This window comes from Poecilia mexicana, unplaced genomic scaffold (assembly GCF_051168715.1).
Source record: "Poecilia mexicana isolate PSO_F unplaced genomic scaffold, ASM5116871v1 scaffold_10, whole genome shotgun sequence".
Classification (NCBI taxonomy): Eukaryota; Metazoa; Chordata; class Actinopteri; order Cyprinodontiformes; family Poeciliidae; genus Poecilia; species Poecilia mexicana.
This window is the reverse complement of record NW_028263379.1, coordinates 19530226-19732801: the sequence shown is the minus strand read 5'-3', so window position 1 is coordinate 19732801 and position 202576 is coordinate 19530226. Positions and strand designations below refer to the sequence as shown.

The following is a 202576-nucleotide window of genomic DNA, read 5'->3' as shown; positions in this document are numbered from 1 at the left end:
ATAAAAATATTAGAGAGATAGCCTCCTTCTTTATGCAATCGGAGTGTCTGAAGACGCTAATTGAAAACATGTAATATTCATATTAGAAAAGGGAAACTGACGTTTGGTTAAGCGAAAAAGTCAATCCTGCGAAGTGCTTCCTTATGATCTCTGATTTGTTTCCTATAAGACAGAGGCTTTCATTTGTCGCTACTAACTGACTGATTTCATTAAAGACATACTTTTAATTTTATTTTGATGACTGGTTATTATATCAGAGAGAGTACGCATCTCACTCCTTTCTCAGTGTAAACCTCCATTTGTATCACCTAGTTTGTACTCTAAGGGACGCTGTTGATCAACATAACATGCAGCGTTACATTTCCAGGCATCTCCTCCCTTCATTGTGTTGCCGAGATGGAGAGAGGAGACGATTTACTTCATCAGAGCTGTTGTGAGGAAAAAAAGACAATGCTAGTCAGGATTATGTTTGCCTGCCGCAGCATATTTTTTTCTCTGTGAAGAGTAGCGTTTGGATTACTACAAAACATACATTTCTTGCCTATATTTTGTTTTTCTTTTTTTTCGACCATGGTTCGTAGAATACTACTAAGTACCAGATGGATAAAATGGCGTTATGGCGTCGGACAGAATATTTGTATTATTATTTTTCTTTGTTATATGTGCCATTTTGTGACTGGACACATCAGATATTCGATTCCAGAAGAAATGAAGAAAGGCTCACTGATCGGTAATGTCGCACAGGACCTTAGTTTGGATCTGAAAAGACTCCGTTCTGGTCGGGCCCGGATAGTGAGCGGAGAGAGCATCCACTACGTCGATCTGAAGACAGACAAAGGGATTTTAACAGTTAAGGAGAGAATCGACCGGGAGCAACTTTGTGGTGACACAACACCGTGTAGTTTCACGTTTGAGATGATTTTAGAGAATCCTATGGAGCTGCATCAAATTACGGTCGAGATTACAGATATAAATGATAATTCTCCGACGTTCAAAAGAGATAGCATGCATTTTGAAATAAGTGAAAGTGCTGCCACCGGTGCTCGTTTCTCTTTGATAAGCGCAGAAGATCTGGATGTTGGTGTGAACGGACTCAGAGATTATTTCTTGAGCGACAACAATAATTTCATTCTTAAGCAACATTCAAATGCAGAGGGAAAGAAATATGCAGAGATGGTTCTTCAGAAAGCATTAGACAGAGAGGTAAACCCAAATCTGTCTTTGAAACTGATCGCTGTGGACGGAGGAACACCTCAGAGATCTGGTACCGTAAATATTAATGTCGCTGTTCTTGATGTTAACGATAATGAGCCTGTTTTCAATCAGTCTGTGTATAAAGCTGTTGTGACGGAAATGTCTCCTAAAGACACTTACGTCACCACCGTTAGTGCTAGCGACGCAGATTTTGGTTCAAACGCCATTATAACATATTATTTTTCAGATCTCGACAGCGCTCTTGGTGATTTGTTTTCGGTTGATGAAAAGACTGGAGTAATTTCCGTAAAAGGTGATATAGATTATGAAAAGGACAAGAAGTATGAACTCAGAATTGATGCTAAGGATCAAGGAGGGCTGACAGACTCCAGCAAAGTGATAATTGAAATAGCAGATATAAATGACAACGCCCCTATCTTAAGCGTGATGTCATTCACCAGTCATATATCAGAGGATTCTCCTCCTGGAACAACAATTGGCATTATCAATGTTAAAGACCTGGATTCAGGTGATAATGGACAGGTGAGCTGTAAAATTGAAGGGACAGCTCCTTTTAAGATCAAGTCCAATCTTAGAAACTATTATACATTGACAACCGATTCAGTCTTAGATCGCGAGACCGTAACTGAATATAATATCACTGTTGTTGCAACGGACAATGGGACACCTCCACTTTCGGCAAAAAGACTATTTAATATTAAAGTGACTGATGTGAATGACAACGCTCCGGTATTTCCAAAGAGTGTTTACAGCGCATTTATTACGGAGAATAACTCCCCAGGGGTTTCTGTCCTCACTCTGAAAGCCAACGATCCTGACGAAAACCAAAATGCTCGCATTTCCTATATTTTAGAAGGAAAAAGTATTGCCGGTTCCTCAGTTTCTGAATACGTTTCTGTAAATGTAGAAACTGGAGTTGTACTGGCGGGGCGTTCATTTGATTATGAACAAATTCAAGAATTAGTTTTCGTTGTTAAAGTACAAGATGGAGGCTCTCCTCCACTTAGCAGCAACGTGACTGTGAAGCTGATTATCCAGGACCAGAACGATAACCCACCTCAGGTTTTGTACCCAGTCCAGACTGGAGGCTCCATGGTGGCTGAAATGGTGCCTCGTTCAGCAGATGTGGGCTACCTGGTGACTAAAGTGGTGGCTGTGGATGTGGACTCTGGACAGAATGCCTGGCTCTCCTATAAACTCCAGAAAGCCGCAGACAGAGCGCTGTTTGAAGTGGGCTTACAGAATGGAGAAATAAGAACTATCCGTCAGGTGACTGATAAAGATGCTGTGAAACAAAGACTGACTGTCATAGTGGAGGACAACGGGCAGCCCTCTCGTTCAGCTACAGTCATTGTTAACGTGGCGGTGGCGGACAGCTTCCCTGAAGTGTTGTCGGAGTTCACTGACTTTCCACACGATAAGGAATACAATGACAACCTGACTTTTTACTTAGTGTTGGCTCTGGCTGTGGTTTCCTTCCTCTTCATCACGTGTTTAGTGGTTATTATATCAGTGAAGATCTACAGATGGAGACAGTCTCGCATCCTGTATCACTCCAGCCTCCCTGTAATTCCATATTATCCACCTCGTTACTCAGACACTTTGGGAACAGGAACTCTGCCACACGTGTACAATTACGAGGTGTGCAGGACGACTGACTCCAGAAAGAGTGACTGTAAATTTGGCCAAGCAAACAGTCAGAACGTGTTGATAATGGATCCCAGTTCTTCTGTGACGATGCAACGGATACAGAGTGAGAAGAGCATCCTGGATGAACCTGACTCTCCTTTAGAGGTGAGTTAGAAAGTTACTCTGCTCTTTGCATTGTTTCTATAACAAAAGCGTCAATTTTGTTGAAGGGTAGCGTCATTTCTAGCACCACGGACAGCTACTAAATCCGAATCTGTCAAATATAGTACTTTGCCTTTACTGTCATTGCTTAGAGAAAGTGAATTTTCATATTGGCTTAAGATTTTTTTTTTTTCTTGTTGGTGCTTTTTTTAGTTAAATGTTTGCATTTAAAATGAGAACTCACTATAATTTTCAGCAATTCGTTTTGTAACTCAGTCATTTTTGAGGCTTTACTTTTTAAATGCTGGTAGTTGTAAGAAATAAAGCCCTGTGAACATTCATTAACTTTACTCAGCAGGAGTTTAATGTTTCTATTGTGATTTGTGTGTAATAGTTTACACATACTGTGATCTCTAAAATGTTTCTTTCACATCGACCAACTAATTATTTTCAAGGTAATAGTATTGCCTTCAGTCATTTGTTCCGTTAATATTCTGTGCTTTAATCAGAGAAACAGAGAGAGAGGGAGATCCTCTGATATTATCTGTTTTTTTCTGTCGTTTGAGTTAAAGAAATATCTTATTGAGAAGAACAACTTTTCATTCAATCAGTTTATCTGAAGACGCTAATTGACAATATGTAAAGCAAATATTGGCAAAAGAAAGGCGTCTTTTTCCGAAAATTTTAATCTCCTTATGAAATGCTCGACTATGGACTGTGATTTATTTCCTATAAGACAGAGGCTTTCATTTGACGCTACTAACGGACTGATTTCAGTAAAAATATACTTTTGATTATATTTTCATGACTGGTTATTATATTAAAGCGAGTACGTATCTCACTCTTTTCTCAGTGTAAACCTCCATTTGTATCACCCGGTTTGTACTCTAAGGGACGCTGTTGATCAACATAACATGTGGCGTTGCATTTCCAGGCATCTCCTCCCTTCATTGTGTTGCCGAGATGGAGAGAGGAGACGCTTTTCTTATCGGAGCTGTTATGAGGGAAAAGGGACATTGGTAGCTAGACATACGAAGGGAATTTAAATAGGATTATGTTTGGCTGCAGTAGTTCAATTTGTATCTGTGAATAGTAAGTTTGGATTACTACAAAACATACATTTCATGTCTATTTATTTCTAACCATGTTTTGTGGAATACCACTCAGCACCAGACGGATAAAATGGCATTATGGCGTCGGGCAGAGTATTTTTTATTTTATTTTTCTTTGTTATATTTGCCATTTTGTGACTGGACACATCAGATATTCGATTCCAGAAGAAATGAAGAAAGGCTCACTGATCGGTAATGTCGCACAGGACCTTAGTTTGGATCTGAAAAGACTCCGTTCTGGTCGGGCCCGCATCGTGAGCGGAGAGAGCATCCACTACGTCGATCTGAAGACAGACAAAGGGATTTTAGCAGTAAAGGAGAGAATCGACCGGGAACAACTTTGTGGTGACACAACACCGTGTAGTTTCACGTTTGAGATGATTTTAGAGAATCCTATGGAGCTGCATCAAATTACGGTCGAGATTACAGATATAAATGATAATTCTCCGACGTTCAAAAGAGATAGCATGCATTTTGAAATAAGTGAAATTGCTGCCCCCGGTGCTCGTTTCTCTTTGATAAGCGCAGAAGATCTGGATGTTGGTGTGAACGGACTCAGAGATTATTTCTTGAGCGACAACGATAATTTCATTCTTAAGCAACATTCAAATGCAGAGGGAAAGAAATATGCAGAGATGGTTCTTCAGAAAGCATTAGACAGAGAGGTAAACCCAAATCTGTCTTTGAAACTGATCGCTGTGGACGGAGGAACACCTCAGAGATCTGGTACCGTAAATATTAATGTCGCTGTTCTTGATGCTAACGATAATGCGCCTGTTTTCAATCAGTCTGTGTATAAAGCTGTTGTGACGGAAATGTCTCCTAAAGACACTTACGTCACCACCGTTAGTGCTAGCGACGCAGATTTCGGTTCAAACGCCATTATAACATATTATTTTTCAGATCTTGACAGCGCTCTTGGTGATTTGTTTTTGGTTGATGAAAAGACTGGAGTAATTTCCGTAAAAGATGATATTGATTATGAAAAGGACAAAAAGTATGAACTTAGAATTGATGCTAAGGATCAAGGAGGGCTGACAGACTCCAGCAAAGTGATAATTGAAATAGCAGATATAAATGACAACGCCCCTATCTTAAGCGTGATGTCATTCACCAGTCATATATCAGAGGATTCTCCTCCTGGAACAACAATTGGCATTATCAATGTTAAAGACCTGGATTCAGGTGATAATGGACAGGTGAGCTGTAAAATTGAAGGGACATCTCCTTTTAAGATCAAGTCCAATCTTAGAAACTATTATACATTGACAACCAATTCAGTCTTAGATCGCGAGACAGTATCTGAATATAATATCACTGTTGTTGCAACGGACAATGGGACACCTCCACTTTCGGCAAAAAGACTATTTAATATTAAAGTGTCTGATGTGAATGACAACGCTCCGGTATTTCCAAAGAGTGTTTACAGCGCATTTATTACGGAGAATAACTCCCCAGGGGTTTCTGTCCTCACTCTGAAAGCCAACGATCCTGACGAAAACCAAAATGCTCGCATTTCCTATATTTTAGAAGGAAAAAGTATTGCCGGTTCCTCAGTTTCTGAATACGTTTCCGTAAATGTAGAAACTGGTGTTGTACTGGCGGCGCGTTCATTTGACTATGAACAAATTAAAGAATTAGTTTTCGTTGTTAAAGTACAAGATGGAGGCTCTCCTCCACTTAGCAGCAACGTAACTGTGAAGCTGAACATCGAGGATCAGAACGATAACCCTCCTCAGGTTCTGTACCCAGTCCAGACTGGAGGCTCCATGGTGGCTGAAATGGTGCCTCGTTCAGCAGATGTGGGCTACCTGGTGACTAAAGTGGTGGCTGTGGATGTGGACTCTGGACAGAATGCCTGGCTCTCCTATAAACTCCAGAAAGCCACAGACAGAGCGCTGTTTGAAGTGGGCTTACAGAATGGAGAAATAAGAACTATCCGTCAGGTGACTGATAAAGATGCTGTGAAACAAAGACTGACTGTCATAGTGGAGGACAACGGGCAGCCCTCTCGTTCAGCTACAGTCATCGTTAACGTGGCGGTGGCGGACAGCTTCCCTGAAGTGTTGTCGGAGTTCACTGACTTTCCACACGATAAGGAATACAATGACAATCTGACTTTTTACTTAGTGTTGGCTCTGGCTGTGGTTTCCTTCCTCTTCATCACGTGTTTAGTGGTTATTATATCAGTGAAGATCTACAGGTGGAGACAGTCTCGCATCCTGTATCACTCCAGCCTCCCTGTGATTCCATATTATCCACCTCGTTACTCAGACACTTTGGGAACAGGAACTCTGCCACACATGTACAATTACGAGGTGTGCAGGACGACTGACTCCAGAAAGAGTGACTGTAAATTTGGCCAAGCAAACAGTCAGAACGTGTTGATAATGGATCCCAGTTCTTCTGGGACGATGCAACGGATACACAGTGAGAAGAGCATCCTGGATGAACCTGACTCTCCTCTAGAGGTGAGACTGATAATGTAATGTTATTCATAACTTTATTTTCTGTTTCACTTCTCCTACTTTCTGGCAATGTAATAACACGAACGTAGTAATAGCCTATTTCAGCACCTTGGAGAGCACCGGATTCAATATTAGTTTGGAGAAGAAAGCTCTCCAAATGGTTGTCAGTCTTTGATTTGTGGTACTTGGTTCTGGGGTGTTTTAATTTATTGATGTTTAAATTATTTGGGGATTTTTTTCCCCTCTTCTTATCAACTCTTTAATTCTACTCTTTTACATTTAGCGTTTGTCTTTTCACTTTGTTTTTCTCTTTTCTCCTTTCTCATTTTATGGGTGAAATATATGGCAGTAGATCAATATATTTACTCAACTACTGATCTGACAAAATGTTCAACGGGTATCAAAACGAATATCTTAGTTTCCTTTACATGCAATAATATTTTTCATAACGACAAGGATTTATTGCATTATATGCCACTGTATACGTATCAAAGTCGTATCATTTTATATTTTATGATTTACATTTAAAAAATTTTATTGGTTTTATTCTGATCCAACGAAATTTAATCAGTCATCTTAGAGCCATTTTAAAGCTCTCTTTGTCTTTCCTGATTTTGAACTCTAAGCGACGCTGTCGTTCAATAAAACATTTCCACTCTTATATGATCACGCATTTCCCCTACCATACTCTCGTGGCGTGTCGGAGAAAGGGCGGACTGGATTTGTCTGTAAATTCTGGAGAAGATACAAGAACTGAAACCTAAAAGAAACTCGTTTCTCTGTTGTAATTTTTGGATATTTTAAGTGTGGATAGTACCCTAAGAGACATTTTTGTTTTCTTTCTCGCTATGTCGTTTGGAATCACACGGTACCCTGGATTGGGAAAATGGCGTTTTTGCTGCGGACAGATATTACTGCATCTTATTTTCTTTTGTTACATCTGCCATTTTGTGACCGGACATATGAGATATTCGATCCCAGAAGAGATGAAAAAAGGCTCGCTGATCGGTAATGTCGCACAGGACCTCGGTTTGGATCTGAAAAGACTCCGTTCTGGTCGGGCCCGCATTGTTAGCGGAGAGAGCATCCAATACACCGAGCTGAAGGCAGACAAAGGCGTTTTAGTAGTGAAAGAGAGAATAGACCGAGAGCAACTTTGTGGTGACACAACACCATGCAGTTTCACGTTTGAGATGATTTTAGAAAATCCTTTGGAGCTGCATCAAATTACGGTAGAGATTACAGACATAAATGACAATTCTCCGACGTTCAAAAGAGATAGCATGCATTTTGAAATAAGCGAAACTGCTGCGGTTGGTGCGCGTTTTCCTTTAGCAACTGCAGAAGACCTAGATGTCGGTTTTAATGGAATGAAGGAATACTTCTTGAGTGATAATGATAATTTTGTCCTCAAGCAACATTCAAATGCAGAGGGAAAGAAGTACGCAGAGATGGTGCTTCAGAAGCCTTTAGACAGAGAGGCAAACCCCAGCCTCTCTCTCAAGCTGATCGCTGTGGACGGCGGAAACCCTCAGAGATCTGGTACCGTAAATATTAATGTCGCTGTTCTTGATGTTAACGATAACGCACCTGTATTTAATCAGACTTTGTATAAAGCTACAGTGACAGAAAATGCCCTCAAAAACACTTATGTTACGACTGTCAATGCTAGTGACGCAGATGTTGGAGCCAATAGTGTTGTGACATATTATTTTTCAGATCTTTCTAGCTCTCTTGGAGATTTATTTAAGATTGATGAGAAAAGTGGTGTAATATTAACTACAGGGTCTATTGATTTTGAAAAAGATAAGAAGTTTGAGCTTCAGATGCATGCAAAGGATCACGGAGGTCTTACAGATACCACCAAGGTGATAATTGAAGTAGTTGATGTAAATGATAATGCTCCTGCCATAAGCGTGATGTCTTTTACCAGTCCTGTATCAGAGGATTCTCCTCCGGGAACAACAATTGGCATTATAAATGTGAAAGACCTGGACTCAGGTGATAACGGACAAGTGAGCTGTAGAATCGAAGGGACAGCTCCTTTTAAGATCAGGACCAATCTAAAAGATTATTATTCTTTAATAACAGATTCAGTCTTGGACCGTGAAATGATTTCAGAATATAATATCACTGTTGTTGCAAAGGACAGTGGAGCACCTCCTCTTTCTGCTCAAAGAATATTTAATATTAAAGTGTCTGATGTGAATGACAACGCCCCGGTATTTCCAAAGAGTGTTTACAGCACGTTTATTACAGAGAATAACTCCCCAGGTGTTTCTGTCCTCATTCTGAAAGCCAACGATCCCGATGAGAACCAAAATGCACGCATTTCCTATATTTTAGAAGGAAAGAATATTGCCGGATCGTCAGTTTCTGAGTATGTTTCTGTAAATGTAGAAACTGGTGTCGTACTGGCGGGGCGCTCATTTGACTATGAACAAATTAAAGAGCTAGTTTTTGTCGTTAAAGCACAAGATGGAGGTTCTCCTCCTCTCAGCAGCAATGTAACTGTGAAGCTGATGATCCAGGACCAGAACGATAACCCTCCTCAGGTTTTGTATCCAGTCCAGACTGGAGGCTCCATGGTGGCTGAAATGGTGCCTCGTTCAGCAGATGTGGGCTACCTGGTGACTAAAGTGGTAGCTGTGGATGTGGACTCTGGACAGAATGCCTGGCTCTCCTATAAACTCCAGAAAGCCACAGACAGAGCGCTGTTTGAAGTGGGCTTACAGAATGGAGAAATAAGAACTATCCGTCAGGTGACTGATAAAGATGCTGTGAAACAAAGACTGACTGTCATAGTGGAGGACAACGGGCAGCCCTCTCGTTCAGCTACAGTCATTGTTAACGTGGCGGTAGCGGACAGCTTCCCTGAAGTGTTGTCGGAGTTCACTGACTTTCCACACGATAAGGAATACAATGATAACCTGACTTTTTACTTAGTGTTGGCTCTGGCTGTGGTTTCCTTCCTCTTCATCACGTGTTTAGTGGTTATTATATCAGTGAAGATTTACAGATGGAGACAGTCTCGCATCCTGTATCACTCCAGCCTCCCTGTGATTCCATATTATCCACCTCGTTACTCAGACACTATGGGAACAGGAACTCTGCCACACGTGTATAATTACGAGGCGTGCAGAACGACTGACTCCAGAAAGAGTGACATTAAGTTCGGCCCAACTAGCACTCAGAACGTTTTGCTAATGGACCCCACTTCTATTGGGACGATGCAGCGGATACAGAATGAGAAGAGCATTCTGGATGAACCCGACTCTCCTCTAGAGGTTAGTGACTGTAGTTAGTTTTGTCCTTAGTTTTTCTTCATCACCCCTTCCTGCCAAAATGACATCCATGTATTTACACTCATCCACTTTTAATATTTCTATTTTGTCCATCATAACAGTGACATTACTACAGAGTCCTCAATATTGTAAAACACATTGACAACCTTTTGATGCAATTTAGATTCAGACACATACATGATTGAGGCCTCTGCATATATCATTGATGTATATAAGTAGAAAATCTGATATGGAATCTTATGTAATTGTGATTGTGCAGTTTTGAAAGTTTGATTTCATTCCATTAACTCTGATGCTCTGTTCTCTATTTTTTTCTAAGTACACCAGTTCATATCTTTCATGAAGAAGATGCATTTGTTAAGTTTGTCAGTTCATCTCATGATTCATTGTGTCAAAGGCTTCTTTTAACACCTAGAAAGACTGCTGCAGCTACCTTGCTTTCATCGAAAGATCTTTTAGTGTTGTCGGGTAGGAAGTAACCAATCCTGCTGAATATCCGTGTCAAAGCCCAAACTATCCCAGATAAATACGCTTTTTTTTTTTTTTTTTTTTTGCATCAGCAGCTTTTATTTGACAGTTTTCAGATAGGAAAGTGGATAATGAGAGAAGGGGAAGATATGATGCGGCCAAGGTCACCAGGCCAGGACTCGAACCTGTGACATCTGCGTGGAGGACCAAGGCTTTCCTACATGGGTTGTGCTGTGCCACCACAGCACCCCAGAAGCTTATTAATTTTACTCAGGAATCTAATTAGCTGCTCTGCCAGTGATTTTTCAATCGACTTAGGACAATCTGGTATAATAGTTATTGGTCTGTAGTTTATAAGTTGTTCTGAGTCGCCAGATTTTAGAATTGGAGTTATAAGTCAAGGTGTGAGGAAATTCTCCTTTTACAAATGAGAAGTTTATTAAGCGAGTGATTTTGTGTCCCAAATAGCTTTGTATCCCTCCCAAAAAACATTGTTGGTTTTCTACGTTAATAGGTTATTTTTGTGTTTATTTTTACATAGAGATATCTTTTAAGAGTAAAAGGAAAAGATATGTTCATAATTAAACTTTCTTGTGGATTTGTGGGATTAAACTGTGTTGCCTTCTCTTTTACTGATTTAATAAAATAACCATATAAAGTGCTTGTCATTACTGTAGAATCAGACATTGTGTTTCCCTCAATGTGCAGTTGAGCTACACTTTCCTTTTGGTTTGGGGTGTTTTTCATGTATGTGGTCAGAGATAACAGCTCCTGCCTCCAGATTGGGAAATCAGTTCAGTAAAATATGCTGTTTTGCTTTTCATAAAGAACAAATCATTTTATTTGTTAGACCTTTTAAAATGAAAATATTGGTGTTCTGGCTTGTGCTCTGAACATTTTTCAGTGTAAAACCCCTCTTTTTTATGATCTGGTGTAATAAATAACTATTGATGGAGGGCTGTGAAGGTTTTCTTTGGTTACTTTTAACAGGATTTTGAGATTTCTTAAATATCTTAAGAGATTATGTAAGAATATTACAGCAAGTGTTGTGGTGATGTACTTTAAAGTCAGTCCCTTTCTGTATTCTTATGTGATTGTGAAATCCCACTCCTTCTGATCCCAGTGTGCTAAATATCAGGGTCAGAGCAGAAACAATTTTTTTGTAGTCGTTTTTTTTTTTTGTCATTTTAATGATAATTAAGGTCAAATTGTGGTTTAACAGTTCCATCACAAGATTCCCAGGTTTATGTTACACTCTCAGGTTTAGTGAAAACTAAAACAATGAGTTCACTACATTTTTGCATTTATCTTGTGGGAGTTTTGCTCACTTGATATAAATTATATTTGGATGCTGTTGTTTTTAATTTATTTACTGTCTCCGTCTATTCAGTTTATGCTAAAATTGCCAACATTAGTGATTTTGTTTTATTTAAGGATATAATCTTGATAAAAAGACACATTAATACATGGAACAAAAGAAAAGGTCATCTTTGGCAATGAAACAATATTCACAGCCAAATAATCCAATCCATGTCTGTGAATTAATCTTAGAGTACTTGAGGATGCCTCTAATGTAAATGAGAACTGTCCTTCTTTTCCTGATGGTCTGTATTGTCTAAGCCAGGCAAGTCTAGGTACATTATTTCAACAATATACTGAAGAGGTTTAATTGTTGTGGAGTTTATTTATCCATTATTACAACAGTTCTGACAAAGTTGAACTGTTTCATTCTAAGTTAAACTCAAAGGATACTACATCACTACTTTTTTCAGTCAATCAAAACAAACCATACTACACTGATTAATTATTAATGAGGAGCGTTTTTGTCACTATTTGTAATAAAGGAGTAAAAGCCTATGTGAACCTTTAAGAATTTCTACTTAAATCCCACTCCTTCTGATCCCATTGCTGCTCATTCTGGACTCTAAGTGACGCTGTTGGTCAATGCATGTCCTCTAAAATGTTACATCACATTCTCCTCCCTTGTCACTGTGGCCAATGAGAGTAGAGCCTACAGTTTTCCTCATCTCTGCGGACATCACAGCATTAAAGACACTTCAACGAAGAAGTAGAAAAGGATATTTAAAAGCTATATACTTTTGCTTCAACTCTATTTTATTTTTCATTTTCACAAAAAACCCTGCTTCTGTCGCTTTACAGCATTTTTTTCTTATTTATTTATTTGGGCTTTTGCCATGGCTCGTGGAATACGACCACATAGAGGATGGCGTGCTGGATTCAGACAGAAATTATTGCATCTTTTTCTCCTTTGTCACCTCAGCTCTGTTGTCACCGGCCATATCAGATACTCGATCCCAGAGGAAATGAAGAAAGGCTCACTGATCGGTAATGTAGCACAAGACCTTGGTTTGGATCTGAAAAGATTGCGTTCCGGTCATGCCCGTATCGTGAGTGGAGAAAGCATCCAGTACACCGAGCTGAACGCAGACAAAGGGATTTTAGTTGTGAACGAGAGAATCGACCGAGAGCAGCTCTGTGGTGACACAACGCCGTGTAGTTTCAGTTTTGAGATGATTTTAGAGAATCCTATGGAGCTGCATCAAATTACGGTCGAGATTACAGATATAAATGATCATTCGCCCATTTTTGAAACCGATAAAATCAATTTTGACATTAGTGAGTCGGCTACAACTGGAGCTCGTTTTTCATTAAGTCGTTCAGAAGACCCCGACGTGGGTGTGAACGGTTTGAGAGAATATTTCCTGAGTGAAAATGATCACTTTGTTCTCAAGCAACATTCAAATGCAGACGGAAAGAAATATGCAGAGATGGTTCTTCAGAAGCCTTTAGACAGAGAAGCAAACCCAAATCTTTCGCTTAAACTGATCGCTGTGGACGGAGGAACACCTCAGAGATCTGGTACCGTAAATATCAATGTCGCTATTCTTGATGCTAACGATAATGCGCCTGTTTTCAATCAGTCTGTGTATAAAGCGGTTGTGACGGAAATGTCTCCTAAAGGCACATACGTCACCACTGTTAATGCTAGCGACGCAGATTTCGGGTCGAACAGTGATATTACGTATCATTTTTCAGATCGCAATAGTGCCCTAAATAATTTCTTTCGGATGGATGAAATTACTGGAATGATTTACATAAATGGTGACATTGATTATGAAAAAGAAAAAAAGTTCGAACTAAGAATTGATGCAAAAGATCAAGGCGGATTGACAGATTCAAGTAAAGTAATTATTGAAGTGATTGATGTAAATGATAACGCCCCGGTCATAAGCGTGATGTCATTCACTAATAGTGTGTCAGAGGATTCTCCTCCTGGAACAACTATTGGTATTATTAATGTTAAAGACCTGGATTCCGGTGATAACGGACAAGTCAGCTGTAGAATTGACGGAAGTGCGCCGTTTAAAATGAAATCAAATCTAAGAAAATATTATACTCTAATAACAGATTCTGTATTAGACCGAGAAACAGTTTCAGAATATAACGTCAGTGTTATTGCTACAGATGGTGGAATACCTCCTCTCTCAGCCCAAATTACGTTTAATGTAAAAGTTTCTGATGTGAATGACCACGCTCCAATTTTTTCACAAAGTGTTTACAGCGCCTTTATAAAAGAGAATAACTCCCCAGGTTTGCCTTTTATTACACTGACAGCCAAAGATCCTGATGAGAACCAAAATGCTCGTATATCTTATATTTTAGAGGACACAAATATTGGCGGATCTTCAGTAACTACATATGTTTCTGTAAATGTAGAAACTGGAGTCGTACAGGCAATGGGCACATTCGATTATGAACAGATTAAAGAGATTGTTTTTGTTGTCAAAGCGCAAGATGGAGGTTCTCCTCCACTCAGCAGTAACGTAACTGTGAAGCTGATCATCCAGGACCAGAACGATAATCCTCCACAGGTTCTGTACCCAGTCCAGACTGGAGGCTCCATGGTGGCTGAAATGGTGCCTCGTTCAGCAGATGTGGGCTACCTGGTGACTAAAGTGGTGGCTGTGGATGCGGACTCTGGACAGAATGCCTGGCTCTCCTATAAACTCCAGAAAGCCACAGACAGAGCGCTGTTTGAAGTGGGCTTACAGAATGGAGAAATAAGAACGATCCGTCAGGTGACTGATAAAGATGCTGTGAAACAAAGACTGACTGTCATAGTGGAGGACAACGGGCAGCCCTCTCGTTCAGCTACAGTCATTGTTAACGTGGCGGTGGCGGACAACTTCCCTGAAGTGATGTCGGAGTTCACTGACTTTCCACACGATAAGGAATACAATGACAACCTGACTTTTTACTTAGTGTTGGCTCTGGCTGTGGTTTCCTTCCTCTTCATCACGTGTTTAGTGGTTATTATATCAGTGAAGATCTACAGATGGAGACAGTCTCGCATCCTGTATCACTCCAGCCTCCCTGTGATTCCATATTATCCACCTCGTTACTCAGACACTCTGGGAACAGGAACTCTGCCACACGTGTACAATTACGAGGTGTGCAGAACGACTGACTCCAGAAAGAGTGACATTAAGTTCGGAGGAGCCGGTAGTCAAAACGTGCTTATGATGGATCCCAGTTGTACCGGAACTATGCAGAGGATACAGAGTGAGAAGAGTATCCTGGATGAACCTGACTCTCCTCTAGAGGTGAGCTGCTGAGATTGCTATTAATGAATGTTTTTTTGTTTTTTTGTCTCGATGAATAAATGTTGCATGTAGTTAATTGCATTTTAGTTAAATGCACTTTTTTCAGCACCACAGAAAGGACAGCTCCTCTTTCAGTCAGTGATGTATTCTGAGTGTACATTACTATTTTCATTTGTTTCGTTTGTTTTTAATACCTAATAACTAATAACCACAATACACTGTAGTGCATTGCATAATAATAATAATAATAATAATAATAATAATAATAATAATAATAATGATAATAATAATAATAATAATAATAATAATAACCGTCACTAAACCTCATCATGGTCCTCCTTTAGTCTTCATTAATATATATATTATTTTCTTTTGCTCCATTCTTTTATTGCTCATCCCAATACAAGTTACTAGTGTTCACATTTTGTCTGTAGGTGACGCTGTTTAACAAGATAAAATACAACAGTTTATTCTGTCTTCATCTGTTGTGGGTGTTGTTGGGTGAGATCCTGCAAGCGCTGATGACTGCAAGCGCTGCAATCGTCGGGAAACGTAAATTTATGGGAAATAAGACACCAACTCCGTGTTTTCCTTGTCTGCTAAGATAATACATTTAATGTGAAGGAGCGGATGCTGAAATAAGATTGAAAAATCTTTCTTTGACGATTTTTTTTCTCCGCCTGTTCTCCGAATTTAATCTTGCAATAATGGCGTTTCAGCAGCCCTCTTGGAAATGGCGCTTTCTTTTCGGCTTTCAGTGGATGCAAGCTGTTTTGCTTTTTCTTTCATCCCATACAGTTTCCGGACATATCCGCTACTCCATTCCAGAGGAGATGAAGAAGGACTCTCTTATCGGTCACATAGCACAGGATTTAGGTTTGGATCTGAAAAGACTCCGTTCTGGTCGAGCCCGTATCGTGACCGGAGAGAGCATCCAGTACACCGAGCTGAAGGTAGACAAAGGGACTCTCGTAGTGAGTGAAAGAATAGACCGAGAGCAGCTTTGCGGAGAGGTGGCCTCGTGCAGTTTCAGCTTTGAAGTGATTTTAGAAAACCCGATGGAGCTGCATCCTGTAACAATTGAAGTGCTGGATGTGAATGATCATAGCCCCGTGTTTAAGAAAACGCATATTATGTTAGAGATCAGTGAGTCCGCTAATCTTGGAGCGCGGTTTGTGTTGGACAGTGCGGAGGATCCTGATGTTGGCGTTAATGGCCTGCAAAATTATATTTTGACCCCAAACGAAAATTTCGTCTTAAAGCAGCATGTCAGTCCGGAGGGGAGTAAATATGCAGAGATGGTTCTGCAGAAGCAACTTGACCGAGAAGCGGCACCGCATTTATCTTTAAGGCTTGTGGCCCTCGATGGTGGCAATCCACAAAGATCTGGTACGGTGAATATAGATATAAAGGTTTTAGATGTCAATGATAATGCGCCCGTTTTTAACCAATCTGTGTATAAGACAACTGTCACGGAAAACGCGGCAGCTGGCACCCATATTGTTACTGTAAATGCTACAGACGCAGACAGCGGAACGAATGGTCACATCACATATTCCGTTTCAAACGCAAAGAGCAACATCGCTGAATTGTTGTCAATTGATCCGCATTCTGGGGTGTTATCTGTCGCGGGTGAAATAGATTTCGAAAAGGATAAAAAGTTTGAAATTCGAATTGATGCGAAGGATCAAGGCGGTCTCACTGATTCCAGCAAAGTGATTATTGAAGTTGTCGATGTGAATGATAACCCTCCTGTCATAAACGTGATGTCCTTTACTAGTCCCGTGTCAGAGGATTCTCCTCCTGGAACAACTGTTGGTATTATTAATGTAAAAGACCTGGATTCGGGTGATAATGGACAAGTGAGCTGCAAGATCGAAGGGAATGCTCCTTTCAGGATAAAGTCTAATTTAAGAAATTACTACACTGTGACAACAGATTCCGTATTAGATCGTGAAAGTGTTTTAGAATATAATATCACCGTCATTGCCTCTGACAGCGGAAAACCCCCACTTTCAGCTAAAAGGATCTTTAATTTAAAAGTGTCTGATGTGAATGATAATGCACCAGTTTTTTCACAAAGTGCTTACGACGCTTTTATAGGAGAGAATAATTCCCCAGGTGTCTCGGTTCTTGCACTGTCAGCTGAAGACGCGGATGAGAATCAAAACGCTCATATATCCTACACTCTGGATCACATAACGTTTGCTGGATCCCCAATAACTGACTATGTTTCTGTAAGTGTAGAAAGTGGAGTCATACGGGCGGTACGCTCCTTTGATTATGAACAAATTAAAGAGTTAGTTTTTATTGTTAAAGCACAAGATGGAGGCTCTCCTCCTCTCAGCAGCAACGTGACTGTGAAGCTGATCATCCAGGATCAGAACGATAACCCACCTCAGGTTTTGTATCCAATCCAGACTGGTGGCTCCATGGTGGCTGAAATGGTGCCTCGTTCAGCAGATGTGGGCTACCTGGTGACTAAAGTGGTGGCTGTGGATGTGGACTCTGGACAGAATGCCTGGCTCTCCTATAAACTCCAGAAAGCCACAGACAGAGCGCTGTTTGAAGTGGGCTTACAGAATGGAGAAATAAGAACTATCCGTCAGGTGACTGATAAAGATGCTGTGAAACAAAGACTGACTGTCATAGTGGAGGACAACGGGCAGCCCTCTCGTTCAGCTACAGTCATTGTTAACGTGGCGGTGGCGGACAGCTTCCCTGAAGTCTTGTCGGAGTTCACTGACTTTCCACACGATAAGGAATACAATGACAACCTGACTTTTTACTTAGTGTTGGCTCTGGCTGTGGTTTCCTTCCTCTTCATTACGTGTTTAGTGGTTATTATATCAGTGAAGATCTACAGATGGAGACAGTCTCGCATCCTGTATCACTCCAGCCTCCCTGTGATTCCATATTATCCACCTCGTTACTCAGACACTTTGGGAACAGGAACTCTGCCACACGTTTACAATTACGAGGTGTGCAGGACGACTGACTCCAGAAAGAGTGACGTGCAACCAAGGAATCAAAGCCTAGTGAGTGTCGATGGATTTGAAACGGATACACCCCAAGTGGAAGAACATCTTACAAAACATAGCTTGCAGACGCTGACTTTGGTGAGTTCTAAACCTTTTAACACCCTTTTTTGTAGGGATATACCAATTTACGACGAGTATTAGCTTTCAACTTATGTCGCTCTCCATGGTGCTGCAGGAATCAGTTGGTAATTTCAGAACACTTTTTTTTCCCGAACTACTTTTTTTTTACTATTGAAGATTTATTTTTACATCAATCACAGGAAATTCAGCTTTTTTAAAATTAGTACTAAGTCAGGTATTAGTATTACTACGAAATGCTTGGAAATCTATATTTTTTTTCATAATCTACCACTATATTTCACATTTCTTGCTGTAACAGAGTAAAAGATGAACTCGCACCGAGGTGAAACAAAATGGCATTTTCTTAAGGTTTGTTCCTGTGATAGGCTTTTTTTTCTATCATCGTTTCACATTATACATTATAAATAAAAAAAAGTAAGAAATCAAGTTGCATTATTTGGAGGAGAACCTTGCATCTAAGGGAAACTGTTGAGTGAACTGTTGCATAACTAATAAATAAATAAATAAATAAATAAATAAATAAATACCCAACAGCTTGGACTCTATCTCCACATTATTACTAGTTTAAATTCAGTGTTATTTCATCTTATAACGGTGATATCTCTGTTATTGTTATTACTAATATTATCTTGTTGTGATTATGAATTTATTTATACTGTGCATTTATTTCATTTGAAGATTATTGTTAACATGTAACACTCGAGCAATATAATAGGTTTCCACGGTCCCTCTTGTAATCATAAAGCTCTCTTATTTTCTAAATACGGTGAACAAATACTGCGCTTCCTTCTATTCAGTATAAAATATTACACTGACTGGACTCTGAGTGCCGCTGTTGATACATCGCTGAAACCCTGTGCAAATTAGGATTGCAGCAGTCCACCTCCTTTCCCTGACATTCAGTGTTTCACAAGTCGACGCACAGACCTCCAGATTTGTATCGTTTAATCTCTCCTGAATGCTCCTTCCTGAAAACATCGCCCGTTTTAAATTTCTGGATTTTCTTTACACCGTTTAACCCTGAACGGATTGCTGCTTGTTCGCATTTGGATTCGTGATGTTTTGTGCGTGGATACCCGCTGCCGGAGACCGAGTGCAAGCGCTGGTGTCTATTCTTTGTCTTTTGAAGATGAGCTCGGTAACGGCCCAGGCTCGGTATTCCATACCGGAGGAACAATCGGAGGGGTCTTTTGTTGGAAACATTGCCAGGGATTTGGGCTTGGATTTGCAGAGGCTTGTGGGAGGTAATGCTCGTATTATTACAAAAGATAGCCAGCAGTATGTGGATTTAAACCGTGAGAAAGGCATTCTTGTTATTAAAGAGCGAATTGACCGAGAAGAGCTGTGCGGAAAGACGACGCCCTGTAGCTTCAGCTTCGAGGTGATTTTAGAAAACCCTATTCAGCTTTACCGGGTTACAGTAGAGGTGGTGGATGTCAATGACAACAGCCCGTCCTTCCAAAAGAAAGAAATAAACCTAAAAATCGTTGAAAGTGTTGCGCCCGGCACTCGTTTCTCTCTAGTGAGCGCAGATGACCCGGATGTTGGCATGAACGACATTCAAAAATATGTGTTGAAACCTTTAGATCACTTTAAATTGGAAGTGCAAAACCAACCCGATGGAGGGACGTTCATTGAAATTGTTTTACAAAACGCTCTGGATCGAGAGAAGGAGGACACGCACACGCTTGTGCTGATAGCCGCTGATGGGGGAGAACCACGCAGATCAGGAACAGTCAGCATCCATATTACTGTGCTAGACGCTAATGACAATGCTCCAGTGTGCCGTCAGTCAGTGTATAAAGCCGAGGTGAGGGAGAACTCTCCTGAAGGAACAGTGGTCACAACAGTGGAGGCAGATGACGCAGATAAGGGAGTTAATGGCGAGGTGACGTTCTCCATCCCTCATGTCGGAAAAGAGGCGAAGCAGCTCTTCGATGTAAATGTTACAACAGGTGAGATTAAGGTTTTAGGTAAGGTGGACTTTGAAAAGTCTAAAACATATCAGCTAAACGTTCAGGCGAGTGACCACGGGGGATACTCAGATACGTGTAAAGTTATCATTCAAGTAATCGATGAAAATGACAACGCACCCACAATACAGCTCATGTCATTTTCAAACTTAATTTCAGAGGACTCTCCCCCAGGCACAACTATAGCAGTTGTTAACGTGGATGACGAAGACTCTGAAAGAAACGGTCTTGTCAGATGTTCCATTAACTCTGACGTACCTTTTAAAATTGAGTCCTCGCTAACGGGATATTACACTATAGTGACCGAAAGTACGTTAGACAGAGAAACTAACCCTGAGTATAATATCACAATGACTGTGTCTGACAAAGGTTTTCCACCTCTTTCTAGTACCAAAAAGATGAACGTAAAAGTTTCTGATGTGAATGACAACCCACCTCAGTTTAGTCAATCAGAATATACAATGAGCATACCAGAAAACAACTCACCCGGATGTTCCGTGTTTACAGTAAGTGCTACTGATGCAGATTGGGGTCAAAATGCGAGGTTGTCTTACTTTTTAGAGGAAAGAGAAATAAATGGGATAAAGGTCACAAACTTAGTATCTGTGAGCTCAGATAGTGGTGTCATACATGCTGTCAAATCATTTGATTATGAGCAGATAAAGTGTTTTGAGTTAAACATAACTGCTCGGGATGCTGGATCCCCTCCTCTGAGCTCAGTTGCTACACTTAAAATAGTAGTTCAGGACAAGAATGACAATCCACCTCAGGTCCTGTACCCAGTCCAGACTGGAGGCTCCATGGTGGCTGAAATGGTGCCTCGTTCAGCAGATGTGGGCTACCTGGTGACTAAAGTGGTGGCTGTGGATGTGGACTCTGGACAGAATGCCTGGCTCTCCTATAAACTCCAGAAAGCCACAGACAGAGCGCTGTTTGAAGTGGGCTTACAGAATGGAGAAATAAGAACTATCCGTCAGGTGACTGATAAAGATGCTGTGAAACAAAGACTGACTGTCATAGTGGAGGACAACGGGCAGCCCTCTCGTTCAGCTACAGTCATTGTTAACGTGGCGGTGGCGGACAGCTTCCCTGAAGTCTTGTCGGAGTTCACTGACTTTCCACACGATAAGGAATACAATGACAACCTGACTTTTTACTTAGTGTTGGCTCTGGCTGTGGTTTCCTTCCTCTTCATCACGTGTTTAGTGGTTATTATATCAGTGAAGATCTACAGATGGAGACAGTCTCGCATCCTGTATCACTCCAGCCTCCCTGTGATTCCATATTATCCACCTCGTTACTCAGACACTTTGGGAACAGGAACTCTGCCACACGTTTACAATTACGAGGTGTGCAGAACGACTGACTCCAGAAAGAGTGACATTAAGTTCGGAGGAGCTGGTAGTCAAAACGTGTTGATAATGGATCCCAGTTCTACAGACACTCTGCAGAGGATACAGAGCGAGAAGAGCATCCTGGATGATCCTGATTCTCCTCTGGAGGTTAGTTATCCTCATCAATTGATCCAGTTTGCTTTTGAGCATTTTATTGTTCAGATACATGCCTTTTTTTAAAAAAACAAAAAAAAAACAAAGTTTCTTTCAAGTGCAAGTGATTCTGATTTATGTAAATCAGAAATATTTAGTCCACGTTAAGTTCATTTAAAAATGTTTTTGTTATGTGTATTTACTTCCATGAAATATCCGACTAATAATATAACAATATTGAAAATACTCTGTATTCCGCTTTTTAATTTCCTGTTTATTTTCTACTTCCAAAATAACACTTCAAAAATTCAAAAATTGCACTTTTTTGTAAACGGATTTTGTGCATACCTGTTTTGATTAGAATATGAGTTCAAACATTTTTTCCAGCTTAGGGTGACATTGTTTGTATTTACCTCTTCTTCCTCCTGTAGATACTAGAATAAAAATATTTCATACTGTATCACATAGGCTTGCAAACGTTGGATATTATTGATGCGTAAATCATCAAACATTGTTTGTATTTTCTTTTTTTAACTTTTCCCATTTTGTTTTTATATTCACACACTTAATATTTTCATTTTTAGACTCTGGGGGCCGCTGTAGGTCTTTGCAGCAAATATAACGCTTATGAAAAGGAGCTACACCTCCGAAGCCTGACTTAGTGTTCCGCGGAGGGCAGGACGTTCGCTTTTTTATTTTCATCAGCGGTTTCTACTCTTAAGCGTGCGGTGCATCCCGACTGGATCATACAGGGAAATAAATAAAAGGCTATACTGTGTGACAATTAGGACTTTGGACGGAGATTCTCTCGTATTTGGACGTATTCTTTCGGGAATATGCATTTTATCAGCACGGAACACGCAGTTAAATGGCAAGTACAGGCCTTCCTCCTTGTTTTTTTCATCGGATCCATCTTTTGCCAGATCCGCTACTCCGTCCCGGAGGAAATGAGAAAGGGCTCATACGTGGGACATGTAGCTGAGGACTTGGGTGTCGACGCTAACAGATTAAAATTAGGTGGTGCCCGAATTGTTAGCGGTGATAGCAGCGAGTACATTAAGCTTGATGTAGACAAAGGGAATCTGGTGGTGGAAAACAGGATAGACAGAGAGCAGCTCTGTGGGCAGACGTCGCCCTGCAGCCTGAATTTTGAGATGATTCTGACAAATCCGATGCAGCTGCATAGCGTTGTAGTTGAAGTGCTAGACATTAATGACAATGCTCCCACATTTCATGAAAAGGAAATGCACGTAGAAGTATCGGAATCAGCTCTTCCAGGTACAGAAATATTACAAGTGAGCGCCACAGATCAAGATGTCGGCATCAACGCTTTACACGGTTATGCCTTACATCCGACGACTAATTTTAACATTAAAGTTCTCTCCAGTCCGAATGGCCACAAATATGCACAGCTGTACCTTTCTGATGCTTTAGATCGAGAAAAAGATGGAAAACTACTTTTAACACTCTCTGCTGTTGACGGGGGCGAACCGCAACGATCAGGAAGCTTAAAAATACACGTTACTGTTCTAGACACAAATGACAATGCCCCCGTTTTTATGCAACACAATTTTAAGGCTTCTGTCAAAGAAAATGTCCCAGAAGGATCTTTAGTTTTGAGCTTGAGCGCAACAGATGCAGATGAAGGGAAGAACGGACACGTTACATATTATTTTAATCACATGTCCAATAAGATTGCCGAGATTTTCCATCTGGATGAAAACAGCGGCGATTTAACAGTTAGGGGGAAAATTGACTATGAAGAAAATAAATTGTACGAAATTGGGGTTCAAGCAAAGGATCAAGGCGGACAAAGCACATCCACGAACGTAATAATTGAAGTAATAGATGTGAATGACAATGCGCCTTTTATAACGCTTACCTCGTTTTCTAATACGATCCCTGAAGATTCTCCTAGTGGAACCACTGTTGCTATAATAAACGTTAAAGATTTAGATTCGGGCAAAAATGGAAAGGTGGACTGCTCAGTTAATGGCAATATCCCGTTCGCAATACAGTCATCGCTTAAGAACTATTACACTCTTGTCACAAACGGTGTTCTAGACAGAGAGCAGAGGCCTGATTATAACATTACTTTTACGGCAGTAGATGAAGGAACTCCGCCGCTTTCTACAAACAAGACTATAACTATTAAAATATCAGACATAAATGATAACGCCCCTCTATTTGAAAAAGATTTTTATGAAGCTAGTATCATGGAGAATAACTCCCCGGGTTTGTCTGTGTTTTCTCTAAAAGCTCATGACTCTGATTCAGGTCAGAATGCACGAGTGTCTTATCTGCTTATTGATACTGAGCTACATGGTAACCCCATATCCAGCTACGTATCAGTGAACGCAGAAACTGGTGTTATACAAGCAGTTCTGTCATTTGACTACGAGCAAATTAAAATAATAAACATTCACCTAAAGGGTCAGGACGGAGGTTCGCCACCATTAAGCAGCAACACAACAGTTATATTAAATATTCTCGATCAGAATGATAACCCTCCGCAGGTTCTGTATCCAGTCCAGACTGGAGGCTCCATGGTGGCTGAAATGGTGCCTCGTTCAGCAGATGTGGGCTACCTGGTGACTAAAGTGGTGGCTGTGGATGTGGACTCTGGACAGAATGCCTGGCTCTCCTATAAACTCCAGAAAGCCACAGACAGAGCGCTGTTTGAAGTGGGCTTACAGAATGGAGAAATAAGAACTATCCGTCAGGTGACTGATAAAGATGCTGTGAAACAAAGACTGACTGTCATAGTGGAGGACAACGGGCAGCCCTCTCGTTCAGCTACAGTCATTGTTAACGTGGCGGTGGCGGACAGCTTCCCTGAAGTGTTGTCGGAGTTCACTGACTTTCCACACGATAAGGAATACAATGACAACCTGACTTTTTACTTAGTGTTGGCTCTGGCTGTGGTTTCCTTCCTCTTCATCACGTGTTTAGTGGTTATTATATCAGTGAAGATCTACAGATGGAGACAGTCTCGCATCCTGTATCACTCTGGCCTCCCTGTGATTCCATATTATCCACCTCGTTACTCAGACACTTTGGGAACAGGAACTCTGCCACATGTGTACAATTATGAGGTGTGCAGGACGACTGACTCCAGAAAGAGTGACACTAAATATGGCGGAGCTGGTAGTCAGAATGTGTTGATAATGGATCCCAGTTCTACAGGGACGATGCAACGGATTCTGAGCGAGAAGAGCATCCTGGATGAACCTGACTCTCCTTTAGAGGTTAGTTGTTCTCCCTTTTTGTGCTTATATAGACTGATTAGTAGAAAAACTACATTTGTTGCCTTCAATTTCACTTTCAGAACCACAGACAGCGATTCATCTTGCTTTTGGTGGAGACTGTGAAAGCAGTTTTTTTCCCAGAAAGCAACTTCCTGTCAAGTTACAGACAGACAATCTAAAGTCTTTCTGTCTGTATGTATTGATATTTATTGCAAAATGGCTTCGTTTTTGGAAAATTAAATTTGTGATTTGTTGCCTGTGGGTGAGGCAGATGGATGAGCCCTCCTAGAACAACATTCCTTAAAAAAATAATTGGCTCATTACAATCCTCTCCTTTCTAAGATTATGTATTTTTTTTATTATTTTAAGCTTTATAGTCGTCCTTTATAAGTCAATGTCTTTTTTCGTATTGTTTAATAATATGTGTTTTCCTAACTCTTGGCCTACACCAGTTGTTTACTTTATTACGTTAACATTAGATCATTTCTTTTTTCTTTTTTTTTGTCATCTGACAGATTCTTGTCTTCGGATATTACAGTATGACCGGATATATATATATATATATATATATATATATATATATATATATATATATATATATATATATATATATATATATATATATATATATATATATATATATATATATATTTATTTAATATGCTTTTGACTAGATGTAGTGTGAAGCTTGTGCTTTCTGTGAACATATTTCACTGATATGATGAAATTGCAGCGATTGTGTGGCTTTCGGTTTGATTTTAACTCATATAAGTAATACACTTTTATTTCAGCTTTTGGTTAAACGTTCTTCCAAATTAATTTTATTTACGCTGTTCAGACTCTAAGGGACGCTGTTGGCCAAGAAAACATTTGAAGTAATGCTGCAACTGAGGAAGAGGAGAGAAAGGAGACAGATAAAAGCGTACTCACACTGAATAAGGTTATAGGAGCAATACGTTAGACGAGAAGCGATCGTTTTTTGTCCGACCTAGATGCAGAGGATTTTGATTTTTGTTCAGCTTGCTCATACCTGACTAACTTAAGTGGATCTAAATTCGGTATTGTCATCTTTCCTGATGGAGACCCACCAGCATCGATGTGGAAAATGGCTTCTGCTGCTCAGGACTCCTCTGTGGCAACTGTTTCTTGTTCTCTTGATGGCGTTCTCCATTGACGGCCAAATCCGTTATTCAATTCCAGAGGAAATGAAGAAAGGTTCCATTATCGGTAATGTTGCACAAGATCTTGGTTTGGATTTGAGTAGGCTGCGTTCTGGCCGTGCCCGTATCGTGAGCGGAGAGAGCAATCAGTACACCGAGCTGAAGGCGGACAAAGGGATTTTAGTCGTGAATGAGAAAATTGACAGAGAGCAGCTCTGCGGAGAGGTAACGCCGTGCAGTTTCAGCTTTGAAATCATTTTAGAAAACCCAATTGAACTACACAGAGTCACCGTGGAAATACTAGACGTGAATGATCATGCGCCGACCTTCAAAAACAAATCGATCAATTTAGAAATTAGCGAATCTGCAACGACAGGATCCCACTTTGACTTAGAAAGCGCATATGATCCTGATGCGGGTATTTATAGCTTGCAAAATTATGTCCTTTCACCGAATGATCATTTTGTTTTGAAGCAGCATTCAAACGCAGACGGAGTAAAATTTCCTGTCATGATTTTACAGAAGTCATTAGATCGAGAGTTGAACCCGCACGTCTCTTTAAAGCTGATAGCTGTAGATGGAGGAACTCCGCAGCGCTCCGGAACAGTAAATATTGAGATCAATGTCCTCGATGCGAACGATAATCCTCCTAAATTTAGTCAGTTAGTGTACAAAGCTGTTGTGATGGAAAACGCCCCCATAGGCACATACATAACAACGGTAAATGCCTCAGATGCAGACAGCGGTTCTGATGGCTTAGTTACGTATTCGTTTTCCAATGTAAAAAGAAATTTTGCTTTTGTAATTGACAGCTTCTCTGGCAGAATAACTGTGGTGGGTAGTATTGATTATGAGAAAGACAAGAAATTTGAAATAAGAGTAATCGCAAAAGATCAGGGAAGTCTCACTGACGCAACAAAAGTTACAATCGACGTTTTGGACGCTAATGATAACGCACCAGTTATTAGTATAATGTCTTTCTCAAACACAGTTTCAGAGGATGCACCTCTAGGTACGACTGTGGGTGTTTTTAATGTAAAAGATGCTGATTCTGACAGAAACGGGCAAATAAAATGTTCAGTTGAATCCAACTTTCCCTTTAAAATACAGTCCTCCCTCACGGATTATTATAATTTACTATTAGATTCGTATCTTGATCGAGAAACAACACCTGAATATAATATAACAATTACCGCAATGGATCATGGATCTCCATTGCTTTCTTCGTCTGCAGTTTTGTATCTGAAAGTCTCTGATGTAAACGACAATCCGCCAATCTTTGAAAATCCAAATTATTCGGCAGTAATAATTGAAAATAACAACCCAGGGCTTTCAGTATTCAGTATGAGTGCAAGAGATTCAGACTGGAATCAAAACGCAAAAATATCATACTTTCTGGAGGACACTGTAGTTGGTGGTAGTCCAGTTTCTTCTTATGTGTCAATAAATTCCGAAAGCGGAGTAATACAAGCAGTACGCTCTTTTGATTATGAACAAATAAAACAGCTCGTGTTTACAGTAAGAGCGCAGGATGGAGGCTCTCCTCCACTCAGTAGTAACGCGACTGTGAAAATCCTGATCCACGACCAGAACGATAACCCTCCGCAGGTTCTGTATCCAGTCCAGACTGGTGGCTCCATGGTGGCTGAAATGGTGCCTCGTTCAGCAGATGTGGGCTACCTGGTGACTAAAGTGGTGGCTGTGGATGTGGACTCTGGACAGAATGCCTGGCTCTCCTATAAACTCCAGAAAGCCACAGACAGAGCGCTGTTTGAAGTGGGCTTGCAGAATGGAGAAATAAGAACTATCCGTCAGGTGACTGATAAAGATGCTGTGAAACAGAGACTGACTGTCATAGTGGAGGACAACGGGCAGCCCTCTCGTTCAGCTACAGTCATTGTTAACGTGGCGGTAGCGGACAGCTTCCCTGAAGTCTTGTCGGAGTTCATTGACTTTCCACACGATAAGGAATACAATGACAACCTGACTTTTTACTTAGTGTTGGCTCTGGCTGTGGTTTCCTTCCTCTTCATCACGTGTTTAGTGGTTATTATATCAGTGAAGATCTACAGATGGAGACAGTCTCGCATCCTGTATCACTCCAGCCTCCCTGTGATTCCATATTATCCACCTCGTTACTCAGACACTATGAGAACAGGAACTCTGCCACACGTGTACAATTACGAGGTGTGCAGAACGACTGACTCCAGAATGAGTGACTGTAAGATCGGAGGAGCTGGTAGTCAGAACGTGTTGATAATGGACCACAGTTCTTCAGGGACGATGCAGCGGATACAGAGTGAGAAGAGTATCCTCGATGAACCTGACACTCCTCTGGAGGTTAGTTGTTAAGAGTTAATAATGTAGTGATATATTATCAGTTTATATTATCTAGATATTTTATTTGTATTGTATATCTTTAAATGACAGAATCAAATACTCTACTGTACTACTTGTCTTATTGTTTTCTGACTCTTGTCTGGGAGATTTTACATTTGTTTTAATTATAACTACCTGGCCGCATCTGCATTGCATACATAGCTTTGTTATAGTATGTTGCCATGATTATTTTTATTCCACTAAGTATAATTGCAAACAAATGCCTACTTCTCTGGTTACGTCATTTTTAAATTGATTTTTAGAAGCGCAATTTGATTTTAAAGTCAGCACCATGGATAGCTCCTATGTCGTTTGAGGTGCCGCAATTCAGAGTTGTATCTTTAATTTTCTGTTTTCCGAATATCTAATTTTATTAACATATAATCATCAACTTTGTCCTCATGATGGTTACCAATATTCTCATTTATAGCACCTGATTTTTGTCTTAATTTATTATTGATACTTTTTATACATTGATACATTATTGGTTATTATGTATCAAGTTGCGTCAGAGAGGGTTCTACATAATTTTATCAACAAAATTATGAATTTGCATTGTTTGCATGGCATATTAGCAACTCTGTCCCACACCTATTTTTATAACATTTATAAATATTAATTTTAAAGGGTTTAGTGATTTTGTGGCATTAGATTTAGAACACATTTTAATGCACTGATTAACCTTGAACTTGCCATGAAGCTCATTTTGTAATTTATAATTCAAGAATATGTGAGACATGTTTGGTTTAATTTTAGAATAATTCAGTTCAATTCCGTTTATTTTTGTAGTGCCACCTCACCACAAAGTACAATGATATAAAAACAATTTCATGCAGACTTTGTTTCCCCTTTTTTCCCTTAAATAGCAACAACATTGTACGCCATCTATCATAATCCGTTCTATTCCTTGAACATGAACATTTAGTTTTGTTTTATTTTTTTACTTCTGATATGTAATATGTTTCCTCTTTTTTACATTGACTCAATGTCTTTGAAATAGACTCCTTTTGACATCATGAATCCATTTTAGTTCCATCTTTGTAACATTCTGCAGTTCAGCTTGATGAACTCCTAGGGCCGCTGTTGGCTAGTCTGTGTTTTCACGGGGACGCAATATTCAGTAACTCCCTTCTCATCTCAGACAGAGAGAGAGAGAGAGAGAGAGAGAGAGAGAGAACGGTAGATAGAGAACAAACAGCTCAGGAGGTTGACGCAACTTATCGGTTTTGGATTATGTTCGCTTTGTTGGATGATTCTCCTTTTGAATTTGCAGCTCACAGTGTAATTGCTGATGACATTAGACCCAGTGGCCGAATTTTTCTTTAAATCTTAGTGGAAATATAATTTGAATCGGGATTTAACAAGACTAGACTGAGAGGATTGCGACGATCAGGACAATGGGAGTACTGGGTCTGATTTTCATCACGCTCCCGTGTTTCATTTTGGTGAGTGGACAGGTCAGCTACTCTATTCCTGAGGAGATGCCCGTGGGATCTTTCGTCGGAGATATTGCACAGGATTTAGGTTTGGATGTGAAAAGACTGAAATCGGGAAAGGCCCGCATTTATACAGGAGACAGTGCCGAGTACATTGTGCTGGATAAAGAAAAGGGAGTCCTCCTCATTAAAAACAGGGTCGACAGAGAAGCTATCTGTGCAGAGACGGCGCCGTGCGCTCTAAATTTCCAGGTTATTTTAGAAAATCCCATGGAATTTTACAGCATCACCGTGGAAATTACCGATGTTAATGACAACGCACCGATTTTTAAGAGAGGTGAAATGAAATTTAAAATTTCTGAGTCGGCTGTTACAGGAACAGCTTTTGTGCTAGAGCAAGCGATTGATCTGGATGTAGGTAAGAACGATCTACAGAGTTATTCGCTATACCCTACAGATAACTTTATATTGAAACTGCAAAATCAAGTAGACGGAGGCAAGACAGTGGAAATGATATTAGACAAGCCACTAGATCGTGAAACAAAAGATCGTCTGTCGCTTGTGTTGACGGCAGTAGACGGCGGTGAGCCGCAGCTTTCTGGCTCAGTTCAAATACATGTAAATGTCCTCGACAGCAATGATAATTCTCCGGTTTTTACACAGAAAGTCTATAAATCGTCAATACGAGAAGATTCACCAACAGGAACCGTTGTCATTAAAGTTAGTGCCATAGATGCTGACGAGGGATCTAACGCAAAAATATCATATGAAATATTAAACTCCGTTGATGACGCATCTGAAATATTTAAAATAAACAGAGAGACTGGTGAAATTAAGTTGGCCGGAAACACTGACTATGAGAGGAAACGACAATATCAGTTACATGTTCAGGCAGGAGATGCTGGAGGTCTTGTAAGGTTAGTATAGAAATAATTGATACAAATGACAACACACCTGCTATAAATATTATGTCAAAGTCAGCTGTAGTTACAGAAGATGTTCAACCTGGTACAGTTGTGACAATTATAAACACACTGGATCCAGATTCAGCTGAAAATGGGAAAGTACAATGTAAAATTCAAAGAGACATCCCGTTTTCTATTTCTACAACATCGAATAACTTTTTCAGTATTGTAACAGAGAGTCAGTTAGACAGAGAGACAGAATCTGCGTATAACATCACAGTGACCTGCTCTGATGAAGGAGAACCATCCCTCTCCAGTAGTATCACTTTCACTTTACAGATCTCTGATGTGAATGACAACCCACCTGTATTTGAGAGGAGCTCATATGATGCCTACATTGTTGAAAACAACACACCAAGTCTCTCTATATTCACAGTAAAAGCTACAGACGATGACTGGAACCAGAATGCCCGTGTATCTTACATTCTAGAAGAATCCTCTATTAACGGAGTGCCAGTCTCTTCATATGTATCTGTCAGTGCTGATAGTGGAGTCATCCATGCAGTTCGCTCTTTTGACTATGAGCAGATCAAAGATTTCCAGTTTTGCGTGAAAGCGCAGGATGGAGGCTCTCCTCCACTCAGCAGCAACATGACTGTCAAAATCCTGATCCAGGACCAGAACGATAACCCCCCTCAGGTTCTGTATCCAATCCAGACTGGAGGCTCCATGGTGGCTGAAATGGTGCCTCGTTCAGCAGATGTGGGCTACCTGGTGACTAAAGTGGTGGCTGTGGATGTGGACTCTGGACAGAATGCCTGGCTTTCCTATAAACTCCAGAAAGCCACAGACAGAGCGCTGTTTGAAGTGGGCTTACAGAATGGAGAAATAAGAACTATCCGTCAGGTGACTGATAAAGATGCTGTGAAACAAAGACTGACTGTCATAGTGGAGGACAACGGGCAGCCCTCTCGTTCAGCTACAGTCATTGTTAACGTGGCGGTGGCGGACAGCTTCCCTGAAGTGTTGTCGGAGTTCACTGACTTTCCACACGATAAGGAATACAATGACAACCTGACTTTTTACTTAGTGTTGGCTCTGGCTGTGGTTTCCTTCCTCTTCATTACATGTTTAGTGGTTATTATATCAGTGAAGATCTACAGATGGAGACAGTCTCGCATCCTGTATCACTCCAGCCTCCCTGTGATTCCATATTATCCACCTCGTTACTCCGACACTTTGGGAACAGGAACTCTGCCACACATTTACAATTACGAGGTGTGCAGGACGACTGACTCCAGAAAGAGTGACTGCAAGTTCGGAGGAGTTGGTAGTCAGAATGTGTTGATAATGGATCCCAGTTCTACAGGGACAATGCAGCGGATACAGAATGAGAAGAGCATCCTGGATGAACCCGACTCTCCTGTTGAGGTTGGTAGCATTATCAAGCACATCTATTGATATTACTTATTTTTCTTATACATTCAAATTCTTTGCTCGTGTGGAATGGGTTGTTTCGGCATACGTTTGAAGAAGATCAAAATTCATCATAGTCCCTTTTAATAATTTGTTTTCTTTCTTTACGTACCCTATTTGTGATTTATTGGAGTCCATGTATAGTTGTAACATGTAGTATCTTTATTTTTATCTCCATCTCTGACTTCCTTTAACCCACTTAGCTCAAACTGTGATATAAACTTTATACATGTATTGTCTAATAAATGTGTCATCAAGCTGATCAGTACTTCCCACATAAAATCCATGAATTTATCTTATTGGGATTGAATAGAGATTGAATTGTAGCCTCAATAATGAGGATTTTGACCATGTCTTAAACTAGGGAAAACTTATTTGAAAGTTCAGAAAACAACATTTGTAAATGAACACAAACTGAATGCAGTGCAGCTCTCGGTATAAATTATGTAATCTTGTAATGCAAGCCATGTAGTGCCGCTAAACCTCAAACTTTAAAAACTTTTTAACATTTCTAATAGCATAATAGCTGCAGCATTTATAAATAAAAGCTGCAGCTTTTATAAAAGCTTTGCTCTGGTCTCCGCAATAAACTAATAATGTAAGTTTATAATTATAATAATTGCATTTCATCAGTTTATCCTAACTTATCTTGCATTAAGCCTAAGTCCTAAGCCTAATATTTATTTGTACAATAAATAGTATCCATCAGCATCTTCCTTAAGATGCTTTGTCAACAACTTACCTTATTAATCAGTGAACAATTTCTCTCCACAACTGTATCCAGTACAATGAATTATATCTCACCCCTGGTCTTCTATCTTTCTTCTTGCTTTGTAGAATCTATAAAGTGTAGAATTTTACTGCAGTTCTGACAGAGTTTTCCTGAATTTTTACATCTATTGATGTTTTTCCTGGGAAGATTTAGAAGCACACCCCTGTCAGTTTCTATCATCTCAGGTCTGAGGATGCTGAAATGAAATATATTTTATTTTATTTATACTTGTATCAATTTTTTTTTTTGGTTTATTTATAACTTTGATTAATATGTTACAACTTACTCCAATGTTTATTACAATTAACACATTGCTGATGAACTAGTGATGAACTAGCTTGTCTTGCAACTAACGGCTAAAATTTAACAATATGTGCACACTAACAGAATCAACACAAATGAGTTTTAACAATTTAAACTATAAAGTAGGGAATGTAATCACAAATTATTTACTCCCCCACCCCCCAAAAATACTTTTTTACCTAAAAATTATGTTCACATGATTATTTTTTAAATGTTTGTCACAAGTTGCTAGTTCTTCATAAGTGAACTACAGACTAAAGTGAGAAACTGCAGAGTGAGTCAGATCTTTTCCAACCTCTTTCTGATTCGGGGAATTGCAAGTGTTACAACTGACCCATGTTACAGCTATGTGCAATCCCTCTAACATCCTCCTTGCCCTCACAAGTTAGAAATCACAACTTTTAAATGTGAATTTGACATCTTCTAGGAATGATTTAATCTGGATTTTTTTTTTTCTGAGTCATTAAATGCACTTGCACATGTTAATTCAATTACCTGAATTGAATGTTAGTAGAGATGTTATCCTGTTTCAGTATAAGCTTGATAACATATTTGAAATGTGTTCACTGGGTGGTAGTTAAACGACGCTGTGATTGTGTGATCTCTTTAAAATGAACTATTAAAGTACTGAGATATGCAATGTTTGACGTAGTGCAGTTCATTTTGTTGAACAGTGAAGGACGCTGTTTGCCATCAAGTTCCTGAGGAGGTTTTCATATTGTGCTCTCCTAAACGTCAGCACGTCGCATTGAGAGGAAGAGAGTGGCAGAGTTAACAACCAGGATCGCCGTGAAAAGCAGGAGGCAGGTCTGCACAAATAGACCCCTTTGTTTTGCCGATTATTTTATTCTCGTTTTTGGGACCTCGCCATCATTTGTACTATTCAAAACTGAACAGCAGAGATAAGAAGAGGACGAAGGCTTTCTAATTTTAAGCATTTTTATGCCGGTTGGAATGATGAGATGGCAAATGGTGCTGCTTTTCTCTCTGCTCCGTCTCGGTGTTTTGCGCGGTCAGGTCAGTTACTCCGTTCCGGAGGAAATGAAAAGCGGGTCTGTAATTGGTAATATAGCTCACGATTTAGGTTTAGGGGTGGACCGATTGAAATCTGGCAAAGCTAGAATTTACACTGGTGATACTGAGGAGTACGTGGAGCTGAATCGGGAAAGAGGGCTGCTAAATGTTAAACAGAGAATAGACAGAGAAACGCTGTGCGGTCAAACAATGCCCTGCGCGCTGCATTTTCAAATAATCCTTGAAAACCCAATGGAGTTTTACACGGTGACAGTGGAGATTACTGATATAAATGACAATCCTCCTACATTTGAGAGAGGGGAGATGAAATACGAGATCAGTGAATCGGCTCTTATTGGAGCTCGGTTTGTTCTAGAAAAAGCAATTGATGATGATGTTGGTGTGAACGGTTTAAGCAGCTACACCCTTAAACCGAACGACAATTTTGTTCTGAAAACGACGAGCCGAGTTGATGGCACTAAACATGCAGAGATGGTTTTGCAGAAACCACTAGACCGAGAAAAAAATGAACATTTATCACTAACATTAACCGCTGTGGATGGGGGCGAACCTCAGCTCACCGGAACAATGCAGATTATCGTAACTGTGTTAGATGCAAATGACAATCCACCCGTTTGTTCCAAACCAGAGTATAAAGTAAGTGTTGCAGAAAATGCTCCTGCTGGGACTATTATAACCACAGTGAAGGCCAGTGACAAAGATAAAGACAACAACGGAAAGATAATGTACACAATTCCAAAATCAGCAGCTGCAAGTCTCTTCCAAATTAATTCTGAAGACGGAGTATTGATGCTGAACGGAAATATAGACTACGAAAAAAGAAGAATTTATGAGTTAGACATTCAGGTCTCAGATCTAGGAGGATTGTCCGACGCTTGCAAAGTGATAGTTGACGTCACAGACATAAATGATAACCCACCGTCCATTAACGTGATGTCTAAATCAACCGCATTGCCTGAAAATGCAAAACCCGGAACGGTTGTAACAATGTTGAACATACAAGATCCAGATTCTAATGAAAATGGCAGAGTTATGTGTGTTTTAAGTGAAAACTCTGCGTTTAGTATTAAAACATCCACGAATAATTTTTTTACTGTCGTGACAGAGGGGGAATTAGACAGAGAAAAAGCTTCTCAATATAACATTACAGTGACCTGCTCTGATGAAGGTGTGCCCTCACTCTCCAGCAGCGTTACTCTCACTTTGCAAATCTCTGACGTGAATGACAACCCACCTGTCTTTGAGCGGAGCTTATATGAGGCCTACATTGTAGAAAACAATACACCGGGTCTCTCTATTTTTACAATAACTGCTACAGATGCTGACTGGAATCAGAATGCTCGGGTTTCTTACATTTTGCTGGACTCCGCTGTTAACGGAGTGCCAGTCTCCTCATATGTGTCCGTGAGTGCTGATAGTGGAGTCATCCATGCAGTTCGTTCGTTTGACTACGAGCAGATCAAAGATTTCCAGTTTCGTGTCAAAGCGCAGGATGGAGGCTCTCCTCCTCTGAGCAGCAACGTGACTGTCAAAATCCTTATCCAGGACCAGAACGATAACCCCCCTCAGGTTCTGTACCCAGTCCAGACTGGAGGCTCCATGGTGGCTGAAATGGTGCCTCGTTCAGCAGATGTGGGCTACCTGGTGACTAAAGTGGTGGCTGTGGATGTGGACTCTGGACAGAATGCCTGGCTCTCCTATAAGCTCCAGAAAGCCGCAGACAGAGCGCTGTTTGAAGTGGGCTTACAGAATGGAGAAATAAGAACTATCCGTCAGGTGACTGATAAAGATGCTGTGAAACAAAGACTGACTGTCATAGTGGAGGACAACGGGCAGCCCTCTCGTTCAGCTACAGTCATTGTTAACGTGGCGGTGGCGGACAGCTTCCCTGAAGTGTTGTCGGAGTTCACTGACTTTCCACACGATAAGGAATACAATGACAACCTGACTTTTTACTTAGTGTTGGCTCTGGCTGTGGTTTCCTTCCTCTTCATCACGTGTTTAGTGGTTATTATATCAGTGAAGATCTACAGATGGAGACAGTCTCGCATCCTGTATCACTCCAGCCTCCCTGTGATTCCATATTATCCACCTCGTTACTCAGACACTTTGGGAACAGGAACTCTGCCACACGTTTACAATTACGATGTGTGCAGGACGACTGACTCCAGAAAGAGTGACAATAAGTTTGGGGGAGGTGGAATTCAAAACGTGTTAATAATGGATCCTACTACCTCCGGAACTATGCAGCGGTTACAAAGTGAGAAGAGTATCCTGGATGAACCCGACTCTCCTGTAGAGGTGAGGATTTATTTATTTAAAAATAAATACTGAGTATTGGCGGTTTATATTTTTTGGACTATTGTTCACAGTTGGTGCTTTTGGAAGTCTCACGACACTTGCAATGTGTGGGACAATGTTAGTACCGAGCATCTGATTAGCTCCACATATTTCAGGTTGAACATGGTTCGTTTGTTTCTAAACATAAGCTCTTACTTTGAAAAATATGTGATTATTGTGCATGATGTCAGCTGATTTCAACTAACCCTTCGTTATATGTTTATTTCAAATGTGTTCATGAACGTTTAAATGTATTTTCTCTTTAACCTTCTTAACAGCTTTCTTTTTTATCATACATAAAACAGGTAACGTTCTTTATTATTATTTTTTACTTGTTTAATTGCCTTACAGTGTTGTAGTACATTATATTAAGCTCTAAGGGCCGCTATTGGCCAGTGAGTGTAAGCTCAGAAGCAGCTCTCATCCGTTTCTTCCCCGTGATCCATTTTCTCTTTAAATCAGAGGACATCAAACACCCAGAGCGAATGTCAGGACGCTTCACTGTCCGATAAATGCAACTGATGGACATCTTAAATGTGTTGTGATCACCGTGGAAAGGATTTCATTTTAGCCACGGTTTTTAACTGGGATTTGCTTTTTTCTTCTGAATTGGAAATACAAAGGGGACAATGGGGCGGCTAGTGCTGTTTTTCTCGTTCCTCTTCGTCTCTCTGGTGACTGCCCAGGTCAGCTACTCCATTCCCGAGGAAAGTCCAAAAGGATCATTAATCGGTAACATCGCTCGGGATTTGGGTTTGGAGAGTAAACGGTTATCTTCGGGAAACGCTCGAATTTTTACTGGAGACAACACGGATTACATTGAGCTGAAGAGAGAACGGGGAGTCCTCATTGTCAAAGAAAAGATGGACAGGGAGCTGCTTTGTGGCCAGACGACGCCTTGTGCCCTTCATTTTCAGGTTATTCTGGAAAATCCCATGGAGTTTTACACTGTTGCTGTTGAAATTGTCGATATAAATGACAACGCTCCATTATTTGAAAAGTCGGACATGAAATTTAAAATAAGCGAGTCGGCGGTGATAGGAGCAAAATTCTTGTTGGAGAGAGCCATAGATCCCGATGTTGGCATGAACGGTCTTCAGAGTTATTTTCTCTCCAAAACAGAACATTTTGCTTTGAAGCTGAAAGATCAACCAGACGGTGAAAAGATTGTTGAAATGGTTTTGCAAAAACCTCTTGACAGAGAGAAACAGGAGGAGCTATTTTTAGTGTTAACTGCAGTGGACGGAGGAGAACCGCAACTAACCGGCACAGCAAAAATATATGTCACGGTGCTTGATGCTAATGACAATGCGCCAGTTTTTACGAAGCCACTTTATAAAGCTACTATTCCAGAAAATGCCCCTAAGGGTACAGTTGTAATCAGAGTTAGTGCCTCTGATGCGGATAAAGGATTAAATTCCAAAATACTTTATTCTATCTCCAACACAATAGCAGATATAAGAGATTTGTTTAAGATGAATGAATCAAATGGCGATCTGATATTAGCTGATAGTATAGATTACGAGAAAGCGCGTTACTATCAGATACACGTACAAGCAAGTGATGAAGGAGGATTAACAGATTCCTGTAAAGTAACTGTTGATGTTGCAGACATTAATGATAATAAACCTGTTATTAATATAATATCACAGATTAACGTCATTCCAGAAGACTCTAAGCCAGCCACAATAGTAACCATGGTAAATGTTCAGGACATAGATTCAGGAGAAAACGGCAAAGTTCACTGTGCAATTAATGAACAGATTCCTTTTACATTAAAATTGGCAACAGATGGTTTCTTTAATCTTGTGACAGAAAGTAAATTGGACAGAGAAATAGGATCCGGGTATAATATCACTGTTATCTGCTCTGATGAAGGAGTTCCTTCACTCTCTAGCAGCGTCACTCTCACTTTGCAAGTCTCTGATGTGAATGACAACGCACCTGTCTTTGAGAGGAGTTCATATGAGGCCTACATTGTAGAAAACAACACACCAGGTGTGTCTATATTCACAGTGAAAGCTACAGACACTGACTGGAACCAGAATGCTCGTGTTTCTTATATTTTGGAGGATTCCTCTGTTAACGGAGTGCCAGTCTCCTCCTATGTTTCCGTCAGTGCTGACAGCGGAGTCATCCATGCAGTTCGCTCTTTTGACTTCGAGCAGATCAAAGATTTCCAGTTTATCGTTAAAGCGCAGGATGGAGGCTCTCCTCCTCTCAGCAGCAACGTCACTGTGAAGCTAATCATCCAGGATCAGAATGATAACCCACCTCAGGTTCTGTATCCAGTCCAGACTGGTGGCTCCGTGGTGGCTGAAATGGTGCCTCGTTCAGCAGATGTGGGCTACCTGGTAACTAAAGTGGTGGCTGTGGATGTGGACTCTGGACAGAATGCCTGGCTCTCCTATAAACTCCAGAAAGCCACAGACAGAGCGCTGTTTGAAGTGGGCTTACAGAATGGAGAAATAAGAACGATCCGTCAGGTGACTGATAAAGATGCTGTGAAACAAAGACTGACTGTTATAGTGGAGGACAACGGGCAGCCCTCTCGTTCAGCTACAGTCATTGTTAACGTGGCGGTGGCGGACAGCTTCCCTGAAGTGTTGTCGGAGTTCACTGACTTTCCACACGATAAGGAATACAATGACAATCTGACTTTTTACTTAGTGTTGGCTCTGGCTGTGGTTTCCTTCCTCTTCATCACGTGTTTAGTGGTTATTATATCAGTGAAGATCTACAGATGGAGACAGTCTCGCATCCTGTATCACTCCAGCCTCCCTGTGATTCCATATTATCCACCTCGTTACTCAGACACTTTGGGAACAGGAACTCTGCCACACGTTTACAATTACGACGTGTGCAGAACGACTGACTCCAGAAAGAGTGACTGTAAGTTCGGCAGAGCTGGTAGTCAAAACGTGTTGATAATGGATCCCAGTTCTACAGGGACGATGCAGCGGATACAGAACGAGAAGAACATCCTGGATGAACCCGACTCTCCTCTAGAGGTTAGAATGCTTTTTTGAATTATAATGTTTATCATTTTTTACCCTGTTAAAAAAGTAGCGTAACGTATGAAGTACGTATCTATTCTTAGTTATAGTTTATATTGCTTACCTCTTACAAAATTTTTCGGTCTCTGTTATAAACATCTGACTGTAATAACCCGCAACATTAATGCTTATTGAGTTCTATAGTATGAAGCAAAAAGTATTAGCACGTCCTGCTATACGTAGAGTGAATAATCTGACCAATACACTGTCTTAACTTCAGGATCATGGACAGAAACACTAGCGGGGAGAGTCATTCACGGCCCATGGTTGAATTTTTACCTTGAGTTTTTAACAATCTGTTCTATGTAAAGGTTTCTTTTGTACGGTCTTTTTTCATAAAAACATGTTTCTTTCAAATTTGCATTTTGAAATAATATGTTTTACATCCTGTGGGCTTTGGTTCAAGTTTTTTTTTTTTTTTTTTTTGCTGCTTGTTCTTAGATGTAAGTTAGTGGCACTTGGTTGAACAAATTAAAATAACATAACTCATCAAGAACATTCGGTTTTCTACACACATAGGTCAATAGTCCCTTCCTCTCGGTTTGCACTGAGCCAACTGAGAGTTAGTAAGGCGCTGACGTCACTTTACAGCGCTCTCTTAAAGTAACAGTACAACCATTTATGTTAAACATAAAAAAACTATTAAATATAACCAACATCGGCGTTCTTGAACTTTTTTTCAGGACTTAGATTAGTGCCAAACTCATTTTAACCGGAAACAAAAGCGTATTTATTATTTTTATTTTTATTGTAACTGACGCTTTTACATTTCCTACATCTGATTAATTCACTGTAGTTTTGGTTATGTTTGGTACATCTTCATAATATAGATAATATATTTTATAAATATTGCCCACAGCTGTTTGGGAACATCCTTACACATTATTTATTTTAAAATAAACGATCTTTAGAACCAGACATGGAGATTTTGTGTGACGTTCTGCAGTTTTATGGTTTGGACTCTTAGGTCCGCTGTTGGCCAGGTGCTGACGGATCAGGGTGTCTTTGTTGTTCCACCGTCCTTACAATTTGCACAGTTGATCATTTGACAGTTATTCTGCGGAAGGATTGCTCAAAAAGAATAAGCACGTAGTTCTTCGACCATTTTTTCGTTCAGTAAATGACTGAACTCTTAACCGGAGACTGGAAAATTATTTAAGTGGAGGGGTTTTTCGGTAAAAGACTGGAAACTCAAACGGGGAAAAACAGAACAATGAATCGGGCGGTACTGTTTGCTATCGCTCTCTTTTCTCTGGACTCGGTGGTCGGGCAGGCCAGCTACTCTATTCCAGAAGAAATGCCAAAGGGATCCTTGATTGGAAATGTCGTTCATGATTTAGGATTGGACACTAAACGTCTAGTATCCGGCAAAGCTACGATTTTTAACAGAAACACCGCGGAGTACGTTGAGCTCAACAGAGAAAGAGGAGTCCTTCTCGTCAAAGAGAGAATCGACAGAGAGGCGCTGTGTACAGACACCACGGTTTGTGCTTTAGATTTTCAGGTTATTTTGGAGAATCCAATGGAGTTTTACACAGTCACCATCCAGATAACGGACATTAATGATAATTCACCGACGTTTGAAAAGAGCGAGATGAAATTTAAAATTAGCGAGACTGCTATGAAAGGTGCGAAATTTGTGTTAGAAAGGGCGGTGGATCATGATGTCGGAATCAATGATCTCCAGGATTACATACTGAAACCATCGGACCATTTTGCATTGAATCTGCACAGTGACGCCAATGGCCGACAAAATGTCGAGATGGTTTTGGAAAAACCCTTAGACAGAGAGAAAGAGCAGCAGATAAATCTAGTGTTAACGGCTGTCGATGGGGGAGAACCACAGAGATCAGGAACGATGCTAATTGGTGTTACAGTTTTAGACGCTAATGATAATGCTCCTGTTTTTACGCAAAAAACATACAGAGCCACTGTTACTGAAAATTCCCGGAAAGGAACAGTTGTTGCTATAGTTACGGCGTCTGATCATGATGAAGGTCCTAACAGTAAAATAACATATTCAATCACAAACACGTTAGATAACGTCAGAAAAGTGTTTCAGATAAACGAAGCAAACGGACAAATTGTGTTAATTGAAAATATTGACTATGAAAAATCAAAGCACTTTCAAATAAATCTCCTTGCTAGTGATAATGGAGGACTGACTGATTCTTCTAAATTGAATGTCGATGTGCAAGACTTAAACGACAACACACCTGAAATAAGGATAATGTCAAGGTCAAATGTAATAGCTGAGGATTCAAAACCTGATACTGTTGTTACGATTATTAACATAGAAGATTTAGACTCTGAAAAAAACGGAGAGGTAAAATGCTTTGTAAAAGAAAATGTGCCTTTTATTTTAAAATCCTCAAGAAATAATTTCTACAGTTTAGTAACAGACAGTGATTTAGACAGAGAGAGCGCATCTGCATATAACATAACAGTGGCCTGTTCTGATGAAGGTGTCCCCTCCCTCTCCAGCAGCGTCACTCTAACTTTGCAAATCTCTGACGTGAATGACAACGCACCTGTCTTTGAGAGGAGCTCCTATGACGCCTACATTGTAGAAAACAACACACCAGGTGTGTCTATATTCACAGTAAAAGCTAGAGATGCTGATTGGAACCAGAATGCTCGTGTTTCTTACATTCTGGAGGACTCCTCTATTAACGGAGTGCCAGTCTCTTCACAGGTGTCCGTCAGTGCTGATAGTGGAGTCATCCATGCAGTTCGCTCTTTTGACTACGAGCAGATCAAAGATTTTCAGATCTGCGTTAAAGCGCAGGATGGAGGCTCTCCTCCTCTCAGTAGCAACGTGACTGTGAAAATCCTGATTCAGGACCAGAACGATAACCCACCTCAGGTTCTGTACCCAGTCCAGACTGGTGGCTCCATGGTGGCTGAAATGGTGCCTCGTTCAGCAGATGTGGGCTACCTGGTGACTAAAGTGGTGGCTGTGGATGTGGACTCTGGACAGAATGCCTGGCTCTCCTATAAACTCCAGAAAGCCACAGACAGAGCGCTGTTTGAAGTGGGCTTACAGAATGGAGAAATAAGAACTATCCGTCAGGTGACTGATAAAGATGCTGTGAAACAAAGACTGACTGTCATAGTGGAGGACAACGGGCAGCCCTCTCGTTCAGCTACAGTCATTGTTAACGTGGCGGTGGCGGACAGCTTCCCTGAAGTGTTGTCGGAGTTCACTGACTTTCCACACGATAAGGAATACAATGACAACCTGACTTTTTACTTAGTGTTGGCTCTGGCTGTGGTTTCCTTCCTCTTCATCACGTGTTTAGTGGTTATTATATCAGTGAAGATCTACAGATGGAGACAGTCTCGCATCCTGTATCACTCCAGCCTCCCTGTGATTCCATATTATCCACCTCGTTACTCAGACACTTTGGGAACAGGAACTCTGCCACACGTGTACAATTACGAGGTGTGCAGGACGACTGACTCCAGAAAGAGTGACATTAACTTCGGGAATGCTGCTAATCACAACATGTTGATAATGGATCCCAGTTCAACAGGGACGATGCAGCGGATACAGAGTGAGAAAAGCATCTTGGATGAACCAGACTCTCCATTAGAGGTTAGAAAGTTTTGTTTTTTAAAACTCTTTTGTTTCTGTCATCACGTGTTTAAAATGCAATAACAGTTAAGTTTCATAAAAAGTTAACATGTTCTGCATTGTTATATAAGACTTGCTGGATGTAGAAAGTATTTGTGAGTTGGCAGTGTGAATTTGAAAAATAAATAAATCAATAAATCAATAAATAAATAAATAACAGACTAAATTTCCAGATAATGGAAGGACAGATTGTGGTTTATGGACCCGTTTGAAGTAAATTGTTTTCTAAATATGTCGTCGGTGTTCATGTTCATTTTAGAAAATTATCTTACACCTTCATCAATCAGAATATTTGACTTGTTCGCGGCCCTATTTAACGCCAGCACCATGGACAGTTATTTTGTTTTTACGTGGTATCCACTTTCCAACCCCTCTTTGAAATCCCTTCTTGCTGTTGAAACATGTAAGATTTGGACTTTAAAGTCTGAAGGATTTTGGTTTTAAAATTATTTTTGAATTTAACGTCTGAATATTTTGTATTTATTTATCAAGTCAGGTCAGTAAAGCTTCGTGTATTTTATGCGGGTTTTGTGTGTGTTTTTATGCAGAAACATTAAAAGCTGAACATCCTAATTCTGCTCTGCAGTTTTATTCTGTGGACTCTTCGCGCCGCTGTTGACTTCAAATTTGTTGACCAAGTATATGCGTGAGGCTGCTGCGTCTCCTTTGTAACATCGCCATATTGTAAAGGGAGCTCGAAAAGAAAGCCTCCGAAAATTGCTGACGGTCGATGCTTGTTTAAAAAATCTTGGCGTTTGCACATTTTCATTTTGGATTCTTCTGCCGTCAGTGTTTCATGAAGACACGCTCGGATTTTTTATTGGACGATTAACACCAATTTTTTGTGGAAATATAGACTGGATAGGAAGAGAATCAGATCAAACAATGAAGCGGCAAGTATTACTGGCGTTGTTGTCTCTTTTCCTCATCAACTCGGCGATCGGACAAATAAGCTACTCTATTCCAGAGGAAATGCCAAAGGGGTCCCTGGTGGGAAATATCGCACATGACTTAGGTTTAAATACGAAACGTTTTATATCGGGTAAAGCAAAGATTCATACCAGGAACAGTTTGGAGTACATGGAGCTGAACAGAGAAAGAGGATTGCTCTTTGTAAAGGAAAAAATCGACAGAGAGGCGCTTTGCACAGAGGTTACGGTTTGTAGTCTAGACTTTCAGATAATTTTGGAGAATCCTATAGAATTTTACACCGTTACTGTTCAGATTACAGATGTTAATGATAATGCACCGACATTTGAAAAAAGCGAGATGAATTTTAAAATAAGTGAATCAGCAACACCAGGAGTAAAATTTGTCCTAGAGAGGGCTGAGGATAATGATGTTGGAGTCAATGGAGTTCAAAAATACGAATTGAAGCCAAGCGATAATTTTGCTTTGAAGCTGCACAATAATCCACATGATAAGAAAAATGTGGAGATGGTGTTACAGAAGCCTTTAGACAGAGAGACAGAGGAGCAGATAAATCTAGTACTGACCGCTATAGATGGAGGAGATCCACAAATGTCGGGAACGATGCTTATTGTAATAACAGTTTTAGACGCAAACGATAATGCTCCACGTTTTACACAGCAAACGTACAAGGCAGCACTTACTGAAAACTCACCTATAGGCACTGTTGTTGCTTCTGTAACAGCGTCAGATGCAGATCAAGGTTCTTACGGCAAAATAACATACTCAATCACAAGTACGCAAGCAAACGTTAGGAAAATATTTGAGATAAACGAGGAAATCGGAGAGGTATCTCTAATTGGAAATATTGACTTTGAAAAAAACAAGTTATTTGAAATTATTATAGGTGCTACAGATGATGGAGGACTTACTGATTCCTGTAAGCTAATTATTGAAGTGCAAGATATTAATGACAATAAACCTGAAATTAGCATAATGTCAAAGTCAAATGTTATATCAGAGGATGCTGTAGTAAATACAGTTGTAACAGTGATAAATATTGAGGACAATGACTCTGGAGAAAACGGGAAAGTGAAATGCTTTTTTACTGAAAATATGCCATTTGTTCTGAAAATGTCAGCGAATAATTTTTACAGTTTAGTGACAGACAGTGAATTAGATAGAGAAACATATTCTGAGTATAATATCACAGTAATTTGCTCTGATGAAGGCGTACCCTCGCTCTCTAGCAGTGTCACTCTTACATTACAGATCTCTGATGTGAATGATAACGCACCTGTCTTTGAAAGGAGCTCATATGAGGCCTACATTGTAGAAAACAACACACCAGGTGTGTCTATATTTACTGTGAAGGCTACAGATAACGACTGGAATCAAAATGCCCGTGTTTCTTACATACTGGAGGACTCCTCTGTTAACGGAGTGCCAGTCTCCTCACATGTCTCCGTCAGTGCTGATAGTGGAGTCATCCATGCAGTGCGATCTTTTGACTACGAACAGATCAAACATTTCCATTTCCGCATCAGAGCACAGGATGGAGGCTCTCCTCCTCTCAGTAGCAATGTGACAGTGAAAATCCTGATCCAGGACCAGAATGATAACCCCCCTCAGGTTTTGTACCCAGTCCAGACTGGAGGCTCCATGGTGGCTGAAATGGTGCCTCGTTCAGCAGATGTGGGCTACCTGGTGACTAAAGTGGTGGCTGTGGATGTGGACTCTGGACAGAATGCCTGGCTCTCCTATAAACTCCAGAAAGCCACAGACAGAGCGCTGTTTGAAGTGGGCTTACAGAATGGAGAAATAAGAACTATCCGTCAGGTGACTGATAAAGATGCTGTGAAACAAAGACTGACTGTCATAGTGGAGGACAACGGGCAGCCCTCTCGTTCAGCTACAGTCATTGTTAACGTGGCGGTGGCGGACAGCTTCCCTGAAGTCTTGTCGGAGTTCACTGACTTTCCACACGATAAGGAATACAATGACAACCTGACTTTTTACTTAGTGTTGGCTCTGGCTGTGGTTTCCTTCCTCTTCATCACGTGTTTAGTGGTTATTATATCAGTGAAGATCTACAGATGGAGACAGTCTCGCATCCTGTATCACTCCAGCCTCCCTGTGATTCCATATTATCCACCTCGTTACTCCGACACTATGGGAACAGGAACTCTGCCACACGTTTACAATTACGACGTGTGCAGGACGACTGACTCCAGAAAGAGTGACTGTAAATTTGGTGGAGCTGGTAGTCAAAATATGTTAATAATGGATCCGAGTACTACAGGGACGATGCAGCGGCTGCAGAGTGAGAAGCACATCTTGGATGAACCTGACTCCCCAGTAGAGGTTAGTTTGCGATAACAGTCACTTACATTATCTGGAATTATGTTGTTTACCTCATATTTTGTTTGATTCCAGTACAATTATTTTTAGTTTTACAATATTTTGTAAAGGTGTTTTAACTATACTTTATGCCTATAAATGGTAACAGGTAGGCAGGCACACGGACAGGTTGGCTTTGAGTATTTATTATGCTTGTACTAAATAGTTTAGTCTTTATTCATTTACAACTTGTTCGTATGAAAATCACAGACAACAGTTGAAGTAAACAGCAACGTAACCAAATTACTTAAATTGTTTCCAGTTTTCCATAATATTTAGGAGTTATTTAATTGATTTGCTTGTATTTTTCTTTTTCTTTTATTTTTTTTTTACTTATCTCTTTGTGAAAATGTTTTGCCCTTCTCAAAAGCAGTTTGTTGTTAGACTCCCTACATCTTCCCATTTTAATACCATCTAAGATAAATCAAAGGATTATCATGTTGAAGGATCGCTTATTTTAAATTTAGTCAACTTTTTTTTATTTTATTGTATGTACGTTTTTTCATTTTCATAGGTTTGTTTGATTATCTAGTAGATGCAAATGCTGAATGCCTTAACAGATATTCTGGGTTTAAAGATGACATTCATAATTTATGACGGTCTCTGGCAGTCATAATTATAGTGACTGTTCAGGACCGATCGGTTTCAGAACCATGGTCAGTTCTTTATCCGTCTCAGCTTTGGTAGTATGTACTTTCTTCCTTTCTTTTTTGTGTTTTTTGTTTCATACTCATGCTATCAGTTGTCATATTTTATGAGAAGTTTATGATGCTGTTTTGAGTGATTGAACCTTTCTACCTGCGCCACTGAGTTAGGCCACTGAGTTGAACAAAGATGAAATGCAGTTAATGCCTACTTTTTTAAACTCTTACCATTTATCTTCAGACTTGTAAACAAACATGATTTCTGACGAAAGCCTTTGATATTAAAAACTTTATTCATAACAACTATATAAGCATTTAATAATCATCGTTTTCTTTATAATTTGAACCCATTAAAAATTAAATGTTTTTTTTTTTTTGTAGTCTGCAGTTTTTCTATACAGACTCTTAGGGCCGCTGTTGACCAGAGTGTAGAAAACTGACATTACGTCTATTTCAGCACCTCCTCTGCTCCCTCCGCATGATAAAGAAAGGACTGAACAGAAGAGAAAGAGGCGCTCCGTTTCTGTGCATCGTCTTAGAAAGAACCGTGGTATTTTGAACTCATTTTTCGTGTGGACTATCACACAGTAGGGGCAATTCACATTGGATTTGATCCCCGTTTTACTGAATATAAAAATACCGAACTTGTGTCACGAATGTTCGCAGGACAATGGCAAGGCAAGTAACGCTGTTTCTGTTTACGTTCTCTCTCGGTTCGGTTATCGGGCAGGTCAGCTACACTATTTCTGAAGAATTGCCAAAAGGATCTTTGATTGGTAGTATAGCTCACGATTTAGGCTTGGAGGCGCAGCGTTTTATTTCTGGCAAAGCTCGGATTTATACCCGAGACGGCAGTGAGTACGTGGAGCTCAGCAGAGAAAGAGGACTCCTCCTCGTTAGGGAGAGAATCGACAGAGAGACGCTCTGCAAACAGACGACGCCCTGTGCTTTGCACTTTCAGATAATACTAGAAAACCCGATGGAATTTTATACAGTAACAATCCAGATCGCAGATATTAATGACAATGCACCAGTGTTCAAGGAAAATGAGGTCGTTTTCAAAATAAGCGAATCAGCAGCAATTGGAGCAACATTCGTTCTGGAAAAAGCTGTAGATCTTGATGTTGGAATTAATAGCGTTCGTGGATACGAACTACAGCCGACGAATAATTTTGCTCTAAAGCTTTATAATAATCAACCGGATAAAAATGTGGAAATGGTGTTGCAGAGGCCTTTAGACAGAGAGAAAGAGGAGCAGATAAATCTGGTCTTGACGGCTGTAGACGGAGGAGAACCGCAGATGTCAGGTACGATGCTGATTGTGATTACAGTTGTAGACGCGAATGATAATGCTCCAGTATTTACGCAAAAAACATATAAGGCTACTGTTACCGAAAACTCACCCAGAGGGACAGTTGTCGTAACTGTTACAGCATCAGATGCAGATCAAGGTTCCAACAGTAAAATAACATACTCTATTACTTCGAGAAATGACGACGAAAGTAGAATATTCGACATAAATAAAGAAAACGGTGAGGTTATGTTAACTGGTAATCTTGATTTTGAAGAGTCGAGAAATTATCAACTTAATCTTGTAGCGAGTGACGATGGTGGACTTACTGATTCGTCAAAATTGATTGTTGACGTTCAAGACACAAATGACAACACTCCGGAAATTAACATAATGTCAAAGTCAAACGTAATTCCAGAGAACGCTGACCTAAATACCGTTGTTACCATGATAAATATTGAGGACAGAGACGCAGGAGAAAATGGGAAGGTGCATTGTTACACTAGTCAAAATATACCATTTATGCTGAAGTCATCAACGAGTAATTTCTACAGTTTAGTGACAGACAGTGAGTTAGACAGAGAGAGCGCCTCAGAGTATAATATCACACTGACCTGTTCTGATGAAGGTGTGCCCTCCCTCTCCAGCAGCGTAACTCTCACTTTGCAGATATCTGATGTGAATGACAACGCACCTGTATTTCAGAGGAGCTCATATGAGGGCTACATTGTAGAAAACAACACACCAGGTCTGTCTATATTTATTGTGAAAGCCAAAGACGCTGATTGGAATCAAAATGCCCGTGTTTCTTACATATTGGAGGAGTCCTCTATTAACGGAGTGCCAGTCTCCTCATATGTATCTGTTAGTGCTGATAGTGGAGTCATCCATGCAGTTCGCGCTTTTGACTACGAACAGATCAAAGATTTTCAATTCTGCATCAAAGCGCAGGATGGAGGCTCTCCTCCTCTCAGCAGCAACGTGACTGTGAAAATCCTGATCCAGGACCAGAATGATAACCCCCCTCAGGTTCTGTATCCAATCCAGACTGGTGGCTCCATGGTGGCTGAAATGGTGCCTCGTTCAGCAGATGTGGGCTACCTGGTGACTAAAGTGGTGGCTGTGGATGTGGACTCTGGACAGAATGCCTGGCTCTCCTATAAAATCCAGAAAGCCACAGACAGAGCGCTGTTTGAAGTGGGCTTACAGAATGGAGAAATAAGAACTATCCGACAGGTGACTGATAAAGATGCTGTGAAACAAAGACTGACTGTCATAGTGGAGGACAACGGGCAGCCCTCTCGTTCAGCTACAGTCATTGTTAACGTGGCGGTGGCGGACAGCTTCCCTGAAGTCTTGTCGGAGTTCACTGACTTTCCACACGATAAGGAATACAATGACAACCTGACTTTTTACTTAGTGTTGGCTCTGGCTGTGGTTTCCTTCCTCTTCATCACGTGTTTAGTGGTTATTATATCAGTGAAGATCTACAGATGGAGACAGTCTCGCATCCTGTATCACTCCAGCCTCCCTGTGATTCCATATTATCCACCTCGTTACTCAGACACTTTGGGAACAGGAACTCTGCCACACGTGTACAATTACGAGGTGTGCAGGACGACTGACTCCAGAAAGAGTGACTGCAAGTTCGGACGAGTTGATAGTCAGAATGTGTTAATAATGGACCCCAGTTCAACAGCAACGATGCAGAGGATACAGAATGAGAAGAACATCCTGGATGAACCTGACTCTCCTCTTGAGGTTGGTTATAATAATCAGCTTCAATTAATTTAATTTCTGCACGTTTCGTTTTCATTTGAATTTTTTTATTTCCTTCTTTTTTGCATAGTTCCAAAGCAATAACGTTTTATTGTTAGTTTATTGAGGTTTTTCTTCTTATTATTTTTTTTTATTTTATTTTCCAGTTTTTCAAGGTTATTTGTTGTACTATAAAGTCTATTTTTTTTTTTTAGTTTAAGTTAGTTGAATTTATAGTCACTATAAGACTTGGTGAAAAAGGCTTAGAGGCAAGCTAAATTTCAGCACCCTGGACAGAAGCGCTAATATTCAGCTAAACTCCTCTCTCTCTCTCTCTCTCTCTCTCTCTCTCTCTCTCTCTCTCTCTCTCTCTCTCTCTCTCTCTCTCTCTCTCTCTCTCTCTCTCTCTCTCTCTCTCTCTCTCTCTCTCTCTCTCTCTCTCTCTCTCTCTCTCTATTTTAAGTAATTATGTATTGTTGATTGATTCACGTTCCTTTTGGTTGGATTGTGTTACCCGTTACTATTTTTGAATAATTTTTGTGATATCTTTACGGAAGTCAGTTCATATTTACTTTACAACTCTTGCAGTTTTGCTCTGTTCACTCTGTGGGCCGCTGTTGGTCAATTTGTTGAGGTTGTAGAAAAGATTTAAAGCAAACCTCTCGTGCCATGTCAGTATTTTAGAGAGGAAATGAAGAGAAGGGCGCTGCTTCGTAAAACTCACAGATCGTATGTTGACGGCTTTAACATCGTGCCACTTCTTCCTATCATCTGGATTTGAATGTGTTTTATTTTATTGTTTCTTCCACTTTCTATTGGCTCTATTTCTTTGTGTAAATTGAGATCTAATCTTTTTTTTTTTTTTTTTTTTTTTTTTAACGGGAGCACAAAGCATTGGACAGAACAATGGAACGGCAAGTACTGTTTTCCATCTTGCTTTGCTGCGTCTATTCAGCTCTAGGTCAGATCAGCTACTCTGTTCCTGAAGAAATGCCAAAGGGATCTGTGGTGGGAAACATCGCAATAGATTTGGGTTTGGATGTGAAAAGATTACAATCGGGTAAAGCTCGCATCTTCACGGGCGAAAGTGCAGAATACGTCGAGCTGAGCAGAGAAAGAGGAGTCCTTCTGGTGAAAGAAAAGATCGACAGAGAGTTGCTCTGCAGACAGAGGACGCCTTGTGCTTTGCATTTGCAGATGATTTTAGAAAAACCCATGGAGCTTTTTCGGATAACAGTCGAGATTACCGACATCAACGACAACAGTCCCAGCTTTAAACATGGCGAGAAGCGTTTTGAAATCAGCGAATCTGCGGTTACGGGCTCTAAATTTGTCTTAGAGAAAGCCGTTGATTTAGACATCGGCAGAAACGGTATAAAAAATTACAACTTAAAACCTACAGATAATTTTGTGTTGAAGGTAGAAAATGAGGCAGATGGAAATAAAAAGGTTGAGATGATTTTACATAAGCCTTTAGACAGAGAGAAAGAGGAAGAGATTTCATTATTGCTAAAAGCTGTAGATGGGGGAGAACCCCAAATGTCTGGTACAGTGAAAATTTATGTGACTGTTCTCGATGTAAATGACAATCCTCCTGTTTTTACACAGTCGGTTTACAAAGCAACCATAGCAGAAAATTCTCAGAAAGGAACCACACTGACAACAGTCAGTGCTTCTGATGCAGATAAGGGAATCAACGGGAAAATTTCCTATGCGTTGTCGTCTTCTATTGATAGTTTGTCTGACATTTTTCAAATAAAAGAAAATGGTGAAGTAATTTTAGTGGGGGAGATTGACTTTGAAAGAGCGAAAAATTACCAAATTGATATTGTAGCTACAGACAGTGGTGGTCTTTCTGACTCGAGTAAAATTATAGTTGATGTTATTGACGTAAATGACAATGACCCTGTTATAAGTATCATGTCAAAATCTGACTTTATTCTAGAAGACTCTCCCCATAATACAGTTATAGTTATGTTTAGCGTCACTGACCCAGATTTCAGTAACAACGGTCGTGTAAATTGCAGAATAAGTGAAAATATACCATTTGCTATTAAAACGTCATCAAATGACTTTTATACCCTTGTAACAGACAATGAATTAGACAGAGAGACAGCCTCTGAGTACAATATCACAGTGACCTGTTCTGATGGAGGAATCCCATCCCTCTCCAGCAGCGTCACTCTCACCTTACAGATCTCTGATGTAAATGACAACTCGCCTGTCTTTGAGAGAAGCTCATATGAGGCCTACATTGTAGAAAACAACACACCAGGTGTGTCTATATTCACAGTGAAAGCTACAGATGCTGATTGGAACCAGAATGCCCGTGTTTCATACATCTTGGAGGACACTTCTGTAAACGGAGTGCCAATATCATCATATGTGTCTGTCAGTGCCGATAGTGGAGTCATCCATGCAGTTCGCTCTCTTGACTATGAGCAGATCAAAGATTTCTATTTTCGCATCAAAGCGCAGGATGGAGGCTCTCCTCCACTCAGCAGCAACGTTACTGTGAAAATTTTGATCCAGGACCAGAATGATAACCCCCCTCAGGTTTTGTACCCAGTCCAGACTGGTGGCTCCATGGTGGCTGAAATGGTGCCTCGGTCAGCAGATGTGGGCTACCTGGTGACTAAAGTGGTGGCTGTGGATGTGGACTCTGGACAGAATGCCTGGCTCTCCTATAAACTCCAGAAAGCCACAGACAGAGCGCTGTTTGAAGTGGGCTTACAGAATGGAGAAATAAGAACTATCCGTCAGGTGACTGATAAAGATGCTGTGAAACAAAGACTGACTGTCATAGTGGAGGACAACGGGCAGCCCTCTCGTTCAGCTACAGTCATGGTTAACGTGGCGGTGGCGGACAGCTTCCCTGAAGTCTTGTCGGAGTTCACTGACTTTCCACACGATAAGGAATACAATGACAACCTGACTTTTTACTTAGTGTTGGCTCTGGTTGTGGTTTCCTTCCTCTTCATCACGTGTTTAGTGGTTATTATATCAGTGAAGATCTACAGGTGGAGACAGTCTCGCATCCTGTATCACTCCAGCCTCCCTGTGATTCCATATTATCCACCTCGTTACTCAGACACTTTGGGAACAGGAACTCTGCCACACGTTTACAATTACGAGGTGTGCAGGACGACTGACTCCAGAAAAAGTGATAGTAAATTTGGCGGAACTGGTAGTCAGAACTTGTTGATAATGGACCCCAGTACTGCAGGGACGATGCAGCGGATACAGAATGAGAAGATCATCCTGGATGAACCCGACTCTCCTCTAGAGGTTAGAGCACAATTACATTACTTGGAATTGTTATTATCAATATCCAGTTGCCATCTGCATGTTCTAGTTTTACAACCACCTTCATTCATAGTTTCCATTAAACTAAATTGTCTTGTGACAGTAACATGCTTCCCCCCCTTCCTTTCCATTACTTTATTTATAGCTCATTTTCAGCATTATAATGGTGTTTTTATCCTAAGTGCAATTTTGGATAAGTTTTGTTGTGACATATGATTGTCTAAACATGTTCATTGGGTAAATATTTGTAGTAATTTTAATGATCAGATCATCAGTATGCTCTACAATTCCTTAATTTTCATAAAAATGTTAATTTACTAACACATTATTTAATATGTACTGTTCACTATTTAAAAATAGTTTTAAGGCTATAGCTCCAAGTGAAATTCATACCACATTTGTTTGAAATAGCAGGCTATAATATGTAGGTAAATATAGATATAAGATATAAAGATGACAAAGTTTTCCACATTAAATTGATATAAAAACGGCCATGGCCTAACTATATGTGGTCTAATCATTTCTGGGATCTCAACGTGCTGTGTTGATATCTTTTTATATTTGAGAAGTTGTTAAAAATATTCAGATTTGTAGCCAAAGCATATGCTTGGATTGTATGCCTTTTTGTCACATTTTATGCGTAATTACATACTGTATGACCATTAAGTATTTCCTTTTTTATGCTGACTTCTTTTTTGGACATCTTGCTTTATCAGCATCTTTAATTTATTCTTCTTACCAGCAAACTGTATTCATAGACTCTTTTTTAGCCTAAAACTCAGTGCTAAATATGGCTTTTCATACAAACACAACTTAGCCTGAACTTTTAAGCTCGTTATACTAAAGATTATTTTTAAGTATTCTAACTCAAGTATAGCTTACTGCTCTACCTGGGTCATTTGAGACAAGCTTTCCTTTGTTTCAAAAAATTAATCCGTCCTTCTTATCCATCTATTTCCTGTACATCCTTTTTTTTTTTAGCAAAGTTGTGGGGTTTCTTATGTCCAGTGATCATTAGGCGACATACATGGTACACCCCAACACACTGGATAAACCCAGGGAATCTCCACATATGCATGGAGAAGAACAGATTAACTCTGTGCAGACAGACCCCGGGGCAGAAGTTAAATACAGAATCTTCTTGCTGTGAGACAAGAATGTCTCAGTGCTAACCACTGTACCACTGCACAGACCTCTTTTAGAAAAAAAGAAATTGGCATAGCAATAACTAGTCTTAGTTTCTCATTGATAAATCTCTAAAGATGTTATTAAAATTAAAAGCATCAACAAAAGGGAGACAGTTCTGAGAAATTTATAACCTGACAAAAAATATTGTTTTCATCATTTTTATCAAGCTACTGTGTGCTTCTACAAGTCATTGTTTTAAAAACTCTGTTCTGTTTATTTTCAGTTGTGTCCACTTGGAATCTATTTTTTTATGGCTGAAAAAGCAACCATGTGATCTGTTGTACTAAAAGTAGTCAACACCTTTCGACTTTAGGGCAATCAGCAAGATATTTTTCTCATATATATATATATATATATATATTATTTTTTTTTTATTCAGATGTTCTTTAAAAAAATAATATATTTACCAAATGATCAATTTGGTGTTTATGTCCACACCTATTTTAGATTATTTATTCTTAAATAACTTAGTTACTTCAAACAGCAAAAACAGCTTGTATTAACTTGCCGTGGCGGAAAGATTGGGTAATTTTTGATACATGACGTGTCTGTATACGATCTCAAAAAATCCCAGAATGAACCAAATAATTGTACTTTTTCACTTTTTCTAATTTATATGCAAGATAAACACTTTTCTGTATCAACTACCTCAAGATCTCTTTTTCTTTCTAATGAATTTTGCGCGAGGTATTATTTTACTATAATGTGTTCAATGTACTTAAATCCCTTATATGTAGTGTTAAATGGTAAACGGAGAATGAATAGTTAAGAATATATATAATTTAGAGTTACAAGAAAATTATATGCTGTAATATGAGTTTACCCTTTTCAAAAGTTGGATTTTATGAAATCCCCTTTTATTAATATGATGCCCGGTATTATTAAGTACCGTGTAGTATTTTCATCTTAACAGTTTAAAGTTGAATTGTAGTTTCATTTCCGGTCTGCTCCTGCAAAGTCTGGTTCTCTGCAGTGCACGACTTTGTACTCTCAGCGCCGCTGTTGGCTCATGCAGCGATGTCTTCCCTCGTTTTGATGCCCTAAACAGAGAAAGATTTATTCACATAGCCCACAACCGTTCAACAAAAGGGACAGCGATCATCTCGCTGCAGTTTCTGCATATATTTGGGAACGGAAAATATCAAAATATAACATCCTCTGCTGGACTATCTTATATTCGGGGAAACTTGACGTTTTTGGAATTAAGAGACATTATTTTTTTAGGATTTAACGAGGATATATCATGTTGGAAAGAACAATGAGATGGCAAGTATGGTTGTTTGTTGTAATTTTTTCGCTCGGCTGTGTAGCAGGGCAGGCCACTTACTCTATTCCAGAGGAAATGTCAAAAGGTTCCCTTGTTGGCAACATAGCTCATGATTTAGGGTTAGACGTGAAGAGACTGAAGTCCGGCAGAGCCAGAATATATACAGAAGATAAAGCAGAATACATCGAGCTAAACACAGACAGAGGACTCCTGGTAGTCAAAGAAAGAATCGACAGAGAGACGCTGTGCGGACAGACAACGCCTTGTGCTTTACATCTGCAAATTACACTCGAAGACCCGATTGAATTTTATTCTGTTAATGTCGAAATTAATGACATAAACGACAATGTGCCCACCTTTAAGAAGGAAGAGATGAAATTTAGAATCAGCGAGTCGGCTGTGATTGGAGCAAAATTTGTATTAGAGAGAGCGATGGATCTAGATGTGGGTGTGAATGGGCTGCAGAGTTATTCCCTTAAACCAACGGACAATTTTGTTTTGAAGCTCAACAGCCAACAAGATGGCAGCAAAAAGGTGGAGATGGTTTTGCAAAAGCAACTCGATAGAGAGGCGCAGGATCACATCGCATTAACTCTTACTGCCAGTGATGGCGGAGAGCCTCAGCTGTCAGGAACAATGCGGGTGGAAATTGTTGTGTTAGATGCCAATGACAATGCTCCAGTTTTTACACAAGAAACCTATAAAGTTACTGTTATGGAAACTGCTCCGATAGGTACTATTTTGAGTACAGTTCGTGCAGTAGATGCAGATGAAGGTTCAAATGGAAAAGTGGCGTATTCGATAACAAACACCTTAGATGACGTGCCAAATTTATTTCAAGTAGGGGAAGAAAGCGGCGTTGTATCTTTAATTGGAAACTTAGATTACGAAAAGACACCGCGCTATGAAATACACGTACAAGCCGGTGATGACGGGGGCCTGACAGATTCATGCAAGATTATTGTTGAAGTTACCGATACAAACGATAACAAACCTTCTATAAATGTTATGTCTAAAACAAAATCGGTAACAGAAAATTCCAAACCAGGTACGGTGGTTACGATAATTAATGTTCAAGATACTGACGCTGGAGAAAACGGAAATGTTGAGTGTAGCATTGAGGAAAACATGCCGTTTTTGATAAAAGCAACTTCAAAGAAATTTTATAGTTTAGTGACAGACAGTGAATTAGACAGAGAGATAGCCTCTAATTATAATATCACACTGACCTGCTCTGATAAAGGAGTACCCTCCCTCTCCAGCAGCGTCACTCTAACATTGGAGATCTCTGATGTAAATGACAACACACCTGTCTTTGAGAGGAGCTCATATGAGGCATACATTATAGAAAACAACACACCAGGTGTGTCTATATTTACAGTGACAGCCACAGACGCTGATTGGAATCAAAACGCCCGTGTTTCTTACATACTGGAGGACTCCTCAATTAACGGAGTGCCAGTCTCCTCATATGTATCTGTCAGTGCTGATAGCGGAGTCATCCATGCAGTTCGCTCTCTTGACTACGAGCAGATCAAAGATTTCCAGTTTATCGTTAAAGCGCAGGATGGAGGCTCTCCTCCGCTGAGTAGCAACGTGACTGTCAAAATCCTGATCCAGGATCAGAACGATAATCCACCTCAGGTTCTGTACCCAGTCCAGACTGGTGGCTCCATGGTGGCTGAAATGGTGCCTCGCTCAGCAGATGTGGGCTACCTGGTGACTAAAGTGGTGGCTGTGGATGTGGACTCTGGACAGAATGCCTGGCTCTCCTATAAACTCCAGAAAGCCACAGACAGAGCGCTGTTTGAAGTGGGCTTACAGAATGGAGAAATAAGAACTATCCGACAGGTGACTGATAAAGATGCTGTGAAACAAAGACTGACTGTCATAGTGGAGGACAACGGGCAGCCCTCTCGTTCAGCTACAGTCATTGTTAACGTTGCGGTGGCGGACAGCTTCCCTGAAGTCTTGTCGGAGTTCACTGATTTTCCACACGATAAGGAATACAATGACAACCTGACTTTTTACTTAGTCTTGGCTCTGGCTGTGGTTTCCTTCCTCTTCATCACGTGTTTAGTGGTTATTATATCAGTGAAGATCTACAGATGGAGACAGTCTCGCATCCTGTATCACTCCAGCCTCCCTGTGATTCCATATTATCCACCTCGTTACTCAGACACTTTGGGAACAGGAACTCTGCCACACGTTTACAATTACGAGGTGTGCAGGACGACTGACTCCAGAAAGAGTGACTGTAAGTTCGGAGGAGCTGGTAGTCAGAACATGTTGATAATGGATCCCAGTTCCACAGGGACGATGCAGAGGATACAGAATGAGAAGAACATCCTGGATGAACCTGACTCTCCTCTAGAGGTTAGAATACTTTGATTTATTTAGTCCTTCTTATGCTTTATATCCCTTCCACATATTTAAATTGTAAATGCCCTGTACTTGTGTAGCACTTTATCTAGTCCAGAGAAACCCCAAAACTCTTTACACTACACGCAGTCTTTCACACATTGACGCACACATTAACATTTATAGATTAAACGAAATCGTTTACCTCTATAAATGAATTCTTCTTCTTTGGTATCAAAACAAAAAAGTTTTATTTAACAATTAGTTTAAGAGGAGTAAAAATGAAGCATTATTTGTTCTTACTTTGTATTATCGCACATTCCTACGTATGTTTTTTTAAGTCAAATGCAAATGTCCTCGTTTTCGTTTTTTCTCTTACGTCTTTTATTCATTATTACTTCCATGTTAGTCAACAGCAAGTTTTTATTTTGTTAGTTTTTGTGGAACACGTATATTTTATTTTACTTTTTTATCAATAGTTGGGAAAAGCATAGGGTAGGACATTTTTAGTAAGACATAGGCTTTTCTGTCAACGTGAATAGCGCCGGCATGTTCTGCCAAACGTTTGTCCTGCTTTATGTTGATAAAAAGACTTCTGTTTTTTTTTTTTTTTCAAACTAAATGCATCTGAATACAATCAGCCCGAGATAAGCGAATAGGTACTGTGGGTATGAAGGCAATTTTCTCAATTTCAGGACAAAGGACAGCGCCGTTTTCAACAGCATTCATTTTAAACTTTTGATGATGCTGTCCCATGGAGTTAAGAAACCAGATTGACGATCAGATACGATCATACACTTGATCCTTCATTCAAACTAACAGAGTTGAGAGATTATTTGTTATGCTATTTAAAAAAAAAACTTTAAAAACATTTGTCGGATTACAGCAATAACATTTCAAAAGACCCTCGATTGTGCATATTTTTTGTTAAAACATTATATGATTATTATTATTATTTTTTTTTTTACCTATTTCATTTTTTTTACGTATGTCTCAGTTAAATCTGCAGTTTTTCATTTTGAACTCACAGGGCCGCTGTTGACCATAGTGTGTATTGAACAGTAGACTTCTAGCAGGACCTCCTTTCTATCGTTCACATAATGAAGAAGGAGCACGACGGGAAAGGACCGCAGCAGATATTTTCTTTAAAAAAAAAAATAGGGAAAGAAATATCAGCCTGACGACCTTGGTGCATTTGTGTGGATTATACTTGGTTTGAAAGATTAACTGCGATTGGAACTGAGACAAAAAAAATACTCGATTTTAACCAAAGTGTTTTTCTGTGGAACAATACACGGATAGAACAATGATGAGGCAGGTAACGGTGACTATCTTTCTCCTCTCCCTCGGCTTTGTGTTCGGGCAAGTTTCTTACACTATTCCGGAGGAAATGGCCAAAGGATCTTTAATAGGAAACATAGCTCACGATTTAGGTTTGCAAATCAAACGCCTGACATCAGGCAAAGCGCGAATTTTCACCCGAGACAGCGACGAGTACGTAGAGCTCAACAGAGAAACGGGAGCCATCCTTGTGAAGGAGAGAATCGACAGAGAAAGCCTTTGCAAAAAGACGACGCCTTGTTCTTTACATTTTCAGATTATTTTAGAAAACCCAATTGAATTTTATAGCGTTACGATTCAGATCACAGATATTAACGACAATGCGCCATCTTTTGAAAAACGAGAGAAGAAATTCAAAATTAGTGAATCGGCTGTGATGGGAGCTAAATTTGTTTTGGAAAGAGCTGTCGATCTTGATGTCGGAATTAATGACCTCAAAAGCTACACTCTAAAACCAACAGAGAATTTTGAGTTAAAACTACACAACAACCCCGATGGGAATAAAAATGTAGAGATGGTTTTACAGAAGCCATTAGACAGAGAAAAACAGGAAAATATAAATCTCGTGTTGACAGCTGTTGACGGAGGAGTGTTGCAGATGTCAGGAACGATGCAGATTGTTATTACAGTGCTAGACGCTAATGATAATGCTCCGGTTTTCACACAACAGATATACAAAGCTACTGTCACTGAAAATTCAGCAAAGGGAACAGTTGTTGCAACAGTTAAAGCTTCAGACGCAGACGAAGGCTCTAACAGTAAGATAACATATACAATTACAAACACCTTCGATGATGTTAAAAATATATTTGAAGTAAACCAAGAAAGCGGTGAAGTGATTTTAATTGGAAATACGGATTTTGAAGAGTCAAGAAGTTATCAGATACATTTACTTGCTAGTGATGAAGGTGGTCTCACAGATTCTTGCAAATTATTTGTCGATATACAAGACACAAATGATAACAACCCACAAATTAAAATCATGTCAAAGTCTACGCTTATTTCAGAGGACGCGAAACTAAATACAGTAGTAACAGTGATAAGCATCGAGGACAAAGACTCAGGGCAAAATGGAAAAGTAAAATGCTTCGTAAATGATGATACGCCTTTCAGTTTAAAATCGTCAGCGAATGATTTCTATAGTTTAGTGACAGACAGCGAATTAGACAGAGAAACAGCAGCGGGGTTTAACATCACATTAACATGTTTTGATGAAGGAGTGCCATCCCTCTCCAGCAGCGTCACTCTCACCTTACAGATCTCTGATGTGAATGATAACGCACCTGTCTTTGAGAGGAGCTCATATGAGGCCTACATTGTAGAAAACAACAAACCAGGTGTCTCTATATACACAGTGAAAGCTACAGATGCTGACTGGAACCAAAATGCTCGTGTTTCTTACATCCTGGAGGACTCCTCTATTAACGGAGTGCCAGTCTCCTCATATGTGTCCGTCAGTGCTGATAGTGGAGTCATTCATGCAGTTCGCTCTTTTGACTACGAGCAGATCAAAGATTTTCAATTCTGCGTGAAAGCGCAGGATGGAGGCTCTCCTCCACTCAGCAGTAATGTGACTGTGAAAATCCTGATCCAGGACCAGAATGATAATCCACCTCAGGTTCTGTACCCAGTCCAGACTGGTGGCTCCACGGTGGCTGAAATGGTGCCTCGTTCAGCAGATGTGGGCTACCTGGTGACTAAAGTGGTGGCTGTGGATGTGGACTCTGGACAGAATGCCTGGCTCTCCTATAAACTCCAGAAAGCCACAGACAGAGCGCTGTTTGAAGTGGGCTTACAGAATGGAGAAATAAGAACTATCCGACAGGTGACTGATAAAGATGCTGTGAAACAAAGACTGACTGTCATAGTGGAGGACAACGGGCAGCCCTCTCGCTCAGCTACAGTCATTGTTAACGTGGCGGTGGCGGACAGCTTCCCTGAAGTCTTGTCGGAGTTCACTGACTTTCCACACGATAAGGAATACAATGACAACCTGACTTTTTACTTAGTGTTGGCTCTGGCTGTGGTTTCCTTCCTCTTCATCACGTGTTTAGTGGTTATTATATCAGTGAAGATCTACAGGTGGAGACAGTCTCGCATCCTGTATCACTCCAGCCTCCCTGTGATTCCATATTATCCACCTCGTTACTCAGACACTTTGGGAACAGGAACTCTGCCACACGTGTACAATTACGAGGTGTGCAGGACGACTGACTCCAGAAAGAGCGATAGTGACTTTGGAAGAGCTGGTAGCCAGAATGTGTTGCTAATGGACCCCAGTTCTACAGGGACGATGCAGCGGATACAAAACGCGAAGAGCATCCTGGATGAACCCGACTCTCCTTTAGAGGTTAGAAGGCTCTAACTCTTACTACTTACTATTCTGTTTGACCTTGTTTTAATTTTAACATAGACATTGTGTGTATTTGTAAGAGAACCAGAAAACTTCTTAGCTTCATTCATTGCACCTGTTTTTTTTTTGTTTTGTTTTGTTTTGTTTTGTTTTTTACAGTCGAAATATTAAAATTTAAAATAGCCAGTTTTCTTTTTTTGATGAACATTTTTTGGTTCCAGTGACTGAATTTAGTGTGAAGCGCTCTTGGATCCTATAGATCTGATAAAACACGTCATCCTTTAAGGCTGCTTACCATTTTACTTCATAGTTTTGTTTTTCACTTGTAAAGCTGTGGGGTTTTTGACAAAAGAATGATTTTTTTTTTTTGTAACACATAAATCCAGATAAAAATATTTCTTGACTAATATTTTTAACCCATAACCTTTAAGGAAATAGTTGCCATGTTATATCTTTAGTTTGTTTAAATATGTTTCATTAGTCCTGAAAAGTTCCAATTCTTCCTCTCAATGTTGAACTTTTGTTTTAGTTTGCTCCAGGCTATACATGGTCGTGCTTGACTGCATTATCTATTAGTATTGTGGACTCGGCCATTTCAGCACAATGGACAGCGAAACCATCCTCGAATGTTTCTGTCCTGCAACATTTTGATGTGTCCCCAATTCAACACACATGAATTATATGGATCAGCTACTACGGAAGAAGGCAGACAATTTTTCAGTCTTGTTTAAGACCTAATTATTGCATTCTGGTATGTTGATGTAGATAAGCATGTAAAAGTTGCAGTACGTCACCTCTCGGGGATTGGGGCTTAATTACATGCCTCATTAAACGACATACACTTGTTTACTATCATTTTTGAGTGATCAAATCCTTTAATATACATTTACTTTTTAGTTATTTTTTTTCTTTATAAAACATGCTCTTTTGTTGAAGAACATTAGTGTATTAAAGACTTAAAGCATTCTGCGAATGGAAATGCACATGTTTGGATTATTTTAAGGCTTTGTTGTTGTAATAATAATAATAATAATAATAATAATAATAATAATAATAATAATAATAATAATAAAATAATAAAATAATAATAATAATAATTGTCATGATTTGTATGGTTTGGCAGTGAGGGAGAAACGCAGACAGAACCCAGGATGAAGATGATAATGAAGAATTTTAATGAACAGCTCGACAGTCCAGTAAACAGGCAGCACGGCAGAGAACCAAGCTAGCGCTTAACACCGGTAGCAACTGTAGAGTTAAGACTGTTACTTGGAGCTGACGCCGACACAGGACTTAACCAGAACAGAAAAACCTAAAAAATAACTACACAGAAAACACTGATCGTCATAATAATAATAATAATAATAATAAATTTATTATTATTATTATTATTATTATTATTATTATTATTATTATTATTATTATTATTATTAAATAATGCTGATAATAGCATCAGAACGATGCTATTATTATTATTTATATTTTATTATTATTATTATTATTATTATTATTATTATTATTATTATTATTATTATTATTAGTCGTAGTCGTAGTAGTAGCAGCAGTATTGCTTCATCTTGGCCAGACGTACCTCCATTTTATATCTGTGTAGTTTTTCCATTTGAACTCATAGGGCCGCTGTTGACCATAGTGTCTAACAAACAGTGGGTTTGTGGCAGCGTCTCCTCCGCACGGTCGACATAATAAAGCAAGAACACGACGTGAAAGGATCGCTAAAGCCTTTTAGAGTTTTTGAGACCTTTTTCGGATCATCGCTGCTGCGTGAATGTTGCTGGTTTTGAAACGATCCTCATGAGCTGAATTTAGATCAACTTCATCGCCAAGAGTATAATCATCAGGATTTGTCAATGGAATATGACTCGGATAGAACAATGACGAGGCAAGTAACGCTGTTCATATTCGTCCTCTCCCTCGGCTTTGTGCTCGGGCAGGTGTCCTACACTGTACCGGAGGAAATGGCCAAAGGATCTTTGATTGGGAACTTAGCTCATGATTTAGGTCTGGAAATTAAACGTCTGACTTCAGGTAAAGCACGGATTTTTACTCGAGACAGCGACGAGTACTTCGAGCTCAACAGAGAAACGGGGGTCCTCCTTGTGAAAGAAAAAATTGACAGAGAGGCGCTCTGTAAAAAGACGACGCCGTGCGCTCTGCAATTTCAGATTATTTTGGAAAATCCGATGGAATTCTATAGTGTCACCGTCCAGATAACAGATATTAATGATAATCCGCCGACATTTGAAAAAAATGAAATTGATTTTAGGATAAGTGAATCGGCTGTTACTGGAGCTAAATTTGCTCTAGAGAGAGCTGTGGATCTTGACGTTGGAATTAATGACCTCAAAAGCTACACTTTAAAGCCAACACAGAATTTTGCTTTAAAGCTTCACAATAATCCTGATGGCAATAAAAACTTGGAGATGGTGTTGCAGAAGCCGTTAGACAGAGAAAAACAGGAAAAGATAAATCTGGTGCTAACAGCTGTAGATGGAGGAGAGCCACAGATGTCAGGAACGATGCTGGTTGTTATTACAGTGCTAGACGCTAATGATAATGCTCCGGTTTTCACACAACAGATATATAAGGCTAGCGTTATTGAAAATTCACCTCAGGGAACAATTGTTATTACAGTTACAGCTTCAGATGCAGACGAGGGTTCTAATAGTAAAATAAGATATTCAATTAGAAACACATTAGATGACGTGAGGACAACGTTTAAAGTGAACCAGGAAAACGGCGAAGTAACTTTAATTGGAAATACAGATTTTGAAAAGTCGAGAAGTTATGAAATAGATTTACTTGCAACTGATGAAGGAGGACTCACGGATTCTTGCAAAATTATTATTGACATACAAGACAAAAATGATAATGTACCAGAAATACATATAATGTCGAAGTCCACCATTATATCCGAGGACGCGAAACTAAATACAGTTGTCACAATGATAAACATCGAAGACAAAGACTCGGAACAAAACGGAAATGTAAAGTGCTACATTGATGAGAATATGCCGTTCAATTTGAAATCATTGGCAAATAATTTCTATAGTTTGGTGACAGACAGCGAATTAGACAGAGAAAACCACTCAGAGTACGTAATTACAGTGACATGCTCTGATGAAGGAGTACCCTCCCTCTCCAGCAGCGTCACTCTCACCTTACAGATCTCTGATGTGAATGATAACACGCCTGTCTTTGAAAGAAGCTCTTACGAGGCCTACATTGTAGAAAATAACACACCAGGTGTCTCTGTATTTACAGTAAAAGCTACAGATGCTGACTGGAACCAGAATGCTCGTGTTTCTTATATCTTGGAGGACTCCTCTGTTAACGGAGTGCCAGTCTCCTCCTATATTTCTGTTAGTGCTGATAGTGGAGTCATCCATGCAGTTCGCTCTTTTGACTACGAGCAGATCAAAGATTTCCAGTTCTGCATCAAAGCGCAGGATGGAGGCTCTCCTCCTCTCAGCAGCAACGTTACTGTGAAAATCCTGATCCAGGACCAGAACGATAACCCTCCTCAGGTTCTGTACCCAGTCCAGACTGGAGGCTCCATGGTGGCTGAAATGGTGCCTCGTTCAGCAGATGTGGGCTACCTGGTGACTAAAGTGGTGGCTGTGGATGTGGACTCTGGACAGAATGCCTGGCTCTCCTATAAACTCCAGAAAGCCACAGACAGAGCGCTGTTTGAAGTAGGCTTACAGAATGGAGAAATAAGAACTATCCGTCAGGTGACTGATAAAGATGCTGTGAAACAAAGACTGACTGTCATAGTGGAGGACAACGGGCAGCCCTCTCGTTCAGCTACAGTCATTGTTAACGTGGCGGTGGCGGACAGCTTCCCTGAAGTCTTGTCGGAGTTCACTGACTTTCCACACGATAAGGAATACAATGACAACCTGACTTTTTACTTAGTGTTGGCTCTGGCTGTGGTTTCCTTCCTCTTCATCACGTGTTTAGTGGTTATTATATCAGTGAAGATCTACAGATGGAGACAGTCTCGCATCCTGTATCACTCCAGCCTCCCTGTGATTCCATATTATCCACCTCGTTACTCAGACACTTTGGGAACAGGAACTCTGCCACACGTGTACAATTACGAGGTGTGCAGGACGACTGACTCCAGAAAGAGTGACTGTAAATTTGGCAAAGCAGGTAGTCAAAATATGTTGATAATGGATCCCAGTTCAACAGGGACGATGCAGCGGATACAGAATGAGAAGAGCATCCTGGATGAACCCGACTCTCCTCTAGAGGTTAGAAACTTTTAAGTTGTTTGTTATTCATAATGTATTTCATCATCTCCAGCTCTGATTGTGGACCAATCAAAGCTCGTCCGCAATATTTTGTTAGGCAATTCTCCTTTTCAAAATGTAACTTTTTTTTTCCTTTTTTTTTTTTTTGTTCAGTACCCTGGACAGAGGAAAGATGCTTCATTGCGTAACTTTTTTTTAATACATCAATATACAACTGATACTTCTTATATACTTCTTATATTGACATAGTTTGTAGTGTGGGGTGTCTCTGCAACAAAATGTAAAACAAATATTAAAATTTTAAAAATGATTCAGTCAAGCTGATTTTGAATATCATTTTGTTTAGTCGAACTCTGAAAAAGAAACTTGTCTGCCTCTAATTTCTGCAATTAATTCTTTCAACTCTAAGGGTCGCTGTTTGAAAGGTTGTATTTTTATACTGTCTGTCTCTCCCTCTCCTCCTCTCCTTGTGTTGCTTTACGCGTTCATTTCCTAGCGTTTTAATAGACGACACAGGAGCAGTTCATGTTTGTTGGGAAGGAGAGATTTTTGCTTGTGAATACGCATTTTATGTTTAATTTGCAGAGTGGAACGACCATTATGCTTTCTCAGCACGGACGTTTTTAGACAGATCGGTGTTTCTTGTATGTGTTTTTAGAAAGGATCCGGGTTGGACAGAACAATGAAACGGCAAGTACTTTCTTTTCTTTCCATGCTCTGTCTGAGCTACGCGCTTGGACAGGTCAGTTACATCATTCCCGAGGAAATGCCCAAAGGCTCGGTGTTAGGAAACATAGCTCATGATTTGGGTTTGGATTTAAAAAGACTGAAATCAGGTAATGCTCGTGTATTTACAGGGGGTAGTATGGAATATATTCGCCTCAATAAAGAGAGGGGAGTCCTTGTTGTTCAAGAGCAGATAGACAGAGAGGCTTTGTGCGGGGAGACGACGCCTTGTGCTTTGCATTTTCAGCTTATTCTAGAAAATCCCATGGAATTGTTTCGTGTCACAGTCGAGATTTCCGACATAAATGACAACTCACCTAGTTTCACGCGTGCGGAAAAGCGCTTTGAAATAAGCGAGTCTGCAGCAATAGGCTCGAAATTTATATTAGAGAAAGCAATGGATTCTGACATTGGGACGAATGGACTGCAAGAATATACACTTTATCCGACTGATAACTTCGTTTTAAAGCTACAAAATCAAGCAGATGGAAGCAAAAAGGTTGAGATGGTTTTACAGACGCCGCTAGACAGAGAAAAGCAAGAATCCATGACGCTGCTGCTAACAGCTACAGATGGAGGAGACCCGCAGATGTCGGGGACAATGCAGATATTCGTCACTGTTCTAGATGTGAATGACAATGCTCCAGTATTTGACAAACCATTGTACAGAGCTAAAATATCAGAAAATTCTCCAAAGGGAGTCAGTGTGACCACTGTAAAAGCGTCCGATAAAGATATTGGTCCAAATCAGGAATTGTCGTATCTCATATCTCCAAGTAAACATCATTTGACCAAGATGTTTAATATTAACCCTAAAACTGGTGAAATTACTCTAACTGGGGAAATAGATTATGAAAAGTCAGCCATTTATCAAATGGATATTGAGGTGGTTGATAGTGGTGGTTTGTCGGATTCCACAAAAGTAATAGTAGATGTAATCGATGAAAATGACAATTTCCCCCAAATAAATATTGCCTCAAAGTCGGATAACCTTTTGGAGGACGCACCAAAAAATACAGTAATTGCAATGTTAAGTGTAAGTGATCCAGACTCAGAGAGTAGCGGAAAAGTTGGGTGTTATATACAGGATAACGTTCCCTTTAAAATAGAGACGACTTTAAATGGGTTTTATAGATTAGTTACAGAAGTAGCTTTAGATAGAGAAGTTTCTAACACGTATAACATTACAGTGACCTGCTCTGATGAAGGAGTGCCATCCCTCTCCAGCAGCGTCACTCTCACCTTACAGATCTCTGACGTGAATGACAACGCGCCTGTCTTTGAGAGAAGCTTGTATGAGACATATATTGTTGAAAACAACACACCAGGTGTCTCTGTATTCACAGTAAAAGCCACAGATGCTGACTGGAACCAGAATGCTCGTGTTTCTTATATCTTGGAGAAATCCTCTGTTAACGGAGTACCAGTCTCTTCCTATATATCTGTTAGTGCTGATAGTGGAGTCATCCATGCAGTTCGCTCTTTTGACTACGAGCAGATCAAAGATTTCCAGTTCTGTGTCAAAGCGCAGGATGGAGGCTCTCCTCCTCTCAGCAGCAACGTGACCGTAAAAATCCTGATCCAGGACCAGAATGATAACCCCCCTCAGGTTCTGTATCCAGTCCAGACTGGTGGCTCCACGGTGGCTGAAATGGTTCCTCGTTCAGCAGATGTGGGCTACCTGGTGACTAAAGTGGTGGCTGTGGATGTGGACTCTGGACAGAATGCCTGGCTCTCCTATAAACTCCAGAAAGCCACAGACAGAGCGCTGTTTGAAGTGGGCTTACAGAATGGAGAAATAAGAACTATCCGTCAGGTGACTGATAAAGATGCTGTGAAACAAAGACTGACTGTCATAGTGGAGGACAATGGGCAGCCCTCTCGTTCAGCTACAGTCATTGTTAACGTGGCGGTGGCGGACAGCTTCCCTGAAGTGTTGTCGGAGTTCACTGACTTTCCACACGATAAGGAATACAATGATAACCTGACTTTTTACTTAGTGTTGGCTCTGGCTGTGGTTTCCTTCCTCTTCATCACGTGTTTAGTGGTTATTATATCAGTGAAGATCTACAGATGGAGACAGTCTCGCATCATGTATCACTCCAGCCTCCCTGTGATTCCATATTATCCACCTCGTTACTCAGACAGTTTGGGAACTGGGACTTTGCCACATGTATATAATTACGAGGTGTGCAGAACGACTGACTCCAGAAAAAGCGACAATAAGTTTGGCAATGCTGCTAAACAGAACCTGTTGATAATGGACCCAAGTTCAACAGGGACGATGCAACGGATCCACAGTGAGACGAGCATCCTGGATGAACCCGAATCTCCACTACAGGTTAGACATCAATATCGATAATGAATACTCATTTTTTTAATACTCATCATATTATTCTTCTGGATATGATGTTTTCTTTTTTTGCTCACGATTAATGGAAAAAAAAATTAGGGAAATATACATGTATCACATCAATAATACAATTTTTGCATTGGTTGAATCAGTAAAAATTGATATTGATAATAAATAAATAATAATGACTGTAAATTATATAATATAATATAAAAAGCAGATGACACTGCTTGTTATACGAAAAGAGATGTATCATTTACAATGAAATAATATCAATATAAGAACAATAGTAGTAATAAAATAATAATTATTATTAATATTATCATTTTTATTTATTTATTTATTTATTTATTTATTTATTTATTTATTTATTTAAATACTTTTTGAGCCATATTAGTTATTGTGCTTGTTTTGCGTATTTTTTCTTTTTCAAACCATTTAACAGAATCGCCGCTATTGGCCAGTATGTGGCAGTCTTAGATAGGACTTGTAAATATTCCTCCCCTTTACATGGGATCTCTCAGACAATAAAACAACCCTCAACGCCTGCAGTTCGTTGAACGGATCTATTCCTCCTCAAGCTTAAACCGCCTCATCTTTTTTGAACGGATATTTAATGCAGTTTTGACGTTTTCCACCTATTTTCTACTGGATTTCGAATCGGAATATCCCCGTTACGCAATGAGACGAGAAGTGCTGCTATTCTTCTGCGTTTTCTGCGGAGACGTGGTTTCAGGGCAGGTCAGCTTTTCTATTGCCGAGGAAATGGCGAAAGGCTCGTTAGTCTGTAACATTGCTCAGGAATTAGGTTTAGAATTGAAAAGACTGAAGTCGGGCAATGCTCATCTTTATTCGGGGGACAGTGGAGAATACATCGAGCTAAGCAGGGAAAGGGGTGTCCTTCTTATCAAAGAGAGAATAGACAGAGAGTCGCTGTGCGGAGACATGACTCCCTGTGCTCTACATTTACAGATGATCTTGGAAAATCCGATGGAGTTATTTCGAATAACTGTAGAGATTACCGACATTAACGATAATGTGCCCAGCTTTGCGTCAACGAAGAAACGTTTTGAAATCAGCGAGTCGGCCTTTATTGGGTCAAAATTTGTCTTGGAAAAAGCTTCGGATGCTGACATTGGCGTGAACGGTCTTCAAAGCTATTTGCTTGAACCAACAACAAATTTTGCTCTTAAACTAGAGAATCAACTGGATGGGAGTAAAAAGGTAGAAATGATTTTACAGAAGCCTCTAGATCGAGAGAAAGAGAGAGAAATATCTTTGTTACTGACTGCTGTGGACGGCGGAGAGCCGCGGATGTCAGGTACAATGCAGATAACTGTTAATGTGTTAGACGTAAACGACAATGCACCAGTTTTCACTAAATCCGTGTACAAGACGACATTAGTGGAGAATTCTCCGCGTGGGACAAGTGTTATTGCTGTTAGAGCTTCAGATAAAGATGAAGGGTTAAACGGGCAGGTTTCATACACGATTACAAAAAGCAAGCAACGATTATCCGAGCTCTTTCAAATCGATAGAAAATCCGGGGAGGTTATTTTGACAGGAGAAATAGATTATGAAAAGGCGAAGCTCTTACAAATAGACGTGGAGGCTACAGATAACGGAGGGCTTTCTGATTCCAGTAAGATTGTAATTGATGTGATTGACATTAATGACAACAGTCCCCAGTTAAAAATACTCTCAAAATCGCCATCTGTTTTAGAAAACGCGCCTGAGAATACTGTGATTGCCATGCTCAGCGTAAACGATCCTGATTCCGAAAGAAATGGCGAGGTGAAGTGTAAAATCAATGATGAAATTCCTTTGATAGTAAAGGACGCAAAAAACGGATTTTATAGTTTAGAAACAGGCGTAGCTTTAGATAGAGAAGAAGCACCTCAATTTAATATCACAGTGACCTGCTCTGATGAAGGAGTACCCTCCCTCTCCAGCAGCGTCACTCTCACTTTGCAAATTTCTGATGTGAATGACAACTCGCCTGTTTTTGAGAGGAGCTCATATGACGCATATATTATAGAAAACAACACACCAGGTGTCTCTATATTCACAGTAAAAGCTACAGACGCTGACTGGAACCAGAATGCCCGTGTTTCTTACATTCTGATGGACTCCTCTGTCAATGGAGTGCCAGTCTCCTCATATGTATCTGTCAGTGCTGATAGTGGAGTCATCCATGCAGTTCGATCTTTTGACTACGAGCAGATCAAAGATTTCCAGTTCTGCATTAAAGCGCAGGATGGAGGCTCTCCTCCTCTCAGCAGCAACGTGACTGTGAAAATCCTGATTCAGGACCAGAACGATAACCCTCCTCAGGTTCTGTATCCAGTCCAGACTGGTGGCTCCATGGTGGCTGAAATGGTGCCTCGTTCAGCAGATGTGGGCTACCTGGTGACTAAAGTGGTGGCTGTGGATGTGGACTCTGGACAGAATGCCTGGCTCTCCTATAAACTCCAGAAAGCCACAGACAGAGCGCTGTTTGAAGTGGGCTTACAGAATGGAGAAATAAGAACTATCCGTCAGGTGACTGATAAAGATGCTGTGAAACAAAGACTGACTGTCATAGTGGAGGACAACGGGCAGCCCTCTCGTTCAGCTACAGTCATTGTTAACGTGGCGGTGGCGGACAGCTTCCCTGAAGTGTTGTCGGAGTTCACTGACTTTCCACACGATAAGGAATACAATGACAACCTGACTTTTTACTTAGTGTTGGCTCTGGCTGTGGTTTCCTTCCTCTTCATCACGTGTTTAGTGGTTATTATATCAGTGAAGATCTACAGATGGAGACAGTCTCGCATCCTGTATCACTCCAGCCTCCCTGTGATTCCATATTATCCACCTCGTTACTCAGACACTTTGGGAACAGGAACTCTGCCACACATTTACAATTACGAGGTGTGCAGGACGACTGACTCCAGAAAGAGTGAAAGTAAGTTAGGAAGAGCTGGTAGTCAGAACATGTTGATAATGGATCCAAGTTCTACAGGGACAATACAACGGATACAGAATGAGAAGAACTTCCTGGATGAACCTGACTCTCCTATTGAGGTTAGACTACCATCCTGATGTTTATTCAATTTATTGATTGTGGTCATCACTTTTTCGTGTGACATATAAATAAATTAAATAAAAACGTACCCGTGGTTTTTATGTGTAATTTTGATTTCATGTTATGTCTCCAATTTTCATAGTAATCAAAATTTTGTTTTTGCTGAGCATATTTATTAAGTGCTTTTGACTTTTTTTTCATTTGAAGTGTGTCAGGCTTTGCTCAGTCGAATAACTGAGTGTATTTCAGCACCCCGGACAGTGGCAAATTGACTGTGGCTTTGGAAATGCCCACTTTATGCGCTTGTCTTTCTTCCTGCTTTTTCCTATACCTCATTTCTTCTTAATTAATTTTTTGTTTGTTTTTTGCTTTATGATCAATTTTATGCCTCCATATTTTAAATATTAGATTTAAACTGGTTCAAGTTTAAATTATTGTAATATTTTTTTCTCAGTGTTTCTCTTAACCGTATGTGTGGATTTTTGTCGCACTATTACGGTCTTCTCTGTACTTTCACCATTTGTACTCATCGGGCCGCTGTTGCCCAATGTGTAGAGGTTTAGAGTAGCTTTCATAACACATTCACCAAGACATAGTTCTTACCATATTACTGTGGAGCAGTCAGAAACACATCGCACACGCTGGGGTTTATATTTTTTCTGTGGACATTTTAAAGTGGAATTGCCTTACCACGGCTTGAATCATGTTAAATAGTTTTTAATACTTTTTGTGTCTTACTGGATTTACATTTTAAACGAGCAGATTTCGGCAGCTCTCCCGCGACAGTGGAGACAAAAAGAACAATGATACGGCAAGTACTGGTGATCTCCGTCCTCTGCTTCGACTATGTGATCGGTCATGTTAGCTACTCAATTCCCGAGGAAATGGCAAAAGGCTCGTTGGTCGGAACCATTGTACAGGATTTAGGTTTAGATCTGAAACGTCTCAAGTCAGGAAAAGCTCGCCTTTACACGCGAGACAGTGCTGAGTTCATCGAGCTGAACAAAGAAAGGGGAGTTCTCCTCATTAAAGAAAAAATAGACCGCGAAGCCCTCTGCAGACAGACGACACCCTGCGCTTTGCATTTTCAAATCACTTTGGAAAATCCGCTGGAGTTATTCCCTGTAACAGTTGAAATTACTGACATTAATGATAATGCTCCAGTTTTCCAAAAAGAGGAGAGGATTTTTGAAATAAGCGAGTCGGCAGCTGTCGGCTCAAAGTTTATGCTAGAGAAAGCCGTTGACCCTGATATTGGAATAAATGGTCTCCAGAGATACACGCTTAAGCCTATTGATAATTTTATTCTTAAATCTCATCCTCAGTCTGACGGAAGCAAAAAGGTGGAGATGATTTTACAGAAGCCTCTAGATCGTGAGAAACAAGAGCACATATCTTTAATTCTGACAGCGGAGGATGGAGGAGAACCGCAAATGACAGGGACGATGCAGATTCACATTACAGTTCTAGATGCAAACGACAACGCACCAGTTTTTAGTCAAGCTATCTACAAAGCAACCATCACTGAAAACTCAGAAAAGGGAAAGCTCGTTATTAAGGTGACTGCCTCTGATGCAGACAGTGGACAAAATGGAAACGTGACGTATGTTGTAGGAAATAGCATGGATCCGGTTTCAAAATTGTTTCGCATTACTCGTAAAGGTGAAGTCATACTGGACGGACCAATCGACTACGAAAAAGAAAAAATATTTAACCTCGACATAGAAGCGATCGATCAAGGTGGACTCTCTGATTCGAGTAAAATAATAATTGATGTAAGTGATGTGAATGACAATAGCCCAACTATAAATATGATATCCACTTCGGCCTCAGTACCTGAAAGTTCAGCACTGAACACAGTCATAGCTTTAATAAGTGTTGATGACCCAGACTCTGAAAATAATGGTAAGGTTAACTGCGTTATAAATGAAAACGTGCCTTTTAATATTAAATTTACATCAAGTAATATCTACAGTTTAGTGACAGACGGTGAATTAGACCGAGAAAGGCATTCTGGTTATAATATCATAGTGACATGCTCTGATGAAGGAGTACCCTCCCTCTCCAGCAGCGTCACTCTAACATTGCAGATTTCTGATGTAAACGATAACGCACCTGTCTTTGAAAGGAGCTCATATGAGGCATACATTATCGAAAACAACACACCAGGTGTCTCTGTATTTACAGTAAAAGCCAAAGACGCAGACTGGAATCAAAATGCCCGTGTTTCTTACATACTGGAGGACTCATCTGTTAACGGAGTGCCAGTCTCCTCCTATGTTTCCGTCAGTGCTGATAGTGGAGTCATCCATGCAGTTCGATCTTTTGACTACGAGCAGATCAAAGATTTCCAGTTCTGCGTTAAAGCGCAGGATGGAGGCTCTCCTCCGCTGAGCAACAACGTGACTGTTAAAATCCTGATTCAGGACCAGAATGATAACCCACCTCAGGTTCTGTACCCAGTCCAGTCTGGTGGCTCCACGGTGGCTGAAATGGTGCCTCGTTCAGCAGATGTGGGCTACCTGGTGACTAAAGTGGTGGCTGTGGATGTGGACTCTGGACAGAATGCCTGGCTCTCCTATAAACTCCAGAAAGCCACAGACAGAGCGCTGTTTGAAGTGGGCTTACAGAATGGAGAAATAAGAACTATCCGTCAGGTGACTGATAAAGATGCAGTGAAACAAAGACTGACTGTCATAGTGGAGGACAACGGGCAGCCCTCTCGTTCAGCTACAGTCATTGTTAACGTGGCGGTGGCGGACAGCTTCCCTGAAGTGTTGTCGGAGTTCACTGACTTTCCACACGATAAGGAATACAATGACAACCTGACTTTTTACTTAGTGTTGGCTCTGGCTGTGGTTTCCTTCCTCTTCATCACGTGTTTAGTGGTTATTATATCAGTGAAGATCTACAGATGGAGACAGTCTCGCATCCTGTATCACTCCAGCCTCCCTGTGATTCCATATTATCCACCTCGTTACTCAGACACTTTGGGAACAGGAACTCTGCCACACGTGTACAATTACGAGGTGTGCAGGACGACTGACTCCAGAAAGAGTGACATTAAGGTTGGCAGAACTGGTAGTCAGAACATGTTGATAATGGACCCCAGTTCTACAGGGACGATGCAGCGGATGCAAAGTGAGAAGAGCATCCTGGATGAACCCGACTCTCCTCTGCAGGTTAGAATGAGCTAGGCATCTTATATTTAAACATACGTCTTCTATATCAATCACTGTTTTAGTTGTAACTAGTAAATGTGATTTCAGCACCATGGTTAGCAACATATTTATTTAATATATTTCTTTAAACCTCTCTCTTTCTTAACATGATAAATAAGCTTTGAATGTTCTATTTCATTCATTTTCTGGAGTATTTAAAATTGATAATTTTATTTATGTTAATTTTTGTGTAAGAAGGCAATTCCAACCTTTTTAGTGCTGCCTCATCAAACATATTGGAAGTTACAAAGTTTTTTATTATCATTATTTATTCCTGAAATGCAGTTCCGTGATGTGAACTCTCTGGGCCGCTGTTGAACAACGTAATGCTATTTAAATAGCGTTCATAGAGAAGGAAAGCTCCATGTTTTTTCTCAGTAAGAACGGGCTTTTCAGTGGAGCACGTCGAAACAAATAATACTCACGGAATATATCAATTTCTGGACCATCTTTTTCTTCTTCTTGGCTACAAATACATCACCTTTCAGCAATATTCTTCTTCAAAAAATCTGACTGACATAAGCGGATGTATTTTTGCAGGACTGATGCTCCCGATATAACAATGACACGGCAAGTACTGTTGGTCTTTTCTGCCGTCGCTTTGCATTTGGTGCTCGGTCAGGTCAGCTATTCCATTCCTGAGGAACTGAGCAAAGGATCGTTGGTTGGTAACATAGCTCAGGATTTAGGGCTGGATATTAAACGGTTGAACGCGGGTAAAGCTCGCATCCATATGGGAGACAATGCAGAGTACATTCAGCTTAACAAGGACAGGGGGCTCCTTACGATCAGAGAAAAAATAGACCGCGAATCTCTCTGTGCTCAGACAACGCCTTGTGCTTTGCATTTGCAGATTGCGTTAGAGAACCCGATGGAAATATTTTCCGTAACCGTAGAAATCACTGATATAAATGACAATGCTCCTGCATTTGAAAAGGAAGAGAGAAGATTTGAAATTAGCGAATCTGCAGTCGTTGGCTCCAAATTCATGCTAGAGAAAGCAATAGACCCAGACATCGGGTTAAATGGTCTACAAAGCTATTCCCTGAAGCCAAGTGATAATTTTATTCTTAAAGTGCACAGTCAGTCCGACGGCGGAAAAAGAGCTGAAATGATTTTACAGCAACCTCTCGACAGGGAAAAAGAGGAATTTATTTCATTGTTGCTAACAGCAGTAGATGGCGGAGAGCCGCAGCGGTCTGGCACTATGCAGATTCATATTACAGTGTTAGACGCAAACGATAATTCTCCCGTTTTCACACAACCCATTTACAAAGCTACAGTCCAGGAGAACTCAGTCAAAGGAACACTAATCACTAAAGTCAGTGCCTCTGATGCAGACAAAGGCTCGAATGGAGAAGTAAGCTACGTAATAGGAAATAGCGCGAGATCTATTTTAGAAATATTCCACATTACTGAAGATGGTGAGATAATTTTAAATGGGCCTATAAATTATGAGAAAACCAAAAAATATGAAATCGATGTAGAGGCGGTGGACCGGGGAGGTCTTTCTGACTCTTGTAAGGTAATTATTGATGTAGGTGATATTAATGATAACAGTCCAATTATCAACATAATTTCGTCATCTGTTTCAATAGGAGAAGATTTGAAGTCAAACACAGTGGTAGCTATAATGAGCGTTAGTGATCCTGATTCTGAAGAAAATGGTAAAGTCCGATGTGCAATAAATAAACATACTCCATTTACGATTATGTCAACATCTAGTAATCTGTATAGTTTAGTGACGGACACTGAGTTAGACAGAGAGAGCGCCTCCGAGTATAATATCACAGTGACTTGTTCTGATGAAGGAGTACCCTCCCTCTCCAGCAGCGTCACTCTCACCTTACAGATTTCTGATGTGAATGATAACGCACCTGTCTTTGAGAGAAGTTCTTATGAGGCCTACATTATAGAAAACAACACACCAGGTGTGTCTGTATTCACAGTTAAAGCCAGAGATGCTGACTGGAACCAAAATGCCCGTGTTTCTTACTTACTAGAGGAATCCTCTGTTAATGGAGTGCCAGTCTCCTCATATGTATCTGTCAGTGCTGATAGTGGAGTCATCCATGCAGTGCGATCTTTTGACTACGAGCAGATCAAAGATTTCCAGTTCTGCCTGAAAGCGCAGGATGGAGGCTCTCCTCCACTCAGCAGTAACGTGACTGTGAAAATCCTGATCCAGGACCAGAACGATAATCCACCTCAGGTTCTGTACCCAGTCCAGACTGGAGGCTCCATGGTGGCTGAAATGGTGCCTCGTTCAGCAGATGTGGGCTACCTGGTGACTAAAGTGGTGGCTGTGGATGTGGACTCTGGACAGAATGCCTGGCTCTCCTATAAACTCCAGAAAGCCGCAGACAGAGCGCTGTTTGAAGTGGGCTTACAGAATGGAGAAATAAGAACTATCCGTCAGGTGACTGATAAAGATGCTGTGAAACAAAGACTGACTGTCATAGTGGAGGACAACGGGCAGCCCTCTCGTTCAGCTACAGTCATTGTTAACGTGGCGGTGGCGGACAGCTTCCCTGAAGTGTTGTCGGAGTTCACTGACTTTCCACACGATAAGGAATACAATGACAACCTGACTTTTTACTTAGTGTTGGCTCTGGCTGTGGTTTCCTTCCTCTTCATCACGTGTTTAGTGGTTATTATATCAGTGAAGATCTACAGGTGGAGACAGTCTCGCATCCTGTATCACTCCAGCCTCCCTGTGATTCCATATTATCCACCTCGTTACTCCGACACTTTGGGAACAGGAACTCTGCCACACGTTTACAATTACGATTTGTGCAGGACAACTGACTCCAGAAAGAGTGACATTAAGGTTGGCAAAACTGGTAGTCAGAACATGTTGATAATGGACACCAGTTCTTCAGGGACGATGCAGCGGATGCAAAGTGAGAAGAGCATCCTGGATGAACCCGACTCTCCTCTGCAGGTTAGAATGCGCTAGGCATCTTATATTTAAACATGTCATATATCAATCACTGTTTTAATTATAACTAGTCAGTGTGATTTCAGCACCATGGTTAGCAACAAATTTATTTAATATATTTCTTTAAACCTCTCTCTTTTTAACATGATAAATAAGCTTTGAATGTTCTATTTCTTTCATTTTCTTGAGTATTTAAAATTCATAATTTTATTTATGTAAATTTTTGTGTAAGAAGGCAATTCCAACTGTTTTAGTGCTTATGTTCCTCATCAAACATATTGGAAGTTACAAAGTTTTTTATTATCATTATTTATTCCTAAAATGCAGTTCCGTGATGTGAACTCTCTGGGCCGCTGTTGATCAACGTAATGGTATTTAAATAGCGTTCATAGAGAAGGAAAGCTCCATGTTTTTTCTCAGTAAGAACGGGCTTTTCAGTGGAGCACGTCGAAACAAATAATACTCACGGAATATATCAATTTCTGGACCATCTTTTTCTTCTTCTTGGCTACAAATACATCACCTTTCAGCAATATTCTTCTTCAAAAAATCTGACTAACATAAGCGGATGTATTTTTGCAGGACTGATGCTCCCGATATAACAATGACACGGCAAGTACTGTTGGTCTTTTCTGCCGTCGCTTTACATTTGGTGCTCGGTCAGGTCAGCTATTCCATTCCTGAGGAACTGAGCAAAGGATCGTTAGTTGGTAACATAGCTCAGGATTTAGGGCTGGATATTAAACGATTGAACGCGGGTAAAGCTCGCATCCATATGGGAGACAATGCAGAGTACATTCAGCTTAACAAGGACAGGGGGCTCCTTACGATCAGAGAAAAAATAGACCGCGAATCTCTCTGTGCTCAGACAACGCCTTGTGCTTTGCATTTGCAGATTGCGTTAGAGAACCCGATAGAAATATTTTCCGTAACCGTAGAAATCACTGATATAAATGACAATGCTCCTGCATTTGAAAAGGAAGAGAGAAGGTTTGAAATTAGTGAATCTGCAGTCGTGGGCTCCAAATTCATGCTAGAGAAAGCAATAGACCCAGACATCGGGTTAAATGGTCTACAAAGCTATTCCCTGAAGCCAAGTGATAATTTTATTCTTAAAGTGCACAGTCAGTCTGACGGCGGAAAAAGAGCTGAAATGATTTTACAGCAACCTCTCGACAGGGAAAAAGAGGAATTTATTTCATTGTTGCTAACAGCAGTAGATGGCGGAGAGCCGCAGCGGTCTGGCACTATGCAGATTCATATTACAGTGTTAGACGTCAACGATAATGCTCCCGTTTTCACGCAACCCATTTACAAAGCTACAGTCCAGGAGAACTCAGTCAAAGGAACACTAATCACTAAAGTCAGTGCCTCTGATGCAGACAAAGGCTCGAATGGAGAAGTAAGCTACGTAATAGGAAATAGCGCGAGATCTATTTTAGAAATATTCCACATTACTGAAGATGGTGAGATAATTTTAAATGGGCCTATAAATTATGAGAAAACCAAAAAATATGAAATCGATGTAGAGGCGGTGGACAGGGGAGGTCTTTCTGACTCTTGTAAGGTAATTATTGATGTAGGTGATATTAATGACAACAGTCCAATTATCAAAATTATTTCGTCATCTGTTTCAATAGGAGAAGATTCAAAATCAAACACAGTGGTAGCTGTAATGAGCGTTAGTGATCCTGATTCTGAAGACAAGGGCAAAGTCCGATGTGCGATAAATAAACATACTCCATTTACGATTATGTCAACATCTAGTAATCTGTATAGTTTAGTGACGGACACTGAGTTAGACAGAGAGAGCGTCTCCGAGTATAATATCACAGTGACTTGTTCTGATGAAGGAGTACCCTCCCTCTCCAGCAGCGTCACTCTCACCTTACAGATTTCTGATGTGAATGACAACGCACCTGTCTTTGAGAGAAGTTCTTATGAGGCCTACATTATAGAAAACAACACACCAGGTGTGTCTGTATTTACAATAAAATCTACAGACGCTGACTGGAACCAGAATGCTCGTGTTTCTTACATACTAAAGGACTCTTCTGTTAACGGAGTTCCAGTCTCTTCTTATGTGTCCGTCAGTGCTGATAGTGGAGTCATTCATGCAGTTCGATCTTTTGACTACGAGCAGATCAAAGACTTCCAATTCTGCGTGAAAGCGCAGGACGGAGGCTCTCCTCCACTCAGCAGCAACGTGACTGTGAAAATCCTGATTCAGGATCAGAATGATAACCCTCCTCAGGTTCTGTACCCAGTCCAGACTGGTGGCTCCATGGTGGCTGAAATGGTACCTCGTTCAGCAGATGTGGGCTACCTGGTGACTAAAGTGGTGGCTGTGGATGTGGACTCTGGACAGAATGCCTGGCTCTCCTATAAACTCCAGAAAGCCACAGACAGAGCGCTGTTTGAAGTGGGCTTACAGAATGGAGAAATAAGAACTATCCGTCAGGTGACTGATAAAGATGCTGTGAAACAAAGACTGACTGTCATAGTGGAGGACAACGGGCAGCCCTCTCGTTCAGCTACAGTCATTGTTAACGTGGCGGTGGCGGACAGCTTCCCTGAAGTGTTGTCGGAGTTCACTGACTTTCCACACGATAAGGAATACAATGACAACCTGACTTTTTACTTAGTGTTGGCTCTGGCTGTGGTTTCCTTCCTCTTCATCACGTGTTTAGTGGTTATTATATCAGTGAAGATCTACAGATGGAGACAGTCTCGCATCCTGTATCACTCCAGCCTCCCTGTGATTCCATATTATCCACCTCGTTACTCAGACACTTTGGGAACAGGAACTCTGCCACACGTGTACAATTATGAGGTGTGCAGGACGACTGACTCCAGAAAGAGTGACAATAAGTTCGGAATAGCTGGTAGTCAGAACATGTTGATAATGGATTCCAGTTCTACAGGGACAATGCAGCGGATGCAAAGTGAGAAGAGCATCCTGGATGAACCCGACTCTCCTCTTGAGGTTAGCATTCAGTGACCTAAAAATAATCTTTTTAAATATACATGTTCTTAGAAATTTTTCTCCCAGTTTCATTTATCTTTAAAAACAGAATTTTTATCATTTCAAAACCTTTTGCACCAACTATTTCCTTCAGCACCTTGGAGAGCAACATTATCATATTTTCTATTAGCCATACAATGTGATAAAGACTTTATTTTCTTCGTTTTAATTCTTACTTATGCACTTTATATAAACTAGTTTTGCAGTTGATTATTTAGTCGTAGTTCTTCGTTTCTCTATTTTTTTCTTACTTTTTTACTTTGCATAATACATGTCATGCAGTTTTCTTGTTTTGACTCAGTGGGCCGCTGTTGTCTGCTCCGTCGCAGTTACAATATTTAAAACGCAGCACCTCCTCTCCGCTTAGATGTATAAGATTGAAGGGGACGGCGTTGACCGCTTTGTCTTCATTTGGGATTTTTTTAACACTACAACGACGGCAGGATATCTATTTCCCACATCATTCTGAGGATTGTTTATCTGTTTTTTCTTCTTTCGTTGAAGCGGACGATCAGGAGGGTGCACTGTTCTTTTACCGATATTTTCCTTACACAATGAGACGGCAAGTCCTGTTGTTTCTATCCATTCTCCTTCTTAGAGCAGTAATCAGTCAAGTCAGCTATTCCATTCCGGAAGAAATGGCGAAAGGTTCGTTGGTTGGTAACGTAGCTCAGGATTTGGGCTTGGATGTTAAACGACTGAGGTTAGGAAACGGCCGTGTTTATTCTGGTGATAGCAGCGATTACGTTGAGCTGAATGCTGAGAGAGGAGTTCTCCTCGTCAAAGAAAGAATAGACAGAGAGGCGCTATGCGGTGACACAACGCCATGCGCTCTGCATTTTCAGATTGTGCTGGAAAATCCCATGGAATTTTACAGCGTAACTGTTGAAATTACAGATATCAACGACAATGCTCCGACTTTTGAAAAAACTGAAATCAAATTCATGATTAGCGAGACTGCAGCTATTGGAGCAACATTTGACTTAGAGAGAGCCGTGGATTTGGATGTTGGCATTAACACCCTCCAAACATACGTCCTTAAACCCACTGTTTATTTTGTGCTGAAATTACAGAATCAGGCTGACGGTACAAAGAATGTAGAAATGGTATTACAGAAACCTCTAGACAGGGAAAAAAATGAGTTCATTTCATTGGTATTAACAGCTGTTGATGGAGGAGAGCCGCAGATGTCTGGAACAATGCAGATTCTCATTACAGTGTTAGACGCGAATGATAATGCGCCTGTTTTTACGCAGCCAGTATACAAGGCGACTGTTAGTGAAAATTCTGCAAAGGGCACCGTTGTGACCGCTGTTAGTGCCTCAGATGCTGATCAGGGTTTGAATAGTAAGATCACATATTCCATAACAAGCACTATGGATGAAGTAAGGCAGATTTTTGAAGTAAACGAAGAAAATGGTGAAGTTACATTAATTGGGCGCTTGGATTATGAAAAGAAAAAGCTTTTTCAGGTCAATGTTCGTGCAAGAGATAATGGAGGGCTAACTGATTCGTGCAAAGTGATGGTTGATGTTGTAGACATAAATGATAATGAACCAGTCATTAAAATTATGTCCAAATCTACTGTAATATCTGAAAATGCGAATCCCAATACAGTTGTTACGATGATTAATATCCAGGATCCAGATGCAGGTAAAAATGGAAATGTTCAATGTTTTTTACATGAGGACATTCCCTTTGTTCTTAAATTAACCGCAAATAATTTCTACAGTTTGGTGACAGAAGGTGAATTAGATAGAGAGCGAGCCTCTGAGTATAACATCACAGTGACCTGCTCTGATGAAGGAGTACCTTCCCTCTCTAGCAGCGTAACTCTCACCTTACAGATCTCTGACGTGAATGATAACACACCTGTCTTTGAGAGGAGCACATATGAGGCCTACATTGTAGAAAACAACACACCAGGTGTCTCTCTATTTACAATAAAAGCTACTGATGTTGACTGGAACCAGAATTCTCGTGTTTCTTACATTTTGGAGGACTCCTCTGTTAACGGAGTGCCAGTCTCCTCATATGTATCTGTCAGTGCTGATAGTGGAGTCATCCATGCAGTGCGATCTTTTGACTATGAGCAGATCAAAGATTTCCAGTTCTGCATTAAAGCGCAGGATGGAGGCTCTCCTCCTCTCAGCAGCAACGTGACTGTAAAAATCTTGATCCAGGATCAGAATGATAACCCTCCTCAGGTTCTGTACCCAGTCCAGACTGGAGGCTCCATGGTGGCTGAAATGGTGCCTCGTTCAGCAGATGTGGGCTACCTGGTGTCTAAAGTGGTGGCTGTGGATGTGGACTCTGGACAGAATGCCTGGCTCTCCTATAAACTCCAGAAAGCCACAGACAGAGCGCTGTTTGAAGTGGGCTTACAGAATGGAGAAATAAGAACTATCCGTCAGGTGACTGATAAAGATGCTGTGAAGCAAAGACTGACTGTCATAGTGGAGGACAACGGGCAGCCCTCTCGTTCAGCTACAGTCATTGTTAACGTGGCAGTGGCGGACAGCTTCCCTGAAGTGTTGTCGGAGTTCACTGACTTTCCACACGATAAGGAATACAATGATAACCTGACTTTTTACTTAGTGTTGGCTCTGGCTGTGGTTTCCTTCCTCTTCATCACGTGTTTAGTGGTTATTATATCAGTGAAGATCTACAGATGGAGACAGTCTCGCATCCTGTATCACTCCAGCCTCCCTGTGATTCCGTATTATCCACCTCGTTACTCCGACACTATGGGGACAGGAACTCTGCCACACGTGTACAATTACGAGGTGTGCAGAACGACTGACTCCAGGAAAAGTGATATTAAATTCGGTAGAGCTGGTAGTCAGAACATGTTGATTATGGACCCCAGTTCAACAGGGACGATGCAGCGGATACAGAGTGGGAAGAACATTCTGGATGAACCAGATTCTCCTCTAGAGGTTGGTTATTTCAGACATGTTTTGGAATCTGATCTGTCTCACACACACACACACACACACACACCTACACACACCTACACACACACACACACACACACACACACACACACGTGTGTTTATATATATATATATATATATATATATATATATATATATATATATATATATATATATATATATATATATATATATAATGTGTGTGTGTGTGTGTGTGTGTGTGTGTGTGTGTGTGTGTGTGTGTGTGTGTGTGTGTGTGTGCGTGAGATCAGCCGAGTGTGCCTCATCATTATCATCCACTTGCATTCAGGACCATGGATAGAGTCGAATCTTGCTTTTTTTCTAGAAATTGCATTTGACATGTTATTGTCTTTTCTCTTTTCTTTTTATTTTCAACATTTCACCATAAAGAATAATATATTTTAGTATATGAGTATATTTTTAATAAAACATCACAAAAGTTCTATACAATGTATCCCTCTTTTGTTTGTGCTCTTCAACGTAATGCAACGAAATAACTTTTCTCATTCGAAAGTGTTTGCCTTTTTCATTTTCCTCACTTTCCTGCACTGATTCATCCTTCTTGTTTGTAAATGTCATGCTCTGAAGTGCCTGTTGTTGTTTTTTTGTTGTTGTTGTTTGTTTGTTTTTTACAAATCTTATCCTATCTCTGTTATCAGAATTTCAGTGGGAGTATCTGCAATGCAATTTGGTATTTTAACTCCAAGCGACGCTGTTGACCAGTCTGTGTTCGGTTTATACTCTATAAGCGAGTGGTACCTCCCATCGTCTCTACATTTTAGAAAGACGTAATACTTGGACATGGCAGTAAATGATAAATGCACGGATGTGTGTATGCTTCAACAATATCGAGGCCGAATTTTGATCTCGTTTTGAGGAATACCTACATGTTTAACACATTTTGGATTAGTGGAAACCGTGACGCTGGACAACGGGTTTCTATTGTGGATCTGAAGACGTTATCCGACATGACTACGAGACGGCAAGTTCTATTGTTTGTCTCGCTCATCTCCTTCAGCACAGCGGCTGCTCAAATCAGCTACTCTGTTCCCGAGGAAATGACAAAGGGCTCTCTTGTTGGTCACGTTGCCCAGGATTTAGGCTTAGATGTGAAGCGACTGAAAAGTGGAAAAGCTCGTGTTTTCACTCGCGATAGCACAGCATACGTCGAGCTAAACAGAGATAGAGGGATTCTGCTACTGAAAGAAAGGATAGACAGGGAGGCGCTTTGTGAGCAAATAATGCCCTGCGCTCTGCATTTTCAGATACTACTAGAAGATCCTATGGAATTTTATAGTGTCACTGTGGAAATAACAGATATAAACGACAACCCTCCGACATTTAGAACAAGCCAGGCTCATTTTAACATCAGTGAATCTGCGCTTATTGGCACAACATTCACACTAGACCGAGCCACAGATCTCGATGTGGGAGAAAATAGTTTGAAAGCATATTCTTTGAACCCCTCTGATATTTTTTCCCTGAAGTCCGTTAATCAAATGGATGATGGTAAAAATATTGAAATGGTTTTGAATGCGCAGCTTGATAGGGAGAAAAATGAACTGCTGACATTGGTTCTGACGGCGGTGGATGGGGGAGACCCGCAGATGACCGGAACAATGCAAATAATAATCAATGTTTTAGACGCAAATGACAACGCTCCAATTTTTACACAACCTGTTTATAAAGCTTTTATAAAAGAAGATCAACCGATAGGAACAGTAATAATTAGAATTACTGCAACAGATGCGGACGAGGGAGCTAATGGTCATATTTCGTATTCAATTTCAGCTATGACAGATCAGGGCCATGGGCTGTTTAAAATAGATAAAGGAAGCGGCGAAGTCACATTAAATGGAAAAATAGATTATGAGAAAGCAAAAAATTACCAGGTTATTGTTAGAGCAACGGATGATGGTGGACTGACTGGATCTTCTAAACTGATCGTTGATATAATAGACGTGAATGACAATCGCCCAGACATACATATCATGTCTACATCAAATATGATTGCAGAAGATGCAAAACCCAACACCGTTGTGACCATTATAAATGTGGAGGACGCAGATTCAAATGATAATGGCAACGTGCATTGCGTGATAAGTAATAACGATTATTTTGTTTTAAAGTCCACTTCAGAAAAATTTTACACTTTAATGACAGAAAGTGAATTAGATAGAGAGAGAATCTCTGCATATAATATCACAGTGACCTGTTCTGATGAAGGCGTACCCTCCCTCTCCAGCAGCGTCACTCTCACCTTACAGATTTCTGATGTGAATGACAACGCACCTGTTTTTGAAAGGAGCTCATATGAGGCCTACATTGTAGAAAACAACACACCAGGTGTGTCTATATTTACAGTGAAAGCCAAAGACGCTGACTGGAATCAAAATGCTCGTGTTTCTTACATACTAGAGGAATCCTCTGTTAACGGAGTGCCAGTCTCCTCATATGTGTCCGTCAGTGCTGATAGTGGAGTCATTCATGCAGGTCGATCTTTTGACTATGAGCAGATCAAAGATTTCCGGTTAAGCATTAAAGCGCAGGATGGAGGCTCTCCTCCACTCAGTAGCAACGTAACTGTAAAAATCCTGATCCAGGATCAGAATGATAATCCACCTCAGGTTTTGTACCCAGTCCAGACTGGTGGCTCCATGGTGGCTGAAATGGTGCCTCGTTCAGCAGATGTGGGCTACCTGGTGACTAAAGTGGTGGCTGTGGATGTGGACTCTGGACAGAATGCCTGGCTCTCCTATAAACTCCAGAAAGCCACAGACAGAGCGCTGTTTGAAGTGGGCTTACAGAATGGAGAAATAAGAACTATCCGTCAGGTGACTGATAAAGATGCTGTGAAACAAAGACTGACTGTCATAGTGGAGGACAATGGGCAGCCCTCTCGTTCAGCTACAGTCATTGTTAACGTGGCGGTGGCGGACAGCTTCCCTGAAGTGTTGTCGGAGTTCACTGACTTTCCACACGATAAGGAATACAATGACAACCTGACTTTTTATTTAGTGTTGGCTCTGGCTGTGGTTTCCTTCCTCTTCATCACGTGTTTAGTGGTTATTATATCAGTGAAGATCTACAGATGGAGACAGTCTCGCATCCTGTATCACTCCAGCCTCCCTGTGATTCCATATTATCCACCTCGTTACTCAGACACTTTGGGAACAGGAACTCTGCCACACGTTTACAATTACGAGGTGTGCAGGACGACTGACTCCAGAAAGAGTGACATTAAGGTTGGTAGAACTGGTAGTCAGAATGTGTTGCTAATGGACCCCAGTTCTACAGGAACCATGCAGCGGATTCAGAATGAGAAGAGCATCCTGGATGAACCCGACTCTCCTCTAGAGGTTAGCATTTCCCTGCTGTGACTTTCATTGGTTGTGAAACATTTAAATAATTAGTCTTGTTTTCAGTACTCTGGCCAGTGACCTGCTTTTGTATTTATATTTCCCCCGCCCTAATCTTCCCTTGTTTTTAATCTAAAAAAATATATATATATATATATATATTATGGAATGCCAAAATGAAATAATCATTTTATATTTCATGCCATTGCAAATATGAAATGAATATTTCATAAAATTAAAAAAAAAAGTCTTGTTTTCAGTACCCTGGCCAGTGACCCGCTTTTGTATTCATAAGTCCCTCCTGCCCATTCACGTCTTTCTTTTTATGTATAAAAATCCAGTAAGTACAAAGACGAACGATTCATTTCATTTTAAAATCAGTGTTTTCATTCGGTTGATGACATTTGTTTATTTATTTTTTTATTATTATTTCTTGTAAGAATATTGAGATTTAAGTTTAAATTCTATGTTAGTTGTTGATTTTTCGGTGCACTGCTTGGTTTTGAGCTCGAAGTGCCGCTGTTGGCTAGTTTGTATCAAATACACTGCAGACTCGTTTTACCTCCCATCACGTCTTTATTTTAGACAGAGAAAGAGAGAGAAGCGAAATGTATAGTCGATTCACTCATCGTCCTGGATATCTACACAATTTTCTTTCTTTGAATAATTCATAATCCTCGTGGAATTTTTTTTTAATACTTTATTTTATGGAATACAATATATTTTGGTTCTTAGGACTTTGCCTGTGGATCACCTCGGACAAACAATGAGAAGGGAAGTGCTGTTGTTTTTTTCGGCCCATTTCGTCTGCTCGGTGCTCGGTCAGGTCAGCTACTCCGTTCCCGAGGAAATGCCGAAAGGTTCTCTAGTCGGTAATGTTGCTGAAGATTTTGGTTTGGATATTAAAAGGCTAAAAACTGGAAAAGCTCGAATATTTAGTCGAGACGGCGATAAATATGTTGAGCTGCATAATGAAAGAGGCGTCCTTCTCATCAAAAACAGAATAGACAGAGAGACGCTGTGTGGACAAACGACGCCCTGTTCGCTGCATTTCCAGATTATATTAGAAAATCCCATGGAATTTTATAGTGTTACTCTTGAGATTACAGATATTAATGACAATCCTCCTTCGTTTGAAAAAAGCGATGTGAAATTCAAAATAAGAGAATCGGCTGTCCGTGGGGCTAAATTCATTTTAGATCGTGCTTTTGATCTCGATGTGGGCGTAAACGGACTAAAAACCTATACACTTGAACCAATGGAGCATTTTGTGGTCAAGTTACATGATCAGGCAGACGGTTCAAAGAATGTTGAAATGATTTTGGAGAAACCGCTTGACAGGGAAAAACAGAAACACATTTCTTTGGTTTTGACTGCGCTGGATGGGGGAGAGCCACAGATGACTGGAACAATGCAGATCCTCATCACTGTTTTAGATGCCAATGATAACGCTCCTGTTTTTACACAACCGGCTTATAAGGCTTCAATCAGAGAAAATTCCCCGGTAGGAACAGTTGTAATGGCAGTCACGGCGACAGATGCAGACGAAGGCTCCAATGGTAGAATTACGTATTCAATATCTAGTATAATTGAAAATGCGCGCGGGGTATTTGGAGTAAATGCTGAAAGTGGTGAAATTACACTGAGAAGAGATGTTGACTATGAAAAAGTTAATTCGTTTCAAATGAATATTCGTGCAAGTGATGATGGTGGCCTAGAAGACTCTTGTAAAGTGACGATTGACGTAATAGACGTAAATGACAATCAACCCAGTATCGAAATTATATCCAAATCAAACGTTATATCAGAAGATGCCACTGTCGGTACTGTTGTGACGATGATAAACATAGAAGACTCAGATTCAGGAGACAATGGAAAGGTCCACTGCTATATAAATGAAAATATACCGTTTCTGATGAAATATTCAACTGGAGAATTTTATAGCTTAATAACAGAGAATGAACTAGATAGAGAAATAGCATCCGAGTATAACATCACAGTGACCTGCTCTGATGAAGGAGTACCTTCCCTCTCTAGCAGCGTAACTCTCACCTTACAGATCTCTGACGTGAATGATAACGCACCTGTCTTTGAGAGGAGCACATATGAGGCCTACATTGTAGAAAACAACACACCAGGTGTCTCTATATTCACAGTAAAAGCTACAGATGCTGACTGGAACCAGAATGCTCGGGCTTCTTACATCCTGGAGGACTCCTCTATTAACGGAGTGCCAGTCTCCTCATATATTTCTGTTAGTGCTGATAGTGGAGTCATCCATGCAGTTCGATCTTTTGACTATGAGCAGATGAAGGATTTCCAGTTCAACATAAAAGCGCAGGATGGAGGCTCTCCTCCACTCAGTAGCAACGTGACTGTAAAAATCCTGATCCAGGACCAGAATGATAACCCACCTCAGGTTCTGTACCCAGTCCAGACTGGTGGCTCCATGGTAGCTGAAATGGTGCCTCGTTCAGCAGATGTGGGCTACCTGGTGACTAAAGTGGTGGCTGTGGATGTGGACTCTGGACAGAATGCCTGGCTCTCCTATAAACTCCAGAAAGCCACAGACAGAGCGCTGTTTGAAGTGGGCTTACAGAATGGAGAAATAAGAACTATCCGTCAGGTGACTGATAAAGATGCTGTGAAACAAAGACTGACTGTCATAGTGGAGGACAACGGGCAGCCCTCTCGTTCAGCTACAGTCATTGTTAACGTGGCGGTGGCGGACAGCTTCCCTGAAGTGTTGTCGGAGTTCACTGACTTTCCACACGATAAGGAATACAATGATAACCTGACTTTTTACTTAGTGTTGGCTCTGGCTGTGGTTTCCTTCCTCTTCATCACGTGTTTAGTGGTTATTATATCAGTGAAGATCTACAGATGGAGACAGTCTCGCATCCTGTATCACTCCAGCCTCCCTGTGATTCCATATTATCCACCTCGTTACTCAGACACTTTGGGAACTGGGACTCTTCCACACGTGTACAATTACGAGGTGTGCAGGACGACTGACTCCAGAAAGAGTGACTGTAAGTTAGGAAGAGCTGGTAGTCAGAACGTGTTGATAATGGATCCCAGTTCTTCAGAGACACTGCAGCGGATACAGAGTACAAAGAACATCCTGGATGAACCTGATTCTCCTCTAGAGGTTGGTTATTTGGGTTTGAAGTCACCACTATTTTTTATTTTATTTTATTTTAGTTAAACAGTCTTAGCTGACACCAATTGATCAGCACCTTGGACAGAGCAAAATGTTCGTATTTTCCTTATATCTATCTGTGTGTCTGTCTCTCTGTCTGTCTTTCAATCTGTCTCTATGTTTGTCTGTCTGACTATCTTATTTTATCGATTCATATTTTTACTTAGCGCTTTGTGTAAAAAATCTGTAGTTTCCTCTTATATCTCGAGGGGTCGCTGTGGGTTAATGTCAGGAAAATTAAACCTTCTATTCGACAGAAACGCTCCATCCTCTGTTTTATTCGCAGATACCCTGACAAAGAGGCTCGCTCTGAACTCAACATGCGCTCATAGTGTAATATTCCGTCAGTATTGAACATCTATTACTTTGTCCATTCGGTTATTTCAGTGGTTTTTCAAGATGGCTGCTTTGTGGCGTTTAAGCAAGGAAGGAAATTTTCCAATGCGGCTGCTGCTCCTCAGCGTCTGTGTCGCAGAGATTGCTGTCGGTCAGGTCCGTTATTCAATACCCGAAGAGATGTCGACTGGCTCGGTCGTCGGGAATATTGTCCAGGATCTAGGCTTGGATATTAAACGACTGAAGTCTGGGCGTGCCAGGATTTTTACCGAAGATGGCAGTGAGTACATCGGACTGAATATAGAGAAAGGAACCTTGGTCGTGACTAAAAGGATTGATAGAGAAGAATTGTGCAAGCAGCTGTCCCCCTGCTCTCTGCATTTCCAACTTATTTTAGAAAATCCGATGGAGCTGCAAAGAATAGACGTAGAGATTACCGATGTTAACGATAATTCTCCGTTTTTTTCTAAAAAAGAATACAGTTTCCAGGTTAGCGAATCTGCCTCTTCAGGGTCTCGTTATTTGCTGGAGAGTGCTAAAGATCCAGATGTAGCTCAAAACACCATACAAACATATAAACTCAACCCTACAGACCATTTCAAGTTGAACACTGTGTCTCGGTCTGACGGAACAAAGAATATTGAAATGGTTCTTCACACGTTGCTAGACAGAGAAAAACAAGACGAGCACAAACTGACCCTGACTGCGCTAGATGGGGGTAATCCTCAGAAATCCGGATCTGTTAAAATAAATGTGATTGTCTTGGATGCTAATGACAATGCGCCAGTATTTAGTCAGTCAGTCTACAGAGTCATAGTTCCTGAAAACGCACCTCAAGGCACAGCTATTGTCAGAGTTAGTGCTACTGATAATGATAAGGGGGAAAACCAAGAAGTGACGTATTCCTTTTCACAGCATACTAACACCGTATCATCCCTGTTTAATATTGATCATCAAACTGGAGAAATTACATTAACTGCTGTGTTAGATTATGAAAAAGTTAAGCATTATGAAATCGATGTTGAAGCTACAGACAACGGAGGGTTAACAGACGCCTGTAATGTTCTGATTGAGGTGACTGACATAAATGACAATCCTCCTGTAATAAGCATAATTTCGCTTTCCAACCCCATTCCTGAAGATTCTGAGTTAAATACAGTTATTGCGATGATCAACATAAAAGATTTAGACTCAGGAAAGAATGGCCAAGTTCACTGTTTTATAAACCCAGAACTGCCTTTCAAAATCAAATCATCGACACCTAATTTTTATAGTCTTGTGTCTGCTGATGTTCTGGATCGTGAAACTGATCCAGTTTATAATATAACCATAACAGCAGTGGATAAGGGTTCGCCCTCTTTTTCCGCGAACAAAACAATTAATTTAAAAATATCAGATGTAAACGATAACGCCCCGGTGTTCCCACTGCCTTCTTTCACTGCTTTTGTGTCTGAAAACAATTCCCCAGGTATGAGTCTTCTGTCTGTCAAAGCCAGTGACAAAGATGATGGAAACAACGCGCGCATTTCTTATTTTCTAGAGGACATCCAGCTGAATGGGATGTCGGCTTTAGCTTATTTTTCGGTAAATGCAGAGAGCGGAGAGATTCTGGCAGTGCGCTCCTTTGACTACGAGCAACTTAAAGAGTTCAACATTCGCATCAAAGCGCAGGATGGAGGCTCTCCTCCGCTCAGCAGTAACGTGACTGTGAAAATCCTGATCCAGGACCAGAACGATAATCCTCCTCAGGTTCTGTATCCAGTCCAGACTGGAGGCTCCATGGTGGCTGAAATGGTGCCTCGTTCAGCAGATGTGGGCTACCTGGTGACTAAAGTGGTGGCTGTGGATGTGGACTCTGGACAGAATGCCTGGCTCTCCTATAAACTCCAGAAAGCCGCAGACAGAGCGCTGTTTGAAGTGGGCTTACAGAATGGAGAAATAAGAACTATCCGTCAGGTGACTGATAAAGATGCTGTGAAACAAAGACTGACTGTCATAGTGGAGGACAACGGGCAGCCCTCTCGTTCAGCTACAGTCATTGTTAACGTGGCGGTGGCGGACAGTTTCCCTGAAGTGTTGTCGGAGTTCACTGACTTTCCACACGATAAGGAATACAATGACAACCTGACTTTTTACTTAGTGTTGGCTCTGGCTGTGGTTTCCTTCCTCTTCATCACGTGTTTAGTGGTTATTATATCAGTGAAGATCTACAGATGGAGACAGGAGCGTGTATTTTACAAATCTAGTGGGAATCTCCCAGTGATTCCATATTACCCGCCTCTTTACGCAGACGCAGGGGGTACAGGCAATTTAAAGCAGGATTTTGGCTACGAGGTGTACGGCACTACTGACTCTAGGAGGAGTGACGTCAAAGACTTGAGGCCCTTCGGTGAAAGCACTCTGAGTGTTGACCGCAGCGCTAGCAGGACAATGCCAAGACTTAAAACGGAGTCGGAGAATTTACTGACAGAGGTGAGATCACCGCAGCTTCCCCGACATTATTGGTGCCATGCATCGTTTCTTCTCCAAGGTTTCTTTCTTTGTAGCTAAATCTTAAAAGATTAACTATTTTTAATTGTCAATAAACATGTTCTCCACATCCAAATTTATCTTTTTTAGATTATATAAAATATTTTGTCTGTATACATGCATGCATGTATACAGACAAAATGCATGCATGTATTTTGTGTATTTTATATTTTATATTTTTATACATTTTACGTATGCATTTTTATACATACATACATACATACATACATACATACATACATACATACATACATACATACATACATACATACATACATACATACATACATACATACATACATACATACATACATACATACATACATACATACATACATACATACATACATACATACATACATACATACATACATACATACATACATACATACTTTTATTCAACTGTCTGCATTTTATAAGGTACATCAATCTTTGACAATAGATGCCATTTTAGAACTCTCTTAGCACCAAATCATATTGTTGTTTTGAATTTGTAAAGTAATACTTTTGGTGGTTGAAAGCACCGGACTAAGCTTGATATCACCTGATACTTGTCAATGTTTAGACAAACTTGTACCTTATCTGTGGATTTATTTATAACTAAGTCTTCAATGTATATCAGAAAACCTGACTGAGATGGCATATGCAGTTCTGATAGCTAAAATGTTTTTTTTTTTTTAAATCAACATTTCATTTGTGCCAAAGCTTTATTAAAGGTTGTTTCCACAGAGAGATACCAAACTGTGCTCTGCACTAGATTTTCAGTGACCTACTTCTCTTCATAACACCATCTAATCATGAGCACTCAGTTGTGCATACACAGAGAATTGGAGGAAAGATGATGGAGACTTCTTATAGTATGTTTTCTTTCAACAGAAGAAATTCATTTTGGCCAAAAAAAACATAAAAATGTGACACAATCTTTGTGATCAAACGTTTAAATTGTGGTGGAGAAAACGAGGACACACTCATGACCACAGAGAGACTGACAACAAGGGAGGAAAACTATGATGGTGAGATGTAGAGAGGCAGCGGGGGAGGGGAGGAGGCAGCACAGCCTCAGCAACCCTGTGCAGCAGTGCTAGTGATGCACAGCAGCCATTTTGATCTGGAGCTTGCTTTGTCTGCTGAAATGAGCTGAAAACAGGGATGTCTTACATGTTTCAAAACATATTTGAATGCAGGTGCTTCCCACAGTGTGGAGGATTGAGGCACATAGAGATTTGTCTTGAAAAAGTATGAAAGGTTTTACATGAGATACAGCAAGACAGGGAGCGTGAAACTGCTTATATAACAACAAATAAGAGAAGGTCAGTAATCAGGATAGAGGCAGTTTGAACAAAATGTAGTGCCAAAGGAATTCGCCTGGATTATTTTTAAATTGTTAGAAAAAATAGCAAGGTCATGAGAATACAAAGAGAGGGATTGAATAAAATGCACAGCTTTGCATCTTAATGTAATATTTATTTTTGACTTATTGTTGCAGAATAGTAAGTCAAAGTTATTATTTTTAAAATACTTTAAGTTTTTTCTTTCTTTTTAATAATTCACTAAAGATCGATTAACCCTGACACAGTTTGTTTGAGAATAACCTTCCTGTTATTAAATCGACTCAGAGTTCATTGAGGGTATAAAATAGTCTGCATGGGACAGTTCTGGGTTATGTCATGAATGCATTTTAAGGTATGGATGTAAAAAGTGCATATGACAAGTAAAAGTGAAAATTAATTGTGTTATTTTCACCAGAAAGACTCTATTGTTATTTTTAGATCTCAATACTTTTGTTTCAGGTTTGACCAACCGGTTTAGCCTCTTTTCCCAGGTTTGAAGTTGTGATGGGGGCTTCTTGTTCGTGTTATAATTCCCTTTGATCTCAGTTACCCCATAGGGGTTAATGCTCTCTGAAACATTTTAGCAATCAAGTAAACACTTCAGGCTGTCTGTCAAGCTGCACTAGTTGAATGCCTTATTTTATGGTTATCCTGTAGGAAAACCACCTTTGAAGTTTTAATTACCAGCTATTTTCTGTGCTGCACAACCTCCATGAATCAATTTAGTTAACTTTCCTTTGACTAATCAGATGCAGATGCTCCTGTTTCTCATAGACCCAAGCAGTTCTTTCATAGTCCGGTTCTCCCCAGTAAAGAAGTGTGCTGAGCAGCTGTGCGCCCCTGTTTATGCCGATGGGTCTATTTAGTACTTCCTGCTTTGCTTCTGAGGATGTGGTTAGTGTTGATGCTGTGAGCCATTATTTATGTGTTTACAAGTTAGATCACACATTGTATGCAGAGTACCTTTGAAAAGTATCCACATATTTTAACTTTTTTCTTGTTTTTGTCACTTTGCAAGTACATAAATGAATTACTTCTATTTATTTATTTTGGTAATGGAACAACACAAAGTAGTGTATAGAAGGGAAGTGGAAAGAAAAGGACACATGGTTTCTATTTATCTAAAATCTAACCAATTGAAGTGTAATAACCCCCCCCCCCCGAGTCAGTACTTTTGCATAACTGATTTCAAAGTACTTACATTTACAAGAGTTTAGGAGGTTGTCAGTAGCTTTGAACATCAAAAATCTGAACATTTTTGCCATTCAGTTTTGTAAAGCAGCTTAAACTCAATCACACTGGCTAGAGAGCATCTGTGAACAGCAGTGTCAAAGTCCTCCAGCAGATTCTCAACTGAATTTGGGTCTGGAAAAGGTTCTTCTGTTACATGAAAATGCCTTGGAAGTACATCCTTTCATTTTTAGCTTTGGCTGTATGTTTAGGTTCACTTTAAACCTTTTGCTCAATCTTCAGTCTGTTTTGAATTATAAAATGTTTACTTCTGTGACTGGCCTGTAATTGATTCCACCTTTACAACAGTTCTTACCAACTTCCCTTACCTTCCTAAAGAATACCACCGACACAGCACGGTACCGCCACACCCACGTTTCAGCGAGGGAATTTACATGTAGGCTAAAGAGTCCTCATCTGACCAGAGAATGTTGTTCCACATTTGCTACAGTTCACTAGTGTTCTCTAGCAAACCTCCAAAACCTTTACAGAGTCACTAAATTTATACTACAATTAAAATGCAAAAATGTGCGTCGGAGTAAAATGAGCTGAATATATGCATGCATGTCACACAGATTTTATTTGTAAAAAAAAAAAAAAGTTTAAAACCATGCAACACTTTATTATCATTTTACGATGATATGCTTCTTTGTGTCGTTCCATCAAGTAAAATCTCTGAAAAACACGGACATTTGTGTAACAATATGAAAACTTCAAGAGGTATGGATACTTTTGCAAAATATTGTTCTATAGGGACTTGAGAGTGTGACATCATGCGCTTAGTTGTGATATACCTTTCTTAAATATTGTGAATAAACAGTATTCACATCACAATAGTGTTGCTTGTATTTTGAATACTGGACAGTAAGTGATTCCCTCTTACTGGTTGTAAGTGGAGGCTGTTTTTCTATGTTCACTTTATTGTTTGCTTAGTTGGTATAAACAAAGATGTTCACTTAAACTCTTGGCAAAGAAGTTACAAAGTATGTATTTGAATTTAACCTTCAATCTATCTTAGTAGTATTTCCTCATCTTCTGCTTCTCTCTCTAGTTTTTCTTCTGCTGTGCTGTTTTTCATTTTGGATTTTTCTGCCTCAAACGTATTAATTGTTATGAGTGAATAAGATGACAGTAAGAGGAAAATCTAACTTTGATTAACTTATTTTCTCTGGAACTTATAAATTATGTTTAAAACAGAATTGACTGCTGTTCAAGATCAAAAAGTGTCAAAAACACGATTTTGTTTGAAAGATAACACCACTAATCAGTTGCAACATGTTTAATCATAAGAAGTGCATGTTTTTAATATGCAAAACATTGCCTAGTTTTCAACCTTAATGTATTAGCGTGATTTAGAGTCACCTTAGTGCTCAAATAAAATACTAACTTCATAATATCAAATAAAGTTTGCAAGACACCAGTAAGATAACCTATACACTTGTTTACATTTAATTCTGTTATCATTTTATACCAAGGCAAACAAGTGACTTCACTGGCTGTTTATAAAATTACCATTTAATCAGATGATTTGTTTGAAACACATTAAATTTGAAAGAACTGGATAGCCACTGTTCATCTGCCTGTCTTAGTTTCCAACAGTGCTCCTCTTTCCTCCTGATCTCATTTTCTGCATCCCTCCCCTCCCCCCTCTCCAGCTGCACCACTTTGCTGCAGAGAAAGAAAGGCACACAGAGAAAAAGGGAGAGGAAAATTGTAAATGTAGGATGTTTTTTTTGTGTGTGTCTATAAAAAGATTTGTGGCTTCTGATTGCTTCTTTGTGGTGCTTTGACAAAAAAAAATGGTGTCCTTTGTACTGTTCTTACATCTAATCATGAGATTTGAGCGTGTGCTCTATTTAGATGTTATGTATGTTGTGGTTTAACCGATACATACATATATGTCCCTGTCTGGTGCCATATTTCATCTCCATGTTGTTGTTTTTTATTTTTTTTAAGTTCTGTTTTTTTACCAACCCAGTTGCTTGCAGTGAGAAGGGTAGATTGCAAGCAGGGGAGGTGGGATGTGGTACCATAGCAACAAGCTGACTCACTGGGAAGACTGTACCATTTTCTGTATCTATGGGGGTCAGCAGCAGATGCAGCCCACACTGTATGATAAGTACATGTGCGTACTGAATCTGAGAGGCCAGGAATCACCCCTGTTTTGCTTCAGTGTTCTCAGGCCTTGGGTGTGTGATGATAAAGAGAGCTTTGAGCGGAGGTTATAATGGCTGCTGGTGATATTTTATTTTTCCAATCTTTGTAGGATTTCCTGTTGTCAAGACCTAAAGCTCATAATGTCTAATGACTACAACCCATATATTATTAAATATCTTTGTTTGTCTCAAAGCTGCATAACAGTAACATTTTGGTTTTATTTTTATTTTTGTATTAGATTACAGTAAAGTCTAATTAACACAGATGGTGCTTTTTTTTTTGTCCCAAAAGCTTAGATTTGACATCACAAAAGCAGTCATGGCTGCATCAGCTGTGACAAACAGGAGGATAATAATCTCATTAATATGCCATAGAGTTGTCTCAGGCCATCGCCTTGAGGCCCTCTGCTGTTTTATTAAGGTAGTGATTCTGTGCATTAGTGCAGCATTTTTGATACATTCACAGATTGATCATGTAATATGGTTCTTGTATTCGTTTCACTTTGATAATTGTTACTTTTTTTAATATGGTACCGGTTGATCTTTGTACATATTTGATTTGTCAGGAGGTTGGTGTAAGTTTTTTTAAAAGAAAGAGAGAAAGCTGTTGAAAATATTTCAAAATACTGAGGATACATTTTGATTTATACACTACATGTTCTGCAATGCTTTATACTTTTATTTTATTTTCCTTACTCTTCTAAGCAAATGTATAACTCTTCACTCTTCTGATTCCTGTTTTATTTTTGTTTGTTTATCATTCCTCTCTGTCTCTTTCAACCCCGTTAATCTAACATTTACACACATTTTCTTATGGCTATAAGCTCACATCTAGGCTTTATCACTGCATTTTTACATATATGTAAGTTTTAGTAATTTTTTTGAAAATGCATACCAAACATATTCCATAATTATTTACACACACACACACACACACATATATATATATATATATATATATATATATATATATATATATATATATATATATATGTACTTACTTTAAACCTAAATGTTTCAAGTGTATTTTTAGCACTCATTATTTTCTACACAGCATAAGCACAAATATGTAAAGTAGCATATTTAGTATTCTCTTTAACACCAAACAACTTGCAACTTTATTTGTTATGCTCCTCATGGTAAGTATGATGCTTTCCCTACAGACTGTGTATGCCCACCACCAGTCTAACAGATTTCCTTTTTTTCTGTGTTTTTTTTTTCTTTTTCATGTCCTCCTTTCTCCATGGTGGCTGTCCTGCTTCCTCCCCAACTTGTGTCGAATCCCGACTCACCTAATAAGGTAAGAAATAGTTTCTATCTATATAAGTCACAGTACATCCCACAAAGCACATACAGCTGCAACCAATCAACTTTTCACCTTGCACCAACATGGTTAAAACAGAAACTGTTTCATAGCTGCGCTCAAACAGCCAATATTCACTCTGACAAAAGCCAGTTGTGTGATTTATTCAGAAGGTACACATCCAGTGACATACACAAGTTACATATATGTGACATTGCAAAAGTTTGATTTCACCCCTATCATATTCCATGGATTCAAAGTTTCCAAAGGGATCTTCATCAGTAGTTCTCCAGGCTTTCTTGAAGTCTATTGAAATATATCTTTGCAATTTGGTTACTACTGATGAAGTAACCAAATTCATCAGTAGTAATGATGAATTACTACTGATGTAGTAATTTATCAGTTCAATAATATTGAACTGATTATTGTCAAGGATTTTCTGTGACCAAAGTCACTTCATATTGTGAAGTGTGTGTTTTGAAATTGGAATATATTAACACATTAAAATATCTTGACCAGATAAGTAGTCTATGAGAATTGTGTCTATATAAAACAGGGAAATGATCCAGCAAAGCCCTAACACAGGATCTAAAGAATGTATTGTTTTTAGCTGATTATCATAACTATGTTAAATTATCTTTAGTTGTTCCTAAAGTAGCATGTCATGTGTGCCAGTCTGCTATCTTTTTAGTGTTTTATTACAGTTGAGTTGACTAAAAGAAGCACACTTTGGGAACCAACTGTGTTTTTGTAATAGAACAATAATAATGTGCTAAGACTAGACTGCTAGCTTTGAGAAGTTATGTCGCACATATGTTGTGAGAACACTCAGATTTAGAACATGTTTGGAATAGAGTAATTCATCACATAATTTAGTGGTCTAATAAACAAACTACTGTGACATTTTTCAAGCGCTGGACTGAAAATACATTAAAAACTGGTTCTAGTAGAATACAAATAATTCAAATGGGATTAAAAGCCCTCCAGAATGTCCAGAGAAAAGAATGTTTCAAGACTTCTGTAAAGTACTGTGTCTTAATGAAGTAACTTTCTCATGGCAACTGAAACTGTTATATTTCTCAGGTAGTCACTGACGTACTGTCAACAACACTGATGTAAAATGTATTGTGTGTCTTGCTGCTCTCAGCACAACATAATCTCTACACAGGGTCTCTTAAACTAGTTTCAGTGGAGCCACTACAGGCTTCACAAATGATGACAAACTTCACTTGTCATCATCTGAAGAATATTTGTAATTCATTCTGCAAATCAGACACAGTTAGGTTACCCAGAGATGCACAAGATTTAAGGATGACAAAAAGTTTCAAACTGAGCTGTGTGTTGTAAGACAGCTTTGCTTACTAATGGGCTTATGTGGTTTAAGAAAAGCATTAGCAGTAAAGACTCTGTGGCACTTTGAGTTCAACTGAAGTGCCAGAGATTATGCCCTAAGTGAGGTATATTGTTTAAGTAAAAAGGAAAGTACAATGATAAATATGTTTTCCTTTGCAACAAAAATATAACAAATATAATAACAAGCACACATTGATCAGTGAATATAAAACACTTTGATCTAAAACTGAAACTTAGACTCAGTCATGTTTGAAATAAGGTAAATATGTTTTGTTTTCTTTCTGTGAGTCCAGGTAAGTGTACTTTAAGAAATAGTGTTGCATCATTATGTTGGCTTGCTATGGTTTTGTGGTGGGGTTTTTTTATTTGTTTACCTAGCTTTGACCTAATTATTTACAAATACCTACACCTCAAAGCACAAAGATCAATTAGATACAAGCACATGTTCATCAGCAATAAACATATTATTATAAAAATAAACCACAGTAAAATTTCTAAGTTTTGTCGGTAACACTTTATTTGAAGGGGGGTGAATAAGACTGATATGACACTGTCATAAACACCTGTCATGAACATGAATAAGCCTTCATGAATATTTATGACTGTTGTCCTAAAGCGTCATTCGGTAAATTATGACACTTTTAATACAAAGTTGACATTATTCAAAATGTCTTTGTTATGACAACTTGACATTAACCAAGAAACCATTACTGATGTAAATTTTTTATAAAAGTATTACTGATTGCACTTTAAAAATCAGGTAACTTTATGTTATTAAAGGTAAAGTTTAAACAGTAATGTCATGTTTATGAAAGTGTCATGACAGTCTTATTCACCCCCCTTCAAATAAAGTGTTACCATTTTGTCTAATTTTTATGTTTTGATTATTTAGAGTTCTTTTTAAAAAAAAAAAATTAGTTAACATTTTATTGTGGATTTTATTGTGCAATTTCCAACATTGTCAATACCATGTTGGAAATTGTATTGACAGGAAAATAAAGATAAATTCAGAACCTTAACAAATAATTCCTTGTAGTTTTTTTCTATCTTTTTTTCTAAATCCACTGAGATGACGTTTTCAGGTTTCAGTACAGGGCTGCTGAATTGTACTAGGCATCCAAACTTGTCATGGGAACGCTCAAACATGTTAGTCCATATCAGAACATAAAAATATTACAATGCACAAGCCTGAAAAATATAAGGCTGTATGCTTATTATTCCTTTTTGAGCTCAGAAACTACATTTACAAGCATGTTAATAGCTATTTTTGTTAATTAATATTCTGTATGTGTGTAAGTAAATAAATAAATAAATAAGCTTCCGGTTTTGCCGTCGTCTACTGCAAAAAAAGAAAAGGAAAGAAAGGAAAAGAATAGCAGAGAAAAGAAAAGGAAAAGAAAAAAGAACCTGTGGTAGGCGAGTTGTGTTGTCATTGTTCTGCCTCCCTGCAGAGACAGACTGAGGGCTGTTACGTCTGCAGCATCTTGCAGCTGCATCACTTCGCCGCCTGTGTGGCGCTGTCCGCACAGCCGGTGGTGCTGAAATACTCTCCGGCTCACCCCTCCCTTTCCTCTCACACTCGACTCTCTATGTCTCCGTCTGTGCTGCTCTGCTCTTTCTACACAACAGAACAAACAGCAAAATATTATTCTGATCTTTTTATTAGTATTATTATTATTATTTATTCCGAAATTGAACAATCTGCTTCTTTTGTATTTATTGATTTAGGGCCTTCGCTCCTGGAATATATACTTGTTTTATATAGAACAGATTAAACAGCCTCCATGTCTGTGTGTATGTGTGGGAGAGAAAGAGAGAGACAGAAAAAGAGAGAGATAAAGAGAGCCGCAGTGAGTCCCTTTCTGCATCGTGTGCTCTACCCCTCCCTTTGCATTTGCTCTACAAACCTCCATACGGGTGTTTTACGTCAGTCGCTGTCAGAGATCTTTTTTTCTTTGTTTTTTTTTTTTTTTTTTTTGACTAAGCTGTGCGGAGAGCTGCGAGGACGTCACGGCGTATGCGGGCTGCACTGACTTTGTGTCACCACGGGAAGGCAACAAAGAGCCTTGCCTTCCACAGATGCATGTGCAAGCTTGCAGATGAACAGAATAAAAAGGACAGATTGATTAGTAAAAGCGATGTTGATTAATAATGCAATTGAGCAACTGTACACGTATCACTGTATCTGTGCAGCTACTCTCTTGAAGTTTTAATAATAGTGAAATACATTGTTGTGTGTATATATTCATAATACATAAATATTACAAAAGAGATGTGATACAGAAACTGTTGAATAAATATTTCTTATTCCATCTAAGAAATCAATTAAATACGGGGGGGGATTAATCTGTGAAAATACGTCACATTTGCGTGGACGTGATTGGTGGAAATCCCTCTGCTCTGTGCACCAATGATAGTGAGAGCTGTACAAAGAGATCTACTCTATCTCAGTGAGCAGCGTCAGCTCAGAAGCGCTACCATGTCCTGCACAAGAAGAGACGGATGCAGACTCGAAGCATGAATTTTACTGCTAATTTCCAAGCCTCGTCTGCGTTGGATTACAAACGGTATCTTCAGTTCAGAGGCTGGGACTGGGGTTGAAACGATATGGAGTGTACGGGACGTGGAATAATGTGGAACAAATTGTCAACATGGCAGGTGCTTTTGTGGTGGCATAATTTCTTTATCTTGTGGAGTACAATAGACGCACAGACTCGCTACAGCATTCCAGAGGAGCTGAAACAGGGATCCGTGGTGGGAAATATAGCCAGAGATTTGGGTTTGCTTGTACCTGAACTGTTTCGGCGCAAAATGCGGATAACCTCGGAGGCTGGTAAGCAGTATTTTAATGTAGACTTGGGAAAGGGAGAGCTGCTGGTGACCGACAGAATAGACAGGGAGGAACTGTGTGGACAAAGACCGTCCTGTTTGCTGCCTTTGGAACTGGTTATAGATAACCCGCTGCAGGTGCACAGGGTTGAAATTGAAATACAGGATACGAACGACCATTCCCCTAGTTTTCTTACTAAAGAGAAAGTGGTGAAAATCGCAGAGTTAGTAAATCCAGGTGCGCGGTTTCCATTAGAGAGTGCCACTGATCCTGACGTCGGTGCTAATTCTGTGCGCACATATCTCATTAGCAAAAATGAGCATTTTAAATTGACAGTTAAAAATCTTAAAGATGGGAGGAAAATTCCTGAACTGGTGCTTGAAAAAGCTCTTGATCGAGAGACGCAGGCTGTACACAACCTCATTCTCACAGCTGTGGATGGAGGAGATCCGGTGCGTTCAGGGACATCAGAAATAAAAGTTATAGTGCTCGATATCAATGATAATGCGCCGCAATTTGAAAAACAAGTATATGAAGCTAATGTCAGCGAAAGGTCTGCGATTGGAACCGAAATCCTGCAGGTTAAAGCTTCAGATGCAGATGAAGGACTGAATGGACAAATAGAATATGTGTTTGCGGAGCAAACTTCAGATATAATTTTATCCTTATTTGACATCAACCCGTCCACTGGGCTTATTACTGTCAAAGGGGTTTTAGACCATGAGTCAGATTCTTTACACAGATTCGATATAACTGCAAAAGACAAAGGAAATCCGGAAATGGACGGGCATTGTGGAGTGGAAATCAAAATAAATGACGTCAATGACAATAATCCAGAAATAGTTGTTACCTCTTTAACAACACCCGTACCCGAAGACTCTGCAGTTGGAACAGTCATTGCAATCATAAGCACAAGAGACGCAGACTCAGGTGACAATGGGAAAGTTACATTAACTTTGTCACCCAAATCACAGTTTAAATTAAACCCATCGATCTCAAAACATTTTTCACTAGTAACAAATGGCCCACTAGACCGTGAAACAAACAGCCAGTATAGTGTTAAGATAACCGCTTCTGATTCTGGAAAACCGCCATTAACAAGTGAAAAAACAATAATAGTTCAAATTTTAGATGTAAATGACAATCCACCTGTTTTCTCTCAAAGTTCGTATGCAGTTTATGTTAAAGAAAACAATGCTCCAGGGTTAATGCTGTGCTCGGTAGCAGCATCTGATCTGGATTCTGGTGAAAACGCAAAGATCTCTTACTCCATACTGGACTCTAAAGTGCAGGACGTCTCTGTCTCGTCTTATGTTTACATTAACTCAGATAACGGGAGCATCTACAGCATGCACTCGTTTGACTACGAGAAGCTGAAAGTGTTTCAGATTCAGGTTCAGGCAAAGGACCAGGGCTCTCCCTCTCTCAGCAGCAACGCCACTGTCCATGTTTTCATCCTGGACCAGAACGATAATACCCCCGCTGTTATTTACCCCTCCTCCGCTGCCCTGGGCTCCCTCTCCCATCAGAGGATGCCCCGCTCCGCTAAAGCGGGTCACCTGGTTACCAAGGTAACAGCCGTGGATGCTGATTCGGGCCATAATGCCTGGATCTCGTATAGACTGGCGGAGGCCACAGACGCCTCTCTGTTCACCGTCAATCAGTACACAGGAGAGGTGAGGACTAAACGCGCTGTGTACGAGCAGGACGATTCCTCTCAGAGGCTGCTGATAGAGATCAAGGACGACGGGCAACCGGTTCAGTCCGCCACCGCCACGGTGTCCATCTTGCTGGAGGACGGTCTCCATGAACCTATTTTAGACCTCCGACACAAAATGTCCGAGCCCAGCAAGAAAACCGGCAGAATCACCCTTTATTTGATTCTGTCTCTGGCCTCAGTGTCCGTGCTGTCTCTGGTGACTTTTCTCATCCTGGCGGTGAAATGCATCAGGGGCAGCAGAAGCAGCGGGAGCTGCTGCATGAGAAGGAGCGACTGTGATGATTACAAGAACCCCAACAGAAACCTGCAGATTCAGCTCAACACTGATGGACCTATAAAATACGTGGAGGTCCTGGGAGGAGACATGATGTCTCAGAGTCAGTCGTTCAGGTCCTGCATGTCTCCGATGTCAGAGTACAGTGATTTCACATTGATCAAACCCAGCAGCACCACAGACTTTAAAGAAGTCATCAGTGTTCTGGACGCGTCTTTACCCGACAGCACCTGGACCTTTGAGAGCCAGCAGGTGAGCGAATTCAACGTTGGCCAGGGTGTGTCAAAAAATATGAAATGTTTGAATGTTTTATCAACTGTTAATCGTTCTATGATAGTCAAAACTGAAAAGCGTTTGCTTTAATGAGACACATGCATAAAAATACCGTGTCTGTAGAGATTATGTGGTCTATTATTATTCATTGTATTGAAATTAAGTGTTCCCTATATTTCTCAGCTTCTTCTTTTTAGTTCTTTCTTTCTATCTGTCTTTTTTCTTTGTTTCCTCTAGTTATTTTATTTTCATTCATTGAGGTCTGACAAGTCATATATTTACCACATTAGTAAAAAAAAAAAACAAAAAAAAAAACATGAGCATTATAGTCTCGACGCCGCGGCGCAGTAGTGTGGATTAGATACCTTCCTATTGGATCATAGGTTTCGAGGCGCTGAACCAATAGGATTCATAACTCTACAAAGCAATCTAGTCCCTCCCCCCTTCCAGCTTCTGTGGTCCTACACTCACAATGCAGAGTGCCAGAGGAGAGAAGGGGACGAGATTTATTTTTGCAACATGAAGATTTTATGTTTGGGCTTAAATTCATACACATTAACTTGTAATAAAATATCAGTAGAGAATGATAGGTGAGATGATTGATCTAGCATTGCTTCTGAACACAACATCGACTGGAATGGATATGTTATAGCGGACCAAGGATGACAAAGAGAAATGGATACCGAGACTGGAGATGGCTGGTGCTTTGGTGGCAGTATTTCTTTATCTTGTGGAGTACAGCAGACGGACAGACTCGTTACAATATCCAGGAGGAGCTGAAACGGGGTTCTGTGGTCGGAAATCTTGCAAAAGATCTGGGTCTGTCGTTAGCTGAGATTTTTGATCGCAAACTAACCGTCGCCTCCGAGGCTGGTAAGCAATATTTTACCGTAGATGCTGGGAAGGGTGAGCTGGTAGTGAATGACAGAATAGACAGAGAGGCTTTATGTGGACAGAGCGCCAGCTGTGTGTTGCCTCTGCAGGTCGTCATTGAAGACCCACTGCAGCTGTTTCGAGTAGAAATTCAAATTCAAGATATCAATGATAATTCCCCCAGATTCCCGTCAAGTGACGTGTTATTGGACATTTCGGAATCCACAGTTATCGGAGCTCATTTTCCGCTAGAAAGTGCCGTAGATTTAGACGTTGGCATTAATTCACTGAAGTCATATACTCTGAGTAAAGACGAGTGCTTTAGTATAAGACTTAAGGAGGTCGCTGGAGGAAGAAAAGTCCCTGAATTAATTCTGTCAAAACTGATAGACAGAGAGAAAAAAGCTGTTCACAAGCTTCTTTTGACAGCTCTAGACGGAGGTAACCCGGTAAGATCAGGGACTGCGCAGATAACCATTAAAGTCCTTGACATAAACGATAATATTCCTGCTTTTGAAAAAACCTTGTATAAAGTATCCGTTGCAGAAAATGCCGCGGAGGGTGCATTAATAGTACAGACAAAAGCAACAGACTCCGATGAGAATCAAAATGGAGAGATAGAATATTCATTTGGCGCTCACACATCAGAAATTGTGCTCTCTGTTTTTTCCATCGATCCCACATCAGGAAAAATATTCCTTAAAGGAAAACTAGATTTTGAAAATGATGCAAATTATGAATTGGACATCAGCGCAAAAGATAAAGGGAGCCCAAGAATGGAGGGACATTGTATTGTTCATGTTGAAGTTTTAGATGTCAATGATAATGCTCCAGAAATAATACTGACTTCTCGACCAAAGCCTGTGAGCGAAGACTCGCCTAATGGCACTGTAGTCGCTCTGATCAGCGCTCGGGACCATGACTCCGGTGATAACGGAAAAGTACAATTACAGCTCCCTAAAAACAGCAACTTTGCGCTGAAACCCTCGTTTTCACAAAACTACGCACTAGTTACAAATGGTGTTTTAGATCGAGAAAAAGATTCTGAATATAGTATTGAGATAACAGCCACAGATATGGGCTCTAATCCACTGTCCAGCAAGAAAACAGTTCATGTCAGCGTCACTGATGTAAATGACAACCCACCTATTTTTAATCAGCCCTCCTATAATGTGTATGTAAAAGAGAATAGATTACCAGGATCTATACTTTATTCAGTATCAGCGTCTGATCAGGATTCTGGTGAAAACGCAAAGATCTCTTACTCCATACTGGACTCAAAAGTGCAGGACGTCTCTGTCTCGTCTTATGTTTACATTAACTCAGATAACGGGAGCATCTACAGCATGCACTCGTTTGACTACGAGAAGCTGAAAGTGTTTCAGATTCAGGTTCAGGCAAAGGACCAGGGCTCTCCCTCTCTCAGCAGCAACGCCACTGTCCATGTTTTCATCCTGGACCAGAACGATAATACCCCCGCTGTTATTTACCCCTCCTCCGCTGCCCTCGGCTCCCTCTCTCATCAGAGGATGCCCCGCTCCGCTAAAGCGGGTCACCTGGTTACCAAGGTAACAGCCGTGGACGCCGACTCGGGCCATAATGCCTGGATCTCGTACAGACTGGCGGAGGCCACAGACGCCTCTCTGTTCACCGTCAATCAGTACACAGGAGAGGTGAGGACTAAACGCGCTGTGTACGAGCAGGACGACTCCTCTCAGAGGCTGCTGATAGAGATCAAGGACGACGGGCAACCGGTTCAGTCCGCCACCGCCACGGTGTCCATCTTACTGGAGGACGGTCTCCATGAACCCATTTTAGACCTCCGACACAAAATGTCCGAGCCCAGCAAGAAAACTGGCAGAATCACCCTTTATTTGATTCTGTCTCTGGCCTCAGTGTCCGTGCTGTCTCTGGTGACTTTTCTCATCCTGGCGGTGAAATGCATCAGGGGCAGCAGAAGCAGCGGGAGCTGCTGCATGAGAAGGAGCGACTGCGATGATTACAAGAACCCCAACAGAAACCTGCAGATTCAGCTCAACACTGATGGACCTATAAAATACGTGGAGGTCCTGGGAGGAGACATGATGTCTCAGAGTCAGTCGTTCAGGTCCTGCATGTCTCCGATGTCAGAGTACAGTGATTTCACATTGATCAAACCCAGCAGCACCACAGACTTTAAAGAAGTCATCAGTGTTCTGGACGCGTCTTTACCCGACAGCACCTGGACCTTTGAGAGCCAGCAGGTGAGCACAGCATGACGTTAAAGGTAACTTAGGTTCACAAATACATACACAAAAACGTCAAACATATCTCTAGTCCTGTTTGGAAATTCAGAAAGGACATGTCAGTTTATTCCAACATATTTGACAATTGAAATCATAAATGTTGAAGCTAACTTAATATTGTTGTTAACCATGATTCTTTTCGGTGTGCCATCTGCTGACATAATTTATTTTTCACAATGACTGCAAGAAAATTTGGAAAATAGTGAGGGCTACTTCATATTTCAGCACCATGGTGTGGACAGCGACACCCTGGAGGACATATTGTTGAAAAAACCCTTTTTAGGAGTGTGTCTGTTTGTCTGTCTTCCTGTCTATCTGCGCCTTAACCAATGATACAATAATACACCATATTACTAATATTTGTTCATAAGAGATGCCGTGACCACTTTCATCATTGAAATTAATGTATTTACTCCAAACTGACAGTATAATGTGATTTTCTCTAACACAATATTTGACGCTACTTTGTGTGTGTGATTCATTTATCGATTTAATGCTGGTTCAGCTCTGTTTGGTTTAAATGAAGCAGTCCAGTTGGAAGCTCAGTTAGGCACTGCATGCTGTCACTTTAAGAGCGTTGATCTGCCAGCTTCTCATTGGATGTTGGAGAGGGATTTCATGGACCAATAAGATTTTGAACTGTACAAAGCAATCCACTCCCTTCCCCCATACAGATAGCGCTGTAACAGAGTGAACTGAGCCCAACAAGAGAGAAATAAGCAGCTATTTCATTCAGCTAAACATGAGATTCATCTTAAAGGCACGATCAGAAGGTGTATTGTTTTGCAAAGGGAGACATATTTTCTTCAAACATTGGGGCAGTGTTTCTGTAAACCGGACTCTGATGGAAATTTACGCCATATAGCAGATCAAGGATGACAAAGAGAAAAGGAAATCGGGGCTGGAGATGGCTGGCTCTTTGGTGGCATCATTTTTCCCTTTTTTGGAGTACAATAGATGCACAGAGTCGTTACAGCATCCCGGAGGAACTAAAACAGGGATCGGTGGTTGGAAATCTTGCCAGAGATCTGGGGTTGGGATTATCGGACATTTTTGACCGAAAGATGCGCCTTGCCTCGGACGCTGGTGAGCAGTATTTCAGCGTGGATGTGGGGAAGGGCGAGCTGATCGTGAAAGACAGAATAGACAGAGAGGCTTTATGTGGACAAAGCGCCAGCTGCGTTCTACCCCTGCAGATAGTTGTTGAAAATCCTTTGCAGTCTCATCGGATTGAAGTTGAAATAACAGACATTAATGACAATTCTCCAAGTTTTCCTACGCAGGAAATCAACCTTAAAATACCCGAATCCGTACTTGTCGGGAAACGCTTTCCTTTAGAAAGCGCTGAGGACTCTGATGTTGGAAGTAATTCTTTAAAATCATACTCCCTGAGCAAAAATGATTATTTTTCTTTAAAGTTTAAACAAACAAAAAATGGACAAGCTGTCCCGGAATTGATGTTAGAGAAACCATTAGACAGAGAAAAGAATGCTTTACATGGGTTGTTACTGTCGGCATTAGATGGAGGAAATCCTGCAAGATCAGGAACCTGTAAAATTTCAATTACAGTTCTTGACAATAACGATAATTTTCCAGTTTTTAGCGAAAATGAGTACAAGATTTCTTTAAAGGAGAACAGCACTAAAGGGACCTTTGTTATCAAACTGACAGCCACTGATGCTGATGATGGTCTTAATGGTGAAGTGACATATTTATTTGGGTCTCGTACTCCAGAGTCTGTCCTGTCGACATTTGAAATCAACGATGAAAGCGGGGAAATGTTATTAAAAGGTCCTCTAGATTATGAGATAAGCAAATCGTACCTTATCGATATAACTGCTAAAGACAAAGGAACTCCTGAAATGGAGGGACACTGTCGTGTCCAAGTTGATATCGAGGATATAAATGATAATGCTCCAGAGATTGTGCTCACTTCAAAACCCAGTCCCGTACGCGAGGACGCTCCCCGTGGAACAGTGGTCGCTTTGATAAGCGCACGAGACAGTGACTCGGGTGATAACGGAAAAGTGGTGTTACATCTTTCAAAAACTTTTCCTTTCATCCTAAAACCTTCGTTTTCTAATAACTATGAACTGCTCACCAACGGTCCTCTAGACCGTGAGAAAATTTCACAGTTTGATATCGAATTAAAAGCTTTTGATTCAGGTAATCCTCGTCTATCCAGTAGTACAATTATAGCTGTCAGCATCACTGATGTGAATGACAACCCACCTGTTTTTACCCAGTCCTTTTATAATGTGTATCTGAAAGAGAACGGAGTCCCAGGATCTATACTTTACTCAGTAACAGCATCTGATCTGGATTCTGGTGAAAACGCAAAGATCTCTTACTCCATACTGGACTCTAAAGTGCAGGACGTCTCTGTCTCGTCTTATGTTTACATTAACTCAGATAACGGGAGCATCTACAGCATGCACTCGTTTGACTACGAGAAGCTGAAAGTGTTTCAGATTCAGGTTCAGGCAAAGGACCAGGGCTCTCCATCTCTCAGCAGCAACGCCACTGTCCATGTTTTCATCCTGGACCAGAACGATAATACCCCCGCTGTTATTTACCCCTCCTCCGCTGCCCTGGGCTCCCTCTCTCATCAGAGGATGCCCCGCTCCGCTAAAGCGGGTCACCTGGTTACCAAGGTAACAGCCGTGGACGCTGATTCGGGCCATAATGCCTGGGTCTCTTATAGACTGGCGGAGGCCACAGACGCCTCTCTGTTCACCGTCAATCAGTACACAGGAGAGGTGAGGACTAAACGCGCTGTGTACGAACAGGACGACTCCTCTCAGAGGCTGCTGATAGAGATCAAGGACGACGGGCAACCGGTTCAGTCCGCCACCGCCACGGTGTCCATCCTACTGGAGGACGGTCTCCACGAACCCATTTTAGACCTCCGACACAAAATGTCCGAGCCCAGCAAGAAAACCGGCAGAATCACCCTTTATTTGATTCTGTCTCTGGCCTCAGTGTCCGTGCTGTCTCTGGTGACTTTTCTCATCCTGGCGGTGAAATGCATCAGGGGCAGCAGAAGCAGCGGGAGCTGCTGCATGAGAAGGAGCGACTGTGATGATTACAAGAACCCCAACAGAAACCTGCAGATTCAGCTCAACACTGATGGACCTATAAAATACGTGGAGGTCCTGGGAGGAGACATGATGTCTCAGAGTCAGTCGTTCAGGTCCTGCATGTCTCCGATGTCAGAGTACAGTGATTTCACATTGATCAAACCCAGCAGCACCACAGACTTTAAAGAAGTCATCAGTGTTCTGGACGCGTCTTTACCCGACAGCACCTGGACCTTTGAGAGCCAGCAGGTGAGCTCAAAGATAACAAAAATACACGATCATTTCATATTCAATATTGTTTTAGTGCTGTTTTTTTGCTGTTTGACTCATATAAATTTGTTTTTAAAAAATATGAATGAAGAAATATACTCTTTACTTTTTCGCTTTTAATTATGAGTTTGAACAAAAATGATGACGTAACAATGCAGGTTATTGTGTTTTTTTAGCTAGCAGTGTTTGTCTTAATTTCATTATTTTTTTATTTTATTTTATAATGATAATGCAGCTATTCATCGCATGTAACATCTTTTCTTTCCGTGCGTGAAATTTCGCTGGATGACTGGTTAAAACAGAAACACAATGGAAGTATCTGAAAACAATGTTTTACAAAGTTTCTTAGAAAAGATCTTTATGTGCTGAAAAATAAAAAAAAATTAATTGCTGTATTTTCTGCCACTTAAAAATATATCCAATGAATTATAATGTGTGGTTTGAAATAAACCACAGGATTTGACGACAAAGTAAAAATAAAAACCTTAAAAAAAAATTTCTTTTAACTTTATTTCATTTTTCGCATGGTTTATTTGTGTTACTCGGGCATCTTATAATTTTAAATTGCTTTTTTCTGTTTATTCGCGGCTCTTCTATTCTTATTGGGTGTCGTTGTAAATGCACTGTGCCAATAGCATCACGTTTTGTACAAAGAGATCTACTCCCTCCCCCATCCATCCTCAGCACTGGAGCCAGTGTTCTACTCTGAGTATGAACGTAGACGAGCTTGCACTTCAACAGCAAAACTGAAAAAGTAATCTTTACTTTGCATGTTAGGATGGGTTTATTACTTGGATTTCCCTGGAGTTTGCCTGTGTCGCCATTAACGGATTTCAGCGTCTGACCGTTCATTTTATAAGATAACGATGGGAATTAACGTGCTTTAACGGAGCGAGGATGACAAAGAGAATGGGACACCGGGAGTGGAGATGGCAGGCGCTTTGGTGGCATAATTTTTTGCTATTGTGGAATATAATACACGGACAGACTCGTTACAACATCCCAGAGGAGCTGGAACGAGGCTCTCTGGTTGGTAATATTGCCAAAGATCTCGGCTTGGGATTATCAGACATTTTTGAGCGTAAACTGCGGGTCGCTTCTGAGGCTGGTAAGCAGTATTTCAGCGTGGATGCGGGGAAGGGCGAGCTGGTGGTGAATGACAGAATAGACAGAGAGGCTCTGTGTGGACAAAGCGCCACCTGTGTGTTACCTCTGCAGGTTGTGGTAGAAAACCCCCTGCAGCTGCACAGGATAGAAGTGGAAATAAGAGACGTAAATGACAATGCTCCTACTTTTCTCAAAAGTGATCATGTAATCGAAATTGCTGAGTCCTCCGTTGTCGGTGTTCATTTTCCCCTGGAGATGGCGGAGGACCCGGATGTTGGGAATAACGGATTAAAAACATACACGCTAAGCAAAGATGAATGTTTTTCGATAAAAGTTAAGGAAATTGAAAATGGAAAAAAAATTCCAGAGTTAGTATTAAATAAATCATTAGACCGTGAGAAAAGGGCGACGCATAGCTTAGTTCTTACCGCTATGGACGGAGGGAATCCAGTTAAGACCGGGATTTCAAAGATAACCATACATGTACTTGATAATAATGACAATGTTCCACAGTTTGAACAAAGTTTTTATAAGATTGCTGTTCAAGAAAACAGTGCAAACGGTTCATTTGTTATTTCTACCAAAGCAACAGACATAGATGAGGATCTAAACGGAGAAATTGAATACTCTTTTGGCGTACACACACCCCCATCAGTTCTGTCCTTATTTCATATAGATGCTGAAACTGGAGACATATATTTGAAACAGTCATTAGACTTTGAAGCTAAGGCATCATATCGAATAGATATTAGTGCCAAAGACAAAGGTTTGCCTAAGATGGAAGGACACTGCACTGTGCAGGTGGATGTATTAGACGTAAACGATAACGCTCCAGACATTCTTCTCACTTCCAAATCCACATCAGTGCCAGAAGACTCGAACAGCGGCACAGTGGTGGCTTTACTCAGCGTACGTGATCTTGATTCGGGTGATAACAGTAAAGTTAAACTACAGATCCCAAAAGGTTCACCTTTTAGTCTAAAACCTTCTTTTTCTAATAATTACGCAATGATAACAAACGGCCCTTTAGACAGAGAGACGGTCTCAGAGTTTAACATCGAAATAACAGCTACGGATGCAGGATCTCCGGCTCTCTCCAGCACCAGGATTATCCCAGTTAGAATCACAGATATAAATGACAATCCACCTCTTTTCAGTCAGCCGTCATATAACGTATATCTAAAAGAAAATATGGCTCCAGGTACGATACTTTATTCAGTATCAGCATCTGATCTGGATTCTGGTGAAAACGCAAAGATCTCTTACTCCATACTGGACTCTAAAGTGCAGGACGTCTCTGTCTCGTCTTATGTTTACATTAACTCAGATAACGGGAGCATCTACAGCATGCACTCGTTTGACTACGAGAAGCTGAAAGTGTTTCAGATTCAGGTTCAGGCAAAGGACCAGGGCTCTCCATCTCTCAGCAGCAACGCCACTGTCCATGTTTTCATCCTGGACCAGAACGATAATACCCCTGCTGTTATTTACCCCTCCTCCGCTGCCCTGGGCTCCCTCTCTCATCAGAGGATGCCCCGCTCCGCTAAAGCGGGTCACCTGGTTACTAAGGTAACGGCCGTGGACGCTGACTCGGGCCATAATGCCTGGGTCTCCTATAGACTGGCGGAGGCCACAGACGCCTCTCTGTTCACCGTCAATCAGTACACAGGAGAGGTGAGGACTAAACGCGCTGTGTACGAGCAGGACGACTCCTCTCAGAGGCTGCTGATAGAGATCAAGGACGACGGGCAACCGGTTCAGTCCGCCACCGCCACGGTGTCCATCTTACTGGAGGACGGTCTCCATGAACCCATTTTAGACCTCCGACACAAAATGTCCGAGCCCAGCAAGAAAACCGGCAGAATCACCCTTTATTTGATTCTGTCTCTGGCCTCAGTGTCCGTGCTGTCTTTGGTGACTTTTCTCATCCTGGCGGTGAAATGCATCAGGGGCAGCAGAAGCAGCGGGAGCTGCTGCATGAGAAGGAGCGACTGTGATGATTACAAGAACCCCAACAGAAACCTGCAGATTCAGCTCAACACTGATGGACCTATAAAATACGTGGAGGTCCTGGGAGGAGACATGATGTCTCAGAGTCAGTCGTTCAGGTCCTGCATGTCTCCGATGTCAGAGTACAGTGATTTCACATTGATCAAACCCAGCAGCACCACAGACTTTAAAGAAGTCATCAGTGTTCTGGACGCGTCTTTACCTGACAGCACCTGGACCTTTGAGAGCCAGCAGGTGAGCTCAAAGCATTGCATTATCACATTAGTTGAATAATTCAGTGAAAGAAATGAATGGCAGGCATCTTGGTTGCTAGTTTTTGTTGCCAGTTGTGTATGCTTCTATGTACTTTTTTGCAGTATGATGTGGAAGACCGTTCTCAGTTCTCAGCTTTGTTAGTTATTAAAAACAGATTTTGTCAAACAGGATAATATGTCAGTCTAAAAATTTCGCAAATATTTTATTCGTGAAATAAAATATTTTTTGGCAGCAAAATATTTTGATGCTTGTTAAAATCTTTATTATATGATTAATTCTATATTCAAGTAAACATTTAGGCTGGTGTATGTCTGTAAAATTATGATCGAAAAGTTTGTTCATTTATTTATTTATTTATTTATTTATTTTTTAATCCATTAGTAAGTTTAAGTACCAGTGGCACAATTAAAATCAGCGGACTGGTAAATGTGTTAAAGTTCAGTCTGTACAACACTGTGTAGAGCTCCTTTCATAAGCACGGCTGTACCTTTAAAAGCTCTGCTCAGAGCGCTTCCCGTTGGATGACGGGGAAGCATGCTGTGCTCCAATAGCAGGCAAGGAAAGTACAAAGAGATCTACCCCCTCCTCCAGCAGCTTCAGCACCACAAAACGTTCATAATGCAATGAGTTAGATAGCAGTGTGAGGCGCTTATAACTCGAACCTTAGAATGAAATAATTGATTTGCAGTTGAAGTCATGAATGAACATGGTTTCGGATTGATTCAGATTTTGTTTGATTCGTCCTGGAACTGGACAAGTGCCACCATTTTCATGATGGGAAATATTACGAGCTAACGGATCCGGGATGACAAAGAAAATGGGATACCGAGACTGGAGATGGCAGGCGCTCTGGTGGCATCAGCTCTTTATCCTGTGGAGTACAATTGAAGCACAGACTCGCTACAGCATCCCAGAGGAACTCAAACAAGGCTCGGTGGTGGGAAATCTCGCCAAAGATTTGGGTTTGTCATTATCTGAGATTTTTGACCGTAAGGTGCGGGTCGCCTCTGAGGCTGGGGAGCAGTATTTCAGCGTGGATGCGGGGAAGGGCGAGCTGGTGGTGAATGACAGAATAGACAGAGAGGCTTTATGTGGACAAAGCGTCAGCTGTGTTTTACCTTTACAAATTGTTATTGAAAACCCCTTACATTTATACCGACTTGATGTAGAAATTAAAGATATTAATGATAATTCTCCAATATTTCAAGTAAAAGAACTGTCTATAAAAATCGCAGAATCAGCAGCAGTGGGAACTCGCTTTTCATTGGAGAATGCAGAGGATCTAGATGTTGGAAGTAACTCAGTAAAATCATACAGTTTGTCAAGAAACGACTGTTTTGCGCTAAAAATGAAGGAGATAGATGATGGCAGAGCAGTCCCCGAACTAGTGCTGGAAAAATCCCTTGATCGAGAGAAGAAAGCTGTTCATGAACTAAAACTGACTGCAGTTGATGGGGGAAATCCGGCCCTGTCCGGCACATCGCTAATCACAATTACTGTGCTTGATGTAAACGACAATTTCCCAGTATTCGAAAAAAACAATTATAAAATTTCTTTACCAGAAAATACTGAAAAAGGTACCTCTGTGATTAAAATTACTGCTACTGACGCTGATGAGGGACCGAACGGACAAATAGAGTTCTTTTTTGGTCCGAGGACCCCGGAGTCAATCTTATCAATTTTTGAAATAAAATCATTCACTGGAGATGTTTATTTAACGGGAAATTTGGATTATGAAAAATCCACCTCTTATAAAATAGAAATATCTGCGAAAGACAAAGGCGTTCCTGAAATGGAGAGCAACTGTCGCCTACAGGTTGATGTTTTAGACATTAATGACAATATACCTGAAATTGTTCTCACCTCTGAACCGCAGCCTGTGCGGGAAGACGCACCAAGCGGTACAGTAGTTGCTTTGCTTAATGCACGTGATGCTGACTCCGGTAATAATAGCAAAGTTACGCTGCAGTCAAATAAAGGCTCTCCTTTTGCCCTTAAACCTTCGTTTTCTAATAATTATGCGCTTGTTACAAGCGGCCCTTTGGATAGAGAAAAATTCTCAGAGTATAACATCGAGATAACAGCCAGTGATTCGGGTTCTCCTCCACTTTCTAGTAAAAAGGTTATACCAGTAACCATCATTGATGTGAATGACAATCCTCCAATTTTCAGTCAGCCCTCCTATAATGTGTATTTAAAGGAGAACGGAGTACCTGGTTTGATACTTTACTCTGTATCAGCGTCTGATCTGGATTCTGGTGAAAACGCAAAGATCTCTTACTCCATACTGGACTCTAAAGTGCAGGACGTCTCTGTCTCGTCTTATGTTTACATTAACTCAGATAACGGGAGCATCTACAGCATGCACTCGTTTGACTACGAGAAGCTGAAAGTGTTTCAGATTCAGGTTCAGGCAAAGGACCAGGGCTCTCCATCTCTCAGCAGCAACACTACTGTCCATGTTTTCATCCTGGACCAGAACGATAATACTCCCGCTGTTATTTACCCCTCCTCCGCTGCCCTGGGCTCCCTCTCCCATCAGAGGATGCCCCGCTCCGCTAAAGCGGGTCACCTGGTTACCAAGGTGACGGCCGTGGACGCTGACTCTGGCCATAATGCCTGGGTCTCTTATAGACTGGCGGAGGCCACAGACGCCTCTCTGTTCACCGTCAATCAGTACACAGGAGAGGTGAGGACTAAACGCGCTGTGTACGAGCAGGACGATTCCTCTCAGAGGCTGCTGATAGAGATCAAGGACGACGGGCAACCGGTTCAGTCCGCCACCGCCACGGTGTCCATCCTACTGGAGGACGGTCTCCATGAACCCATTTTAGACCTCCGACACAAAATGTCCGAGCCCAGCAAGAAAACCGGCAGAATCACCCTTTATTTGATTCTGTCTCTGGCCTCAGTCTCCGTGCTGTCTCTGGTGACTTTTCTCATCCTGGCGGTGAAATGCATCAGGGGCAGCAGAAGCAGCGGGAGCTGCTGCATGAGAAGGAGCGACTGTGATGATTACAAGAACCCCAACAGAAACCTGCAGATTCAGCTCAACACTGATGGACCTATAAAATACGTGGAGGTCCTGGGAGGAGACATGATGTCTCAGAGTCAGTCGTTCAGGTCCTGCATGTCTCCGATGTCAGAGTACAGTGATTTCACATTGATCAAACCCAGCAGCACCACAGACTTTAAAGAAGTCATCAGTGTTCTGGACGCGTCTTTACCTGACAGCACCTGGACCTTTGAGAGCCAGCAGGTGAGCTAAGCGAACAGCAATCTTGATACAAAAAAAACAATGGTTTAATACTGATATGTTCTTTATATAATTTATATTGCGGAGTGAAAGCTATCCTTTCGCTGTTTACTTGTTGACTTTTTTATGTTAATTGTTGTATTTTGTGGCAAATTGATGTGTTAATTAGCTGATTTCCTTGAAGGCATATCCAGTATATGATATTTGTTTTCAGCTCGAAATATTCTGGTAAGATCAAAACTTTCCTTTACAGTTTCATGAAAGACATGATTTTTCAGCACCACATACTGGACAGCGACAACTGCATTATTTCTGACACGAGACACAAACTGCTGAAATTGTATTTGCTAGTAAAACGTTGATTCACAGTTTGTTTCAAATTGATGTAAAGCACACAATCTAGATTGTATTTTTTATTACATTTTTTTTTAGTCATCACATTTTAAAATCTGCCATGCTTCTTCTATTCCCATGAGTTCGGGAGAGATTCGTTTCTCCTTTCTCCGTTCCAATGATGCTGAGCTTTTCACCACACACACACACACACACACACACACACACACACACACACACACACACACACACACACACACACACACACACATCTCTTTAAATGAAATTCTCAACACTTCTCTTACTGGACGATAGAAGTGTATAGTGAGCACCAATGAAACGCAAAGCTGTACAAAGAGATCTAGTCCCTCCCCCATCCAGACACACAGTCACAATCTCTTTTAGAGCAAGCACATGGATGAAACGGAGCGATGTTACTAACAGACCTAAAGCAAACAAATGAGATGGAAATATTAATTAACCTTAACTTTGGAATCTTGCATTGGATTAATCGTTTACTACCATGAATGACACAGGCCACATTTTGATTACCTCATTGGAACATAATTCTTGAGAATCCGGGATGACAAAGACAATAGGATACCGAGGCTGGAGATGGAAAGCAGTTTGGTGGCAGCGGTTCTTTCTCCTGTGGACTACAATAGAAGCTCAAACACGTTACGCCATTCCAGAGGAACTAAAACCCGGATCTGTGGTCGGGAATCTCGCCAAAGATTTGGGTTTGTCATTATCTGAGATTTTTGACCGTAAGCTGCGGGTCGCCTCTGAGGCTGGCGAGCAGTATTTCAGCGTGGATGCGGGGAAGGGCGAGCTGGTGGTGAATGAGAGAATAGACAGAGAGGCTCTGTGCGGACAAAGCGCCAGCTGTGTTTTACCTTTGCAACTTGTTATTGAAAACCCCTTACATTTACACCGACTGGAGGTAGAAATTAAAGATATTAATGATAATTCCCCCGTGTTTCAAGCGAAAGAGCTGTCTTTGAAAATTGCAGAATCGGCAGCAGTAGGAACTCGCTTTCTTTTGGAAACCGCGGAGGATTTAGACGTAGGTGTTAATTCTGTCAAGTCTTACACTTTGACAAGAAATGAATGCTTCACACTGAAAATGAAGGATGTTAATGGTGGCGGAGCAGTTCCGGAGTTGGTGTTAGAAAAGGCTCTTGATCGTGAGAAGACAGCTGTTCATAAGCTCAAATTGACAGCAGTAGATGGGGGGAATCCACCCCTTTCCGGTACCTCACAAATTGTAATTACTGTGCTTGATAATAATGATAATTTTCCTGTGTTTGAAAAAAATATCTACACAGTCTCTCTACTAGAGAGCACTGTCAAGGATACATCAGTAATTAAAATTACTGCTACGGATGCAGACGAGGGATCTAATGGGGAAATTGAATTTTCATTTGGTTCCAGAACCCCAGAGTCCGTCTTATCCATATTTGAAATTCAGTCATCAACAGGAGAAATATATTTGAAAGGACAATTGGATTATGAAAAAGCCACGTCATATAAAATAGAAATATCTGCGAAAGACAAAGGAGTTCCTGAAATGGAAAGTTACTGTCATTTACAGATAGATGTTTTAGACATTAATGACAATATACCTGAAATTGTTCTCACCTCTGAACCGCAGCCTGTGCGGGAAGACGCACCAAGCGGTACAGTAGTTGCTTTGCTTAATGCACGTGATGCTGACTCTGGTAATAATAGTAAAGTTACGCTGCAGTCAAATAAAGGCTCTCCTTTTGCCCTTAAACCTTCGTTTTCTAATAATTATGCTCTGGTTACAAGCGGCCCTTTGGATAGAGAAAAATTCTCAGAGTATAATATCGAGATAACAGCCAGTGATTCGGGTTCTCCCCCACTTTCTAGTAAAAAGGTTATACCAGTAACCATCATTGATGTGAATGACAATCCTCCAATTTTCAGTCAAACCTCCTATAATGTGTATTTAAAGGAGAACGGAGTACCTGGTTCGATACTTTACTCTGTATCAGCGTCTGATCTGGATTCTGGTGAAAACGCAAAGATCTCTTACTCCATACTGGACTCTAAAGTGCAGGACGTCTCTGTCTCGTCTTATGTTTACATTAACTCAGATAACGGGAGCATCTACAGCATGCACTCGTTTGACTACGAGAAGCTGAAAGTGTTTCAGATTAAGGTTCAGGCAAAGGACCAGGGCTCTCCATCTCTCAGCAGCAACACCACTGTCCATGTTTTCATCCTGGACCAGAACGATAATACTCCCGCTGTTATTTACCCCTCCTCCGCTGCCCTGGGCTCCCTCTCCCATCAGAGGATGCCCCGCTCCGCTAAAGCGGGTCACCTGGTTACCAAGGTAACAGCCGTGGACGCTGACTCTGGCCATAATGCCTGGGTCTCTTATAGACTGGCGGAGGCCACAGACGCCTCTCTGTTCACCGTCAATCAGTACACAGGAGAGGTGAGGACTAAACGCGCTGTGTACGAGCAGGACGATTCCTCTCAGAGGCTGCTGATAGAGATCAAGGACGACGGGCAACCGGTTCAGTCCGCCACCGCCACGGTGTCCATCCTACTGGAGGACGGTCTCCATGAACCCATTTTAGACCTCCGACACAAAATGTCCGAGCCCAGCAAGAAAACCGGCAGAATCACCCTGTATTTGATTCTGTCTCTGGCCTCAGTCTCCGTGCTGTCTCTGGTGACTTTTCTCATCCTGGCGGTGAAATGCATCAGGGGCAGCAGAAGCAGCGGGAGCTGCTGCATGAGAAGGAGCGACTGTGATGATTACAAGAACCCCAACAGAAACCTGCAGATTCAGCTCAACACTGATGGACCTATAAAATACGTGGAGGTCCTGGGAGGAGACATGATGTCTCAGAGTCAGTCGTTCAGGTCCTGCATGTCTCCGATGTCAGAGTACAGTGATTTCACATTGATCAAACCCAGCAGCACCACAGACTTTAAAGAAGTCATCAGTGTTCTGGACGCGTCTTTACCTGACAGCACCTGGACCTTTGAGAGCCAGCAGGTGAGCTAAGCGAACAGTGATCTTTATTTATTGAAACAAATGTTTTATGCATTTATTCTATTTTATTTTTCTTTGAAATACTGAAGGAAAACAAGCTATAACTGACTTGTTATGACGTTGATTTTTATCTGTGCCGTTACTCTTGCATCTCGGGGCTGTTTGATATGTCAATCTGCTCGCTTTCGCACAGTAGCTTCTAAGTTGTGAGTTCTTCTTTCCATTTAATCTGTATTTTATGTTGTATCAGTTTTACTTTTTTAGTTCAAGTTGTCGCTGTCCAGCACCTCAACCCTGAACAGCGACAACTTGAACAAGATTTCTGATAAGAGGTCTAAGCTGCTGAAAACCGGTTTGTAATTTGAAATAGCATTAAGAGTTAGTTTCATATGGTACATAATTTATAAATCTGTCTTTTTTGTAAATCAACTTTCTATATATCTATATTTTTGTCATTATTATTAAGTGCGAGGATGATTTCAGTCTCACTCTGAGTAAGATTAGTTCTACGTTGAATTTTGTTCTCTTCAGCTCATCTGTGTCTTTATATGAAATGCTCACTCTCTTAATGGATGGCAGAAATGGATGTTGAGCACCAATGAAACGCAGAGTTGTACAAAGAGATCTAGTCCCTCCCCCATGCAGCCACACAGTCACAATCTCTACCTCTGCAAGCAGATGGAGGAAACGGAGCGATGCTACTAACACGGCTAAAGCAAAGAAAAAATATACACATGTTTTTTAGTCGTGATTTTGGAATCTTTCGTTTGATCGATTCTTTACTGCCATGGACGACATTGATATTTTTTATTCTTGACTATTTCACTGGAAAATAATTCTTGAGAATCCGGGATGACAAAGACAAAAGGATCCCGGGACTGGAGATGGAAAGCGCTCTGGTGGAATCAGTTATTTCTCCTGTGGAGTACAATAGAAGCACAGACTCGCTACAGCATCCGAGAGGAACTAAAACCCGGTTCTGTGGTTGGAGATCTCACCAAAGATTTGGGTTTGTCTCTATCTGAGATTTTTGACCGTAAGCTGCGGGTCGCCTCTGAGGCTGGCGAGCAGTATTTCAGCGTGGATGCGGGGAAGGGCGAGCTGGTGGTGAATGACAGAATAGACAGAGAGGCTCTGTGCGGACAAAGCGTCAGCTGTGTTTTAACTCTGCAAATTGTTATTGATAAGCCTTTACAGCTGTACCGAGTAGAAGTGGAAATACAAGACGTGAATGATAATTCTCCCACCTTTCCGTCGACAGAAAAAATATTGCAAATAGCTGAGTCGGCAGCGGCAGGGACACATTTTCCGCTAGAAACAGCTCAAGATCTTGATGTTGGAGTTAACTCGGTGAGATCGTATACTCTGAGCAAAGATGAGTTCTTTAGTTTGAAAATTAAAGAAGTGTCTGGTGGAAAGAGAGTTCCAGAGTTAGCGCTGTCTAAATCTATTGACAGAGAGAAAAAACCCACACATACGTTGACGCTCACTGCCGTAGATGGGGGAAATCCAGTAAGGTCTGGGACCTGTCAAATAACGATAAATGTCCTTGATAATAACGACAATTTTCCTGCATTTGAGAAAAGCATATACAAAGTTTCCATAGGTGAAAACGCGTTGAAAGGGGCGCCAGTTCTTACGCTGGCTGCTAAAGATGCTGATGAAGGTCTTAACGGAGAGGTTGAATTTGCTTTTGGTGCGCACACACCAGACAACGTCCGGTCTGTTTTTGATATAGACCCATTTACTGGGGAAATAAGCCTGATTGGCAATTTAGATTTTGAAACCAACTCTAATTATGAGATAGACATTTCCGCTACCGATAAAGGAAGTCCGAGAATGGAGGGGCATTGCACTGTTCATGTTGAAGTGTTAGACGTTAACGACAATCCTCCAAACATATTTCTGACCTCTCAACCAAATTCTGTGCCTGAGAATTCACCGAGTGGTACTGTAGTGGCTTTAATTAGCGCAAGAGATGTTGACTCTGGAGATAATGGTAAAGTAATACTACAGTTAAACAAAAATGTTCCCTTTAAGCTAAAAGCGTCATTTTCTGATAACTATGCGTTGATTACAAATGGTCCTTTAGACAGAGAAAAATTCTCAGAGTATGAAGTTGAGATAACCGCCACTGACTTAGGTTCACCACCAATGAGCAGTAAAAAGACAATAAACGTCAATATAACTGATGTAAATGACAATCCACCTGTTTTTACGCAACTCACATATACTGTGTATTTAAAAGAAAATGGATTACCAGGATCTATACTTTACTCAGTGTCCGCATCGGATCTGGATTCTGGTGAAAACGCAAAGATCTCTTACTCCATACTGGACTCTAAAGTGCAGGACGTCTCTGTCTCGTCTTATGTTTACATTAACTCAGATAACGGGAGCATCTACAGCATGCACTCGTTTGACTACGAGAAGCTGAAAGTGTTTCAGATTCAGGTTCAGGCAAAGGACCAGGGCTCTCCCTCTCTCAGCAGCAACGCCACTGTCCATGTTTTCATCCTGGACCAGAACGATAATACCCCCGCTGTTATTTACCCCTCCTCCGCTGCCCTGGGCTCCCTCTCTCATCAGAGGATGCCCCGCTCCGCTAAAGCGGGTCACCTGGTTACCAAGGTAACAGCCGTGGACGCTGATTCGGGCCATAATGCCTGGATCTCGTACAGACTAGCGGAGGCCACAGACGCCTCTCTGTTCACCGTCAATCAGTACACAGGAGAGGTGAGGACTAAACGCGCTGTGTACGAGCAGGACGACTCCTCTCAGAGGCTGCTGATAGAGATCAAGGACGACGGGCAACCGGTTCAGTCCGCCACAGCCACGGTGTCCATCTTACTGGAGGACGGTCTCCATGAACCCATTTTAGACCTCCGACACAAAATGTCCGAGCCCAGCAAGAAAACCGGCAGAATCACCCTTTATTTGATTCTGTCTCTGGCCTCGGTGTCCGTGCTGTCTCTGGTGACTTTTCTCATCCTGGCGGTGAAATGCATCAGGGGTAGCAGAAGCAGCGGGAGCTGCTGCATGAGAAGGAGCGACTGTGATGATTACAAGAACCCCAACAGAAACCTGCAGATTCAGCTCAACACTGATGGACCTATAAAATACGTGGAGGTCCTGGGAGGAGACATGATGTCCCAGAGTCAGTCGTTCAGGTCCTGCATGTCTCCGATGTCAGAGTACAGTGATTTCACATTGATCAAACCCAGCAGCACCACAGACTTTAAAGAAGTCATCAGTGTTCTGGACGCGTCTTTACCCGACAGCACCTGGACCTTTGAGAGCCAGCAGGTGAGCTAAAAATGAGATTTCAATAAACATTTCCACTACATTTATACTATATATTTAACGAGCATAAAAATCAATGGATGGGCGATTCGTCCATTTGTTCCCAGAAAACTAAAGCATTTCAGATGTTTTTTTTTTTTTAACTTGAACCTACAAGGCTGAAGATTTCTTCATTTTCTCTAATGGACAATTCGTTTCATACCAGGCATTAAAACATACTATGTTGCAGAAGTACAATAATCACTTATTCATCCATCTTATTCTTACTGTTTCTTGCCATCTGTCGCAGCCAAACGTTAAGTTTTGACTGTGTTTCAGTTTTTCAGCACCGCTGGCCTGGACAGCGACATTATGTCACTGAGACGGCTGGAACACCGGGATTGTTTTTGTTTGGAGACCTCTACTGTAGAAACAATGAATTAATGTATGAATGAATATTGTAAATAACAGTAATTTATTATCCCTTAAGCCAAATCGATTGTTTGTTTCTGTGTGTTTAGGACTTGCAACGTTTTACACGGCTAAAAGTTACCCTTACCTCAATCAACCCTTCAATTTAAAGCCTAAAACCCACCAACATTAACCAAAATCCATAAAACTAGGTGGATCAAAGGCACAAAGGCACAAAGGCACACACACACACACACACACACACACACACACACACACATTTATATTTACAACATATCACTGTCAAAAGTTTTGATAATAATCTGTAGATCTTTTTATTTATTTTTTTCATGTCTCTTGTGGGCCTTAACAAGCTATTTTGTTGTTCTTGTGTATTTCATTGTTGTTGAATTTTTGCAGTACAATATGTATTTGTAAAAAAAAGAAACGAAAGAAAGAAAAGACAGGAATGGAAAAGAAAAACATTCTATGGATCAAAACCTTTAAAATGAAACTAGCTTTCATTAAGGTGTAGATCCAGTATTCATTTATTTACCACTTTACTCATTTACGTGATGTTGCGCCTGCTGTGATTCCTGCTGTAGCTTCGTAGGGCATGCTCGGCTTCCTGTGATTGGACTGATGGGCTGGAAGATGGAGACCAATAGCTCACAGAATTGTACAAAGAGATCTAGTCCTCCCCCCACTCGCTCTCCTCACAGCAACCCTCACTGTGCTCAGAGCCGGAGAGGAGATGCATTTCGTACATGACGTCTTTATCGTGCGTTCTGTTAGTCATAATTGGTCTAATTGTCAAAGAATTTCCGTATTAATGATGACTTCAAAGTCAGGATTACGTGGATGAATATTTTCATGGGAAATACAACATTGTAGCGGACCGGGCAGCTACCGTGGATGACAAAGAGAATGAGATATCGAGAGTGGAAATGGCTTGGGCTTTGGTGCTATCATTTCGTTCTGTTGAGGATTACAACAGAAGGACAGACTCGCTACAGCATCCCGGAGGAAGTGAAACGGGGTTCTGCGGTTGGAAATCTCGCAAAAGACCTCGGTTTGGGATTATCAGACATTTTGGACCGCAAGCTGCGTGTCGCCTCTGAGGCTGGCGAGCAGTATTTCAGCGTGGATGCGGGGAAGGGCGAACTGGTGGTGAATGACAGAATAGACAGAGAGGCTCTGTGCGGACAAAGCGCCAGCTGTATTCTATCACTGCAAGTTGTGACAGAGAATCCACTACAGCTGTACCGGATAGAAGTGGAAGTAAAAGACATAAATGACAACTCTCCGGTTTTTATTAAAGAAGAGCGGCATCTGAAGATAGCTGAATCCACCGCTGCTGGTATACGCTTTCCTTTGGACACCGCACAGGATCAGGATTTTGGTAGCAATTCAGTTAAGTCGTACACATTAAGTAAGAGCGAATGTTTTAGCTTGAAAATGAAGGAACTGTCTGGTGACCGACATGTTCCCGAGCTCGTGCTGGAGAAACCTCTAGACCGAGAGAAACAGAGCGTGCATCAGTTGTTACTGACAGCGTTAGACGGAGGCAGCCCTGTGAAAACCGGAACCACAAATATCATTGTGACCGTGTTGGACAATAACGACAATGTCCCGGTGTTTAAAAGGACGTTGTATAATATCTCTGTGCCTGAAAATAGCGCCGTTGGTTCTGTGCTTGTTCAAGTTGAAGCCGCAGATGAAGACGAGGGAGTCAACGCAGAGATCGAGTACAGATTTGCTGACAGCACACCCCCGTCGCTGCTGTCCATTTTTAAGATGAATTCAGATACAGGCGAAATTATCTTATTGAACGCGTTAGATTATGAGAGCAGTAGTAAGATCGAAATAAGTGTCACTGCAAAGGACAAAGGAATTCCAGAAATGGAGGGTCACTGTCGCGTACAAATAGTTGTAATAGACGTCAATGATAACGTGCCAGAAATAATGTTAACTTCCAAGCCCAGCCCTGTACGAGAGGACGCACCAAAAGGTACAGTGGTAGCTTTAATAAGTGCACGTGATCTCGATTCAGGCAATAACGGCAATGTAGCATTAAAACTTGCACATGGGTCTCCTTTCAGTTTAAAAGCTTCTTTTTCAAACAATTATGCCCTGATTACTGCTGGTGTTCTAGACCGAGAAAAAAGTGCAGAATATAATGTTGAGATAACAGCGACCGATGCAGGTTCCCCGCCTCTGTCAAGTAAGAAAACAGTTCATGTCAGCATCACTGATGTAAATGACAACCCACCTATTTTTAATCAGCCCTCCTATAATGTATATGTAAGAGAGAATAGATTACCAGGTTCGATACTTTTTTCAGTAACAGCATCAGATCTGGATTCTGGTGAAAACGCAAAGATCTCTTACTCCATACTGGACTCTAAAGTGCAGGACGTCTCTGTCTCGTCTTATGTTTACATTAACTCAGATAACGGGAGCATCTACAGCATGCACTCGTTTGACTACGAGAAGCTGAAAGTGTTTCAGATTCAGGTTCAGGCAAAGGACCAGGGCTCTCCCTCTCTCAGCAGCAACGCCACTGTCCATGTTTTCATCCTGGACCAGAACGATAATACCCCCGCTGTTATTTACCCCTCCTCCGCTGCCCTGGGCTCCCTCTCCCATCAGAGGATGCCCCGCTCCGCCAAAGCGGGTCACCTGGTTACCAAGGTAACAGCCGTGGACGCTGACTCTGGCCATAATGCCTGGATCTCGTATAGACTGGCGGAGGCCACAGACGCCTCTCTGTTCACCGTCAATCAGTACACAGGAGAGGTGAGGACTAAACGCGCTGTGTACGAGCAGGACGACTCCTCTCAGAGGCTCCTGATAGAGATCAAGGACGACGGGCAACCGGTTCAGTCCGCCACCGCCACGGTGTCCATCTTACTGGAGGACGGTCTCCATGAACCCATTTTAGACCTCCGACACAAAATGTCCGAGCCCAGCAAGAAAACCGGCAGAATCACCCTTTATTTGATTCTGTCTCTGGCCTCAGTGTCCGTGCTGTCTCTGGTGACTTTTCTCATCCTGGCGGTGAAATGCATCAGGGGCAGCAGAAGCAGCGGGAGCTGCTGCATGAGAAGGAGCGACTGTGATGATTACAAGAACCCCAACAGAAACCTGCAGATTCAGCTCAACACTGATGGACCTATAAAATACGTGGAGGTCCTGGGAGGAGACATGATGTCTCAGAGTCAGTCGTTCAGGTCCTGCATGTCTCCGATGTCAGAGTACAGTGATTTCACATTGATCAAACCCAGCAGCACCACAGACTTTAAAGAAGTCATCAGTGTTCTGGACGCGTCTTTACCCGACAGCACCTGGACCTTTGAGAGCCAGCAGGTGAGCATAGAGTCGCATTAATGGTCATTTAGATAGATTTACATCAACATTAAACACTTTTTTTTTTTAATTAAATTAATCTTAATGAAAAAACACTTTACTTTCTGCTGATTTGCATTTCCTGTACTCTGCTGACTATTATTTTTTAGACCTGGAAAAAAAAGGGCGTCAAATGTTCATTGCATTTTAGAGCAAAGCATTTCAGCACTGCGCTGCTGGACAGCGACCATAATCCCAAGAAGTGTAGAGGATTCACGGAATGTTGACACAGAATTAATGAACGAAATATTTAATTTTAACATCAACAAAGTACAACTTAATTGTACAAAATATATTTACAAACCTGAATAATATTTGTAATTTTTTTTCATATTGTAAATTAAATTAAAATTAAAATATATCACTTTGCTGTTTCTTTGCTATCTTATCATGCATCAAAAATGAGGTAGATGTGTCTTTAACAGTGTTACTCTGATTGGAAATCAGAGGTGGATGCTGCGAACCAATAGAATTCATCATAGTAAAAAGAGATCTAGTCCCTCCCCCCTGCAGCTTCAGCCGCCACAATGCTCAGAGAGGGAGAACAGTCAGCAAATAATTCATATTTTAGGAGCTCAGCATCATGTCTTTATTTAATGTTTGACCAGAAATAGCTATTATTCTAACTGGATATGTTGCGCTCGCCGGATATCAATTTTCCCTCTCTGATCTGCGCTTATATGGGATGGAAACGGGTTCGTTTGTAGAATGAGGATGACAAAGAGGAAAGAACACCGAGACTGGAGATGGCAGGCGCTTTGGTGGCATCATTTCTTTCTTCTATGGAATACAATACATGGACAAACTCGTTACAGCATACAAGAGGAGCTGAAACGGGGATCTGTGGTTGGAAATCTTGCAAAAGATCTGGGTTTGGGATTATCGGACATTTTTGAGCGTAAACTACGTGTCCCCTCGGAGGCTGGTGGGCAGCATTTCAGCGTGGATGTGGGGAAGGGCGAGTTGGTGGTGAATGACAGAATAGACAGAGAGGCTTTATGTGGACAAAGCGCCAGCTGCATATTGCCTCTGCAGGTTGTAATCGAGGATCCGCTACAGTTGCATCGAATTGAAGTTGAAATTAGAGATATTAATGACAATTCTCCAATTTTCCTTTCAAACGAGATTTCTTTATATATAGCCGAATCGGCGGCTGTTGGTACGCGCTTTCCTTTAGAGAGCGCAGGGGACCCTGATGTTGGGAGCAATTCACTTAAATCTTATACACTCAGTAAAAACGACTGCTTCTCCCTGAAGATAAAAGAAATCGAGGGTGGCAAGGCTGCCCCGGAGCTCTATTTGGAGAAAACTCTTGACCGAGAGAAAATGTCTGTTCACAAAATATTGCTGACAGCGTTAGACGGAGGAAATCCTGTGCGGTCTGGAACTACACAAATAACTATAAATGTTCTTGATATTAATGATAATTTTCCGGTGTTTGAGAAAAACTTGTACAAAATATCTTTGGGTGAAAAAAGTTTGAAAGGAATAGTTATTATTAAACCCAAAGCGACAGATGCAGACGAAGGCTCAAACGGTGAAGTTGAATTTTCATTTGGGCCTCGCACACCGCCTTCTGTGCTGTCAGCCTTTGATATTCACCCTTTAACAGGTGAAATAACTCTGAAAGGGGATTTAGACTATGAGACAGTTAAGTCATATGACATTGATGTCATCGCAAAGGACAAAGGCAGTCCTCAAATGGAAGGCCACTGCCGTGTCCAGGTAGACATCACTGATTTTAATGATAACGCCCCAGAAATTGTTTTTACTTCTCAGCCTAAACCTGTGCGCGAAGACGCGCCAAGCGGCACTGTGGTTGCTTTGATAAGTGCAAAAGACCTTGACTCCGGCGATAACGGTAAAGTAACTCTACATCTCGCCAAAGGTCCCCCTTTTAATCTGAAGCCTTCATTTTCTAATAATTATGCGCTGGTTACCAGCGGTAATTTAGACAGAGAGAGGGCATCTGATTATAATATTGAGATAACCGCCACTGATTCAGGTACTCCACAAATGTCCAGCACGAAAACTATTCATGTCAGCATCACTGATGTAAATGACAACCCTCCTAGTTTTTCTCAGTCGTCCTATAATGTGTATTTAAAAGAAAACGGATTACCGGGATCTATACTTTATTCAGTATCAGCATCTGATCAGGATTCTGGTGAAAACGCAAAGATCTCTTACTCCATACTGGACTCGAAAGTGCAGGACGTCTCCGTCTCGTCTTATGTTTACATTAACTCAGATAACGGGAGCATCTACAGCATGCACTCGTTTGACTACGAGAAGCTGAAAGTGTTTCAGATTCAGGTTCAGGCAAAGGACCAGGGCTCTCCCTCTCTCAGCAGCAACGCCACTGTCCATGTTTTCATCCTGGACCAGAACGATAATACCCCCGCTGTTATTTACCCCTCCTCTGCTGCCCTCGGCTCCCTCTCCCATCAGAGGATGCCCCGCTCCGCTAAAGCGGGTCACCTGGTTACCAAGGTAACGGCCGTGGACGCTGACTCGGGCCATAATGCCTGGATCTCGTACAGACTAGCGGAGGCCACAGACGCCTCTCTGTTCACAGTCAATCAGTACACAGGAGAGGTGAGGACTAAACGCGCTGTGTACGAGCAGGACGACTCCTCACAGAGGCTGCTGATAGAGATCAAGGACGACGGGCAACCGGTTCAGTCCGCCACAGCCACGGTGTCCATCTTACTGGAGGACGGTCTCCATGAACCCATTTTAGACCTCCGACACAAAATGTCCGAGCCCAGCAAGAAAACCGGCAGAATCACCCTTTATTTGATTCTGTCTCTGGCCTCAGTGTCCGTGCTGTCTCTGGTGACTTTTCTCATTCTGGCGGTGAAATGCATCAGGGGCAGCAGAAGCAGCGGGAGCTGCTGCATGAGAAGGAGCGACTGTGATGATTACAAGAACCCCAACAGAAACCTGCAGATTCAGCTCAACACTGATGGACCTATAAAATACGTGGAGGTCCTGGGAGGAGACATGATGTCTCAGAGTCAGTCGTTCAGGTCCTGCATGTCTCCGATGTCAGAGTACAGTGATTTCACATTGATCAAACCCAGCAGCACCACAGACTTTAAAGAAGTCATCAGTGTTCTGGACGCGTCTTTACCCGACAGCACCTGGACCTTTGAGAGCCAGCAGGTGAGCTAAGCGAACAGCAACTATAGTGTTAACACATTCGTTTACTGGCTCGCTTCTGGTTAATTTTTATATTCATTCTGTTCGTTGGTGCTTATTTTGAGGTCATGCGTTATGGATTTTACTTTGCGTTCTGTTTAGTTTATTTTTGAGAAGATGGCTTGAACTGAAAAATAGGTTAAAAACATTTTACTAAGAGTGATAATAAACCCCACCACAAATAAATAAAAAAGGATTAACACCACACCCAATATGTTTTTTCTAATGACATCTTTTAGAGCAAATGTATTTTAAAAAGTGATTCTTGAGAATAGGGACAAAATGGGTTTTAATTTTCCCATATTTTTTTTTAATTATTTCTCAACCTTATGTATGCAAATATGACAAATAATGTTTAGAAAATATGAAGATGCTAAGGTACAGGCTCCCAGTTGCGAATTTTTTTTAAAAAAAATTACATTTTTAATCGACCTGACCCAAAACTTTGTCATCACCATCTGACAAAAATAAATCTAAAATGATTTTTAAAATACTCCATTAGTGATATTTTTACTCAATTTACAGACAAATGCTTCTCAAGAAATAAAATAAATATTATTTAAAACAAAAAACAAGAAAAAGTCCATCTGATGGAGTTGACAGTGCATGACGGAGTTGACACAGAACTGAAGGTGGTGACAAACTAGTGAGTAAAATGAAAAACTTGGTACATGTGAAGTAATGCAATTCATGTAAAATACATTAAAATGAATTAGTTGCACAATTTAGTGAGATTTGACAACAATTTCACTGAAAGAGTCAGAAAAACTCTGACGGAGTTGACGAAATGCCAAACTACCTCAATTTATATGATGTTATTCTGAAGGAGGCCATATTGTAGCTCGTCGGGTCCATGAAATCTTTACATTATACCAAAATTAAGCTTTTATTTCGCAAAATTTCATCAAAGTTTTGTAAATTGTCAGTTATGGAGTTGACACATCATGGTTGTGACAAACAACTTAGGAATAAATCAGAAGAAAAAACTAAAGAATAACTTAAGCTAACCGGAGCTAACTAGCCCTCCTAGCAAAGGAAGAGAAAAGACAACGTCATGGGGTCCTCAGAAGTTCTGGTGCCCCCCAATAATGCCTGATTTTTTTACATTCTTTTCATTTCTGACGGTGTTGACAAAAACTAAGGACAAATTTCAGTGGAGTTGGAAAATATCTAAAAATTATTTTTAATTCAATTTAACGATACTTTTATAATTATTTATATGACTACTTATACTTAATTGTCATAATATATAATTTTAGTATTTCTTTAATTGTTTTAAACTATAAGAATGTATTGAGTTCTTCTCCTGGACAAGGGCTTTTACAGGCATCATCCACCGACTACAATGTTTAAAATAAAAAAATATTCAGCAAAAAAATATATATATATACATTGTTGTGCTCACATGACCCAGGTTAGTTTAGTTAGATATTTGAAAAAAATATATTTTGTGTATATTTTATTCAAATTTCATGCTTTATCCATAGGACCTGTTTTGTCCCTATTCTCAAGAATCACTCATTGTTGGTTCGTCTTTTTTCATATTCATAGTTCTGTCTTGATCTAATTTTTAATGCATTAATCCAACTTGGATTAATGCATTATATTTTAGATTCTCTCTCTTTTTTCCTTAAAGTAATCAAATTCTATGAGATACAATTGCTAAATACTGTTTACATAATTAGTACTTTTCTTTTCAGTTGTCAGTCTCACAAACTTAAACTGGCTTTTTAAAATTATAATTTTAAGAATGAGCATTACTGCTTTTTTATGTATATGAATGAATGAAGTCCAGATAAAAAGTAAAGTTGTTGAAGTCAAAGTTTTTTTTGAAAACTACGCCCCCATGCGGAAGTAGAGCACACAGGTCTCTGTGTTATTTGTTTCACATTAGTTTGACGGTGCGGAGACAAATCTGACAGGAGGTAAATTGTCTTTCATTTACTTAAACGCCCATTGTTGTGCAAAGTGTACTTTTTCATATCCTTGCTGCTTGTTTATTTCTGTTCCATCTGTCCTTTCAAAACTTCTTAAAACTTTAAAGGTTTGTTGTTGTTGTTTTTCTCGCCTGTGAGAGAGAGAAGTCAGTGAAAAGTTTGGTGTGGGTGTTGGAAGTGTGACAGCGCTGCTCCAGCTTTGTCTTCCAATCAGAGGACAGGCTTCTGTGGTCTCTCCCCGCCCATGGAGAGAGTGAGGCGGAGGAGACAGAGCAGAGGTTTAGTGGAGCCAGGGGCAACTTTGAGTTTTCTCCGTGATTTTATTTTTTTCTCTCTCTCTCTTTAATGTCGGCCGCCATGACCATATCAAAGCTTTCCATCGCTTTGCTTTTAGAGTGGAAATGTTTACATCGAGCCGTGTAGGCTCGTTTTAACACTTAGTTATGGATACGTGACGGCGAAAGAAGTTAGAAACTTTCCCGATCCTGGGAGCGCAGCACAATGGACTGCAGGCAGAGGAAGCGCTCCGGAGGAGGGACGCTGTGGAGGATTTACCTCTATCTAGCCTGCGTGTGCTCAGCGTCCGCTGAGCTCAGATATTCCGTATTGGAGGAACTAGATCCAGGCTCCGTGGTTGGAAACATCGCGAAAGATCTGAGCCATACGGCTCAGAGAATCGTCCAGAGGAAGTTACGGGTGGTCTCCGAGTCAGCGGTGGAGTATTTCGAGGTGAAGCAGGCAACTGGTGATTTAATTATTAAACAAAAAATTGACAGGGAACAACTGTGCGAACTGAGTTCAACGTGTTCACAACAAATACAAATTATGCTGGAGGACCCGCTGGAGATTCATCGCGTCATGGTGGACATCCTGGATGTGAACGATAACGCGCCGCAATTTTCAACCAGCAACATTTCTCTGGAGGTGTCGGAGGCGGCCGCGCCGGGCACGCGGTTCCGCTTGGAAAGCGCGCACGATCCAGACGTGGGCACCAACTCCTTACGCACTTACCATGTGGCCACAAATGACTTTTTTACACTGAACGTGCAGACTAAGAGTGACGGCAGCAAGTTTCCAGAACTTGTTGTGGATAAACCTCTGGACAGAGAGAAGCAGGCCTCATTTCGCCTGTTGCTCACTGCCGTGGATGGGGGTCAGCCGGAGAAGTCTGGCTCGACTCTTTTGCTCATTAAAATTCTGGATGTAAATGACAACGCTCCGGTTTTTGCCGAGACAGTGACGAAGGTGACGCTGTCGGAAAACGTCGCACAGGGCACTTTAGTTACGAAATTAAATGCGACTGACGCTGATTCTGGCAGCAACGGTGAAATATCATTCCTGTTTAGTAAATACACACCAGAACGTGTTCTCCAGCTTTTCACTGTGGACTCTAAGAGCGGGGAGATCCGTGTGAAGGGGGATGTAGACTACGAGAAGGCCGCATCTTATCACGTCACAGTGCAGGCCAGAGATGGGGGATACCCTGCCATGGAGGGTTCCTGTAACGTCATAGTGGACATCATCGACGTGAATGACAACGCCCCAGAGGTGACACTGATGTCACCGATCAGCTCCATCAGAGAAGACTCGCCTCCAGAGAAAGTGATTGCTGTCATAAATGCTAAAGACCTGGACTCTGGAGACAATGGGAAGGTTATATTAACCATCCCACCAGGTTTGCCATTTAAACTTATTTTAGCCTTTGATGGCCATTATAGTTTGAAAACTGCTGGCAGCCTGGACCGAGAAACCATCCCAGAGTACGCAGTGGTTATCAAGGCAACCGATGCTGGTTCCCCACCACTCTCATCTCAGAAAACCTTTGTAGTGAAGCTCTTGGATGTAAATGACAATGCTCCGTCTTTCTCCCAGCCTTCATACTCTGTGGACATCCCTGAGAACAATTCCCCCAGCTCCCCGATTGCTGCTGTTTCTGCCACGGACTCCGATCTGGGTGAGAATGCTCGGATCTCCTATGCCATCCTTCCCAGCATGGTCCAGGACTCACCCATCTCATCTTATGTGTACATTAACCCAGAAACCGGCCAAATATACAGCATGCGCTCCCTTGACCATGAGAAGCTCAATGCTTTCCGCATTCAGGTGCAGGCCCGGGACGCAGGGGACCCCCCACGGGCAACAAATGTCACTGTACATGTCTTTGTTGTGGATGTGAATGACAACTCACCAGTGATTGTTCATCCCTCCTACCCAAAAGACAAAAGACTGCAGCTCACTGTGCCCCCATCTGCCGGCCCCGGCCACGTCATAAATAAACTGGTGGCGGTGGATGCAGACAGTGGGCACAATGCGTGGTTGTTTTACTCAATCGCTCCTGGACCAAATGTTGGCATGTTCCGTATCGGGGCCCACACCGGGGAGCTCCGCACAGCCCGCAAATGGGCCGAAGAGGAAGAGGGCTCTACTTATGACATAACAGTCATCATCCAGGACAACGGTGACCCACCAAGGTCCAGCTCGGTGAACATCACCGTAACTGTGGATGAGAAAGCCACAGCCATCGACGTTCCAGTGAACACTCGCCACAACCACTTCTACCACCACAATGGAATGTCTAACATCACTTTATATCTTATAATCTCTCTCGCATGTGTGTCGGGTGTAGCTTTCATCACATTCGTGGTTCTCATGGTGCGCTGCCTAAGACACCGTGACTCAGGACTGGGAGACTCTGAATGCTGCTGCTATGGCCGCCACAGGTCCAGCCGCTACCATCAGAGGCCCGGCAAAGACCTGCACCTGCAGCTCAACACTGATGGACCCATACGATATATGGAGGTGGTGGGAGGGCCCCAGGAGCCACACACACGCACCTATCGACCGTGCTACTCCACTATATCTAGTCGAAGCGACTTTGTATTTATGAAGACACCCATGCTGAGTCATAACAACACGCTCAACATGACGCTCAGCAGGAAGAACCTCATGAACTCAGCCATTGAGGTGAGAGGAAGCCATCCACAGTTGGGATGAGAGCATTACTGAGTTTTATTGTAGATCGTTCCATTTTAAATGTCTTTGAAACATTCCCAAAAGCAATTTTCATTTAGTTTGTTAATTCTGAATTATGACAGCATAGCAAAATGTGTCTTTGCTGGATTTTATGTGTGTCACTTTAGTTTATGAAGATTATTTTCTTCATATTATGAGAGGATTTTTTTGAGGTTCCCCTAATCTACACGGCTAATTCGTTTGAAGTAGAGTTGTTAACTTTTTAAAAAAATCTAATTTAAGACTTACAAACTACTATCACTGGCTTCAAGCTATTTAAATAACATAGAGCTTTCTGCATAGACAAAAAGGAGAAAGATAAAGACAAATGAAGATGAAGGAAGCTAGTTCAGCAAACAGTCAAATAGAAAAGTAAAGGGGAAAACATTAGTGCTTCTAACAGATGGGAGGAGAAGGAGACATCCAGATGAAATGGGTCCTGTAGAGTCCATTCAGTGGAGTGGAGACAGAGAGGAACAGGATGACAGAAGGAGGGATGGTGGGGGTGAAGAGGAAAATGGCCAGATAGGTGGAAGTATAGGCCAAAGAATAAAGCAGTCACTGAAAAACAGGAATTTGCGGGGTCATCGGCCCGACCCTGACTTCCTGTTGTCCTCTGAACTTCTGGTGATTGGTTCCAGGAATCGGCAGCACATGTGAAGCGGATCTTGCTCTGTCTGTCCCGTACAGTCATTACTGTTGCTAGAGCTTTTTTTTTTTTGTTTGTTTAAAAAAAAACCTTTTTAACATTTCTTTCTCCTGCTTGCATGTATAATACTCTTCTTTTTCATGCAAGTTTGTTGAGACTAATCTGAGTTGTGTTGTACCCGAGGTCAGGAGGACGCCATCTGTCTCCCTGCTCTAGTGACACGTGTGGAATGAGGACAGCAGTGGAAAAAAAGAGAGGAAGGGACAGAAAACTGAAAAGGAAGCTTGGCTTTACGCACGTGTGCCACAGTGACAGAAGGCGTAGGCTTTAATGGCTTTAGAGCAGTCGCCCTCACTAGGGGTGTTTATGTGCACGAGACTGCGCGTACAAAGCTTCAATGACAAGTAGTCCTGTGGTCATGTGTAATTTTAGCAGGACCCTGGGGGCCGTAGTGCCTTCCCACTGCTCCTCTTTGTGTCCTTTATTAATCCACAGTGTGTTGTCTTGTTTTGGCACAGTTTGTTTAATAATGTGTGAGTTTTAAGGGGTCAGAGGCCTTTGTTAATATTGACTAATGTTGTATGTTTGGTTCACATGAGGCTGCTTTAGTTAATTTTCTACAGTTTAGTTTACACATCTTTCTCACAACCTAAACTTTCTCATGGCTGAGTGTTACTGTTTTTCAGTTTAATTGAAAAACAATTAAGAGTCAACCAAGATCATTTCCAAACTTAGATTCCAAACTTAGACTTAGATTAAAACTTTTTTTATCCACCGTTTATATATATATATATATATATATATATATATATATATATATATATATGATTATGTTTGCATTTGGTAAACATAATCACAAACCCCAACATGTGTCTTATAGATGTCACATTTATGTTGTGCTTGCACCAACACAACTGCTTCACGTCTAGAATCTGAGTGTGTTGCACATGCATACGTTTCTCTTGCCAGATGTCGGAAAAAAATGGATTGCTCTGTTTGTGTCGGAACATATAAACAGAACAACTTGCTAGAGAAGTTGTTAGCCTGTATGTAGGATTATTGTGCATGGTTCACACTCACATGCTCACCAACTCGCTGGACGGCATTCAGGTGTGTCTTGTCCTCACGCGTTTAACTTAAACCCACTGCTAAATCCGGCTCTACACATGGTAGTCCTCAAATGGCATTAAGGTGTAACACGGTCAGGGTGTAATTAACCTAAAGATGCCTCAGAGCTCTTTGACTCAAGTGAAAGATGTACAGAAAAAGACTGATGGCTTCAAGGTTAGCGTGATTGTCTGTTAAGTGAGAATCTCGGTCTACAGAGCTCCATCAGTCTTGCTCCGAACTGAGTGCTTGTGTCCTATTTGTCTAACCTTTATATGCAGACCTTTATGCAAATTAATGTGTTTTTCTTTTAGACTAGATAAGAAGTCCATTTCACAGATAATCCTTTGAAGCCTTGAAATCTGCGCTGCCGAACAGATAGCTTGTTAAAAAAAAAAATAGTGCAACTAATAAAAGTTTACAAGTTACCAATGGAAACATACTGAAATAATCTTTTATGTGCCAAATAGAAATGCATTGTTTTGAATTTTGCACACCTACATGCAAAAACACAGAAAAGCATAATGTACGGAGAGATGTAAAGTTGCAACAGAGTGTCGTATCCCAGTAGGGTATACATTTGGTATGATCAAAGCTAAAAACTGACAAATATTTTTTTTTGAATGAGCGTGCTTTCTGTCCCGCTGGTCTGTGCTCATCTTTTACTCTTCCTACAACTCAGACTCTCACACCCACGCGTATTTGCACATTTTTTGAGTTTGTTTTTAGCTTCTTAGGATGGACTCAAGCAATTATTAATATTACAGATGGAATATCTATAGATATTCCATCTGTAATATTAATAATTGCTTGATGATAGTGCCACATAAGTCCTTATTTCTGCACCTTTACCAATTTTACCATTCCTCGAAATCATTTCAAAAGAAAGCTGAAATGAACTTGGTTCACTTTATTCTATGTGCATTTCAAGGCACTTTTTAATTGAATGACCATTGATTCCATGACTTGTTTTCTATTCACTTGCACATTTATTTACCGTTATCCTCTTCTTGGTCATGATGTTCCAAAGTTTTATCTTGTTTCCCTTCTGTGTAGGAATGTTTGGCTGGATTCCGTGTTTGTTTGTTTTTCCCCTGCTCCCTTGCATCTTTCCATTATTCCCTCGGGTAGGACAGTTCTTTTAATAATGCAGCACATTGGGCTGCTGGACTCTCTCTCTCTCCCGGGGGCTCTCGTGTCGATTAGGCGGCAGAGTCTGGAGCTAAGCCAGGGTTTTTTTATTCACCGCATCACTGCACAATAAGAGAGGGAGAGTGCAGGAGAGATGGGAAAGACATGGCGACACGGGTAGAGATGGACAGGAGTGCAGTGGGCTTGAATTTATTAATAAAGAATAGCAAGGATGTATAGAGAGAGGCCTTTGTCCAGGATTAGTTAGGAACATGGACTGTTTTGATTTCAGAACACAAACTAAATGAATGTCCAAGGACTTCCTGTGTCCTTTAACATCAACTAATCATTTTGTGAGAACTTAGCTATCTAGCCATCATGTTTTATATTCTGGCTGCGTCAATGCTTTTTCGAGTTTTACATCTCTTTGTTTTTGGTTCACTGATCATGTGCATTTCTCCTTGAACTACCTGTGTACTCCTAGTCTGTATGAACCTTGCACTGCAGTGTAAATGTACTCCTGTGAACAGCATGGCCGCCTGAACGTCAACACATTTGTAGCCATCTGTAGCTCTTTGTTGAGCCTCATGTTTTCTGAATCACACAAAAGGGAACTCTTCCACAAACACACACACACATTTTATTACATGCAGATGTCTCAGTTACAAAGCACACACACACAGACAAACCTGAGAGACACTTTTGCCGTTCCTGCAATGAAACATCCATTTCATGTTGCAACTTCTCTTCTCTCTGCAGCAAAAGCCCCCCACCAACGACTGGCGCTTCACACAAGGACAGAGACCTGGACCTAGTGGGTAAGTTAACTGAGACACACACACACACAGCTAAAGTGTTATTAATATCAGCCCCAGCGTTGTTGTTCAACATGAAGGTAAAAGAATGAAATCGGATGAGGAAAGTCGCCTGCCGGGGGGGTCGATTTTGAAGTCATGACGGCGTGAACGTCTTAGTCTGATTTGGAGCGGCACGTTGGCATCGACTTTGGTCAAATTCCCACTGAAAGATTCTGCTAGATGTCTCCAGACTCCTGAATGAGAATCTCTGCTTGTTTCCAGGCTGCCTTATAAAATGGCTGCCACAGCTTGCACTCCCCTCCCCCTCCCCTGCTGAGTCTCTCCTCCCTGCTCTCCCCGAGCCTATGCGCCATCACTCAGTACTGCTGATGAGCGACACTGACCAGAGCTGGGGGAGTGGGGGTTGGATACCATGTTTATCCATTTTTCTCTATCTTCATTTTCCACCGACACAAAGCCAAATATAGCTTCTTTGTTTTTTTTTTCTAGTCTTCCTGTTAAAATGCAGCAGATCAGGTGTGAGATTTTTTTTTTATCCGTTTCAGATGTATAGTTTTTTTTTGTTGTTTTTAAGCGTGAGTTTTGATGTTGTGTGGGCTAAAACTGTTTTCCCAGCAGTGATTGCGCATAAGTTGAGTAACTCAAGTCATTTTCCTGAAACACACCAGCTGAGGCAAAACTTGTATAGCTAGAAAAGCACGAGACAGAAGAGTATATTAGATTTTGGCTGCACAGTCCCAAAGTTGACAAAAAAGTGAAAGAAATTTAAGGTTTATGCAACAGCACATTCTTTCAGAAATGTCCTTTTAAATTAACCCCAGCTTTCAACTAAATACACAGTGGTTCTTTCGGTTTGTATAACTTGTTGTGTTTTTAGTCCCCACATGCCGTACGGTACACACATACGATGGACGCCGAAGAATGGGACAAGGTACCAGCTTAGACTTAGACTCTGTGCGGTCGCTTTCTGTCCTTAGCAGCTGATCGGGGTTCAGCTAAACCCTCTAATTCATCAGTGGAAAAAAAGAATTGGATCCTCTCCTAAGGGCAGAGAGTGACTGAAAAAACTTTAGGTAGTGCACTGCAGTCGAGTGCTGTGCTGTGTGTAGTTGTACCTAACCCATAGCTTCTGATAGCCTCCCTGAAAGTTTGATGGGGTTTGTTGTTGATCGATGTGCAAATAGGCCACAATGCCTGCTGTGGCATAGAACCAGGACTGTGACATATTTCTGTGCAGTGTTTTTTTTGTTTTTTGTTTTTTTTTTCTGTAGATTTGCTGTGGCCTTGTATGTGTGCTATACATTTAGTCGTTCAAGTCCGAGAGCTCCTTTTCTCCTCTCCTTCTTTGCTGCCTTTGATGTGTGTCTGTGATGTTGTAGCCCAACACCACCACATGCAGCTTTTCTCTGTGATTTATGATGAAGTAGAGGATAATAAAAATGGATGTTTCATAGCATTGGAGAAGTCCTCTTCCAGAGGAAACAAAAACCTGCATTGAATCGCTACAGTCAAAGCACTAGTGCTGAAAAGGACGAGCTGGCCAGAGGAGGTAAAAACATGTCATGTAAAGGTTGCGGAGAGGGAAATTGATGGTCCTTTCTGGCCCACTTAGGATAATTCTCTTGGTCAGGAAGCGATAATCCCGACAACAGGAAATGCTCAACAAAACCACAGGATGCGATAAGTCTAACTAGATGTTAATTTAGCTTGAACCAAGCCTTCCTTTTTATCTCAAAATGTGTGAAGAGGCACAAAATGGTCTCCTTCACTGTGTTTTTAACTCCGTCTGTTTTTCATTGTCTGCCTGGCACAAGAGCTAGATGTTTCTCTCCGAGTCTCTCTGTCTCTGGCACCAAACTGAGAACCTCTTTTTTTGCTGTGCAAACTGGTAACCTGTTCTCCGAGAAGGCCTTCGTTTTTGTGTTGGAATTCCTTTTTTTATTATTATTATTATATTGTCCAATGCAATTTACTTTTTTTTTTAATATCCTGGAGAAGACTAATTTTTCTCAGCATTTAAGGTTTTTTCTTTTAGGTGGTTTAGAGAAGGAAAAACTTGTTCCTGTGAACATCCCTTGTGTTTATCTCTCCAAGGTTTGAGGCACTTAAGATGATTTGAGGACTTTAGAAACAAGGCTTGTAATTCTTTAAATTTGTCAGCAATGGATGAAATAAAAAAAATTAGACCAACTACAACACTGCTTCAAATAGTCTAAAACACCTCAGCAGTTGCGGTACCGACCTCACCTCAGTTATCTTGATTTAATCTCTCATAACATCTTCATGCGAGCATAAAAAACCCCACAAAATTCAGACTGCGTGTATTTCAAACCATTTTTACAGGATCTTTTGCTCAGTTTGCCCATCCTCAATTTATATTTCCATTTCATATCCACATGTTGCTATTTTGTCTCTTTCCACATCCATTTTCATAACTGTAGACATGATTTTGTAAAAATGTACTTAAAGCTACTGTGCATCAATATACTATCTTTAATTGTAAGCACAAGTTGTCGCCCAACTCTTGTGTAATTTCACATAATTCTCAATTTCTCAAAAAATTATATTGCATCTTATTTTAATTGGCCTGATACCAAATTAGGGTATGAAATGATGATGGGGCAAAATGACCAAATGTAGTAATATCTGTGTATAGCTCAGGTTGTCTGATTGTGCTCAGAAACATGCTCCATGTAGCTTCCTAAGAATATATATGGATATCTCAGGTGCCTAAAGCCTTTTCAATGTGCTGTGTATACATTTCTGCTTTAGCTGTTTATTATGAACCCTTTTTTTAACACATAGTCCTCGGCTAAGTGAAAAGCCAAAACAAAAAAAAAATCAATGTTCCACATAGACTTATAGTTATTTTTGTTGCTAAAAAAGAAGTCCCTTTGCTGTCCTACTTCTAAAGCCGGGGTTATGCAAATTGTATGCAAATAACAGAACGTCATCTGCATAGAATTATATAAGGTATGCTACCTTTATAAAAAAAACAAAAAACAAATGGCAAACTTTGTTATTTAGCAGCAGTAGTCCAAGCAGGATTAAGAGCATTGGGATCTAGTTGTCAGTTGAGCGCATGTTGGTCTGCTGCACATGTGGGGAGAAGGTTGGTGAAGTGAATGTCTGCTTTCTCCTTTGTTCGCCTCACATGCAAATTGTAGACTGTAAATAAACCAGGCTTTGAAGACAAAGTTTGCCCAGATGGAAATGTTCAGCGCTCAATGGGCGCCACGTGTGTCACCATGTAGACTTGCTATTTCCTTCATTAAAAGAAGGAATCGTTAAATATTTAGCCGGATTTACTAGAGGGCTCAGTGCTCACTGGCATACCAGTGAGTGTGGCACCATGGATGCACCAACACACTGCTGGCTGCTGTGTGCACATATGCGTTTGCTCATGCCTCAACAACCGTTTGAGATCCGCCCTGTTCTGTAAACTATACATCCTTCTTGTTATTCTTGCTGAGTCCAACCATCAGCTGCTTTGCTTTTTACATTACAAAGCGCCAACTGTGAAGTCATTAAGCTAAACACACAAACTGCTGAGGATCGTCTACCTCTTACTTAGGTGTTCTCTGTTTTTTTGTTATTTTTCTTTTTACCTCTAGGGCAACTGGAGGACCCGAGGTAGCCATGGGAACTGGCCCCTGGCCCCAGCCCCCCACTGAAGCCGAGCAGCTTCAGGCACTGATGGCAGCAGCCAACGGTGAGTCCGACGCCTTGTCACCAGCTGTGTTTCCATTACAAACGTGCGCAAGTATTTTGTCGATATTCTGCCAATGTAAAAAAAAAACAAAAAAAAAAAAACACAATTTCGTAATTGCGGTGTTTCCGTTAAATAAGAAATTGAATTAAAATCACACGTGAATAAGCTTGTTCACGCGATAAGACGTTAAAAATCATGGCCGTGACTGATGTAAACAGCTACATGAGATATACTCATAACTCAGAAATTAGTTACGAGTCATCAGAGGAGATTGTTGGTGTCTTATACAGACGTTGGAGCGAAAAGCCCCTCATACAAGGGAGCGGCTACGTATGCTACGTTTTGGGGAAATTGTAGTCGGCAATTTTAAAATAGAAGTATGGATTTAACACACATCACGCTGTGAGAGCAAACAAACACAAAAGCAAACCATCATCCTCCAATTACTTCCTGTTGCCTTTCTTTGTCGATTTTGCCAGTCATCATCCGACTTGTTGATCACGTGACTCTTATGATGTGAAAAAAGTGTTTCCATTATAGTTTTGCGAAATACATCCACTCTGATAGCGCAGAAACTTTTGATCAAAAAAAAATTTTTTTTTTTTCAAAATTGTTCTAAGTTTCCGTGAAGCAGACTTATTTTCGTAATTTCAATTGGCACATTTCTATGGTTAATGGAAACGCAGCTTCTATCTTTCTCTTTTCTATCCCTTCCCTGCTAGCCTTTTTGTCTCTTCGTGTGCACATGGATGCGTGGGAAGTGCTTGTTTGTGAGCCTTCCTGTTTGCTCGGACAGCGTCCAGCCAGACTCATTCATTGATAAAGCCCTCTCTGTCCACACTGGAAAAAATTCCACTTTGAGGTCGTGTGGTAATAAGTACCCAAAGTCAGAGAGCGGACATGAGTACCTGTAGTTGTTTTCCTTTCTGCAGTACAGTGTTGAATTTAAAAACACAACCAAGGTGTGTTTCTACTGTACACATCCGTAAAGTGTTGTAACGTAAGCAGCGCTCCAGGGGCACCTATGAACTATTATCATTCCATTTCTTGTTCCTGTTGTACATAGTGACTCATGTAGTGAGTCATTATCGACCTGGCAAGTATTTGATACCTCATGGAAAATATTGATCATATTTGCAGAAAGCAGAGTAAGAAAACCAATCAGGAAACAAACTAAAGTCATTGTTTCCAGTGTTATTTTAACAAATCATATTTCCTTCCCTTGAAAAACTCACACTCCAATCTTGGACATCACAGAAGGATGTGTGGATTTTATTTTCCCACTGGAAGGAAAAGCCAAGCTGAAGGAGAAAAAGTCTGATTAGATGAGTATCAGCACAAGATTGAACTGTTACAACGATCAGGGAGGAAAGGGTAAACAGCGACTGTAGATAAACACTGAAGGTCATTTTCCTTAACTGTATTGTTCTATGCATTGACTGGAGCCAATTTTGTTTTCAGCTTTAATCTTGCTCTTTGAAAAGGATTTTTACTAATAATCAGAGAGTTTTTATTATTTTTTGTCTGCATATGTGTGTTTATATGGTGTAAGAGGAGCTTCAGGATGGGGGGGAGGGAGCATTTGTGTTTCTGGCTCTGCAATGCAGGGGCTCTGGGAGAATTATGAGCAGAGCAGCTACGTCATGCAGCTGAGGACACAGAGCATGCCCAGTGCAGACCCATTAACACAAACAAGCATGCTTCTGCTCTTGTTGCACCGTTTCTCCTTTTATTCAGCGATCAGCTTTTACTTCCATTCACATCACATTCATTTAGCTTCGGTATTGCTCTTTTTTTCTGCCATGTTTTTTTTTTTTTTTATCTCACTGCTTCTTTTAACACTGCCGCCGTAAAAATTTCCAGCACTTTTAACACGTTCCACCCTTCTTCTTCTCCTCTTCTTCCTCCTCCTCCTCTGTCTTTGCCCCCCCCCCCCCGTCATCCCCCAAAACTCTCGTCTCTGTTCTCCCCAGAAGTAAGTGAGGCGACGGCCACCCTCGGGCCCGGCACCATGGGCTTGAGCACCCGCTACAGCCCCCAGTTCACCCTGCAGCACGTCCCCGACTACCGCCAGAACGTGTACATCCCCGGGAGCACGGCCACCCTCACCTCCAACCCTCAGCAGCAGCAGGCCACGGCCCAGCAGGCCACGCAGCAGGCGCTGCCTCCGCCTCAGGCCTCGGCACAGGCTGAGCCTCCGAAGGCCGCCCAGACCCCCGCCTCCAAGAAGAAGTCCACCAAGAAGGAGAAGAAGTAGATGCCGGCAGAGAGGAGGCGGAGGCGTGATGAAGTGATGAGAAACCCAACCCCCCACACCCCACCATTAGGTATCTGCTGTCACATGGACGCTGTTGGTGGTTCTTTGAAGATTTTCTCCAAGAATCCAAATGTGCTGGAGGTTTTAGTGTTACTAACCCATGTTGTGCTTGAAGGTCTAGTATTGTTCATGTAATCTTTGTGGGTAGATATTTTTTGGATGGGTATGGGGGGTTGCTGTTGTTGTTTTTCCCCCCCATTATTTTCTTTAAATGAAAAAAAAAAAAATTAATGGACAAAGAGATTCAGTGTAAAAAAAACCTTGCTGGAATGACAAGGCTACACACAGCGATGTATTCAGAGATGAAAAGTTAATGTCTTTCATGTTGGATTTATTGTGCACTTTCCGAAAGCGGAAAGCCGGCTATTGTAAAGTTCGCTAGTTGCCATTCATTATATTCCTCCGTAGGGTCAGCCGCAAAGCATAAGGCTGCTGTTTGACAGGTGTTACAGACTCTTCTGCATGCTCATTAAGGTTCAAACCACATATGCTAGTTTAGAGTTGCAAACTATGCATTGCAAAAGCAAAGAGGGGAACATTCTGAATCCTTGTTCCTCCCTCCAATCGCAGGTCAACGTAATGCACACGTAGTGTTTACTTGACAGAAAACGAGAATAACTTTTGTAATCATAGTTTTAAGAAAAAGAAAAAAAAAAAGATATAAGAATTTAATCTTCTGATATTTTTTATGATCTGAGCATGCACCCACTGTTGAAGGGAGGGGTTGGCAGAGGACTGTGGTGAAAGCATGTGGCGTGTACTCAGATTTATCCTGGTTACCTGTATAAAACCTCAGGACGAGTACAGACATGTCCCGCTGCTCTCCCCCGCCTCCCACCCCTTCTTGCACCCAGCTAGTGTCCTTTCCCTCACCCCCCAATTTGAGCCAAACTATGAGAAATGCACTGTTCGTATGCTGAAGAAGAGACTGAGTTGGGGTTGTAATCACTTCAATCTTTAGGGAAACATGTAGATGTGGTAAACTTAAGTGCTTAGGAGTTTCTAGACACTTTGTAAGCCTCTAGGGCCTCGACAGAGTTTCTCCTTCACTTTCTTGAGGTGCTGAAAAGAAATTTATTGATGTGTTTCCTTTCCTTTTTTTTTTTTTTTCTTTTGGGAGATATTGATTCAATAGCATAAAAGGGGTTTTGTTTTAAGATACATTGCCATACATCTGTCTGTCAGGATAAAACTGCATGGAAAAGAGGGCAGCTCGCAGGCTGGGTCAAAGGGGAGAGAAAGGGGATTGGTGAGAGCTAAACCGACTGAGGTGGGGTACAACCTGCAACCTTTGGCTCTACCCACTGAATGTACAGAGGAACCAATGCTGGCCTGCCTGCCCCTTTTTTTTTTTTTTTTTTTTTTCAAATTTTCCTCCAATGCACTGACCCTGATAGAGGTCAACAGAGCCAAGCACAGTCAGACCTGTTGGTGAGGAGACGGCCCCTTTGGGGCATCTTCTCCGCATTTGAAATCGGTGGCAAACCCGACCCTCTCCGCCTCTCACCTGTCTGCGTCCGCTCCCCTGCCCCTCGCCCTGCGAGGCTCCTAACCCGCTGTAAATAAACACGAGTCCGGTTGATGGTATGAGCCAAGTATTTGTACAGCAGGGACCTTCTCCAACTGTTCCCTCTCAACAAGGCGCGGCTTACTACTGGAATGTGTTTGCATTTTGTTTTTCAAGAAAAATAAAAATCACAGCTTAAAAAAAAAACAAAAAAAAAACACAAATTTATCAACAATAATCAAAACGTTTGACATGTTCTTCAACAGTTTGTGTTGCAATGTAGTAACTGAGCACCATTGAAGCCAACTAACTCTTCAGTGTAAATAAATGACTTTTAAAGATAACTTTAGATGAGTAAAAAAAAAGAAAACAAAGTGACACACGTAGACTAGTTAACTTGTGGTATGTGTTGCGCATATTTTTGTGTTTATTTTTTCTCTTTACTACCCTTTATCACCCTGTAAAGAAATGAAACAAAGAAAAAAACAAAAAAAAATATGGAAGTCTTTCTATCCTTCTGTAACCTCTTAATGTTACTTTGCGGTGATTTTTTTCTCTTGTGCATTTGTGAAATAATGCCTCTCATTCTCTTTCTGTCCATATGAACAAATGATTATAAATATTATATATGTGTAAGTCCGTCCGCTGCTGAATTAATACTACTCTATCCTGCTGTATTATCTTTCTTATAAAACGCTTTGCCCTCTCCCCGACGCTACACCCCTGTGTTACTCTCTTATTTTTATGCTAATATTTATATTTCTGTTTTATTTTCTCTTGGACACTGACATTTCAAATAAAAGAAATCATTTGAAAAACCTTAAATGTACGTTGCTTGTTTCAATTCTGTTTACAGCAAATGCAGATTAACAAATTCGAAGTGGGCTTTGTTAATCCTACTGTGACGTTTAATAGCTTTAACATGAAACAGTGCAGGCAAGTCAATCTATAAATCTGTTTATTATGATTTTATGAAAGACAAGTGGAACAAAACCAAAATGAGAGGGTTTAACACAACTTAACCAAGCTTGTGTGAAACATTCACTTACTTACTAAAAACTAACAGCCTCTAATTGTTGAGGTGATTTTTAGGTTATTGTAAAAAGACTAAATATGAGCCACTAAATCCAAAAAGAAAACGTAGAAACACAGAAAGTGTCTGGATGTCTTATAATAGCTGTAATTTTGAAAGTGGACTGCTCTTGGATTGCCTTTTGGGCTTCTTAATGTTAATTTACCATTTTATTTTGTTGCTTTCACTCTGTGACCCAGAATGTCTCACATAAAGATAAATAATCATTTTTGGCTATCTTTAAGTGATGCCGTAGTGCTGTGGGCACCACCAAAGATTTCTCCACCACATTCTAAGTCCCATTTTGCTCAGTCATCAAATTCTCAAATCATTTTAATGGTAAAAAAAAAAAAATAAAAATCATACTTCCATGTAATGCAGTTTCTTTTCCTTATTTTTGGGAAATTACTGACATGTTATTTTTATTCATGTAAAAATCAGAAGACCAAACGGAGATCATAGCCGTCAGCACTCAGGCTCTTTGTGCCCTTCACAACAGCCTATAAATAGCCAATGATACGTCGCTGAGCATAACAAAAGGAGCGGCCTGCAACATGCTGCTGCAGATGTTGGAGGGATAAAAGAAAAGACCAAGCAGCTGGAGGGATGGCGGTGATCCGCATTGTTCATTAAAAAGGCATGACACCCAATTCAGTGCTGAATAATGTATTTTTTTCTAGATTGAGTTTCATGAACACCTGTAAAAAGCACAGCTGTGCAACATCTGCCTGCCTTAAGAAATAAAATCTTCAGTTTTTAAAAGTTAAATCGTTCTTCATTTGAGACTGCAGCTTTCCAGCACCAGCCACTACAGACTCACAAAAACCTAAAATGGCTGACTCCATTTACCCCCTATCCCGAGATGTATTACAGGGTTGCCATGGCAACTGTCAGCCCCCAGCAACTCTGTGCTTTTCTCCCTCTGCTCTTCACCACACGTCTTCGTTACCGATCCCAGAAGTGGCCGTCACTGGCCGCCGCTCCGGGCCACAAAAAGGCAAGCGTGTTCACCCATTAGTCAAACCTGGCAACCCAGGGAGACTTACGCAGGAAACATGGAGAACTTCCCCCCCCCCCACACACACACAAGTCGGATGAGTCAGAGGCAATAAAGCAGCGTGGGCTTGTCTCGGTTTCATTCACTGGAGATCCGTAGTACAGGAGCTGATCTAAATCTGGGCAACAATCGAAGGAAACTAAAGAAGTATTCTCATTGGGGAATAATGCGTGGACTATTAGCAGACAGAGTTACTATGTCAGCTGATGTTTGTCATCCTGTGACTCACAGAGGCTCCTGCTGTCCCCGTGGGTCACCCATTTCCCCTGGAGGAGACCCGGCAGAATGAGGAGATTGTTCTGGTGTTGCTCCCCTTTTGTGCCCCGCCACCATAGCTCACTCAATTAAGCACATTCTTGTTCATTAGACACAGGCCGATATACTGTAAAGGCCTCCGAAAGCAGTGATGTTACAGCAGCGTATAGCAAAGAAAGAGGAGCTTCAGACTGGATGCAGACAATGACCTGTCTGTGTTTTACAATATCAGTCAGAGAGGACGGACACAAAGCAGAACGGTGGAGATCTTCCCTTCCTGAAAAACTCTGGAGGAATAAGAGTCACAAATAGTCAACACGCAAAGAAAGAAAAAATAGGGATGAAACTAACTTTGAATTGAATGTATAATAATTTGTCTTACAATAGTTGCGCGAGAGGAGTTCACGCGTTTCAGTGTGAAATAAGAAAACATCGAATCACATGATGGTTGGATGCAAGATGTTGACCTTAAACTTAGACAGAAAGTCTGGAAAACAGCAAAGTAAGCATCTACACTTTCTTAAACAGGAACATGCTCACATTCTGCCGACATGAGTCACAAAAAGTTGGAAGCACCTCAAAGTCAAAAAAAAAAAAAAAGAGGAGCAGATTTTACAAAAAGCTGTTTTTTCTGATGTTTATTTTTTTTTATTTCCATAGTACTAAAGCAAAAATAAGATTTTCAGTATCTGAGCTTGGAAAAGGAAAACATTATGTAATGCGAGGAGGTTATATTGGATCTGCTGGAAGGAAAGAAATCAGGATGTGACGCTTCTGGCTGCTTGTGGCGGGAGAGGAAGCGGGTTTCCCGCGTGTTTGGTAATTTTTTTTAACCCTTCAGAGGTGAGGCGAGAGGAAGGAGTGCTCCCTCATTCCTCATCCTCCTCCACTGGTTTCCTCTCGCCTTCCTTCCCTGATCGCCCCTTTGCCTCTCCCCCTACCTACCCCTCCCCATCTCCTCCTCCTTCCTCCCATCCTGCAGCTGTCTCTGTGTCGCCACATGTTGGAGGACAGAGCACTGCTCTGTGAATATCCACTGGTGGAAACACAAAGACCAGTTTACCCCTGGACTTTAGCACTGAAACTGAATGACACCCTCTATAAAGATTTATTTTGTCAAAAGAATGTGATTTGTGCCAGTGCAGAGTCGGAAAATACGTTCCTCTTTTGATAGATGTCACAATAAAAAATAATTAAGGGGGAAGGGAGAGGAATAAAAACCTCAGCCAACTCTAAAAATACTCCCTCACGGTCCTCCGCAGAATCAAGCATCAAATGTCCTGCTCTGATTAAGAATGAACACATGCTGTCCTCATGCTTGTATCCTTTCCAGATCCTACCAAACACTCTGAAGTTACCAAACTTCAAGCCCCGTTTCCATAAAGTCTGTTTTCGTTTATCATTTCAGCTGAGAGGAATGCGCCCCATCAGACTCAGATAATAAGGAGGCCAGACAGGCAGAGGAGCGAGGAAGAGCGTCGAAGCACCGAAGCCTGAACGTTGCTACGGCTAACGCTACCCTGATTTAAAGAGACACAGTAATGTGCTGGCTGCTGGCTCAGTTGAATCGCAAGAGATGGAGCTGTAGCAATGTGGACCAAGAGCACAATGCGTCCTTTGAATGCTGAAAACTCTTTTTTAGTCTCTTGATCTGAAAAGACCCTTCTCTCTTCTGTCTCTCCCCGCGTCTCCTTTGCCAAGTGCTCTCTGGGCCTGTTTTCTCAGCTGGGAGGATGGAAGTCAGACAGGGGGAAAAGAGGAGGGGGGAGGCTTTGGGCAGACAGGAATGAAGCAAGGAAAGAAAAGCTGAGGGATGAAGAAAGGGGCGAATTTAGACAACTAAATAGGTTTAACTGCTTCATTGACAAGTGGCAAGAGGAGAGCAGAATTACATCCAAAGGCAATAAAATCATGTGAACTATGCAAGGAATTGTGAATAAAGCCGAGTTGTACCATACATAGTTGTGTTTTCAGGAGATTAAGAACCCTCTATCTGGTGTAGAGTGGTCTGAGGGCATCCCTCACCCCCACCTTGCTTCCAACACACATAAAACAACAACATGCCAGCATAACCCCAATCCCACCACACGCATCATACACCCTCCTGCCCCCCTGCATATAAGCAGCCCACAGCTTTCACACAAATACAGCTGCCACACCCCCGACACCAGCATGCACCATCTAATTCCTCCACCGCTGCTGTTGTCATAGTTACGGAAAATTCCAGATTTCAGTAGCGGGAATTAGCAGGAAGCTGCGAGGAAGATGTCAACTAAAACGTGTGACAAAGAAGCCTTAAAGCACGGTGGGCGGCGGGGGGGGCAAGGGAGTGCCCCCCCCCCCCGCCGCCCACGTTCACATGAACGATGCCAAATCGTTCAGGTGAACGATTTGGCATCAAAGATTAGATGTTCTGCAACATATACTAGATGCTGCACATGCCAGGGCTTTAGCTGAGAAAGCAACTGTGTGCTAAAGTGTTAGCGTGTGCATGCTACCAAAGGTCTGTGAACACCAGGCCCCTCAGACATGGAGGCACTGACACAGGCGCATGTCGACAGCTCCACGCCATGCTGACAGGTGCTGCTGCGGAAATGGTGCAGCTGTTGCCTGGATATTTCAAGCTAATAACCCTGGACCATCAAACAGCTCTCCATTTCCCCTCCCCGTCCCTCAGCGCTGAGCCAGCACACCTCGGACTGGAGTCAGAAAGAAGAAGAAGAAGTGCAAACTCAAACTGGGAGCCCGTCATTACACATACTGTTTGTTTAAAAACAAACCAAAAACTGTTCTTCCATTGCCGTTATAAAAATTACTGCTAAAAAAAAAACAAAGACATTTCAGTCCACAGAATTTAAAAACTGACACATCAGTCCATCACAAAGGACAAAGACATTGGTAGATCTGTTTTGAAATGTTTACTTGTATGCAGGGGTGAAAGTAGTTTTAAATTATTGGAGGTCCTATGACAAAAAAAAGAATATATATATATATATATATATATATATATATATATATATATATATATATATATATATATATATATATATATATATATATGTATATGTATATATATATGTATATGTATATATATATGGCTTCTTTGTGTGCTTTGGAGTTTCTGTGCTGATTATTTTTTTTGCGAAGCGATAAAAGCTGGTTAGCTCTTGAATTGCTACAAAATAAAGCTGCATTTCCCTCAGTCCACTGTTATCATTTTGGAGAAAGTCATCAACATCAATATTTCCACTAAATAGGAGGCAAAAAAATAAATAAAAATGTTTTATAAAGGAAAAGCCTCTTAGACTCTGAGCCTGACAGCACTAACAATTTTTTTTATTATGTTAGACAATTAATTTAATTTCACCCTAACCCCTAGCCCTAGCCATTAGTTTCTACCGCCATTAGTATCCATTCTATCAATGCATGCAATGACAAAGCAATCAGATGTTGTTGAAATTATTGGGGCTGAAATAATAACTGTAGTCCAGTCTGTAGTTTGTGACAAGACACAATATCATGTTTGCATCTGTTCATTTAAAAATTATTTAAGGGTGAAAAACGATGTACAATGAATAAAAGTGAAAATTCTGAAAGATAAATGGAAAAAAAATATGCTCTTTAAAAAGCTACAATGTAACCTATAAAGTATATGATTTTGTCTTCCTTGGAAAAAAGTAGTTCACAGTCGTTAAAAACAACCTGGCTTCAAGCGGACTTTGAAGTCAAGGTCAGTTTTATGTATGTCCCTTGAATTGCGTCTTTATTCTGGTAAGATCATGGCTACTCTTGTAATAAAACAAAATTCCTGTAGCATCTATCATACAGAAGGGATGGTTGATATAAAAGTCACTTTTTGAAAATATTTGATGTCATTTGTAGTTTCTTTCTTAGAAAATAAAGCAAGGGGGAATAAAGTATTAAAATCTGGTAAAAAAGCGATTTTATTCTCAAGCCATATCGCTCAGCCCTACTCAGGCCCTATCTATAATACTGCAACTATATTTCACCTGATGGATAGTGAATACTACTTACACCCATTTCAACTGCATTGAATTAAAACAAAGACGTACACCTTTTCTCTCAGGGTCAGTTTTGCCTGTGTGGCAGCAGACAGAAATGTCAAACATCTGTGGAATGAACAGATTTCCAGCCACATCGTAAATCCTCAGTGAAGATGACTTGTGCTAGCAGTCGGACACACAACAGGAAGTCATGAGAAAGTCGCATACTTGTTAAACGCTGGGGGATAATAATCTGGATTTTAAGACATGAACTTAACCGAGGGGAACGTGGGAATATTTCAGGGGCTGCAGCTCATGTTCTGACAGTGATTTGAAAATCGGCAGTGTGGACGAGACGCGAGGGACTCTGCTGAAGGCTGAGAGCTCGGGGACAGGTGCTAAAGCCATCAGCAGGAGCAGTGCAGTCTGCGGGAAATGAACTCAAACGTGAGAATGCATATAAAAATGCAAAATTGCGGATGAAGAGGACGGACTCTATAAACCCAGATTAGAGATGCAAACCAGTAAACCTGAGCCTTTTGATCCAGTACAGTCAAATCTGTTCACTCTTATTTGGAAACCTGCATGAATCATCAATCTCTTGTTTGCATCGCTGCGTTTATCTTGTAGGGAAAACAGCCCTTTAAGATGATGAATTATAAACACTGCGGAATGGTTTAAGGGAAAATGAGGAGAGATTTGAGTGGAAAAAGCAGCTCCAGTGCCCCAGTTTACTGTTCTCATGGCACGCCGCCTCTCCCTCCCTCCACCTCTCTCTCTCTTTGTTCTCTCCCTTCCTTCTTGCTTTCTTTACTCTGCATTTTTGTCAGCACACAAATCTCATTTGCTTCATAAAATCCTTTTATTTTATCCCCTCTTATTATGTTTTCCTGCTTCCGCTCCCTTGCCCGTCTTTTGTTAAGCCAAATAACAGAGACCCCTACTCCAGATAGCAGTGTGGTCTGGCAGTCTGTCTTGCTGACCCCGACCGTCCATTCCCTCTTTTCCTACTCTTCCAGTGACCCCTCTGCATTTGCGTCCGAGGAGCCAGTGGACATCATCGCAGTGTGTCCCACTCGTCTGTCTGTGTCCATAAAGATCAAATATTCATGTGCCCGCTTCTTGCCGCGGCGCCTCGCCACGCAACGGCAGATGAAGTCGGCTGGCGAAAGACTCAGTTTCCATGGCAACCCCCACCATCCATTTCCATCCCTCCTCTCTCTCGCCTTTGTTGGGCAGCACAGGGAGGAGCGACAGATACCTCCCTGGAAACAGGTCGCGAACAGACGAGGGACGTTGGCATCGCAGACAGTAGATCACCAGGAAATGATGGGACTGCATGTCTTCTGGTTTTTTTTTTTTGTCTTCCTCCTCTTCGTCGCCTCTTTGTCTCCCCTCTGCACTGCCTGCCCCCGTCTCACCCACCCAGCACGTATAAAGCAGCAGCTCTGCAGCGAGACTGTAAGCTGCTTACTATAATGCAGCTAAACAAAGACTTGTGGACTTGTGGCATGTCTCGTCCACTCCCCCCCACCCCCTCTCTGAGTGTCTGAACAAATTGGACCAGAATGCAGCATTCATCCTCTTCTTTGCACTGAGGTGCAACTTCCTTAAAAAAAAATAAATAAATCAAATGGAGCTCTTGACCCATCTCTCCTTTATGTTACCAGCACAAAGCTGTGATTCAGAGTGAAAACACTTCCAGCTGGAACTGTCTGCAAATCTCACTTCAGCTGTTGGTCTCTTGCCTGATCGTTTCTTCTCATCACTTCCAATTTGTCATATATTCTGCCTGACTGAGCATCACTGCCCAGTTTTTATTGCCCTTTGTTGGAGACCACCAGCCCTTTTTGAGCTGCAGCGATATTATCACATCGATGTGTGTGGTTTTTTTTTATGTGGGTCACTTCCAGTTGTGTATGCACGCACTCGTCTTTGTTTTTACTCATTCCTCTGCCACCACCTGTGCCTCCGTTTTACCAGGTAGTCGAGCAGAGCCTCTTAAATGTATATGAAATAAATTCATATATGAAACGGAAAACATTAAATCCACTAGAACAAAGGTGAAGGGAAATAAAACTAGAGGAAACCCAAACACACAGAGGAGACAAAGAAAATACTGATGTTTGACAGCAGCAGGTGAATGTAACCATGGCAACAAAGCAAAGGAGTGACATCATTTTTGTTCTCCGGGTGCTTTGGTATTGTCTTTGACTTTTTTTTTTTGTGGAGTCTTATTTTACCGTCAGCACTTCGATTCATGTCTGGAGAAGAAATTCATTTATCTTAATTTTTCTTAAAAATTTTTAAATGTATTTTGAAGCCTAACCCTAGCATCAATTGGAATGTATGCGTAATTGAATTGAAATTATTTTTAATAAATTGCCTTGAAATGACATTGTTTTTTATATTAATAAGCTGAATGAATAGTATTTTCTCAGACATAAAAAAGTACAGAAACTAATATTTCTGCTCCCATGGTCACTTTTTGAATCTAAATCTTGGGTCCAGAAGCCTCTGTATATAGAATACAGAGTTATTGTTCTGGCCTGTGGTCTCCTCCCTGCTGGATGGCCCTAGAAGCCTGCCTCACCATATCTCTAATGCTGATCTTATGGAGGAAGCTCTTTTCAGTCGCTTGGGTCTTGGACCTCCTTCTCTTAAGCTACGATCCAAATCTCATGACCATATTTGAGGGTCTGAATGTCGACAGACCACTAAATCAAGAGCTTTTATTTTTGCCTCAGCTTTGTGCTTCCTGTGATGATCAAAGCATCGCCTGCGAAGCTGCAGATGAGGCCCAGATGAGCCGATTCATCTCCTGCTGGATCCTACTACGACCCATTAGTCACCATTTTAATTAGCCGCAAATTATTTATTTTAGGTCTGCTTTAATAAACAATACCAACCGATAAGCTAAAATTCAGCACAAAGTTAACAGACTCTGTCGTTTTGACAAAACTGAGTTCACTTCACCTGAAGAACATTTATTTCTGAGCATTTAGTCTCCCAATAATAAAAATACGCTATTTGAAGGTCGAGAAATGTTCTCGTAATTACGTGGTCAAAGTTTAAAGAGACAGCATAAAAAAACGGTTCAAGAAAATAATCCGTGTTCATCTTTAGGACTGTGAACAGGAATGTGTCATTTAAGGTTGTTCAGTTTTTCCTTTTTTTTTTTTAAAACCTTGAAATGTCACTGTGGATGCAGTCCTCTTTTAAGTGCTGACCCTCCTTAGATGCAGACATTCCTACAAGTCGTGTGTCTGCACCACAGATACACCACACCCAGAAACTCACTGCACCCCGAGGAAATCAGACTGCCGCAGACTCTGCTGATGTAGGTCAATTGACTGACATCTCCCTGACCTCCGCTGATGTGAGTGGACGTAAAGGGTGCAAGAGGGGCGGGGCAGGCATATCAACACGCGGCTACAAATATTATAAATGAATTCAAAAGCTCTTTATTTTTATGATCTCTACCACAGTGTAATCAAAATTTAACCCTCTGTGGCACAGTGTACCATGTGACCGGGCCTGCAAGCACAAACATGCAGCAAATGAAAGAAAGATCTCTTCATGTGGGTCAAAGAGTCGGACTCTTGTGACTTCAGCCTGACTGCTGGAGGAGACACAATAGCTTCAGGGGGATTTCCACATGAATTTTAGCATCATTTCAACTTTGTCCCTTCATGTTTTTCTCTCTCACTTTGCTGTCACCGTCTCTGCCCTACAACTACATGCGCTTAAAACGAGCACAGGAGTGTTGAGATTGGTTCCCCTGAAGGCAAAAACTTATCTACTACAAAATCTACAGCTATTATTATTGTCTGTGCTTAAACCGCAAATATTATCAGCTACACAACGTCTGAACACTTTCTGTCTGAGAGTTTCCGTTCAGACACTTGCTGCTAAATATAAAATAATAAGAAGTAGGTGGATTGTTTGGGAGTTGAGTTTAAAGAATCACATCTACCCAACACAAATAGCACAGAGATAACATTAAAGCTGAGGTATGTAACTAATCAGAGCCAGGTGGAAGGTCATAGTGCTGTCAATCATCCTTGTGTATGCACTGCTAGATTGAGGAAAAAAGTTACCGTATTTAGGAAAACCATTTATCCACAGTCATTGGTGAGTTTAAATTTTTTTTCCCCATAGTGTGTCTCATACTGCCACAACATAGTGACAGTTTTAACAAATATGTACAAAACTTTTTTTTTTTAAATAAAAGTTACATGTCCCAGTTTTGAAAGGCCTATGTATTTTGCAGGCACATTGTGGATTTTTATAACACAATCAAGTAACAATGTTACCTTGAGTTGCTATAAAAATGTTGTGGATATCAAACATATCCTAAAAGAAATTTGACAGCTAGAAATGAAACCTGTCTCTTTAAGAAGCTCCTGTTCTTTCTGACGCTTCACCTTCAAGAAGTCATCACAACAATGTTTCCCATGATGCCATTTACAACGTTTTTTTTTTTTTTTTTTTTTAACCAGTGTTGGACTGAGAAGTAATTCGTTGGATGAGCTGCCACATGAGATTCAAGGATTTTTCAAAAAATATGACAGAGTCAAAGCAACACTCCAGGTGTGTTTTCTTTGATGAAGAAATAACATTATATTATAAGCTTAACGAAATTTCATTTTACATAGCATTCCCCCGTTTACCACACCACCAGAATGATTTACAACTCACACAATCAGAAGGTCGTCGCTTGCTTAAGAACAGCTGTATGTCAGGTTTGTTGCATCTACAATGCCAATGAGTTTAGTAGTAAACAAGACATTAGTGCCCACACTATTTGTTTGCTACACATGTAAAGGCTTTATAGGGATCACTGGCAGCCTGTGTGATTGTGACTAAATCAAAGGGTAGTAAAAAGTAGCACTATGTGGATAAACATGGCTCTGTAACCTCTGGTGTGTACTGATATTCTGTTTGCATCAGCCTTCAATACAACCTGCAAACCGGATGGATGCTGCCCTACCCTCAGCTCGCTCTTGTAATGATTTAAACCTACAGTGAGAAGGTGTTCCGTTAATATGTGGCATGATATCTGGGAAGATACAAAAAAAAATTGAGATGATTGGTATTTTGAAGGAGCACAGCAAAAATCAAGTTTCATAGTTTCATCATGCCAGTGAAGGCAGAGAGAAGATCTACTTCCTCCTTTATTTAACCAGTAAGTATCAGAGAAAATAATCCATGGATGACGAGACAGGGAAAAAAATTAAACAGGAGAGACTAGAGGTTAACCCATTTAAAACAAAATTTAATGTTTCTCTCTGTACATCTTTGCATAATAAAATAAAGCAAACTTCACAAGAAAAAATCTGAAAATATAATCCGTCTGGTACTGTTTGTAATTATCGCCAACATGAGAGACCCATCAGAATAAGATTGGCCCCTTTGCAACTACCTCACTTAATCATTCTTAGTGCCATGATGGACGTCGGCAGTAAGGGATGGTAGTATTGACCTGTGCGACTGACTGAAATTGTTTTCCAAAGTTGTTTTGGCAGTTTATTCATGGCTTGTACTTTTTCCAAGTCGAGCTAATTTATCTTTGAACGTGACACACCTGGTTGGGGCTCCTATGACGGGTATTTCCAAATATAAAAGTTGGAAATGGCTAGCTTAGAAACCGACCCATTCCTCGACACCTCCAGATTTGTTAATCAAATTACCGACTTTTCCGGAATTAACCACATGATTTATGTCACTTTGTCATAAACAGCGTTTCCCTTTACACCGGAGCAGCCTTAAAAACGTACAGAAGACCATGTAGCGGTATATGCTAGGCTACATGACATGGTTCGGATGGTACCGATAGGCACTTCGCTACAATGCAATATTTGACATCTTTCTAATCATAGTTACTTGTAGCGTATATGAATGTTTAAGTTCTTACCTTTTAAAATGTGTTGAAAGCTGCGAATCCGCGGTTAAACCGAGGGCTGACAGTCATTACTTTTATCTTTCTTTATTAAAAGTAATAAAATGACAAGTTTGGTTTCCACCCTTGTTTGTTTGTGCAGCTGACCGCGCAGCATCCTATATCCATTTTTTAAATTGAAATCAATTGGATAAAATTACCACGTGTGTGTTTTTGACAGCCATTACAACTTCAGTTTTTTTGTTTGTTTTTTTTTTACTTCCGTCATGGTGGAGCGGGAGGAGTTTCCAAGAGCGTGACGTCAGGTGCAAAGGGTCAATACATAATATAACTGCAAAATTACTGAGCCTTTTATTAAAAGAAAGACCAAAAATAAAATAGAAAAAAAAGGAATCGAGTGGACAATAGAATAAATATTAAAATGTTTCTAATTAGTTGAATCAGACATATATTTCAAGAATAAAACAAAAATCAACTTATCTTAAAATGTCTTAGACATGCAGTTTATATTTGTAGACTTTGATTTTTCAACCTAAATTTTTATAAACAAAATACAACTAATCCAACATGGAAATGAAATGAAAAAGATAAAGTGAAACATAATGTGCTTCAGTAACTGCTGGTCCAAAAATAATAGTTCTTTAACCTCACCTGGTTACAGGTCATATTTTGTCTCGATTTCTGACCAGAAAACATCGTGGTGGTCTCCTTCAGAAATACAGAACATCCTTTACAAATCTCACATTTGCTCTTCAATGGCATTTAACGCTGGTGGATGTCTTCAGGTCTGAGGTATACGCTTTACTACACACACACACATGCACACATCAAAGGCCTCTTCCCAACATGATGTCAGTTGCAGATGTTTGTGCCGACAGGCAGGATGAGCTGAATGTTTTCTCAGCAGAAATATTTTTGTTTCAGGGAAAGAGTCATGCGAGCAATGAGGAAACCAAGGACAAAGACATGGAAATTAAACGGCAAGCAGAAGATTTTTTTTTTTTTTTTTAAAAGGGCCACACAATTAGACAAAATGTTAATATTTATAGAAATAGTTGAAGCAGCTCAACAACTATAAATAAACTCAGATGGACAGATTCCTGCACGAGTCAGAGAGATGATTTCTGGGCTTGAATCCTGTTGCTTCAGGGCGACGACCGGTCGCCATGAGATGATGGAGATGTCACTCACAGGTACGGCGGCACAGCCAATCGGTTGACACCGCTGGTCCCTTTTTAATTAACTGTTAATTGTGTGTCACATGGAGGATGTTGTACAAACAGCCGAGTAATCCGATCATGTTGAAATCATAAAGCTATAACGGCTGATGCAGGAGGACTGAATGGAAAAGATCAAGATGCAGTGGCACTTGAAGGCAAATTCAATGCAACAGCAAACCTTACTCATTCATATTCATATAATTCAGTGTATTTATGCAGCGGAAAGCTATATGGTGACAACTTTTCCAGATGTGTGAAGAGCTGGGATAAGGATAGACATACACTGGTGCATGCAAATGATGTACTAAGAACAAACCTTCTTAGCTTCATTAGTAGTCAGTAAAAGTCAGTATTGTTGGAGTTTAAATGCCACTCCGGTGTATATTTCTCCCCTCGAGCAGCAGGAATGCTGAACAACGTCCAGCTTAAGCTTTAGAAACAGAGAGAAAGAACCACTGAGGGGTTTTACAGCCAAGTTAAAGATAAACTAAACATTTATTTCAGAGCCTCTGGCTTGGTGATGCTAATGGCAGCCAAAGAAATCCAAACTGGTTGAAGAGAAATCTGACTGATGGGAGTTTGGTCTAGTTAGGAGAGAGGAGCTAGAAGAGAAGAGATGACGCAGAGCATAAAACATCACATGTTCTGTTTATGTAAATTCATTGTTTTCCCCACAGCTGAGGTCGCAGCTCTTCCAGTGCTCTCTCCCTCCCTCCTCCAGGAAGGGTGGCAGATATGCACCGAGATTCACTTTGCTACCTGGAGACCGACAGCCTCGCTGCTCGGCCAATCAGAGGCTGTGAAAAACAGCCTCCTGCTCCTCCATTGGTCCCCTGCTCCCCAGAGTTCATTCCTCTATCAATGCCCTGTCATTGTGTCGTCTGGCACTGCCAAAGCCAATTATACTGCCTCCTTTTCTTCTATTCGGAGCTCTTTTCTCTCATAGACCCCCTTCACACTTTTAACACCATGAACACACACACACAGACTGACGCATGCATACCAATCTCCTCTAGCTCCTCAGAATGTCATGGAGTCTGGGAATCAGGAGGACCTGAAACTCATAGTAATGAGACTTCTATATAAATCACTGGTAACCATCATATCTGAAAACTATTAGAATAAAAAAATGATAAATAATAATGGAGCTGCAAGATAAATACGTCAAGTATTTTAAGTTTTTCTCCCTAAATAGTTTTTTTCCTCAGTACCATCTTACACCTGTTGCCTATATTTGTCTCGTTTATGCTGTAAGACCATCTGGTTTAAAGAAAAAAAAAAAAAATAGGATGCCCTGTGAAAGTCTAGCATATCTGAACATATGAATATTAATACTTTTGACAAAACTAATAACTAAAGAATAAAATCTTAAAACAAAAAACAAACAAAAAAAAAATTCCCAGACTGCCCACCTCTGGTTTTAAAAAGTGAAAATACAGTTCAGGCTTTCAAATTTGCAGCAGTTAAGACCGTTTATAGATTTTATTGTAAGACAGGGCTGTAAAACAAAGTCATGGATCAGCTGTATGTTTCTGGGAGACGTCTAAAAGTGGCAGTGTGTAAGTTTAAGTGGTACGAAGCTTTGGTGCCACACCCTTTACTCTCCAACATGTTGGGAAAACCCTGACGGGAGCTGAAAAAAGACAGAAAACGCTCTCAAAAGGGATGTGTTAGGATTAACTGTTGCAGAAACTGGCTGATGCTGCTGAGGAAGGACTTACTGTATGTCAAGTGGAGGCGGCACACATTCAACAAAAAAATCTATTAACTTTCTGAAATTCTGTTAAATGCACATTAAATAGCTTGCAGTCAGATTCATGAGTAATTTCAGTTGTTCAGTTTTAAAAAAAAGCAAACCGTTTTAAAAATTGATTTTATAACTTTGCACGCTACTTTCAACATCACCGCTTCCAACCTAAGCTCAAGTATCTGACTTTAACCAACCATATGAACCTTCATAAAATACACAATGGATACAATCCTTATATTAATCAAAAGCATGATATTTCTATCAACAACTGTCCACGTTAGCTTAAATGAGGATTAAGATGAAAAATATTCATCTACATGCATGTTCTGATAATCAGCAAGTATGACCAAGAAACCCTAAAAATAAAGAATTTATTAAATATCATCTTAAAATGGTCTTTAGTGTTGGGCCAGAACGATTTCTGCCCTCTGGCGTTCACGTTTGCAAGCCAAGCGGAAGGTCATAAAGGATTAAAGGAAGCTGTGGTTTTTCTGGTGGTGTTAACTGGTCCTGCTAATTGGGTGAAAGGAAGCTTCGGGTTCCTGAAGAATGCATGGGAGAGACATGAGAGCGCGAGTCAACGTCTCCAGGATGTTTACTGTAACGGCTTTGAGATGCACAACTCCTTTTGCACGAGACTGGCACAGCAAGTTGCAAAAAACTGCATGAAAGCGTGCGCTGTTGAAGAATGCTTCTAAAATTATTACTGACGTGAGTGTAAAATGGGTCATTCCCAAAATGACAAATTCTAGGTTTAACAAGTGTTTTGTGGTTTTAAGGCCCTCTGACTGGACTTGCATCTATCCATGAACGTGGAGCTCTGCTCAACTTTCTCTGTAAATTTACAGCCCAGTAAACATCAGCGAAGCGAGTCGGGCTTCGCCAAGATGGCAGAATTTACATTCTAGTCTGAAGAAGCCTGACAAAGAATGAATGTAACACTGAATTCAGTTTTTCTGGCTAATTTAAGGGATCAGGATGTATGAGAACGAGACAGAATTTATGTGTAACCCTATCTAGAATAGAAAGCACATGCACAGAAAGTAGCTGCAGGCTCCAGGAATAGGTTGTTACTAAATTATTTAAACCTGTAAGGAAGAACAGTTTTGCTTTTCAGACTTTTCCAGAGCAGAAAAAAATAAATCATGCACAATGTTCCACTAGCAGGATCTTCAAGAAATAGTTTTATTTCTAGATATTCCCACTAAAGAATTAGGATATTCTCCTAAATTTGGAGATTATTGAATTCTTGTAAACAGACAAAATCATTTTTAAAGAGCTGCAGAGTGCAACTCTAGTCTGAAACCATCTAAAATTGTGCCGCTGACAGAAAACTTTAGGATGTTGTGTTGGAGAGAGTTTAAAGTTGTACCAGTCAGGCTTTGCTTGATTCCCTTGTTTAACAAAAAAAAAAAAAAAAAAGGAACTTAAGCAAGAAACCGATTATTTACAGGTTCTTCAAAACTCAGTCTTACCAAAAGAAAATGGAGTTACAAGATTATCTATGTATTACAGCAAATGACTAAACTTTATCCTGTTGTTGGATTGACGCTTATAATACAAAACTGGTGGGAGTTCTTAAGTTTTGATGCATTTATTGAATATGGAGAAAGTGTGAAAAATGTTTTTTTCCTGTTTTATTGCCCCTCAACTCTTCAATCGGAGCCAAAGTAAGGTTATCCACAACGAGAGCTCCGTCTAGAAATAAAAGCCAGCTAAACCCGTGTAGCCTGCTGGTCTGAACGAAGTTTTGCTCTACTGAGCCACATAAGTATTTTGGCTTTCAAGAATACTGTGTCAGTAAAAACAAGAAACCCAGTTAGAAATGTCTATGAATGAAAAAAAAAAATCATGTATCAATGACACTGCAGAGTAATTTTCCATATCTCTCACTGTGCACACACACACACACACACACTCAAAGAGGAGGCTGTCTTGTTGGATACTGGCAATCAATGTTGGAAAAATCTCTCTGGAAACACTGGAGCCGTGGAAAATCCTTGGATTTATCTGCAGAAATAATCAACTCCACTGTTTACTCATTCTTGTGCTGCCTTTTGGCCATAAAATTACAAAAGGCCAGACTGCAGTGACTGGATGGTATTTTACAGCACAATGTGTTTACATGAGAGGGAGGAGCAGAGCTGCAAAAAACATGTCACAATCAATTTACAGAGAGCCCAAAAGAAGGAGCTATTGGTAAACAGGAAAGTATACGGGTAGAAAATATCACCAGGCAAAAACAGAGCGATCACTTTAATTTAAGACATTTTAATTCAAAATTAGAGAAGGAATGTGCATTTTCTTATTGTGTAAAGCAATCGCTGAAAACAAATAATTAAAATTATTGTAAAAGGTTATTTAGAACAATATATGTTATAGAAGGACCAAAAAAAGAAAGTACAGAAAAAAAAAAAAAAAGAAATAACTCGGGCAGAATATTCCAGTGGTGTTCTGATGTTCTTACTGTTGAAAGCTTACAATCTAGTGCTGCCTACCTGAACACAGAATATCATTAACAGCAGTTACATCGGTTTAATTACAGCAATGAGATGCTTTGTGCAGGTGGATGTTTCCTGTGTTTCAAGATTAAAAAAAATAAAGCACTAGATCCAGACTCAGACATTACCACACCTCTAGTGCTTCAGTGGAATCCATTTCATGACCTTTAAGTGCCACTTTCTCCCAAAATAAACAAAGAAAAAAAAAAAGTAAACATTCATCTTTACAGAACATACCATATAAGTGCTGCACTGACTGACTGGGCTGCAGGTTACACTGAAGGATTTGCATAGGAGGAGACGCTGCGTTGAGCAGCTGACATCAACCTGGCGTGCTTCCTGTCAGGTCTTACACCAAAACATCATGGCAACACGTCTGCTGAAGGCTGCAGAATACAAACAGGAGCGAGGCCAGACATCCGGAGACGACGGCTGCAGTTCAGTGGGAGAACAGACAGACTAACAAGTGAACACAGATACTTGTCTCAGCAGTTTCTGGGCTGTTTTCCAGTGCGCTATACTCTCAGCAGAAAGACCACAAGATCATCATTCATGACAGCCCGGTTGGTATTGTACAGTAATTACAGATGGCAACACACATGTGCACGCAAATGCTGAAACTTGCAAGCAAACACACACGCACACACACACACACACACGCACGCATAGATTTGTGCACACAAAACTAAATATAAGTGGATAATTTCACACTCAAGTTCTTCTCGTATACAAAAAACAAAACAGAGGAATGCAAACTACTGAGGCTACAGTATGTCTGTATGAAACCACACTTTGAAAAATATTTTTGGTTTCAATGTAAATTCACTCCCCATTACGGTTTAGGTTATGGTCTACGTTTTTATTCATACAAAAATAACCGTTTGATGCACACCCGTGAGGTAAATCCTGTCTACAAGATGAACCCAGGTGAAGCGTAATGATCTGGTCCACATGCTCTCTGCAGTGGGAACTACAACTGGACTACACCTGCAAGTGAAATTATGAGACTCGTTGGCACTTCAATAAAACACGTGGACAAAGTATTACAGATGCACAGTATTGCAAAATGTTACAAAGAAGTATGTTTTACCTTGTTGGGGGAAAAAAAAAAAAAAAAAGAAGTAGAAAGTTTTTACTGTTCAGACATCCTGGAAATAAGCCGTAATTTCTGACATGAAATAAAAAGAGGTGATTCAGTCCTGAGGAAGTCTTTGGGAAAGGCCCTTTGATCAAAACTTTAACCTTTAGGTGCATGCTGATGAAAGAAATTGGCAAACATTCAGAAGCTGATGCTGAGGCGAGAGGTCGGTCCTCTGGTTCTGCCCCTCTCTAACCCAGAGCAGGAAAGAAGTCCTGAAAATAATCCATGCAAGCAAAGGGATCAGGGAAAATAATGCCATGTTGCTGTTGGCCCCTGGATTGGATAAAAATCTGTTTTCAATACCAAAGTGTATATGTATATATCTAAAAAAAAAAAAAAAAAACTTCTGTACTTGGAGGCCCTAACTAGACCGAGAGGGAACAGGGTCCAGCAGCTCCTCCAAGGATTCTGCTCCTTCTAGTTTTGGCTCCTCCTTTTCAGACTTTGCCTTCTTTTTGGGGATTTTACTGGATGAAGTTGTGTCTTCCTGCATCAGCTCTTTGGCCAGGATGTTGGTCACTGCATGACCAGCTCGCCGGTGGTTGGCTGGAAAAGGAAAACAAAGTGAGATTAAAAAAAAAAAAAAGGCATTAAAGTATGTTACCCTGGGTTCCTAAACATTTTTCAGATCGTGTAGGAACCCTGGTACACCGTATTCGGAGATGAATTGAAAGAGCAGGTCAAAAAGACATTTCACAACTCAACTTAATCAAAACAGACAGAAGCCCAATATTGGTTTGTATGAGAAGCGCATTAATGTAATATCTGGAACAACTTGGTGCTATTGCTAGATCAAAGTCAATGTGTTGTTGATATAGTGAAGCAAAAATAAGGGAATAAAATGGAAGAAGGCAGAAGTGGGAGAAGAGAAAGCGGAGTTGTTGAGAGGAACAAACAGAAATTATGTATGCAAAACCCAAGAGGTAAGGCAGCGGGTTAAACAGCAGCATGATTCATGCTGTGGGAAGATTAAACACTGAGGGATGAATGAAAATGAGACGAAAATGGCTACAGAGACTTGAGTCAGAGAGGGAATAAGCCGAGAGGAATGACGAGAGCTGACAGAAATAAGACGGACATTCCATGAAGAGAATAAGTATGACGGATCGGACCCTGAGGATGTCGTCTTTTTATTCATCTACCTGCTTACAGTTATCTCCTTACATAGCAGCAGCCGCCTTATCACTCCTCTCCTCCGCTTATTCTTTACCGCTCTTTGCTGCGTAGGAGGACAGCTGTACAGCAGCAGCCATTTTGAGCTATATAGGTCAGTGGAAGATTGCTCTTGTGTGTTTGCTGTTATTTTACACCAGGTGAACGTTTAGAGGTCTCCACTCCTCACGCAAACAACGCAAAACCAAAAAGCAAACATCAGTCCTGCAAGTTAAAATAGGCATGCAAATGAACCGAGGTTCAACAAGCGACACGAGATGCACGACACACAAAAGAAACTCCACACAGATTTACCGAGCACGTTTCCAGAACTAGCTCCGACAGAGACAGAACCGAGTCTACAGAAAGAAAGAGGAGAAACATGTATGGATCCAGAGCTGCAATTTTTAGGCCTGTAATCTTTTTTTTTTTAATATCAGATTAAATAAACAGCACAACAGCTAATGTAGCAACAATCCCCTTCCACCGTTTCCTGTAGGAAACAGATCTCTCCCCATCATAAACACTCCCTCTTCTCTCACCCTATTTTTAGCCTATTCAATCCCTTCTTACTCAGAAATGTGCTAATTAGAAATTATGCAAATGACCCAAAAACCATGAGAAACGGCACATGTTGGTGTGGCTGACTTCATATGTGACAAGCTTGTCCTACATGTTTAAATCCGTTGAGAAAAACTTCTTCAAAGGCCGTCAACGCAGCTTCTCTTCTTTCATCCTCCTCCTCCTCTTCCTCTTGAGAGCCGAGGAGGAGAGGAAGAGGAAGCAGCATGGGAAAGAGACACATTTAGACAACACTTAAGTTTAAATAGAAGAAGAGAAAAATGATGATCTGAAATATGTTGAAAGTATTTTGGTGTTTCTCTCAAGTGCGTTGAGGCTCTGAACTTTTAAGAGAATACTGCAATAAGACAAGACGTATAGTTGTAACCTAATGTGGTTCACACTTACATAACACAGAGGAAAACAAAAAGACTCCCAGAATACAACTAGCATTTTAACTGGTTTTCAATTTTAGACATTTCCCAATTTGGACAAAAGAAATCTGGTGAAAACTTAAATTTGTCCTTAAAACTAGAAGTGACTGTGTGTTGCTGTCAGGGCCGAGATAACTTCAAAAGACACCAAAAGGAAAATAACGCTCAATTAAAAAAGGGAAATCAACTCTTCTTTTAAATGGTACATTTCAAATAGGTCTCCTAAAAAAATAATGTATTTTCTGCACTTTCCTGTGGTTTTACAGCTCAGTCTACTAAAGACTGAGTAAAGTCGTGTTCCGAACATCAAGATTATGTTTTAACTATACTGCTCAAAAAAATAAAGGGAACATTTCACTTTAATTTTGTGTGTGGCTCCAAATCCAGGCCTCCATTGGTTTATAAATTTGATTTCCATTGATGATTTTTGTGTGATTTTGTTGTCAGCACATTCAACTTTGTACAGAACAAAGTATTCAATGAGAATATTTCATTCATTCAGATCTAGGATGTGTTATTTGAGTGTTCCCTTTATTTTTTTTGAGCAGTGTACATAAATTATAATCCAGTAGGTTTATCCAGGTTAGGTTATTAATCAGCCTGTAAAAAGAACTATTATAATAAGAGACATCTAAACCGAGAAGAAAAACTATGTCTTGACAAATGTCAAACTTTATTCAATTACAAAACCAATTATGTGTCTTTCACTATTATAGAACTGCAATACAAAACTCACTGCAGTATTTCTTCATGCTTTACTAAGCACAGTGCATGCATTTTGAACATGGTCACCATCTCGGACATGGACTAAATGATCCATGCGGTTGGCATGAAGCTGAGTGGCTGCACCACATTTGCAGGATCTGTTGGGCTGATAAAGGCTGTTGATGGTCTGTTTACTGGTGAATGTTTGCACACTGTAGGGGGCTTTGTGGCACAAAAAGCTAAGTGAAAAAAGTCTGCAACACATTACACTGCAGGAGGCGAAGTAATGAGCACCTGATGAGAGATAATGTTCTGCTGTACAACGTGTTGTGATTCCTGCGCTAACCAATAACAACCTGGATGAGAGATGCTCTGCAGCTTTGTTCAGGTAGGCAATTGCACTCAAAGTTTTCTTTTTGTCCTTCACTTTTAAATGATGTTCCGATTACAGCTCGTAATCTTTTTACAGCGGTCTGGGGCAACATTTCCTCAGCATTTCTTAAAGCGTTATTGAAGTTTTTTTCTTGAGCTATTGGCTCCTTTTTCACTCAAATTCAGTTCAGTTAGTTTCAGAAAGGTTTGCTTTGTTTGTCGAACCGGCTAAATTTGATACCAGAGTCATGCAGAAATAAAACAAAAAAAAACAACAAAAAAAAACAGACAACTTGTGGGATAAATTAATGCTGTGTTTATCTAGTCTAAAAGAAAAGAGCTTTACACTGGACCTGTATAAGTAGCAGCCTTTTTTCCACTTTAGTTGAGCCTATCTAAAACAACATTTAACACTGCTTTACAAATTTGTATTTTAGCTTCAAATAGGTAACTCCAAAGGAGCCAGAAGCTGAAAACATTTTAAAAACCAAACAAAAAGATCAGAATCTTTAAAGGCTTTTTTTATGTCTTACTTCCCCACTTTTCAGACTTTCAGACATCTTTCTTTATTGCAGGACATAAGGCTTTTTTTTTTTTTTTTTAAAAAACCTCTTCTGCCCCCCACTGTTCTATTAATGTCTTAAAAGTAAACTTTTCAGACATCTTTGTACTTCAAAAACAAAAAACACTTTTATAGATTACAGGAAAGTCAAACTTCTCGGAAGCACGAGGAAATAAGATGTGGTTTAAACCTCTGCTCTGTATTGTGCAGACTGTTTATGGCCCAGAAACACACAGGACAACATAATGATGGTGATGCAGCTAAGATAATGGTGTATCTGCAGATGTGGGCAGAGCTTGTGTTCATTTTACCAGGGACACATACCTCCCTCCTCAGGCTGCTCTGGGTAATACACTGCTGCTCCACAGCTGAGGATTGTGGGAAATAGTGACATCACCTAGCACTACTACAAGCTGTTGAGGAAACTATTGACGCCAAAACATTAAGCATTTTCTGCCACTGGGGCACATGGTTGCATTTCATTGTGTCTGTGGGTATTGACGCATACGACGTCACTGCTTTTTCAATCACAGCTTGATGGACGATCTTTGTCCAGTTGGACTGATTCTGCTTTAAGCGTCTGTGTGGTAGCTGGTGTTTGGGAGCATCTGTGAAAGCATTCCTGCAGACGGTACTCAGACAGCGTGTGCCTCTCTCTATTGTTGCTATGCTTTTTATCTCCTTGTCTCTGTTGTGATTGGTACTTTGTCAGGAAGTCGCCTCTATCATTGGATGTTGCACTGAGGGTCATGACCCAGCAGATGGGTCTATAGTGTGTTTAGACACAACATTCCTCCACTTAATTTATCCTAAACAGGATTCTTATTCATTCTCATGGAAAACATCCAAGCTTTTCCAGACTCAGATTGAGAAAGTTGAGACTTCTTTGGGTTTACTTTGTCATAAAGTCTTAGTTAACGTTAGTATTTATATTCTAAAGACTTCTAGAGTACACATGCCTAAAATAAAAAATAAAAAAATAAAGGGAAGGAATACACAAGGAAGGATATAAGGGTTAGACACATGGAAGGGATGGAGGTAGGACAAGGATGAGACAAAGAATGAAGGAGAAGTAGACACCAGAAAAACATAAAAGGAAAACACACAGGCAAATATAATAAATAGAGGCAGGGCATCAGGAAAGAAAGACAAAGGAAAGAGGGAAAGGCACAAGGTAGAACAAAAAGACGGAAGGGCATTAGGGAGGAGAAAAAGAAGAAAAGGAGGATAACATTTAGATAATAGAACGTAGAATCTACATACAAGTATTAATCCATGAGCTTCTCAACTTTTCCCACACTCATCTAGACTTAAATAATGCTGAAAAAGCATAGACATCCTATCTGAACACAAATCAACTGATTTCTCAGAGCTGCTTTTTAGTCTAAATTCAAATAAAAAAAGAAAAAAAAAGAAATCAGAAACATTTCAAAACTAAAGATTTGAAGTTGACAGCTTAGACGTTTTGCATACAAAACGTCCATCCTCTTAATGTGCGTTTAGCTTCATTCATTTGCATGTCTTTGTATCGGCATGCGAGCATCTGGCGTGTGTGTTTTGTCCTTTTGTGCTTAAGGAAGGAGGGGGTGGCAGACAGACGGAGGGTAGGCAGCTGAGGATCCCACATGCACACAAACATAGATCAGAGGTACAGGTCAGAGGTGAGTGGGGAGATCGCCTCCGCAGTCTCGTGGCACACCATTCAGTAAAACTGCAGTGACACAATGAGCATGACGACACACTCAATAGGTTCTCGGTGGTCTTTTATTGCTCAGCAGTGGCGCTTGCAGTCACTGCAGCTGTGAGTGGTGGATATAAAGGGGAGAGGGAAACTCTTCGCATACCGACAGACATTAGAAACAAAATCAGAATGAAAAATATCAGAGTCCAGACTCATAAATTTAGAGTAAAAATATGTGGCCCTTGTTAGAAAGATGCAAGTTCTCCAACCAATCCAAATGAGGCACAACAGTCAGTCAATATGTTTGAGAAACAATTGCATGTTTTTAACAAAATTGTTACTTTTATTGGATCAATTGATTTAAGCTATAAACTACAATCAGCTCCTTTAAAATAAATTTTCCAAACACTTAAAAAAAAAATAATAATAATTGTTGTTTTAATAGTTGGGGGTCTGGACATGTTCTTTACAGTGATTAAAATAATCAGGATTTAATCCAGGGGAAAGACAACTGTGCCTGGAAATGACAGCAGTAATTGGCCAAATATTTATATTAGTCTAATGTTATGTGAAGATGTCTGCCTACTTTTTAGAAAAACTTAAACATTCATTTCTATAACAGAAACAAAGATGAAAGCGTTGTAAATCCTGGAGCCCATCAGTGATGTCACTTTAATCCTGGCTACAGAGCTTTGACATTAACTAATTTGCTCCTGTTTTGGAAATTTGAAACATGTAAAAAGTGACAAGAATCAATTTTTAAAAATATCAAACACACAACTTCACTTCAGGATATCTTAAATACATGCTTATTGGGGTCTTTGGAAACGGTTTGTGTCACATCTGATGATGCCAAACTCTGCACCACCAAGGATTAAACTAATGGTGCTTTTAGCTGCAGGGACAAGCAATTAGATTGCAGCAAAGCCATTAACTGGTTATATTGGCCCAGGGGTGAGATGCACATTATGTGTCACAATAGCAGGGGTTGGAAAGGATGAGTAATCGCATCAAATGAAAATTATTCCCTTATGAGCTGTCAAAGCTGAGGATGTCCCAATTTCACAATCATTTCCAAAAGGATTTTCAGGAAACAATCCAAAGTAATCCTGTGACAACAGAGTTTTTATATGACTGTAAGTTGTTGAAATCTACAAAATCCACTCACATTCTGCAGAGGAGGCAGTCAAGGCTCCAAAAAAAAAAGAAGAAAAAAAAAGAAAAACAAAAAAGAAAAATCGCCAAATATGTGTCAGCAGAGTGAGAATCAAGATAAATCTCCTCCTTCAGCTTCACTAAATAAAGACCTCTGACTCAACTCATCCAGTAAAACTTGAATACACACACAAAAACAAAATACCATCCTCTAATGTTGATGAAGCGGTTTTCTGGCCTCATGCCTTCCAAACACAACATGGGTAGCTAAAAACATGACCTTTAAACATGGCTGAGGATAATATAAACTTCTCACAAAGACTGCAAATAAACCACAGCCCAGCTTCAAAAGAGTCAGAAAACTCTCAACTTGGGAAGAGTAAGAAAAAAAAAAGGATGGTGCAGAAAAGGAGACATTCAGCGTAACACTGTGCAAACTTTCCAGATCATCCTCCTATAATAAAGGGAGGGAAACTCGTTTTTTTCTCTCACATAAATGATCAAGTTTTTCCTGTAAAGGCGTGTAAGGTGACCAAACAGGGTTTTGGGTGACTGAGTGAACCCCAGACTGGGCCCCAGTTTCTTTTTTTTTTTTTTTACTTCCCGTTCTCTTCTCCCTCCAGTTCGCCCCACACTTTTGTCTCAGTGAATTTGGAAGAAATGCAACAGCGCTGTTTATTACTGCAGAGCTTTCGGCACTCAAATATTTCCTAACTGAGGTCAACTTGGGACCCACAGCATGAGTTTTACAACTGCTAGAGCCAAGTCAACAACACTATGTAATCACATTTACAGATTAAAATGAAAGCATAAGTAAGAATGAAGTTTAAAAGAATTCAGATCAAAAGAAAAAAAAGCAGAGCAGTCTACCCCCTCTGGCTTTGAGCTACCCTGTGCTGTAACAAAGCTTCACATCTGGCTTCTATTGAGGGACGGATTGGGTTGCACACACTCCTCTACAATTTGAGAACACACACTAAACTGCATGTGAATGAACACACACACACCATCTCCTTTGCTTACCGTTAAAGGCCGCCGGACATTATCTAACTTGTATGGTAACACATAACTTGCCTGAAACAACAATCAGGTTAAGTTGTTGTCCAAAGTGTGTTCATTGTTGATTTCACTGACGTGGTTTGACCAGAAGGCCATATTGCTGCACAAATGCACAAATGTTTGGATAATTGCTACGAGTAAACAGCCAATTTGGCAGAGTAAATCAGCACTATGCCGAGTCTATTTGGGCCTTTTCAGAATTAATTTAACTCTTTCGGAGTTATTTCAACAAGACATTGAGTCGTTTTAACTTTTTCAAGTGTTAAAATGACCCAAATCTCTTATTGAAATAACTGAAAGAGTTAAATTACCTGAGAAGGACCAAACAGACTCTGCAGAGCGCTGATTCAACTCTGCAAAATCAACATGGATCTGGCTTAGTTGAATGGCATGTTTTCCTGGCTTCTCACTTTTAAACAGTGGCTAAGACAAGTTGGTCTCCAGCTCATATTCCTACACAAACACACACAAATACTTCAAGTACATTAATATTTGAGATGTCAATAATTGTAATGCTGACAACAATATAATTTTTTTTAATATTTTGAAATCCCCTTCTCTGAATGGATACTTTTAATTAAAGGATGGATTTTCAAAGACCTTTTACTAACATAGGATGGGATTAATTTTACTTATTGTAAGGAAGGAAGTTTGACTGAAAAATAATTTACAAATGACTACCAATCTCCAAAAGATTAACAAAAAAAACCCCTCTTAATTTTAGAACAGTAAAGTTTCACCAAATAAGGAAACAACTACTTTCCAATCTGGCATACTAACAACATTTTTTAAAATAAAAAAAAAATGTAGCTTATGTCTTACTCCCTGATGTCCTTTTATTTTAGTTTCCGCTCACATTTTGTTTGTTTCTCTCCCCAGTTTTAAATCTCCATTTTCCTATTCTATGGCCACACCTTTATCACTGAATTTTTTGCTGCCCACACCCACTCATGGCACCCTCGCTTTACTTTGTTGTTGTGCCAGCATCTGATGCCACTGGCTCTGCTGCTACAACCCGAGAATTAAACCAGCCCATGCCGCCTCTGAGGCATGCAACAGAGATGGGGAAGATAAACAAATCTGTTGCTGAGCGTTGACACAAACACACACAGTGAAATGAGGGGAAGTAAGCAAATAAGTCTCAGATGCAGCATGTGCCTCTGCCTAGTAGGTCGAAAACACATCTGTCAGAGAACAGGAGGCTGAAAGACCACCGTGTTTTGTGAGAGTGGGTACCTGCTTGTCGAGGTCCTCGCTTCCTCCTGAAAGCAGCACCTGACTGCAGCGCCTCCAGCAGGCCGTCCATGATACCAGTTTCATCACCCTCTGTAAAAAAAAAAAAAAAAAAATCAACATAATGTCAGAAATGCATCAACAAATGTTAAGTTATCTTAAGTGGGTGAACATGGAAATGTCCATCTATTCCTCATTCAGAAAAAAACTACCTAAATCAGAGGGTTAGTATAAATCAGCACCAGTTTCTGGTCACTCATTTTCTTTTCTGATCACAAAAGTTGTTTTTGCTACATTATCTGGGTTGTCATTTTTCTTACTTGCAAATGCATACATAGAAAATGAATACATGTTCCCGACATGTGGTTTTCATTAACCCAGATAGGCAGTGACCCAGTTAAGCCGTCACTCCTAAAAGCTACATGGTTCAAGTCTGAGGAAGCCATCTTCTGAAAATATATAAACCCCCAACTAAAAAGACACACCCCATAAAGCCACAAATTCTCCAAAATGCGTGTGTAATTGAGGCCTACATTTTAAATTTGTACCGACTGGATATAAATCTGGAGTTTGTGGATGTTTGCCTGTGTCATCTGTGATGGTGGGCTCTGTGTGTTTGTTTACATCCTGATCCTCAGCACAGCCTCTGTGTCTGAGGACCATTACCAGACAAAGGTGCTTCATACCTTTGTCTGGTTATGGGGTGCCCACTGTGTGTGTATGCGTGTGTGTGTGTGTGTGTGCTCCATGGGCAGCAGTCGGGGGCAGAGTTTAGCACACAGACAGATGCTTTTAATTATGTCTCTCCGACTCTGAAAAGGGACGAAGGGTTCTGGAAAAGGGGCAGTAGGGCTGAGGGTTAAAGGTTTATGCAGTCACCTTCCCAACCCCCAAACACAGAGCACATGCCAAGCTCACACAAACACACAGCGTTTAATCCTGCAGTAAGCCATGCACCAGATGGTCTGTGGTGTCGCCTGTCATGTCTGAGAAAGTCTCTCTGCGAGGCTCACTCTCTGAGTCTTGCATGGTTCACATACACCCCTCAATGTCCAAGAGCTGGAACTGCACCAAAAGAGCAGAAAAAGAAAACAGACTGCAGTTTTCCTCTTCAGGGTGAACACATCTGGCATATTTCCACTTACGCTAATCACATGGTTTGCTTAAAGCAGTCGTGGAGGCACAGAAACACACAAACCTACTTGTGAAAATAAACCGGAGGCACTTCTGAGGTCAAACAGTAAACTGTCTGTTTACTAGATATGCTTTTCTTGGTCTCGGGAAACACCCAAAGAAAACTAAAAAAGATGTAGCGAGCCCATGCTCTCTTGCACTTTGTTTTTCCAGTTACAGCTGACAGAATGCAGTATTGGATCCTTAAAACTGACAAAAAAAAAAAAAAAACTAAACACTTGAACAAAGTTCAACTTGTTAATAATAAAGTTCTAAAGTGTGAAAACTTTCCAGGATTCAGCCACATTGTTGGAGAGATCATGGCAAGTTAGTCAGGATTAATGTAGATAATTATATATGTTTAAAGGAATTTGTTTTGTGATTAGGTGTTGGAAAAAAAAATGCTTCTTAAGTCAATGTGGCCAAAGCTAAAGCATCAAAAACAAGGTGGCATGAAACGGAGAAGCGGCACTTAGAGCAACTAAGATGGTAAGACGGATTAATTGATGCAATAGCATTAGAGTGTGAGTTTTTAAAGCTGCCTATCTGGATCGGATCTGCTGAAACCCACACACACAGGCATGTTCCTGTGCAGCAAATACACCCACCCACTTTTCCCTCCTCTCCTCCCACACGTATCCTCATACACATTGCACAGGGTCTTTTGTGAAGCAACAGCACCTCTAGTGGATGTTCACACAGTTGCTAATGAGAATATTAATGACATAATTTACTAAATGAAGTAGACTGTAAACAAAGAATATGACATATTGAGAAAAACACGACAGCTGAGAGACGGAGACAGGATTTTTATTTTCCTAATGTGCTAAAACAGAATCCCTCTTTCACAGCATCCCAGTGTGAGGCAAGCCAGGCTTATCCCATTTCATCCTCTCATATCTCATGCTTTTCTCCCATCTTCATCTTACCCTCTTTTCAAAGCGACGACAACACATCCTAATCCGCAGCAAACCATCTGCTGCTGCCCTGCTCTCCTCCATCCCCTCCCCCACACACCTCGTTGCTGCTCTGCTCACTCCATGTGTGGAGTGCGAGCACTCCCAGTGGCAGTTCCCATACCAGCACTTGAATTTGTTCAAACCTCACACCCTTTATGCAGCCTCCAACAGCCTTTTGCGGACACCACTGACATCTAGTTGTAAATATACGGTACAGCAGCCGTCAGGTCTAATGAGTGCAAACGTCACATTTGAAGTCCAGATGGAGAATGTGAACCTTTGGGTGTGCCATCAAACTCCTGACCCTGTTCACCATCCTGACCCTCCAGGACCTTCAGATATAGTCAAAACATATGATTAGAAAACGTAAGTATGTGAGGTGCTATAGCCTTCACAGACTCCCTGAAGAATGAGCCATTCACAGCAGCTCATAGAAACTATCAGCATGTGTTTAAACACGTGCATACTGAGGCACGTAGGAATGAGAAGGCCACAAACTGCAAACACACTCTGACCTTTTTCCAGGGTTTTTACAAGCATTTGGGGTTTGGCATTTACGCACAGAGACCAAAAAAAGACACAAGTGAAATCATGAGATAGTGACAGTATGTGAGATAGCAGAAAGGAGGAACAAATAAAAGCAGAGAGATATCAGCGTGTTAAAGACCAGCTGCTCAAAGGACACTTTGTTCAACTCAATTTTAGTATGAGGGTAATAAACAAATGCAAAACAAAGAGCAGGTGTGCAGACATCAGACTGATTTGTGTATGGTTGAATTCAAATAGGGGGTGTCGAATGACTCCAGGCTGCAGGCCACCTGTATGTAAATGATCCCTCACTCACACACTTTTGTGCTTATCTTTCAAGTTCTAAAAAGTTACTATAGTGTGAGCCTCCAGAGGATGACCATGAAATGTAATCACTATCAGCAACAAATGTTTCAAGTTTTTCAACATGGATGAAACAATATCCAGAAAAAGTGTCCTTTGAATGAATGGCAGAAAAATAAATAGGAGTCAGAAAAAAAAAGGAAAAAAAAAAAGACATGCCAGATGGGACATGGAGAAGGTCAAACTCCATAAAAAAACTTTTGTTAAGCTACAAACACAAAAAGAAACAACTCGTATTAACCACCAGAGTTCTTTTTAGCACACAAGCAAAGCAAAACAGAATCAGTCACTAGATGAAATGCACTGAGGCTGTAAAAAGTTTGACCCTGGAAGTGCAGAGTCTCTGGAAAACCCAAATGGAGCCAGAAAGAGGAGGAATGTACTAAAAGTAGGTCACAGCCTGAAAGAGGGGGGAAAAGTCTCTGTGCATAAATGTGTGTCTGCAAGGCAGGATTTGAGTGCTAACTCTGTGCATGCAGGGATGAGAGCGGTGGGTTGTATTACATGGGGCAATACGCTAAGAGCATTTTTAGCATCAAATAAAAGGCTGGAAATCTGTATATGCTGATAAAGAGATTTAAGTTGCTTTTTTTTTTTAAACCACATTTCTTTCATGAAAGAAAATCCCCCAAAACTTTAGAGGCGTGAAACAGGGTCAAGCAGTTACTTGTATCCACCTCCGTGCCCTCACTTTATCTGAAGCTTCATTGTTCGTTGCTTCAAAACAAGTCATCAACATCAGATTAACTCTGGTCTATAAATACGGAAGGCTTCATCATCTGCACTCGCACACAAACATTTTACACAGAAGTGTGGACTCTGACTGCCCCCAACTGGAATGTGAGAGAAATACAAATTGAGAGATGTGGATTGTGCGAATCTGCTTCAGTCACAAACAGGTAAAGACAAATGGCTCTGCAGTCATGACCTGCGTTGATGTCGGGAAGCTGGCTTCTTTTCAGTTTCTCCTCTTTCTCCTTCTCTGCTTTTTCTCTAGCCAGCTTGGCCTTCCTGATCTTCTCTTCAGCTTCCTTCCTCTTCTGGTTCTCTTTCACCGCTTGCTGTAAGGAGGAAGAAAACAAAACCACAGCAAATATAACTAAGACAGTGCAACTGTAGAAAGAAGTATTTCAAGTTTGTGAATCATCAGTAAAAGAGGCATCTGGAGAGAGTGTGAAATGTAAACAAAACTTCAAAAGCAGAGACTGATGGTTACAACCTGTCGCAGGTAAAACAAGTAAAAGGTTCCCGAGACAAATTTACTGTTAAAACACAGAATAAACTGACATGATTGAAGTCTGGTTTTAATTTCCTGTCATCTATAACATATTTCAAACTATATTTCTACACACCATCTGTAAAGATTTCAGTATTTAAACTAAAACAACCATTTTTTTCCCAAGCACACACCTGGAACATGGTTATGAAGTTGTGGAGGTCTCCAAAGAACTCCTCCACTGACATCTTTCTTGGATCAAAGACAAAGTAGTCTCCAAGTTCAGTGTACTGCTTCTCCATATTTTTATGCATCCCATCCAGTTTCTCATACTGTTCTTGAGCGTAGGTTACAAAACTGTGAAAACATACAGTTAAGGTACATAAAACTCACATCACAGTCAGCTGGTTGTTGAAATAATACAAAATTTGTTGTGTTTTTTTTCTTATAAGAATACTGGTATTATATCAGATAGACAAAGGATATAGACATCTTGTCCACAAAATGGTCATTTTCATTTTGTGCAGGAGGGAAAGTTTCCAGATCTTTCTGTAGGCTTTTGATCTGACGCCCCATTTGCTCCAAATTCTTCTGAATTGTCTCTGCAGAAACTGCATGACAAAAGAATATGTTAAGACTGTAATATGACCACATCAAATTGCATTAGAAATACTCAATATATGCTAATAATAACAAGCTTTAAGTACTGAAATCATTCTCACACATTTCTGACTATGGATGTACAGCTGAATCATCATTTATAAGTTATATGGCATTTAAAATCTCAAAATATTTATTACATAGAGATTACAGTAAAAAAAATGCAGCCTCATCCATCTTAAATACACATCTTGAAGGTAAAACCAGGTGAAGTGGATAGGTAATTGCTTAAACTGGATTAGATTAAAGGCTGAGTGTCCCATTTACCTCTGCTGGCCTTTTCCACATGAATAAGCTCTTCAGGAAATTTCATGACATCAGGATGCTGCTCATTGCAAACATCAGCAAGAAAGTGGAGCAGTGTCTGCTTCAGATCAGCTGACTTGGTGTCGCGCAGCTAATGGAAAACAGAAAAGATTTTTAAAAAGATCACATGGAAAAATCAATCTAACATCAAATGTTTTCTGCTTTCCTAAGTCTGACTATGAGCGTCAAAGACAACAGGATGTAGACACTGAAACCAGATAAATTACTTAACACACTATTACAATTTTGAATATCTACTATCACTATCAATAAATTGAACAAAATTATTTGGCTGATGAAATTGGTGCCAAATTAGTGTTAGAGACATGACTAACATTATTGATATCTCCAGAACTTTAGTGCATTGCATCTTATGTGATGATCTGAGAAGTGTGGCATGCATGTGTATTCTGCTTCCTTCATTATCAAATATAGAGCTAAATCCAGAGCTGATTAGGATCTAGATTATCCTAATCTGCAACATGTTTCTTTGGATGGACTTTGCTGAAAAATAAATGAGTCAAAAAAACACACAAAAAAAAAACAAAAAACAGATGACATATCAAATTCAGTTGCAGTTAGACCTGAATTTCCCCACTTAGGGACAATAAAGGTTATTTCTATTTTCTTAACTTTTATTCTAGATGCAAATGCATCAGTTAGAGTGGCCTAGTCTAAGCCCAGACCTAAATCCAAACGAGAATTTGTGGTAAGAAATTGAAAATTATGTTTATATATTTGGGAGACGTCTGTTATCTAAAGCAACTTACAAATGAACATATAACAATTCATCTAAAATTAAAGCTAACAATAAGCTACATAGAAGAAAACTAGTTAGGCTTGGTTAGAGGTAGCAGGATGATGGTGCAGGAAGAAAGAAAAGGTGTATTGGGAAGTGCAAAAAGAGATGTGAAGTACATAGGGTAAGGAAGCATGGATATACGTGTTAGGGGGGAGATGCTTCTCAGTTTGAATTCTCAGTAGGTCATTTCATGTGGAAATGGGGCAGAGAAACCCAAAGCTACTCATGGCTTTAATTGCAGAAAAAGTGAGTTCTGCAAAGCACTGATATATAAATTGATTCTGCACTTTTCAGTTCTTTTGTTGATAAAAAAAAATAAATTGTGTTGGTTTATGACATCAAAAAGAAAATGCAGTGAGGCTAGTGGGTGTAACATAACATGACAAAAGGGGTATTAACAGTTTTGCAAAGAAAGAACAATGCATAACAGTCCATTATTCAGGTCATTGTTCAGTATTTCCACATCAAAGTCCTCTTGAGGATAAGTATCCATTTCCCTCCTTAACATATCTATTCTTCACCTTGCACAAATAGGATATGGAGAAGCCGAATGCGGCTCCATTTCGAGAGCCGGAATTCATGTAGTTCCCAACTAGAAGGATGATCTGCAGCAGCTTGGCAAATGTGTTGCTATTCCTGAGCTCTTCACAGGCAGCCGTCACAGCCACCACATCTGGCTTGATGTTGTTCTGCTGCTCCTCAAACTGCAGCTTGAACTGGATGGCCTGAAGCCGTGGCATCAGTCGCTTCACACTGGACATCTGGAGAAACCAGAGTATGGAGGATTAGAGGGCCCTTCTTGGTGCAGTGGTTGCCAGTATGTGAGTGAGTGTGTGCATTACCACAGATGTGAATTAGTAACAGTCGATCTGAGACAGCTGAACAATACAAGCTTTCTTTGGGGGCATGAGAATATTTTGTGTCCCCGTACACTGGCAGTGCTCACTCTCAACATTTTAAATCTCGGTTGATGTCAAACCAATGTTCCTGGCATGTTTGGGCTCAGTCATCGCATATATATACATGTAAATTAAACTAGTAGGTCCAGAACATTTGGATACTTAAACCAGTTGCCATTTAGGCTGTTCACAAAAACAAAACAGCTTTGTATAATTCAGTAGACCCGAGTATTCAAGGAGGGGTGGGGGGGTGCTTAGGGATCACAGCCGCTCTGAATAGCTAAAACCCAGAAATACATGAGACTCCCTCTGAAAACGTTTATATCTGTTTATTTTAAGAGTTCAAACACCAAATATACCTTAATATGTGGGAATATGCACATATCTTGTGTTTCATATTTATTTGCATTTGTGCGTGATGACAATTTCTTACCACTACTCCAAACTGTTCAGACTCAGCCAGATCGTCGTACTCATCCTTCATCTCTCCAAGAACACTTAGCTGCTCAGGACCCGGAAGCTGTTTTATCAGGTTCTATGTGATACAGAGACCAAAACGGAAGATTAAATTCATGTATGCCTGAAACTACTGCTTTACTAATGCATGTCTGACTATTTATAAAATAGACTGAGACATGGAGAAAATAGAAAATTAATTAAATGAATAAACATGTAGCGTTTAGACTCCTATATAACTGCATCCTGTTGTATATAATTTTTAAAAGACAAGGCAACTTTTTTTATTGGGTGCAAATATAAAATAAAACCTACAGAGAGATGTAGCTTCCCCTTCTTGGTTTTGACTAAGAGGGAAAGTTGCATAAAAAATGGAAACCTAAACATAACCTTTGACCTCTTTGGTAGACTGATCTTGGTACCTGAACCATGGACTCTGTGAGAATCTTCTCATTGACTTGTAAGATTGCATTCTTGATCTCCTCGTAAGGAAGACGGAATGACCCCAGGAAAATCGCTACGTGAATAAGACACAATGAAAAACATTGCCTCATGAACAAAAACAAAAGAAAGTACTTCTACATTATTGTTTTTTTTTTCTGTATAAGTGACTTACAGAGATTCTGTGAGGACTTCGAATCAAGAACCTTTAGCTCCTTCACCTTCTTCTTCTGTGTCTGTTTTTCCTGTCCACCATCCTGGTCTTTTTTAACTGGAGAAGAGAAAAGAAAAGAAGAGGACATTCAAACTTTCTTGTTCATATAAGGCGACTGTGGGGCCTAAATAGGTGTACAATAAGTATTGCTAAAGGATAAAAACCGCTAGATTAATATGCATCACAATGCCTGTGTGATGCATATTAAAAGTGACAGCGTTGGTACGGCCTTTGCCGTTTTCACTCTCGTCCAACTGTATGATGTCACTGAGGTGTTGGATTTTTGTTTGAGCTGCCCCGGGTAATACCAAACTAACATGAAATGGCTTAAAAATGTGGGTAACGTCTCCGTTGATCTTGGGCTTTTTAAACGTGGCCAGACATCTGCTTACTGTGGGGCATTCAGAGATTGCATTAAACTTATGCATCTGCACACACACAAACACCGAGAAGAGACATTTTAGATTAAGTGGTTCTGACAAGGTCAGAGTTGTGACTGTAAGGATGTGTCAGTGTGGGGGTGGATATGAACTGGATGAGAATTAGGAGTGAAAGATGAACAGTCACGTGGGCTTTGGTCACATAACAGCTTGCTGTTTCCAGGCACATTGGGTCTAAGGTCAGCAGAGTTCTGGATGTCACAGAACTCTGCTGACCTTAGAGTTCTGTGACTAAGTTGTGTGAACAGCAGGAACAGCTGTCCTGCTGTTCCTGTCAGGAAATATCTAATCAATCACTGCTTATTAATTTATGATCACAGAACTGACCACACCTCAAAAGTTTAAGGACTCAAAGTAAAAACTATTAAGCCGTCCATGCTTTTCTGTACCAATTTTGATTTCTGTGATGATAAAAAATGGCTGATCTGACATCTAAGTTTTGGTTTATCGCTAAGTGAGTAGATAAGAGCGGCTTTATGGGGAATTCTGCCACCACACACGACATTTTAAGCGTGAAGGCCAGAATGTAAATGCTAGATGAGGACACAATTTAGATTCAAATTGAATATCGATGACATGATTTAAAACCATCTCATGTTGGGACTGAATTCAATGTTTAGGTGGTTAAATGTCATGTACTTTCTCTGTTTTAAGCTCTTTAAACTGACCTTAGAACTAGTTATTACTAAGTGAGAACTTCTAGAGCACTGCTGGTCAGGATGACCCTATAGCTATCCTTTATGGTGCTTCTACACCATAATGTAAAGTACTACTAAAGGAAAGTATTGCAACTTGTACAAAAAAATCTATTTTCACTTGTGTTATTAGCAACATAACACCCAACCTGCTTTTTGTGCAGCCTATATGCATTAATTTCTTCATTATCATGGTGCACAGTTTATTGAAGAGGCCTGATTCAAACAGTATAAGTGTCAGCAGTCACTACACAGTCACATAATTGCCACAGGATAACAACTCTATTCATCCACTGATCCATCCACAAGTCCGGTCAAAGAGTCCTCTGTCAGAATGAGAGACAGCAGTCAGTTCAACCGTCTGTGAACTGCCAATGGTCCTAATGAGGACACCATGTCCTCATTTAGACACAGACACACACGCGCACACACACACACACACACACACGCACACACACACACACACACACACAGAGAAGAGTGTGTCACTAGGTTTAAGATCTTTTGCCTCAGCAGTAGCTTCCACTTTATAAAACCCATCTCGGAGATAACAAGAACCTTTCAACAAACAATTTTCATTGTTTTAGTATATTTGGGATTATGAAAACAGCCGCCTGTGTGCATGGTTACCATATAAAGCACTATTGTGTATCCAATACTTCTCAATCCCTGCAGGAAACTAAGACAGGAAGGTAGCCAATATAGACACAGGATAGGAAAATCCACACATCATTGAGGAAATAACATCTTTGCACAAAACACATAGCCACAACAAGCCACAGCTGAACATATTGCAGGAAGAGGAGAGATGAGATAAAAAAAAAAATCCGTCTCTAAACCAATTTTCACTTCTACAAGACACAAAATTGGAGACAAAGTGTTTCTACAAACATAAGTAGGGAAATTTACATAATTCAACAGTAACCATGTTTCAGCAAATCTGTAAGAAAAGTAAAAACTACAGCTAGGCCTTTTGCAACAAGCAATAAGTCGCATGATGTATTAAAACAGGCTCAACAATTTCCAATTCCATGACTTGTCCATTTTCTCCCTCTTTCTACCAAAATTGGATGACAAAAAGTTTTCAATTTGATTAATTGATGTAAATTAGCATTATTTTTGAAAGACAATTTTGTTTAAAGGGACTTCATTTTTTTCTGTTTTATTTATTTTGAATATTTAAAAAATGTATTCAGTTCCAGTGTTAGAATTTAATGTTTATTAATCTTTGAGAATCTGCTGTTACATTATTATTATGCCATTATATTACTTTAAAATACTCTCCAAATAGCAATATTATACTCCGTCGCAATAACTTCTAGGACAATTTATTATCCAGCAAAAGGTATTATTGTGACAGGTCTAACTATACACCACAGACTTAGGATAGTACAAAATCCCTCTGAGCAGGACTGGTGACCCAGAGGAAGCATCATGTCAGTGGGTCAGTGTGTGCGTCTCAGAGAGAAACAGAACTGAAGCATATGTGTAGATGTACAGAGCTAAAGCTCGGGCTGCGCTTTAGCCAATAGAATCAGCCTGAGCTGTGTTGACATCATAGTTGATTCATAAAATGGGGTCTGGTGTGCAGACTGTAAAATGGCTGCTCCGTGGTGTCTACATGTACAAGGGCTTTTCATTTATGAGCCGATGGCACCTCTGGCGGCGACTACAGAGCACTGCATGCTGTTACACTTAGTCATAGTGGGGGAGGAAAGAAAGATGATGGAGACAGAACACATGTCTGACCAGACGCGCGCGCACACACACAAACATTTCCAGCACAAAACAACTGTGGAGAGTTGAAAACACATGACAGAAATGTTTTTATGGTCTGTTTTGTTTATAGTCAACGAAAAAACAGGTTTTATTGTAAAAACAAACCAACTTTGCTTCAACACAGGCGGACACACAATCCTCCTTTCCTGGAACACCCCCACCTTCTTCTCCCCTCGACAGCTGCTTGGCACCGTGTGTCTGTGTGTGCGTCTGCGTGCGTGTGTGCGCGTGCGTGGGTGTGCATGTGTGTGTGAACGCACACTGGCAGGGGGTGGGTGTGTGTGTGTGTGTGTGCGTGTATGTGTGTGTGTGTCATGGTAGAAATTCTTCCATTGCTGACATCTGCTTTTAATTATGTGGAGAGACCAAAAAAATGCAGAAAGTTGGAAGAAGACATGAAAAGGAGGGGGGGTTTCAGCAGAATCACGAGGAGCCAAGTCATGATGGGAATTTTGTCAATACGTAACAAACTGTGTGTCAGTGTTTGTGTGTCCGTCTGCACAAAGAGGAGTCTGTTTATCAGTTAGTGAGCTCAGAGTGTGTCCTTCACCCCATTTCAGCTAGCTGTCCATTCTCATTCCCTCACTCCTTAAAAGGACAAAAATGTGGAGTGGAGAGAGTGATGTGTAGCCAGGCTTAGTTGAAACATAAAAGAAAAAGAAATATAGAAAGAAAAGGAGGGGTAGAAAGAGACGAACAAAGAAATTAAAAAGAACGTAAAACTCTTTGATATCTTGCCAAGCTGAACCTAAAGCATGCACTCAAAAGAAGTTTCATCCCTCTTTCATAAAGCAAAACCTTTGCTCCTCACTATGGCTTTTTCAGCCTTTTCATGTAGCCTATTCATCCTCTCATCACCACTCCCTGTTTGTAAAGCCCAGTGGTTTATTTTTAACCCACTAAAAGCTTACAGATGATGTGTTTCATTGTATATTTGTAGCATCAAGAGTTTTCCATGGGCCCCCTTGTGGCACGATGGAAGAAAACCCTCACATTAACTTTATATAATACCAAACTAACTTTTTCCATTCTGCATTCCAGGTCTGGAAGCTCTCTAAACAGAAACTGAGAAGAGGGAGTTGAGTTTAAACATCAATATTCCTGAGCTGAAAAGTTCTTTGGGGAAAAAAAAAAAAAGCTTCTGAATGTGTTCCAGAGAAAGAAAAACACACATACATACACAGATCCTGTGCCAAATCTTTGGTATTTCATGGAAACTTATAAAGAACTTCACATGGTTTTGGTTTAGAAGTGTAAAACTATTAAAACTGAGAAGAAAGACAAAGAAGAAACATTAAAAAAATGAGGGGAAAAGCTGCTCTTTGTGTCAACTATGGCAGACAGAGAGACAGCTGTTGCTCTGGTCCCTTTAAACTTTAAACTTCCATTCTGTCACTCTATATAGAAGTGTTGGTGTTGCGACGTAAGAGTTTGACAGGAGAAGAATAAAGGAGTTTCCAGGGTAACCTGAAGGCTGAAAGAGACCCTTCATCCTGTTTTTCCACTGTGAAAGGAAATGAGGAGAAAAGATTCCTGACAGTGTGTGCGTGCGTGCATGTGTCCACGGGCACGCCATTGTGTGAAAAGCACCAGATGGCAGGGTGGGGCAGTGGGGAGGGGGACTGGGCAGGATGTGGGAGGGCCAGGACGCGGGGGGACGGCATATGGGAGGGGCTAGGACCTTGCTCCCTTGCGCTCCCCTGGTGCATGAAAAGTGCAACTGCAGGTGAAATTTTAACAAATGTATGTTTTTATTTATTATAAATCAAACTGAGAAAAAAAAAAAAGTTTCCTGAAAAAAATAAGTTCCCTTCTAATTGATCAACCCCACCTGCTGGATGAAACAAAAACTTTTACTGCAAAAAAAGAAAAAATAAATAAAATTACCAAAACAATTTTACCCCAATCCTTTGCAGTGTTTTACTAGTTAGAAGATAATATTTTTTTTTTACAAAGAACTGAGAATGATTTAAATATGTTTTTTTGTTGTTTATAGAAAATTAAAATTATAGAGATGTAAACTGATAATTAAACGTTAATAATTATACATGGCCAATGATAGTACTACTAGTAAACTGTAACAATGATTATAAATTTAAGCAAGTTTTGTTGTTTAAAATAAATCAAAATTGGTACAAAAAATAAAATAAAATAAAAATAATAATGACATGTATATAAAAAATGTATACAAAGCAGTACAAATCTGCAAAAAAAAGATCCTAAAGAACTTCATTTTGCCGTCATTATATTTGGACTTTTCGTTATCAATGTCAACTGGAAAAAAAAAAATGTTTCAAGTTTTTTTAGTCATTTTTCTAATAGAAATTATATAACAAGGAGGAAGAAAGTGTGGGCTTTTACAATGAACCCACATTTCATGTGTGGAGTCACAGTGCCCTCTAGTGGTCATATTGCTAAACTGCATCTCTACAACAAAAAGCAGACAAACCCCTACACATATAACATTTACTATTAAAAAAACAACAAAAAAAAGGGAAGAAAAAGTTCAAACAACAGTGCTTGTACAAAGGTGATTCTGGAGGCTGTCGGAAGGCCCACGATTCGGTCAGTTGGTTTGTGTTTGTATGGATGTGAGGCTGTTAGTGTTGTTCTCCCAGGACCAATATGACCTCTCTGTGCTCTTTTGGCCATGAAGGTCTTCGGTGATGACGCACACATGGCACATAGCAGCATCACTGAGACACACAAACTTGCACACCCGAGTATGCCACCCGCATAACTGATAAGGCACACTATGGTTGACACATCGACACAGCACTACCTTGAACTTGAATTTCAAGTTGCTGAAACCACACAAACAGCCAATAAATCCCCAAAGCAAATAACAGAAGATACAGAGCCCCCCCAACCCCCCGGTGTATGTGTGCACTTACACACACACACACACACACACAACACAGAGGGAGAGGTGAGTCGCTATGGTGTGCTTATTAAATCAGTCCTATATCAGCCAGTCTCCTTGGGACATCAGAAAAGATTTACTACAGCAATTACACTAGCTAATTACAAGGAGGAGAAAGGGAGGGAGTGTGGGAGAGCTACAGAGTGTAGAAGAAAATCAAATCACAAGGAGCGAGTGCAAATAAAGGTGTGAAAACTGAGACCACGACAAAGCAAATAAAAGGGGAAAGAAGTTTAAAGGACAAATATGATGAGGAAGTGACCTTGAAGCCACCTGCAACACCAGAGCCTTTTTATGCAGTCCACAGAAACAACAACAAAAACACAAAGACTCATTGTTCAGAAGCCCAAACCAGCTGTGAGTGAGTGAGTGACTCACTCACTGTGTCCTTCTGTGGTGCTATGGTGTTTGTTATTCAAAGTGTGAATGCCCTTGATGCTTCTCTGGCCTTCACAGCACAGTGCTCCCTCTATGGAGAACAGAGTGAATTACGCTATAAACCAGGCTCTCTGGTAACCTGGGTATCAATCAGGTCTGATCCTTGTTTCTTGCTATGGAATGACATTTACAGGCACTGTACACGTTGTGTGCATTTCACTGACCAATGAGACTTCTTACAGAGAGTTATGTAAGGAGGTCAGAATGACTTAAGAATAATGGTTGCCAAGGAAGGACAGAGCATCATTGTTTCTGTGTAGGAGGCTCTTAGATCCTCCAATCCATTGAGGTCAGGCTTAGGAAGCACAGCTAAATGCTGCTCAATGCCCAGGCCAGTTACCTTGTAGCATATCCCCACTGCCAACATGTACTATCCATAACGACAGCTGGTATGATACATGCACAACCATCCATGCAGTCTCATTTACATGAGCAGAGAAGTAGAAATGAAAACTTAAAAATTGGATTTCCATCTCAATTAAAAAGTTAGATGAACTCCAACACTAGTGCACCCCAAGAGGCACATTTGCCCTGGGCAAAGGGGATTAGGTACAGCACTCCTGTCAGCTCTCAAATATTCATTATTACCTTATGGAAAGATAGCAAAGTGAGTGGGAACTAGAAGAAGCAAGAAAAAAAAAAAGAGGGAGAAGGATGAATACATGATAGAGAGCTCGATGAATACAAGCAGCGCTGACTTATGGAAAGCAATATAGATGAAAGGAGGACAGAGAAAAATGGAGGTCTACACGGTGTCATGCCATGGAGGACAGTTAAAAGCGTGTCAGAGCGCTGGTGCACACTCATCCTGTTAATCCCTCAGTTTCCATCCTGTCGTCTGCAACCATCCATCCTTTCTCGTATTTATCTCTGCTTCAGTGATGAGGACAAAGGAAAGCACTCAATCATTTGCCCACCCTTCCTCCCTCTTCCTTTTCTCTTGGTCCCTCCAGGCAAAGCTCAGAGGCCTGATTAGCAATTGTGACTTGACCGCATGGTGAAAAAGACGCCGTGCATAAGCACAAATTTGTCCACCGACACACAATTGTGACAAGGAGGAGGACAAGGGCCAGTTTTGCCAGGTCTGATTATCCCTTGAGCAAGACGCGCAGAGGAAAAGGGGGTTGGGGGGAGGAAGTGGGGAAATTTGCCATTTTTAATGTCAGTCATCACCCGCAGGACTTGCACGTACAGAGACTTGAGTGTCTGTCTGGAGGCAAAAATATTGAGCCGTTTCTGCTGCTTGCCGTTAAGTTTTTTTTTGTTCTCTGGGAACATTAATATAATGAGGCAAAGGAAATGAGAGGAGTGGAAAAAAGGAAAAAGACAAAAAAGATGTGAATTAATGATAAGTATCCATGTCGAGAAATTGCAGAAGAGGCAGAGCTGAAGGAGATACGGACAAAAAGGAAGAGAATAAAGATTAGGTTATTCAGTCAATTTAATACCAATAAAGAAAAAGAAATTAGAGCCTAGTTTAAGGAGGACTGCAACAATTGCTTTGATTAACAGAGAGAAATGACTCTATACGCATGCAGCTGACATCATTTTTTAGACCTTTCAAATGCATTTTTACACTGATATTTAAATGGATTTCTTTTTAATTATGACCAAGATTCGACTTTCAGTAATGCTACGGCGGTTTCGTTAAAGTGCATTAATTTACGGTTAACAATCAAACATTGTTCAGATTTAAACAAAGAGCAATTTTAAAATGCACTTCAACTAACTTACAATGAATTTTAGTCCCTACAAGTCGTTTAAATTTGGATTTGGCCACTTCATGAAATTATCTTTGGCAGACTTCTTTTAGCTCCTTCTGACTGGTTGGGAAGTGCAAACCTCACGTCTCTCCACAGATGTTCTCCAGGGGATTCGTGTTTGGGCTTTTGGCAGCCCACTCAAGGACAGCCAAGTCCTGAACCCACTCCAGTTCTGTCTTGGCCATCTGGTGATTGCAAAAGGTCATCCCAGTTTCATTTTGCACACTCTGATGCAGGTTTTCCTTGGAGAACGTGTGCATCTGAATGCTCACTCCATCCTTTGACAAGCCCCTCATAGCATGACGGTACCAAAATGACTCTTTAGCGCAGAGATATTAGCCAGCCGACGAGCAGCGCCTAGGGTTTGCCAGATACTGTCCTTGAAACAGTTAAAGATTTGTCTCTTCAGACCAGAACAGCTTTTCCTTCATGCTCTCAGAATCTTTTTAAATGTCACTCGGCAAACTTCAAGCATCATATAAGCCTTTTCTCCCCCACACAAGTGGTTTCTATCATGCCACTAAAAGCCTAAATGTTGAAGTGCTGCCAAGATGGCAGACCTTCTGGCAGAGGACTTCTTAGGTGCTTTTAGAGAGACTGTCAAGTTATTGGTCACCTCCTTGACAAGGCCCCAAGGCTCTGCTACTCAGTTTGGCTTAAAGGCCAATGTTATTAAGAGTCTTGGTGGTTTCAGACGTACTCACTTCACAGTTCACGTAGTACTTCACAGTTACTACCATACACACCATAGATATAATTTATTTTATTTTTATTTATTTTTTTATCCCTGGATTAATCTATTTGCAGCCAAAAAATGCAGCTGAAGTCCATGTAGTTTCTAGACTTGGTTTTCATTTTTAAATGTGTGTGTCAGTTTCAGCAACAATGTGTTAAAGGTGTTTTTCCTAGACTTTTTTTTTCAAGAAAATATCAAGGACTAATAAAGCAAAGGGGTTGCAATTGATTAGTTATGTAGTTTTTGTTGTACTTTTTTCTAAATACACCTGAAGATACACAACATGATTTATTATGCTTTGAAAATGCCAGTCTTGTTTATCAAAAATAAACTTCCTGATTGAGTGAAAATACGTTGAAATTTACATTTTCCAGAGGTAATAAAATGACTCATTAAATATCCATCAGATAGGCTACATCTCCAAAGTCACTGTCAAGACCAAAATTATTATCACTTTTACCGTCATTGAAATAAATTCCTCAAAATAATTCAGTTTTAACTTCATTGCCCTGCCTCAACAAGAACCTTCCTTTGTTTTTGCCATATAGTTTTAAGGCTCCAGGTAGTTTTAAAATTCAGTAATACCAAAAGATCAGTGAAACTAAGAAGCCGGAAGCAATGAGAGCCACAAGCTGGCAACCTGCACCTCTACTCGAGAACTTCAGAAAAAGTTTACTTCATAATCTACTGGGATGCTGTACCACTCCAAGTTTGTGAAATTAGATTTAACCTCTTTGGAAAAGAAGCAGCAGCTCACAAAAATAAACTACACAGGAGAAAATGATATTTAAACTGGGAGATAGATATGTGAATTCTGTCCTCGAACATCTGTCTGCTGCCCTCTCCCAGGAATTGGCTGCTGTTGGGGCAAGATGGAAAAAAAAAAGAAAAGAGACAAAAACACAAACAATCACAAAGGATTCACAAAAACACACACCTAATCCCTCCATGTGCTTAGTGAGCCATCAGGGGACATGTTGCCAATCAGACAGCTATGTGATGTTGGCCGAATGAAAACAATCAAGGAACAACACACAATATGGCTCAGAGAATGTGCTTATGAGCACAAGTGTTTGCTTGACTGAGTTCAGCCTGGCTTGCTGTGCTCACCTAATGCATTCCTAGAGGCAGTGTGCAAATATGCAGAGATTTTTTAAAGTTTTCTATAAATGAGAAAATATCGAAGGGAAGTGTAACGTAATGTTCAGGGGGGGAAAAAAGAAAAAAAAACACAAGCCATTGTTTTAGGGCTCACAGCAGATCTAATATCTCAGAAAAATTATGTCAGGATTATCTTCTTTAAGGTTAAACCTACTGGAGGACATGTGATTTATTTCATTTATTCAAAGCATGACTGCACATTCTCTACAACTGACTGTGATGATTTAAAACAGTACCTCAAAAGCTCAAGGCAGAGCTGAAATTCTAAAGTACTCGACTCCGATTGGCAGGAAACCAACCTGACCCAGCCAAAACATAGTGAAACAGAATCGGGTTTTTATTATTTACCTGCTGTTTATACAGGGCCCCACAAGAATGTGTGTACGTCTACCCAGCTATCGTCCCTATCTCCATCTTGTCTCTGCTTACGGCTCAGTGAGTGTGTCAGTCTGCATTGGCCCCCTTTAGAAGCTACTCGGAGATGGCAGCACCATTAAAATTTAACCCACTATCTCAACACTCACCACACGCTGACAGGAGAGGGTGAGAGAACAGCAGAGATGCTCAGCCAGGATACACGGGGATGTGTTCTCTAACCAAAGATAGGGGCGCGTACAACCCCACATGCACTCATTCCACAAGAATCAGTCAGATGTGATAGCGAAAGATTGGAAGCGATGGAGTGAAAGATCCTACACAGATGGAAAATAAAGAATAAGATGGAGCAGATTATCGCTCGAAAACCACACGCACGCTTGCATAATGTTCAGGCGGCTATGGAAATGAATGGCATCAATTCACCAGAGGAAATAGAAAATGTGTATGGACCTTACATCCTCATCAGTCTGCACTACTCCATGCTTTGTATTGCTTTCTTCCTCATCAGCTCTAGCTGCTTATTCCAACTCATGTAATCCCTCTTTGGTTTTCCTTCCTCTTTGTTCTATTACTCTTTTTGGTGGAACATTTCTGGCACTTGCCTTCCTTATTTTCTACGCGTATAGCTTTTCCAACTTGATCCCTTCCTTGTTCTGGTCTGTTTTTTGTTTTTCTCACTAGACAGTGGGGCAGCAGACGGTGTTAGGAGGTCTATTGTCTCTTAATTAAATGGCAAGGGAAAAGGAGGACACTGCTAACAAGGGAACACACATATGGTCGCTCTGTTTAGTTATGAGGAACCACGCTGTTTGCAACAGTAGAGTGCTTACATCTAGTCATATTACCTTCAAAAACTTTAATATATTTTATCAGGATTTATGTAATAGACCAGCACAAAGTTGGGCATACATTATGTTTTGAAGGATCAATACTTCACAAAACTTTTGACAAATTAAACTAACAAGTTTTATGTGTACATTACACCTGCAAGTCAAGTTATCCAGAGACTGAAATGTTCACTAATTCGTCTTCATTTAAGTTCAGTCAGATTAGACAGAGAACATCTGAGCACGTTCAACTTTTAACAAGGATTGTCAGTTGGATTTAAGTTCATGAATATACTTTCACCTGAACCACTTAATTAGATTACCTATCCCTGCAAAGGAACAGCTTCCCTACTGTGTAATGCTACCACCACCGTGTTTGAAAGTGGAGATTGAGTGCTCTGGAGGATGCAGGGTTTCCACATATTTGTTTCCAGCCTCAAAGGAATAAATAATCTAGTCAAGGAATGAAAGGATAGGAGGAAGGAAAGAAGTATAGAAATAGGAAAGATAGGAAGGAAAACTGATAAAGAAAATAAGGAAATAAGTACAAGAAGGAGGGCAGAAATGAGTATATGAAGGAAGGGAGGACATGAAGAAAGAAAGGGAAAAAAGTAGGGACTTAGGACAAAAGGTTGGAAGGACAAAGAAAGAGTGAAGGAAATGATGGTACAAGGAAAACATGAAGTATAAAAGGGAAGCAATGACAAAAGAGTAAAGGTAGAAGGAAGTCGACAAGAAAGGAAGGACAAAAGGTTAATAAGAAGGACAAAGGAATGGTGGAAGGAAGGATAACATTCAAACAAGGGAAAAAAGCTTAAAGTCTGGAATCTCAATATTTCTCCAGCTGAAACACTGAAATATACTTCCATACTTCCCCAGACAGCATGTGAATTCCAGGGATGTGCACTATTAGCTTTCAAACACAAGGGACTCTGCTTATAGGGCTAACAATTAATTTCAGTCTCTTCAAAGCACCTTTTTGTTTGCTTTAGCTACATGTAATGTAGCAACCTGTAAAGAGCACTTCTTAAGATTTTGCCTCAGAAATGATTTTCAGTTTTCCACTTGTCCTTAAAGGTGACCTGTGACCTATGACCTCAGCCCACTTTAAAGCCTGCTGAAACTTTACCCCTGCTCTGTCTGTTGTGTTCCTTGGTCTTCATGAGGATGTTTGTTTTCTAAAAATCTTCATAGAACAGCTGTATTTACATTAATTTACTGTTTTACTTTAGAGGTACAGCAATAAAGGGGGCTAAATACAAATCATGTTTGCCTAAAATCCCAATAAAATACACTAAGATTTGTATTTGCAAGAAGTTTAGATGGTATGTATGGCCACACACAATAACAAGAGATGCAAAAGACATTACACTTTGCTAGAAACTTTTTTTATGAGAAGGCAAACAAGTCAAAAAATGTTTCATGCAAGAATTCACCCAAACAAAAAAACTGAGAACCTGCTTACTAAGAACCAGAGCAACAGGCTCTGGTGAACACCACTGCCCTCAGGTTTCTCCTTCTTACTCTTTTCAACTAACGCACAAGATTTTTTCCTCTTTCAGACATTGCAACACCTAATCAGAGGATGAGGACCTGAAAACTGCAGGGCCAGGACTCAATCAGCTAGCGCAATCAGACACAGGACACACACAATCACCCACATTCTTCCACACCCACACACACAGGATGACACACTCATAATAAGCCTTGTGCTGACGGACGAGAGGAAGGCCATGATATTATTCAGTCTGCCTCATCACCACTGTAACAAACACAGATACATGCGTGCACAGAGGAGGCGGGATGGAAGCAGCTATTTTGAGAGTGCGTGCGTCCATTCTCTGCGAAGGTGACTTTGGGCTGGCTGGAGTGGTAATTGGGTACACATACCGATGTTTTTTTTTTTCCCTCCTTTTTCTCTTCGTCTTTCCAGCATTCGCTCCAAACTCTCTCTTGCCCCCCTCTCCTTCCCATCAACCTCCCCATCTCTGCCTCAGTTCAGCCCCTGAACGTGATTACACTTCCGACATGACTGAGAGGTGAAGAGGGAAGAAGTGAGAGACTGATAATTGACTTGGAAAAACAACAAGGGCAGAAAACCACATTAAACACTGATGGAAAACAAAAAACCAACAACAACAAATGTGCAGACACACAGCATAGATATACGACCCTTCGGCCACCGTAGAATAATTTACACATTTATATTATACATCTCATTTACTTAGCAGAACAGTGAGGTAAAGCAGAGGAAAACACACAAAGTCACCCAGACTGTCACCCTGATCTTTCAGTGGAGACGCATGCAGACACACACACACACACACACACGAACAGAGTGCAATGGCCATCTCATTTCCTCAGACAAGTGACATTTTCCTCTCTCTCCTTTTTCAGTTTCTCCTTCTCTACTCCGTCACTGTGGTGACAAAATTAGCATTCCTTTCCTTCCTCTGCTTCTTTCCTCCCTCGATGCCCGTACAAGAGGTGAGGACCACAGGGACAGAAGAACGAAGACAGAAAGAGGAAAAAGAAGAAAGATGGGAATAAAAGAAGACATTAAGAGAGATGTGGAGACAAACAAACGGGAGAGCTGAGAGTGATACGCAGAGGAAGACCAGAAGAAGCAAGAAAACCTAAAAGAAAAAATCATGTGGACAAGATGCAGACTTGGGGAGAGAGTAAATGAGGGGGAGAAATATCCCCTCAAGGGATTCATATCACCATGACAACCCCCTCCTTTCTCCTTTGCTGTCCAGTTGCACAGTGAACTCCTGGATACTTTGGCAAACCAGCTAATAGTCTTGGTGAATTAACTTGCAATAAGAAGTTCCAACATCCTTTAAATTTGATAATCTTTATTCAAGATCCATAAGTTAACATCTGGAAATTAATTGTGAGGGTATTTACCTTGTCTGAGTATGCCCTGTGCTTGTAAGGAGGTGGACAAAACAGGCTTGGTGAGGATAAAGTAGTATTATTAAAAACCAGAGACAAAGCCTTGGTTGTAACTACAGCAAGAACTTTATATTGAGCAAAAAAAAATAAAAAAAATGTGGATGTGAGACAGAAAAATAAAATTGACCTTAAAAAAACCTGAGATGGGAAAGATATAATCGAAGACAGGGTGGAGGGAGAAGGAATGAATTCGATTATGCCAAACTGAACGTAGCAATGAAAAGAATGGGGGGGAAAGTGAGAGAAAAAGCAATGGGGAAACAATATTGGACAGAGCTGATTGTGGGGGTGGGCCTGAGGGACAGAGACGAAGCAAAGGAGAGGGATGAAGAGAGAAAGAGAGGGAACCGAAGATTTCTAATCAGAACTCTGAAGAACAAAAATAATAAGGCTGCCTGACAGCAAACGTCAGCTCAGGGAGGGGAGGCGATTGAGAGAGGAACAGAGGACGACAGAGGGGCTAAAAAAAACCATGAAGAGAAAAGAAAGGTAAAGAATAAAGAACAAAATGAAAGAAAATCTATGCAAAAGCTTGAGTTGTACTGATGGAGACACTTCCCCATCGGTGCTCTCCCCACTAAGAGGTAATACAATCTTTGAGATGCTAAGAAGCAACACATCACCAGGAAAGGAGAAAAAAATATTCCCCATCTCCCACTGCAGGGAAAAGGATCTGCCAGGTCAGGCAGGTGAATCCTCATATGAGCATGTTATACGTGTGCGAGTATTACTTGTGTGTAGCTGCACTAACATCAACTGGCTGGCTGCGAAATGTTGCCCTTGAGTCAACCTTGGCTGCTGTTTCACTCAGCTCCAGAAAAAAAGGGGATTCATTTCTAATCAAAAACTAATTCCTTTTCTTTGATGTTACTTTTTTTGTTTTAAATGAGATAAGAATCTTAATGCTTTTCTGAATTCCTGTACGGTTTTAACTTAAGCCTTTGAGTTCATCCTTTGTTATCCAAAAGAGGTACCAAAAATAGCAAACCCACACACACATAAGTATAGTGAATGAAAGAGCCAACCCTTTCTAGAAGGATTTATTTTATAATCATATACTAATAATGTTGAAATTATCAAATTATTCACATCATCTCAAAACAAAGGGGAAAAACTAAATCCATGTAAATGAGCAAAAAATGTTTTTAACAGTGAACAACATTTTACACCTAATAGAGCGGAGCATCTATTTCAAAATCAAGAGCAGGGAAAGAAGGATGTACAACTACAAAAATGGCAGTCTAACCTTCCTGAGTAAAACTAAAAAACTCCAATGTAACATTTAAGAGTCTCTCTTGTGTTATAGGCATTGCAGTTGGTCATTACTTGAAATTAATATGTATTTAAAAATGGACAAAAGACATTAAGCTTGGCATTTCTGCTCAGAGAAAAATCCACATGGCGACTACTCCAGTGCAAGCAGAGAAGTTGCAAAACTCATTCAAATTCAACATGCGAGTTAACTCAACGCTACAATCATCCTGGTCTAATAAACGGGCATAGTGTCTGCCCTGCTTTCAAGGGTAACACTGCTGCTGTATTATAGCTGATGGACAGCAATTGCAGAACTGCCAAAATGTTCCAGGTGGATTTTTTTACTCTACAATTTTCCTTTCTCAAGCACAAGTAAGTCGATATTTAAATAACCCTCTGATAATAATTGTTTGATTCAGAGTCTACTGCACTGAGAAAATTTACGAGACCCACCGCTGAATACAGAGCAGCAGAGGGTGAGCGGGGTCAGAGCGTACCTTTACATTCCCTACTGGAAATATCGCTCAGATTATAACTGAAATACTGAATCAGAAGTATCTCAACTTTGAAACCCATTTCAAGCCCTCCATGGTGTCAAAAAGCCATGGCCAAAGTCAGCAGTGAATAAAATAATATATGCAGGATGTCAAGAAGAACATAAGCGCTGTGAATATTAAAAAGAAATCAAACTTTAATGAGTTAAACTGTTCTTCCCAGATAACCCTAGGTCAATGGGAAAAACCTACGGTCATTTAAAAGTAAAAACTCCATATATTTACTAGAGTGAGATAGAGCATCACATCCGCTGAGGCAGTTCCGCTCATTATAAACATATGTATTGTTATAAATATTATAATCCAGAAAAGTCTGTTCTAAACCGCTGCTGTGTCAGCTCTTGGAGCTGCGCTTCATTAATCAAATTGTTTCTATTTCATGCAGCCATTGGCTAGTTACTGGTTTCAAGGTTTTCAAAAGTTAAAATCGTTTGTACAGTTTAAAGGCTGTTTCACTGAGAACATACCAGACCGATTTATTTTCTCTAACAGGAAGAAGCAGAGAGTAACATAGCGCTGCCGGTCAGCTGGCTGAAAAAAAGGCCCCTACACTTTCTGCTTAATTACAAGAAAGAATACAGTGAGGGTGTATTATAAGAATCTAATATCCTTGCCAAATTACATAGTTAACTAGATATTTGACAAAAATGTGCACAGTAAGTCCAAAGTGCTCAATCAATTGGAAAAAAAAAAAAAAATATATATATATATATAGCTATATATATATATATATATATATATATATATATATATATATATATATATATATATATATATATATATATATATATATCTATATCTATATATATATATATATATCTATATATATATATATATATATATATATATATATATATATATATATACACACACACGCAATTATTTCATCCAACACTGCAGAGTTTCAGACTACCAAATTGAAGCTTGGAGCAGCTAACCTGAGAAATAATAGCTGTTTAAACAATGAGTTGCTGCTGCAAGTAAAAAAAAATACTCTGTTACATGACAAAGAAAGTATGATGCAAAATTCCTAGAAACACTGAAATTGAATACGTGTACTGTGTGACACATCTGCAGGTCCTTGTTTACACCGTTTACAAATGGAAACTTCCCCAATTGAATCTAGAGGCTGCACTTCCAGCACTACAAGCACATGTAGTTTAATGAGTTGCAATAAATTAAATAATTTTATTGTATTTAAATGGCAGCTGACCGGAATCCACCTGAATATATTTATAAGTTTTG

The 202576-nt window shown here is 40.6% G+C and overlaps 24 protein-coding genes and 11 pseudogenes across 30 annotated transcripts; 34 read left to right on the top strand and 1 right to left on the bottom strand.

The window, feature by feature from the left end:
- The first annotated feature begins 565 nt into the window (after positions 1 to 565).
- On the top strand, positions 566 to 3511 carry LOC148157062 (protocadherin gamma-A7-like). Its single transcript, XM_088009576.1, has 2 exons — positions 566 to 954; positions 2242 to 3511. Exons 1-2 carry the CDS (start codon positions 571 to 573, stop codon positions 3016 to 3018), a joined length of 1161 nt encoding a protein of 386 aa, XP_087865702.1. The 5' UTR covers positions 566 to 570; the 3' UTR covers positions 3019 to 3511.
- Positions 3512 to 3723: 212 nt separating this feature from the next.
- LOC148157061 (protocadherin gamma-A1 pseudogene) lies at positions 3724 to 6848 on the top strand (annotated as a pseudogene).
- A 76-nt stretch (positions 6849 to 6924) lies between these two features.
- Positions 6925 to 9950, top strand: LOC106924642 (protocadherin gamma-A7-like). The gene is made up of 2 exons (XM_088009237.1): positions 6925 to 7818; positions 9106 to 9950. Exons 1-2 carry the CDS (start codon positions 7435 to 7437, stop codon positions 9889 to 9891), a joined length of 1170 nt encoding a protein of 389 aa, XP_087865363.1. The 5' UTR covers positions 6925 to 7434; the 3' UTR covers positions 9892 to 9950.
- Positions 9951 to 10088: 138 nt separating this feature from the next.
- On the top strand, positions 10089 to 15685 carry LOC106924643 (protocadherin gamma-A11 pseudogene; annotated as a pseudogene).
- Positions 15686 to 15688: 3 nt separating this feature from the next.
- On the top strand, positions 15689 to 18639 carry LOC148157060 (protocadherin gamma-A7-like). Its single transcript, XM_088009573.1, has 2 exons — positions 15689 to 16069; positions 17351 to 18639. Exons 1-2 carry the CDS (start codon positions 15692 to 15694, stop codon positions 18164 to 18166), a joined length of 1194 nt encoding a protein of 397 aa, XP_087865699.1. The 5' UTR covers positions 15689 to 15691; the 3' UTR covers positions 18167 to 18639.
- Positions 18640 to 18693: 54 nt separating this feature from the next.
- Positions 18694 to 21653, top strand: LOC148157059 (protocadherin beta-15-like). The gene has a single exon (XM_088009564.1). The coding sequence runs from the start codon at positions 19164 to 19166 to the stop codon at positions 21651 to 21653; it is 2490 nt and encodes an 829-aa protein (XP_087865690.1). The 5' UTR covers positions 18694 to 19163.
- Positions 21654 to 22297: 644 nt separating this feature from the next.
- On the top strand, positions 22298 to 150417 carry LOC106924627 (protocadherin gamma-C5-like). Of its 7 annotated transcripts, none has more exons than XM_088009560.1 (5): positions 22298 to 24814; positions 141998 to 142056; positions 142934 to 142987; positions 145671 to 145768; positions 147742 to 150417. In XM_088009560.1, the coding sequence occupies exons 1-5, from the start codon at positions 22403 to 22405 to the stop codon at positions 148023 to 148025; spliced, it is 2907 nt and encodes a 968-aa protein (XP_087865686.1). In that variant the 5' UTR covers positions 22298 to 22402; the 3' UTR covers positions 148026 to 150417. The 7 variants fall into 7 exon arrangements, with proteins under 7 accessions (XP_087865686.1, XP_087865688.1, XP_087865685.1 ...); XM_088009559.1 differs by lacking the exon at positions 22298 to 24814 and adding an exon at positions 130650 to 133366; XM_014998435.2 differs by lacking the exon at positions 22298 to 24814 and adding an exon at positions 135563 to 138303.
- On the top strand, positions 25455 to 29530 carry LOC148157058 (protocadherin gamma-A3 pseudogene; annotated as a pseudogene).
- LOC148157057 (protocadherin gamma-A7-like) lies at positions 29618 to 33888 on the top strand. The gene is made up of 2 exons (XM_088009574.1): positions 29618 to 30079; positions 31357 to 33888. Exons 1-2 carry the CDS (start codon positions 29751 to 29753, stop codon positions 32153 to 32155), a joined length of 1128 nt encoding a protein of 375 aa, XP_087865700.1. The 5' UTR covers positions 29618 to 29750; the 3' UTR covers positions 32156 to 33888.
- On the top strand, positions 32825 to 36629 carry LOC106924645 (protocadherin beta-16-like). The gene has a single exon (XM_088009568.1). The coding sequence runs from the start codon at positions 34188 to 34190 to the stop codon at positions 36612 to 36614; it is 2427 nt and encodes an 808-aa protein (XP_087865694.1). The 5' UTR covers positions 32825 to 34187; the 3' UTR covers positions 36615 to 36629.
- Positions 36951 to 39661, top strand: LOC148157056 (protocadherin gamma-A2-like). Its single transcript, XM_088009571.1, has one exon. The coding sequence runs from the start codon at positions 37250 to 37252 to the stop codon at positions 39647 to 39649; it is 2400 nt and encodes a 799-aa protein (XP_087865697.1). The 5' UTR covers positions 36951 to 37249; the 3' UTR covers positions 39650 to 39661.
- On the top strand, positions 40890 to 43464 carry LOC148157055 (protocadherin gamma-A10 pseudogene; annotated as a pseudogene).
- Positions 44116 to 46625, top strand: LOC106924647 (protocadherin gamma-A2-like). Its single transcript, XM_088009570.1, has one exon. The coding sequence runs from the start codon at positions 44199 to 44201 to the stop codon at positions 46599 to 46601; it is 2403 nt and encodes an 800-aa protein (XP_087865696.1). The 5' UTR covers positions 44116 to 44198; the 3' UTR covers positions 46602 to 46625.
- LOC106924648 (protocadherin beta-16-like) lies at positions 47935 to 50769 on the top strand. The gene has a single exon (XM_088009569.1). It carries the CDS (start codon positions 47937 to 47939, stop codon positions 50349 to 50351), a length of 2415 nt encoding a protein of 804 aa, XP_087865695.1. The 5' UTR covers positions 47935 to 47936; the 3' UTR covers positions 50352 to 50769.
- Positions 50859 to 53837, top strand: LOC148157054 (protocadherin beta-16-like). The gene has a single exon (XM_088009599.1). The coding sequence runs from the start codon at positions 51222 to 51224 to the stop codon at positions 53835 to 53837; it is 2616 nt and encodes an 871-aa protein (XP_087865725.1). The 5' UTR covers positions 50859 to 51221.
- Positions 55181 to 58475, top strand: LOC148157053 (protocadherin gamma-A7-like). The gene is made up of 2 exons (XM_088009556.1): positions 55181 to 56397; positions 57685 to 58475. The coding sequence occupies exons 1-2, from the start codon at positions 56053 to 56055 to the stop codon at positions 58465 to 58467; spliced, it is 1128 nt and encodes a 375-aa protein (XP_087865682.1). The 5' UTR covers positions 55181 to 56052; the 3' UTR covers positions 58468 to 58475.
- On the top strand, positions 59710 to 63436 carry LOC148157052 (protocadherin gamma-A7-like). The gene is made up of 2 exons (XM_088009558.1): positions 59710 to 60072; positions 61360 to 63436. The coding sequence occupies exons 1-2, from the start codon at positions 59744 to 59746 to the stop codon at positions 62141 to 62143; spliced, it is 1113 nt and encodes a 370-aa protein (XP_087865684.1). The 5' UTR covers positions 59710 to 59743; the 3' UTR covers positions 62144 to 63436.
- LOC106924649 (protocadherin gamma-A2-like) lies at positions 63700 to 66424 on the top strand. Its single transcript, XM_014998462.2, has one exon. It carries the CDS (start codon positions 64000 to 64002, stop codon positions 66421 to 66423), a length of 2424 nt encoding a protein of 807 aa, XP_014853948.2. The 5' UTR covers positions 63700 to 63999; the 3' UTR covers position 66424.
- Positions 67075 to 69507, top strand: LOC106924637 (protocadherin gamma-A7-like). The gene is made up of 2 exons (XM_088009555.1): positions 67075 to 67407; positions 68689 to 69507. The coding sequence occupies exons 1-2, from the start codon at positions 67091 to 67093 to the stop codon at positions 69494 to 69496; spliced, it is 1125 nt and encodes a 374-aa protein (XP_087865681.1). The 5' UTR covers positions 67075 to 67090; the 3' UTR covers positions 69497 to 69507.
- LOC106924635 (uncharacterized) lies at positions 69873 to 75820 on the top strand. The gene is made up of 2 exons (XM_088009598.1): positions 69873 to 72566; positions 73269 to 75820. The coding sequence occupies exons 1-2, from the start codon at positions 70169 to 70171 to the stop codon at positions 75749 to 75751; spliced, it is 4881 nt and encodes a 1626-aa protein (XP_087865724.1). The 5' UTR covers positions 69873 to 70168; the 3' UTR covers positions 75752 to 75820.
- LOC148157051 (protocadherin gamma-A7-like) lies at positions 75973 to 78734 on the top strand. Its single transcript, XM_088009595.1, has 2 exons — positions 75973 to 76666; positions 77951 to 78734. Exons 1-2 carry the CDS (start codon positions 76302 to 76304, stop codon positions 78732 to 78734), a joined length of 1149 nt encoding a protein of 382 aa, XP_087865721.1. The 5' UTR covers positions 75973 to 76301.
- On the top strand, positions 78883 to 81821 carry LOC148157050 (protocadherin beta-16-like). The gene has a single exon (XM_088009554.1). It carries the CDS (start codon positions 79285 to 79287, stop codon positions 81715 to 81717), a length of 2433 nt encoding a protein of 810 aa, XP_087865680.1. The 5' UTR covers positions 78883 to 79284; the 3' UTR covers positions 81718 to 81821.
- On the top strand, positions 81830 to 84740 carry LOC106913513 (protocadherin gamma-A12-like; the record flags this gene model as incomplete). The annotated part of the gene is made up of 2 exons (XM_088009594.1): positions 81830 to 82624; positions 83912 to 84740. Coding segments are annotated over exons 1-2 (1158 nt in total), but the record flags the coding sequence as incomplete, so codon positions are not given.
- On the top strand, positions 84936 to 88053 carry LOC106913040 (protocadherin gamma-A2-like). Its single transcript, XM_088009572.1, has 2 exons — positions 84936 to 87550; positions 87861 to 88053. The coding sequence occupies exons 1-2, from the start codon at positions 85517 to 85519 to the stop codon at positions 87975 to 87977; spliced, it is 2151 nt and encodes a 716-aa protein (XP_087865698.1). The 5' UTR covers positions 84936 to 85516; the 3' UTR covers positions 87978 to 88053.
- LOC106913039 (protocadherin beta-16-like) lies at positions 88345 to 91284 on the top strand. Its single transcript, XM_014979801.2, has one exon. The coding sequence runs from the start codon at positions 88824 to 88826 to the stop codon at positions 91263 to 91265; it is 2442 nt and encodes an 813-aa protein (XP_014835287.2). The 5' UTR covers positions 88345 to 88823; the 3' UTR covers positions 91266 to 91284.
- Positions 91659 to 94163, top strand: LOC148157049 (protocadherin beta-15-like). The gene has a single exon (XM_088009553.1). The coding sequence runs from the start codon at positions 91659 to 91661 to the stop codon at positions 94143 to 94145; it is 2487 nt and encodes an 828-aa protein (XP_087865679.1). The 3' UTR covers positions 94146 to 94163.
- On the top strand, positions 102018 to 106909 carry LOC106924628 (protocadherin gamma-C5 pseudogene; annotated as a pseudogene).
- On the top strand, positions 107036 to 110056 carry LOC148157048 (protocadherin gamma-C5-like). The gene has a single exon (XM_088009565.1). The coding sequence runs from the start codon at positions 107257 to 107259 to the stop codon at positions 109723 to 109725; it is 2469 nt and encodes an 822-aa protein (XP_087865691.1). The 5' UTR covers positions 107036 to 107256; the 3' UTR covers positions 109726 to 110056.
- On the top strand, positions 110147 to 113241 carry LOC106924630 (protocadherin gamma-C5 pseudogene; annotated as a pseudogene).
- On the top strand, positions 113329 to 116492 carry LOC148157047 (protocadherin gamma-C5 pseudogene; annotated as a pseudogene).
- On the top strand, positions 116781 to 120100 carry LOC148157046 (protocadherin gamma-C5 pseudogene; annotated as a pseudogene).
- Positions 120167 to 123495, top strand: LOC106924634 (protocadherin gamma-C5 pseudogene; annotated as a pseudogene).
- LOC106924631 (protocadherin gamma-C5 pseudogene) lies at positions 123575 to 127718 on the top strand (annotated as a pseudogene).
- Positions 127685 to 130439, top strand: LOC106924633 (protocadherin gamma-C5 pseudogene; annotated as a pseudogene).
- Positions 150418 to 167103: 16686 nt separating the features above from the next.
- LOC148157045 (protein diaphanous homolog 1-like) lies at positions 167104 to 185722 on the bottom strand. The gene is made up of 10 exons (XM_088009552.1): positions 185387 to 185722; positions 185193 to 185287; positions 184748 to 184849; positions 183937 to 184176; positions 182575 to 182704; positions 182134 to 182258; positions 181842 to 182006; positions 181360 to 181492; positions 177412 to 177501; positions 167104 to 169040 (listed from the first exon to the last, which is right to left on the bottom strand). Exons 1-10 carry the CDS (start codon positions 185511 to 185513, stop codon positions 168856 to 168858), a joined length of 1392 nt encoding a protein of 463 aa, XP_087865678.1. The 5' UTR covers positions 185514 to 185722; the 3' UTR covers positions 167104 to 168855.
- Positions 185723 to 202576: the final 16854 nt, after the last annotated feature.

Coding starts and splice junctions, on each gene's coding strand:
- LOC148157062 (XM_088009576.1), top strand. CDS start 571: ATGGTTCGTAGAATACTACTAAGTACCAGATGGATAAAATGGCGTTAT. Junction 955..2,241: donor TGGAGCTGCATCAAATTACG/GTCGAGATTACA, acceptor GTGACTGTGAAG/CTGATTATCCAGGACCAGAA.
- LOC106924642 (XM_088009237.1), top strand. CDS start 7,435: ATGTCGTTTGGAATCACACGGTACCCTGGATTGGGAAAATGGCGTTTT. Junction 7,819..9,105: donor TGGAGCTGCATCAAATTACG/GTAGAGATTACA, acceptor GTAACTGTGAAG/CTGATGATCCAGGACCAGAA.
- LOC148157060 (XM_088009573.1), top strand. CDS start 15,692: ATGGCGTTTCAGCAGCCCTCTTGGAAATGGCGCTTTCTTTTCGGCTTT. Junction 16,070..17,350: donor TGCATCCTGTAACAATTGAA/GTGCTGGATGTG, acceptor GTGACTGTGAAG/CTGATCATCCAGGATCAGAA.
- LOC148157059 (XM_088009564.1), top strand. CDS start 19,164: ATGTTTTGTGCGTGGATACCCGCTGCCGGAGACCGAGTGCAAGCGCTG.
- LOC148157057 (XM_088009574.1), top strand. CDS start 29,751: ATGGGAGTACTGGGTCTGATTTTCATCACGCTCCCGTGTTTCATTTTG. Junction 30,080..31,356: donor ATGGAATTTTACAGCATCAC/CGTGGAAATTAC, acceptor CATGACTGTCAA/AATCCTGATCCAGGACCAGA.
- LOC106924645 (XM_088009568.1), top strand. CDS start 34,188: ATGCCGGTTGGAATGATGAGATGGCAAATGGTGCTGCTTTTCTCTCTG.
- LOC148157056 (XM_088009571.1), top strand. CDS start 37,250: ATGGGGCGGCTAGTGCTGTTTTTCTCGTTCCTCTTCGTCTCTCTGGTG.
- LOC106924647 (XM_088009570.1), top strand. CDS start 44,199: ATGAAGCGGCAAGTATTACTGGCGTTGTTGTCTCTTTTCCTCATCAAC.
- LOC106924648 (XM_088009569.1), top strand. CDS start 47,937: ATGGCAAGGCAAGTAACGCTGTTTCTGTTTACGTTCTCTCTCGGTTCG.
- LOC148157054 (XM_088009599.1), top strand. CDS start 51,222: ATGGAACGGCAAGTACTGTTTTCCATCTTGCTTTGCTGCGTCTATTCA.
- LOC148157053 (XM_088009556.1), top strand. CDS start 56,053: ATGTTGGAAAGAACAATGAGATGGCAAGTATGGTTGTTTGTTGTAATT. Junction 56,398..57,684: donor TTGAATTTTATTCTGTTAAT/GTCGAAATTAAT, acceptor GTGACTGTCAAA/ATCCTGATCCAGGATCAGAA.
- LOC148157052 (XM_088009558.1), top strand. CDS start 59,744: ATGATGAGGCAGGTAACGGTGACTATCTTTCTCCTCTCCCTCGGCTTT. Junction 60,073..61,359: donor ATTGAATTTTATAGCGTTAC/GATTCAGATCAC, acceptor TGTGACTGTGAA/AATCCTGATCCAGGACCAGA.
- LOC106924649 (XM_014998462.2), top strand. CDS start 64,000: ATGGAATATGACTCGGATAGAACAATGACGAGGCAAGTAACGCTGTTC.
- LOC106924637 (XM_088009555.1), top strand. CDS start 67,091: ATGAAACGGCAAGTACTTTCTTTTCTTTCCATGCTCTGTCTGAGCTAC. Junction 67,408..68,688: donor CTAGAAAATCCCATGGAATT/GTTTCGTGTCAC, acceptor TCCTCCTCTCAG/CAGCAACGTGACCGTAAAAA.
- LOC106924635 (XM_088009598.1), top strand. CDS start 70,169: ATGAGACGAGAAGTGCTGCTATTCTTCTGCGTTTTCTGCGGAGACGTG. Junction 72,567..73,268: donor TATTGAGGTTAGACTACCAT/CCTGATGTTTAT, acceptor CATGTTAAATAG/TTTTTAATACTTTTTGTGTC.
- LOC148157051 (XM_088009595.1), top strand. CDS start 76,302: ATGTATTTTTGCAGGACTGATGCTCCCGATATAACAATGACACGGCAA. Junction 76,667..77,950: donor ATGGAAATATTTTCCGTAAC/CGTAGAAATCAC, acceptor CGTGACTGTGAA/AATCCTGATCCAGGACCAGA.
- LOC148157050 (XM_088009554.1), top strand. CDS start 79,285: ATGTATTTTTGCAGGACTGATGCTCCCGATATAACAATGACACGGCAA.
- LOC106913040 (XM_088009572.1), top strand. CDS start 85,517: ATGCACGGATGTGTGTATGCTTCAACAATATCGAGGCCGAATTTTGAT. Junction 87,551..87,860: donor AGGTGACTGATAAAGATGCT/GTGAAACAAAGA, acceptor CTCGTTACTCAG/ACACTTTGGGAACAGGAACT.
- LOC106913039 (XM_014979801.2), top strand. CDS start 88,824: ATGAGAAGGGAAGTGCTGTTGTTTTTTTCGGCCCATTTCGTCTGCTCG.
- LOC148157049 (XM_088009553.1), top strand. CDS start 91,659: ATGGCTGCTTTGTGGCGTTTAAGCAAGGAAGGAAATTTTCCAATGCGG.
- LOC148157048 (XM_088009565.1), top strand. CDS start 107,257: ATGACAAAGAGAAATGGATACCGAGACTGGAGATGGCTGGTGCTTTGG.
- LOC106924627 (XM_014998435.2), top strand. CDS start 135,841: ATGGACTGCAGGCAGAGGAAGCGCTCCGGAGGAGGGACGCTGTGGAGG. Junction 138,304..141,997: donor TCATGAACTCAGCCATTGAG/GTGAGAGGAAGC, acceptor TTCTCTCTGCAG/CAAAAGCCCCCCACCAACGA. Junction 145,769..147,741: donor ACTGATGGCAGCAGCCAACG/GTGAGTCCGACG, acceptor TGTTCTCCCCAG/AAGTAAGTGAGGCGACGGCC.
- LOC148157045 (XM_088009552.1), bottom strand. CDS start 185,513: ATGTCCTCTTCTTTTCTTTTCTCTTCTCCAGTTAAAAAAGACCAGGAT. Junction 182,705..183,936: donor CCATATCCTATTTGTGCAAG/GTGAAGAATAGA, acceptor GTTTTCCATTAG/CTGCGCGACACCAAGTCAGC. Junction 181,493..181,841: donor ACTTCATAACCATGTTCCAG/GTGTGTGCTTGG, acceptor TCCTCCTTACAG/CAAGCGGTGAAAGAGAACCA.